Below are 230,981 nucleotides of genomic sequence, written 5' to 3'. Positions count from 1 at the left end.
AAGCAGGTCTTCAAGTCCTCTAATGGCCTATGTGTGGTGTGTCTGGAGCACCGAAAAACCAATTTCAAAATGTAATGCGTGACCACCTGGGAGTTCTGAACATTTAAACCTTAAATCATGGGAGGCCTGGGGGCAAAGCTGGTTTAAAAGTCAGAGTGAAAATATCCTGTTAGTGTTTGCTATTTCAAAGTGCTGCTATATGGTGAGAATTCGCATCTAGCAGAGTGGTGTTTAACAGCCTGCATTCCCTGGAGAGCTGAGGTGAGAGGGAAGGCAAAATCAGGTTAGGACAGAGTTCCAATGGCAGGGCTGTTCAGTGAAACTTGTTTTTTGCCTCTCATTACTATGTTGCTTTAACTGGATTATATACACCTTTTATGTGATAATTTGGGAATCGAGAACGTAGGAATTCCTAGCATTTTACTTGGTTTTATGTTTCAGATAAATCACATAAACCTCTTTCTTTCTCTCTGTCTATAAAGGGGGACAGTATGTGTTTATGTTATGGTAATGTTGTGGGCATTAGTTGCTCGAAAACTTTAAACACCAAGGAAGCCTTATTATTAACAGATGTCTCTCTAATCCCCATAGGTTGGCAGCACAAAGCTTCTAAGCATTCAGATGAGGAATTCTGGAATCCAGTCAAAGCAAGTTTCTGTAGCTGAGTGTGTGAAAGGGAAGTCTTGCAAGAGAAAAGGAGTTGGGGTAAGAGCAGAGTAGCTAAGCAAGGTTCATTGTAAAGTGCACGTGAAAAAGTAATAGCTGGTAGTGAAAATGGGAGAACAAGAGCAGAATGGAGGGACATAAATGGGGAAAAGGAAATAGCGTCTGTTGTGCTAATGCTGGAAACAATTTGGGCTTCATGTTTCTGTGGAACAGAACAGTTCATCAGAACTACAAATTATATGCAGTTGTTATTTTCTGATTCTGATATTCTGCTTTAAAAAAGTAGATCTCTTGATGAGCTTAGCTGTCTTTCTTGAGCTGGAATAGCTTGTGGGACCATTAACTGAAATGCAAATGAACCTTACATGTCTATTTTCAATTCATGCTTCTTGGAAGAAGTGATACAATTCTTGAAAATACCGTAATGATGTTTCTGTGACATGCAAGCTCTTCATTATATACATAGTATAGCTAATTTGAATCATACCGATAAGCTCAAGGCCTGAAAGTGTAATGTATGCAAGTTGCACTGCATGTGATATTTTTCACTGAATAGTCCTGTGATCTCATGTGAAAACAAAGGTTATTTTTTGAGAGAAGAGAAAAAAGCAAAGGAAGGGGGAGGGGCGAAGTGCTCTTTACTAGGAAGAGACCAAGCTAAATGCAGCAGTTAATGAATATATGTGCAACAGTTCTTCAAACTTCAGCATTTTGTTCTTTTGACTTAGAAGCCTAGCCCCTTTCTAAATATAAATTCGTTCAAAATAAGTTCAGCGAAAACTATATCTGATGATTAGTGGATAGAAGTAGCTGACATAGTGGATAGAAGTAGCTGACTCATTTTCAGTCTTCTTCCATGATGATCTTTTTTTACTCTCTGAATCTTGTATGTAAGTTTTCGATTGTAACTTTTCCTATAAAAAAAAAACAACAACAATTTTTAAAGGTTTCATTCTGAAAGTGTTGTACTGAAGTCTTCTGACCCATCAAAAGACTAAGAGTACTCAGAAAACTCCTTACAAAAATAGGAAGCGATTTTTCTTGATTTAAAATATGATTTTTCAGAATGTGAGTAACAAAAAAAGCTTATTTTGTAGCCGTAACCATTTTCAGTATCTATTAGAACTGGTAATTATGATCAGAAATAATTATAGTTGGTACTTCACATATACGTAGCATCTCAAAGAAGTAATACTCTCAGTGGAAAATAAAGATAAAAAGTGGGAGAAGAACTAGATGCTGTTCCTGCTGTGCTGCTGAGAGAACTGGTGGAGCCCTGAACCTTGGTGGGTTAACCAGGGACAGTATCTGCCATGTGGGGGAGATGAATTTCTCTGAGGCTTATCCTGACATCTCAGGCTGTGTCATACAATGGCATGGTGTTACTTTCTGATGAAATGGTATATTATTTGGAGCAGCAGTGGCTGTTTGTAACACAAAACAGTTGTTTAAGCAGGACTAAAATTTAATTGATAGATTTAGCATGCCTTAAATATTAGAAACACAGGGTAGTGGGATATTAAATCTACACTGCTGTGTATTAGTGTCTCACTTGTCTAATCACCAGATGTTACTAAGGCCCAGAAAATTAAGCCTTGTATTCACAAAGGAGAGAGAAGTATATAAAAGCACAACTTACCTTGGGGAAGGACTTTTAAGGACCTGGACAAAAAACTGCCTTTTGTTTCCTGGCAGCTGAATCCTAGCGCTTCCATGAATGAGGCCAGCCAAGATATATTTCTCTAATGTGCAGCCAAACTGTGAAGAATTGCTCCCTTCTGTGAGTTAAGCTAGTATTCCTTGATTGTTTTTGCAAAGTGTTGGAGCTGGTATTTGGAGATTACTGACCTACCCTACGTTAATGCAAAACACTTAAAGCAGTTGATGGAGGACTGTCACCTTACACCTGGTGCCATGGGTAGGAGGTTAAAATTCTTTGTTACCTGGAGAAACTTGTGCATGTAATACAGAGCTATAGAGGCTGGTCTTTCTGCTTACTTCCAATCCTGTCGTGTTGATGAAAGCATATGCTAGAGGCAGTTCCTTCAGCAGGGTGACTAAAAGTATTTGTGTGGTGGGACCATAGCCATTTAAGTTGAGTTGTTCGTACAGCCACAGTAATGAACCATATTTGTTAGTAGCTTTCCATTAATAAGGAATTCTGGCATTTCATTTTTAATTCAATGTGATGATGTTCATTTCAGTAAAAATGTGGTGTTTCAACCATATGTTTAAGTGTTAACATGTTTAATGCCAGCAGCCACAAAATATTTACATTTAAAGATGTGGAGCCAAGTTAAACTTGATTGCAACTATATTAAGGGGATTATGGCATTATCAGCAAAAAACAGCTGTGATAATCAATTGAACGATCTCTTGCTTTTTCATTTTCCAAACATGTTCAGACATATCTGCCCTCATTGGAATTTGTGCTCCAGTTACTATGGCAAGTCCTGTTGTGGAAGGATTGGGTTTCAAGAGGCATTTCATTCCATGAAACCCTTGAAAGGGAGGAATAGGAAGATAAGCATTTCCATGGTTTTATTCCATACTGTCTCTCTTCTGTCAGGAGACTAGAAAATGCTACATGTTTTCTTTTCACGGTGTGCTATTTAGCTACATTAAATTAAGCAGCAGTTCTAGAAGAGAGATTTTACAAGTAACACATGGCATTGGAGTGAATTTCCCCAAAGATTGTGGATGTACAGTGTATAATCGTAGTAAATGCCTCATGAGGTTTTCACCTTTCAGATCAGCCTTGCAAAGATTCATTTGTCTGATTGAATAAGAGAGCCAAGGACATTCTGATAGAAATGTCTGGTGGAGGGACAACCACACGTTTCAAGTCAGCAGATTTGAGGAAGTGGTAAACAAGCAAGGTGTAGCGTGGATGGTTAGTGAAGGACATCTCTTCAGCAGTGCTAGACAGGGGAAGTGATCTGTTTATAGACAGTGTCAGAACTGGGACTGCAGTGCAGGAATGAAATCTCCACTTTGTTTTATAACGTTAATGAACAGGTGATTCCCTTTTCTAGGAGAGTCACAAATAATGATAGGACATGGACATGAAATTGAGACTTTGCATAAGCATTCAGCCTTCAAAAAAATCCCCTTGAGACAACCTTAAACCCTGGATGTTCATCTGAAATCTTTGATGCTAGTTTGGAAAGAGGATAAGAAAAGGCTTTCTTTTTACAGTTCTCCTTTCCTTCTGAAAAAGAGAACCATCTGAGGATCAGAGAAATGAGAAGTTCAGCAACACTTTTATGGTTTGTTTGTTGGCAAACACTTGGCCATTTTTCTTTTCTTCCCCCCTCCTTTCTCTCTTTTAAAGTTGTTAATTCTAGTTAGACCCATTCCAGATGATCTTGGAGAGGGCTGACAGGGAGTTAGCAGCATGGTGTTATCCATCCACAAGTAATCTCTGCAGAGGTGGAGTTCTGCATCCCATATGCATTTTGTACTCAATACGGCTTACCCTCTGAGGAGTTCTGCTGCTTTGTTGAAACAAGAAGATAGCAGACTCATGCAATTGAGAATGAAAAGCCAAGGAGCAGAGGAAAAATTGATCTGCCGCGTGGGATTAGGCAGCAATAGAGAAAGAGTTTTCTCTTTGCTGACCTCATGTTTCAGATGCTGGGGATGGTGACAGTTCAGACAACGGAGGACTTATATTAGTTTCTGCAGGGTGCTGATTTGTTGGTGGGAGTATTGGAGCTGCAGTGCATCTGCAAGGCAAGAGGAGACCATACACTTTATGGAGTTGAAGTGGATAAAAACAAGGGAGAAAGAACTCGTTCAAAGCTGTAAAGACAGATTTTGAGGTATCTTTTTTTCTACTTTGTGCACTGTTACTCTAATTTTATACTTGTGGAGGGAAGCAAATGAAAGAGACTCCTCTTTTCGTTGTTTATTCTAAGTGCCCACCAGCTTTTCTGTATCACTCAGCAAAACTCTGTGACGTACACTTGGCCCACGGCAGCTTATTTCTCATTCTGGGAATATGTTCAGGCTGTGGTGATGCCTAGAAAGGAGTTATACAGTGGTTGCCCCAACTCTCCCAGTTTTTCTACGCACCAGCCAAATCTGAAAGGAAGATGAGCATGAGAACATTTGATTGATTCACTTTTTAGACCATCCAGCTCTTGAGTTATCTCATGTTATTTTCCTAGTTACAGTGTCCGTTCAAGAAAAGATCTGTACAATGCAGGCACTGACCCAAGAAGGAAAGCAGTACTTGGAAATGTCGGGAAGAACAGTTGGAGTACTTCCACATTTGCAGGAATTTCACATTTGGTTGTGCATTTACCATAGTTTTCTTTTTTTTTTTTTTTTCTTGGCCTTTATATAGTGACTTGGTCCAATTCCTTGCAATGAGGTAGAACAAAGTTTTTTTCCATTAAGGTGATTACATTTGAAAAGTTTTGGTTGAAACATGGTTCAATAATGCTGGCAAATGAAAATGAGCTCAAATCTTAAAATATGCATCTCCCTGTACCCTCAAACATAAAGATTAAGTCAAAATGAAAATGTTGTCCACAGCAAACAAGTTTCTTTTTTGTTTTTTTTTTTTTTACCTTGAAATAGTTGGGAAATTGTCTCTTGCACTGCAGATTCCAAATTTAAAGTGCAGCCATGCTTTGTGAAACTCAATTCCCAAAGACTTACTGCAGATGTTGATTTCTATATCTGATTTAGTGGTTATGGCAAGTGATGAACTTGCATCATAAGGACTTTCAAGTTTTATTGCAGACTGTCTTTTAGTGACCTTTGAGTGACTCTTGGTTAAACACCTACATAAGGAGCTTGATGTTCAGCAGTGAGAAGTGGCTGCAGCTGAGCTGCTTGAGCTCGGCCAAGACCCATGCAGGAGGGCAGCCACCACACCGCCCTGCACTTTTGTCGGCCCTCAGCAGGGGTAGCTAAGCAGCTGCCTCTCTGACAGTCCTTCCCTTTTCTTGCTCTTCCTTGACTTGTTCTCTTTGTTGTCTTCTGCAACCACAGAAGAAGTGGTTTTCCTTCTCACTGTATGCACTAGAATGGGGACGGGGAAGAGGAAGTGGTGGTGGTGTGTCAGCTCTGCCTTCCTGGAAGCATGCTGTTTCCTATGGATGTGTGCTAGAGATGGGAGTTAACTGTCACTGCTGGTTTTTTCCCCTGATTATAGAACTCTTGGTTGAATGTTCTGAGGTTTGCTTTCTTATCAGTTTGTGACAAATGTTTCAGTACCCTGAGTGGAAATGTGCCATTTGGATCTCTAGGAGTTTTATAGGAGGTGAGGGAAGAGAAAAAGGGGGTAAGATGAGAACAAGGGAGTAAGATAAGGAGAAATGGCAACTTCATCCAGATCAGCTTCCTATTTAACTCTGTGAGGTGGTTGGATGACTTGAGCACAGCTGCATGGTGATAATATTCACATCCTCACTGACTGTGACTTGGTGATTACTTCAGTAAGACTACTCATGGGAAGGAAAAGACAGGGACTGTTGAGACTCACTGTCATGTGGCACAGTAGGGTTTCTGGTGCTGTGTCTTGTGGTGGGTTGCTGGGAACAGCAAAATCCCTTCTTGTGTCACAAACCACCCTTGTTCTGTGAAAACCCAAGCCTAGGGAACAAAGCACAAAGAATCCTAATGCGGGCGAGTAAATGCTTGAATGTTACTAATTTCCATCATCAGTATTGACTTTTTCATACAAAGAGATGAGGTGATGGGTCTGGGGCAGCTAGCAGTCACAGAAAGAAGCATTCAGTTGCCTGGGCAGTAGCTACTGTCCCCGTTTCCTCCAGAGAAGCAACTGTAGGCGGCTCTGGTTTTAGTACACATCACTTTCTACTGGCTTTGCACATCATGACTGACGTGCTTACCATAGTTTGGGATATCCTGACCTCGATGAAAGGAAGCCAGTGAACTATGGCTCTCAAGGCTGCTTGACACTACAGTGCCTTATGTGAATGCTGTCTCTACAAGGAGTTGTTCCTGATAAGATATAGCAAGCTAGTGGTGGTGTTTCTTATCTCATTATCAGTGCAAGTGCTGAATCAGACCCATATTTACTTTCTCAAATCTTACCCCAAAAGAAATTGGAAAAAACAGGTAGAGGAGGGAAAGCAGACAGCGAGGTGGTTACTTCAGTTCTGTTGCTGTAATCCTTTGGCTTCAATGAACACGTCAGAAAAGGACGGGAGAGGTGCCCATGGTTGGATGCGGTGATGAAGCAACTCCTGGAGAAAGTATGTGAATGGAGTCATTTGGGACTTCAGCCTTGTTTCAGTTCATTCAGTTAATTAAGGAAGGAGGAAACTTGTGTATTAGAGGCCAAGATCCAGATAAAAAAAAAAAAAAACGAGTCCATCAAGAAGTCCATCCAACAAGGCAGAGGGTATCCTAAATGGATGGTGAGGCTGTGCTGGCAGTAAGGCAGTCTGTTGCTTTACCAATTCAAGGGTGGCCTTGTCTGCTTCTGGCAAAGGGCAGAAGAAGTAAGAGAGGCTCTGCACTGCTGGCAACGTAATACTTCTCTGATGCTCTGGAAGTATTCCAAGGCTTCAGTGCTGTGTGTTGAATATACTTAAAACAGCCTTGATTATTTGATGGGGCTGTTACAACATGCCTCCTCTGCTGTTCTCCCAAAATAACTGCTATGTTTTGGTAGAAGAGTAGTGGGATCATCTGTATTTGAGAGATCCTGGACAAGTTGGTTGAGGGCTTTGCAACTTTTTCATCTTGAACTCAAAAACAAATGTTACTTCTCCATTGGCGAATTTTGAAACGTTCAAACTAAGCAGCTGTTTTTTCAGCTGTTGCAGGTATTAAACAACAGCAAGAAAATCCTCCATTCTGACCTGTCACAGGAAATAATCTTTTTTTGAGTATGTTGAACAGCTGTGTTCATTGCTTTTCCTGCAACAGTGAAGCTCAGCTTCTCAATTTGTTTCCTGCACAGTGGCTCATCAAAACCTTAAGCTAATGGTATAAAAAAACTGAAGTATTAAAATTACAGATGTCTTAAGTGCTTTGTTGGGTTTCATGAATTATAGGAGCTACAAATGAGTTGATGTTTGGAAGTGACCTACTTTGAAAACATTTCTCCTTTTTAATAAATGCTAAATGCTTTTCACCTTTCTCCCCATTGCAATGCAAGTGACTGCCTAATAACACTACTTTAAATTTTATTGCTTTTTCTGTAATAATTAACAGCACTGAAAAATACTTAACTGAATTATGCAAATAAAATTCTAACTAATAGTGCTGACCTTCTCTGTCCTGACCTTCTCTCTGACCCACTACACTTTTGCCTATGTTGTCTGACCATCTCTGACCTATGACTTTCTCTTCTTTTGTCTTTTCTGGCCTCTTTTTTTTTTTTTTTTTTTTTTTTTCCTGATCTCATCTTCTCTCACATCCTCATCTGACCTCCTGTGATCATCTTTTCTGTGACCTTGCTGGGCATTCTCTGAAGAAGCGTGGGAAGACAAAGGAAGAGATGGTTGGAGCATGCCAGCATCAAAGAGGATCAGAAATGGCCAAAGAAGGCCAAAGATGATTGCAGTCTGTTCTCCAGGAAACAGGACAGGGGAAATGCAGTAATGACAAGGGGTAATGCAGAGACACATTTTGGGTCCTCTGCTTAACTGTGCAAAGCCCCAGTAACTGGTGGCCTACGTAGATGTTAGGACTTCTACACATATCATGGTTGTAATTGCAAGTTTTTTTTGTTTGGTTGGTTTGGTGTTTTTTGTCATAATCAATAACAGAGCTGTTTTTGTTATCAGTGGAACCAATCCTGTAAAATCTTGCTCTGAGAATATCCTGAAGGCTTGCTTTACTGGGAGACTAACATATCTATTTCTGGCTTGAATATGCTTATTGTTTAGATTAAAATCTGCTTTGTGTGGTCAGCATAGTTGAAAGCATGCAGATTGCCTTCTGACTCCTACATTATCAACACAAGAACAAATTCAATCGCAAATAAAAAGGCAGGAAATAACATGCATTGCTTGAAAAAGAACACTGAACTTTCATGTTCAGATTTTTAAGGTTAACAGTTACTTTCCCTTTTTTTTTCTGCTTTCACATAAGAACAGAACCTTAACTCTGATAGAGTCCAAGTTTTTGGTGTCTTTGAAACTACCCCAAAAGCTAAGAAGCAGGAAGCTGTGATCTGTAATTGCTATGATAAATAAAAATGGACTTATACTATGTCATTTTGAGAATCATTTGAGATCAGAACTGTGATTGAATTGTTGTTGCATTAAAGAAATAAAAGAATAGAAACATTTTGAGGTGGAATTGCCAGATCTAGTTAGACCAGAAAGCCTATGCACTGCAACTGTAATCAAGTTCTGTGTGTAGCAACAATAATTTCAAGGTGATGTGTATACTCTGACATGTACAGCAGCTAAAGCCATTTCAGCTGGCTGGCTGCATGGGATGGGCATCTGGAAGATGATGTCAGAAGTGGAGACATCAGTCAAAAGGAAGGGAGTTGGCAGGAGAGTAGTGCTTTGCACTGGCTTGTATACATGGAGAGTAGTGAGAAAGCCATAGCCAAAAGAAGATGCAGTTTAAAAAGAGATTACATTTTCTGTTGTGCTTGTCCCTCCCCTCAACCATCCTTTCAGCAGTGAACGTTTTTATAAAGAAAACTATGGCATAAGGGTGTGAGGCACCTTAAAGAGTTAGTAGGGAACCAGTTCTCTGAAGATAACTACTGTCAGTCTCAGGGGCTTGTTGATTATCCAGCAGCAATTTGATCTCATGCTCTGCTGGTTCAGTGCTTTGCCACACAATGTTGGCATTGTTATTTAGGGTGTTTCATGTAAACCTGTGTGAGCTGGTTTATCCTGTTTAGAGTATAAGCTAGTTCTCCCTCTCCCCACAGCTAAATTTTATACTTTCATCGCATTGAATGCTTTCATTATTTGACCCTGAACTCTTAAATGTGATCATGGACAAAACAGCTATGACCTGTCTTTGACGTGAGGTTGTCAGACTTTTCTTAATATAAGATAGGAGCTTTGTTTGGATAGCTGTTCTCCATTACATTTGGAAATGAAGTCTTTAAAAACGATGGCAGTAACTGAAGAAACTTTATAGCATCACCATTTCTTAGGCTATGATCCTGGGTTGCTGCTCAGCCATAAAATATGGAATGCTATCCCAGGGAGGATGGAAAGTAAAATACTCAAAATTGTGTGCTCTCACATATGTGAGCAAATCAACAAAGTGGGAGGAAATGGGCAACTAAAAATAGCAGGCATTCAGAGTTCAAGCCTAATTTTTGTTGAGAAATTTTAGTAAGTAACAGGAGTAACAGGACAGCAAGCATAGCATGGATATTGCTCATTTGGTTTCCAAAAGGAGGAAATACCTATTGGCAGGACAAGCATATTCTCAGAATATGCTTTTCAGGCTGAAGTGGCATGGCATATTCTATTCACCTGAATCATAGGCTGCTCTCCCTGCTGCCCTTGAGTTTTCTAAGCTGTCTTTTAGCACACTGGTGCATTTGACTTATGTTAGAGTTTCAGGCCTCCTGTTTCCATGGAATTTCAGCCCTTGTGAAGCAGAGCAAATGGATCTGGGTCCCAGCAAGTAGACAGGGAGCTATGTCTAATTCCCACATCCTGAATGAGTGCTCTAACCGCTGAGGAAGGGCAAGGAAACTGTTGCTTCCTCTGACCATGCTGTGTAGTAAAGATGCTGCCTTCATCAGAGCAAAGTGGAAGGCAGGGCAGCTCATCATGCACGAAGCTGTTTTACATGGATTTCTCTCTGAAGCATCAAGCCCTTTCCTTTGCACAGGGAACCTTCTTGCTTAATACACAGCTGTTGCTTCTGCTGCAAAATGTAGAGGCTAAAACTGGTAAGTGTTTCTGTGCAGTCCTGCTGTGCAGAAAACCTGGGTGCACGGATTAATAGTTTGTTCCTTAGGGTGTATTCACACCACAATTTTCAGGAGTAGTGTATTCCTTTGCAGGGAAAAAGTACATTTGATGTTACTTACTTCCCAAACCTTCCCTGCAGCGGTGTGTATATCAAATATGCATTAGCTTCCCTCCTACCCCCAATGTGTATATAGTTTTGACAGCTAAAATGGACAGAATTAAAGGAGCTAACATAACCCCGTGTCCCACCTGCACTGCAGGCTGCAATCAGCACACCTGTCAGTCATCAATTCCATCTGTGCAAGGGTTTCTTTCCCCCCTCCCTAAAAAGCAAAACTGCATTTGCTGCAAATTATGGCTTTCCACATTTGCACTGCTGTGGCTATGCTGCTTCCTGTTGTGGGTTCATTAATAGATTATTTTCTTGTTAGCTACAGGTAGAGCTTTGACCTAGAGCTGATTAGGGAAAAGAACTTCTGTATGTTATCTTTTCTCTCTCATAATTAGCCTAATTATGCTTCTATGCCCAAAACAGAAATCTCAGACAGCCTGCTGTGGAGTTACAGAAACAGCCTGGACTGTAGAAATGGGAGTTTGCTATTAATCAAGGGATGGTTGGGTTCTGCGGTATCAGAGAAAATTTAAATTACTGCATTACAAAGAAAGCAACCAAGCCAGTGGGAAGAGTTCCCTTCTTCCCCACCCAGTTATATCCAATTAACCAGTAGGAATGCGAAAGCAGGTTCTGTCATTTCCACTTTTTAAAGATAAATTGGCATGCCAACAAGACAGAATTTTTTAAGGGCACAGTATTTCAGTTTGTAGGTAGAAATCATCCAAATGACACCACTCAGGCTTTGATGCGGTGGTGCAGTACTACACTACTGCACTTGGTAGTGGTGTGTTACGCTGGCTGAGAGGGTACACACAGCTGAGCAGGGTGGGTGGGACTGGCACTAATTCCTATTAGGGTGGGCGCAGCTTTCCACAGGTGTAGGGCTTTCTCTTCCCAGAGTGCCCTGGCTGGGCTGCAGAGGCCAGCTGTCTCTGATGAGAGGTTATAAAACAAAGGCAAAGGAAAGGAAGGCTCTTTTGAAGGTAGACCTTAGCAGACTTCAGGGAAATAGGAGTAAATGAGGTGAGTTTGGTTTTGTGCTTTTGTTTTTTTATGAAGCTTCAGTAATTTGGAATATGTTGCTGAGTTTGTAATGATCTCAAATCAGCTGAGGTAAAGGTAGGGCTCCCTTTAAGAAGGGGATGGCTGAACTACCAACAAATCTGGAAAGCATTAAGAAGAAATCTCGGAAGTGCAGGAGTTTAAGTGTACGCTTGAGGAAACTAACGGCTGTCTTACTGTTGCCTTTTTCTCCCTCTCCCTCCACCCCCCATTGTGTTTGCTGCTTAGAGTATGTACTGGTTTATCTGGTAGCATGACTGATCAGGTAGAATTTAACAGGACTGTAGTTCGCTATGGCCATCTCAAAGGTGGCTGCTGTGGTACTATCAAATTGTAATTCTCTTCATAAAGTGACTACTGTACCTAAACAGTGCCCAGCAGAAACGAAAGGCAAAGCTTTGTGAGAGGAAGGTGGTTGTGATGTTAGGTAATGGTGATGATACAGAAACTGAGTTCTTCCTTGGGCTCACGGTTTGGATTCCCCATCTCTATGCCCTTCAAAGGAGTTTTCCAGCAAGATAGAATCAGTTTCTTGTTCAGTGGCAGTAGTCTTCATTCATCTCTTTGTATTAATCTTGCAGCCTTGAGAGTTGTAGTTTTGGTATCCATATCTGAAATGGAGTGAGAGGCTTGAGTGTTTCATGCTCCCTTCCAGAATGAGGTTTGAGGCTCGATTTACCACCTGTATAATTTTTCAAATAAATGCCTAATTGTTTGATCTGAAGGTGATGATTCCTGCTCTGAGAGTAGGGATATGAGTGCTAGTTTTTAGCCAGAGGCTGTGTGCAAAGCAGTGCTGCTGCTTCATAAACCCCTGAATGTCCAGGGCAAGCTTAGGAGCTCTGCCACAAATCCCAGGCTGTGTTGCATATCCACCCTTGTGTCTTTTGAGCTCCCTGCTTGCCCCTGGACTTTGGGTTAGTGCAGTGGTTGTATTAGTGCAATGGTTGTATTAATGCAGTGCCATGTCTTGCCTGATGGTCATGTTAGGTGCTGCCTGCCTAACACGAGAGGGGTGCCAACCCCCTCTAAGCTGTGTTGCTTGCTGTTACTTAGTGTCAGCCCTACCAGGAAAGAAACCATTGAAACTTGTATGCGTGAATGTTTGATATAATAGAGTATCTTGTAACACTCAGGGGACAGTGGGATTTTCATTTTGTTTGTTTGTTTTCATGGTAATACTTAAAAATAAATGTTTAAATGAAAGTAATCCAGTTAAAAATGGAAGAAGCACTCTGGGTTGTGCTGCTGCATCCTGTGGTGTAAATGTGCATGCTGTTTGAGTGCTCCGCCTGTGATAAAATAACCTGAGAGAGAGGAAGGCGTCTTTAATCTCACGTCCCTGGCTCCCAGCCTGAAGGTGTTCCATAAACAGAGCCATAGATTAGATGTGATATGGGGCGTATTATGTTTTTATGTGGCAGGAGAATGAAAGTAAGGCTGCAAATAGGGTTCTTGAGACTTGCCACGAGAAAGTAAAGGACCTGTGTGGTGTTAGTGGAAGCAACTGTCTTGATGTGTGGTGCCTGTTCCTGTGTTGTGCAGTTCTCAGGCTGCAAGTACATGCTCTCACAGCTCGCAGATTGTATGGATTTGTAATGTACCATTGATAGGACTGTTGTGTTAGTGTAATAATTAACACATTTTGGAAGCAGATACGCAGTTGAGCATGGGGGGCGGCTGGATGTCTAAACTACGTTAGTGGCTTGGGGCCCTAGCAAGCAGGTAAAACTTCTTGTTGAGAAGAACAAGACTGTTTTATCCTGGGTTACCAAAGAAATCTGAGGCTTTAAGCAAAGGAGAAACTGCCTGCATCTGGAAACATTTTAGATTTCAACTAAATTTTACTAATTTTAAGTGGCTGAGTTCCAGCTAGGAAGTGTGAATTGGTTTATTAATGAGCTATTACTGACATTCCTCTCTGTTTACTCACGTTGCTAAAGCTTTTTGTGCATCAAAGCAAGAAATCGTGGCTTTTTCTTCTTTCCTATAGAGCTTGCAAGTGTTTACTTTGCAGCGTGAAACTTCTGTAGCGGCAAATCACATTAGAATTGTAATAGTTCCAAGTATGGCTGCAAAGCTGTGCTGAGTGAAGCTCAGGAGTGGTACTTTTCTGTGGTTGCCTAGCTCTGCACCTCAGTGGGGACAATCCTGTTACGGACAAGGCTGGCACAGGACAGGTGGAGGAGCTAGATGATCATAGACTAGTTAAACAGCTTACTCTTTACTAACCAAATAGATAAACTTGCAGGCTGACTGTATCCAGAGTAAGTCAGGCCATTTGACAACGTGTTATGCAGCTGTACCTGTCTTACTGAGAAAGATAGTGAAAAGGAGTGAGAGTGACTTCTGTGTACTGGCATTTGCTCCTGGGCTTTCCTCATCTCCTGTTTGCTTGTTATCTTAAAGTGTTGCCCCTCTTTCTTTCCTTAGACTTCCCAGCTGTAATTTGTTTTTATTAGTGATCCAGTCATTGTGCCATCTTTCAGCCTGAGGGAATTAGTCATTTCCAGACCCTTTCTTATTTTGTAATTTCCAAGGTGCCTTAAAATCAAGTGGAAAACCCTGCAGTTTGGGTGTGGCTACCCTGTGAGAGCACTTGGTGCTGGTGTGGCTGATGTGTGTACTTGCTTTTGCAAGCAGCACGAGTGAAGGTTCTCAGTGTTTCTCTTTTTATGCTTCTCTTCACGAGATGGACAGAAGGGCCGTTTCCATTCCCAGCCATTTTATGACAAGAGCATTTCTGTTAACTTGTTTACGTGTTTCAGGCAGTTAGAGTGGTGAGCCTGTTAGAAGAGTGGAGGCCTCTGAGAAGGTATGATGGCTACTGGAAAGCTGCAGTCAGGTGCAGCTGGTGGTCAGGTTTAAAGTGCTGAGATTATGGAGGAAGGAGGAGGTCTTGTTATTGCTGCATGAGAGTGTGGGCATCCTAAACAGACATAACAGCCTGCAGGAAAGTGGGTACTGCAGGAAGCAGCTTGAGGATTATCGTCACTTGACCTTCTTGTAGTCCCGCTGAATGTGGTGCCAGCTCTGAATACTGCACTTGGGCCTTCCCCAGTCAGTTTCTCCCCACTTGCTGTACATTCATCTGACACCCGTGCTTATGCTCTGTTCCAAGGGCATGTTCTGTCAGTAGCTTTTTCTGTGTAGGATTTACGTTCAGGTCCCTGCTTGCAGAGTCTGTCAGGTGGAGGCCTCTGTTACCAGAGGGAAACCTGGCCCTTGGTAGATTACTGTGATCCCTTTGTCTTGACCTGACTTCCTTCTGTGTTGCAACTGTTGCCTGTAAAATCCTACCAGCAGCAAGGAAGTGTTGCAATCCCTCTCCTCTCTGGCCTTCCCCTTCTTCCCCCTTCTGCATTATGCCAGTATTATGCTGATTTTCACAACTTGTTTTTTTTCTTTTAAGGAGGAGATTGAATTACACAAAGCTTGCTCCTTTTTCCAGCCAATCCTTTCTCTGTCCCAAATGGTACATTCAGAGTTTACTAGGTCATGTCTTACTCACTTGCTAGTAGTTACTCAACAAGAAGCACCATTTTGTATGGCTTGTGTGCATCTTGGAGTAAAAAGTGCATTTGGCCAGGCTGGAGTTCAGCCAAAATTGCATGATTACTGTATTACTTCTGACAAACAGGTGAAAGTACTTCTGTCATCATTTCTTACACCTTCATGGCTGTTCTGTAGTCTGCAGAACAGCAATGTTGGTTATGGGTAGGGTTGATGCAAGCTAGAGACCATTGTAATCATAGTGCTCCAAAAGTTTGACTTGCTTTTGAGGGAGGACCTCTGGAGATCTGAGAGGCTGTGGCATCATGAAAGGGTGAGAGGTTCAGTGCAACACTGTTAAATAGCTCTTGTATTCTGAGCTGGGCCTCGTCAGCAAGGCTCTGCTTATAGGAAAAATCGTGCATTTCATAAACTGTGTCTGTGTACCTATAACATTTCTATTTCAGGTTTTGTGGTGTGCCCTAGACTATTTTGGAAGCTCTCAAAAACTGTGTAAAAATGCTCTGTTTGTAAATTGCTGGGGAGAGGGGGTGGAAAAGGAAATGTTTTAGTAAGTACTGAAATAGGTGTTTGTGTAGTCTGATCTACAGTTGGTGTGCACTCCAGCTTTTCAAAGTGGCTAGCTGAATGGTGGATGGTTAATGGGTGACATTAAAAGAAGCTGGAGTGCCTGTGTTCTAATCATCAGGTGGCTTTAAAAGGTTTCAAGCTGTGCACTTAGAAAAACTTGCAAGGCTCCAAAACATTGTAGCATGTGTGGCCAAATACTCTATCAGCTTCAAGATATTGCCTCATTATTTCATTTTTTCTTTTAGACACTAGTGATGAGGGGATCAGAATAGAAAGAGTGGGGATTTGCTTTTCACACTCAAGGAGGTGAACTAAAGGAAGAAAATTTAAGTATTTTTGCTTCAAACTACCTCAACCCTGGCAGATAAGAGAGTGCCTAGGAGCTTTGGACCAGTGTGGGGTTTTGTTTTTTTTTGTTTTAGCCATCAAATACCTGATATGATATGATTGGAATAGAGTAAGAAATCATTGTGTATGGATCTCTATTGGGGGAGGGAAAGAAGCAGTCAGCAGATCTACATCTCTGGAGGTTTTATTACAAAAATAAAACAAAATTGTAGACCTGACAGCATCTTTCTTGTCTTCTGATGATGCAAATAGGATTGTGTGGTCGTAATGAAATATTTTATTGATTGTGTTATGAAAAATCGATGGGAATAGTTGCTGGTTGTCAGTTCTCTGCTGCCTACTGTGTATGCAGCGACAGGTTTGACTGCTCGCTATTGCGGCTGAGAAGAGAATACCTTGGGGTGCCCAATTACAGCAGCAGAGAGAGGAAATTCAGAAGAGTAATTTTGGCTTCCTTCATTGCCTTTCTGTTGTCCTCTAAGCAGCCGTTCCACTCCTTTCAGACTTCACAGCAGCAAGAGCACTAATGGCAACTGTGCAATTTTGACTTCTCGTGTCCATGTGATTGAATCAATGCTTTTCCTTCTGCATTTAGTAAAACAATTTTCCACGCATGCTGAGCAGCTATTCTTGTCTATACCTTCTTTGATATGGGCTAGATGAACTGCAGAGTTTTATAGAAAGCTGTCTCTTTCCTTTTTTCTTTCTCTTCTCCCTCCATTTCTTTTTTCTTTTATTTTTTATAAATTCAATTGGCAAACGAAAGGTTCACTAACAGAGTTGTTTTTAAGGGAAAGAAGCAGAAAAGTGAAGTGTTCTAATAGGGCTTATTTCATAAGGGCTGGAAGTGTAAAGCAGGGAAGAAGGACATTCGCATAAGCAAGAAAAGGCAATTGAGCTCTCTCAGTTCAAGGATACACACCTCAGGCCCTGTTACTCTAGCATCTGAATCCCTAAATTATTAATGTGTTTGTTGCTGTAACCTTCCTGTCTGGTTTGGAGCAGACTGGTACAAGAAAACTGTGACCTAGAAACCCAGTAACAAAACAAGGTACTTCAAGCAGGTTCTAAGCAGAGTAAGATGTTCAAGTCTGTAACTGTTATTTGTGTGTTCCCTGTTCACTTCCCCCTGCAGGTGATACATCTCTGTGACTTCTACAGACAACTGAATTTTGCTTTCATTCTTGCCCCAGACTGCTTAGAATGGGAGTCCCACTGCCTGGTTCATAAAGAAGTGTGACCTGACCCCAAAACAGAGTGTTCCTGTGCCCAAGTTGTGATCAGAACGTGCTCATTGTTCAGGAGAACTGAGCTTCCGATGAGCATCACATCTCTGCTTTGGCCGTTTTTAAAGCTTAGATGGAGGAGGGGAGAGCCTGGTGGGGAAGGTGCCTGCCTATGAAGAGAAGGGCTGGGGTCAAGCACTGTCACTGAGCTCTGTCTTTCATGTGCTCTTTAATATTAAGATCACATCCATAAGCAGAAATGAGAACAGGCAGTGAAGCTTACTACAAAGTCATGCTTTCCCTTAGGCGTAGTTCTCTCCCTCTGGTCCAGCCAATATATTATTGTAATTTAAACTGAGTGGCAGGAGCAATCTCATTCCTCCAGCATGGGGCTGTCTTGGACTCTCTGCCCCACCTCTTGTACTGAAGGCTTACATCTGTTGGCTGTAGTTTAAAAACAGTGACTGTACTTCCCCAGAAGGAACCTGGTTGTCTTTTTGGAAGGCGTTTGCAGGTTTGCTGGGCAGAAGATCCTTCCAGTCTCTGTGGCAAGGGGTCATGTGTAACATATAATGTCTCTCTTCATCTATAACTGATTGACCAGAGTTAACAGAACAAGCCAGAGTGCTGTCTGGCAAGTTTCTAACAGCAGGACTCTCCTTGGTTCAGACAGTGTCTACTCACTGCTTAGTCCCTGCTACAGTGGCAAGCGGGCAGGCATCAAATAGCGCTTATCTTTGGTTTGTTTTTATCAGCACAGGGTATAACACAGAAGCACTTCTGAAAGAGTGCAATGGTTTTTCTGGTGTGAAAGTTCGTATATTATGCTCTGGAGATTTACCTACAGGAAAATCTAATAGTCATATGTAGCTGGTGAGTACTCACCAGTGTCAGCAGTGAACTTCTTCCAGGAAGAAAACAGCTTCTAATATTCTCAACTGCTCAAACATCAGCTACATAGGTACTTAGTTATGTGAGTAGTTTTGCAGCACCTTACTATATATAAATGTGCAACAGAAGAGCATTTTCCATGTGCTCTCGGTTGTCCTGAGGGAAAGGCACACCTCCTCGTAGTGTTCATAGTCCTGATGCAGGTGAGTTCCTGATGTGCTGCTGTTGGACTGGCTGGTATTTCTTCCTAGGGTTGTGAGCAGAAGAAAGGTTGGTGTTTTCAGTGGGGCTGGTGTGTGTTGTGACAGCCTCAGTTCCTGTCTTACCTGGAACAGTGCAAGTGGAGAACTTGTGCAGCTTGCCTGAAGGTACCATGGAAGCATAGGTCAGTGTGGAAATGGGCTGCTTTTTTTTTTTTTTTTTTTTTTTTTTTTGCATCCTATGCCAGAGATCTTTGTGTGCTTTGGCATGAAAGAGCAGTTATTTTCATCTGAAGAAAGAGCTGGGAGGGCAGATGCCTGCAAACTGCAGCCCTCTGACAAAAGGCAGGCTTCTGGTATGGGGAGTGCTAACAGCAGAGCAGTGTGCAGAGGGGAGATTTTCCAGGGTTACCAATTATAAGTCACTTAAATTCTTGAAGGACAGACAAGATTAAGGCTTTAAAATTCTTCCTTATATGGGCCCTTTCAGTATCCTGCTGCAGAGGTTCTCCTCTGCAACATAGTAGAGATGTAACATAGTCTGGGCGCTTTAAACTGGGGCTGAAGAGCTGTCATGCAAAACAAATGTACTGGGGGTGGCAGTGGATGGAACAGCTAATAGATGTTTTCCCTTTGCTGGACATCTGTCACCTGCCCCCACGCCAAGTCTTTCTCTGTTTATAGCAAAGCATTTGTTCCCATTAATTAGGCCCAAATTCCTGCCGTCTGACCGACTTTATCTGTGCAAATGTCAATGGAGCTCAAACTGAGCAGCTGGGGAGATGGGCTGCTCACAGGAAAACTGCTGCCTGCTTTTGGAGAGGGAGAGATGGGGAAGTGCCGCCTCCTTCTAAATGAGGCGTGTTAGCTATGTCGATAATTGAGATGCAGCCTGGGAGCCCCAGGATACCACTTTCCCCGTCCCTTTTCAGAGCAGACTGCACTTTAAACCATCCCCTCCAGTTAAATCTCTTTACCAAAGTGGTCTGTATGAAGGCTTACATACAGGAAGATAATGGTGCTGTCATTTCTATAAATAATCACAACAGGAGCAGAAAAATAAGAGGGTGATGATTACGCCTGAAAATCTGATGAGGTTCCTCTTGCTAATGTGGTGGAAGCTAAAAGAAAGCTGAAGCACAATCACGAGCTGTTACTGCCTGACAGTGGGCTCCGTTTTCAGCAGTGACTGATGAGTGCATGCAATGCTTCCACTACATAAGAAGGAAGTGTGCTTACCGTGTGATAGTTTTCCTCCTGCTACATACTATGAAGTGTTTAATATGCTAGATGCAGCAAATGGAGTGGGAGAACTAGGCTCACCTTGATGAGTTTGGCTGGATCTGGAAGGCAAAAATGGAGCCCTCTCATGGCCTCCTCCGACAGCAGTATTTGTTTGCTGAGGATTAAACCCCATCTGTAAAATGCAGTGGAACAGTAAGTTTTCTCACCCTGCTCCGTCACACAGTGGCTTGAAGTGTTTTAGAATGTGGAAAGAGGGGAATGATGTGGCTGCATGTTCCCCAAGGCATTGTAAGGCTTTTGCATCCTGGAAAGTGATGCTCTGATTTAGCTCAGGCGGAGAGGACCTAAATGTCAGTGTTGTAAGCACTCAAAGCACTGACGTAAGGGGTAAACGCTCTGGGGTGGAGGGGGGTAAAGGAGTGGTACTGTAGACCTCCTTCCTACATCTGAAAGGAGCAAAGCTGGAGTATGCAGCTTCACGCCCTAGGTTTCTCTGATCAGGAAGGAATAGTAGATATTTAACAGACTTCTCCCCACTTCTTTCTTACTTTCTTACCTCAGTGTAAGTTTGCATTCCCCTCTAAACAGATTTTTTTTTAATCAGCAGAGCTTTCTGAGCTGACTTCATATGTAGCAATTATTCCTTCTGCAGCTGAGAGATGAGGAGTCGATTGACTTCTCTGCAAGGATCATTGCTAGTACAGTATTTGCCCTAATTAAGTAACTTAGAGAATCATTTACAGGTTAAAGGAACCCACTTAATACATAAGCTGAGTGATGAAGGGAGAGTTGTCACTGGTTCATTGGAGGAGGGGGCTGAAGCCATCAGTCCTCTGAGACAAAGTAGTTGGCTGCTGTATACCTTAAAATTGTTAGTTATGTTTGCCTTAGCTAAGTATCAATTGAGTATAGCAGGAATTTGACAGATGCGTGTTCTTCTGGAAGGAAATGTTACTATGCAAGTTAGATAGCAGACAATTAAGTCACTGCTGAGATGTGATACCTACCAATTTTAAACTTGGTGCTGCTAGACTATCAGCAAGCTTCAGTAAGTCTGGTGTGTGAAGGCTGTCGCACAGCGTGGAAGTCACCAAGGTCCCTGCCTTGCAGGGGCTCAGCCTTGGCTGGGAGCACACTGATGGCTTACCAGGGAGGGCTGCTCTGTTAGCAGCACCTCAGAAGCAAGATCTGTCATGCATTGCACTGAGAGCAGCTTATGTTAAAAGGCAGCTGGTAGGAATGTTCATTAAGGGCAGGGCTTCTTCCTGGGAAGGCTAGCAGGGTGATGGACCTTTGTCAGAGCCAACTGTCTGGTGCATTAGGAGTGCATCTGCACATGGAATAGAGAAACTGAGCTGCTGCAGTGGGTTAGTCTGCATCATGATGTGCCCATCTGGGAATATAATGAGAGCCAGGGGTGAACATCGTGGCTTTTTGGAATATTACATCTCCGGTTCCCCAAGACATTTAGCCATATAAATGCACATAGCAGGGAGGCTTTCCTGAGATGTATGGCATTGATGGATGGGGTAAAGCAGGGTTGACAGCAGGTTTGGGATCATGGGAGAAAAAAAAGCTTGAAAAGCATTGAAGTGCTGATTGCCACAGCAACATTTTGCAGCCATGGAGAGAGCAATTTCTGCCTCTTTCTACAGAAGAGAATGTTTCAGGCTTCTGTCACAATATCCCTTGAAGGTAAAGTAAGGGACAAGAAAATATGCTTTTGTCTAGTGCCCACAAGTGCAGCAGGTTTTGTTGTTAATTGAAATACTCTTTCTAATTGCTTCTGCTATTTCTCTAGATTGTTTGACTTAGATTATGCGTGTTTTTATCATTCTGTAGTTTCTTAATTCTTTCCTCTAGAGCATCCTACTGTTTTTTGGAGTAATTTGAAATTGAAGAATGCACAAGGGGATAGGAAGAAGTCTGCCAACACACCCAGCAAAGCCCATGGCACTCCCTTGCTCTGCCTCTCCCCTTGGCCAGGTGTGCGTTTGTGGCTGTGACTGGAGCAGCAGGGAAATTCAAGCAGTGAATGAGCCATGTTCCTCTGTGGTGAGGAGGGGGAGGCCAGCAGGCAGGAGTCAAAGCATGACTAGAAGTAAGCATGGTGCCCAGGTTTCCTGTTTGAGGGTCTCTAATGATGCATTTCATTGAAGTTTTTCAGCACTGCAGGATAGAGGTGGCTAAACTAGCGTGGTCTATGCTGCTTTGCTGAGCAGTTTGAGCTCGCTGCTCTTGGCACTCAGGAAAGGGTTTGTCCTGATATATTGGTCAATGTATTCAATTTCTGAACTGCTGATGTATGCAGTTTGTTACCCCCAGTGCTGTTTTAATCTCTCCAGGCTGGCAGCTTCCCCAGCCCTGTGAGCGCTGTCGCTCCCTGTGGGGCTCCTGGGCTGTGGTTGGCAGCAGAGCTTTTATTTGAGCACACTCCTGTTGTTATCTGATGAAAGTGGCAGTGAAAAACAAGGTTCTGTAAGACAGACTTAGAGTGCATTAAATAAATATAAATTTTATTAAAAACACCCACATCTCAGCGTTATCAGGAATGATATAATAATAAACAGCTTTCAAATAACCTGCATTACATTACAATACTTACAGTATTTATAACCATCCTCGGATTCTTTTTATAGACATACCAAACATTTCATGAAAATGAATGAAACTAAAGTTTGTTTGTTTTTTTTTTTTTTAAAAAAAGGAGAACATAAGCATAGAAAATGCACACAGAAGTTCATTACCTTAGTGTCAAACTGCTAAAGTTTCCTACACAAGTCAACCACTAGCTTTAGAAGTGAACTTTATACCACTGTGCGTCAATCAAGATGAAAAATTCATTCAAGTAAAGTTGACACCACTCAGAAGCATCTTCAAGTATGGCTATAGTCAACCTGATAATCCTATACAAGCAATTTTATGTCTGCTCTGTCATTCGTTCCAACTGAGGCAGGGTTCTGTACACCAAAGTTGCAGGTTGGGTATTTACAATACAGAAGTGATTCGCCACCTAAGCTTCCCGCTCTTGCTGCCAGCAGTTTGGCAAATGACGGTGCACGGCCTATTAACCAAACGTCTACTATGGATCGGATGGAGAATACAAAATCACCCACAGGTGAAGATTTATGATTTAATTAATGATTTAATTAATCTGACACACAACCATCATTAAAAAAAACTTTTTTAAAAAGGTGAAACTTTTGTTTCAATGCAGTGAGTAAAGTCACAGACTGAGAATTAAAAAAAAAAAAAAAAAGAGCAAAATTGCCATAATAAATATCTGACCATTAAACCCAAAGGCCTCCTTTGATTTCCTTGCGTTATTAGCTTGTGATTCTCTTAGATAAAATTTCTTTCAACCGAACTTAATCTTACAGTATATTGCACAAGATATATCTGGGACGTGGAGGTTTGCGTGTTTAGGGAAGCCCTTGTACAGACTGTACCTTTTTATATTCTCTCTTTCATTACAGTATCCGAGAAGCCTTCTTTAGAGAGTGACTTGAAAAACTCTAGCAAACAGTCACTTGCCAAACCCCTGCCTTACGTTTTTCCCTTTAATCAGCTCAGTGCATTCTACTTTCTTTTGTTTATTCATTTGAAACAGGCAAAACATTCTAAATCTCTTAAATGCTTTCATCACGATAAAAAGAGCTAACAAATTTACAAAATTAGTTTTAGTTACATCAATACATGTACAAGAGAAATTAGAGAAGGGATTCAAAAGAAAAGCATTAAATCCCTGAAGGAAAAAAGGAAACGGAACAAAAAAAGAAAACAAAAAACCCAAGAATAATATATTTAACCTACAACAGCTTTACATACACACAGGTGACACGTTGGCATAGGAGAACATGAGCTGAAATATCCCTGAATTTTTAGAACCAAAAAAAAAAAGCTGAAGTTCAAGTTACGCTTGCGAAAATGTCAAGTATTGAGAGAGGTTTTTTTTTGTTTTTTTTTTTCTTTTTCTTTTTTTTCAAAGGCTATTGGGGGAAAAAGATGGTATACAATATATAAACTTTCACACTCAGTTCAATATCCTATTGCCAAACTAGTGTTGAGGTATATGACAAGTAGGAACATCACTCAAACCTTTTAATGTATTTTAGCTCACATTATGATATATTTGTAGCAGGCTGAGTAGCACCATGATGTGAATTCAGCTCAAAACCCAAATATATATAGATTTAATATTTTTACAGTACTAAAATACTAAAGCATTGCGTTAAAAAAAGTCTTGTTTACAATTTAATTTACTATACAACTCTCCTGCTTTTTTTTTTTTTAATAGAAATTAATGATTTAAAACCACCACAGCAAGCCAGCTGCCTATTTTTTTTCTATTTAATCAACGGAATCACACAGAACTAACCCTGTTTCATTCATCTTGTGTAGGCATCGGTCTGCTCAATCTTCCTGGAAAAGAGGATGCTTGCACCGGGAAATGACTTGCACCACAATGTACATAATTATCAACACAAAAGCAATCTGCCATTCAATAGTTGAAGAGCATACAGATCTTTAAAAACAGCAGAAGCCCAAGCTAACTAGTTGTAGTCTGTTGCATGCTGCTAATTATTACCTGTGGTTAATATAAAACTCTTTCCTTAAAACTGTACATATTTGAGCAATGAACTTGTCATAATAATTGTAGAAAATAGTTTACAGTATAGCCGTGTGAGATGAGCACCAGAAAAACGTGTGTTTTGTGTACTGAAGTATTCCCTTATATCCAGTAAGCCCCATTTTTACCATAACTGACTGTATTAAAAATGGATATGTAGCCCACTAGCAGATGCATGGCTAAAACAAAAGTATTAAAAGCTTTTTTTTCTTTTTTATTTTAAAAAAACTATCTTTGTGTTTTAAAATCAAAGTAAACTCTTGTTTATTTTTCTTTTTTTAATGTCTCAGTACCTTAGCATTGATCAAGTTGCCAAGCTTAGGTAGACAAAGTGCTTTTGAAACACTATTTTAAAAAAAAATATCTCTCTATTTTATTGTCCTTTTTCAGGACTTGACTGGATGAGCAACATCCAGAGGTCCTCGTAGTTCCCATACGTTAAAAAGTCAGCTTATTTTAACACCAGGTAAATTCAATACATACACGAATGAAAAGGTCCTCCCTGTTGTTGAAGAACATTTGAATACATCATTGACATTTTAATTGTTATAAAGGCATTAACTGTTTGACTGTTAAAATAAAGACACCATTCTCTTAGATAGCACCATGGTTTTTAGAATATCCAAACAAATTCAGTGTTTTGTTGTCTATTCATTACGTTTTATATGTTATCTACTTCATTAAATAAAATTAAGAGACTAATAATACAGTAAAAACTGCGTGTTAAAAAGCCGTAATTCCAGTATTTCAGTACATCGTAGATTCAGCACCAGATGTTATTTTAAGATTCCTGCAGTTGTAACACTGCAGTATTATTTTTTAATAGGAATTTTTTTGCTCCTGTTCCATGACTACACAAACTTGATGACATTAAAAGTGGTCACAGATGTGCAGAACTGTAAGAAGGAAAAAATCCATTTGTAGGTTATCTCTTTCAGCAACGGGGCCAGCGTTTTCAAATGTAAATTGTGAAACACTTTGTTTTGTTTTGTTTCTGTTTTTGCATAGGATGCTTTGGTCTTGTTTCCTACATGCTATCTGTGACCACTTAAAAAATCAGTGGAAAATAAGTGCGCTAGCAAGATTACCTCTTTTTGCTGGTGTGCCGAGGCCTTTTCCACCGACGAGTTTAACGAAAACACTGTTCTCTTCCCCACCCTTGCCTTCCCCAAAACCTAAGTGACAGCTACCCTACTGACGAGTTGTTTTTTTCAGGTGAGGTAACCAACAAAGGTGTGAAGTTAGATGTATCTGTTGTAAGGCCCTGTAACCCGTGTAAAGGCATATGGAGATGTAGTTACTGTGGAGTCCGTGGTGACTGACAGTGTCCTTTGTGCAAGAGACTTGATGAAGCGCAGGTACGTTGGTTCTGAGGGTTCGTGCGGCTCAGCAGGCTCTCGCTTTGCTTTTTTGCCATAAGATTTCTGAGGCACGTGGTCTGGACCATATTTTTCACATTCCTCCTCCTTCTCTCTTGCCTTCTCAGCCATCTTTGCCTCCCACAGAGCCAGCCCGTGTTTTGGCTCGTTCATGCTCTTGTGCTGGTAAAAGACAAGGGATATTCTGGTGGGATGGTTCCTGTTGGGGTTTTTCAGGGGGGTCGTTGCGTGGAGCTCACGTTTTGCACACTCTATGAGAATTGACCCGTGAGATGGAGCAACTGCCACTCCTCCAATTTCCGGATCCAGGAAGCTCTGTTCACTATCTGACCAGACTTCATCGGGATCCTCAGCTTTTTCAGGATTCAGCACATCTGTTTTATCTAAACCACCTTGGGGTGTAGTCCTATCGTGGTTCTGACCTGGAATCGTGTTAGACAAGCCATTTACTGCATGTGAAATCATTTCACTATCCTTACTTTGGAGATGCAACGAATTAGGAGGACCGCTAAACATAGTCGAAGCAGAATGGTAGTCACGTGCTAAATGTGGAGAGGGTTGCACATGATGGTGTTCAGTGTTTTTACTCATGGAGGCATAGTCCATGCTTGGATTACTCAGACTAGATTTTAACCTTGAGGCAACCTCCATAAAATGACCGTCAGCCTCGTGGGTGGAGTAAGAAGAAAAAGACCCTACGTGGTGTACATTTGGTCTAATGGTGCAATTACTGAAAGAGTCTACCTGCATATTTTGGTTTCCGTAATTCAAGTATTTGGGACCAAAACTCTGGTTATTCCCAAACCTATGCTGGTATAATGTTTGAATGGGCGGTAGGCTTAGTTTGGACATAGGGTCTTGGCTCTGACAATTATACAAGTCCATGTGCTGATGCTGAGAAGGGTAAGAGCCCAAGTAAGAGGGACAGTTGTCCATCTGTATGTTTCCATTGCATTGATAGGGTGGACACTGGTTATTTTGATTTAATGATCCAGAATAAGGGTTCATGGGACTGGAAGAATTCAAATAAGACCCCGCAGGCTGCGATGAGGTGGTGTAGAGGTTCATGGGACCAGACCCTCCATAGGGATCTGAAGTGTATGAAGAGCCTGGATAAGCATTGGCAGGATTAGGCAACCTTACATACAGATTTGCAGAACCTGAACCCGAGTAAGTGTTAATAGCATTTGACTGAGGGTTGTTAGGGAGAGTACGCTGTGGATGCTGCTGCTGTTGTTGTGTCGCTGGTCCTGAAAGACGTAAAAGATCTGTAGATGTGAAAAGAAAAGAACAAGCTTTTTTCTTTTTTTAAAATGCAAACTTTATACACTCTTTTCGATAAATATAACTGATATTTTTAAGGAAAGGGTATCATATGATACATCAAATACCATGCCCTGAGAATCTGAAAAATTACCAAGGCTACTCTTCTTTTCTGGAATGCATCCAGTGAGATCAGTTGCTAATTGAAATGGGGAAAAGAGGACTGTGCAATCTGTTCAGAGTCATAAGCACAAAGTCTAAAGAGTTGAGTCATCACTTAAGTAGTGCGTGAAATGCAGCATCAAAGTGCTCACAAATAGCCATGCACAAGGTGACCTTCTTTTCCCCAAGAATAAATAAATAAATTATTCTACATCTGCATTAACAGAGCTGTCTCAAAAATACGTCTCCAGCTTTATGTAAAAAACAACAATGGTGACATTCACTGACAGTGATAACAGTTCAGTAACAGTGAGATTAACTGAAGACACAAGGAAAAATACATCATTCATTCAAGTGCAATGGGATAATTTAATGGTTAAAACCCTGGCCTGGGTCATAGGGCAGCTGACTTCTATTCATAGGTATCTCAGTGACTTTCTGGATAGCCTTGCATTTATCTCTTTATTCCTCTTGGTGGAATTTACTGTGATAATAGTCATGAACACCTCTGCCCAGGATTCTAAAATCTAGTGATGAGAACTGCCAGCGATTGTTAAGTGTGTTTTGTCCACTACGAAAACACCCACTCTGCTTTTTAGTCTCAAAGCAAAGTATATAAATATTGGTAAAGAGGTTAGGTTAGTCTAGAATCCACTGCAATTATGAGGTTCTCTTTAACAGCAGCAACAGTGAGTAGCGTAAATTGTTCTTTGGCACTAACATCACACACTTCTCTTCATGGCTTCTAGCACCAGTAGTTGTTTAAAGGTGCTTTGCAATATACTGGATGGCAAGGAACGTTTGCTGAAGCATGTGACCTCTACAGGGATTAGCTATTCAACAGTAAAGGATTTTTGGTGTGTCTTTTTTTTTTTTTTTTTTCTTTCTTTCGTTCTTTCTTTCTCCAGAGTTTTGGCATTCTAGCATTTATAAATATACAACATGGATATTTACATTCAAGAATTTTATTCAAGAATCGCTTTTTATTTAAAGTGTTCACGTGCTGAGAACAAATACTTTTCTTGAGGTTCACTGTAAATGACTGTAATTTCTAGGAAGCTTACCACTTACCACATGAACAGGTTCACATGCTTACCTGCTAGCTGCTTTGCATGACCCGCTGCCTCAGAGTTGCCTTGTTTGTTGCGTGCTGCAGCAGACTTGTCTCTTTCAGCTTTGCTAGACCCATTCTCCAAGGAGGAAAGCTTTTCTGCAGCTGCTTTCTTTGCTTCTAGCTTCCTTTGCCGGCACGTCTTAACCGGCTCTGCTAACATCCTTACTTTCCGACGAAAGGAGGTAAGGACCTGGATGCTGCCATTCCTCTTCTTCTCCTCCTGGCCTTCAGTGCTTCCAAACTCATCCACATCAGAGACTTTGTATAAGGGGAGCACGTGGAGCTGCTCATCTTCAGGTGTTTGGCCAATTTCACGATTGTCTTCTCTAGTTAGTGTGCAAACCTGTCAGAAAGGAGTATTAGAGTAACTCTCCCAAACCAGTCTTACAGGTTGCCTGAAATGCTAGCCTGTGTGTTTTACCTTGCCCTGGCATTGTCAGCATCAGCATCTGGCAAATTACTTGTAAGCTTTCTTTTTGTGCAATTTACACATTATCACAAGAAGTCACCAATTTCATTTCTTCCATTGCTCTGTTGGTCAGCGTAAATAGAAACACAAAGTGTAAATCTCTATGTTTCTTTTACCTGTGCTGAAAGGAGCAGTTATAGATGCGTATCACCTAATCTGAAACAAACAGTGTGGTCCATAGCACCAGGAGCTAAAGCAGTGAAAACTGTGCTCAGATGAAGATTTTTTTTTTACTACAGTAGGTTAACTAGGTATCTTATTAGAGGTAGTGGGGCATATAACGTACTGCCATTGTGCTTCACGTTCCCTTAGGATGATTTGCAAAGCAGCAAGTCATGTTAATACTGCATAAAGATTTTGGGAAGTTAGCACCATGTATGTTGTAGCATGCTTATTGTGTTAGCTCCAGCTAAAATGGGTATTGGAGAATATCTCAGTGGAGAAAAAGATGCTGATACAGACATACTCTGCAGTAAAATAATGGAATCAGCCAATCTTCTGAAGAAAGCTCAGCTAAAAATACATATTCTGTTGGTGGTGGTTGATTTTTCAATTAAGTCAGACCCTGGAAACAGGGCAAATTTAGTTGGTATTAAAAGAAAGTGGATAATCTCTTTGGTAATAGGAGCTGTGCTGTGAATTACTTCAAATCACAACTGAAGATTATTCAGACCTGAAGTCTGTTTTTTCCTCATGTTTACTCTGGCTGTATGGTCACAGAGAGAGTATGGAGGGAACAGAAATCACCCAGTACGTATTGAAAAACAGCCAGTTTTTCTGTTATCATTAGTGGAACCTTTGCTGGAGTGCAGAATGGAAAAGTGTAAAATGAGCGTAAGACTTGCAGACTTTACCCTCATCCCAAGCAGGAATGAAATCCACAGCTTTGAAAAGTCTACTTAGAAGAAAGTTATGGAAAAAAAATCATTTGTTTCACAGTTTCATAGAATGGCAGGGGTTGGAAGGGATCTCTGGAGATCACTGCGTGCAACTTAGTGCTAAAGCAGCTTCCTTACAGCCGGTCGCCCAGGAAAGCGTCCAGGGAGATCTTGAATATTTCCAGAGGAGATTCCACAACCTCTCTGGGCAGCCTGTTCCACTGCTCTTTCACCCTCAAAGTAAAGAAGTTATTTTCTCATGTTCATGTGGAACTTCCTTTGTTCCAGTTTGTGCCTGTTGCCCCTTGTCCTACACCTGGGCACCACTGAAAAGAGCCTGGCCCCATCCACTTGACTCCTGCCCGTTAGATATTTGTAAGCATTTCTGAGTTCCAATCTGTCTTCTCCAGGCTGAATAGCCCCAGCCTTGCATGCGAGATGCTTCAGGCCCCCATTATCTTTGTGGTCCTCCACTGGGCTTTCTCCAGCAGTTCCCTGTTTTTCTTGAACTGGGGAGCCCAGAACTGGACACAGAATTGCAGATGTGGCCTCAGCAGAACAGAGCAGAGGGGAGGATCACCTCCCTCAACTTGCTGTCGACACTATTTTTTTTTTTTCATTTTAATGGAGTAGAAGATATAATCCAAAGTAGTTGGATTATAAAAAAAATTTAAAAAATCAAGATGACAAATATACAACATTTTGTCCCAGGAACACTGAAATAGGCATTTCAGCCCTGCTAGAGTCTTCTTTCCATTGTCTCCATGGTTTCTCTTTTACTGGTTCTACATTAAACCTTTCTTTAATACCTCATAAGTCTCATTCAGTTAAACGAAAAATGATGTAGGGGGTAATAAGATAGCTCAGTTAATGCTTGTAATGTTTCTTTTTTTAGCAATCTACTTTATGTAATTATAAATTTAAAGAGACTGAAGATAATGAATTAAATGTATGAAATTACTGCTGGGATAAGGAGGCTGTGTGCATTGCTGACTTACCAGTGTACTCCCATTCTGCATATTGTGCAAGTCTCTGTGAGCATGAGCGCAGAAGTCCAGGCAGGCGGTGACCCCTGAGAATGGGCGGCCTTCTTTTAAACCCAGGCGGCACTCAGGCGCTCTGTGTTCGTACTCGATCTGGGGAAAGATGACAGGTATCACCACAGCCTGCCCTGGCACCCCAATATGTGGACGTAGCAATGAACAACATGCCAGTCTGCTGACACCTCTGCAGTGGTGACGTACAGATCTCAGGCAAATAAGCAGTTGTGTGGTAATTTCATGTGGTGTCTACTTTGCTCCTTGCTGCTCGATCCCCTGCTCCAGACTGACTCTGCTGTGTTGCAAAATTGGCCAATAATACTTTTCCTTGCATATTACTTCTAATTCTCTGCCAGTGGTTTGTGTTTTTACATGACAAATACAGTGCACGGTTTTGGTGTATGGAACTGTAAGAGTGATACGTAGGTGTAGACTGGAAGTGTACCAAGCTATTACAAGAAAATTACTTGAGAAAACTGACTTTAGAATGACTTCAGGAAAAATAATAACTTGCTTTTCTATTTGTAATATTCTGTCTCACTGAAAGTAAATTTCATTAGTGTTAGTACAGTACTAAGCCCTGACCAAAAAGATAATGCAGTCAAGACAGTAATTTCTGTATGCTTACTCACTGTTACGAAGCTTTACAAAGATCTTATTATGCAACATTAAGTCTTAAGCAAAAGGAAAGGGCTTGGTAATCAAACATCAAGTCTTACAGATGACCATTTCGTATCTTATTTAGTGAATAAAAAATGAAGCTCAGTTTGTAAAATGCTTTGCTGAAATTTCTGAGCCTTTCGAGTACAAAAGAACTACACTTGATGGATCCTATTTTGACGAGAAATTAGAAATTTTGCCAAGCCTTGATCCAAGTTTGTTAAATAGATGTCCAGTTCGCTCACAGCAATTTTGTTTTTAGTATTTGGAATGTTCCCTTCATAAGCATATTGTTGCAAAGGCTCTATGAGACGTTCTGCTGGGTCCAGTTGGAAAAAATTTACCAATTCTAGATTTTAATCCAAGCCATAATCCAGACTGGGGTGAGAACAAATTTGGCAATTCTAATTAGCATTAAGGCCATTTAGTTTTCACCACCTTTCACTACAACTGGAGTGCAATACAACTTAGGCCTTTATCATCTCTCTTACAGTATCTTCATTTTGGCTTTCCCAAAAACTTAACGCTTATACGGAACTCCTGAGATGGGCCAGGCCATGCATGTTACTTCTTATCTAAGGTAAAAGTTGAAACTTGTAAAAGCATGTATTGTAAACTAGTGTCAAGCATAACCATGGTTTAAATGAAGAAAAATTTTCTAGAGAACTTTTATGGGAAAATAAAGCAGCCCAAGCAAAGAGGCATTTTATTTTTCACCAGCCCCTCATTTTTTCCTCTTCCTCCACCTTTCTTCTCTTGCAGAATGTCTCAGATGTTTGGAGAGATAACCACAGCTAGTGGGCACATGGCCACAATTTCCTCCATAATGAGTCTCCAAGCATTATCTGATCAGGTAAATGAAATAGCATCAGTCTGTACTAAACCTGCTTACCTTGTCTGATTGCTGTTAAAATATGCAGAAAATGAGTAATTGTAACTGCTAGTAAAAATGGACAGTTTTTTATAGCTTACTGCTTCCATTACAGCTGAAAATCTGTTCTGTGCTGATTGAGACAGCAAGTGTTTTGACTGGGCTTAACGTTTTCAGTGGAAAAGAAAGAAGGTGTCACAGTTTGCAATTATGCTGATAGCCTGGAGGCTGTACGTTTTGTGAATGTTTGTAATGGTAGTGAGCCTGAACAATGGAAATGAAGGCCACCCGTTACCCATTTCAAAGGCTCTGTTGTCAAATTTTGGTGCAAATATCTGGAAGATGTTTGGTTAAGGAATGGAGGTGGATGGCAACCACATCTGGGAACCTGGTACAGCTTTGACTGTGCTACCACCTATGTATGTGGCCCAACAGAACACTGCATAAAGTAGCCCCATGTGCGAGAATGCTGGTGCAGGCACTTGTGTGCATATGCAGGGCTGAGTGCATCCCATTAGGAAGCTTTGTTTTAAAAGCATATCTATAATAGCCACTTGAGAGAGCACACTTGAAGCTGGTTTCAGGACTCTATTGCAATATAATGCACTACCATCTGATGCTACAGCCAGCCTTGCACCATCTTTATGGCTGTTTTATGAGTTTGGCTGGTGAATCATTCTACATCGAGAAACTGTGTTGCAGAGCTCAAGATTTCTGTTCAGTAATCTTATTGCATTTACATAGGTGAAAAGATTAGCTGTAGTTAGTAGTTAAGATTCATTTGGTTTTACTTTTGAAAGCATTTCAAGAGGAACTGAGAATTTTTTTTGCTTCCGTTAGCCCAGTGTCAAAGGAATGCTGCTACAAAATGTACATACGTGGTTTGGCTCAAAGATGGAGCGCTGTAGGAAGTGTAGTAAAAGTCAGGTTGTGTGACTGCTTTGGTTCCCCTTTTCCCCATCGTACCTGGTTGTTATATGCATCAGGGGCAAGCTTCTTGTAGGTGGGTGCCATCAGGGTTGACAGATTCTGCAAGTGGGATTCTAGTTTTTCTTCCTGTTGGTAGATGAAATACAGCTCAATGACATTTCCATACTCTATGTACAGGACCTAAAACGTTAAGGTTTGTTACAGTGCAGTGATAGATGTGTAAAGGCCTAGGCCATTGTCACTGTGGTTTAGACAATATCATGAATCTCCTTTTTAATTATATTGTTTCACAGCCTTGAAAGCAGCATGCTAGTAGTGCAGTGTCATCTTTGCAAGAGGACATCACATACTATAATCTTACTTTGGTTTACATTAAAAAGAATCGCATTCTTCAACATGAAGATGTTTTAGGTCCAAACGTGATGATCCTCATTGTTTTCTCTACTGGAGTTTTGGGAAAATAATACTCTTTAGAAAACTTGAGATAAATAATGTCTGAATGCTCCATCAAGTTAATCTACCTAATTTAAGGGATTTGCACCCTGTGATAACAGTACTTCAACACATTTAAATTATCTTTTTATGCAACAATCTAAAATTATTGTGATGTTTCAGACTTCAAAAGTTTCCAATCCTTAAGCAATCCCAAGTTGTGGATGCGTCTAGCAGTCAGTGCTGTGGAGGAGGAATGATCATGTTCCTCTCTGTTAGGAAAGGTACACGCTTTCAAAATGAAGGGCCTTTTAAAAATGCTCTACTCCAGTAGCAAATTCCAGAGTTGCTCTCCATTCTATCCGGAGGAGGATCCTGAGTTCAACTACCTCATTCGTGAGGCTGTGATTTTTCATTTCAATCTCGTAAAGAATAGTGGCATAATGGAGTGGTGTACTCACTTTTAGGAGTTTGTATTTCTCATCAACGTGAGAAGAGCTGTGAAAAACCTATGGCTTTGTCAGAGAGACACATTCAGTGCTTTAAAATTTAGTATCTCCTCATAAAACTGGAATTTGGGACTCCAAAATGACACTGTAAAATCATCAACGATATCTTGTTGTGACCTTGTGGTTGCTGCCAAAACTTGGAGCATCTGTATAGTAGGAAGGTTACCATTTTTAAGTGTAGTTTCAAGTTTTTGTTGGTGAGGATACTATTTGTGTCATCTATATTGTCTGTAAACAGTGTCTATGCTGCAGGACTCAGCACTCGGTCTGGATGCATGCCTTGACTGCCTCTGACTTTGGGGCCAAGATTAGAGGGCAAAACTGTCTTTTCTGCCCAGTATTGGCTAGCATGGGAAGTAAATCCAGGAATACAAGTTGGAAGAGTGCCCTGGTGGGCTCTGGCCAGGTATCCAGCTTAGAAAATGTAGGGGGTTTAGGATTGCAGGCTATGATAAAGCTTTGTGCCACAGTGTGACTGAAGGAGAACTATTTTATCATTCTTGGGGAGATAGGGGACAGGAGGAAGGAAAAGGTAAATGTAATTATGATATTGTCAGCTCAGGCCATAGGATGCAAACATGCCTGACTGATCACGTACAAGAAAATGCTTGGGTTTACATAAGATGCCAGAATAGAGTGAAAGCTGCGGACCTATGCATCAGTTTATGAGCAGCAGTCCAAGAACTAGATTTGCACAGGCTAAGGTCAATATTGTTTTACTCTGACTCATTTTAAACAGTTGCCTGTTTGCTCTAACACAGAGCCCTGTCTGGAAACTATCAGAGGGGCAGGGCTGTATGTAGTCTTCCTACCCTCTTACTCCTATTGTAATTTCAGAGTTTCATCATATTAGCCTCCATGCGATCTGCTCTGGTTTCCAGTTGCAACTTTATATGCCTTCAGTTAGTAACCCTTCTGCTCTGCCACTAGGGAATGCCCACGGTTATTCAGGCCATGCCCTTTCTTCTAATTGTGAAAGCTTGCAAACATGGTTTCAAGTCTCAGGGCTTTTACCAGCTGTCAGAATCTCGACAGTCAATTCAGCTGGCTCAGTGATGGGAATCAATCAGTTTTGCTGGCAGTTGTTTAATTACCCTACATGTATGCAGTTCAAGCAGGGCTCTGGCCCTTGGCCTCTCGTAATGTATCTCTTATTTGCAGAGCAACAGAAAGCATTTCATTGCAAATGAGGCGTTTTCATTTTAGAAATGGACACCAACCTCTTTAGGATCATCCCCCATCAGCTTAAACTTTCTTGGAATCTTGCTTCTGGCAAACTTACAACCATTGTAGTACATGCTCCAGGAGCAACCAAAGGAAAATGAAGCACCACAAGTTTCAGGGTCCAGCCCTTGGCATGCACAAGTCCGTCTAAAGAAGAAGAGAATATGGCTGTTAGCAGGAGGCAGGTCAGTTCTGCCAGTGCCGTGGGGGATCACTGGCCTTGGATCTTCTTCCACCCATAAATAATGAAGAAATGAAAGAGACGCACACGCTACAACAGGGGAATTCATCACAATGAGTAATTTCACGGTTGCAAAGCAAAGACTATGAGTTTTATATACTTATGTGAGAAACCTGGATTTGTGCAAAAGAGGGGATGTTTGTGTGGTGCCCTAACAGATACTGGTATCAACGGTACCTCAAAGGAGTATATGCTGATGGCACTGCAAGGCTGCAGTGCTCTCTGACGAGGGTTTGGCAAAAGACTCCTGAAACATGGCTGTACCTATGCAGCCAAAGTAAGCAAAATACAGTGGTAACTAGGTTATTTTAATCTATGTGTTCTTCACTGTCAGAAAGACATAGAAAAAGTGCTATTACTTTGGGTTAAGGCTAGCTTCTGTAAGCGTTATCATATGATTTAATGCATCTAGTTTTCATTTCAAGGCAGAACTATCTGCTTTCTTGGGTGCAGCCGAGATCTTCCTTTAAATCATTTTTCTTCCTTTAAACACACTGAGAAGCTTCACAAGTCTGAGATTTTTTTTTCCCTAATTTTTCAAAACATTTACTTTGCTTTTCTCTGAAGGCTTGTGGGTTTTCAGACTGCCTGAAATAGCTTGGCAGGTACGTGCATTTACGGTAAAGGAGCAAGCAGGGGTGCCAGCTCTGAGGCTGGAGGTGGGTTTGCAGGTCAGCGCGCACAGCCTTTGTGTCACTTACTCTTCGTTCAGGGCGCAGCGCCGGTTGGTGAGCGTGCCGTACTTCCTCAGAGTGTCGGTGAGTTCGGAATAGAGCTTGTCAGCCAGGCTGGTTGGGATTCCCTCCCAAACCAGGATGAGGATCACAATCACCGCCGTCTCACACGTGTGGCCCGCCCGCTCACGCACCAGGCAGAGCAGCTTTTCCTCCTGACTGCTTCTGCGGACTACCTGCATACACAGCAACACACGCCCCAGAGCCCCGACACAAACAAAGTGTTTCTTAGTGTGAGGAGTGAGAGAATAGGGAACCACAGCATTTGTGTGCGTGCAAGGTTACTTCTACTTCTCTCTTCCTCTTTGTTTCTGGTAACATACCCTATTTCCCACCTGTAGTATAAGCCAGGGCCACCCTTTCTGTTTAATGAATCTGACTCTGAGAGGGCAGCATGCAAAGCCACGGTGGTGGAAAACAGCTTTTCTGATTTAGCAGAAACATCCCCCTGGATTGGCACAGTGGTACAAGTGACCCAGTTTGATTAGAGGGTAAAAGAAAGCCGGGAGTGAGATGCCTACGTGTGCAGAGCTGCACTTAGGGCAGGAGGAAGAGACCAAACAGCCTGACGTGGGAGCTGTCTCTCTTTTCCTTCCTTACTTGAACAGCTAAACTTGTAATCCGCACCCAGTTGTGTGGCCTCGCCTGCCCCTACTACGTGGAAACATTACATCAATGAGAGGAAAGCAGCAGACACTGCTCAAAGGAAAGTGTTCCTGCTTCTCAGTGCTTGTGCCACTGCGGGTATTTCTATAAAGGTGCAGGCTGGCATGCATAAAGACTATAATCACAGATCAGTTTTTCCTCATCCTGTCTTTCCCTAGCCTACCCAAACCACTCAGTAATTTGTGCCAAAGCAAGACAGTGTTTGCTAAGAGGGTGTGCTAATGCCTCTTGAACTGGGAGCACATTTTAAAAATAATCACAGCGGTGTACTTCCCAGATTTATTTGTAAGCTAAAATTAAATAGCAGTGAGAACATCTGATGTTGTGGATCCTAAATCCAAATGTAACTGCCTTCCTTCTCAGGTTTTCATACCCTTGAGCCACATTTTATTCCTGCTGTTCTCCAGGCAACTTGAGCAAAGGCAGTGTGAGAGACAGCGGTGGCAGCAGGCTGTGGGCCTCCTGCAGGAGCTGTTTTAGGTTTCCCAGTGTCAGCTAACAGAAGGCCATCACTGCTGTTTGCTTACATGAACCACTGTGCCAAACTGGATGAGTGTTAACATCTGTGGACATCACTTACCCATTTAGCAATTGGACATCCTTGAGAACTTTTGCCTTCTTTCCCAGTGTAGACAACCCTCTCAATCCTTATAGCTTTACCCTTCTGTCCAAATCTTAAACAGACAAAAATATGCATAGTAAGCAGATTAATCTCGTTCTATGTGAGCACATTTGCCAGTTTTATCTTAAAAAACAAATACTGTGAGTTATGGGGAAGGGTGTGCAGTGCAGTTTATCTTGCTGGTTTTATTGTGGTGGTGGATCGATATGTTGAAAGAGGCAAATGGCTTTCATACTTCACAGCTGAGTAAAAATCATCCATATCACATTAATATTCCCAAACAAAATTTTGAACTGTTTCCTTAAAGAAATTGTTACAGATAATGACATTGTGAAAAGTGGATTTGAAGTCTTTCCATTTTGGGAAGGAATTCTATGTTTTTCTTCAATTTCTGGGTTAAATTTAAAGTGATGACTCTGAAATTTATATAATCGTCATGGAACAGCTGGCATGCAGTAGTCACTCTATTAAATTTTCCGTGCTTGTTTCTGGCATAGATACAGTATGAATCAGTTAAGCTATGATTAATTTGCTTCATATCTATTTCTTTTACTTTATCATCTGGTCATAAATTGTTACTTATTTACTTCTGCCTGACTTCTGTACTGAATTAGGATCATGAGGGGCACCCAGATGGTGCCATTTGTGGGTGCCTTTTTGAAAACAAAGCAGGCAAGCTCAACTCTAGCATTCAGTCAAGGTACTGATGCTGTTAGGGCCTATCCCCAAAGGCAAGTCGTGCTTTGCTCAGACAAATGACACCTTTTATATCTTATGATGGGCCAAGTGGAAATATATAGCAAATGCTAAGCGAAGCAAGACTCATGTTAACAAAGAGCATCAGACCTGTTGAGTGTATCTGAGTTTATTCTCCCCCCAGGGCTGCTGCAGCTGGGGTGCCCCACCTGCAGAGCCAAGGGAGGAGCATGCCAGGCTGAGGTGAGCCTTCTGAAAGGAACCTGTCTATCAGAGACCTCGGGAGCTGCAATCCATGTTGTAGATTCAGCTGTGGTGCTGGTTTGGCTGCATTTTAGAGACTGGGCAAATTCCACCTCCAGCTCCCTTTCTTCAATCCTGCTGCTCCCATTGGTGATAATTTTTATTTTTTTTTTTTTTAACCACATATGTGGACTAAGACTAAATCATAATCTTCTCATTCTTTGCCTGTTACCTGTGGAGCAATCAAGCTAGCTGCTTCTCACTGTGCAGCCATTTAATGCTGCCTTGAGAACTTTTGAATTTTCATCCCTCTGTTTTTTATCCTAAAATCTTGGTGACACATTTAAGATCAAATACTTGTATTTAAACTTCTGTCCTGTAAAGGAAATGAAAAATACTTATTTTTGGATGTGATCTCATTGTGAAATTTTAGTGTCACAGGAAATTATACAAATAAAATCAAATTGTACTATGTATGTTCTGCAGGCAACTGTTAGATCATTTTTTCCTGCTTGGTCTTAGATGTTAGCATACACTCATTTCTTTAATTAGCCACAAAAAAATACATGTTTTAATCTTAGCATTTTCTAATGGTTTGCTAATCTGGACTGCAGGACAACTGTGTGGATGCCACTAGAGATCTGTCTTCTACATTGCACACTGCAAATGAAATAGGCCTTGTCTCAAATCTTTTCAGCTGTCACAGACATATCTGTGCCTCACGGCAGCTTTCAGGCCAAAATCAGAACAGAATTCACTGACCACAAAGTAAGGAGTGGGAGAAGAAAGCATGTGTCCACCATGGATTCTGTAAGAAATTTGTTTTAATTAAAATTTCAATTATAAGACTAAACTCAAATCCTGGTTTGTTTGGCAGTGCTAATACCTTAAAAGTCGATTCCTATTTGCAGGAAGCCAGTTTAAAAGTTGTGCTTAATGCCACCAAATGCACACGTGTTTGAGAGAATCTTCAGAGTGTTCTTTTCTTAGGGATGTAAAATCAGGAGGAGCTCTGGAGTTCTTCTGTCACTGCATCACACAGTTGATGCCATACAAACAGCTGTAAACCAGCCATGGCTCATTGCTGTTACATTCTACTGAGCCTGGCAGAGTATATATGCATGGTATCTATAATCTCTCAGGATTTCCTTCTGCCAACATGAAATGAAATCAGTGGGGAGGGAGGTAAGACGAGGTCAGTATTAAGGATGAAACATCACATTCCAAAGTCAAGAAATGAAAAATGTTTCATCTCTAATAATTGATGTGATGACATGAACGACTTTCCAATTTTATTTACTGCTTGTGAATATTAAAGAATTAATCAGTCAGAGCTTTGGAGATAACAAATTGTAAGAAGCTTCCCAGGAGGGTCAGTGCTCACTCCTCCTTTGCAGGAAGAGGCTGATTTATGTAGCTTACATGTGTTTCAACTGCTCACAAAGCTGAAAACAAGCGCTGGGCCGGGGACAGGAGTTACAGGGAAGGAGGTGCTAAGAGAAAGGACTTTAGGGCTAATCACTTAAAGATAATCCTTGGGATTTAATGTGCCCTAGTGGTCCATGCTCTGTGAGTACAAGCTAGCAGACCCTGCTGAGAGGCTGTTCTCCTTAGCTCAAGACACAGTGCCGCAAAGACATCTATTTGCTTTCGATGTTCAGAGTTTTAAGGTATTAACAGATCAAACTGCCATCTGTCTCAGACTTTATTGAGGTTTTTTGTTTGCTTGTTTGTTCACGAGGGAATTGAATTCCCAGATACCTCTAAAAATCTGGCCATTAGCATCTATGCTTCCCAAAACCTACAGGAAATGCAGAATTCATGGTGTCAAGATCACTTTTGTGTGTGACAGTTTTAAATTTAAATACTTCAGAAATGCTGGTGGATTTTGTACTTGTGCTATATATCTGTTAAGGGATGCAACACGATATGGGGATTATCCACAATCGAGATAAGGCTGTTTTTATGCTATACTCCAAGGGAGGGAATGTTTTGTCACAAAACTACTTATTGATTCTTGGGCTGAAATCCTATCAATAACTTTGTTTCACCTCTCTGAAAGTGACAGAGTTAGGTTTAGCCCATTAGGGTTGTGCCCTATACTTAACAGCCTGGGACAGAAATAGAGACAACTGTGCAGTTTGGTATCCTGCTCTCCATTTCGCTGCCACCTTAGCATTCTCGCAGGGGGAACACCAGGTCTGTGCCTGTTCCTGAAGCCATTGCCAACTGCCTGGCTTGGCAGGCTGGTGCATACTTGTTCCTGCTTGGGTTTGCTGGCGCCTGTCTCCAAGTGCGCAGCCCATGCCAGCCAGCAGACTATTAGCCCTGTCAAATATTGTGACTCTCTGGTGAATAGCACAGTGCGTCATGTTGGCAACACTGGAGTCGCTAAGCCTACAAGTAATTACTTGATTTGCAATTGTTTATTTCTTTATGTGCAAAAGCTGGAAAAATTCTGCCATCCACCAAAGGATAAACGTTAATCTGCCCCTGTGCCTTTGCACTAATTACCTTTCTTCCATGATTTCTCTAATAGCTGCCACATTAGGACCGGCTCCTAGGTGGGTATAGAAAGGACCTTCATCTTTTTCAATAATTTGCTCTGTTTAAAACAAAATAAAGGTTATTACTTCGAAGCCTCAGTCTTTAATGTAAAAAAGTAACATTGCAAGGTTTGCATTTAACCAGTTAGAAAACTGCTGTACGGGTCTTGGGTCCATTTGCAAACCCTTACATCTTAAAGTATGCACGTGCAATTCATACAAAACACACAAAGCCACACACTCTGCAAGTAGCTGTGATATAGACTGTGTGTTTTTGCTAGCACAAGCAGTTGTTTCACATCTCAGCATGTTTTGAATCTCATGCTGAGATTCAAAAGGCCATTTTCCTGTTATCACTGATCAACTGTTTCTCCTTCTCCCATTTCCTCCTCTCCCAATATCTGGAAAGGAGGATAAATTGGATAACAATGGTAAATATTGACACTAGTGAGCTGTACAGTACTTGTTTTTCAGCAGACGCGTTATGCAGCAACTTGCAGCTCCAGAAAGTGCCATTAAGGCCATACTGAATTTCTGCCACCTACAGAAATGAAGAAAGCATGTTTGCTGAAAGAAATCGTGTGCAAGACTTAGCCAGACTGCTTGCGTACTATGAATGGTGCCTCAGGTTTCTGTATATGGGTAGGGCCATGCCAGCACTGGCAGAATCAGCTGTTTTGACACTGGGAGGCAAGGTGCAGTAGCCAGAGGAAGTATCCAGGCATTGCCTGGGTTCAGGGGCAGCCAGTGGAGTGCGCAGACGTGGCTGAGGGGCGACTTTCTGTGCTGTTTTCTCCAAAGGCTGAGTGAGGTGATGCTGCTGACAGACTCTGGGAGCACAATGGAGGCATGCTGTAAGCCTGGACGTGTCAGTGGGGAAATGGTGTAGCTTGCACCTCCTTAACGAAGAAATACTGTTAGGAAAGAGCAATAAGCTCTACCAGTTGCTCTGTGGCACTAGGTTCCTCAAAGAGGACAGAATCTGGCTTTTGTGCTCCTTTATTTCCTAAGGAAGGGTAAGCTAAGAATTAAAACATGAGTGGAAAATAAGCTCTTTTTGCTTAGTTAGCAGTTAGCAGGCTGAAAAAAAAGACAAAACCCAGAAGAACGAAATAATTGCCAGAAAAAAAGTTTTGCCAACTACATTGGAGAAATGGCCTTCAAAACAAAACAGCTTCAGAGTTTTAAAAGAAAACCTACATGCTGTATGTTGTTTCTTACAAAGCACAAAGAAACAGCAACAACAGGGAACTCTGGAAAGGCATTACCTCCTTTTTTGCTTTTATGTATCATCTCAAGAATTTGAAAAGGCAGTTTTTAAATCTGGCAGTTTTGCAGGAGCCAAAACTCAGCCTCTTTTAGTTGATATGCAATTCTAAGCTGTTAGAACCAGTATGTGAAACTACAGCAAAGCTTTTACACTTTTTTCTTGGCTGCTGCTGAAACACTTGTATCTTTTGCTTTAGTCTGAGTAATTCCTCTAGCTGTAGGGCCTGGAAGTGCCTGTCACACCTGGCCATGTGCAGTGTAAGTGCATGGAAGCTCAGACTATGGGCTATGCCTCACACTCTGCTTCTCTTCTCTCAGCTCTATTCTTCCAGCTTGCAGGGACTAGGTATGCTGGGAAGAGATACTGAGGGTCTCCTTGCTGCTCTTTCATTGCTGCCTGTATAGCTTCTTTGAGCTGCTGTTCTCTTTAGCTTTGCAGTAGGCAAGTAAGTGAGGGGGATGGTCCACTCAGGCAACAAGCGAGGAAAAATCTGTCTTCCCTTCTTCGCTTAGGTTTTACTGAGGCAAACTTCAACAGTCTCGCTGTTAGAGCAAAAAATCATAAGGTTTGGACCCGAGACATGTTTTGTAAAAGCCATATCTAGCCTTGACAAATAATTTTGTAAGATTGTAATGTTATGACCCGCTTTTTATCAGCTTGTTGTCATTACGTCTGCTGCTCAAGGAGAATGGAAGTTGAGAGAATACATGACTGTCCACACACATTCTGACTGTAAAAGCAGTATAGAAAAATTGCTGTAAATCCTTACTCATTGCTGTTCTAAAAAAAAAAAAAAAAAAAAAAAGACACCAAAAAGCTCCCCTCCTAGAGAAACATCCAACTAACCCTGCGATCTGAACCCAAGACTATTTTTCTTGAGAACAACTATGTCTTTAGTACATCTCTCAGCACTTACCAACACAGCTGCAAGATGGGAAATCATACTGGGTTTTGGCAGGTGTGTCCAATAAGTTTTTTACAGGAGTATCCAATAACTTGGAAGGTGAGTCTAAAAAATTATTGAGAACAGTTCCAGCTGTTCTTTTGGTCGGGGTTTTCTCAGCAGACACATTTGCTTGCTGTTCTAAGATCGGGGTGTGAGTATCAAATTCTGCAGCACTGGTGTTTCTAGATAGGATGGTAATAGGGCCTGCTGTCTCAACCTTCACGTGTTTAGGCGATTTGACAGTAAAAGTCTTGTGATCAAACAGTGATTTGACCTGTATCTGTTTTAGCTGCTGTTCCATTGTCTCAATGATGCTCTTTTGTTGTGTGTTCTCACAGCCAAAGTGCTGATTCTCTTGTTTAATTGTTTTTTTCCACATTTTGTTTTCCAGCTGCCCAGTTGTTAGGCGCATGCAAATGTTAGACTTTGCGCCAGCCTCAATTTTTATAGGCTTGCGTGCTGCACTGGCGCCAGACTCGGTTTTGGGTTGCTGGTATGCTTGTTGCTCCTGTTTCTGTAAGAGGTGCCACCTTAGAGCGGCGTGCTTATGAAAATCCTTTGGGGTTTGGCTTTGCAAATGACAGCCTCTCTGATCTTGTGAGTGTGCAGGAGTTTGCTGGCTGTGCGGTAAGTACTGCTGGGGCATCGGTGCAGCCTGTTGGCTCGGGGGATCTTGACCGAGGCTACCGGCGTAGCTTTGTGGCAGCTGTATAACTGAAGCTTGTTGCATCTGTTGCTCTTGCTCTTGAAAACAGTGATTCACATCTTGGTTGGGGGGCAAGTTATTTGAGAAATACTGCATGTGTTGCAAGTCACGCACTTTGTTTGCTCCAAAGTGTTCAAGATTTGCGGCATTTTCCTTTTTCTCTGACATCAAGTGCACGTTGTTTGGGCAGGGATGCTGCAGACCAGCACTTGTTTTCTGGCTGTAGAGGGGAGTTTTGTTGTTCATGCTCTGTACCTGCTCTAGCCCTAGCTGAAGGCTATGCAGTGGAAATGCAGTTGGTTTCATGTACTTATTCCCAGTTTGAAAGCACTCATCTGCTTTAGGCTGACTGAAAGATGTCCTGTCTGGCTGCTGCTCTGCATTGTTCTGGGAGTGGGGAATAGTTTGGGATGGTTCTTTGCTTTTCATTTGCAGAGCCTGTTGCTGGTTTGGAGTTAGCTGTGGACTGCACGGCATCTGTGTCTGCTGTGTCTGCTTTTGGAGCATCTGTTGCAAAACGTGTGAATGCAAGAACTGTTCGCTTTCCCCTGGCTGGGGATTCAAGTGCTGCTGTTTCAGTGGGGCCCCTATAGGCTGTTCAATTTGTTGTTCAGGGTGTTGCTGGAAATGGAGCTGCTGTGGAGGGTGCTGCTGCACTCGGGGCTTAAGCAAGGAATCCATCTTTGTGAGCTGTGGCTGCGGTGAGTGCTTTTGGAACAGCAGCTGCGTGTCAGCTGTGGGATGCGGCTGCAGCTGGGAGCTCTCGCTTTTGTACTGCGGAGGAATTTGTTCTTGTTGCATTATTTTCTGGCTCTGGGGCTGTCCCGGCGGCCCCTTTAATGCATCAGGACTTCCAGCATACTGTTTCATATAAGCTGCTTTGGATGTATTTGCCCGGTACTGAAGAATTGATCTCAGTAATGCTTCGTTGGGCTTGTGGGGAAGCTCTCCGTGCCGGAACGGCGTGGAAACCAATTCTATCCAGGCAGGCTTTGAGTAACGCTGAGGCTGTTGCACAGACTCTTTCACTTGGTCCTTTTCTTTGTCAGGAGGAATCTCAGGTTCTCTCCGTCCTGGGAAACGCTGACACAGTTGAGGCAACTCACCATCGCTTCCGCATGCATGCAGGTTTTGGAGGGGAGGCTCTGATGGCGGCGGCGGCATTTCTTCTGGGTGCTGCTGAATGGAGGCGGCTGCAGCAGCTCGGAGATCACTCTGGCTGACTTCGTGCTGTGATGTTTGCACCTGCTGCGGAAGCCTTTGCTGGGGGTGAAGTTGCTGTTGGCTGAGGCCGGGACTTTCTGGCATTGGTCCCTGCTGTTGCCCTTCATTCTTGATCTCTTCAGGAAGAGTTTCATCGCATCTTTTGTCATAGGAATGGCGTCCTTCTCGCACCATGACGGACAGTGCACTGTTCATTTCTGGAGCAGGAGAAGTTGAGGAATCTTTGTGAAACATTGAGTTCTGTGTAAAGAAAGCACCATTTTTTTCTGCTTGCTCAGAAAACCTTTCCGGTGCAGCGTTCTGAGCTTGCAGGTTACTGCTGGAACTTAGAGAGAGGTCTTGATTGGGAACCTGCCCTATGCTTCCATGAACAGCACTGTTTCCTACAGGTAATCGGTGTGTATCATAGCCTGGAGTCTGCTGCTGTAGCTGTAGTTCTGGTTTCTGAAGTGAACAGCTACCTGGCAATACAGGTGGCTTACTGGAGTCGTCAGCACCATAGACCTCAGTAACCACTACAGCTGGCACTTGAGGCAGCTCAGAGTTTGAGGTCTGTGGGGAAGTGATCTGCCCTGAGGTATGGGATGAATGCGTTGTCTTGTGGGACAACTCATTAGTAGCCTGACTGGTAATGGCATTGATATGAGATGTGTTCTTCTGCATTGCTATGGAAACATGTTCTGGATAATATTGAGACAGTGTTTTCTCCAGGAGTTCACCATGCATGCTGTCCATGGAAGAGGCAGAAACTGTAGCACCATTAGGCATTGGCACTGCCTTGTTCTTGAGTAGTAAGACAATGTCCCTGTTGTGGCAATTAATGTTTTCCTGCTCCTGTTCATCCTGAATCAGGAGTTCACGAGGGTCTTCTGAACCACCACTGTTGTATCTTGCAGACGGCATCAACTCCGAAGCTTCATTTTCTTGTCCCATCTCAGATTTCTTCTCACTGTAGCAATTGGAGATGCTTGGTTTTTCATAGTTATCCTCTGGCTCAGCTTGTTCTCCATTTACCTCTTTGTCTTGTTTCACTTTCTTGCTCTGTTGAAGTCCAAACAGAGAGGGCTCACTAAAAGTGCGTTTTATCCCACCATTTTGCATATATTTGGAGCACGCTTTCTTCTCTTGTAGAAGGTCAGGGCTAATGCGGTGGTTTGGGCTTCCCTTTGTGTGGGGCTCTCCGTAGTTGCTCTTATTGAACAGCCGCTTGTGGTCGCCGTTGACTTCGACCTCAAGCCTCTCTGTTGCTGGACTTCCGTTCTGTAGCTTCACTGCAGAATGCTCTGCCTGGCAAATGTGAGAAGATTGTGATATTAAAAATGGACTCAATCTATTGCCGTCAACATGGTTGGTTCTGTCCTGTTCCATCTGGCCTGCTCCGGGGCCATCCACAAGGCTGCCCTCTGAACGTATCTGCAAGAGAGAAGAAATGGGGAAAGCCCAGGTCAGCTGCAGGTTCACTCAGGATAGCAAATTGCCAGCAACTCCTACAGCATTCCCGCACCTTCATCCCAACTGGTTTCCACACACAGCAGATCGCAGGCACACCCCGGGGAGGTTCACTACCCTATCAGATTTTGCAGCCTTGTGCCTCCCCTTTCCCCTTGCGGGTTTATTCTTCAAGATGAAAAGAGAGAAAATACAGCGTGGTTCCTTACCGCCATTGAGCACACAAACAAATATTTCACCAAACATCTCTCATAATGGTGACAAAAAGTATTATCTGCTTTTGAATTATTTGCATTGGCTCCTCTGTTGTTGCCCATTCTCCTCCATAAGGCAGAAAAGTCACGCGGAAACCCTGGTTCCCAGACTTGGTGCTAATCCTGTTATTTGATTATGTGTGCCAAACCCCTTTGATGCAACTTCAGGGATTATTGCCACCAAGCTTGCCAATTAGAGAGAAAACCTCCCTTTTTCAGTCTTCAGCTGTCTGACAAGGCCTTGTAAAACTGGCTTCCCAAAAGCATACACAAGTGGCAAAATCCACAAACGAGACAAAACCTCGCCACGTTGGTATCTGTAGGAGTTCTTACACTTCAACGTCTGGATAATGTTTACAGGAACAAATGAAGAGATTTCTGAAAAGTTTGAGGGAAATCGTATTTTTTTTCAGGTATCCTTTTAAATTTAGGCTATGGACATCAGGAATGGCTTAAACTCTGCATTTGGTTTTTGAACTGAGCCCCACAGCTGTGTAACTAGCATTTTTCCTTTGTTTGGACAAAAAGTTCCATTTTCTTCTTTAAACCAAGTGTTTTATTTATAAAATTGGAGTTTTCTTTGAATAACAGTACTGACAGTGTACAGTGAATAAATTCCATAGAATGACAATCTAATCCTGTTCATATGGATCTTCCCAAGATGCACAATCCCACTGATAAAGCCATTGTTTGACTCCGCACGTAATTTATTCTTTCTTGGCTTTATGATTCTCAAACAGTCACAAATGACAGAAGACAGACTGGCAGAGGGTTTTCCAGATGTGAGACTGCAGAGAAAATCTGAATTGCCCTGAAGGTTTTATACTTAGTTTGCATCGAGCGGAATGGAAGGCTTCCCCATTACCAGGTCATGTCTGGCTGGACTGCAGAGTTAGCACAAGCATGGCACGTGGCTGTTTTGCCACTACCCAAGATCAAAAACTTCTGTCATCACATTGCTCTGCTCATGTATTTATCCTACACTAATGTTAAAAAAAACCCAAAAAACTAAAGAAGGTCTGATTTATATGGTTTTCAGTGCAGTATTCCTTTGCTCAATCAATATGACTCTAAAATGCTTTTTAAAGTAGTGGTATTTCACAAGATTGGTTATTTCCAGCAGAAACATCCTTGCTTGTGGCTCCAGTTTTGGTATCAGGACAATTCAAACATATATTTTGACTGGCAAGCACCCACACAATAACCTGGATCCACTTCATCGTTATCCCAAACTAGGTCTTACACTTCCTTTTCACCTTCCAGTTTCTGTATTGAATTTATCTTCTGTGTGACAGAAGTAAAGAGGTCCTCTCGGCAAATAACAGTACTTAAAAAAAGTGTTTTTGAAGCAGAAGATGGAATATTTGACTGTCTTCTCTATTTTCTTGACAAGGTAAGGCATTTTTCTTCCCTTCTACATATATTCCAGTATATCTCCCCAGCTAGCTTTAAAGTACCCTGAGACATGAGCCCTTGCCTCTTTCCCGGGGAAAGCAGCACAGAAAAGGATCCCTTTGATGTGTCATTCCAGGCGAGGCAGCAGAATTACGCTCCCACACTATCTCAAAAATAAAACGTCAGCCTAATCTGAAAACCATTCTTTGCCTTCACACCTTTCATGCATAGGAACTGCAGCTGACCGGCAGCTCAGACACGAGTGTGTAAGCTGCTCTACTGCACAAGTATGAAATGAAATAACAGGAACCATGGTAATTAACACCATGCTGTCAAACTGTTTCTAAAATATTTGTTTCTCTTTTAGAAAAGAAACAAAATTTGTTTCTTTTTTTAGTCTAGCTTGTTGTGTTCTAGTGTATTGTATGGTTTACAGCTTAATTCTCCCTAAATGTTCCCGGACAATCTTTCTTCTCAGCTCCTTATGCACAGGTAAGCCCACCTTTTGCTTACAAGCAGGGGCTGCCTGACTGCTCTGACGCCCTCAAGGAGTGCATCTGTGCTTCAAAAAGGAGTCTGAGATGCGTGCTATCCCTAAAACCCACAACATTATTTTCCCTAGGTGGCAAGGATAATCATTTCCAGTGTTGGCAAAAGCCTCACAGTGTGAGCCAACCCATTCCCCTGAGTTCTGCTCATCTCCAGCATAGAAGGGATTGTCTTAGGCATTGCAAAAGACAACATAAGTACTTGGTTCTTCAAAATAGAAGTTAATTCATGGATTGAAAAATGCTAAATTTATGTTCCTTGAAGCGCAGTTAGGGTTGTTACGCTTTGTCCTCTGTCTGCATTATTCACAACCCTCTCAAACTGCATCTTAGTGCAATTCTTGCTCAAGCAGTTACAGATCACAGCAATTATTTGTAATCTAAAACTGGCACGTGGCAGCTGGGCCTTTCTTACTGGTTTTACCTAGGGCACTGTGAAGATGTCTTGGTGCTGCTGCTCAGCAGGCCTGGGGTCCTTACGAAGTCTCTGCATGCATACGAGCTCTTTGCACCTCACGATTGGTGTGGGTGACAGGTCTTGCCCCTCCAAGGAAACCTGCTTTTCCCTAAGCACAGCAGTTAGGCATTTCTCTCTTCCCATAACTGTACTTTATTCAGACCATTTAGCAGCAATACGTATTCTTCCTCAGCTATAATTCATTAGAAATTCAAGTCACATCAGCAGCATCTGTGAAACAATTACTGCATCTAGGACTGACTCTGCAGTCTAATCCATCATAATTATGACTGGCCTCTTTGAAGATGCCACGATGCGTGACTTAAATATAGCACATTACTGTGCAAATGGATCAGCATCTCATTCCACCGATATGCATTCAGGTTATAATTCAGTCCACTGCTGCTTGATTTTCTCAAATACAAGCCACATACATACATTTATTTCTCCCCACATATGGGGTGCAAATTGGAAACCAGACACTGAAAGAGAGTTGGAGATTTCTTTGGTTTATGGGCAACTTTGGTATATTCCTGCTACCTCTATCAATACATCAAAACAGAAAAGCTGTGTAAAGTGCTGTTATCCACGTGGCAACAGAAGTACTCATAGCTACATTGATTTTCTTTCCTGGAAAATCTTTACTTTAAACCAGATCGAGAGATTCGTACGTCGTTTTGAATAGTGCCCATACCTCGGGAGTCTGTGAGTGCAAAGCAGCTCAGTTGATCGAATGGACAAAGAGGTGCTGCAGGGCAGCACAGAATTCCACACAGCCGGGCAGGAATACACAAGGGAAGTGAATTTACCTTTGTGTCTTGCTAAAGTGCAGTTTAATACTTTCTCATTACACCCTCTTGCTCTTGTCATCTGGGTACAACAGTTGGCTTCACTTCTGGCTTAATTTGCTGTGTATTGCTATACCCTGCTGTACAATTACTTCCCTCCTGAGAAGCTCACGCTGTTGGCAAAGAGGTCTAAAGCTTGAATTGCTGAGTGAAAAAGCTTCTGAAGCATAGAGTTTTGGTTTTTTTCCCCTAATTTGAGAATGAATGAATGAAAACTTGAGAAAAGGCATAAGCAGAGTGCTTCCTACATACAACCACTCATACAAACAGCAATATCAAAAAGCTCAGTTGGCAGACAAATAGGATATGCCTCAGGTTTTAACTCTGAGGAGCCTGTAACCCCAAATTCAGCCTTGATGCCTACTGAGAAATGAATCATAGAATCGTAGAATCACAGAATCACAAGGGTGGAAAGAACCTACAAGATCATCTAATCCAACTGTCCTCTCATTACCACTGCTACCACAAGCTACTAACCCATATCTCATAGCTCCTCATCCAGATACCCCAGGGACAGCGACTCCATCACCTCCCTCTGTACCAGCCCAAGTACAATCCATTAGACTGCAGGCAAAACTCTGTAAAAACTTCAGCACTAAAAACTGAAAATTTCTGGACTTGTATACATGCAATATTGCTTCTAGTTATCTTGACAGCGGAATTTTTTCTTTCTAATTCTGGATGTGTAAGGGGTTGTGATGCTCAGCCCCGTGATTTATAGCTGTGTGGATATTATGACATGTCATTTTCCTCTGGCCTTGTTAATTAGCAGTTACTTCAGCTGTACTTTGGGTTAGTACTTGTAAGTGAGCAACAAAGGTCACTAGAGGAGGAACAATGTGCTATTAACTCAGATCCCTGGATGTGATGCAACACATCCAGATTTCTTATTAGGGAGACATTTTCATTATTACTGTTGCACATATGGAAACTGTTTGTGTAGTTTAATGAGTTTTGTATATGTTTTGCATTTATGGTGCACTGTGCTTATAGACTGAGAAGCAAAACAAGATTCCCCATGGAGACCAGTGTGGAAGGCAAGACCAGGAACGCCCACTTGCCCACACTCTGGGGCTTTGTCCTTCACAGAACACCTTCTTCCCAAGCCACCACTGCTGGTAGTTTGTAATAAATCCTATGCCATAAAAACCCAGATGCCATGTTGGCCTGTGAAGAAGGTGTTCCCTAAGAATTTGCTGTCCTCCCTACCGGCACCAGTGCTTTCCCATCGCAATGTGGCAGCAGAGGAATGCAGTGCAACCTCAACACAGACGTTGAGGAGGCCCCAGTAGGACAAAGGCAGCCTGTTGTCGGCTGCGCTCTGTGGCTGACACTGGGGTCCTTCTGCCCTGCGTTCAGCTGCCTCTTCATTTGGATGGTGTATTTATACAATGCATTAAAAATGCTTTGGAAAAATACTTGCCTAAGAATGCAGTGCGTTCATTGTCATTTCAAGCCTTTGAGTTGAGATTACATTTCTTTCTAAAATGAATATACATCTTGTTTTCTCACTGTAGATTTATGTAGCAGTTATGGGGTTAATCTAGAAACTACTGGATGAAGCTCTGTTACTGCATTCTGCAGGAGGTCATATTACATGAATGTAATTGTTTTCTCTGGTATTTAGATATATGAATAATCTGTGTCAAACAGGAAAGAAAATGTGGGATGGTAAAAATTTGTTACCTCATTTATAGTTAATTTATCCTTAATTTACAGGGGAAATGGTGACTGGTGAATATAGATATAAACAGACATAAGGGAATGAAGGGCATGGGATTTGTGAAATATGAGGATTAATAATTCATTAAATCTTATCCAAGCCAGAAGCCTCATAATTCATGCATTTTTAAACCAACTAGTGCTAACCCTCTTCAATTTATTGACACCAGCACTTGCATTTCAGTGGTGCAATGATCTAATGCAGAAGCACTTGAATCAGTTTGATTTTTGACCTTAAAACAGGGCAAGAGAGTAAAGCTAAACTGGTCTGCACAGTGATTTCCCCCTGCCCTATTATATGCCCATCACCAAGACTGGATACTGCATAATACCTGCACAGGCATGAAAAACTGCACTCCCTGACAATTGCATAAAATCAAGGAGAGTGACAATTAAATGCCTCTACAGCATGGGTAGGAAAAAAAAACAGTTATGTGAAGGGAATGAATTCAGGAATATGAGATGCGAGTAAACAGGAATTATAATGTCACCTCACATAGTGCTCCAGTTCCTATTTTTTCTCATTAATACTTCAGACAAGCTTTGCACCTGATCGTAACAGGCAGTGCTTCTAACAGAAACATGCAGTGCTCACTTGGTATGCCAACTCGCTATCTAGATGGGAACTGTTTCCCAAAAGCCTGATCTTCAGGAGCAGGCTGGGTGTAAGAGACAAAAGGACCTTCCTGCTGCAAGAACCAGGACACTGAGGTCAAGGCTGCTACCTCCTCTTGTTCTTGCTGGCTGGAACCATGTTTCTGTGGTTTAGATCTGGTGTATACGATTGGTGTGTGCTGGCAGACCATCACATCACACCACAAAGCTGGGGATGCTCAAGTGAGCATGCTCAAAGTGAGGTGTTTGCATTCAATATCAAGAAAAATGTTGGGGTAAGAAAGTAAAGCAAAGTCTCTTTTTTTCCCCCTTTGTCAGTTGTGCTAGTTTTAGATATGTCAAGCTATGGCTGGCAAGTTATCAAGTATATAGGCACTGAATTTGTTTCTTGAAACATGGTAGAATGCAAGAGATGATTTTCTCTTGGGTTCTTCGGCTACCCCATGTGTCAAGTGGTAATGCTGATACTTGTGGCTGAAGAATATCAACGATCCGAAAGCAATAGCTAAGTGCTGATGCTGCTCTGGCCGAGTTCTGCAGTGCAGCGTGCCTCTGCGAGCATGAGAGCTTGCCAAAATAAGCAAGCGTTGGTGACTCTTCAAGACACACTTGATGTTATAAACCTGCCATTTAGGGTAGGTTACTGAGAGGTCAGCGTCATCGCTATCTTCCAGTTTCTGTGATCTTTGTCCATCTGGCTTCAGACCTGGATGTAGCATGGATTTCTTTAGTTGATCACTTCCTGACAGCAGCTGAAGGTTGATTCTCTGTAATGATTTCATCACAGCCCTGCTAAATAGTGCATCCTCCTTGGAAACTAGAAGCAATGGGTGAGATGTTCTTGGCTTTCTTCACCCCTTTCTACAAAGAAGTAAGGATCCAAAAGAAAAAACACTGATAGACTTGAAGACCTTCTACAGATTTCAGTATTTCATTGTGGTGTGTCAGTAACAATGGAAAACGGGAACAGAAATGGTCCTGTTTGGCATCTGGGGAAAAGAAAAGCAATAGGAGAGAAAAAAGTGTTGTAGGCAGCAGCATCCTCAGAAAACCCGTTTACACAGCTCTGCTTTCCATCATCCTTTGAACTTCAATCAGGAAATCCAGTTGGGTCTCCTGGTTTTGCTGAAAACGGAACTTTGGATGAATCACACAATTAAAGAATCCTTGGATTTGGAAGGGACCCTTAAAGATCACTGGAAGTACAGTTATCTTAAAGTTTTCCTCGAAAGGTTGGAGGTGAAGGCCATGCTGAGAGGAGGCTGTGGCCAGGGAGAGTGTAGTGACCATACTGGGGCCAGTTCCTCCAAGCACTGCTCCAGCAGATGCCTTCAGGTGACGAAGCATAGCATTCATCCCTTTTGCTGGCCTCGCTTGTGGCAGCCTGTAACTCCAATCACATTCCTCTTTTACTCCAGTGTGCCAAAGGCCAGTGCTGGGAATCCCTGGGCAGAGAGCCACGACATGTTGGAGTGTCCATCTGTAAGATGCTGCATGCGGGTGCTCCTGGGCTCCTGCTTCACCTGAGGCTTTGCTTCCAGATGGAGATGATTGAGGAACCGAGCCAAAACAAGGGTACATGTTTTGGCAGGATCTTGTGCTGTTTTAATCACTGTGTGATTAGATTGGAAACTGAGTTTTCTTGCCCACATGTAATGTTTTCTTCCCACTTTGTCTGTGCCTTGTATGATACGCAAACCAATGACTCATAAGCATATGGGAGAAGTAGGTTTGTGAGGAGCCTCAGGAGATAAGTGCCCGGTTCCTCCATCCTAGACGACACCAGCCAGACCTGTTTTAGCCCAATCCAGCGTGTTCTCAGAGGTCTCAAACGATGCAGATTCCTTGATAACCCAGTTACACACAGAGTTTCGTTGACCTTATGTATTAGAGAGCTTCTCTCATTTAAAACAAACTCAAACTCTCTTTCTGTCTATCAGTGACTTGCAGTACAGTTTTTCTTCCTGTGCTATGGCTGTTTTCCCTGTGCCACTGAAGGCTTATCAGTGCTCCCCCTTCAATCAGAACAAACAGCCCAGTTTGTGCCATTTCATCTCCTGCCCAACTGCATCTCTGTGCACAGCAGTTGTTCCCCAACCAGACGCGCCAAGGTCATGCAGCAAAATGCGAGGGTCTGTTCCTTGGAGTGCTCATGCACATACTACATTTTGCTACACTTTCCCTAGCTGAAGACATCTGATATATAAGCAGCTATAATACAAGCCTGTAGACCATTTAAAACCCAGTGTGAATTAGCTTGGCTCTCCCTCAACAATTAATGTCTCAGTTTTATTCCCTCAGCGTGAGAGGGATGGTGTAAATTTCATTGAAATCAACAAAGCCAATTCATTATTTCAAGCACTACCTTACAGCAGAGGCTGTTTCCTTGAAGACTTTTAAAGACCTTCCTTGAAGCCTCTGACTTCAGTACATTACAGTCCAGAAACTACTGGCACAAACATCTCTCCTGTTTTACACTGCTGCTGAGGCACCACAGAAGATAAGAATCTTATGCATTTTTAGAGGTCTATTAGAAGATGCTGCCTGGAGCTACAGTTGCCATTCAGCTTCTCTCTGCATTTGTGTGTGGTCTTCAGGAGAAGTTTTCATGTGGGTTACTGCAATCTCCAGGCAACAATGGTGTGGATTATCATACTGAAATCTACATGGGGAAAACAGCTACAGTTGCATCTCCAGATGTACAAGAGATGAAAGGCAAGGTGTTTTTCATGACTGTAGCCAGCTGATGACCCGGGTGCAGTGGAAGATCTCATCCTGATAAAAGCTCAGCTCTGGGAGAGAAACATGGGAGTTGGCGCTGCTTTTCCATGGCTCTGAACATGCAAATGCCTGGCATGGATACAGCCACCATCCTGTTTGGTTGTGGGCTGGAGATGGAGAGGTGGGATGGAGCTTTGCTTTTGAATACTCAACAGGCTAGTTTGGAAAGAACTTGATCATCAACCAATCTTAGATAAAATGGCCTGGGGCCCAAACAAATTGTAAGGCAAGAGACACCCGCTGCATGCCATGCCAGTAGTAGTCAAGGAATTAGAGCCTAGCATCTCCAGGCTGGCCCGGAAAACAGATTTTCTGTAGTTGCCTTCCTGGCTACAGTAATTCCACCCCTGCACCACATCATTCTAATTTTTTCTTTCTACTATTTAGAAAGAGTTTTTAGCTTTTTCTTTACAAGGCTGCTACTAATCCGTCGTGGGGATCAAATTATGGGCTCTGGTTTGTTCTTGCATAAAACTAGGGCAGTTTGAGAGTTCCTTCTTGTACTGCTACTGTATCCTCATTTCCACAGAACTCGTATTTTATCTATAGCCATTAGAAGCTCCTTAACATTCAAAAGTCAATGGACAGTATGCAAGTAACTTCATTTTGTGGCAAGAAGCATTTAGAGAGCTCCTGGAGAAGAAGGCTTACTGCAGGGAGGCCTACTGCATTTGCCTTTCTGTCGAATGTCGCTCCTGTGCTTCAGGGATATTGAAAGCCAGGAGCAAGTTGAGATTTTACAAGCAGGATTCCTGTCTAAAAACAGAGTTCTACCATGAAGGCTTCCCCCTTCTACCAGCTTATAGGATTGTATAAAGATTTGAGATTTACAGAGAAAGGGCTGGAGTGCCAGAACGAGCTGCTGTTCCTACTTTCCTTTAATTTCCAATAATTCAAAGCACATTCTTTCTCCTGCTTAAATTTTCCTCTTTATGGCAAGATGCAACATGAAGAGACAGAAAATTCTCTGCCGCCAAGCTGAAAGAGAGGGAAAAAACCCAGCAGATTGTGTTTTAACTCTTGTTAAGACTTTCAGATACATGCAGCCGACACTTGGAAGAGCGGTATTTGAACAGTCCTATAGGGAACTTCAACACTCCTCTCCCTGTCGTTCCTTTTCAAATATTTTCAAAGCTTTGAAAACAGTTGGTCGTTCTTCATTCTGGCGACTTGCCATCAGCTACTGTCGGCTCCAATCAGTTCACGGGCTTCCAAGGTACCCAGTAGCCAAGCAAGCTTGAGAGAGTTTGAGACTAATGAAAGACCTTTGATATTTGGGGATACGGAGAGCTACAGAGGAACAGATAAGTTAAAGGAAGGGCTGTCAGTTCCCGCAAAGCCTGCCTCATATTCCCAGTCACGAGATAGGATTTCACTAATTGATTATTGTCCATCCATAACATAGCCATGCTTTTACTGCACAACGCAGCAGGGTGGGCAAAGAGCTCACTACGGTACAGTGCATGCTTGGCCTCTTTTAGAAAGCTGGGAATACAGATCTGAGATACTGGACTACTTTGAATGGAACTCATTAATTGTAGCTTGGAACTTTTTTCAGCTAAAGTAAATATCTTCACTACAGACAGTGAAAATTAATAGAAGCATTTTAAATCTTTGCTGTTCCTCAGAAGAGTGGCAAGCATGCTGAGGTCAGGTGCCTGTATTTGCTGTTTAGATATACACCTCCACAGGAGGACCCATTCCCACAAGTCCCTAATGTCCTGGAATGTTAGTTGCACCTACAGTTAGAATTAAAAATGAGATTGCAGGAAAACCTAGACGAGTGACTTGTACAACCAGAACACTGGCTGCTCCAGTTAAAATACTTGTTTGTCCTTTTGCGTCCCATCCTTCACACACCACAGTCTAACTGGGCAGCTTAAAATATGAGACTGTGCCTTAGCTCTTCTGGCCTCATTGAAAATACTCAATGTCTCAAAACAGCTGCTACTACTTAATGATCTTCTGGTAACTCAGGCTGATTTCTTTTGTTATACACTCTCAAGATTAAATTTTGCTTTGGCCTCCATTGCCTGAAGGAGGCTATTGTAAAACAGGATACTCAGAAATCAGCAAAAAGCTAAGACAGAAAACCAGACCACTTTAACTTGAGCAGTGCTACTGCCAGTGAGTTCAGGACACTGAGTTCCTGCTAGAAGCAGCCTAGTACTGAGGGCTGATGGCTGAGGGATTGCTTTACAACAAGATGAGCGGCTTTGCAGAAGAGCAACATCTCCACGATAGACTAAGAGGTGTTCTTTGATGTTACTGTTTTAAACCTGGTTTGACCAAACTGGCTATTAGATAAATAATTAGATGTTGATAAGCACTGTTGTTACTTCAGATAGTGGGAAGGGATTTGCATTCTGTTTTACAAGAGACCCATTGGATAGAGCTCACATCTGTCGAATGCTGAAAAGCTTGATCAGGATTACAAGGAAACGGCTAAAAAAGATTAAAATATCTGGTCAGCAGTAATAACTCTCAGTCTACTGTGTTTGTGTTGGAGGAAAGTTTGGTGGACTTAAGATAGCAGCAAGGAAGAAGGAGAGGTTTTGTGAGAGGTTTTCTGTGACAAGGTTAGCAGAAGGAAGTGGATGGGGATGGGAGAATGTGCTCCACGGGGCTGCAGGAAGCCGAAGCTGAAGTAAGGCAGCACAAAAATGAGAACCTGCAGCTTGAAGCAGAATATGAAAATAGTCCTGGGACTGAGAGGACTGAGGCTGGCTGTGTGACCCAGCCCAGGTATCCCGTCGGTGCATAGCTCCCATTCTGGATGGCCTCCCTGGGACAAGCAGCCACAGGAAATGATGTAAACTGGGAAACAGCAAGTACCTGGGACTAGGGGTGAAACTAACAGCTGATGCTGTTTTTATGTGTTATAAAAAGCTTTCCTTTGAAAACCAGCAAAGGGACGCTTACAGAAGAACACTGTCAGTAACAAGGAGTCAGAGGAGGACTGTAATGAAGTTCTGGATGAAACGATCACAGGATTTTATTTCTATGCTCTCTGTTTGTCTACTGCTTAGAATGTTAATAGCAATTCAAAGGCCCAAGGAAGGCAGGAGAATCCAGCTAATTCCTGCAGAGACAGCTGATGAGAAAAGCCTCCCTTCTTAATTGAAAGTTTAAGCTCCTGCTTTGCAACTACAGCACTCATTTTCAAGTAATTGAAATACTTCGATCCCAATCAATCTTCAGAGGAACTCTCCCACATGACCCTCCCAATCTTCCAGTGCAGACCAACTCCACATTTACTCCATCTAGCAGCTGCAGCCCTGTCTATGGCAGAGGAGTTGAAACTTGATGATCCTTGAGGTCCTTTCCAATCCAAGCCACACAATGATTTTGTGAGATGTGCTGTTTGACCCCGGGTACCAGCTGCAGGATTGCTGAAGGCACTGCTCTGGGGCTGGCTGTCCCTGGAGAGCCCAGGATCACTGGGATGCTGCGGTCGCATGTGACCACACTTAGCCTTTGTTTGCATTGCAGCTGGAACGGGGCAGGCACCAGCCCTAGCCAATCATTTTGCTCATACAGGTCACCACCAATGATGCTGAGAAAACCCAGCATTTGGAGAACAAAATCTGCTAAATGTTAGTGCCCCTCTGGGCATCTGGGGAGGCATGAAGGGAGTCTATACCTGCATGGTTCTCATTCTGCATATCTAAAACAGATGGATGGCCCAGCATGTGGAGCAGAGACTGTGCAACTGCCTGCCCAAACTGCAGCTCGGGCATGCATAAGGCAGTGCCCACAGATTGTGTGCAGCTCTGCATGGGAAAGCATACAGCATGTAGCACAGCATGTAGGATTTTCTCCTGACCAAAAATTCAGGGATGAGCTAGTCATAGAGATTGCAGAAGAAATAGCTACACTTCCCAGTGTCAAATGAACTTTGCTGACTTGAGATTTTAGTGGATTTTTGATAGTCTGACTGGGGGCAGCTGTAACAGCTCCTGTTAACCCTTTGTACTTCATTTGTGGCCTTGCCATTGTTTTAGATTTTGATTTAAGTAGCTTTCACATAACACACAGCTACTTAAATAAGTGCAAAGTGATTTGCAGCGCTATTTATGCTATCACTTACGTGTACACGGAAAAGCAGACCATAAAATGTAGCATCTGTTGCTGTGGCCAGGAAGGCTCCTATTGGCTAGACCAGAGGCAAGATTTTACCCAGCAGCATTACAGACTCTAGTAACTTAGAGGTGCTGCTTTCCATAACAGGAAAAGTAGGCTGTGGTGGTATTTTTCATATTGGTCATGCCTCAGTAACTCCCACTGTGCTCTTCTTTTGTAATACTGAGCCCTTCTTTGCATGATGATGTTTATTTGCATTCTTTGTGTTCTTTGCTTGAAGGGAAACTCTTCTGTGAGCTTCTTTCTTTCTTTCTTTCTTTCTTTCTTTCTTTCTTTCTTTCTTTCTTTCTTTCTGGTAAACATTTAATTTCAAGGTCAATTTTCTATATTTCACATCTTCTCAAAGGGGAAAAAATAAACTTGTAATTTCTGACTGAAGAAAAAATGATGTATAGTATTACATACCTGACCTGTCCAAAGAGCAAAGATCAATCCTCTCTTTCAACCCTAACTGGAAAGTGCATTTGACAAAGCCATGCTGTCACACAGATCTCCTGCTGGGAAGAGCTGCACAGTTCTCTCACTTGTTATGTTTTAGTCACGGCACGAAGCATAGTTAGAGTCATGACATATGGCATATTAGATGTTGTACATTTCTTCGTTTAAAACTAACATGCACCACATGGCTACATTGCAGTCCCACGTCCTGTACAATGGTACTCCTGAACATGTATTCCCAAATCCACCCATGGATCTGTGGCTGCCTCGCTGCATGTAAGGATTCAGCACCCGAGGATTTGGCACTGCAAAGTCTTCTATAAAAGGGCTACTCCTACAGGACACCCCAAAGCCATAAGTCTGCATTTTCATATCTCACACAACTGCAGACCACAGTTGGTCTGTCTTACGAGCAGAACTGCAGAATGCTTTATAGCTGGAAACCAAATCAGCAGTGGAAGGGCAGAAATCTCTCTTCTCAGTTCGGCAGTTCTCGCAGTTGAATTGATTTTATTATTTTCATTTCAACATTGAGAGCTGCTGAGGAAGGGAGAAAATGTAGGCAAATCTTGTGCTCATACTGTTTGTCCTGCAGCAAAACTTCTGTATGCATTTTCCGTTTGTTCTTATGAATGTTAAAAACATAATCCTGACTGTCTTTTGGGGGTGAGGGAGAGTGATTATTTTGTAGCTATAGCGTCTTAGAAATGTAGCAACAGAAACATCCATCATAATGAAAAGCAGTAACTTCAGTAGCAGGCTATGCAAGTGGAGCAGCACACTTGTTTTTACAAAGGTAAGCCCTGTATTGGTGCTCAGTTCAGACAGAAAGCAGGAATCTTTCTAGATCGGTACGGGAGTTGCAGAAACACAGAATCTTTTTCACAGCTGACCTTGAGGGGCTGCCCAGGGAGGTGGTGCAGTCACTTGCCTGGAGAAACGTTAGGGAAATGTTTAGACTTCTAAACATGCTTAGTGTAGAAATATGGGTGAACAGTTGGACTGGATGATCCTGGAAGTCTTTTCCAACCTTGGTGATTCTATGATTCTGTGCTTTTCACTCCTTGAGTGTATGGGTGTCTTCTCAAGAAGTAGAAATTCTTGTTCTTGCTGTGCACTGAGGAGATTAGGATAGTATCACAAGGGGAGGGAGCTGTGTTTTCCTAAAAGGTGAGTTATTTAAGGAGGGAGGGAAGGAACAGCCAGAAACCATTTGGGGGAGATGTTTTCCAGCGGAAGGAGAAAATGCACAGTATCACTGCTGAGACCAATTGCACTGAAAAAACTCTGAAAAGAGATAACTGTGAGGGAATCCAAAGTCCAGACAAGGAAAATACACTCACCAAGGGTGAAGTGGCAGAGATCAGCGTTCAGATTGAAACTTCTGTTCTAGGGAAAGAATGGGGTGTTTTTTTTCTAATAATCCAATGAAATGTTCATTTAACAGAGAAGAAAAATGCAAATGTAGGAAACTTTCCACGCCTGGGCTGAGAAATCCCTCAGAGGCACCAATGCCCTGAATAGATCCTGCTGCAGGCAGGTAATGACTTGCAGCTCCCCGCTGCAAACAAAGCGCTCCGCACCACTGCGTGACAGCTGCAGGCACACCATGCCTGAGACATGGCACGTTATTCTGAGTGCGGCCAACAGGAGTTTATCTGAGGATAAAAGAGGGAGGGATTCCCTCCGCAAGGTCAGCACAGGAGAGGGACGGGCTGAGCAGCCCTCGGTGCTCACCAGCCTTAATCCAGGCTGTGCTGGGCAGCTCCAGTGCAGGGCAGGTTGGGCTGGATGCCTCAGAGGCCATCTAGGAAGTCATTCAGCTGGTTTGCTGATATCGTTTGTTGTTGTTGTTTTGCTTTCTCTTTTATTTGTATGGAAAACAAGTGCTCAGGGAGTTCCTGAAGGGAGGTCACCCTGTTCCTCCCATAGGGTGCACTGCCAGCAGCACTGTGCTGCTGACCTCGGGGCTCCTGGCACTGCACCGAATGCCCCGATAGTCCATAAATTCAGATGGTCACCAGAGATAATGTTATGTGCTTGCAGAAGAATGGGCCTTTGTCCGAGTGAGCCGATCGCTGACTTTGCTGGGAGGGAGCTGTCTTCATTTCTGTGTATTTCTATTCAGTTGCTGCAGAAACATCCCCATCTGCTTTGAATATACACTTTAATTTCAAATCCTAGCAAGAAATGAAGCAAGCCAGCTTGCTATGCCTGGCAGAGGACACACATGGTGAGTTGCTGAACCCAAAGCTGTTCCAAATGCCAGGAATGTTGCAGACTTTAATGCCAAGTTACCTGGTTTTGTGCTCTGCTCAATCATACAATGGTCACCATCAGAACTGAGTTCTGTTGGTCTGTTCTTTAAGTGCTGCCAGTAGCTCAGCAATACGTGCTTTCTTTGTTGTCTTCTCTGCTAGGACAATGTGGTTTCAGGATGTGACACAGTGGAAAAAAAAAACAACAAACCCGTGTAATTTCTCTGGAGAAAGCAGGCAATGGGCATTTCCTGCTCTCATGCACAATTAATGGGATAGACAAGAGAGAAAGCACAAATTAAGTTGTTAATTAGCCTTATTCATACAGCAATAGCATGAATTCATGCAGTCTGACATGGTTTTTGCAACTAAGAGTAGAATTTTGCATGCGTAGATGCATATATATGCATATACAGAAATGCCCAAGCACTAGTTTGTGCTGTATGATCTGCACAGTCCGAGTTCTTGCTTGCCTCTCTCAGAGCAGGAAATTTTATCCCCAACTGTCAACAGGTGTCAGAAACAGAAGCAGCTGGACCCAGAACTGTACAAGATTCCTGTTTCTGATCTGATAAACTTGCAAATAAACCACATGCAACCCAGCAAAGGCTGATGTTGGTGCAGACCCTTGGCTTGCTTCTGTCTTGTCCTGTGGGCTGTAGCCAGGGAATAGCGAGCGATACATAGGCTATCTCACAGGCTGATAAGAAGCAGAGCTGCCTCTTAAACAGCTCGTAGCTGAAAGGAATCATAGAAATGTGAGTTATTTGCATCACATCCCAGAGAGAGTATAATTTAAGGGAATTTTTTTGTGATGGAAAGAAAATGGACAAGTGAAACTGTTGAAGCAAACCTAAGCTGCTAGCTGTGAGAAAGGACAGAAAAGGAGAAGAGGGTTTACTGTGAGCTGAAAAGAATTGAAAGATGCCCATTCAAACGCTTCATCTGCCTGCTAATTTTAATTAAGAGTCCTCCTTTGTAACTACAGCACAGAGCCTGAGTCTTTAAAAAAAAAAAAAGAGTTGTCACTAGGCAGATTTCTGTGAGCCTGCTGATTGAATCATCATTTTAATCTCCTCGCTGCCTCCCCCTGCCCCCCAGCAGAAGCTACCGGGTGCCTTACGCGACAATTAGCGTGCTGGGAACTGCTGCCGTGCTCCTCAGGGAGTTCCCGCGATGCACAGCTCCTGATTGCTGCCTGACTAAAAGGCTGAAACCTGCCAGTGTTAAACCGTCCTGTGCTCTTTGAAGCCTGGGTGCAGATCTGTTTTTCAGCAGGAAAAGTATTTCCCCTCAGCTCTTCATTTTATTTATTGTAGAGGAAAAACTATTTCTTTCTCCCAATTCCTCCCATTAGCCTCCTCCTTCAAAAATAACCCACTGGACTTCGGGGAACTTGACACATGCAATGGGCTTTGCAAAGAAAAAGCAGAGTGACAAAAAATGCTTTTGTGTGCATCTTTGTGGTGCCCTGGCACTTTCCTGGATCCTTCCTTGCCCTACTGGCTCTTGCCCATGAGCACAGCGCTACAAGCAGCTCTGTGCCCGGCAGAGTCCCAGCCAGGGTCCCAGGGTTACTGAACTGGTGGTCAATGTTTCCAGTCAGACAGCGCCCACTGGCCCAGTCCCCTCTCCCGGCAGAAGCAGGCAGCAAACAACAGTAAACAAATCCCCCCTCTGCCTTCTCCCCCTGTCACGGCTGAAAGCTGCAGCTCCAGCCAAGGTCTGCCCATGGGGCTGTGCTAATTGAGATGCTGTTTGGCAGCAGTCTGCGTCCTTGCACAAATGTTCACAAAATGACTAATTAAAAACAAGTCTCTTGCCCCGCTTCCTTCCTTCAACAAGTTAACTTAGGCAGGTTTTTCCTTTCATTATTTTATGGACAACAATAAAGAACACGCTAAGGAAAGAGTGCTTCAGGAGCAGTTCTGTCTGACAAAATACCAGCGAGGCTGTCCTGTTCTTCCCCCACACCCTGATGGCAGCCTGCTGTGCTAGGAAGATAGAAACCAGAGGAAGTTTGAAAGGGGAAAGGTGGGCTGGTCCCACCAGCTTGGAATTATAGCACAAAAGGAAGAAATATGCTCAAGGAAGAAGCCCTGCTTCTGTTGTCCTGAAGTCCTCTGGACACTCAGCGTGCGGATGAAGAGCGGCTGAGTGAGCTGAGGGCAGCACAGAGCTGGGTCTGAGCTGGGGAACCCCTTGGTCCAGCTGCCCAGCTGTGTGACTGTGGTCCGCAGCCTCCGCAAGCAGCAGCCTGGTGCCAGGCCGGCACAGTGCCTCATTACATCATGGGCGACTGCAGCGTAAGCGTGGAAACATGCAAGGAATGGGAGTAGCGTCAATTCAGGAAGACTAAGCAGGTTGTGTAATGGGGAAAACCAGCTAATGCAGGAGGAGAAAGCAACAACGAGGTGACGGCTCAACTGGCAGTGGAACGATTTCCACACTGATCTGAGCTCATCAGGCAACAGCTGGATTTTGTTCTTCCTGGCAGCTGCTTGGGAAACCTTAATACAACTCAATACAGGGCTCAAGAGATGAGCAGATGAAACAGTGTTTAACCACATAGCCATGCAGGTCATGGGGATTTGTGAAAGTGTTTCAGTAGTTAATATAATTAAAAATGTACAAGAATTACAGGAGTAGCTGCTGAACCTCTCAGTGCCCCTGCAGGGACGGTCATAGGGCCCGATCCACCAGGAGCCAGGCACGCAGGTTGGGCGGGCACAGACCAGATGCTAACAGGTCGCTCCCGCTAGGCACTGAGCGCTGCCACACCGCACCGCAGCACCCAGCTCTCCAACACATCTGGTATGTGGTCAGCCATCCCCTCTGCCACTTGTGGGACTGCTGCTGACCTCCACGAGATCCCAGCAATATGTGGACAGATGCCATGAGCAGCCTTACAGACTCAGATCAGGCAATAGCAAACGCACCTGGAGCTGTGCTGTTGGACCTCCCTCACTACACAGGGGGACTCATTTCAGAGTTACAAGGAAAAGCAAGGCTTGCATTTCCTGATGTGAAAACATCTCCGTATGCTGGCAGCCAGAACTCAGTGCACAAGGACAGAATAACTTGATTACTCACCCAGAAGCCTGTCTTGCTCTGAAATGGTTAACTACTTTTTGTTTGGAGTAAGGAGAGGGCAGGGAGTGAAAGGAGTGCTCTTCACTTGTTGGGGTCTGATTCATGTAAACTGTTCAGGACACCTTGACAGGCTTCGGGATACACGGAGCTATATATAGCAATGTGAGTCACTGTATTAGTGAGCGTGACGCTGTGTGCAAGCCAGAATATTCCCAAATGTCTTCAGACATGTGCTTTCCTTCCCCCCTCCAGCTTTGCATAGGTTATTCTAAATCATTTGAGCATTATCTGAAGTCATTTTTCATCCCTTTTATGGTAGTTATCTCTGTGCGAATACTATGTCCTCATGTACTGTGTGCTCAGAACCTCACAGTTTGTCTCCACAGAATAAATGCTTTTATTGTAAATCTCCCATTACATAGGTTATTCTGCAGTGAGAAGGTTATACAAAGACTTGTTACTGGAAGAGAGTTGAAGTGCACAAGGGTCAGCATATCAGTGCACCGGGAGGCTGATGGCTCCTCCAGAACCACTACCTGTCCCCATCCTTAATCTCTTGTAGGGCCTCGGTCCCCAACACTAATCTAAGAAATAAATAACTCTTGCGAGCCTGTGCATTCACAGAAATCACATTCCTGCCGCTTGTACTCTGAGTTTCACTACACAGTACTGTGAACTACATCTTTCTGAGTTTAAATGCAAATGCTGAGTGATTTGGGATGGAATGGTGACCACTCCCACTCTTGGCTCCACAACACTTTCTCCAAGCAGGTTCTTAGGGCAGCAAAGCTCACGGAGCCTGTGGATCTTTTGGGATTTGCTTTTCCTTGGTGAGTGCAAGTTTCAGCAGAAGCTTTTCCCACGTCTGGAACACACACAAGGGCTCTCTCCCATGAGGATTCTCTGGCATTTCATTACATGTGAAGTTACGCATCAGCCATTCTCTTGCTGGGAATGTTTACAGGGCTTTCCTCCTCCACCCGGCTTCCGCTCATCACAAACAGTAGGAGCACTGATGGCCACACTGCTGAAACCTGGCTGCCTCCGACTCTTTGTGGGGAATGTGTGGCTACATATGCATGGTATCATCACTTACTATTCATTTCTTTCATTTTGCTAGTCAAGCAGCTTAACATGTATTTTGCTAGTCCCAGATGGATGTATGGTGGTAGTAGTTAATGACAGCAGGCAGAATGGTCACTGATGACCATGATGTTCATGGGTGAAAGAAAAGTGCGCAAAAAAAAAAAGAAAGAAAAGGGTGCAAAAGGGCAGAAAGCTTAACTGCAAGTCAGAGGGAGAAGCAAGGGAGCACTGTCTGTAAGAGCTGTGAGTGAAGAGGAGAGGGAAGCATAATTCCTAAGCAAGCCTGGAGAACAGTTTTTTCCATCAACTCCTGGACTCTGTAGGGTGGATAGGGACTGCATGGTGCACTCCTCAGGAGGCAACGGGAGTGGGTTGGAGGGAGATTCTCTCTGTCTGAGGTTATTGAGACAGGCGAGAGGGTAAGAAGTTACAACCAGCTGTCATGTGGTGCTGGCAGGAAGGCTGTGCTTCAGATTGACAGCTTTCTGGCAGCTGATGGTTTAGGGAAGGTAAATCAGACATGCACCCAGAGCAATGCTGCAGAAATGGACAGCGCTGAGAGGTGCTGCAGCTGAGAAAAATGCTGGGTTGCCTTGATGCGGGTTGAGCTGTGCAGCTGCACAATGATGATTTTGTGCTGGGCAATAATTTTTCCCACAGAATAACTTCAAACATGTTAAAATGAAAGGCCGGAGAGCTTCTGTACCAAAAAGGCCCGGAAACTGGAAGTGTGCTGGGGGAAGTCCTTTCCTAATTTCTAATTTAAGAAGGGAACTGTTTTGGAAACAGTTGAAGGTAGCTGCAAATTTGGTGACAGGATCTGAAAAGAGAGGCTTGACGGATGTGAAGGAAAGATGAGCAGTCACAGGAACAGAACACGTGGGGCTGCAAAGAACTGAGTGAGGAAAATGCTGCTCGTGTCCAGATACAGATGCAGTGCTTGATTAGATTAGAGATATCAAATGTCTGGTCTTCTTTGGCCATGGGGAAAAAGGAGTAAGATGAAAGGAAGGATCTCTAAAGAGGGCAGGAACAGATGAGCAAGAATGTGCAGTGGGGAAGGTTAGATATGAAAAAAGAGGTTATGGACATAGTGGAAGAAAAAGCTTACAAAAGCAAGTTCTGAAATAAAGCAGTGACGCTTTACAGCTTATAGAAAGTGAACAGAGCAAGCAAGAGGTGAAACAAAGTTTATATAGCCAAGAAAGGAGACTGTGGAGAAGCAAGACTTTCTGCTTCCTTTCTTTTAATGCCATGTCACAAACAAAAGTATAAGATTTGGCTTTCTGTGGATTACCTATTCTAGACTATTGTGGTGTGACCTAACAGTAACAGTGACAGATGTGACAATGTAAAGGTCTTTGGTGACGACATGACCAAAAATACAGGTGACCTGGCAGAAGAGGTTAGGATGATGTCACTCACCTAGCTAATTTCTAATCACTAGCACAAATTCCCATTCAAAATGATCTAATGGCTTATCCGATACCTTCCCTGTGACCCGTGGAACCGAATCTGTGTCACAGAGTAAGGTCACTATGCTGTCAGCTGGGTGACGAGCCTCATCTGAGTGTTGACTCGGAATTGCAGACCGTGGGCCGCAGGCCAAGGGATGTTGAGCGTGCCACGGGGTGACGCGCGGTCCCGGCGGGAGGCTTCTAGCCCATCAGCACGCGGCCGTGCGGCCCTGTGCCAATTCATGGAAAGGCAGCCGGGCAGCGCCGAGGGGAGCGGCCGGCCCGTGTACGGATGGGCCCGGTGCCGCACAGGCAGCGGCTGGCACTGGTGCAAGAGGGAGGCAGCCTGTTGGCCGTCCGCGCCCAGCTTTCTAAGGAAGCAAGCGGCGTGCCGGAGATAGCCTGTTTGCTCTGGCCAGAATGTCTGGTGGTTTTGCAAGAGACAGAGCAGCCGAGGGCAGATGTCGCACTGCTGTGGATGGAGTAGCTCCACTGATTTCAGCAGAGCAGTGCCGATTTACATCTGTAGAGTTTGGGCTTGAGGCCTGAGCGATGGCAGTAGTGCAATAAGTTTTTTCCATGCTGCACAAGGCTACGGTTCCAGATAGTTCTGGCCCAACATAGACATGAACCTGCTACTGCTAAGATACGTTTGCGCTAGGTTTGCTTGGATTCCTGTGTTGCTTGGAGCAGGTAGCAACCTCATTGCCGCAGTTCCATTCTTCAAACAATGCTGTGACAACCGCACCACACGGGGCCTGCCAGGTTCAGGCAAGGACACAGCGAGTGCGCGTCAGCAGCAGAGCTGCAAATGAGGTAATGTGTTATCAGCAGGCAGGTCAGGGCTCTGTGTATCAGCTCCTGAAGCAGAGGGACTAAAAATAACTTTCTATTGCAAGTACCCATTTCCCGAAGAAGGAAATGCCCTCGTTTAACACCTCCCTCCCCAAACAAACCAGGAATGACTTACAGCAGTGCCTGTCTCCCTCGATACCCTGGGGGTCTGGCTGGATGGCTGCACCAAGTGCTCTGTGTTCCCCTCTGGAGGGTGGCCAGGAATCAAGAGCAGTATTAAGACCCAAGCAGCACCAGCCACATCCCCATCACCTGACGGCTACCACAGATAGTATTACAGCCACCATTCCCTCTCTCAGCAGTGTGTCTGCACAAGTTCGGGGCCAAGCTGCCTCTTGTGCCTCCTGAGCCACATGCACATCACCAGACCAGCACCTGGGTGCTGAACAACTGTCGTGGCAGCTTTCCATGTGGATAGGTGCCATGCACAGATAAGCATTTGGCTCCTGGTATTAATCCACACCTGTACACAGAAGCCAGAGAGGTCTATGCAAATAATAATTCTGCTGTGTGTATTAAAAAATAATAATAATAAAAAAAAGAAAAAAAAACACTTTTTGCTTATAGCATACCCTAAGAGGTTTACTTTAGGTAAAATGCAGTGGATTTCTAAATAGTTACATATGAGGGAGTCTACAGGATAGCAGGACAGCACAATGCTGTGAAGGACTGCCTGCTGTCCCTGGTGCTCTGGAGCTAGACTGACTTGATCAGAAGGGAGGACTGCATAGGGTCCAGTTTTTCAAGAGCAGTGGGCAAAAAAAAAAGTTAAGCTTGGGTTCTCACATTTATGCATCTTCACAAAAAAGTTTGTTCATCTGATTTCTTTTGGCACCACATTTCACTACCTTGCACATGACGCTTTTATTACTGACCAATTTCTTATTCCCTGTCTCCTCCTAATTATTACCTTGCAAGATGTTGAAGTCACAGAGTATGCTAATTCTATCTAATTAGAGTGGCAGATTTACAGCTGTGCTACTACAGGCCAATATAATCTTCTCCTGAAGACACCGAGAACCTTCAGGAGAGTGCAGAAGTTTGCAGTAAGCAAATACACACAACCTCAAATGAAACAAAAGAATTTTTAAAAATACATTAACTAACAGATGTACAAGAAACAAGCCTTCCTGAAACAAATAATCCATGGCCCATGTCCTAGGGACCCAAACTACAGGTATTTTATTAACACATGTAGGAAAGGAGCTGAAGTGGCCATTGGGACAGGCAGGCTGAAACTCCTCTGTATTTGCACATTTGCATTAGTTGACTCAGGACTGGGTTGGGTTTTTTTTCTGCCTAGCTACAAAAAGTGCACTGAGGATAAAAAGGACAATTAAGCACCACTGCTGAGCATGTCTCTTTTTCCCATGCTGTACACCCTGGCAACAAATCAATTTTGTCTTTCGCTGTGAGACTTTCTCCCTCGCTGCCTGCTTGGAATTACTCTCCCACAATCCTCCCAAGCAACTTTTTTTTCCCTCTGCAGTTCTTCCTGCCAGTTGCCACTTTAGTAAATAGCACAGAAAAAGCAATAACTTTATTTTTTCCATTCCCTCTAAAGGTTAAATATAGGTGAACGTTTTATTCTTTATAACAAGTAATTGACATGCATGAGCCAACTTTCTGTTCAGAACATAATTTGTATTCTCAAGAGATCTGTGCGTATTCTTGTTCATATTGCTTCTCCCCTGAAGGGATCTGGGAGGGGGAGGAGAGGGAGAGGCTTTTAAAGTTTGGCTCATAGAAGTTATAGAGAAAGATCTAGGCTTTCAGCTCCATCAGATAAACAGTAATGTAACTGCACGTACAGTACTGCGGCATGTATTGATAGGAAAAGAACAGAGTAAATAAGGAGAAGGGAAGGGGGAAGGTAAGTCAGCAAGCAGAGAAAAAGAGATTATCACTCAGCACCCAAGGCAGCTTGCTGATAGAACAGAAATCATCAGAAACACTGATCCAGAAATTTGGTGGGCTTGCTTTCCTCACTGAAGGTATAATTCTGATGTGATTGTAAAGAAAGCTTTCCAACTAAGTCATATCTGTATGCTTAGGCAGCTCTTGCTTAATCAAATTTAGTGATTTGACTCCAAGATCACTGAAAGCAGATCTACTTCATTCACTCCTGTGGGCTTACAATTAAGTCATAAAAAGCACTGCTTTTAGGGAGTGTGGTGGGGGTGGTTAAGGAGTGTGCTCTTTTATTTCGTTTTCTTTTTTTTTTTTTTTTTTGTATGATTCAAGAGACTTCTAATGTGGTTACATCTTGTGAGAAGGTTTTTTTGGAGTTTATGTACAAAAGGAGTGTCAGCATGTACACACTGCCTGCAATGTAGGACAGCAGCAGTGGGCTGCAGTCCCTTGCTTCAGTCAGGGGTGTGGTGGTGCAGTCACACAGCCCCTCCTGCTCCTCCAGCTGCCCGCTGCCACCTCGGGCCTTTCATTTCACCCCTGCAGGGTGGAGCTTTGTTTAAAAGCTCCAGCCCCATTGCATATGGGTTTTTCAAGATTAGACAAAGTGATGAACCACACTAGCAGTCAATGTGAAATTGCGTTAAGGAGTCAATATTCACACTTTCATTACAAGGGCAGGTCCTGCCTATCAGAAGTAGCATTCAAAGCTTGTAGCATTCAAATATGTGGTTTTCAGAAGAGTCAGTGGCTTATTTCTATGTGAGAAAATGTAATTTACAGACAGAGCTGACACAGGATTATATACCAGTAGCACATTATCATGGCAACTTCAAGGAACTTAGTTAGTGGATGGTCTTCATGCTCCTGAGGTTACAGCACTTTCACATAGCCCCTTACTTTGGCTGCCCACTACACCCGCGCAAAAGCATGCTTGACACACAGATGCCACTCATCTAGTAGAAAAACTGTCCTAAATACTAAGTACCAGCAGCTTACCCAGACACAGGCACCTCTCCGGTAGAGTGAAGCTGAAAGAGTACCACGAGGTTATTCTTTCCACTCAAACTTTATTTCAGACAGGTGTGCAAAGGGAACAGCAGAGAGATTTAAATAGAAGCTTAAGCAGACTGTAAATTTCCATCTACGCTAGGTCTAATTAAAGCAATGAACGCACTCGAGACTGAGAATTTTGTTTAGAGTAATCCCCTTATCAAAATTGTCATGTGCCAGGAAATGTTAGAAGCAGAGTTTCTCATTCCCCGTGTTCTTGAACTGCCGTGTCTGCCATTTAAATGCCACCACTTCTCAACAGCTTTCAGCTTAGCCCACAGAGGTTTCCCACAGCAGCTACTGGCTGGGTGACGAGCCCCTTACTCATACAGGGGATGAGCTCATCCCACAAACAGCTCTGCTGACTGTGATGGGATCACGTTTAGTAATGACTGCACCAACGTCAAATGTTTCCAGCTCCGTGGCATTCATGCAGAACATTATGAGATAATCAACACACTGGTGCTCCCAGGGGTTACAATCATTGGACTTCTTGCAGCTTTTGTGAGAGTGAGTGATAAGCCCATACACAGCAGACAAGTGGCAGTGTGTTACAACTGCAAGCCACGCTAAGTCTGATTATTTTTTTTTGTTACCTTTCTACACAGAGCTCTGTGCCTCTTCTGTCTCTTGTATTTACCACAAAAGCAGTATTTGAAGCTCAAAGGTGCAAGGTCCACAGTACATTGTCTCACTCAGTCAGGTCCTGAGTTTTGCACCTCCACCAGTACTTGCATTTACAACTAATTAACAAATTATGCAGGACAATGATTATTCATCTGCTGCTTGTGAACTGCAGGAATGTCTTCAGGCCTCAGCTGTGCAAGGGGCTTCCTTCTAGCAGACTCTGAAATGTGATGTGCTTTTGATTCCCCTTACTGTTATCTGTTCCTCCTCAAAAGGCTACACTGTGAGCTGCTTACACAGACACGGTTCAAACCGCATGTGATTGCCCTGAAGTCAATGGAACTGTATGTGAGATCAACTCATCACTGTGGAAAAAATGCTCCTGATCAGGTTTACAGTTAAGGGAGAGAAAAAGACAAGATGCTTTTCAGAGCAGGGACTGCAATCCTACCCAGGGCAGCAGCCACGGGGTCTGGCAGCAGGTGCTCCAGGATGGGGGAAGCCCTCCTGAGGCCACTGATGCTGTATCCACGTGAAGCCACCGGATCACCCGCTCCCCTCGTGGTCCTCCCAGTGGCCTAGGGAATGGTTTCCCTGCCAACATTTGGCTGCCTGCTATGAAACTTTCTTTTTTGAGAACTGCTATGTAATAACCTAAAATAGCATGCCACATCCATCCTGAATGCAGCTGGGCAGAGTTCCTTCATAATATCTGTCATGCCTAAAAATATTCTTGTTATGAAAATAGAGGCAGAGATACTATGTCTGTTATTGTGCTCTGTGCCTGTGTTTAGTGTAAGTGCATGTGGATTAGGTCTGAGGTTGAGCTGCTTCATCCATGGAGCATGAATGTTGTACTGAAGAATTACCTAAGGGCTTGATATCAGAGTACTTGTCTGTAGCCCTACTGCTGCACTATCGGTGATCCCAAACCAAAGCAGAGGATATGAAAAGCAGGGCAGGAAACACCCCTCCAATTTCTCAGCTTGTTCAGCCTCCCCTGCAAAGCAGTGCTATTCAGTGGAAGAGAGGAAAACACAACCAAGCCCTGTGAGGGGGAGTGAAGAGTAATGTTTGAACATTGCCAAGGAAGGACACTAAAAGAGGGCACAAAGTAGGCAAGGTGCACTTTGGCTATGTGTAGAAGGTGATGGTGGTGAGAACTGTGGTGACAAAGTAGAAAAGTGAGATGTATTTTAGATCATATGTGGTTTTCCTCCTCCTAAAGTTTTGAGTCAGGAAAAGCCCATAGAGGAATCAGATATGACCGTAGAAAAACAGGTACTGATGAAACAAGTTAAGTCTCAGGATAGAGGAAAACCCCATTACTGGAGTGCTTATCACAGCTTTTTTTTTCTTCTTTTTTCTTTCTTCCTTGCTTCCCCATCCTTCCACCCAGATTAGGTGAAGTTAGAGAAGATGCTTTAAACTGCAGAGGGAAGCAAAAACCACACAAGCACAAACATCTGCTGAGTTTAGGAGAACAGAAAGAAAAAAGAGAAAGGATGAAACAAAGAAAATAACCAAGCTGTCTCCAGTTCCCTCTGAACCTAGTCCAGGTCAGCACCATTGCTGGCTATACCACAAGACCAACAAGATGCCAGATTTTATTAAAGGATGGCTATTTCTCACAAGTGCTATCTTTACATCAGATTACAATGTTTCCATGGTATTTTTTCTTTTTTTTTTTCTTTTTTTTTTTTTTATGACTGCTTTGCCACTTTCCTTGCTTCATGGTTCTACAACCAGTATCTCTGTGTATGCACTCAACTTCTGAAAACTACTTCTTAACTCTCTGGAGGGAAAGCCACGATCACATGAGGCAACACTTTCCTGTCCACTTCTGCACTGAAGAAGCAGTATCCCTTCCTAAAGACTGCCATTTTCTCTCCCAAATATCCCAATCTAGTGAAAATTCATAGCTATATATGAAATCAACATTTTTAAAAAGATTTCTAAAGTCTGTATCACAGCCCATAAGATTCTTCAGCACATGGAGAGGAATTTAGGTACTTTCTGGTTTCAAACAGTTTTGGCAGAATAAAGAAAACCAGAAGCAGCAATGAAGAAACAAAATCCTGAAAGTACAGGATGTGTCTGTCCTCTATGTTTTAGGCTGCAACATTGTTGGTAGGCAAGGTTAGATATGCAAGGATGAAGTAAACAAAAAGCATGAGGATTGCAGAGTAAATATTTCGGTGTTTTGGCGAACTGTTTGTGGGTGTTTTGTGCTTCTAAATTCGTTTGTGTTAATGTCTGTGTCCAATTCACCTTCCAAAGGAGAGATAACTGCAATGATCTGTCTCCTGCCCACAGTCCTCCCCCATCAATATTTTTGCTTATCTCTCTTCTCATGTTTCTTGTTGTTTCAAACAGCTCTTTAGCAAGCCACAAAAATGTCAGCCATCCAGCTAGCTCTAAGAGGCACCCAGCTGAAGTAAATACTCCACGCAGGCATACTGTCTTCCTTTTCCATTTCTTGGTTAGTCCTCTTTGGGCCTGCTACATGGAAATTGAGAGCTTTTAAAATGTTCAGTGAGACCACGTGCTACAGAAACTATTGCTTTCCCAGCTCTGTGTTTCTATAGCAACCGTCTTATTAAAGCACTGCAGCCATCTGCTTTAAATATTAACTTCACAAGACCATCAGGACTAGCTTAAAACAATATCACATATTCATTAAACATTAAAACAAGAAACAAAAGAAGAGAATGACAGGAGAGAGCTTTTTCCTGTTCCTTCTATCTAATCTTTGAAAAAAAAAAAACAACGCTGGTTTGCTTGCTTTAGATAATTTAACAGTTTGTGCCACTGCTTTAGAAATAACTGTTTAAGTGACCGCACTAGCTGCTGGTGGCACAAACTACAACTTTCTGGGTGCTGCAAAAACCAACAACTGAAGAAAACAGCTTCTTGGGGTAGGTGGTCACTTTGAGCATGCTTACCCTAATAACAGAGTTTCGTTGCCCTGCTTTGGCAGCAGTACTCTCCCAGGTGCTGTGGCGAAGTCTTTAGAGGAAGGAGCACAGAGGGGAATAGCCAGCAGCAGCTGAGAGGCACCACACTGGAGCAAGCACTGTGTTATTGTTGTCTCTAAAGGACAGATGCTTGGAGGAAGGTATGAATGGTAAAGGGTTCTATCACCTGCAGCTCACAGCTCCCAAAGCGTGCCTAGGAGTGAGAGCCTGGATGCTGCCCTAATTCATCGAAATGCCTGCCACTTCAGAGGAACCTGCATCAGCAACAGCAGGGTCCTTGGATTGTGCACACCAGATCATACTTGCTTCCCTTCCACCAGTTTGAAAAATGTCAGTTTTTACTTCTCCAAATACTCTCTTCCTTCAAAATGTAACAGCACAGCTGAAGGGAAAGCTCTGCTGGCTCTCTTGCTGCTCGTGCATGGCACCCAGAGATCACCCTCATGTTATTTTTGCTGGGCTCCACTTGCTCCTCCCTAATTCCCTGTTCCCCTGTTGAGGCCCATACCCAGAGCAGGCTCTTGTAATCAAAGCAGTGATGCATGAGAACGTGCAGAATGTGCCAGTTTCGTCTGAAAGTTTCACTGGACCAAAAAGAGGAGAATCCAGATCTATCCATTGCAAAACCACAGACCTCTGGCACTTGAGCAAAAGAAAAAAAACTTTTCTAGTGCTCAGGTTCTCCAAAATACGCTTCTATCTCCATTCAGTATAGCATAATGAAACCATACCTAACACTATGATTAAGAACCATCAGCTTAATGTAAAATCATCTGTTTTTCCCATCTCTTTACTGGTGCCCTGTAGTGTAAGCATTCAGCTGCTCTCAGTACTGCCTAGATCATAGAATCACAGAATAGCCCAATCTGGAAGGGATCCATAAATATCATCGAGGCCAACTCCAATTCCCAACTAAGAATAAACAATATGAACAAGTAAAGCTATCACTGGAAGGATTTGGTCTTAATGAGAGGATTCAGGGGAGGAGGTTTGGTTGAAGTAATATATCCATCAAGACAATCTATCAGTCTGTGGCAAAGATACAATGCCCATGAAGGTGTTTGATGTCACAAGGACTGAAGGAGAAAGATAAAAGGGGTAGAAATGACCCTGAAGTAAGGCTATGGGTATGGCATAAACTGAACTGAAAAGGATGAGAAAAAGAGGTTGCTGGAAGACAAGAGTGCATCTGACCACCTAATGCCTGATAGAGCCTGGGACCCTCTTAGAGCAGTGTAACAAAACAACCCATTGGTTTGGCTTCCAGCTTATACAGTGTTACCCCTTTATCATGAGTCTTATCACTGGCCAGCTTCTTCATTTTAAGTCTGCAGGAGGGAGTTAGATAGTCTTCTGTGAGAGAGCTCTTGGCTATGCATGAAATAGCAGCAATGAAGGTAATGAAGACGTGGTCTTTACTCAAGAAATGTACAGCCTAGTGAGTCAAAAGCGCATAATGCACATTTTGCAATTCATCCTGTGTTCATTTCCTCCTACTTGATGACAGAGTTTATCTGCTGTCACAAGGTAATCTCTTTTCTGAAGTTCTGGGGTTTCATGTGTTGTTAATTCAGGGGCAGTATCTCAAGAGGCAGAACAGTGGTGAGTGCAGACACTGAGTCAGAAACTACCTGGCTAGCTGTTCTGGGAGTTACAGTGGATAACAAGCTGGACAGCTGATGTCAAAGACTTCTGAGAAAAAAGACAATTTTTGTCCGGACTGTGGTCCCATTTCTGCGCCTTTGTCAGGCATAAAGTTACTTGTCTTCTCAGCCTTGGCACAGCCTCAGCTGGAATGTTGTATCTGTCCAGAAAGAAGAAAGTTGATCAAAAAAAGGAGACTTGGAACAATAAAGGATCTCTGCTAGTAGAGATCTTCAAGATGAAATTGTCCAAGTATTTATCAAAAGCCACAGATTTACGATTCATCTGGCTTGGGGGAAAGGAGAAGGATTAAATGGCCTTTTCCTTGGCTATTTCATACACCTTTTGGGACGGTTTTTTTGTTGTTGTTGTTGTTTTTAAGCAGTTCTGGAAAACATTTTGTGCCTGTGGTTTGTGCTGAGCAGATACTCTGCAGGTTTGTCGATGTTCCTACCTTGCCTTCAAATGCTACAGGCAGTTGTTAACATAACTTAATGTATTGGCCAACAGATGTCCTGTGTATTCTCCTCTGCATGTGCAAAAATAATAAGCTGTTGGTCTGCTAAGGAACTCTGTGCTGCTGAGAAAACAACTAGTAAAGGAAACAGAGGGAAAATGTGGTCCCTTTCTGCCCTCCTGGGTCAAGGAGTCCTCCTTTTGCTCCATCTGGTGCTGCAAATTTTGATAGAGTAATTCAGATCCCATCCAAATTCCCAGCTCCCATCCCAGTAAGAGATATTAATGGAAAACCCCTGCAGTAAATACCACAGGTGTTCTTTCATCTCTTTTCCATATTCTCTTCATTTTTGGTAGACTGGCTTTGCTGGTGATAGGGAAGAGGAGCTTGGCAGAAAGTTATAATATGGGCAAGAATCTCTCATACACACCCACGGCAGAGGAAGCTGTGGCTGGTAGTAGCTGTTTGTTTCACTGAGGAATTCTCTTCCCATAACTATGGACTGACATAATTATCGATCAGTGAATGCTCTACATATAAGAAAAATTACAGTCCTGAGACTGTTCCCTGGCAGCTGGGCAAAACTCTTTACTAAGAATTGCACCTATGCATCTGAAGGCATAATTAAATTTTAGGTGTGCCTTTTGCTGAACTTGTTAAACAAGATTTCCATTACTTTTTTACCTAGAGGACAAACTCATGACAGAGTCTGTATTTATTTTGAGATACTCATCTAAACTGACACAGTGGTGGTTACTCACCCTGTAGCATACAATGGCAAATTTTACAGTATTCTTTTACCCCTGCCTCCAACTTGAAAGTACTGAATAAAATAATCTTCATAGTAAGCAGCATTTCTTTCATTATATTTTCTTCACTGAAAGAGGGTCTTATAATTTAAGAAAATATCATTAATGGTAATAACAAGAAGGCTCTGTGAGTCAAAGATGCACTAGATGCATCATTTGTGTATCCGTATAGCTCTCCCCCTGGTGAAGTCAAATGTTCTGATAAAGCCCACAGCCATCACAAATATTAATAAACTAGTCCTTGTAAACCTCAATGCTTTCTGATTCAGAACATCTTGAAAAATGCTTCAGGACTTCTGGAGAAAGACTCTAGAAGATGTACTATGATGTACCCAGAAAAAACCTATACATATTTAGAGGTTTTACTGAGGAGGTTGGGTCTCCTTTCTCTGAGACTGCCCATACTCAGATTCATTGTAAGGTGGATTTTCTTTCCTCAGGCAGAAAATATGCAACAAAGAACTCTTAAAATAGTAACATGCCAGTGACCTGTTTTCAGTACTTCCATGTATATTTCTAGATCCATTGTACATGCTATAATGAACATCATAATGATCATTCAGAAGTTCAGCAGAGAAAAGTCAATAACTGGCAGAAATGCATTTGCTCACATGCTGCATGCAACATTCAGCTAGCTAGGAGATGGGAAAAAGCAAGTGCTAAGCCAGGGCCAGGGCTGTAGAGCACTTCACCTGCAGTGGCGAGAGCTACTGGAGTGCATGAAAGGAGCTAGTGACCAGCCCAAAGCGGGCATGCTTTGGCCTCTTTGCTTTATGTTGTCTAAATAACAAAAAATATCTGCAGTGGCTTTGATGACTAATGCAGAGCTGCTATGTGTATGGATGGAAAAGGTGAAGACTCTGGGCTGGCTTTATACTTGCAGAAGCTGCATTCAGTGACGGCATTGAAGCATGTTGGAGAAGAGCACCAAGAAGCTCATAGTGTGTCTTTCCTAAGGGCTCTGCCATTACGATATTTACAAACACCAAGATGTATCATAGTAACAAGTATAAAATAGAACTGTGATCTTTCTACTATCTTGTCTACCTCAGAAAGGTCAACCATTCTGTCTGGGAAGAAAAAAAACAATCCTTCAGCATTTAGTAGGCTTTTGTAAAGCTGGGAGTAAGTTGTTTGATTCCAAAAGTAAAAATTGGAAGTTATTTATTAATAAACACGGGTTATTTTTGCTAGTTTAGTAGCTTTTTTCAAGAAAGCTGTGTTTACCTTTGGCAACCATTCACAGTTGTATAGCCTGTCTTTCTCCACATACATGTTTTTCTGAAAGAACTTCAAGAGCACTGGAGCCTGTCAACAACAAATTGTCTGACTACATACTTCCATTTTACGATAAATTGCTAACTTCTAGAAAAAAACTGTTATAAACTAATTGGGAGTATAATACAAACTTCTTTAAAGAACATCAAGGATAAGGAAAAGACAAATTGATTTTATTTTTTAATAAGCAATATATCCGGCAGTGTTTAAGAAAGTACATATGGAAAAGAAATGAGGACATCTGGCAGTGGAGTGTAATGCCTGGTTTGCTAGAGGGACATTTCAGCTATGCATTTCTCTTTCAAGGCCTGTGCCAAAAATCAAGTCAGCCTTGCAGTGGCATTTACATTTTGTAGAAAGTGTGTCACTTGAAACTACTAAGCCACCTTTTTCCTAAACAGACAATCGATTCCCAACTGCAAAGCATTCATTAGTGCCTGAGTGCAAGTGTTAATAAAGGAATAGAAGTGGAACTGTCAATCAGGAACACACGTTTGAGCAGTGCTCTTTTATTTTAGCCAAAGTAAGCCAGTTTTGCACTTCCTTACCACTGAAATTACTTTCTGAGTCAGTTCGGCAAAGAAACAAACTTACGGTGCCGAAGAACACAGTCGCTTCTATCCTCGAGTCTCTGAATCACTTGCTTGCTCCTGCTAGCTAATAGTAACTATTTTTAGTTTATGGCGGAAACTTCTCTCATGGTGGCAATGATATTTCAAAACAATTTGGAAGCAAAATCGTCTGTGTGTGTGGCGTGTGCGCAGAGGCTGTGCTCGGTACACACGCCTTGCTGCTCGCTGCTGGCGCCAGCAGGCCGGGTCAGCCTCACGCAGGCCATGCGGCATTTGCTGGCTCTTTCCTCACCGCCGTAAGACTTCTGGGGTCATGTTTGTAAACACTGAAACCACGTGCGTCAGCACGTGGCGAAGCATCAAAACCGGCCAGGGCGCCAGGCGGAGAGGCAAACCTTGGCGCCGGATCGATGTCGCTGAGCCGACTTGCGCCAACTCTCTTGCGCCAACTCGCTGACCGGCACGCTGCCCTCGTGGCCACGTGGGATGGGCTGGTGGGTTGGCAGGAGGGCATAGCGGGAACCTTCTCCCTGTGTGTGGCATAGGTGGGCCTGCGCTAGCGTTGGTGCTGTCAAGGCACGTTCCTTTGCTTGGCGGTGAGCAAATGGCACGGCTTTGAAACATTCTCACGGCAAACAAAACTCATTTCTGCCCGCAGTGAAACTGAGGGACCGGCGTGGTCCCTCAACACAATGCAAAACTATGGCTGTTAGGGAAGAGAATTGTATAGGGGCACGTTGCCAATGTTTCTGAAATGACTTCAAGGACAGATAACCGAGACGTCGTGTCTGTAATAGCTTTTTGCTGGCTTTGCACCAATGAAACTAAGACCGTGTTTCAGGCATTTGGGGAAGTAACTCCTAAATTATTCCTGTTTATCAGCAGAGGTTGCACAAAGCCAGATATGGCCAGCACAAACAAAAGTCATGAGTCTTTCATTTCCTCTTCGGGAGAAATTAGCAGATACAATTCCCAAGGGCTACGGAAAGTTTCATCTCTCCCTGGCCACACACTTCACGTGCTTGGAGTAGAACCAGACAGGAGGGGGAACAGCCTGTGGCAGATGTCCCTCCCTCCTCTACCGTTCTGTTTCAAGCGCAGCTGTAAGTCTTGTTTGCTTTGACCTTTGCTGGGAGAGCTGAGAATAGGACAAAGAGTTAAAGTGTTACCAGTCCCTGCTGAGTTTGCACTTCTCAGGCCGGCAAGGCAGCGGCGGCTGCGAGCGGGCAAGTGTGCAGCACTGCAAAGGGGGCCGGGAGGGAGCGAAACAAAAGGGGAAGAACAAATAGTGCACGCCCTGAAACACAACAGGGGAACCAGTGTGGAAAAATGTCTATCTTTGAAGAGAACAGGCTTTTCTGTTTGTTTCTCTCTGTGTGTTCTATCTGGTTATCTGAACTCAAGGTACAGTAGATACATGAGTCCTTGAACTCTGAACACACGAGGAGAGAAGCAAAAAGTAAGTCAATACATTTCAGCTGAGCCTGGAAATAAGCATGCTTTGTCTCTGTGTGACCCAGCTATGGGAGGCCATTTAATACCGCAACGCACAGCTGTCCAAACCTCTTCCTTGCTGAATGCCATTGGCCTGCAAAAACAAAGCAAAACCAAGCAGTCCTCTCCTAAGGATACCACAACTGTGGGTTCAAACACCGGCTGCTCTGAGCACCTTGCATTCTGTCAAGACTTGTCCCTTCAGTCTGGAGGGAAAGGGGTCCCAGGCTCGTTAAGTGGAAGAAGAAAAGGCACTCATTCATTTCCTTTCTGAAACTCTGCCCTACTGTGTTACCCAATTCCTGAGCAACGACTCTGGAAAGCAGAAAAGTACCTTCCTCACTGTTGCATGCGCGTCTAGCTAGCGCTCTCCAGCGCTACTACTCTATCGAGCAATAAAGTTTCTATTTTTGACTCACTGTGGACAACCTTGCTCTAAGACATCAGACTTAAATGTAAAATGAGCAAACCCAAAGGCACCAGTGGCCTCCATCAGAGCTGCATTTTGCTGTCACTGCTGCAGGCGAGAAATGGGTTGGCACACGGTGCGCCGCGGCAGTGAGGCAGTGAGGCCCAGCCGTGTGGCACCCTCCAGCCTGTCACAGTGTTTGTAAACACCGCCACCACGTGCGTGAGCCACGTGGGGCCCGGCTGACAAACCTCAAAACTGCCGGAGGATGAGAGAGAACTGGGGGAGTGAGCAGGCAACCCCCAGTGCTAACTCCCCATCTTTCTGTGGGGTGGCGTGCTACACAGCTGGATCTGTAAACATGGTGGGGAAAATTTGTGTTTCATGGTCAACTGCTTCTGTCAGCATCCAAGGGAATGCTGCCGAGCTAAATTACCCATCGGATTTTATTTCCAAAAGCACTTCATCATGGCTCATATCATGAGTCTCTGAAGGCACTGAAATTCTCCGGGGCAGGCTCCTGGCTTGGTGTGCTATGGACCAAAATGGGGACCTTGAGCTATGGCTGCTCACCGCAAAGAATTCCCAATGACCAAAGGACAGCATTACCATTTACCATCTTCAGTTCAAGGCTGCTGCATGGAAAGTTCCAAATGCTCCTAGGGTTGTGTCACCAGCACAGGTCTGTGCAGAGAGGCTTTCTGGCAGCAAATTACATGTGTTTTGGTTTTTTTTAATTCTTCTTTGAGCTCCTCTACCAAGTATGATGTCAGTGTGAGGTTTCATGAACCCTGACGAGCCATTAGTTGATAAAGCAGATCAAAACAGGACTCGTGTGGTAGGTTGGGGCTGGCATACAGGACAGTTTGCAGACTGTGGGAAATCCTGCCTGAATGAATAGGAGGATCAAGGGTATTAAAGGTTAATGGGAGTTACTGGAGTACCTACTTACTGAAATGGCTTTACACAACTCCATCCCACACACTGCAATTAACCGACGCAACATACTATTTTTAATTATAAATTAGCTCATTGTGAGATTCTGCTTGTTTGTTTAGAAGTGCATGGAAACATCTGCAGCACCAGTGAGGCTGCTAACACCCTTCTCTGCACCCTTTCTCACTTCAGTCAGGGGTTTCACAGGACAAAGCACTGCACAAAAGCAGTCCTCTTTCCTGAGGAGATGAATGAAGTTCTCAAGGTACAATTTGCTGGGTTATGCAGGACAAATGCTGCTGCTTTAAAGGTTCTGAGGCCTGGCCAGCAAAACAAACAAACAAACCAACAACAACATAAGAAAAACACCAAAACTAAAAAACTGAATGTGTTGTCAATTAACAGAAAATGTTACTGAAAAACAGATTCTGAAGAAAGTGAAAAGCCGCTTGTTTCTGATTCGAGTTTCTGTTTCTTAGAATTGATACTTCTGTTATCTTAGTAAGCAGAGAAAACTATCTGTAAAGCTCTGAATGAGCAGGAAGGAGGGTATCATGGGTAGAGCACTGGGGCATAGGAGATACCGGTTCACTTCCCAGCTACACCACAGCTTTCCTGTATGTCTTTTAGGTTTTCTTCTAAAGTTCTGAAATGAATGGCTCCAGCAGAGTTTGTACCACGTTTTGTGAGCTTTGGCTCTCAGTTGTTGCTTATTAATTTTACACACTTTCTCTTACTTCGTGCATGTTTTGCCTTCTCATTAATATTATCCCAGCAAAAAGATTGCTGCAGTTCTAGGTTAGGGACTTCTCTTCATACTCACGCACAGAGCAGGTAACAATAGCAGCTTAGCTCTATTTAAAATGCAAATATTTAGGTTTTTGGAAGGCAGCTGTCTGCTTCTGCTTTGCTTTATAAACAAATGACATTCTGACATCCTGACATTCTGGCCCTCGTGCACTGCCAGGCTTCCTTTTTCTGTCGCTGCCTCCTTCATCAAGTTAAGCCACTTTTGTTCCCTTTTGCTGCTTATGTTTGTACAGCCCTGAGCGCAGTGGGACTCTGTTTTGTGGCTGGGATATGAGGTGCCTCCTAATGCACAATAATTAATTTCACTCTATCCGCTCTCCCTGTATTTTGAAGCATCAGATTTGCCATCCCAAATGCGACTCATGCTGCAGCTTGCCCAACAAAGCACCTCCAAGCAGCCAGTAGCAGTTGCTTCAAGAAAAAACAGCTGTTCAGTAGGTAGTTACACATTCACCCTTCCAGAAGCAGAACTTCTTTTCACCCCATCAGTTAGGGTATGTATTTTCTAGGAAACGTGTTAACTTTCAAATGCTTTGGAAACGTTTATTTTTAAACACTAATAAACAAATAAATCCATCTCTATATAAACTTTCCCATCCAATTCCTTCCCCTTACCACCAAAAGGGTGCATAGTACCCCCAGACTTTTTTTGTAGTTGCTACAGTGAAGGGAGATACTCCTGCCACTGTATCTGCATAGGGCAACTGTTACAGCTCTGCAAAGCACAGGGGCTGCCATCAGTTCACAGGATCACAAGTCAGCTGACAACACCGGGGTGGGGGAAGAAAAAAGCCACCTGTACCTAACATATTGTCAACTGCACAACACAAACACAGTGGAAAATTGCATAAGAAGATGTAGTTTCCTCTACCTAACCGCTTCCACTTCTCAGGCACTACATGTAATAATGGAGAGAAAGGAAATGCATCAGCAGAGTTCTTATTCTTCCCACTTCTTTCTCGCACCTTCAAAAGGTTCTTCTGTGCAATAAGAACTACGCAGAAGCGGAAAAGCTCAGGTCTAGACTTTTTTAAAAGGCATAAATGCTCCATGGAAAGAACGGAGAGTGGCACAAAAACAGTGAAAAGCTGAAAGATCATTTTTCTCTTTTGTGCATTTTTCATGTTTATAAATACCAAGAGTGCATTGCCGTCTTTGCTCAGTGTTTTCAGTTGCTCCTGCAAACTGACTGTGTGAAATGTGGACTCACTAGCACTGATTTTTTTTCTCTCCAAAATGTCTGCCAGGAGATACAGAGGGGTTAAATCCAGCCTTTCCTCCAGCTTTCATATGTTCTCTTTCCAGGGTGAACTGCACTCTTTTTATTAAGCCATACATTCACTTTAAGCTTCATGGAAATCTTTCATATGTGTGAACTTTAGTGATTTTGGCAACTCCAACTTTCCTGCAGCAGCTCAATCTCCTTGTTTTACCAGGTCAGTAATGCTGCTTTTGCACAGGAGGAAATATGCAGTTATTCTTTTCTCCTTTCTGCTTACATAAGGACAGAAAGAGTTGTATGTCCTTTGACAAGCATAAAAACTAGATAACTGCAAAGTACGTGACTTCAGACACAAGTGAAGGAGCACCGAGAGAACAAACAAAAAAAAAAAATGAAACAAGTATCAGGAGCACAAGGGTGAGTGCTGTGTGAACACTTGTGTATAGTGCAAAGGAACGAATAGGGAGGGAGGTGATTAAAGGACACTGAAGTTGAGGGCAAAACTCCAGAGTCAACATCAGGAACAGGGGTAATGTTTGCCCTTTGATCCCTGTAGCAGCACTAAAAGTGGCAAGAGGAGGAACAAGTAATGCAAACTCAGAAATGCCTTTTCCATATATTCTCTTATCTGTTCTCTATTTTGGCTCGCTGCCTTCTGCTAGCACAGTGGCTGCAAGAGTAATGGCAAGTGTGGGTCAAAAAAGTCAGAGAAGAAAACAAAAGAAGGTGAAGAGCTTGGTGAAATAAAAGCACATCCTGGATGTGACACAAACCATTGTGCCCAGCAAAGAAGAGGACTGAACAGAAAGAAACCAGTGGAGCGCAGTAACAAAATACGCTGATCATAATCAATGCTTGTGTGAAATGAAGCAACTCGTGCAAACATACAACTAATGTCAAAAGTCACATGTGTCACAAGTGCACTGGCCTTCAAACTCTGTTGTATGATAGAGAATGCCATGACATGAAGACAAATTCAGAATAAGGAAGAGATGGCTTGTACCAACCTATCTGTACGGAAAAGAAACAGCTCTTGGGATATGTTTTGCAAAGGGAGTGATGTACTCTATATGCCCTCCCAAGCGCTCGCTGCAAACCTGCACAAGTCAGGGTGAAAAACGTGCACAGGATGAGACACAGTGCACATGGCTCAGGTGTGAATAGTCTCCAATCAGAACCTGTCAGACAGCTTTGGCTAGGGCCACAGGAGATGGTACCAGGAATATTGCCAGCTGGATGCTTCTGGACAGTGAGATGCATTTTTGTCTGTGCTTCCTGAAGCCATCTTGCAAGACAGCCCCGATAATTACCAACACTTTAAAACAAAAACATCCCAGCAGATTGGTGGCATGATTCTTTTGGTTGAGCAAGTGCCGAAATCTCCACTGAGCTTCTTATGTCTAATGGAGATCTCAAACTTGCCTTGCAGTGGTATTGGCTTTTGTAATAGCAACACCTCTTTGTGTCAACACATCTCATTAAGTAATAAAGACTTTCAGCTATTTGCTTTTACTTGTAAAATTAGTAGCGTTCACGATTTCTTATTCATTTTTTTCAAGAGGAAAAAAAAAAAAAAAAAGTGCTACTACTTGAGCAGGCAGGGAGTCATGCCTAATTAATGAAAAAATGGATTAACAACTTACAGTGGGACTCACGTACCGCTAAGACCTGTTTGTCCTGAGAGCTTTTGGGGATGGATTCCTCATAAGCTTCTGAAAAGGGAAGGGAGAGGAATCATTTGAAACGTTTGTAACAGTTCCCTTAACCATGTCTGGTACTCTGGGTCAGCCCATTCCAACGTGTTCAAGTGCAGGGGAAAACGGGGGCATTGGAGAAGGGAGCCAACAACCTAGAATGGAACACAGAGGCAGCACGCCCAGCCAAAAAAAAAGCCAGCTATGATGTTTTCTTAAGCTCCGCACGCTGGATTTCTTCCCCTTGCTCCCATGAGGAGCGGGGATGTTCCTAGAACTCCGGGCTGCCTCAGGGCAGCTGCCCAGGATGCTGGGACACTGTTTGTAAACACTCAGCCACGTGCGCGCAGCCGCGTGGAGCCATCGCCGACCTCAGCACCTACCCACTGGGTACGCTGCAGCGTCACTGCACTGGTGCCAAATCCTTCACCAACGTGACAGGACTTGGAGCAGCTTGTGCCAGGATACTTGGAAGACAGAGCTTGGGCTCTTCATGTGTTATTAGAGGGAGGATTAAGCAGAAGAATTGCTTACGTTTTAGTCCTCAAAATGTAAAATTCAAGATAGCATAGCTCATGAAAAGTAAAGAATGCAGAAGTTGTTGGAATACGTTAGAGGTCAGAAGTGATGCTATAAAACACATGAGGGTATTTCATGTTGCTTAAATTGCATCATCATAATTAACTAGAAAATGCCCAGGGTACTGCCCTGTGCCTGTGGAAGGGATTTCCAATAGGTACCTTGTGGTTAACGAGTTATTCTTGGTTATGTTAACTCACTGCTTTGCTCCCTCATATGGGAGGAACACAAACACTTTTCTTAATACAACATGCTTTCTATGAAATTAGTTTCCCTTTTCATTTCTTTTTCTACGACTAAGAAAAAGAAAACAAAAATCAGATTCTCATCCAGAACCATAGAGGCTTTTTCATAGTTCTGTCTTGATAGCAAAGCTTGGAAAGTTTCTCTGGCAAGTGGAATCATACAGATTTTGGAAGCGCTAGTCTTTACCTCACCATGGAATTCTTACTTGTTTCAGCATTTAGATACTTTTCTGAAGAAACAGACCTTTTATACACTAGTAGCGGGAGAAACTATCTTAAAAGCCATGCTTTACTTGGTTAGGAAAACTCAGCATTTCCATCCTGTCTTGTTCAGTTCAAGTATAAGATAAGTCAGTTCTTCTACAGACTGCAATAGACATGCTGCATGTATTTTATTTATTTATTTTTAGACAAGGTTGGCTTGTTGCTTGTTTCTGGAGGCACAAACGCAACAAGAATTAGGTCAAACTGAAGCCTCAATGCTACAAGCCTTTATTTATTTGTGAGAATAATCCTATTGGAGTTTCTCATCATATGTATGCTATAAGGCTATGACACTCCAACTTGGCACACCCCCACCCCCCAGAAACTCAGGCTTTGAAGGAGAGCCTGAATTCTCTTTGGGTTGCCGAGATGATTCAGCTTTTTAGAAGGTGTTTGACAGAGATGAACAAGCATCCATGAAAAGACAGCCAGCAATTCAAATCTTTAAGTCTTTTAATTGTTAACCTGTTTTTCAAAGCACAGCAACTCTTTCTGGTGCCACCAGATTTACAATCCTTTAGCATCAACAACTAGTAGTGCTTTCTGATGCTTACCAGGCAGGACATTTTTGTTCCTTTGTTTCATGAGCACTGCGAAAGATGTGGATGAAGTTAGCTGCTAGCTATTCCTATGCATCCAGCCTTGGTTTTCTCTACCTTCTGTCAGCCCCTGCTACGTAGCACGAGACATACTCCCAGTACTCTAATCCAAACAACTTTTCAGGTCAGTCATCAGCTGTCCTTGGGATTAGTCCAGCTGATGCTGGAGCTTCACCGTTTTATTCCTTAACCCCTCCATCTCCGCCTCCACACACTGAGCAATTCCTTGAGAAATGGGTGGTTGTTTTTTTCCTCTCCATTTTTAAGAGGCTCGTCTGCCCTCAGGGAAGGCAGAAGTGATTTCCTTTCAATGGGTGACTGAGATGATTACTCATGGTACTTTCCATTTCTAACACTTTATTGCCTAGGATATAGGGACAAGCTATGCAAATTGCACACGCAATCAGTGACGATCTGAAAGCATACCAGCTTGAACTGTGGCAACTTGTTACTAGTTACTTGTTCAGTGTTTAAAAGGATACATTTCCTTCAGAATATCATTACATGAGTAAGAAGGCACTCACTGCCTTACAGAGAACGAGATGGGAAAAATGCTGCGAGTGTGATTGATTCATATAATTCCCTTTTTGGCTCTCAGCCATGATGCAGTCGCATGCTTTATCTCTATTCAGACTACAGCTTTTTAAAAAAATAAAACATGAATCATAGTACATCCCACTCCATTTCAGAACCAGCACGCTGCCTTTCAAAGTGATGTCACAATGCTCACTGCTGCTGGCTGACTGCCTGAGCAGCAATCCGAGAGCTGGACTAAACAAATACTGTATATTATTTGGCAAAATCATTTGTGGTTGTGTTCCCCAGCACTGTTTCCAAGATAACCACCAACTCTACTTGAAACTTGGCAACTTTGTCCCACCACGCTCAGGCTCCAGTTGTGAAGCTGGCTCACAAAGGCTGCTACCACGCTTCCAGCTCCTGTGCGGTGCTCCACGAGTGAGGCAGGAGGCTCACCCTGAATAAGCCAGGTCTGACAGCTCCTTTGAAATTCCACCATGAAAAGCAGACAACGCAAAAACCACCATCTCTTGTTTCTACAGGAGCCCAATACGTACAAGTCAGAACGAAACGGAGCAGGTGATTTAAAGCTCAGCCATGCTCTGTAAGAAGCACTCTGCTGGGTCGGTAACATCACTGCAACCCAAACTCCACAATTTTTTCTACATACAAACAGCAGATTTGTTTCAAAGCATGTGGTTTTTCCTTCAGAGCCACTTGGCCATTGCTAACCTAGAGCTGTATGGGACACCGGATCCCAGAACATCTGAAACACGTGGGATAAAAGAATGGTCCCTCCTGGTGCCGGCAGCAGCTAGAGAGCCTCCTGACTCTGCGTGCAGAAACCCAAACATTGACAGCCTCCCACTTCTGTTACCCAACGCAGTGCTGGTGCCAGCACGAGACCTTGGAAGTCTGTCTGTCATAATACAGCTCCTCAGTGGGCACACTGTTTGTGTTCTTTAAACAGCGTTGACACACCAAAGTCTACGACCATGCACTCTGCATCAAAACAATCCCAGTCTCCCTGGCAAGCAGCCAGGAACCAGTGATGCCAAAGCCCCAGTTAAAAACCTTACCACCAGCAGTGATAGCTCAGCGAACTCAGGAGCCCCAGTGCCTCCTGTTCAACCTTTTCTTCTTTTGGGTACTTGTTAACCCATTCTCATCAGGCAAAGCTAGACCGGTTTCTGGGGTCCCTGGAAGCATTTGCAAAGCTTCTCAGCATCACTCCCCAGAACAATACAGAACTATTCCCTATGAAACGTGACTTCTGAGTTCTTCATTTTGGTGAGCAGCAGCTTAGTCCCTGTACTCAACACTCAACTTTTTACATCTTTGCCCTCCCTTTCTTCTCTTCCCAACACCAGATTTACATCCCTCCCACATGTACTGGTAGGGCTCACACTGTGCTTTCCACAGCACTAAGGAAAGGAGTCAGAATAATGCCCCACAGTGATTTATTTACATTGGTTCCAAAGGGCTTTTTCTACAGGAAGAATTGCAAGACACCTATATTCATTTTTAGTGCTAACAGCAACAGGAGCCCTTGCCTTGCTGGATTTAGCAGCATTTTGGGGACAAAACAGAAACAAGCACAATGCGAACAACACAACTTTTGAGCAGAGTGAGAAATGCACAAAACTGTCTTTAACACAGATGTAGCAAAATAGCATTGATGTTTTGTATGGAGTTTTATTTGAGTCTTTAGAAAAGCACCAAGGACTCAGCACCAGAAAACCAGAGCCTGGGAGGCGTTGGAAGGCAGCACAGCTCGGTGCCGCCTGTCTGAGAGGGAAAGAGCTGAAAGAGGCAGTGTTCTGCACCACAGTCTATCAAAACCTGTTGCACGACTGCTCTTAGTCATCACGCGCAAATGGTGAACTGTATATAAACAGCACAGGCTTACCTTGACGTGGAGTGGTGAGAGGAGGCAGGTTTTGAGGCAACGAGGAAAAGAAAAGCCCCTAGAAACCCAACACGCGCACACCAAGAACGCGAGACGTTTGGGAAAAGCGGGGGCAGCCCGAAGGACGGGAGCTAAGGCGGTCAGCACGTACCGCTTAGGCAAATCGCCCCGGCTCCCGGAGATAAGGATGATTTACAGCCCCAGAGCGCAGGGCTCTCCCGACTGGACGCCCGCGGCCACCCCGAGCGCGTCCCGTCCCGCGCGTACCTCACAGCCGCGGGGAAAGCGGCCGCCGCTGAGGATACGCGCAGCCCCGTCGCAGCCTGCCGTCAGCACGCGAGCGGCACGGCCTCGTCAGACGGCAAACGACCCCCGCTGACCCGCTTTTACCGGGGCAGCCTCTCCGACGCTCCGAAAGTCCTCAGTGCCGCGTTACGAGCGCCACGGGGAGCGCGGCACGGCGCCGCTCTCACCGCCGCCCGCGTGCGTGGAAACAAGCGCGTGTAAGCGGCGCGGTGCGGCACGCTGCTTCTCGCATCGCCCTCCCGAAAGGGAAACCGCCCCGCAGTGGGGCGAGCGGCTGTGCCCCAATCCCGGGCGCCGCTGCGAAGGCGGCCGCGGGGCACCGCGCTGTCACCCGCCGGTGGAAGGGCTGAAGGAGGGGGGCACGGCCCCGCGCGTGGAGGTTGCACGGAGGAAGAAAAAAAAAAGGGGAAAAAAAAAAAAAAAAAAAAAAAAAAAAAACAGAAAAGGGAAAGAAAAAAGGGAAGGCCCGTCGGCCAGCCTCACGCGCTCACGCACACACACGCACACTCACACGCTCCTCTCGCCCCCGGCCCCGGTTTCGTTTCCCCTGCCCTCCGCCGCCCCCCCGGCCCCGCTCCCCCCTCCTCTTCTCGTCCCCGCGGGGCTGCGCCCGCCTTTGTGTCCGCCGGGGCCGAGGAGCGGCACAAAGCCGGCCCCGACGCCCCCCCGCCGGCAGCCCGCAGCCCCCGAGCCGCGCCGAACCCCCGGGGGCAGCGTCGCCCCGCGCCCCCCGCTCACACAAAAGGCGGGGACGGCGCGGCGAGCCGAAGCCGGGGGCCGGCGGGGCGGAGTGGGGGGCCCCGCCGCTTCTGTCAGCCGTCAGCCATGTTGGGGGGCCGCGGCGCCCACCCACCCGCAGGCGCGCGGCGCGACCCCCGCCGCCCCCCCCGCCCTTCTCCGGGGAGCCGCGGGGCAACCGGCGAGAGCCGCCGGCGGCGGGGGTGCCGCTCTGACCTCCGCCGCGTCCCTCAGCCTTGCCGACATCCAGCACGCACAGCCGGGCGCCGCGCTCCCCGCTCCTACAGGGCCGCCATCTTGCTTCCTTCTGCTCCTTGACGAAAGCGGCCGGGCCCCCGCATCAATATGCACGCGGCGCCCTGACGTCGGCGCCCGCCCCGCGCTCCGCACCGCCCCGCGCCGCACCCCCGCGCCCCGACCCCGCGCAGCCCGAGCGCCCCCGGCCCCCGCCCGCCAAGCGCCGCCGCCGTGGAGCCGCTCTGCACTGTTTTTCGAAACGCCTTTTGCTGCTTTTTTTTTCTTTCTTTTTCTTTTTTTTCTTTTTCTTTCTTCCCCTTACCCCCTTTTTTTCTTCTTTTTCCCTCTTCCCCATAAATCAGCAGTAAATCCCCTTCCCTCCCGCCCCCCGTTTCCTCCAGAGAAAAGCCCTGTGCCCTCAACTCACGTGCGGGCACCCCGCAGGGCTGCTGCTGAGCCCCGCGCTCCCGACTGACATCCACGCCCGTCTCTGTGAGGGAGCCCCACCGGAGGGCAACAGCCCCACCATTCCCCCTACAAGTAAGAGGTGCCACCTAAAATGCCTCCGCGGTGTCCCCATGTCCACCTGCAGCAGCAGCCCTCCCCACGCTGGTGTCGTGGGGGTGACTGGGGCCTTTGGGGCGCTTTGGGGGCTTTCTGGGGGCTGGCTGACCCCCTTCCTCCCTCCCCCTCCACCCGGGGAAGTGGAGCGCCAGCAGTGCAGTGAGGCGTGAGGGTGTCACGTCCCGTTGGTCCTTTACAGTTCACAGAGGGCACGGTGCTTTTTAGGAAGCCCGAGTTCTCGCAAAGAGCCGTGCTTTCCGCGTTGCGGGCTTGCTGCTGGGGTTGGTTCTGCTTCAATTACCGTGAGCAGGCAGGTGCCCCCCGGCCGCACTGTGCTCGCACTCCACGCCCCTGCTCATGGCACCGGGAGAGGAGCTGGCCAGCTCTTCTGCCCCCTATTGCGGTGCGTGGGGCCCCCAGACAGAGCCCGCTGCGTGCAGCTGCCTTCAGCAACCCAAACCCCTGCCAAAAGCCTTGGACCATCTCCTTTGGGAGCAAAGCAGAGAGTGAGGAAGGTCTCTCCCAGATTTGCCACAGGCTTCTGCGCACCTTCGCAGCACTTTTCCCAGCACTGTCAACTCTCTAAGCCCGTGCGTGCAGGGAGGGTCACTCACTGCCCTGCTGCAAGGTGCAGCTCAGCAGGATGTGGTCTTGCCCTCTTCTCATCCCTGCAGCGTTTGCTCTGCTGGGCAATGCCTCACTGCTCTGTCCCGGCTCTGTTGCTTGAGGGAACCCACGCATCTGCGCCCTGCACGTGGGAGGGTGGGAGACACGTGCGTTTTTGCAGTGCTTCCTGTTGTAGGGTGGTGTGCTGCTCTGTGTTTTGCCTTCTCTCTCTTACTTTCGCAGCTTCCCTGCCCTGTTCTGGGGGCAGCCTGGTTCTCCTGAGGAGCAGTCTCAGTCACCCTTCTTCCAGAAGGAGCCAGAGACTGCTCACAGCAAAGGGCTCTCAACAGTATGCACAGATCCCGGTTGCCGCTCAGGGCTGAAGCCGGCTCTCCCTACTCCTGCTGTCAGACAGCCTGCAGTGGTTTTCAGGGCCACTCCATCTCATGCCCCTGAATGCCACCTGTGGCCAACAGTGCTTCTATCTCATGTCAGTGATCCGCTTTAGGAAATGTTCCCTTCCTGTCCCATGTTGCTGTGCTTTCCCATTAGTAAATAAGACCACTAATACCCTTATCAGCAGAGGGATTTAGAAAAGATAAACAGATTTGGTTTTATTTCTTTCAGAAACCGTGCCAGAGGTATGGAAAATAAACAGGAAGCACTGAGATTCCTGGCAGAGCTGCAGAGCAGGATGTGAGTGAGTGAGTGGCATTGCAGGGTTGAAGGGGGCAGTGCAGGTGGGGAGGGCATGGGGAAAGTGAACAAAGCCAGCAGGGCACAGCGGGCAGATGGGGCTGCCAGAGCAGTCCCAAGCGGAGAATGGATGGAAACTAAAAGCTGGAGTACCATGCGTAGGGTGCAGAGAGAGAGAGATGTGCCTCTTACTGGGCCATATGCACACAGCTACGGGCAGTATTCCCATCATTTCTGTTACAGGATGCTGAGAAATGGGCTGAACCTGAGCAATTAAATACGTTTTGAATCATGACAGGCTGTAAACTGAGGAGCGGCTTTGGTTTACAGAGGTGGCAGTCCAGCAAAAGCAAGCTTCAGAAGTATTTAAAATGTCTTCAATATAATAAAAATGCATGTGTATGGAGAAAGATTAAAAAAGTAAGATTGCAACAGGTGATGCATAGGGAGGCGGCGGCGGCCCTTCATGACTGCTGGGAGGCTGTGCCTCTGTGGGGAGCATGTCCAGGTGACAGCAACAGGTTGGGAAGGCTTGGAGCAGACTGCCATCATTTCCTGGCCGTTTTTCTGGGCTCAGAAATACTTGCCTACCCCTGAGAGACGCAGAGAAGTTTCACCTATTTATAATTTCAAGGCAGGGAAGGTTTAGAGTGGGGGGTCAGGAGAGCAGCCGGTTTCTGAAAAGGGCAAGACTCTAATTAATAAACGCGGGCGGCACGGGAACAGCGAGGTGCGTTTGTCTTTCACATCTACTCACCCATATTAATCTGCTGTAATTGCATTAACGGGAATGAAGCGGCATTGGAGCCAGTTTCGGCTGGGGCCAGGCCTCTCTGCAGCTTGGAGCATCTGTGGGGGATGAGCTGGCGCTGAGGGCTGAGCTCAAGGAAGGACAGCGACCACCCCCATAGGCCAAACACCTCTGAGTATGCAAGGCTGCCAGCAGCAGATGGGAAAACCTGAGCGCACACCTGGTGCCACTGATGCCTCTTTGCTGTTGACGGAGACCTGAGGTCTTGGAGGCTGATGGCTCACTGCAGCAGAACAGGTGTTGGGCTGGAGATGCCCTCTCCATACCAGCCAGCCCCAAAACGTCACCGTGACTCCTGAAATCATAGTATGGTCCACAGTGTCCTGATGTGGGCCCTACAAGGGGCAAATGGATAAAAGCTCAAAGCTGAGGTGGGGCCAGTATTATGCTCAGGTTTTCACTGCTGATAATCATAGAATCAGAGGATATCTTGAGTTGGAAGGGACCCATGTGGATCACTGAGTCTAAATCCTGGCTCCACACAAACTACCCAAAATCCAAACTCTGCGTCTGAGATTTTTGTCTGCATGCTTCTCATATTCCATCAGCAGACTCTCTTCTTCTCAGCACCCGCTGCTGGCTGGCTTGTCCATCAAATCCCAAGGGTGGAGAAAGGCTTTCCATTGAAACATCTGGGCTCTTCAGTTTGGAGAGGGACTTCCCCTCAGAGGGATGCAGCAGAATCCCCTCTTGCCTTTTGATGCTTTCTGCTGCCATTAGACAGCATGGAAGCCTATCACCTCCACTGCATATTCCACAATAATGCTGCTGGGTAGGAAACTGCCTATAAAATGCCCATTTTGTTGAGTGTGTGATCCAGAGACTGGATTTTTATTGTTGTTCATTTCCTCAACGTATTTATTTAACATTAAGACACTGGGAATATGTATTTATGAAAAAAGCAGCCATCACATAATCGGTAAGATCACCAATGGCTTCTCTATAGTCCTCTACAGTTCTGTAGAGAAAGTGACGTTCTCTGCGCATGAAGGGCAAATCAGCCCAAACAACTGCAAAGTCATTACCAAAGGCTGGGGTTGCCAGTAGTCCCAAGACGAAGACTTGTGGCGCTATCCTTGCAATTGCCTGCCCCAGTTGTATCCTGTTACATTTGCAATCTGCTTTATGCTGTAGGCACATAAGCTGACAGCCATTTAAACTCTCATTCCACAGTGTATGAGAGTGCTTGAGTTAGGGGTTTTGTTTTTTCTGGCTTTTCTTTTTCTGTTTGGGAGAGAACATTAGGATTCCCAGGGGGCAGCTTGGGGATGGGTTTGTTGTTCCTTCTTTCCTTCATCTCAATCTGCATCTCAGCCTTTCTGGGGGTTTTCCTGGCTTACAAGAGCTGCTGGTGAGCTTTGGTCTGGCTTGAGCACAAACCAAACCTGCCCAGGGAAGGAGAGGTACAGAGGAAGTGTTGCTGTACTGTGAATGCAGAGTTGGTACTCTTCAGTTCCTCCACTCTTTGCTTTGTGCTCATGGTCCCCTTGACATGAAATGGTGAGATGAGGCAGAGCCCTCTTGGGCATGACAAAGTTCCCCTTTGCCAAGCTTTGACCAAGGAGAAATCACCTGTCAGCTTTAGCAAGGGTGTAGTTCATAAGGTAGAGGGGGAAATCGGAGTGGAAAAGGAAAAGCTGCAGAAATTACATGCTTTTGCTCCAGGAAAGCAGCAAAGAGCAACAACATCTGAAAAAGAGGTGGTGAAACTGAAGTGTCCCAGTGCTGAGTGCAGAGAGCTGGGGGATGTGCCCCAGTTTCAAACCCTAAAGCTGGAAGGCAGCAGCACTGCCAGCACCATCAGAAACAGAAGAAATATGTATGTACCTATATAACAGTATATCTGTATGGATGCACAGGATTTTAGCTGGAGCACGGGCATTGCCTGTTCCTGTCTTCATGCAGCCATCCCTTTTCTGAGTCAGGGCAGGTGGAGATGATTCATCCCCACCATCAGCACGATGTTCATCTGCACACTCTCAGGCTAGACAGCTTTTTGCTTTTTTCTATTTTCTTTTCTTTCAGTCCCCAGATGATTCATCTGCCCATGCTGATACTTCAAAAGCTTCAGCCCCAGGGCACTGCCTGCTGCCGCTGGACCTGGCCACCTCTCCCCTCCTCCTCTACTATCTCAGCTGCTTGTGCTCATTGCTTTACAAGCCCCAAACTGAAGCACCACAAAATGCTGGAAGTGGTCAGTGCCTGGAGAGGGGGAGTGGGCATCAGGCTTCAAGGAGCCCCCACACTGTTCAGTGGACAACTTTGCATTTTTATCGAATACTTCAGGCAATAGTTTCCTGTAGTTATCCTCACAGGTGGGTGTGCAATCTGCCTCCCCTGCTTCTTTCTCAGCTTACAGATGCCCCTTCTCCCCTCAGAAAATAGGAGCGCTGTAAAAAGCTTGCCTTCCTAATTGAATGTGTGTGTAGACTCTGAAGGTGCAATCTAATATAATTAATGCTAATTAATTATTACATGGTCAAACAAGCAGGAAATGCACATGCAAGCTCCAAAAAATTAATTATATGAAAATAGGATAATCGCCTGTGTGTTCAGATACACATTTATCTGAGCAAGTGTGCACTCAGCATTTTAAAAAGGAATACCAGTTGTGCCTGTGAAGTTGCAAGAGCCATCAGGATCCAGATTTTCTTCTCATATTGCTTTTTCCCTGGTGGCTTCCTTTCCAAGTAGTGCAAGTGTAAGAATGAGATGGAAGAAGCTGAGAGTGGCATTGCATTGCTAAAACCCACCCTGCTGCTCTGTTCTGAAGAGCAGTGCTTTTGGAGGGCCGATGCTGAGCAGAGCTGTAAAGCATATTTAATCCCTTCTCCTTTGTTACTCAGATTTAGGGGTTATTTCCCCCTCCCCCCCTCACCCCACCCCCCCGGCACTTTGCTCAGCTCTTAGGGCCGACCCATCTGTGCCTCTGGGTATGGAAAAAACGATGGGAGACCTCCACAGCTGGAGTTCAGCTAGCACCACTACTCCAGAGCCTGGCTTATGGTTTTCATCAGAGCAGGACGTGCTATGGGATGCCACAGATTTTGTGCAGCTGCATCCAATGTTTTGACGCTGCTGCATCAAAAGAGAGTTTCAGCTGCAGCAGGAGGGTATTGCAGGCAGCCTGGTGAGCAGCACCTGGCCAGGGTGGGACAGGGACCTGGGACACCCATTTTCTTACCAAGCACACCCATTTTCTGGCCCGGGACACATACTGTGAGAGCAGAACCGCGGAAGGAAGGTGAGCAGAGCTTGGACCTTGGAAAAAGAAGGAAGAAAGGAGCAGCCATCCTTTGAAAGGGGCAATAAATGGTTTGTTCCCTGGGACCCTACTCTTCCACAGAGGGTTGGAAAACAAACTCTGCATTGCACCTCAAGGCATAAACAAGTCATCAGAAATACTGAAATACTTAACAGTTAAACTGCTCTCTGAAAGCAACAGCACAGCTGATTTGGGATCCATTGAATATTTTATCCAGGCACAGGCTTCAGGTCTACCTCTGTGAAGTGGGCAGATGGAATTGTGAGGAGCGTATGGCTCGTGTTCAATTAGAAGTATTCAGTTAAGCCAACAGCAGTTCCAAAGGGCCACAGCAGGCCCTTTCCAGTAATTGATTTTTTTAGGAGCCCCACAGATAGAGCTTTTTTTCCCATACGTGTAATGGATATATCTCCTGGTGATTAGCAATTAACCCTAATTCCTCCTGCATTTTGTCCTGTCTGATGTGACAGCTTCATGGCTCAGGATGCATAGCTCTGATCTCTATGCCACGTGCTTTACCCGCCTGGCCATTCCCAGCCCATCTCCTTGGCATCATGAGGTCCTTCCAGCTCGTCTGCGCTCACTCCTCTAAGCTGCCCAACCATCTGCAAGACGCTCATTGCAGGTTGCCTCCTTGACTCCAACAATTAGTAGAGCGTGAGCAACCACCATCATGGGCATTGTTCCTCCCCAGAGGAGGCTGTAAACCTGAGAGTGTGATGGAGATAAATCCTCATGGGCAATGGCCAAGGGCAAATGATTACAAGCTAGCAGGGGCACCCACTTCCTTCAGCTTCCTATAAACTGGGTAATTATCCTCTGGCTTTGATGCTGTATCATCAGTGCGCTGTTGGCTTGTCAAGTTGGCAGGACCCTGCAAGGTCTTAGCAACAGGAAGTTTCTTCCTGTGAATGCTTTAAACTTTAATTATTAGTTACTGAATAAGTAGGAAGAGAGCTGGGACATGGCAGAAATATGAGCATTTTCCCAAGAGACTTTCCAAACTGCTCGAGATACTCACAAGTCCAACTGTAAAGTCATTAAAAGAAAAGAATATCTCCTCTGAAGAGCCCTTGGCTATTCTTGCTCTCTTGCTCTCCCTCAATTTACCTAGCCAGATCTCTTCAATCTGCCTTTATTTAGTAAAGTTAAGGAAACCGTTTTCTATTATAAGCGGAACCTTTCCTGAACGATCTTGGTGGAAGAGATAGAAAAATACAAATCACGGCACCAAATTTATTCTTAACAAAGGGAGCTGTTGCTGCCAGTCCTGAGACAAATAGATAAGTCCAGTAATTATAGATAAGTGCCTTTGTTTGATCTGTATAACAATTTCTGCATTTGCAGGTAATTTCCCTTAGGCGTTCACAAGCAGGTGGGAAGAAGTTTGACTACAGGCTGTATTTTAATTTATTTTCAATTGACTTCTCGATGAGCAAACAAATAAGTTTCATTTTTAGGACTAAACCTTTTCCAGTGACTTTTTTTTGGACTGAAGTTACAATTTCTTTTTAGTATTATACTTTCCAAGTTTTGCTCTTTTCCCTAAGTAAATCAGCAAATAAAATGAAATACGTTCTTGCTTCATTCTTGATTTTCCTCAGTAAAAAATAAATTCAAAATGCCACGGCATCTTGCAAGCCCTTACTGCAAGTTTGGGGCCAAAAGCCCGGCTCAAGATTTGTCCTAATTCTACCATTTGCTGCACAAACTTCCCCAGAGAAGTGAGAATGGTGTGTGAATAACTCAAAACTTTATTTTTCCAGCCTTCAGATTGCTATGAAAACCCACTGGAACACTTTCCATTGGTAGAAACAGAGATATAAATGCCTTGCTAAACCCCATACACGCCACACACTTAGCGAGCTGACTCACAATGAAGGCTGCTAGCAGGAACGTTCTCCTGGCCAGAAGTATTGGAAGTGGATGCAGACTGGAGCCTGTCCTATAACTAAGCAATGAAGCCAATGGTTTGATATCTCACGTTCAGTTCCTTGAAACAAAGACAGAATGGTGGGCAGATTGATAAACTAGCAGCTCAACCCACACGATTGTTGAGGAAATTCTCTTTGTAGCTGAAATCCTGGGAACTAGAGCAAAGAACTAAGCTCCAGGCGGGAGCCTCTGTTGGCTGAGAGCAGCAGGGCTGTGGAGGATAGTCTCCACTGCATGACAAGAGGTTGAGTATCGTGTAGTCAGGTGGCACTGCTTCCAGCCCCTGGCATCAGTCTTAGCATCCAATGTGCCAGCGTGCCCCTGACAAGCTGCAGAGCAATCTGGCCCGGCTCAGTCAAGGAGACCTGCTGTTGGTGCATGTGGCACAAAACTCATCCTGGGGGTTGCCCCAAGGCCCCTGCTGCCCAAGGAGAAGGAGATTTCATCTCATGTCCCCATGAGTCCATGCCCTTCAGAAGTGAGCCATTTCCTGTCTTAGTCTGGACACCAAGAAACTCAATTAGGATAATGCTCTTCAGCATTGCCAAGTTTGAGATTTCGTTTCACTACCAGAAGCCTGGAATTACCATCAGAAAATGGACAGGCAGCCCCTGTGAAGAAGCACCAGCACACAGTCACCAAAGGGTGGCCACCTTTTGTGAGGAGGTGGCTCCCACTGATCTTTAACCAATTATTCTGGCTACTTCTGGGCATATCTAACCTGGTTTGACCAATTCGCGTTAGACTTTCTCTTGTTTTCTCCTTTCTTGGATGGTTTCTGGGACCGGACAAATGGAGGATGACATCTCCTACTTAAGACCAAAGAATAGCGAGTGGGATAATGTTTGATGGCATAATTGTGCCTGGCAGTGAAGGAGCAGTTGTGTTTAATTGTGAGCCATGTTAGTGTCAGCTAGGTGTAGAGGGAATGAGTGTCTAATAAGTATTTGACACAGTTCATTATCAGTCATGGTAGATTAAATAACAAGACATACATTAACTCATTTAATAATTAGCTACCATCATATCAGCTTGATAAAAGAGTACTATTAAGTAAGTCTGACATTGTATTAATACAGTCTTTAATTTTTAACACGGAAGATTAAGATAAAGCAACTGCCAAGGATTGTATTGTAACACCTTTTCTATCTATCTTGGGGTAAACATCTTTTGGACAGAGTTAAATCTTCCTGGGGTTACTTAATGTTATCTCCCACATCTGGCATTTTTCTGAAACCTTGTGTATTTGCATTAATTACTGGCTTGCCTCTCACTCTTTGGGAAGAGCTGACTAGCACAGACACCAACCCCAGCAAGAAAGGGGGAAAGTGGGGGGCTGCAGCAAACCACACAGGGCTCAGATCTCCTGCACAGGGGAGCACCGTGAGGAGGACAGCCAGCAGGGCCACCTCACATTTGTCACAGGCTTCCTCTGCAGGGTTCAAGCTCTCACTTCACCTTTTTGTGTCACTTATCAGTGTAAAAATAAGAATATCAGTGTTTCTTTTCCCATGCTGTTTTGCTTGGTGGGCTGGAGGCCACACCACACATTAGGGCAACCACGTTTCCAGTGCTGGCTGGGGAGGCATGAGAGCGTGGGAGCTGCTCTCCGTGCTGCCTGTGAGCCTTTCTGCCGGCCACGCGGAAAGTCCTGCATTGTGCTGACGCAACACCAAAAGCAGTGTGTGGTTTGCAAGTGGCTTGAGCTGGTGACATCTATCGAGTGTCCTCTTCATAGTGAAATGTTGGTAGGAAGTGGGATGAGGAACAATCACTTTGGTTATCATGGTCTTTTTTCTTTGATTTTGCTTTCCTTGTTGTTGATGGACTTTCTTGTAGTGGTCCCTTTCTGTGTCAGCTGGGTAGCACACGTTCTCCAACATGACTTCATAACTGGTACCCTCACTTCTGCTGCTAAAAATGTACACAAGAAAACAGCCAGGGGAATCACAGGCAGAAGTCGGTGAAGCTAGGCTTAAGTTCTTCCCAGGAAAAAGAAAAAAAAAAAAGTTAGGAGAAGAGTAATTGTAAATAGACATTAATTAACTTGAATATTAAATACTGCTATTTATTTTTGTGCTGACCATGATGTAGAGGGTTTGCAGAGATCTTTATAGAATAAGCTTAAATAGAATCATAGACTCATAGAACTGTTTGAGTCGGAAGGGACGTGTGGTCTAACTCCACTGCGATGACACCTAAAGCTCCATCAGGGGCTTAGAGCCCCTCCAGCCTGACCTTGGCAGTTTCCAGAGATGTGGTATCTATTGCCTCTCTGGGCAACCTGTGCCAATGCCTTGCCAGCCTTGTACAATACTTCTTTCTTATGTGCTGGCTAAATCCACCTTATTCTAGTTTGAAACCATTTCCCCTTGTCCCATTAATACTCTTCTACTGGTGCACTCCTTGCTAAATGCTGCAGTAATGCCAACGGCTAATGTCAGAAAATAATGGTGGGCTTAGAAAAATAGAAGACAGCTTGAAATCATTGAAATTAGGGCATAATATTTACATCTCTTTTGTCCTTACTACTTTCCATTTTTTTTTGAGACTGCTGTTCATGGTTGCAAAGGCTTTTCCTGTTATATAGCATTTTTTGTCACATTGGAACACAGGTTTCCATGATATTACTCAGTGAAGTGCCCAAGGCTTCGGGAAAAGCAAATACGACAAGATACTTGATAAAATCATGGAAGATGGCAAGCTGTTTAAAGCACCTTTTCCATAGAAGCAAGTTGCCTAGACCACCGGGGGAGGGAACAGGCAGATTTATTCTGAAAATCACATTAATGGTGTTCATGCAGGAAAATGAGGTCTTGATGGGAGGTGCTAATTGTTATTAATTAAACAACTTACACGATTACATATGATTAGTACTGACCCACAATATTAAAACAGTAAATTCCTCCTAGAGTGGGCAAGACAATATGGGAAATTGAGTAAGTTAATAAATCAAAACTAATGGATGTCTGGAACAATTATAGTCATTAGTGGACCTACAGTCACTTTAAATATGTAAAGGGAAGTCCATAAAAGCTAATAATGTTACTATGGAAAGGGATTTCTTGGGACGCGGTCGAGATACAAGCAGCACCATGACCTGTGTTAGGTGTTGAACAAGGGGCACCAACGAGGGCCTGCCTGCAGACAGGAGACATTGCTCCCAGCGGCTTTCTTTAGGCTGCTTGGACACCACATCTGTGCAGTGTGCACTGTGCACCTCTCCACTGAAGCCAAAGAAAGTTAATAACCTCAAACACTTCTTGAGAGGATGTCTTTGATTTGATGTCCTCCCAGGGATTTGCAAAGAATAAATAGACCTTAATTTAATAAGCCCAAAAGCTGGGGTGCTGCAGGGGCCATGAGCTGCTCTCTGCTGTTGCCTTTGCTTTCATACTGGACTGTGTGTTCAGCCACTTTTGCTTGTTTGCAAATGCAGTGATGGGCAGATAGGGCACATTCAGGGCCATTTTTGAGTACAGAGAAGAAAATGAACCTGAACCCAAGATGAGGTGAAGGAATTGATACACTCTGTATTTGATCTCCCTTATTCATGTCACACTGCATCATCAGTGTATGTGAAAATGCAGTGAAGTGTTAACACACAATAACCAGGAAACTGAAGATCTCCAGCCATTTTGTGTCCAGAAGGAAAGTTGTATTCTATTTCTGAGGCAGATTTAATCAACAGGAACCAGTGCTGGAGGGCAGTAACAGATAAGCAAAGAAATTACTCCCAGAGTCGATGTAATTAAAAACATCTGGGTGATGTCAGCCTGCCTACAAGGCTATTTTCATGAAGAGTTTGTGAGCACTCCTAAAATCCTCTTACTAATTGGCAACATCAAGCTTCTGCACTATGTGCCATGCTTTTTTTTCTGAGTGTGTGTATGCACGGCTGCGTGGTATTTATGGGTTTAGGTATCCCCACAAACACTGTTTCCCTTTTTTTAACATTGGAAAATCAATGCCACTTAGGAATTTACAAGGACAAATTGATGGCCAGACTCTATAGCAGATGGAAACGTTTAGCAAATTTCTGCATCCACTGGACAGACTTACCACAGATGTATCTTACCAGGGACTTCAGCCAAAGCCTTTTTTTGGACACAGGGAAATGGTCTTTTCCATGAGACATTTCCTTTAGCTGACCTGATGGAAGCAGATGATCTGTACCTCCAGCAGTAGGTGGGCTTTCTCGTGGGCAGCAGAACAGGTGGGCATGGGTCACTGCGTGGGATGTGATGTCCAGCAGGTGCCAATGGGAACTGGCACTGCTCTACTCTAATCCAGGGTGTGGAAGATAGGGGTTGGCCACAGCAGGAACATTTGCAGGATGTTTTCCCTTTCTGAAGGTCAGTAGGACTTTCTGATGAGGAAGTACTAATATCCTTAATGGACAAAAGGGGTTCTTAGTGCTGCTTTTAACTACTAAGTTTAATTGATGGCCAACTGTATTATCATTCATAGGTTCGGGGGCTTGTGTTGCTGCCCCCAGTAACTAAACTTCACAGCACATTGGCTTGTTTTACAGTCTGGGTGAGAGTCATTCTCATTAAAGTTTATGAGGAACTGTCAAATCAAAGAGAACGGGGGTCTTTTCAAGATGCCTTTGTTTTATTTTATGGGATTCTGTGTGAGGGAACAGACACTTCAATGAAAACTCACTGCTCCTACAAAGATTGGTATGGAAAGGGACATTATGGGTATTATGTGTGACAGTGAGCCACTGCAAGCTGTGTTCTACAGCAAGATATTACCAGCATGTCCATTAGCAGACTGGTGCAGGTAATTTGAGCTGCACTGAAATTAACCGGGGGTATGGTTGAAGCATTTTGTCAGCCTGATCTGATCTCTTTTCAGTCAGGTATAACATAATTATAGTTGTGGTATCTATGCATGCTACAAAACTTACTAAAACTGCAGATGTTTTAATGCTAGAAATTGAGTTTTCTCTGTACAAATATCTCTCTGGAGCAGTGAGGGCTCATCCTGTCTTTGCTGTACGGAAGAATATCACTGTTTTTTTCCTTTTAGGATGAGGCCACCCTAAAAAATCCCAAACTTGTTGCAACCACTTTTATGGCCCCGCAGCAGACAACATCCCCCTTGCACCCAGATCTTTCGAGAGCAGCCCCTGGTGCGTGCTGTGATCATTGCTCCTTCCCAGAGGTGCTGTGCTGTGGCTGCCCTGACCCTGGCCATGTCCTGCAGCTCTTCAGAAAGCCGAAACTGTGGCAGGAAAAAGAAAAAAAAATAGCAGCCTCTTTGTAGATGCTTTAAACAAAAGGGAAGAGAAGAGCCACACTCTGACCTCGCTGCTGCAATGCACTCACCATATTGTTTCCATCAGCCCTAGCAAGGGTGTGTTTTGTGAAGTGCACAAACAGCAATCCCCATTGCAGGGCCTGCGTTGGAGATGCTTTCTTCTTTACTTCCCATGCCTTTTAAAAGCACCTACAGCTCCGTCAGGAGCTCAGAGCCCCTCCAGCCTGACCTGTGCTGTCTCCAGGGATAGGGCATCCGCTACCTGTCTGGGCAACCTGTGCCAGTGCCTCACCAGCCTTCTAAAACACTTCTTCCTTATGCCCAAACTAAATCTCACCTCTTTTAGTGTGAAACCATTTCCCCTTGTCCTGTCACAACAGACCCTGCTAAAAAGTCTGTCCCTTTCTTTCTTACAGCCCCCCTTTAGATACTGAAAGGCCGCCTCTCAGGTCTCCCCAGAGCCTTCTCTTCTCCAGGCTGCACAGCCCCAGTTCTCTCAGCCTGTCCTTGTAGGGAGGTGTTCCATCTCTTGGATCATTTTTGTGGCCCTCATCTGGATGCACTCCAACAGATGACTCTCCTTCACAGAACTCTGTATCTGGACACAGTGCTCCAGGTGAGGTCTCACAGGGCGGAGCGGAGGGGCAAGATCACCTCCCTGACCTGCTGGCCACAGTTCTGTTTTTGCAACCTGGGTCACTGTTGGCTTTCTGAGCAAGTGCACACTGATGGCTAACATCCAGCTTACCATCAACCAGTACCCTCAAGTCCTTTTTGGCAGGGCTGTGCTTCATCCTTACATCCCCCAGCTTGTACTCATAGCAAGGGTTGCCACAATCCAGGTCCAAACCTTGCACTTGGCTTTGCTGAGCCTCACAAGTTTCATTTGAACCCACTGCTTGAACCTGTATAGGTGTTTCTGGATGGCACCTTGTCCCTCAGGCGTGTGAATTGCACAAACACAGATTGGTGTCATCTGAAAGCTTACTGAGGGTGCATTGAATCCCGTGCCCTGCTAAAAACCCACTTCTCTTCTACATTCATCAGCTTTTAGAGCATTAAATGTAAGGTTTGTATTCTTCTCTCCCTCTTAAACATCCATCCTCCAGGTGCAGTGAACAGGTTTGGTGCATTGCAATCCTAATGAAGTCCTCTCAGTGCACCCTGAGGACAGCCTGGCTGAGCAAGGGCTGCCTGTGCCCCAGAGACCTTGTCAGTCTTAACCAGTTGTTAACCTTGTTCAGTCTTAACCAGTGCTGACTTGAGGAGTTACTGCAAGGATCCTTGGAAGTGGATCAGCAATTCAGATTTTGCAGAGCAGCAGGCAAAGATGTATTTCCTTGCCTGAAGGATGAGAAGTAATAAGGTCAGTAGGAAGCCCTCCCAGAACTCCCCTCTGCACAAGAGCTGCTTCTGCAGGGCTGTCCTATCCAGAACCTTAGGACACAGAAGCACTTACCTGCCATTACTGTTTTACACACTACTTGGGTTTTGGTGCATGTAAGGCACCAAAATGGTCTGCTCTATCACTGCTCTCTCCAGAAGCAGAGATGAAGGCTCCTGTGGAGCTGTAAGCTATTAAAAAGATGCACATAGTGCTTCAGCAACATCTGCAGGAGATATTTAATAACTTAGCAGTAGATTTGGGTTCCTAAAATTATACTCCTATAGATAAGTGCTATATATATAAATTATTTGGGTGTGGAGTATACTGTTGTTCCATTTTGTTTTCATACACTCTTAAGCCTCTGCATTACACCATCACAGCTTGCAGGAAGGAGGGCTGCTCACATTACATCTAACACAGATGTGCATTAGGCTGAATCCAGGTCTGCATTTTAGCCTGGAGATGTTCCAGATGCTACTGCTGTTATGCATGTGCAAAGGAAGAAGGGTTTATTTAGCTGGCTACATACTTTCAGATCCTGCAGGATGTAGACATTACTGTTACAATAATGGTTATGGTAATTTCCAAGGTAGGTGATAAATCTACTGCTTAATCCATCTCTTCCTTAATTAGGCAGTAAGAGTAACATCACTATCTGCAGTAGAAGGAGACACAAGTGAGATCGGCATTTAAAATCTACAATTCAAATTATCCTTTCCTTCGTGAGGATGAGGGGGCTGTTTAAAAATAATAAACTGTGGTGATTTATGCGGTATCCTCTTGTCTTATCAAAAAGCACAGATTCCAATTGCAGCAGCTTTAATGGACCCAATGGACAAAAGTCTTAAGTTTAATCCTAGCAGGCATTTTAAAACCATGAGAAGATACAGAGTATAGATTTAGAAAGGCAAAATGAAGTGCTTAATCTTTATCAGTTAATAAAAGGCCACTCCAATAACATAGCAAACTGCATAACTTTGAGGAAAGAGTGTAAGTCATCGCTGCAGCCTAACTAAATGGTGATGGTGAGAGCAGGGTCAACTGTGAGCAGAAAGATGTGAACAGGGATTTTAAGGCTGCCTGAGTGTTGGATATCCCTCAGGAGAGGAAGTAGGCTGGGTAGCCTCGTGGCCAATGATTTACATCTTGGGCTAACAGCTGGCTTCCTATCTCCAGAGTTGCAAGAGGGAACATGAGCTGTGGTCTCCCACTATGAGGATGAGCAAGCCAGGAAGAAGTTCTGGGTTGAGTTCTGGGAAGTTCTTGCTCCTTTAAATGTATTTGTTTGTGAGCTCAAGGTGAGCTTAAGCGTGGGCACTGAGAATGCCCAGGGCTATGGGACCAGTGGGGGAGGCCAAAGGTGTATGCATCCCTGCAGTACTAAAGCACTGGTCAAGGCAGTGTCAGAAGGCTGCCCTTCTTGTTCAGGTTTGCTGTGATGAACTGATGGGCACACTGTATATTTTTTGTTGTACGTCCTTCATTTTAATTTGCTGAAAGCAGTTATTTTGCACAGATCTTACAATTAACTTTCTCTGCTTCAAGAAGCCTTACAGGTGCTGGCTTGGAGTCCTCCAGCCCAGTGAGCTGGGGACTTTGTAGAGAGCTCTGATGTCTTTTCTGTGGCTTCTGGTTTGATATTATTAGTACTGTGCACTTGGCATCAAACCCATAAGAGCTCACTTCTCAAGGGAACTTAGAATAGTGAATAAATAACAGTTTTTGCAGGAGAAAAAGTTGATCAGTTTAAAATTTCACCCAGACTCTCTGCTGGGTTTGTTCAACTTTTAAGAGGATGTGTTTGAAGCTGGGCTGTAGTTGCAGTTCATCCTTATTTTTCAGTGCTGGTAATTCCTTTCAATTAAAGTGTTTTCTATGCCAAAATCAGTAGATAGTTGGATTCAGAGTATATCTGATGCAACAGGTAGCTTTAAGGAGAAAAAAGGTTGCATTTAGGGTATTTTTAGCTTTTTGCAACATAACAAGTGGCTTAGTCTTTGGCCCTAAATGTGAGTGACAAGGGCTTGTCACTCAAGGTCTTATCTGATGCAGAAGATTTTCTCCATCTGGAGCCTCTCTGTTCTGCCAAGTGTCATCCCACTTCAGTGAAGCCTAAGGAGCTGGATTGTTAATTAATAGTATCCTAAGGACATCGTTTTAAGCCTCATGCTGCCAGTGCCATAAAATAAAGCACTGATTTACTGAGCTATTTCTTCTTTTTCTTGCCTTAAAAGACTTTGTTTGTTTAAACAACAACACCTAAAAATAGTGAAACTGCTGTGTAGAGGGAGGGAAAACCCCTGTCTTTCTTCCCTCCCCCTCTGCCAGGAACACGGTGCATATAAAACTGATAAGATTGTTTAAGAAAAATCCCACAAACTAAGCTGAAAACAGCACGCAGCAGCTTGCTGAAACATCTTAGGCAGTCTTGTGCTGGCTGGAATGGACGTGTTCAGCCAGGCTTGGTCACTGCAGAGGCACAGCTGTGGGAGATGTGCTGGGCAGTAACAGTCCCAGAAACCCCCAGACACTGGTCTATTTGTTTTTTAATGGAGATGCTTTCAATTGACATCAGCTTAACGCGGATCAAATTTGGGATGGCTATTTCAATCAATCCACACAATGCTTTCCTGATGGGGCATAAGTTGGCGCCCTCTTACTTAAAGCTGCTTGCATTTGGTTTTGTATACCAATGCAATCACCTAGCATTAGCATCCAGATGAGGGTACTAAGACGAAAATCAATGTGATATACCAGAGGTGACTGTCAAGCACAAAGTCTCCATCCTTTTCACCACTCAGATTTTGCAGTTCGCAGAAGCTCGCTCATTAGGCCCACTGTGGTTAGGACCTCTGAGATTCTTTCAAGCTGTTGGCAGTCAGGGCATGTGGTGGCAACGTGAGCTGCACCATGTGCTCAAGCAGTGCTCAGCAGAATGAAGTCTAACAGAGACTCCTGCAACCTCCACATCACCATTCAGGTGCTTGACAACAGTGGCAGTGTTATTTTATTGTAGATTTGAGTGCATCTTCCTTTTGAATAGTTTTTCTTCCCTGTTTGCTGGAGAGATCCAGATGTGCTTTTCTAGTTTATCAAGGCAGCTGAGGAGATCTTCTCACCGCTGCTGTCCCTCCTGTTGTGTGCTGTGGACGCTCAGCACCACCACAGCCCCACTGGGCACAGACCCTCAGCCACCACGGTGCTGCCTGACTTTTTGCAACTGGAGCCAGGGGGACAACAGGCTCCTGGAGCCATTCCACAGCAAGCTAATCTCTCCTGACAGCAGAGCTGTCAAGGTATCTTTGCTCACTGGGCCTGGGGATAATTGGGTTTAGAGCTGGGGCCCAGCCATGAGCCCCGGGGGAAAGAGATGAGTAATTGGGATTTCCCCCCTGTGGGGATGAAAGCTTCACTGCTCCTCGTGCAGTGGTTGGGGTGGTGAGTCAGAACCTACAGGCCTCTCCTCACGGCAAAATCCCTGTCAGTGTCACCTTCTCTTTGCTGACTTCTCTTTTTTCCCTTCCTAATAGTTAATCTCAAAGGAATATTTTAGGGAAAAAGGCATACTGATATAAAACTATTTTTTGTTTGTTTTGCTTTCTTTTTGTATTGTAGTCCTTTACTATTTCTAAAAATCCTTGGGAAATAATAACAAACGTTATAGAAGTCCTAGTGAAAAGAAAGATGAAACAATTATAGCAAGAAGTAATTTAAAATGCAAATTTGACAGAAAAACTGGAGAAGAAAAAAAAAAGAAAAAGCCCTAATTACACCACTCTCTCATCATCTCTTCAAAAGCTCTGTGTGCTACCTCCTCCCTTTGGGATGGCCTCAGCTGCGCCTGTGCTGCCACACTCTGACCTTTGCAGCGAAGTACGTTTGACCCAAAATAAAACAGAGGAGGGAGGGGAAGGAGAAGGCAGCTGCCTGCTCATTTAGACTGCCAGCTAGATGTCGGATATTGGCACAGGCTGCCCAGGGAGGTGGTGGAGTCAACATCTGTGGAGGTGTTCAAGGACTGTGTAGGTGTGGCACTGAGGGACGTGGCTTAGTGGGACGGTGGGGATAGGCTGATGGTTGGACTAGCTGATCCTATTGGTCTTTCCAACCTTGATGATTCTATGATTCTGTGTGTGGCTGCTGGTGGGCTGTGGTATGTATTGTCTAGGATATCACTGAGGCTTTCTGAGAGGTGACAGAGTGATTTCAACAGCAATGATCTTCATGGGAAGGTTTGACCCTAAAACAGTGATTTTGCTGTTGAGGCCGCCTGCAGAGTGGCATGGATGACCCAGTGTGTCCCTGCCTGTCCTGGGACTGGAAAGGCCTCCTGTGCCCCCACCTCCACAATGGCTCAAAAATATAGACAATGAATGGGAAGCACACACTGTATCCTGGTAACAAAACATGACTCTTAAAGGCCAGTGTGTGCTGTTGGTGTTGAGCTTAGATGTATGCTTGAAAGATTAACCTGTGCTAGAACTGTATAGTAAAGTAGGATTTTTTGGACATTACCACCTGTTGGCAACACTTTTGATTTAAATTTTGCCCATCTCATTGGCCTGGATGGTATTTAGAATTATAAAATCACAGAGGTTGGAAAAGACTTCTAAGATCATCTAGTCCAACCATCCACCTACTACCAATGTCTCCCACTAAACCATGTCCCTAAGTACCCCATGTCCACATTGATTTGACACCTCCAGAGACTGTGAGTCCAGCACCTCCCTGGGCAGTCTATTCCAATGCCTCACCACTCTTTTGGAAAATTTTTTCCTAATTTCCAACCTGAACCTCCCCTGGTACAACTTGAGGCCATTCCTTCTCTTCCTATCTCGTCTTAACATCCTACTTCGTCAAACAAAGGATCATATTTTCTCTGGAGATACTAACACTGTACTACTTGCATTGCAATCTAATGACGGCAATTTTATACGTGGTTACCATGTCCTCGGAGCACTGTTACAGAAAGTGCTTATAGAGCCAAAGTGCAGGGTATCCTCTGTGTCAGCCAGCCACGTCTCTGGAGGCAGTGATGCCACTCAGATTTTTGAGCTGTGGGTCAGGGTGTTACAAGTAGTCCAGCTTGGCAGTGGAAGAGCTCAGCAAAGGTTATTTATTTCAATAGAGCAGAGTCATAATGAAGAGCATCTTGTGCCCAAAAAGGAGTAGAGCTCACCTGTCTCCCCCCATGCAGATACATGAAAAGGTGGGTGAGTTTCTACTTGACTACAGAGAAAGAATATGACAACAGGCTGAAAGAGCTGGGACTCTACAGTCTGGAGAAGAGAAGGCTACAGGGATACCATTCAGTATCTAAAGGGGAGCTGTAAGAAGGAAGAGGACAGACTCTTCAGCAGGGTCTGCTGTGATAGGATGAGGGGAAAATGTTTCACACTAAAAGAAGGAAGATTTACATTGGACATAAGGAAGAAGTGTTTTAGAAGGCTTTTAAGGCACTGGCACAGGTTGCCCAGAAAAGCAGTGGATGCTCCACCCCTGGAGACAGGCCAGGTCAGGCAGGAGGGGCTCTGAGCTCCTGATGAAGCTGTAGGTGTCCCTGTTCAGTGCAGGGGGTTGGACCAGATGGCCTTTAGGGGTCCCTTCCAATTCAAAAGATACTATGATCTATGAAAAAAAAAATCCATGAGGAAACACAGGCCAAGCTCACTTTGTTCAAAGGAGCTTTTACAGATATTTGGGGGATGGGACATTGCTGAAGTAACTGTAGTCTAAGTGGAGGCATACAATAAAATAGGGATGTTTTCTAAATAATTTATTTTAGAACAGAACTGAGTGGTGAGTGGGAATGCTTCCCTGCAGGCCAGCAGAAGGACACAGTTGGTATCACACATTTCAGCAGCTGGCATGTTAATGAGGCCATTTTTATTGAAATGAGCTAAATACTATTAACATTTGTGGACTCCCAACTGATTTCTGAAGCATTTATTGAACTTCAAAAGTGCTTCAAGAATCAATTAAAAATAATTTTTCATATTTGATAGAAGGAAGACCAAAGAACGTTCTGCAGTCACGTTTACACTTATCCGAACAGATCTTACCTTTGTGTAGCTGACTTTAAACAGTTCCTTTTTTAAAATTATTATTCTCTTCCTGTGCTTTAAATGATGCTTAAAATGTCATCTAAGAATGTGTTTAAGGAGCTTGTGTCCAGTGTTACTTTGGGTCTTGGTCTCCTGTGCTTGAAAAATGAATGTATGGCTTCTACTTTAGAGTGATGACACTTGGCCTTTTTTTTGCCAGCTAAATAAAACCGGCTAAATAAAATGTTAATAAATGTAATGTTAAAAATTAATTACGATATTATTAAAATGTTTTGTTCTGTAGAGGAAGATAGCAGTACACAGTCAAAGGTAGAGCTATGGCTGAATGGCAGAGGGCTGCTGGCCAGCACCCTCCTCTGCACACTAGCCCAGCTCTGGGGAGCAGCACTCCTGTGTGTGTATTCAGAGCTGTATCACCCCTTCTGGTTTTTATCTTGTCTTCAGCTTGGCAGCTATCAGCCACAACGATGAGGATTTTTTCATTGGCTTCTTTTGAAGGAGAAAAACCAAAAAAACTTGGAAGAAAAGTCCCATGCAGGATACACATCACATGTAAAAATAAACCAGGAGGGAAAAAAAAAAGAAAAATTGTTTGTTGTACAAATGTACACGGAAATGGTTGTTTTTTCTTTCTCCTCTTTCCTCAATTGACTTGAATCCTCTCTCAGACATTAAAAATAGCCTAGTCCAATGGAAAGAAAAGGAAAGCAGCAGAAACAGTTGGTCATGGCTTGTAGCTTTGAATATTGCATAGCTGACTTAAATGCTAGGTCTCTTTGGATGCAGGACAGGTCCGTGGCAGCTCTGCCCTCAAAGCATCATGTGCCAGGTCCTTGGCCTAAGCCAATCATTTGATGGGGTCACCTTTGCTAAGATCAATAGTGCTGTTCATCTGGGGTGGGATTGTTCCCAGTAGTCAGCTGCAGGAGAGCCTGCTGGGTCCTGAAGTCAGCAAGAGAACAGGGAAATGACTGACAAGTGTTGAGGCAGAAAAGGATGGGATGACGGTATTAGTGAGCCAGGATTTGTTTAATACTTCTGACATACAGCTTCCCTTCCAAAGTTCCATTCTCTGCCTTAGCCCTTTTTTTTTTTTTCTTCTGTTCCTCAACAAGTCTCTACACATGAAATGGAGAAAAAGTGTTTTAAGGAAATGAGTCACACACGAGTCTTCATCTGAGCTGTGCTCTCTGATGTCGCAGTGTGGTCAAAGTGAGGAAGCAAAAGGTTGGATGCTTTTAAAGCTTAGATGACTAATTGTTGGCACAAACAAGGCATAAGGACTGATGGGGAATGGACCTGGTGCTGCCTGTATAGCAGTGGGCACAATTGGATGTGCCAAGCCAGGTAACATGGCTTTTGATTTTATTCGATTTGCATCTAAGCACCTTGAAATCCTGTGATGGTACCATAGCATTCTCCTGGAAAAACAAAACAAAACAAAACAAAACAAAACACACACACACACACACACACAAAAACAACAACAAAAAAACACAAAACAACTCTGCCTTAAATAGAAATTTCTTTGTAGAATTATAAAGAATATATGACTGAGTAACCATGAACTAAAAGGGCTGAGTTTATTATTCCTGTGAGTTTGATAGAGCTGATGGTCCACATCTGTGTGGATGAAGTCAGCGTGAGCAGTGAGGGGAATGGCTTTATGCTACATGATAGCAAATGTTTGCAGATATTCTGCTTTGTCTCCAGAAGCCTGTTATTGTTGTGCATGTTTTCAGTACCATGTATCCCATCAAATGCAGAAATAGGACAAAGGTTCGTTAAACGACTGCCTATCAACCATTTATCATAAATGTCCAATTTGTGAGGCACTGGGAAAATCTGCTATTGCTTAAATTTTAAGAGCTCACTTCTAGACCAGCAGTGTCTATGAAAACACACAGTTTGAACTTTATTTTTTGCAATGGGGAAGTGTGAAGGGTTGGTTTGGATGAATTTTTGCTTTGTAAGCCACTGTTCTGGATCCTTAGCAAAGTTATTTTGTGTTGTTATTTCTTCAGGAATAGTATTGCTATTTTTTACTTTCCTGTGAATGGCAAAACCATAAAGAAAGCTGGCATCAAGGATTGTGTTTTATAAAAGAAAGGAAATAGGAAAGATGAAATGGCTACATATGGCAACATGGACTGTTTCCAACTGAATGGGGAAAAAAGAGTCAGATTTTTGCAGAGTATACAGAGAACTGAACTGTATTTTTATGCAAATGCTATAGAAAATGCAGCTCAGCAAAGGCTGTTTTCCTCCTGTTGGCTGCAAAGCACTTTGAGTGCCTAAAGACCTACATTTTCCACAAGAACTTCATGGGAAAGAGTATAAAGAGGTAATAGTGCGTCTAAAAACATTATGCCTACCACTTTTTTTTATATCCAATTTTCATCTCAGGAATCAAATACGAGGAGGGAGCACCGTTGTGCCTTTGATAAGTCTAACTATTAGTGATGTTTTCCTTGCTGTTCTGACAGTGAGCACACCCAAGGGCCATTTGCAGACAAGACAGCAAGCTCTGAGTGTCCAATTCATATGCCATTAGATAGGAAGAATTGTTACCTGGTTTTGGAGAATGTGTGAATGGACAGGTTGAGTTTGGAGGGACACTTATAAACAGGAGGGGATCCTAAAGAGATTGCAGACATCTGCGTTGACCAGAAGGAAGCAGACTTCACTTCATCAGGTTAGCTGGAGCATTTAGTAGTGTCAGAAGCATTCCACTTACTAAAAGGGAAAACAGAGATGATTGAAAATGTAGTAAGGCCACAGGACAGCATAGATTGCTTCTGCTATGCAGCTATGGTAAAAAAGTTTGCTCCAACCGTATCAGCTTTGATCAGCTGGGTGTCTGACTGCTGTAAAAGAAAAAAAAATAAAATCACAGAATCATAGGGGTTGGAAGAGACCTCTGGAGATCATCGCATCCAACCCTGATAAAGCAGTTTCCCTAGGGTAGGTTGCATAGGAAAGCATTCAGGTGGATTTTAAGTATCTCCAGAGAAGAAGGGTCCACAACCTCTTTGGGCAACCTGTTCTAGTGTTCTGCATCCTCAATTTTTTTCCTCATGTTCATATGAAACATCCTATGTTCCAATTTGTGCCTGTTGCCCTTTGGTGAGTCACTGGGCACAACCAGAAAGAGCCTGGCACCATCTGGTTGACTCCTGCCCTTTTAGATATTTATAAGCATTTATTAGATCCCCCATCAGGGGGACAGCCCCAGGTCACAGCCTTTCCTTGTAAGCAAAATGCCCCAGGCTCTCAAGCATCTTTGTGGCCCTCTGCTGGACTCACTCCAGCAGTTCTCATTCTCTCTTGAACTGGGGAGCCCAGAACTGGACACAGTACCCCAGATCTGGCCTCAGCAGGACAGAGTAGAGGGAGAGGATCAGCTTCCTCAACATCCTGGCCACGTTCTTTTTAATGTACCCCAGGATACCACAGGCCTTCATGGCTACAAAGGCACACTGCTGACCCACGGCCAACCTGTTGTCCACCAGGACACCCAGGTCCTTCTCTCCAGAGCTTCTTTCAAGCAAGTCAGCCCCTAAGCTGTACTGATGCATGTGGTAATACCTCCCCAGTTGTAGGACTCTGCTCTTGCCCTTGTTGAATCTCATCAGATTCCTCTGCCCAATTCTCCAGGCTGGCTGGGTCCCACAGAATGGCAGCACAGCCTTCTGCTGTGTCAGCTACTCCTCCCAGCTTTGTATCATCAGACTTGCTGAGGTGTATTCTATCCCTTCATACTGGTCATTGATAAAGATGTTGAACAAGACAGGTATAGAGGAGTGAAATTAGATATTTTGACAATCAATTAATGTGAGTCCTTTGATATATTTTTATCTCTAGTATTAACTTTAGTATACTTACTGTAATTTCAAACACCATTTAAGGATGAGTGGAAAACGAACACACTGTCGTCTTACAGAGCATGTTCAAAAGTGGCCAGCGTTCTTCTCAAATAACATAGCTCTGCCTCTCCTCACCACACAAAGCCCTTTTATCTATTCCATGTGGATAAGTGGTACAACAACCTGTGGGGTGAAAATATCATGCTCATCACAGATTAAAAGCTATTGCAAGAAACATCGACACTGAGAATATGTATTTCTCTGCTGGCAGCAGACGTTGAGTATTCTTAGAGAAGCATTTTAACAAAATACTTTTGATAGTAATACCTCAAAAATACTTCCCTGTATTCACGGAGGGGAGCATTTTAATGCACATTTTCTTACCTACAGTCTCTTTCCTAATACTGCTACAGAAATTTCTCTGGAAACAAGATGTGACCCTATTTTGGTTATGGGTACACGCTACGCACTTTGGGGATGCCCACATTACATCACCAGCGGCCAGCTTAAGCCAGAATGCTTCCAGAAAATTGATGTTTTCCTTGGTTCTTGGCCGTGGGGAATACTAGGGACAATAAAGAAGCTTGCAAATAAACATGCAGCTGTAATTACCTGAGTAGCACCAAGAGACCATTATATTCAGAAGGAGGCAAGAAGCTGTGCTTCTGCCCCCCAGCTCGTGTCCATTGCAGCAGGTGGTAAGATGGGTTGGGGATATGCTGCCATGTGTTGAATTTACAGGGGTGAGATAACTCATTGCTACACATTGCTGATGGCAAGAGTCACGCTGGAGGAACTGAAGACTTATTTAGGGCAGAATGTGTTGAAAGCAGCACCAGCCCCTATGCTTTGTTGCACCAAGACTGTCCTCAGCTTTCTAGGCATACCTGGCACAGCGCATTTCCCAGGCTGAAATGATGCAGGCTCAAAGCCTCACAGCGAAACAACTTCTGCCCAGGGCAGACATAACAAATGTAACAGGGGCCATATGGCTGACCTGTGGAAAAGGCATGGTGAACAGATTCCACTGATGGTTGCTTATGAAACTGAGGGTAAAGAGAATGTGATGAAGGGGTGTGCTGATGGATTGCTGAGATGAAAGCTTAGAGGAGATGTCATACGTGGCCCCAGAAGTTAATAAAAATGGCTTAATCTTCACAGATATTATGTCAGGCAGTGATAACCAAAAGGAGAGGATGGGAAAACATGCCAGTCCCATCAGGAATGAAGAACAGGAAAGGACATTGGGCTCTCTCCCACTGTGAATTCTGAGAGCTCCCACAGGATTGCACCTGTGATTTATCTTCATATGGGAGATGTCATTTGGGCAATCTACCAGGGAGAAGTGTGCAGTATTGACAAGCTGTGCCAATGCTGCAAAGCATAAGGTGTTGCTGATTTCCAGCTCGCTGGATAAGGAGGCTGAGATTTTGTGCTTCGTTTCCATCGCAATTATAGCACTATGAACTGATAGTCTTTTAGGGGTTGCTTTTTCACAGGAGTTATGGTTTTCCAGTTTCTGTGTATATATCAGCCACATACCTGTTTGGAAACAACCTACAGAGATGACAAATCTGCAATGATAGCTACTTGAACATTTCTCAGGTATGGGCTGTCCCTGTCAGTTCTGGATCTGCCTGCACCTCCACCAATGCCAAATCTTGGGTGGATGGGGGCAAGAGCTTTCCTGGCAGCCCAGACTCTGGGATTCCAGCCATTCTCACTTTCCATTAAAAGATCAAGTTTCCAGCTGCAAAGAAAAGGTTGAAAATGTAAACCCTAACTATGTCAAAGCAGCAGAAGCAACTATAAAGCAAATGATTTTTCTTTTTCCATTTAGTCTTGTTTTGAACTACTCCTCCTTTCTCTAGGAGGCTGATTCATTCTTTTGAATAGATTGTGTTGGCAATACTGCGTTTTTGCTCCCGCAGGAATAACTTCAGAGCTTTTCTTTCAAAACTACTTTGCCCAGTTTAGACATCTCTTAGAAAAACTAAATGAGAAGGAATTTGTAAGAAAAATTAATGATCTGCTAACATAAATTTTTCACAACCTCGCACACGGATGGAGTGGGTTTGTAGAGTTACAGAACCATAGTGACTAATAATAGTAATGAAGGGTCTGATTGTATCATGTGGTTAAAGATAGTCATAATACTCTAATTGTCTTTGCCGTTTTCCCACTCCTTGTTGTGACATCAGCCCATCCCCAGACCATTACATCCTGCTCATGGTTCTTTCTTTGTTGATAAATAATGAGTCACTATACGCATTGCTCTATGACTTGTGCAGCTGCATTGCCAAATTTTTCCTCTCTGCAGAATGAATCTTCTTTCCCAAGGGCTTAGTGTGCCTTGCAAATGGTGACGTTTATCTGTTGACATACAAGCCCATTAGCAGAGGATGAACTTGGCAAGGGGTGACTAGGCATGAGGTTCAACAAAGCCATGTGCAAGGTCGGACACTTGGGTTGTGGCAACCTCTGCTATCAGTACAGGCTGACGGATTCAGCGATGGAGAAAGATCTGCCACAAGGACCTGGGGGCATTGGTGGATGGCAGCTGGATATGAGCCAGCAGTGTGCCTTCACAGCCCAGAAGGCCAACCATACCCTGGGCTGCATCAGCAGAAGCATGGCAACATCCAGAGGAGTGCCACAAACATGATCTGAGGGATAGAACACCTCCCTACGAGGACAGAGAGCGCTGGGGCTGTGCAACCTGGAGAAGAGAAGTCTCTGGGATGACTTGAGAGTGGCCTTTCAGTATCTAAAGGAGGGGCTGCAAGAAAGAAAGGGAGAGACTTTTTAGTAGGGTCTGCTGTGACAAGACAAGGGGAAATGGTTTCACACTAAAAGAGGGGAGATTTAGATTGGATACGAGGGAGAAGTGTTTTACACTAAGGGTGATGAAGCACTGTCACAGGTTGCCCAGAGAGGCAGTGGATGCCCTATCCCTGGATACAGCCAAGGTCAGGCTGGAGGGGCTCTGAGCACCTGATAGACCTGCAGATGCTCCTGTTCACTGCAGGGAATGGGACCAGGTGGCCTTTAGGGGTCCCTTCCAACTTAAATGACTTTGAATCTCTGAAACAAGGCTCTGGCTCTGGCTTTGGCTGGCTGCTGTGCCCTGGGAGCAGGCTCACCTAAGGGAAATGGCATGCCTTCATTCGTGGCGAAGCATCACAACTGTGTATGAACAGTGGAAGCCACTGCGTGCCTGTGTGGGGTCTACATGGACTGCCATTGTAGGGCACGTTGGATCCAGACCTGAGCCCTGCTGTAACTCAGATTGCAACTTGAGATGTTTACATTATAAGCAGGTGCACAAGGAAGTTCTGTGTTTCATCCACAAACAGTAATTCTGCAGTCAGAACCTACTTTCCAGCCTGCTGACAGGCTAAAGAACTCGTCGTGAGCTCTGAAACAGCTGCCAAAAAGTAGTAAAAGGTGTGAGGTTGAGATGTGGTGTTTTCCGTAAGGACAGCAAAGCGCACCCTTTGCTTTGACACCATTTCAGAGCAGAGGCCGCATGAAGCCTGGCACTCTGACCCAACGGTATAACAGAGCCCTAGAGAAGCGGGATCCTTTCCCGCCGATCATTCCCGCTGCGCTCGGCGCTGCGGCGCCCTGCGCGCCTCGGGACTCCCGGGCGGGGCGGTGGGGGCCGGGAGCGCCGCGGGCGGGAGGGCGCCGGGCGGCGGCAGGGGGCGCTGCGGCCCCGCCGTTGCGGCGGCGCGGGGGCGGCGGGAGCGCTGATCCTAATTGGAGGCGACGCGCGGCTCCTCCATCATCCTCCCGCAGCCCCCGCCGGCTCGCAGCGCCTGGGCGGGCGCTGACGGCGGCTCCGCGGGGGAGCGGCAGCCGCCGGGGCAGGTGTTGCCGCCGGGTGGCCGCCCCCCGCGGCGAGGCGGGCCGCGCTGCGCAGTGCCGTGCTGGCTCCCCGCCCGCTCCACCCCCCCTCCTTCCCCCCCGGGCGGCCATGTTGTCCCCCGGCGCGGTAAAGGCGTGACGAAGCAGAAAGGTGCGGGGAAAAGGCTCCCGCGGGTTAATAATTAAGCTTGAATGTCCTCCCCTAAGCCCTTTTTTTTTTCTTTCTTTCTTTTTTTTTATTTCAATCCTAGGTGTTGTGTACAAACACTGGCACCGTTCTCTTAAATATGAAAGGTGAGGGACGTGGCAGCCCCGGGGACAAAAGGCGGCCCTGCAGGGAGGCCTGTGCCCTCCTGAGGTGCAGGGGAGCGCCTCACCATGGACACTGCTGGTACTCGGATGGGAACAGTGGTGTCCTGGTGGTGACACACACCAAGCAGGGCCCAGGTCCCTGACGGGGGCCTGTAAGCCGGCTATGGGGCAGGAGCCCAAAGCAGTCCCACTCTTCTAGGGGGAAGCTCCAAGCAATGGGGTGAGGCCTTCAGCTGGCATTGGTTGGAGTGCATGATCTTACTGGTCTTTCCAACCTTAACGATTCTACGACTTGATGATCCTTAATGGATCCTTTCCAACTCGGGATGTTCTGTATTCTGTGACTTTTCAGGTTGCGTGTGTGCCCTTCCTTTGACGCAGATGAGGAGTGCTGCATGCAGCAGGGCCGTGTGTCAGTAGGAGAAGCTGCCAAGCCCTCCCCACCCATCACACCCTGCCAGGGCCTGTCTGTAAGGTAGAGTTTCCTGCTCTGTGCGCGTTCGGAGGGAAGGAGACATCACGGTGTTGCTCCTGGGCTGTGTGGGACACCTGGGCCAATGTAGCATGTTTGTCAGCCGGAGTAAGCAGAATATCTGAGAAGCAGATGTTCTCTGTCTTGCAAGTGCTACTCTGGCTGAGCGTGGCTGAGAAGGCAACAAGGTCTCCTGAAACTCGTGTGAGGTGTGAATGTGCAGGTTGTAATGATGTCTTAGAGGCAGAGTTCATGCAATCTGATCCCTACATGCAGAATTTAAAAACTGTTACATACCCTCTCAGATGTGCTACAAACATGGATTAGCTTTACAGAGATCTGCCATTACGTGTCTCTTTGTGTCTGCCGTGAGCTATTAAATCAAGCTTAGTAGATGTATTCCTCTGCAGCTTTGTACTCTTGGGGCAGATTTATATCCCCATCCTGTAATCACGGGTGCTGTACATCGCACCCCTGAATGACGTCTAGTGTAGGAGTGCAACACGTAAAGGACTCTTTCAGTCCTTTACAACTGATATTAGAGCTTTTTTTTGATGGGACTGGGCAGCTCTACTGCCCACAGCATGGCTGTGTATTTGCAGGATGACAAAGAATAGGTTTCTCCTGCCCTTTTACTTATACATGCTCCCTGATCCCAGAAGATGGCTGTGTACTGGACTGGAACAATAGTTCTCTGACCTTTACATGAGCCCAGAGCAAGTATGAGGAGAAGCACTCCCTTTTGCCAGTGTCGGCTTAGACTCCAGGTAAACCTGGGCTCTAGAATGGGGCCGTTCTCAAATACTTCTGCTTTTTTTCATCCTGTGGCCACCTGGAGAAGACCATTTATCTTATGCATTAGAGAGATTTGCTTTACAGGATTCTGCGTTTTCATTATTTAAGTAGCTTTTTTTCCTGTTTCTTCACATCGACTTTTTTCCACATGTAACTTCCGTGTGCTTTCTTCTCTGGTGTTTTACAGTCACCTAGAATGGAAGGCAAGGATGTATCAATTTATCTTTTGTTGCTGTTACACTGTCAAAGAATATCCACCATTCCCCAGCAAGAATTATATTTTCCTTTTTTGTGTGTTTACTTTTGGATCTTCACTTGCACTCCCAGCCCCTGCACATTTTGATTCCTTTTTAGATATTCTCTTTTCAAAATCCATCAAGTTTCTGCTTCCCCCTGCAAGCCTCTGCCTTTACTTTCTGGAGTTCTTTTTGAATATATATATATTATTCTACGACTGTTTGAAGTCCTGGTTCTGCTTTGTCAATGTGTCTTCCAACTTCTTCATGTTGGCTGTCAAGTTCCTCTTCACAGCTTTACTTTTAGCCATTCTCCCATGCAAACATTACCCAGACAAAGCTGCTGGTAAACTCTGAGTGGGCTTTCTATCTCTTCTAGTTGTGCTTCTGGGGTGTTCAGCAGGCTTGTGATCCGTGGAAGCAAACTCTTTTGTGGACAATAGTTTGTAGAATATAGCATAAATATTGGCCAGTGCCTTATTCTGCATGTAGAAAAGGTGCGGAAGAAACAAGTTTAAACAGACTTTTGCCTGTCTACTATTGCTTTGGCTTATGAATTTATGATTTGGGTTTTCATGAAGACTTAGAAATTCTTACGTTTATCATCCTGAGCAAATTTGGCTCCAATTCTGGTATATATACATAAGTATCTATTTTCTCTGGAAAATAGTAATGTTCGTATTTCCCAGCGGCAGTTCTGTAGACCTTTGTATTTTTCTTTTTTTGTCATTTTGAGCAAATTTCAACCTGATTTTTGCTATATACATTTATGTAGTAGAGAGTATCTGTTCGTATTCACCAAAGCCAGTACTGCAGCAGAAGCTCCTGAATCCAATTTATCTGCTTCTGTGCAAGCAAAGGAGCCAACTACCAACCCAGCCGGTCCTGATAGAGCTATATGAAACCAGTAACCACTTGGGTTTCCAGGTGCACCCACTGCCAGCCAAGCTAAGGAACACATTACATAGACTTGTGGGAATGTGCTGATGGCATCTCATGGACTCTACTGCCCTTGGTGTAAATCTGTCTGCCTTTCATCTCCCGCAGGCACGGCTGTGGGAGCAAAATAAAAATCAGCTGAGTAAGGAACTGTGGCTGCGGTTTTGTTTATAGGAGAACAAAACACAGCAAGTACAGTACAGAGAGTAAGTGAGGGTAGTAGTCTGTCCTTCAGAAGATAGTATTTGGTCCTCTTTCCCTTTTGTGGGGGAAAAAAATTGGCACATTGTCACATTTTTTGATGCATAACGACTAAGCAGATGAGTTTTCTGGCTTGAAAACTTGTCTCTTTCCTTATAGGCAAAATTCTGGTTACTGGAGCTCTGTACTTCGGACTGTACAATTCTTTCTAGAGCTGGATGAAGGCAACGTGGCACTGAGCAGTAGATTTGCTGAAGGAAACAAATTTTTCAGGGAGACCGGATCTGTTTTGCGTGACATTAAATTTAGCGCAGTCTAAAACAAATAAAAATCACATGGAGCAAAAGGAAGGTTTTAAACGATGATTTAAATTTGTGTGGCCTTTTTTTTCCCTTTCATGTCAAAAATGTAGAGGAGAGGATTTAATACATTAAAATCAAACATCTTTCTCCTTTCTTCCTCCTTGTTTTTTTTTCCTTAGCCATATTCCCCACCCCCTCAGCTTTTATTCCAAGTAGATTCAACTGAATTTTTTTCTACCCATGATTGTTTTTTGTTTGGCCGTTGAACCAGATAATCCAATATTTGCACAGCTCTCCCTGGAGCTGCACAAAGAGGTAACGCTGTCATTATGATAGGTAGACCTCAGGAGATAGCTTGGAAGCACAGGGTCTCCTAGCAGAAGCTCCCTGGCCTTTAAATGTTCACTCTCAGATCTTCAGGATTTCCCTGCAAATCTCTGGGTTGTGCTGTATTAGAGGGGTTGAAGTGGTGAGGGTCTGCACGTTCCCAAAGGAAGTAGAGGAAAAATGCTATTCAGCAACAGGGTGTGGAGTTCCTAGACTGTTCATGAATATTTTTCCTCTAGGGAAAGATAAGGCTTCTAGTGTTAAATGGCAGGATGTATTCTTATATATATACTTACATATGTATATATATATATATATGAGATTTATTTTGTGTGTTTTTTTTTTTAATTATTATTTGAGAACAGGGTTATTTATATACATGTATACTTCTCTGTTGCTATTGGTTCTCACATAGTTCAATGTACCTCGTTCCATTAGTACAGATATAATTGTTCCTGGTTAAACTCCTTTTCTGCTGTTTGCACCAAACCATCCTGGTATCATGAAAAGTGCCTGACCCAGGAAACAGCCTATTTGGGCAGATGGCTTTTTCATGTATGTGGAAATTCAAAGTTTTGTTTCTCTGCCTCGGACAGTTAGTTGTATGCACTGCATAAGCAAATGCCCACTGTGAGAAGCAGCTGCAGGTTTTGTGCTTGTGAAATTTGTTTGCACAAATACTCTAAGCCACCAAATTCTCCACCCAAACCTGCCACAGTTGCTCAGATCTTCCGACAATTACACTCTAATTAGACCCAGCATTCAAAGTCGCCTCCAGCACTTGAAACAAAAGTAATTTAGCCGTAATAAAAGTGGTAGATTGACAGCTCTGGAGGCTGAACCCAGTTCGTCTGCAAAACACATCCAAGGTGGGAAAGAGCTACAAGAATCGCCACAGTGACTGTCTGAAGGGCTTAACCCCTGCCTTGAAATGACAACCTCCAAGGGCTGAACATATGGGTAATCTTCTGCAGGTCCCCTACTGTCACTACTGAGAGTGCTGCTAATTACTAACAATCATTAGTGTATTATCTGCACTATGAGTACTTTTCCACGATGGAAAAACACGTGATTCATTGTACGATAACAATCAAATGCCCATCATGTAGTGACAGTGTTTAGTAAGTTAAGAATTATTCTGAATTTGAACCACAGCTGGCGAGGTGAAAGGCTTTATCCTATTACCAGTCCCCTGAATCGTTCAGTCTGGAGTGTGAGGCACAGGGCTGTGATTACCAATTCATTTCATAAAGGCCAACCATTTAAAATTCTCTCAAACTAGCAGCTGCTTGAGGAATGAAAAAGCTCTTAGGTCTGGACAAATATCTTTTTCTTCATCTAGGTTAATTTGAAAAGAAAAACAACAGTTCTTTCCCTTGACAAATGAGACTTTCAATCAGCGTTGAGCTATCCTTGCAGAAGGATAACCTGTGTTCGCTTACTTGACATATGGGATTCTTCCACTTCCAGAGGTGGGAGCCATGGTTAGGCTGAAGAGCACTTGACAAAATAAGCTGCTTCATGTGACCGGTCCATAAGAGGGATCATTTAGGTTTAATGGGGAGAAAAGAACAGGCAATCACCCGCCTTCGGTTTTGGGTTTTTTTTGGTGTGGTGTTGCTGGATTCTTTTATTACTATTGCTTATAACCACAGATGGAGACATCCCTCTCTTCCCTTTCCTTCTGTTCATTGGTTTCACAGGAAGGATCACCGATGACTTCTGAAATCAGGCAGGTCTTAGCTTTCCTCCAGATGCTGAGTTAGAATGCTCCTTACTGCAGGAGGCAAACCTTAATTCACTTGGCGGTAGGATTACAGCAGGTACATTCATCCTCAAAAGCACTCCTTTTTCCATACCTAATTATCTCTTGATCTGCCAAGTCACGAGGAAAATCAAAATCGTCTTGTGTTTTAGATTATGTTTTCTTAGGATTGATGGGAGAATTCTGGGTGACATTCTGAAAAGCATTCAATTTATAGGATCAAAAGACTGTGGCTTTTAGGAGCATCTGTTCCTCAGATGTATTAGGGGCATAAGAAAACAGTACCTTTGGTTTAGCATAGGTGGAAGATTGCTGCCTTTATTGCCATTGGTGTAGGGTAAGATCATCACTTGTGTTTTCAGATGAGGCTTTGAAAACGATTATCTGGTACATTCTGACTGGAAACTGAGTTGCCCATAGGGCATGCTTCAAAAGAGTAAGAGCGTGCACTAATAATTCCACTATATTTTTTCCTTTGTCCCTCTGCAATACATTTTCCCAGCAACCACAATCCACTCCAGAGGAGGAACAAGGTGGTTTGGTTTTGCGTGTGTGTGTAAGGCATTTGATTTATGCTTAGGGCAGCTGGTGTTGTTTTCTTCTTTTCTGCAACATTCCTGTGTGATCTTTACATTACTATTCCCTAATTGAAAATTGGTTATAAGCAAGATGCTTTTCTGCCTGCTTCGTCAGTCTATTCTGCTTAGCCTACAAGCAGTTTCAGACAGAGGCTGTCTCTCATTCCAGAGGCATGTACACTGCCAGTGTGCGTGCTTTATTGGCCTCAGAACACTGTGCTGTAACACTCGCTGGCCACTTCTGATGTGGACTGGTTGTACCTACAGTCACGCACCGCATGTCCTTTTCTCATCCCTTTCTGTTCCCTCAGCCCTACTTGAGCAGAATTTGCTCACTGTGACTCTGTCTGTGAATACCCATGGCAGCGTGTAGTTTTTCTCCTTCCCTCTGACTGCGTGAATCTGTACCAGCATTTTGGTTTAATCTATCACATCCTGGATCTCGCCAAAATCCAAATCCCGTATGTAAGGTAGCAGTACAGGTAGAAGCGTTCCCATGGGTATGTGGTTTGTAGAATAGCTTGGGATCATTTAAATTGGTAAGAGCTGCGTAAGTTTAAAGAACCGTTATGTCTCACGCTCGCATAAACTTACATTCTACAGCTTTGCACTCTGCCGTGCAGATTAAATCACAGCAGATCTGTCTGAAGCACCCATTGAGGCTAAACAGCGGCATGTCTTCCGCTCCGTTGTTTAATATCAGATGTTTTATTAAGGGAATTAAAATAAAACTTGACCTAAACAAGGCAGCCTCCTGCTATTTTTAGAACATTATGCTGTATTCCATGTTCTTATTTCGCAGACTGGTGTGTAATTAATGATGTGTGTCCTTCCTTCCCTTGCTAATTGATGCACGACCTTTTGGGAGGTGGGCATCGTTATCAAACGTAATCACGCAGAAATGTGAGAAGTGGGAAAAGGAAGAAACAACAAAAAAAATCGCCTTTCATTGATGTTTTCTCACAGTTGAAGCGTAGGGCATGTTGCCTACAGTTCAGGACTTGCATGTCTCTCCCACTGCTGCAGGCTTCATGGGCTTTGAACAGCCTTTGGCTCCCAGCGCCTCCACGATCCTCTTTAGAGAAGTCGTCCTTGGTGTGTCTGCTCCTCCTGCCACCCCTTGCCCTGGCACATGGCAAGAGGGCAGAGGAGCCTCTCCCTCCATTTTCTGCTCAGTGATCTCCATCTCACTGCTGTTCACTTTCAGGTTGGAAAGCAGGTGTGCCAGAGACCGTAGGCTCCTTTAATCCCTATTAAGAACAGCAGATCACAGTGGCCCCTCTGGCCTTGTTCCCTATGACTATGAAACTAGCTTTAGCTGCACAGCGATTTAATCTTTCTAGTGGAAATGTAGTGCTGGTCAAAGGTCTGTGTTGCATCTTTTAGGATGGTTTCTTAGCTCTGTGAAGTTAATAGTGAGGTAGCGTCTGCTCCAACTCACAGATTTTGGCAGAAGGTGTGTGCAGCACACTCACCTTCCTGCAGCTCTGCTCTCTTGTGGGGAGAGGTCCTGAAAAGGAGAACCAAAGACGTGCAGCAGGCCTCTGCTGCAGGCCCCTCTTCTCAGTGCCACCCAGCCAGTGACCGCAGGGAGCGAGCGAGCAGCTCTGGCCCGTGTTATGAGCTGTGAGGGGATGAGAAGCAGCTCCTCGTCATTTTATCTCTAAAACTGACCTGGTGCAGCCCGTCAGCTGCTGCAAGTCCTTGCTGAGAGTGCAGACAGGGCGAGCTGGGGTGCCTGCTCTGCACAATGAGCAGGGGGCAGAGAGAAAGGCTGATGGGGGTATCTGCTCCTCTGGCTGTTCCCCCCAGCGCTGTTCCTCCATCTGCAGTTAATTTAGAGCCTACCTAAAGTGCGTCCACAACTACGTTTAAGCAAAAGTGGTTACCATAGTAACACTGGAGCTTTTCTAAATGCAGTCTATGATGTAAACAACTGAAACGACTGTCACCCCAAACAGTTGTTTATTTCATCTGTGTAGTTTATTGAGTATTTAAATCTGTTGTAGCACACACAGATTTACCGCTTCTAAGTATGACTTAGAGCAGTAACACATTTTTTTTTCTTTTTGCTTCCATTTCAGCTGATCTGTTTCCATGTCAACAGCACACATTGATAAAGAATTGACATTCTGACTGCATGTGGCAGTGCAGGGTACGAGGTGGTAATTAAAGTAAATCAATGTTTCTAATGATGGCGATGTTAAAACTGTGCCAAAATCCTGGGATTCCCATGCACGGTAGCCAGAGATTGCTTCTTGAAGCTGCAGAGAGCGAGGCAAGAATTCTCAAGGGAACAGACTTTCTTTGCGAGGTTTTCAAGCCTTCCTGCTTATAGATGCAGAAATACTGGGAAAGCAAACTCATTCGCTCTCTGCCTGTCTCTCAGAAAAATGCACCTAGCACTGTCTACGTGTGCACATGTGTATTTGCTTTGGCTCATCCAATTCTAATCTAGGTGCAGCTTAGAAATGCATAAAGCATGCATTAAAAACAAAGAACTCGATTCTTGGACTACAAACCTGTTTTGAGTCAAGTTTCTGGCAAAAACTGTGGAGCAGGAGGGCTTAATTAGCCCCCTCTCTACTCTTGATTTTCTTGTGGTGAATGTATGTATTGAACTTACTGAGGGACCAGAAACATGGAGGCCCAGAAGGGCATCTTTTAAACTTGGAGGCCTGCTCAACAAAGACCTGCACTCCAAATTGTGTACTTGGGGGATGAAAGTGGACTGCTTTTCTCTGTCTGTGTGAGCAGCATGTAGATTCACAATTGCCACAGTTGAGGTGTCATTGCTGTGTTTGTTTTGCTTTCTGTTAGAGCCTAGAGCAGCTCAGATCTGCATTAAGCACCCCGTTTATACACCCTAGGAGAGATGGATGTAGTCCCCAAGAATTCCCAGACTAACCAGGCAGCAGATGGGGAGAGAGACAAAATGCTATCTCCGTTTTGTAGGGACAGAGAGGGATTGAAAGGAATTTGTTTAAAGCTGCAGATAGGAGGATGCAGGCTCCCTACCTGCAGTTCGGGTGCCAGAAAATCCCTCATCTTCTATTTTCTCAGGGTCATACTGAGTCTTGTGGCAGGCATGGAAATTGACTCTCCATGCTCCTTAATTGAAATGTGCTCATTTCCAAGGGTGAGCAAAGTTTGGGAATACATTTACATGGAGACATTTAGCTCTGTGGGGACGCTCTGTCCAGTTTGAAGTGGGATTGAGCTAGTAATTTCTGTTATTTTTAGGTCTATGCTAACTTCCTGGTCTCAAGCATCTAAATGACATGCCTAGTGGTCATTGTTGCTGTGGATTCTGTTAGTAGCCACTGGAAAGAAATAGTTGTGTCCAAGCAACAGCACAGGTCACCTTCATCAGGCATTTAGTACTACTGCTTTGTGAATGTATAAATTCACTTGTTCTGTCTTCCATATTATGGGTTTATAGCATCTCTGTGTTTTTGACAGACCCATGAACTTTCTTTGTCTAGGGAGGTTTCCATGTTTAAATTAAATTCTTAGGTATTGTTTTAGAGAAAAAAAAATTTAAACGCCGATAGCAGTAACATGATTCCTGATACCACTGAGGTGTACTAAAACGTGGTGAGTTTTATGCTGTTGTGCAAGCACAGAGGAGCAAACACCTAACACCAATTGCAGTTGTTTGTGTATTGGAGAATGGCAATGAATAGAATAAATCCCCCACATGTGCTAATGATCATGCTAATTTTATTTCCAGATTGATGCTTTGGAGGATCTCTGAGCATTTCTGAAGAACTAAAGAATTATTCCTCACAGCAGCCCGTAAGGTAGTAAGTATTATTACTATATTTTGTAAATGTGAAAGAATTGTGAGATATTGATAAGCAGAGAAATTGCCAAATCAGTCAAGTCAGTGGCAAATAACTTTTTCCCTGTAGAAAAATATCACTCTTTCTGATACAAGGCGGGTACAATGTTGATGTTTCTACAAACAAGCCATTGCTGAATGACTTTAATTTGATTGCCTCAGAGTGAGACTCTTTTAGGGTGTATTCTGTGATTGTCACTGAGGTGGTATAACACAAAGAATAGATTGCGGCTGAGAGGGGATTTGTAATCTGTTTGTTGGGCTTGAATATTGGCTGTAGCTGGCAGTAGAACAGCAGCCAGTTTGATGGGTCCGCACAATAATGAGGGCTAAGAAGATCTAGTGCTCTCAGTTGAACTGCTGTTGGCCTTCCTTATCATATTACCTCACCTCCTAGCTGCAGGGACTGACAATCTTTCAAGGAGGTGTGCACAGTACTGTTTTTCCCCTTTGCATTAGGGGGAGGAAAGCAGCAGAGGCTGCGAGTGTTTCTTCTGAGAGGCTTGTCTGACTGTGCGGGGGAGTTCTGTGAAGGGTAACATCCAGCACCCGAGGGATTTGGCTTTGGAAGGAGCCAGGGCAGGCAGGTGTCCTTCCTAGTGCTGCAGCCTCTCCTACCTTGCTCTGCCCTAGGTGGGGTGTCTCACTGGAAATGCTTTACCGTAATCTTGTGGCTTTCAGCTGCCAAGCGGTGTTTCGGCACCTACAGCTATTGTTCCATATGGCACTGCTGCTTCTACCCCCATTTATTAGCTTGGATTAATTAGCAGGCATTTATAATAATCTGATAGACCAATACAATAGGCTACTGCCATGCTTTATCTTAAATAATGGCCACAGTAACTGCAGTGATACTGTTTTACTTAAATGAAGGTAGTTACACATGCTATTGAGAATGAACTGAATGTGATACATGACATAAACTGGTAATTAACACGTGGTCCCTGATGTCCACAAGCTCTGGAAATCCATTCACAATCATAAACAGCAGATTTCTGAAGAATGGAAGGACGATCACAAACATTTATATACAAACTAATGCAAAGTGGAGGAAATGCATATCCAGCCACAGATAGCTGTTAAAGAAAAGCAGTACCAAAAATTGTGTACTAAAGGCCTAGACCTTAAAAAGAGTAAACAAGACCCATTGCTAAGACACAATTGAGAAATCTTTGCGTAGAACAGAGGGAATATGTGATAGATATGTAATGATGTTTGGCTATAATTGCATACAGCATGACTACAGTGAAAGCATAAACCTAATTCTTTTCCAAATCTGAAACCAAATCTTGTTTTTCCAACCTAGAATTTCTTAGCTTTGCTGAGGTTTTGGAACCAGCAGTTTTGGAACCAGTAATTGAAAGAAAACTGTCGCTCTAATAGTTGAACTTGCCTTTTTTTTGCCAGTGCAGTCCAGTGACAGAAAGGGGAGGATAAAAGAAACCAGTTACTTTACAACGCTTCACGTACAAAAAGGTGTGATGGGAAATGTAGGGTTTTTATAAATAAATCTGGTATATTAAGCTGTAGTCTTATGCCATTCTAAAATAAAAGAAAGTAAGAGTTTGTCAGTGACAAGAGCAAAACAAAATGAAAGCTATCTTGTGGGATTTTAATAGAATTGTAAAGCACACTCTTTTGCCTTTGGGAAAATGCAAGGTGTTACTCACAGTTCTGCTTGGTTTCTGCTTGGTTTCATTCAGTCTGAGTTGCCTTTTCTTGTCAATGGGGTGCAATTCTCATGGAATGAGAATAAGGCTAATGGAGGCAAACACCAGCAACAGTGAACTGTAGCCAGTAAGAAAAAGGGGAGGCTGAAAAGAGACAAGCAGGAATACAGTGTTGCGAATGCTGGTGTCTCTGTTGTTACTTTGTGACACAGGTTGCAACCTGAAACATACACAACTGAAATACTGCTTCAAGCTTTCCTAAATTTCAAAGAGGCTCGGTTTTACTGAGCGTTGGGCAGAAGACGTGGGAAGGGCAGTGGCTAGGGCACACTGAAACCTAGTGGGGCCTTCTGCTGGGACAGACATTACTGAGCAGTCCCTTTGCTACTTTTTGAAGGGATAGGCTGTCTGCTGGTGAAGTAAGTGTGCAGACATAGATTTCCTAGTGCTGTGAAGAAACCGGGGACTGGAAAGAATGCTGCAGTGATTCAGAGTTAGTAGGTTTCTGACCAAAAACAGGTCGAAAGTGCACACAGTGAAGCATGCAATACCGCTTTCTTCCTGTGCTGCCCTGAATGCGCCAGGTACAGTCCACATCTTTGTCTGCCTCACAGCGGAGGAGCACCTTAGTAAGTAACTGATTGCTCCATTAATTCTCCCATTCCAGTGATGTGAAGAGCTGCCACAGGGAGCAAAGCTCTGGGTCTCTGCTGGCAGGGGAAGCAATGACTGGCAAGTGCATGTCACAGAGAAAGGGAGTTTCCAGGGTGTCAAAAATGTCTCACTTTGGCTTTTGTTTGGGTGTTGAAATGCTGAGCCAGCATCCTGATGCACTTTGTTATTCTGGAAGAAAGCTACTCCATTTATGCCTCAGGTTCCTGTAAGAATTGCTGGGCCAGAGGCTGGCCTGTAATTGCAGCTGTCAGCTCACTGTTAAATGGAGAGATGTAAAATACCTCCCTGCACATCATTTATTAACATTTAAAATCCATCAGGGGACATATAAAACGTTTCTCTTTTTGTAACATTTATAAACTATCGAGGAACACAGACACATTCCCTTATATTAATTACTCTAATTTAGGCAATGTCCATAGAGGGCCCGTGAGCACACCAGCTATGATTCCCCCCACAATCCTTTTATTTCTAGTCATTGCGGTTCCCCTGAGCCCCTTCCAGCTGCACATTCTCCCAGCATGAAGCAGAGTAATGCTGGAGAGTGAATGTATTTCCAGACCTTGTATACATGAGGGAGTTGCACTGAGATGACTGATAAACCTGCTTAGTTAAACCAATGCAAAATGTGTTGTGGGCAGTCTTATTTCATGTGGCCGCTTCTTTTAGATGTAGATTAGCTTTGAAATCAAGTAAACTCCCATTTAACATCTTCAAATAAAGATGTATGAAGGCATTCGCATCAGTTTAACTTGAATTGTTTCAGTCAGATGCAAATGAAACCGGTGAAACTTTCTTGTACTGAGATGACCTCAGTAAATACAAATTTCTGTCTGTCTTTTACAGGCCTGAGGGGTTGCAGCTATTCTGCAACTTTCTTTTGGCAAGACATCATTTTAATCACCTAAGCCAGGAGCCGGGGGGTGGGGTTATAAACTCTGCCTGATCAGTGTAATTCAAAGGAGGGACATTTAGTAGTCAAGAAGGAATATGAAAGAAGGCAGTTTCACTTGTCCCCCTCCTCTCCTTTTAACCTCTTCAGGCCTGATGCTGTAAATGTGTTGGGCCTGCTACACATCCTCAGTGCCTTACTGTTGCTGGAAGAATTTGCCACAGGGCTGGGACATGTAGCCCAAGCAATGCATCTGACTAGGTCACCCTGCTGCATCTTTAGACAGTGAATTCTCCAGAGCTTTCAATCTTCTCTGCCAGACTTTGGGATTGGTACCCACATGCCAGAGCAAGAAAATGAGCTGTCCTATTCCTCCTGGGTTATTTCAGCCAGCTGTTAAAATAGTTGATGAAAAGAAACTTGGCTGCTTGCAGTAGGCATGTTTTCCTGTGCTAGCATGACATTTGGAGAATAAAATGAATGTCATCATGAGTTTCCCCCATGACGTAATTTGAAGAGTATTCCCCAGCCGTATGTGCTGAGCTGTGAGAGTTGTTGCTGAAAGCACATAATATTGTGTATGCTTAATTTTAAATGACTACACAGTGGATAAGTCTGTATGTGTTACAGAATTACCAGGGTTTCAAATGAATAGACCTATGGTTTTCTTCATCAGAGATGAGGCCAGATAAATGTTGCTTGTCCCTTTCCTGCTCTACACTAGCCTTGTCACCTGGGGGTGTTTTAGCAAGTGTCCCATGTCAGCAATGGAAAGGCAGTGTGAAATGTGTGGGGAGGCTCCAGAAGGGTTGTTGTGCCAAGGGTGGCTGATGAGGTCCGGTGCCCTGAGGAGGGTCCTTTGGCAGAAGCATTCTTACCGTGAGCTGTGCCACTAAATCATATATCATAGCAGGGCTGAAATTTGTTTTTAGCAATTCAAGAACAAGATCCTACATCTGTTCCTAATTACAGGTAGGGATCTCAGAGGAGGTCTGAGTTACAGTGTATGTGGATATCAAAATGCATAGCTCTCATTACTTGAATAGGTAAATAATTTTATTCATCATCTGCGCAGGGACGTAGGAAGTGTAGCCCAGGAGATGTTAACAATTAACTGCAATCTCGTTTGCATTACCAGCTATCAATATCTTCAGCTTTTCTGCACAGTAGTTTAATATTGACTGTGTAAACCTTCTGAGAAGTGGGTTGGGGGCTAACTTTTCTTTTGAGAATCAGGCATTTAAAATATGCATTTATATTTTTGCCAGATTGTATTTATCTTCTACAGAAAAAAAATTATAATGTATGTTTTCATGGTTCTTTGCTTTCTTTTAGGGCCCAAACATCTTTTGTAATATCTGGGCTATCCTCAGCTTGTGACTGGCTTCCATTCAGGTTGAGATGCTAACCACCATGCTGGACTGTTTCCTGTTTCTGAAACAGTTTTCCCTGGATCCCAGAATTTTAGTTTGGGCAATATTGGTGTTGTTGCTCATCCTTTTGAGGGCAGCTATTTCTTTCCCATGCAATATACAGACACTACAATCCATTAAGTGCAAGGATTTGCTCTTGATTTTCAAAAGATGTGCCTTCATTGTAGAGTGCACCGGGAGACTCCACAACCCGTATTAGTACAATTTATTGCTATAGATTGAAACAGACAGAAGAGAGAAAAATAATGAGAAGTGGAGCTATTTGTGGGCAAATACGCTCTAATTCAAATTTGTAACTTGAGTTGGCTTAAGTGAAGCGCATTGGTGCCTTTTCCTGAAGTTGTCTTCATGCTTGGAGAGTATGGGCAAAAATGTGAGTTACTGCTACACAGCAGCTGCTAATAGGACTCCCCTCTATGGCTTAACTGTGACACTGCAGCACAACTGTCCTCCCTCTAGTGCTCCTAACTCAAAGGCAGTTAACTGAAGGGCATGCAACTGCTAGGAGACTCCTTTCTGCAGTTGAAGATTCCACCTGTATCCCAACCAGTGCAAAATACTGCTGTCACATTGGTTCTGCCCTCTGCTAACTGTGGTGTTAGAAGTGTTTTGTTGGTTTGTACGTACAGGGTTTGGAAACCCCCAGAGAACCACTGCATATGCAGTGATGTAAAGTACTCCCCTGCTGTTCCTTCAGTTGTTAAGTGTGTTGAGGTGAGCAGCACCTACCTGCAAATGGGAAGATCACAATATCTGGATGTTGCAAAGCAGCGTGTGAAACTGGAATTCAGTCTCAAATATGTTGTTGGAGTTATTGGTAAAGTTAGGATGCAGCTACAGCAATATGGATGGTAAATAGATGGCAGCAAGGATTTATTAAAAGTAAATCATACTAATGAACAGAATTTCTTTCTGTGATAGGATAAAAAGCTTAGTGGATAAGGTAAATCCCCTCAGTTTTGGGAACGTTCTTCTCACAGTTCCGTACCACATTCTTATAAGAAAGTTAGGAGCCTGGATAAGATATAATTTTTATAAAATAAGATGGATTGTAAGTCATTTTGAGTGGCAGTAAATATATATGTCAAGGAATATCTGAAGTGCTTGTCACATTGGTGCTTATATACATATTAATAACTCAGATTTGAGAGAGGAGAGAGCTGTCTTTCAGGAATCAATTCTGGCTCCAATACTAAGCTAATGTGCTCTATTTTCGTTAATTGCTTTGATGGTAGGATTACGACTTCATTGATTGTATGTGTGAATGATGTTAGTCATGTTGGGACTGCAAATACCACGCAGAGAGCAGTCATTAAATTATAACCTTTCCTAGACACATCCCTGGCATACTGCGTCAGGCCTCAAAGAGGGAATGTGCACACAGCTCAGTTGCTCTGGAATTCCTCTGTAAGCCAAAACTCCCACTGTCCTTCTAACTACAGTCAAGACATGTGCTCTCTAACTCCTATTGCATTAAAAAAAAAATCTTGAAAAATGTACATTAAAGGAGCATTAAGGTTGTAAAGCGGACCGCTGAGTAATTAGGAAATAATAGAATTCAAGTGGCCTGTATAATTTTATTTCAGCTTCCTAATGCATATGTATTATGAGGCGGTCTTCAATTCCAGGAACCCGTACTATTTTTAGCTCAGGATTCTCCTTTGGTAGCCCTCCATGCAGCAAGGAATTTCATGCAGACTGAGTTTTGCTTCGTGCAATTTCATGAAAAATTCCTCCAAGCTTCATTCCATGCTGGTTTGCAGCCCACTGTTTCTCATGGTCCTTTTACAGAATTCAGGTATGCATACAGAAATGGGGAACGCTTCAGTGAAATGTTTCAGAAACACGGGAGAAGGAAATATGCAATTTTGAAGTGCAACAGTGATATCAGAAGCTTGCAATATCTAACATTTTTCATAAACAGAACTTAAAAATAACCATCAAAACCAAGCAAACCTTACAGATTCAAGTTTCATTGCAGATATTTTGCAATGCCTTTAATTGAAGTCATAATGCAATCTATGTGTACGCTGAATCTTTGTGTCTGAAGATTTGCACTGTTGCCTTAGATGCATGACAATTAGGCATTTTCTGTTGGATGCTCTGGATAATATCATTAGATGCACAATAATTAGGTGTTTTAATCTCATTAATATTCATTTTCATACATTTAAATGCCTCTCTTATAGCATTTGTTAATTAATGTACATTACAATGGTATATTCCTCTTCCCCATTCACCCATTCTGATTTAATTTAATGAGTTGACATATCAGATGACTTCTCTTACAGGATTCTGCTGTCGTATCTCTGGTGGGAACAAAGCTGTGGTTATCGTGTTGTTTGTGGGTGGTATTAGTGCTGCTATTTTTCTCACAAGGAATCTGGGGCATGGACAGCCTGTCCTCAGTGATGCTGTTGCTAAATAGATGGCTCCTCGCCGTGCATTTCCTTTTATTCATCTTATTATTTCCCACATCCCAGAAAGTTTGGCTCCCAATGTGTTTTGTGAATTGAAAGTGAATCCCATTTGTACCTCTAAAAGCTTGTGTTTCTTCCACCACAGAAAGTAAAACGCAGCCTGCAAAACTGCAGGACGTGGCAACAATTAAAAATAGCTTTCCTCACTCTTCTAAGTAGAACTAATTTAAAAGGTAAACTAAAGCATTCAAGGGAGTTGAAGGAAATCCCTGTCTCCTGACAATGTCTGCAAGGAGGTGAAGTAGTAAGTGAAAAGCTGCTGTATAATTACACCTACTGGGGATATTCATTATGATTCTTGGGTTACTCCAGAGCCTGACTATTAGTATTAAGTTAGACAGCTTGCCTGCGCGTTGTGCAAATATTTTAACAGACTGCACAGCACCTCCCACGATAACGTCTGTGCTTTCAGTTCCTGTCTTCTGCCAAATACAAATAATAACAATAACGGTAAACATACAGTGAATAAACTTCGTTTTGTCTGCCGACTTAGCAGATAGAGTTATTGTGGTGATTTGCTACTGTTTTTTGAGTCTCAGTTCATCGAAAGTTAAGGGAAAAACTCCCTAAATTCTTCATACTGATAAATTGAAAAGCAGTCTTAGCAGTTAACAGATTATTCAAATCCAGATGGAGAAAACACACCTGGAGGGGAATTTTCAGAAGGGCTCAGTGTCAACTTAACTCTGCTCCTACTGAAGTCAATGGGAGTTAAGCCAGTACGGAGCGATTTTCAAAATCTTAACCCTTGGATCTGCATACATGCCTGAATTCGGTGAGGTTTCTTCTTTAGGAGATTCCAAGTTATTAGGGAAGAGATTTCCAGTAGCACCTGGGGGATTTAGAAGCACAGTTCAATTAGTCTTTCACTGCAATTTGTGCTTCTAAATACCTGAGACAGGTTTGGAAATCTCACTCTAAAGCCCCGTCTCAGCTGCTGGTTAAATCCTCAGCACACGCGTCTATTCCGATAAAAACGGAATTCCGGACCGAGGCACATGCAGGATTTTGTGTGTGGTTAGAGAGTACGCTGGGAGAACAGGCTGTCACATTATCGTTAACTGTAAATGAAGGGCACTGTCAGCTGGGAAACGTTTGAACAACATTTCAAATGCTGCTGCTGTGGTTCAGTGCTGGGTTCAGCTAACACTGATGAATCACGTTGTGTGACCTCTGCTAAGCCGAGGGGCACGTAACTCGCAGCAGGTGCCGAGAGGGTAAGTTAGTGTCTGTCTGGGTCATGATGGAAGGATCTGGTGCTCCACTTTTTGGGCTGCCATGTCATTCAGGAGTGATGTATACGGCTTTATGTTAGACAACATGATTTGCCTAGATTTAGTGGCTCCTTTTCATGTGTTTTTTATGCAGCACAGCTGCAGCCACCCAAAAAAGCCCTACCCCATAGTACAGGTAAGACGATAAGATTTAGGTGTCTTGACAGCCCTCGCTTTTTCTGCTGGCAAGAAAAGACAGTTCCTGCTTTTCTGTATTTCATGGGAGTGAAAGTAGCATTCCTTTTAAATGTCTGGAAGAGAAGGGGGAGAGGGATCCGTCAGTGTGTTAGAAACAGGGAGATTTTCAGCTGTAGTTCTTAGGAGGAAGGGTTCAGAGCCCAGCCCTGCTTCACTTGGAGGCAGTGAGTCCCAGCTAACCCCCAACCTGTTTGGGAGCTCCAGCTGTGATGTGCCTCTGCTTCCAAGTTTCATGTACTCAGCTTGCTCATAGGACACAGTATATGTTTCACACAGAAGTGGGCATATGCCCTGATTTAAAGGTCAAATATTCCTTCAGATGAATCCCAGCATAACCATTGATGGATACTAGAGGGAAACTAGTAATGCTGGTGAACAGCGTTACTGTGAGAATGATGTTTTGTACCATACATCTCAGGACTCTTTATGAAGAATTCCTTGCTTTACCTTTGAAACTCCAACTGTAGTGTAACTGAACAAGAATTTGGGGTTGAGATGTGGAAGAACGGGAGTAAGAAATCTGGTAAGTGTTCTCCTTTAACAAAGATGGCTAAAATTGATATTTAATTTAGATTATTTTAGTTGTCATTACCATGCAAAAAAAGAAGAGGAAACTTGAGATTGTCCCAGTCATGACAGAATTAAGCTTAACAGACAGCCAGTCTTGGTCTCAGCTTGGCTTAGCAAGAGAGTGAAGAAGAGTAAGTCTGTTTCTGTACCAGCCCCTTTCCTCAGCAAGCCTTGTATTTCTGTCCTGGGGGGGGAAGGGGGAGAAGCAGGAACAGTATGGCTGCACACCTAGAGAAATATCAGATGCTCACCTCCTGTGAGCAGGGGACAATCAGGCAGGGGGAAATGGGAGGAGCTTCATCCTGGTGAGTGTATGGGGATAGCAAGCCCTGCAAAGCAGGGGAAACAGCTCCGCACTGCAAAAGGGAGGAATCTGGGGGTGAACCACAACTCATGTCAGCCCCTTCAAGGGACTGTACTGTTGTCCAATGCAGAGTGAAGGATTAGGGTGTGACTCAGGATCTCCTTTGTACAGTACTGACACTAAACCAAGCCTATTGTGGCCATTTAAAGGGAGAGCATTTGGACTTTCGCTGGAAATAACCATTAAAGAATGGCTCCAGAGGGCTCAAATTATACTCAGAGCTGAGCTTACCTCTCTGATCTCCTTATGACATCACCTTTGTTTAAACAGAGAGCCATGGGAGGTGTTGACCCATGACATGGAAGAGCTGCAACCATGATGGTGTGAGGCAGGGGGCAGAAGCAGCACAGGTGCCTGAATTAGGCACAGTGTTGTTCTGTACCCCATGATGCCACGTGGAGGGCCATAAAGGCGCAAGCTGTGAACTGGGGCCTGGCTACTGCTGGGGGGTTGGTGGGCGTCACTCAACAGCAGTGAGTCCTTGTGTTGCTGGTGGGGCATTGGTCGGTGAATTGCAGTTACGTGTATTGCTATCATTGCATCTATGTTTCCGTTTTCTTCTTCTGTCTTAGTAAATAGTTTTTAACTCATAAGTTCTGTCTGGTTTCCAGTTCTCTCCTTCATCCCACTTGTGAGGGAGTGAGCGAGCAGCTGCGCGGTGCTGAGCTGATGCCAGGTTAAACCACAGAACTGCTGTGGGCATCAAAGGAATGGAAGAGAGTTCAAAACAGCCATCTCTTGGTCTGTGTGAAGTCAGGCAGTGTGGAGCTTACCGCAAATCAAAGCACAGCTGCATTACGAGAGCGCTAATGGCATGGGAGCTGTTGTGGTTGTGTGGTGCTAAGTCTGGAGGCAGCCGAGGTGGAGGCACAGGAAATGAAGGAGTGAGCTGTTGTCTCCTTAAAAGGTAGCAGGTAGGGAAGGAGAGGAGTGATGTTACCAAAAAGGATACAGAGGAGTAAGAAGAATACAAATGTATCTCCATGACTGGAGAAAGCACAGGACAGCTGTGGATCATTCTCTGATGAGGGATGAAAGGCCCTTGACTCACAGAGATTCATGTCTGGTAGTCAATCTCTGAACGTATCCAATCTAGTTTACTTTGGTTTCTGTGAACAATTGTGGCTCCTGATGAACAAATGTTAGAAATACCCGTTCCGTTCTGTATGGCTTGGCTTGCCTTTAGGCTTAGCTTAGTGTGATGTGTAATGAGGGCTTTGCTTTGGTAGGATTTGATGATTTGGAAAGTAGCACTTCCTTCCCTCCATCAGTCTGTTAGAGGAAGTAAGTTACTGCTATTGTTCCTCATTTGCTTGGAGAGCTGTGCTGATGGGGGGAACATTATTATAAAGACTCTGGTTTCCTATCCTTCCCTTCCTTCCATGCTTGTCTCTTGAGCTAGCACATCCCACTTATGCAGAGGAAAAAAAAAAAAAAAAAAGACTGGAAAGAGAGCCCGTGGACAAGTGGCTCTAGAAGGGAGAGATGAGTTTTTTAATGGCTTCTCTTTGCTCCTGCCAACCAACCTAGTCTACTTCTGCCTTTAACTGGCTGAAGGAGAAGAGCTTATGGGGTGAGCAGAACCTGAGACTATTCAGCTTCACAAGGAAACAGTGGATATGCAGCAAATAAATGTCTGAGAGACATTAATCCTGATGTCAGTGCGAAGCTACTTTTATGTCAACACTAGTAGGATAGGCAGGCAAGATATAAGATGAGAGAGAGAAGAATTTCAGGACATCCCTTGGGCCACCCATGAACTTGTGCAAATCCAGGGCTAAGGGTCCTTTGTCCTTCCTCCAGCTGAGCTGCTCACAGTGCTGTGGCTGAAGGCTGGAAAACAGCACATATGCTAAGGTGAAAATAGCAGAACACACTGTATTTTGTGCTGTTCTCTCTCCTGACGTAATCAAGTACTGTAAGTTTTACATACCAGTGCACAGATTACTGGCATTTACTAGGAAGCACAAGGAGCAGGCTGGCAACTGCTTGGAGGCACGCAGAATACATAGGCAATTGCTCTGGAGCATGGGGAATGCACAAGCAATTCAATTCCCAACTGGTTTCTAGGCAGGAGTTACCAATTAAAATTAAAAGAATAAAAGACTGCAAGCTTGGGACTGATGATGTGCTTTGGAGAGAGGAGTTGCCAACAGCTTGTGCTACAAAGATGCCTCTCTTTCAGTGGATTTCAAATGGCAAAAGAAACTCAGGTAACAGATCATTCTTTTCTTCTGGCTTCCCTGATTTTCATGTACTCAGTCATGCAGCCAAAATTCCTACAAAGACAGACAGGGCTGCTCCCTGTGAATTCCAAGCAGCAAGCCAACCTTTGGAGGGCTGATGTAGTGAATATGCCAGCAGTCAGCTGTACCTAGGAAGCAAGATTTTAAAACCAAGCCTCAGACACCTGAGTGCTGAGTGATGGGGCTCAGATAATCTATGAATGAGAGTATGATATTTACTTGTGCATACATAAAAGGATTTAGGATTTAAAAAATAATAATAATCTTACCCATCTAAATGTGCCTTTTCCATTAATTGTTAATGAATCTCTGAAGTAAAACTTCCCTTCTGATGGAGAAAACTGAGGCCTAACTAGGTGAGGCTATTAGGCATATGTGGGATCTGCATAGCCTCTGCATTTATGCTATCTTCATTACAGGGAGCCCTGAGAATCATGAAGGAAACAGGCAAGTTTTAACTGCAGTTACCAAACTGCAGCTGCCTTGGGGCAGATGAAATCACAAATCACAATCTGTCATTGGTTTTGAAGTCAAAGCATGCTTTCCTTGCTCTTCTCGGAGGTCAGGTGAATGTTAATGAACTCAGCATTCCACCAGCCACAGAAAAATGGGTGCACTAACGCAGTACTACAAATGGCTGGAAGTAGTGCATGCATTATTTTAGGATGCATTTTGTCTATGCAGTCTTTAATAGGGAAGCAGAAGGAAAATGAACACCCTTCAGCCACTTCACCTCCAACTGCTAACTCAGGAATCTCCACACCACAGAACAGAGTCAGTGCGGTACCTCGTGTCAACACAATTCTGTTCCATTAGGATTTGCCTTGTGAAGAACAGGTTGTGTAGCTCTCAGGTTTTTCTGTCAGAGAGCTTAGCGTAGGAACTGACCTGCTAGCAGGTGCAGGGTAGGATCGTTTATTGTTGCTTAGCTTAATAAACTGCATCTTAAATTATGATATCGATTACAGCACAGAATGAAAAGGCTGAGCCGGCATTATTGTATTTGACACAAGAAGCATTTTAAAATGTTTACACTGATTGCATGGTGCATCAGTATTGTTTTTGGAAAGCAATAGACTGAAAATATGGTGTTACATAAAGTGCTAGGTGCTTCTGAATTCATTTACTTAAATTTTCATCTAAAAATCAAAGATTTCACATGGCAGGTGGAGCTCATTCGTGGTTCTTCTCCCCATTAACAAATACAAGCCAGTGTTTACTGTATCAATTCACCAAATTAATGACACTGAAACACAGCAAAAATACGTTTGCAACCCTGGTAAGTTCTGTAGGATGCTCCTGACAGGATAAACATGTCTGCTCTGCCCTCCTTTCCTTCCCTCCCCCTCAAACAAGCAATAAAAACATTTTGCATAAACAAATTCCAAATTACAAGTAATCATAGGAAAGCTGACAAATGTATGCTATGCTAGTCTGTGAAAATACTAATCAAAGCAGCCTGTCAATTGTTAAAGTTAATGATTTAGATATGCAAAATTCTGACTAAATTTTTGTGGATAATTACATAATTATGGCTGGGTTAACACAATCAGAAATAGCTATTGCGTGCTCCATCTTGAAATCACCGTGGCAGTTCCCCACTATTTTTGAAAGACCTCTTTCCCATCGTTCCACCTGCACACAAAAAGCAGTAGGGAGGGGGAAAAAAAACTGGGAGCCACCAGTGAGAGGAAAGCAAGTGAGAAGGGGTGCCTGCTGCCTGCTCCAGCCCCTCTTCACCTCCTCTGGAAAACAGAGCACCTGCTGGGCTGGTGGTGGTGTGGGAATGCCAGTCAGATAGAGGGGGATTGGAAACAAGAGAGTTGGCTGCTGTAACAACTGCAGTAGCAGCACCTCTACCAGTGGATTAAAACCTGTGAAAATGAGCATTTTCTGTGGGAAGCCTCTCTGACTGAAACGGAGTTTCTGCTTCATTTTAAAGTGCTTGCTCTGGTACAGGAACCTGGGACTGGCAAGGCTTACCTACGCCATTCCATTTTTGTTAAATTATGAAGTCATTCTGACAGCCCTTTCGCTCACAATCAGTCTTCTTGCAGGTGTTTGGTTCAGAAGGTGCTGTGAGGCCTCCAGATGCCCTGAAAGCCCCCTCTGGTTCAACCTGGGGCTGGAGGAAGGCAGTCTTTAGCGGAGAGGAGATCCAGGGAGGGGGTAAGCATGCCCAGTTCTCTGGGCACTGGTCTTTTTTAAACTCCTTTGAAAGTTGTTCTGAATTGTTCTGTCCTCAGAAATCGTGAATTTCCCTTGCAGCACAGCTTTCTCCCTCTCACGTTGGCCTCATGGTCTCTTTTTATACTAGGTCTGACTGGTAGAGTGTAGAGATTCCAGTTGGGAATTTCAGGAGGGTGACAAAAGCATAAATAAAATGAATGTTGGGCTCTTTCCTGAATGTCACGTTGTCTGGGATGGGGTAATGATAGTGATTTAAAAAGTAATATATCTCTCATGTAATTTTTTATCATAATTTTCCTATACAGTTTCCATTAAATAGATAAATGACCTAAATGAGGAAGAGAAATAAAGTGAAAGCATAAAATCAGTCCCTGTCAAGAGGGACTAGGTAGAAGGAGTTGAGATAGTGCATCATCTTTGCTGGTGCAGATTGCGATGAGCGCAGCTTGTAGGTTTCTGTTCATCACTGATGAAAATGCAGAGTGGTGACTGTGTTGAAAAAGGGTGTTTTGTAGTCCAGAATTTGCTCTGTCAAGCAGTTATTGTGCTCTTTGTATTGGTTGTAGTTTCCATGGGAACGATTAGGAGGCATTACTTTCAGACAACCTTTGTAGATTTGGCCCTGGACAATTCCTCTTCACTCATTGTGGCCCAGGGAAGCCGCATGGTTGGACACCCGTGGTCTTGTGGGAGAGGGGAATAAATGCACCTTTATGTAGATGCAGATGTGTCATCCTCCTCCCCAGTATGTTGTCAAAGTCAGCTTGAGGTAATTGATGATACAGGGCCGATGGTTGCTTTTGTTATATCCTCAAGAGAAACTGCTACAAATTCATTTGGTGGATTGCTCAGCCTGCAATAAGGGCATGAAATTAAATAGCGGTGCTGTTGGACGTCTGAATGAAACCTGAAATGCTCTTTTGGAAACATTGCAGGCACCTGGAGCAATGGCAGGGCTCTGAGGCACTATTCGTTGGTCTTACCCTGCTTACTTCTGCTGCGCTGATGAAGCAAAAATAAACTTCCTGTACTTAGACAGATTTTAAACATTTTTTCTACAAGACAGAAACCAGATGGAATATTTTCACAGCTGACACCAAAATTCACAGTTTTCGTGACTTCAGTGATATTATGATTTATACAGGGATTGTGTGTGTCGGCAGCCTCGAGCAGACAGCTTCTTGCCATCCAAGCTTTTAAACATTATTTGGATTGATAGGTCAAAAGATTCGATGAGCTGAGCGCAATGTGAAGTATCACTGGATTTAAATGGTAACTGTGGGCTGTTCTGGTTCTGTATCTTGACTGTAAGGCGTAACAATAAAATATGTTAAAAGGGCCTCACTCCAGAAGGGATAGCAAACCCTTAGATGCCTTGAAATTAATCATTTGTAGAAGTAAACAAAGAATTGTCATGTCGGGTCACGAGCACAAAGCAGGCTATTGACTTGAAGCCTTCATTGGCTCTCATAAAGCAAGAGGTGAGTGGCAGCAGGCATAGTGCTAGGGCTGCCAGTCTCACAGGCAGTGTTTTCAGATGGCCCTGAAGACAAAGAGGAGTTGAAGGGGCTTTTCTCTCCACTGGGGAGCGAGCAGTCAAGTAGAAGCTGCAGGCAGCCCAGGTAGAGGGCAGGGTGGGAAGCAGGCCCACAGAGTTGGGCACAGGCAAGGGGTTCTCTCTGCTTCCTGTTTCTTTGCCCTCCATTTGTGCCTGGATCAGCTGCTATTCACTGCACATGAGCTTCCTCACATCTTTGTGGGAATTCCTGGTTTCCTGGGAAACTTGTGCTGACCTGTGCCTGAGAGAACTTCAGAAACACGTTGATTTTTTTTTATATTTAATGGCGTTTTCTCTGTGCCTAAGAGTGGCAGCTCATTAACTTTGGTGGCTGCCTTTCTGTTTTCAGAGGCGTCTCCAGATTGTGTTTTCTCCTTGGAGTTTCAGGTGATGTTTCTGGCTATGTGAGACTTACAGACCAGCACCGCACCTTGGTGCTCATCATGCCAGCAGTGTTGGAGTTAATCCTTGTGTGCTCTGTGTATTTATAGGATCCATTCTGTGAAGTCCACACCTGATAGTGCACCAGAGCTAGTTTGCACAGGGCTCCAGAGCTCTGAAAAATGCCTCGTCTCTAATCAGGTGTTTGCTTAGGAGGAGATGTGTTGTTGCTAGGGGATGTACGTTCTCTCAGGCTCGGAGATAGATGGAGGTATATATAATTTCAAGTGCTTATAATATGTACACCTAATCTTTATAGAAGGATTTATTGTGTAAATCAATGACAAAATAAATGGCAGCGGCTCCTACGCAGCTAGGGCAAGGAAAGGCTGCATCTAATGTGCTTTTCCTGCTCAGCCACTTACTTAGTAAGGCTACTGGCACACCAAAGTGTCCTACAGTCTTTTGCCATGCATGCTTCAGACTCAAATCCAGTGCAATGGTCAAAGAAATGGAGCATAAAACCACCCCGATCCTTCATGGTGACATGGTAGCTGATGATGTTTGGACCTGAGACTATTTTTTTCCCCCATAGAAATATGGTAGAAATACGGTAGAGACAGAGTGAGAAGATGGTTAATAACCTGTAGCAAACCCTGCTAAGTTGTGGGCTAAATAAATGTTGATTCCAATGATATCTGCTGAAAATCAGCATACGACAAAACATTTGGTGATAACATACGGAAGGAGGTGTGGGAGACAGTTAGAGGAAGCCTTTCACTTTTCTGTACATGTTTATAATCTGGTGTTCTCAACATAATAGAGACTACATATTGAAACTGTCTGTATGGAGCCTGGCTTCCAAAAAATAAAAAGCGCTCCTGTGAGTAGAAACACTGCCTTTTTTACGTGCTGTTTCCTCCTTTGGACTTCCCACCCCAAGCCAGCTTCAGTGAACACAGACATTGCATTATAGGGGCCATGCAAGTGAACAGTTGTTTGGAAGGCTGTTCCACAAATGTGTAATGTAAGTAATGTTCTCCTATGCACTGTCGCTTAAATCCAGGAAACCATATTTTAAATATGACGCCAATCTCTATCTAGGGGAGTTTAAACAAAAGCAGCCACTCTTGCAAGATACTTCCTTTGGCTAAGCTGGAAATCCTAGGCATGTAGGAGCTAATCTGGCAAATTGCTTAAGTGTATGCTTAAACCCGTGTGTATTTGCTTTGAAGTCAACAGGATTACTTGTATGTTTATACGCTTCGATGGTTTGAGGCCTTGAAACATAGGAGGACATTTGGCATCTAGACAAGCAGGGCTAGAAGGAGCATGAAGAAATTATCTCCTTTCTCTGGGATTGGTTATACTTATGGCATTCCTGGCAGACTTTTTTTTCCTCGGCTGTTGTTAAAAACATCTGGTGATAGAGACTCCACAGCTTTCCCAGGCTCCATTCCTGTGCTTCGCTATTGTTACTATTACAAACGTTTTTCCCTCAAGTCTGACTTGCATCTGTCTTGCTGCAAGTTAAACCCATTGATGTTTGGGCTTTCTAGCTTACAGGAACACTGGGCATGACAATCTTCTACACACTTAAGAGTTTTAACGTTGCCTTCTCAAGAACTCGTCTAAAGATCCCAACATTTCCTAATCTTTTTTGTAGTCCTCTTCCAGGACTTTGTAGTCCTTTTCTTTCAGGGCTCTCCAATGAGTCTGTCTCTTCCCTGCACTCCTCCCCTTTTTTTCCCCCATTGAATTTCAGCCATTTCTTGGCACCGCTGTGATTTGTCAACGTCTTTGCAAACTGGGAGCCTCCTTACTTGCAGCTGCCCTGAGCACCCCATTTGTGTTGTCCATGAGCGCAGTAAGTATGCTGTTTCAGGACTAGATGATTCATGAAAATACCAAACAGAATCATATCCACAGCAATTTTGTATCTTCCCCCAGGTGGCTTGCTTTGGCTGTGGGCAAACGGTAACTTTCTCTGCATGTTCAGCCACTTTGTATCTGTCTTGTAACTTTTTCATTCTGGCTGTGTTTCCTTGCTGTGCATACGAGAGAGCCCCAAAAGCTTGACTAAATCAGGAAATGTGACATCTCTTGCTTTGCTTCTGTCTACAAGGCCCGCTGCCCTATGGCAGAAGGAAATTAAATTGATTTGACAGGATTTATTCTCTACAAATCCATACTAGCAGCTATTCATTTCAGTGTTATCTTCTAGGCGCTTACAAATAGTTTGATTACTTGTTCTGGTGTTTTTCTGAGGATTGAAAACAAATTGACTGGCTGCTAAGTCTTCAGCTCTGCTTTCCCCCACTTGCCAAGCAACGTCTTATTTGCTCCCCTCCAGCCCTTGGGCACCTCATCTCCACCACCAGCACTCACAGAAGTGACTGTCCAGTGATTTAAAGATCTCATGAGTGGCTACTTAAGAATCCGGGGTTGAAATTCATTGTGCCCAGTCAATTTGAAGACCTTTAATTTATCTAAGGGCATTTTAATCTGCTCTTTTTAGGCCATTATCTTCCTGCTGCTACATATTCTGTTCCTTGTCTGTGCTGGCGTCTGTGTCCTTCGGAAGTTTCTCAGAGGCACTCCCAACTCTCCTTAATTATTTATTTTTGCCTTCTGTGAGGTCTGAGTTCAGGCCAACTGCCTGGGTTTAATCCTGTTGTCAGCCATGGTTGTGTTGCTTCTGAATTGAGGTGTAACTGGAGGCTAGGGAAACAGCCTTAATTTCTGCTTCTTACTCAGGCAGCACTCTTGCTAATGTATGAGTGCCCTGCTTAAAAGTAAGAGCTGCAATAATGGGACGTGGTGTGTTGTGATTTGGGATGTCTGCTGACCGAGGCTGAGTCAGAGTTGATATATTGATTTCTATTTTTATTTTTTGTCAACTAACTAGAACAAATGACTCAATGGTCAATGGGAGAGGATTAAGAATACTCTCCTCTTTGTTAGGGGTGAGAATTAATTTTAACAAATGGTCTGCCTAGAGAATGAATTTATCACATTGCCATTTACCCCCTCAAGTTGTTTCTGGGTGCACTTTCTCTTTTGCAGTCATACTGTTGTTCATGTACTGGGGTGATAGCTTTGTCCCTTCCTGTTTTCCTGGAAAAGTCAAGTGGAGATCCTCATTACAAACTTCACTACACTGTCATTCTAGTGTCCTCAGAGTATCAGTTTCTCCATAGCCAAATGAGGAACATTCCATTGAAATTACTACTGAACTAGTAGCAATTGACTGTATGTAAATCATAATTTTCTGTAAGTTTAATAGATTTGAGGGCTTTTAGTTTCTCTCCTACAGAAGAGCATTCTCACTGCTGTTATATTTTGCCATAACCTTTTTCTTTCTGAAAGGGAAAACTGCAAAGGTGCAGTAGCCAAAGTTGTCTAATTGTTTTGAGACACGCAGTGAGATACTGGGCTAAAAGAAATGGCAGTATTCTACATAATTTCACAGGATCTGCTGGGGAAGTAGCCCAATTTTATGGGAGCTCTTATGGTAAAATTCTGATTTTATGTGGATTCAGGTGAAAAGATAAATTTCTTGGATTTCTAAAATTGGGTGGATTTCTTGAGTTCTATGAAATCTGTGACAGCCATGGACAAATGCACAGTTCTTGCCATGGAGTAAACTTTTATTGTGGTCTGCAGAACTTTCTTTTCTGTGTACATCTGTGTCTCTGACACATGCATTATGGACCTCCTCCTCATCTTGTATTCTCTTCCTGTGAATATCTTATGCTTCTTGATGGATGCATAGCACTCTGATCCTCAGATGATAGAAATCCATGGCTGCCTACAAAGGAGGTTCAGCGTGCAAATGAGTGCAACGGTGAAAGGGTGTGAAAAACAAGAAATACCAAACCAAACACAAGTCTGCAGGTTTTGTGCTTTTATGCTAATACCAGCTTATTTATGCATTATAGGAGGGAAAATAATTGGGAATAAGGAATAGTAATGATTCAATGTGAGGCCTAAGGAGTGTAGCATCAACAGCAACCTTCTTGCAATTTGTAAAATCCTGGCTTTTGCAGAAGGACCAGAAGACCACCTGAGGAGCATATAAAGCTTCAGAACAGAGTGATGATATTGCAGCATCTCAATTTATCCTGTAAGCAATGCCCTCCATGGCTAGGATGTAAGTGTGACTGTAGCATGCTTGCCTTGTTCCCTATCTCAACAGAGGAAGCAGAGCTGAAATAGATCTTGTTTTTCAAGGAGAGAAATTAAGACACAGAGGAGAAAATCCTCAGACAAGGCTTGAAAATCAATGGTGAGATGAGATGAAAACTTGTAGGAAGGCTGTGTCAGAAGGGCATGGGAAACGACAAAGAAAAAGCGATGTTAGATAAGAAGAGGAATCAGAAAGGGAAGAATTGTGAAAGAAATTAAGCCAAATCTATGCAGGGTTTTAAATGAAGAAGCCTGAACAGTAGCTTGAGATGATCAGGGAACCATCTGATTAGCTTTGATTTAATGATATTCTTGAACATCTTTGTATGCCTGAGCAGCCAGAACTGAGAACGTTCCCAATGGCAGAGCTGAGGTGTCTTGGAGGGAATCACCTGCCCCTAGCTGGGAGGATGTGAGGAAACGTCACGTGGAGCAGAGGCAGAGGAGGATGCAGGTCATTTCCTTGTACTGGCAAAGGAGAGGAGATGAATATCAGGGTCCTGATGATGTCCTGTGCTGCTGTTGCTTCAATAAGAAATATGAAGCAGAGAGCTGGAACTGAGGCTGGTTGTTGGTGCAGTCAGAGCTGTCTATATTGAGCCAAGCCATGAGGAGTTTCTGCAGGGCAAGTGGGACAAATGGAAAGGGATGTCTGGTATATGAGGGAGCTGTTTGTATTAGCTGCAGCAGGCACAGGTATTTGTGCTCCGCGTGATGCTGTGCTTTATTGCCTGCTACTCATTCTCTTTACTGAACCAAATAGGTTCCCAGGATCTCTATTCCCTTTTGCTCAGTTTCTGTAAATGCTGAATGGGATTTTGCCGTGTATAATGTTTTTCGGAGAAAACATCACCTTTTGCTGCATTAGCTATATTATTCTAAAGGAGTTTAGGTCCTACTGGGACTGAGAACTGCTTTTCCTCTTTCCCCATCAAACAACTTACAATCCAGCTCTCCTTTGCATAATCCTATTTCAAATATGAACAATATGAATCCTCCAGTTTATGCTAGCGAGGAAATTTGGGTGGTTATTTCATCATTGCCTGGAGAAGCAGGACAGGGAAGCTGCCAAGCTGTCTCTGTACAGCTTTGCTCTGCTGAAATCTAGTGTAGAAAGTGTAGTCATCTTGATAACATATTCAGCTCTTTTTCACCTTTTGCTAGCTCATGCTATCAGTGAGTTGTGGCTGCGCATTTTTCTCTCACAGTAGATAACAGTCTGCCTACCTCCTCCCTAAAGGTACAGGTCAGACAAAGGTCCTGTTGTCTCTTTCTCTGGCTGCAGTTTCCTGATGTATCTGTCTCTACACTGGTGACCCTCAGATCATGGTATCGATTCTTGCATCACCTCTAGGATTGCTAATAAAGAATGGCTAGTCAAAATGTTCCTGTAGCAGCATGTAGTAACCAGCTGGAGGCTTACCTGTTAGCTGTGGTGAAGTTTTCAGTGAAGAAGAGGGGTGCCCAGCTTGAGGACAGCGAAGCCTGGAAGCAGGTGGTTGTCCCACCAGGTGAGCCCACAGGTCAGAAGGAGGCAGGAGGCTGGGAGGCTGCTTTCCCCTGGCCTCTGCTCCAGTGCCCCCTTCCTTGCCATGGAGCTGCCCTATGCTCCATGGAGCTGTGTGCCCGTAGAGCCGCAGCCAGTCCTGCTCCTCCTGTGCCACAGGGCAGGGTGGGGGGCTATGTCTGTGGGCACTGCGCGTGTTGTGCAGTCCTTGTGGTGCAGGAATCAAAGCTAGCTGTGATGTTGAGTGGGGCGAGGAGAGGATGTGCTGCTACTTCCTCAAGAGTGCAGACCAGTTCCATTCTAATGTAAAGGCTTTGAAACTTTCCAATTATTCCTTTTCCTTATGTGCAAAGTATGCTTGCCTTGTGTGTTTTGTCAAGTTAGGAAAGAAGAAAATGTCGACTTTGTAGTACATTTTCTCCAACTGTCCCATTTTCCACTGCAGCAATTTGTGCCAATATCTAACTGCTCCAAAGACAAAATCTGCATGGCTAATACCTGCAAACGTATTCATGCTGATGAGTCCCGTGTGCTGAAAGCATCTTGCTTGCACCACATTCTGCAACCATGGCCATATATCTGCGGATTAGCATATTTGATTAAACATATATACAGAACCGGAGATCATAGTAGAAGGGCATGTACTATATGAGCCTTTAATCTCATGTGCCCTGTGGGTAAGGTAGATGGATTAGTATTGTCACGTGTAATCATCTAATCTTACCTCTCAGCCCCATTGACAGAGCTTCAGGGTTGGAATCCCCAGAGATCCATGGAGATCTGAGAAGCTCTGGAACACCTGATTTTGCATAAGCAAAGATACAGATTGCCTGCCTTGGTTGTTGTCTCCAGCAAGGAAGATTGAAGTGGCAGCCCAGATGCTTCCCTGTGGGTGACTCCATTTGAAACAGTTAAAGGTAGTGGGACTTGGAATGCCTGATGCCCTGCTGCCTGCATGTATCTGACATCATAGTTTCTCTCACCATAGAAGCTGGCTAAATTAATTTGATTTTAAAGGAGTGAAGCACTGAAACTGTGCCTGACATTTTCAGGATTCCAGGACACCGTGTTCCCAGATCAATATGCTGATTTAGTAACATAACTTATGCTCAGGAAGGCCATGAGACATTTCTAGACCCATCCGTCTTAGTCTAGCTTTTCTGTTAGAGCTGTGCAAATCCTTTCCAGGAGAGCAACTGTGATTTTAGAAGCTTCCCATTAGAATGAAATAGTGTGAAATTACAAACAGTTCCCACTAATAGCAGATTTGAAGATGCCTCTTCTCATCTGAGTCTCAGATAGGTCCTTATGCAAGACCAGCACTATTTTGCTAACAATCAGACAGGCACATGCATAGGTAAATGCACAGATATAACACTACGAGCCTACTGCCCAGAACATGAGTGCTTGCACATGGAGATAAAGAGGGTCCACCTTTAAGCAGACATTTCTTCAGATAAAAAAATGCGCTTGGAAAGGCAAAAGGGCACTGAAAGCACCAAGAGTTTATGTATTCAAAAGCCAAGGAGATATTTAAGTTCTTTTCAGTCTTAAATAGAATCTGAATCATGCTACAAAGATAGGTTGGGTTTACATGTATGAAAACCAGCCAGATATCACTTAATCATGCTGCTCATTTAAAAGTTATCAAAACTGTTTTGTTATGGGCCATTTGTGTTAGTGATGCTCGCAGAAACAGCACACTGAAGTCAACGGCTGTTGTGTCACTCACAAAGTGATTTTAGAATGCAGATTATACGAGCAGACTTTCTGTTCTATCATTTACTGGTAAAAGAAGAAAGAAAAAAAACAAATGCTACCCTCATTTTCTGGGCTAAACCTCTCAAGTTTTAGCTTTCTTAAACAAGACAATGCCTAGAAGTTATAGCTCCTTATGCTTACTTGATACTGGCAGCTGTGCCTCCTAGCAGTGCTAGGAAAATCTGAAGATATCTCTTTCAAGGTATATAGAAATTCCAGTTTAAATAATGAGACTGCTAGCTTAACTTCCTCTTCCAAACGGAGCAGAAATTAACATAGTAATTAAATTGATTGTAGCGATGGAGCATCACAACTTCTAGACCCACGCTGTTTGTTTCTATGTTATCTTAGCTTTGATTCAGGATATCTCAGTAGCACAGTGCTTAGCTTGTAAGGATATTTGCCTGACTACAACTTTAAGAAGAGGCTTAAGAGTACACTGAAAGAAATCTGCTCCTTGCTAAAGGCCACTCTTTTTAAAGTGCCTTTCCTACTCCATGTAGCCAAAGTACTGTTGAAGATGTTTGCAGTGGAAATGCTGAGCCACAGCCTGAACCAGTGATTGAGCACCTGGAGGGAAGGCGGGGCCCACCCAGGAGAGCTCAGGTGCATGTAATGAACTTGAGTGACAAGAAGGGTTGGAGCCAGGTTCCACCCCTTCCCAGACTTCATTTAAGGCTTGGCCGTGGAGATGAGGGTATCTCTCTGGAGCTCCCTGTGTACCTGAGATCTTCTAAAGGTAAGAATATTCTTTCCTTTATTTCTGTGCCTGCTGCTGTCGTGTTTGAGCAAATCTTCATTGCTGCAGCTTGGGTTCTTGCTGCTCTGCTGTTGTTGTGCTTTCTGTCGTGTTACCGGAGTTTGGAAGAAGGTTTAGTTTGTGGTTTTGTGTCTCAGTCTTACAGTCTTACTTTAACTGTGTGCTTTTGAAGTTACAGCCTTGGTTTTGGTCTTGTACTTACGAAGTGGTATGGAAATGTTATGTACGTGGAAATGCTGTAATCTGTTGCTTTCTAAAAGCCACCCGTTATCAAATAGTACTTCTTGATGATGCTGTGTGCCCCAGCTGTGTCCTGAAACATAGGGACACAAATAAGTTAACAAGAGATGCACAGCCAATTGGGAAACCTTGCTAAATGGAGGGCTCACATGTGCTTTTTTGTGTGCTTAACTTATGGCTTTATTTTAACAAAATGCTTGCTATAACAGTGAGACTATGAATGCACATTTGGTCTGTCCTTGTTGTTCACAGCTAGGTTATTGCTGTGGCTGTGTTCTGGACTGCAGTTAGCCTGTGGTTAGCTAATCTCCCTGAAAGGGAGCAAACAGGCTTGTTCCACCCACTCCTTCAGGTATGGTGGAGGACATCATTTTTCACCATACTTATACCATTAAAATACCCCTGTTCTCTTCTGTTGTCTCTTAAAAGTCTCCCATAGGAAACTGCTCCTGCAGACTTCCATTTTCTGGAAGGTTCCAGATAATGGCTTCTCTCTCGTTAGTCCTGGAATTACCACCTGAGCAGGCTTCTAGTGCCTGTACTGCTCCCCTTTGTTAATGTATTTCTGGCCCCCTATCTGGCTGTGCTACCTTCCTGCTTTCCACTGGATATCCAGCAGTAAATGTTAGCATAAGGACTTGGGAGCCTTTCTGCTCTGGCCTGTCCTTCTCCTGCCAGTTCTAGGAGCTGCTCTTCCATGCTTTTGGGTAACTTGTCCATTGTTGCTCAGCTACAGAAAGCAGTTAATCTCAATTTCTCTTTTTTTTTGGTTTGCAAGAGGTAGGAGAACTTCAGTGTGTCTTTTTGCTTTCGTTCTGTGACTAATGAGGTGTTTGGTAGGCACCTGTGTGCAAGAGGCAGGTGGCATGGTCTCTTGCATGGGCATTGCCTCAGTAGCCGTTACTACTGTTAATGAATAAATGGAGTTCGTGGTAACTTTGTCAGCTGTGCTTCCCCTTATTCTCAGTGTATTATTGCTCTAGGCTTATAAGTGTACCCTGCAGCTTTGGAAACAGTGGATCATCTTCAACCCTGGCAGTATGTCCAGTAACTATATATAATATAATTATTACACCTTAGTTTGCAGATATCTTATGTTTTGCTTCATCTGTGTTTTATAGTGCTTTTCTGCACTGTTCACTTCAGGTGATTTATTTCGCAAGACAATTTTGCCAATACTATGATTCTTGGAGTGTTGTGTTCTATAACACAAATAGAAGCTAGCATATTCATGCCTTCTGAAGTCGGTAAAAGTCTGTCTGTTGACTTTTGTGGGGCTCTGGATTAGATCTTTAATGAACATCTCCTGATATCATTATAGGAGCAAATATTGGAACAGCATCATGAAAACTTCAGATTTAGTCGATACGGAGGATTTATTACATTTTTTTATAGAACATAAAGTAGTTTGGAAATTGCTTCTTGAATGACTTCACCTGCTGCTCTGTTCATGTTTGTCCCCCAGTGACCCAAGCCACCCAGATGAATATTTTTGTCAGATAGGAGCTGAGAGCAAGAATAGGAGAAAGGAAGGGACCACACAGTGTAAAATCTAGCTACAGGCTTTGAGGCAAGCAGAAAACAAATCGCAGACTCAAGAATCAAAGTCTGAGTGCATCCAAAGAGGTGTGGAATTCCTGTTAGCCTCAAATGTTCTTCCCCTTAGTCTGGAGATTGAGTTGCAGAGAACCTGAGAGTTTGGAAATGTAAACATGCAGCTCATAATGCAGAAGCCACAGAATTAATGAATTTCACACTGCCCCCACCTTAGACTAATTAGTGCAAATTAAATGCTGCTCTTGTCAGGCAGAGCAGTTTGTGCAGTTTGTCATGTATTGTGTTAAGAATTATTTTAGATCGATTTTCACAATGCAAAAATAGTGTGAAAATATCTTTATTTCAATTAGTGGTAGTTTTACAGCCATTAAAAGATTTCTTTAATAGGCTTAGACTCCCATGGCCTGCATAGCTGCATGAGGTCTGGTTTGCATTTAAAGGTGGGAGAAAATACAGTGGGAAGAGAGACATTTAGCTGACTGGATTTGCTTAATTAACCCCCACCCCATGTGAAAATGCCAAAGCAGGCCGATGAATTATCTGTCCCTTCATCACAGGCCAATCGCTTAATTGCAAATTATCCCTAATAATTACGCAGTCAAATAACTGCTGGATTTATATTTAATGAATTAGGGAGCCCTTAACAAGGATTTAAATGGACCCACCAGGATTACTCAAAATTGACAACTATCAAAGGACTGGAAGCTGCTGCTTGCGCTTATGTGGAGGAGAACCAGGCTCTGTTTCCTGTTGGGTGATATTTCTCCATTTCCACTGTCTTAGTGGGACAAACTGAAAATGGGAGATGACTGAAAATGAAAAAGGGAATCAGAACCAGGGAGGTTGGAGGCAGGGCAGAATATAAGACCAAGTAAGGAAACCCCAGCCTGTACTAAGTGAGATGAAGCCCTGCCAGACAGCACAGGAAGGGCGCACTTGCCCTTGGTGGCATTTCTGGAGGGACAACAGTCTGCCCACTGCAGAGGTGTGTGTGCGTGGATGCAATTACTGCCAATGCGAGCATGGGGCAAGGGTTTTGGCACTTGTTTTTCAGTTTTGACAGCAAAGGGAAACAGAAAGGAGTCTTCTCACCTCCCTTTCTTATTTATTTCCCTTCCTCTGCTCTCTCCTCATAAATAGCTTTTTCTCTTCAAATTCCTGTAAATTACTCAGTGTGTGGGATGTGTTCCATGCAATGGCCACTTGTTTTGTTTCCAGGCTGACATGTACCTTGCTGAAATACAAAACCAATTGAGAATAGGAATTTAAACGTAAAGCTATGTTTACTTGTAGTCGGGAGGGGAAGATTCAGTAACTGAATAAGCAATAGAAAACTTGGAAAGTGAAGCAGAGAATAAGCTGAATGCAAAAGAGCGTGCAGAGGAGAGTTAGATGATGCGTGCTTTCCTTAACGTGGTCCAATCAGATTAAGGTGACTGAACTGTTTTTGAAATGGAAACTAGTATCTGTCTATTCCTTATCTTTCTTGTATTGATGTCCTGAGGTCCAGTTGGGAAATCGGGATCCCTCTGTGCCTACAACAGTAAAAGCACTACCTATGTCTCTCCCCACCACCTTTGCACAGCCTCTTAGCAAAAGTGCTCTCTGAGCTCTGATTTCCTTTTTCATTCCTATGTTGCTTGCTCTGTCAGGTCATGTGTAAGCAATTTTTTCTGCTGCTTTTTTTCTAGGAGGGTAAGTAATTAACTTGGAAGAGAGTGGGAAGCTCTGGTTTCAGGTGGCTTTGAAAGGCCTTTTACTGAGATTCATGGAGTATGCCTCTTCCTCCTCAGAGATTTCTCACTATGGATTCATGTGTAAGAAAGTGATATTCTGGACTTCAAAGTCTCAACTCATATTGTGAAGCATCCTATCTTATACTCTTAAAGAGATTTTAACGTTTGTGAAGCAAGGCATGAGGAAACATTGGACTACTTCTTTAGGTTTGTTTGTTCTTGTTTTCTAAATGCTTGAGCCCTATCTGCATGTACTCTGCCGTGATGACTGTCAAATTTTGCTAGGACAATCACTGCCTGGGAATTTCAGATTGCACTTAACAGCTCAGTGGCTAGGGGACATGACATTGGAGCTGCAGAAACATGGCTGCGTCTCCTGGCTGTCAGTGACCCCAAGATTGGTGTAAATCGAGCTTGTCATCTAAAATCTGAAGTTCTTCGAAATGCAGGTAATTCCCAAAAGAAAAATTCAGGGATGTTCATCATTCCCGTGGATCACTTTGACTACCTTGTTAAGGCTCTCTGTTTCTCTGGTAGGTTTGCTCCTAGCAGTGTTATGAGTGAAGTAGTGTACTAAAGTGGATGTGAATCTCTACCTGCAGCCCTTATTCAGGGAAAGGAAATGTTGCTGCCTTTAAGTTGTGATCTTTTGAACCCATTGCAAGGCACAGCATGGTCTTCTGTATTACAGCACAATGATTTGTTGTCCTTTCCCATTCCAGAGTGTCCCATAACCTTTTGCTTCGGAAGTTGAACTCGGTGATCCTTAAGGGTCTGTTCCAACTTAAGATATTCTGTGATTCTGTAAGACCTTGCGTTGCCAAAGGAAAGTGCTGGATTTAATGTCTAGAGCAGATGCCAGTAACAAGGGTCCGGAGAAAGACTCACCTGCCTATCCTTTTAAATGAGCAGATCATTTATTTTTGTAATTGGTGTAACTTACCCTTTGATGTTGTCTTGATCAGTTTCTCATTTTCTCCTTGCCAGTTTTTCCCTCACCTTTAAATATACGTTCTAATCCGTGCTGCTGTTCACACATCTTCAATTGTGGTTCAGTTCTGTAATTTATTCACAATAAAAATACATTTTTCCAGTATGTGCACCCTTGAGTTAATGCTGGGAGTGGTAGCTTAAGGTTGCAAGAATCTTAGTCAATATAATAAGAAAACAGGACTGCTTTTTGGCCCTGTCAGCTCTTTTTAACCAGAATGAGCACGTCTTCCAACTTCCACGTGTCCCTCGTCATTTGCTCAACATGAGGGTTTCTCTAAGGGTAATAGCAGGCACAGACGCCATACTTTTTAGGGTATCCTTTTCCATTCTCTGTCTAATAGGGATTTTGTGGCATCAGAAATACTGATGTAAATCAACCTTTTCCTCGGAATAGATTGGAGCACATATCTCAATGAATCTTTTCCTGTGTTCTTCATCTGGTCGCAATAAATGATCAGTAGTCCTGAAGAATGTTGTAATTAAAATATCCTGGATTATTGTTGTTATGGGTACTGTTAAGTGCACTGAAAAGTGCCATGGTTTAACTGAGACAGAACACATACTAATGTATAGTCTTCTGATGTTACTTTAACCTGGGGCAGTGGGGGTGGGGAGAAGGGAGTATGTGAAACACAGGTATGCACTTTTATCCAGATAGCACGTTGCAACTGGAATACAGAGCATTTTTTCAATTTTTTTCTACTCTTTAGTACTCTTTTTTTAGAAAGTATTTCCAAATAGCATGAAACCCACTGTGTCAATTGGAAATTCAGGCTTTGTATTTCACTGTGTTCATCGCAGATTCCTCTGTGGGCATTCTTTGGAGGTCACCTCCTCAGCATGGCTCCAGGCACCCCACAAGGACCTGATGGGTGGGTGAGCAAATGGATGGGGGTCTGGCCAGCTGGGTAGCTTACCTGGTAGCATTAGGTGAATGAGCAGCAAAGCTAGAGCCAATGCCTTTGTGTGCAGGGTGCCTTTCTGCTTTATCACCTTCAGATCTGAGATTCGCCATGCCTCCCACACTGTGCCTCTTCGTTTCTGGCAATGACATTCTGGAGGGGAATTTGTTAAACACCCTTTGAAAGTCCGAATAATATATGTCATTTGGTTTTTCTCTCCTTGCTCTTGCTGACAGCCACAAAGGATTCTAACAGATTAGAGAGGATATCTTTCTGTCTTTTTTCTTCTTAGAGAAGGATGGGTTTGTTTTACCATGTTCCCTTCATAGCTTCAACTACTATTGCCTGTGCTAAAGTAAGACTTCTCTGCAAGCACTGTTAGGTGTGTGTGTATGTATGTGTAGATATATATTTGTATACGTGTATCTGATACTACTTTATAGCATCTTTGTTTCTTAAGATGTATTAAAAAGCTTTGGTTAAAAAAAAAATTGCTTGATATCTGTTCAGCCACTTAGTTTTCCAGGCGTTTCTTATATCCTTTAATCAAACCAACCTGTTTTATTAATTTGACACAGTTTTCTATTTTGATACCTTTATCCCTTGTTTTACTCCTCTTCACTGGAAAGTAATGGTTCAACAGCTTTCACTGCTGTGAATATGTGTTCAAAGAATCTTTCACACAATACTGTGGTTCACCCAAAATGCAAAGCATAGCTTTGCTTTTACAGTATATTGCAATGTCAGTGCTGCTGGCATTATCCCCCGTAAAGGGCAGTGTTCTGCCCAGTAATTCTGTAAAATGCATAGAAGCAGACTGCAGAAAAGAGAGGAAGTAAATCTTGGACATCCTAGGAAGCCCTGGGAAGACCTATAAACAAAAGTAATAAAAGTCTGGAATGAGCTAAACGAAAGGTAAATGTTGAAAAACAATTGAAGTGGTGAAAGCACAGAATAGACTTTTAAGTGCTCTGAAGGCCTCTCGTATTTGAATACCCCATTAAGTCTGCATGGGAGTTGAGCACCTAAATACCTTAAAATCTGGGCCCACATGACTTGGATTTTAAGCTATCTGGGAAAAAAAGTGATTTGATCTTCCAGGATACAGAAATAGGAGATAAGCAGTTACTTTTCACGCTGTATATTTAAGACTTATCTCATCAATCTTAAACGTAAGAAATAATAGTGAAAACGTAAGCTCTGTACAGCTACGTACTGGCCTGTTCTCAGAAACAGAGTGAAAAAGAATGCTAGAGGTCTTGCCTTGTGAATTAAATACCTTGTAAATGGTGGCTGCCTGCTGTGAGGTGTTTGGTTCAGAGCAGAAGCAGAGCTCTGTGAGAGCATCTCTGCACTTGGCTGGGTGTGTGTGCGTGTCCTTGCCTAATGGGGACGTGTGCTAGGTTCAGCCTGGAAAAGTTGGCGGGCTGGGGCACAAGACCTGAACTGTATGCATATACTGTCACCCAACTGAGTTTTTTTCAAACTTCTTTTCTTTTAAAACAGCAAAACAAACAAACAAAACTCTTCAGTTCCAGGCATGACAAATTGAGAGTTTTAGAAAAAAATGCTTTTCAGTTATAATACTGAATTCAATTAGGAACTGGAAGGAAGAAGAAAAAGCATCCCAAAGGTACAATTAGGCATTAATGCTAAAAAATTTCAGCATATACACAAAATTATAAGTAGCTAGGAATAAATTTAAAAATGACTCTGCCCTTTCTGCCATGCCACCAATGTTGCTACCGTGGCACTACAGTAATTTATTGTTGCAGAACATTCCCTCCTAGAACTGTCTAAATATTTCAAGGAGTTTCAATTACATATTGCAGAGGGGTGTCTTGAAAAGTATGCAGGTTTGCTAGCTTTGCTACCTTAGAGAAATACACACACAAAAAAGCAAACAAAGCCAGTAAGAAAAAGCAGTAAGAAATGTAGAGTGTTTAATTAAAATATCAGGTTTTGGCACGTTTGTGTTCTTGTTAACCGTGACTTTAGGATAAAAACCCAGCATAAAATCCATTAATTGTAGAGACAGGACATTTTTTTTTTTTTTTTTTTTCCCCTCCCTTTGAGCTTTGTTCCAAAGGCTTGTGTTGTCACCAGGAGGAAAAAAACAACAACAAAACAAAGTCTATACTGGCTCTTCAGCTTTATGTGGAAGTTAGAGGTAGTGTCCTTGGCTGCTGTAACAATGGAGTTGCTACTTTCAGCAAAAAACAACTCCTCTTTGTGCTCCAGGTAAATTTTATAGGGGTTTCAAGGAGTGTAACTAGGAATAAGAGGATGGCTTGGATGTGTCAGTAAGTTGTTGAGGGCCTTCTCCAGCTCAGTGGTTGGCTGTGCCCCTGTGTAACTTGAAGTACTGCACAGCAGTGCAAGCACACCTTGAAGCTTCAGTCTGAGTGGCAGTAAATGGTTTCAGTCTTCTAACAGGCTTCAGTTGAGAGCCAAAATTTCCGTATTTTCTGTACAAATGTAGCTTTTTGGTCACTGATCTTCATGCTTTTCTGTTGGCCACTTTACTAAGCTACATAAGATAAGCGATGTGTCTCGGTCCTTAGAAATAAATGTTTGTTTCCTTTCTAAGTCAGGACTTCTCTCACTACTGGAAGAGTGAGGAGATGAGAGAGGGATGTGCATGCTACCACAAGAGTAGGTAGTGGAGGCCTGTTGGCAGAGTAATGCAGATATTTTGAGTTCCAGGGGAAGTGTGTTCGCTCCTTGTCGAATTGTCTTATCAGGAGCGTAGCAGGGAGGGAGGATCTTGGGCACGATTCTGGGCCTTGAGGATGCAGCTTGACCATGTGGGTTCATCCATGCTGGTCCCAAAGTAATTTCTCTCTCTGAGTATACTTGGGAATCTGCACTGCAGGATGGTAATGCCATGCCCATCTCTTATGTAGGTATGATCAGTATAAAAATATGTTGTTTTCCTGAGTAACACTAGTGTTCTTCTGAAATCAACCAGCAAAGAAAAAATAGCTGAGAGCAGCCTGTGGCTGTTTATTCATTTTTACATTCTCTTGCAGCTTGGACTTGGTGGTGGGACCTCATAATGCCAGCACCCTAATGCCAAGCATCTCTTGGCAGGCACTCACCTTGTCATCCCAGAGCAAGCTGTTTTGTATGCGAGTTCTAAAGAAGACTAAGTGGGTTCAGGTTATGGTATTAATAGTACAGAGGTAACTAGGTGACGCGCCAGAAGAACTTGAAATTGCTAGGTGAGTTATAAGCACTGGGGATTCTGGCTTGTTCTTCCTTAAATACACTCTTTCTATATTCCCTTGACTGCAACTAAATTGCAGAATATTTACCTGCCTGATTGTTGTTTGTAAATCTTTCCTCCCCACGTTCTAAATCTTCCTTGGATTCTGAGAGGAAAAAAATAGCATACGAGAAAGTGGCTGTAAAGCATTTCTTTTCTGTTCTGCCTCTCGGCGTAGAGCTTTTTGTGGCACTCAGGGGTGCAGTAGGGCTTGAATAGTCCAGACAGTGTGCCAAACCATATTCCTGTAGGACATCACTAGAGATCGCTGCTCGTAAATGCTGCCTGCAGAACTGTAACCAGATAGAGAGATGTGATTCAGGGAGGACAAGCAGGTGTGATTAAGGGCTTCCAGGGGAAGCAGGGAGGGAAAACAATGAAAAGGCAGGAAAGATGGGAAGCGTCAACATTCAAAAGCCAGAATGAAAATAAAGGGGTTGAAATAGGAAGTAAAGGAAAAAAGATAATTGCAAATCTGAGATGATGTATCAGAGTGAAAAGCTGGTCTGGTCATAACAAGCTATGTGGAAGGTCCGAGAGCGGGCTGGCAATCAGCAGGCAGAGGCAGCAAGAATAAGGGAGAGATGGAAGAAAGAGGTTGGCTGTGAGAGCAAGAAGATGTGCTGCTGTGCTTTGTGAGGGATTGAGAGTTGTGCTGGGAAGGTCTGTTTGGTTGTAGGCAAAATGCTCAGAAACCTACCTGGAAAGAAGGAAAGGGTCTTGTGCAGGGAGACAGAATGATGAGCTGCTCACTGTGAATGTTTTTTTTTTTTTTTTTTAAAAAAAAAAAAAAAAAGTAAAAAGGGCAGAGAATTCATTAAGAACTGCTGGATGCTGAGCTCGGTGAATTTCAGTCTGCTTCTTTGAGCATCTGAATGTGGATTTTAAGGGTGCAACTTACAAGAAAGAAAAATGTAGGAAGCCTGGCCTTATTCTTCCTTCTTTGCTGGTGTAGATCTCTAGAAATCAAGAAGATACCTGAATGGTGGGAGGCTTAGCTTACTGCTTTAACAGTAGATTGTCAGCTAATCATTTCATTCTTTAAAACATAAGAAATATCTGAGACAGTGGAAGGAAAAGTTGATGGAGCTTGTGCAAGCCTTGCTAGCTCAGTCAACCTGAACGATTGTAGTTATGGGTTAGCTTCACCTTGTTTCCTAGTGGATGGTTTGAAAACCTTTTCCCTTTTTTATGAAATGCTTGTATACTTCTAATACGTGATATCTCGTTACTCAATTTTCCTCAGCTTTCTATAAGCTAAAATTGAACATGAGTTCTGTACCATCTATGGTGATAAGTAGCAATTTTGATTCAGGATGTTATTTATGTGTCTGAGCCGAGGCTAAGGAATCCCTGCAGTATTAAGAGACTTTTGAAATTTTCAGCCAGTTCCCTGATTCTGACTACTGATGTCATGAAAAGTCAGAACTGGGATAAGTGAGTAGGGCTGACTGGGGGAGTCTGAGGGTTGTGTTTCTTCCCTTCCTCAGTTCATCACAACTTCCATTACGTTACAGATAAGCTCAATAAAAACAATGAGTGAAAAAAGCAATGGCTGAATTTTCAGACTTGAGTGATGTGAAGAGTTACTTTAAAGATGTTAGGAAACATAAAGGCTTGAAACGTGAGACTGTGAACATCCAGGAGCATGTTATATTTTTCTCTTTTCAACTTCTGGTATTCACTTTCATGACTAGCCCATTTCAGTGACATTAGTGGGACGAGATCCCTATGGGTATAATTCCTGTTACTTCAGTAACATCAGTTCAAGTCAACGTCTCTACACAGATTAGAACTTGGTGAATTTTGTGAGGTTTGTGTTAAACATGAGACAAGATGTGGCTGCTGTCATCAAACAGACGTGCAGGGGAAACTGGTGCTGCATACCATCAAAGCAGTATTTGCTGCAAAGTGCAAATAAGACAGTCCTACAAACAGCTGAGGTTCTGAGAGGTATCTGTGTGGGAAGGAGTGCAGAAGGTTATGAGTAGGATCATTGTGAAACAGTAGCTAAGGCTCTCAGGTGCACTAGGAAAGCACTAAATGTCCCCAGAAAAGCAGTTCAGCAAACACCTTTTTATGGAGCTGAATGGAGTGTCCAAAAAGGAATCTAAGCAATGAGTAAATGACTTTATCAACACTGCTTGATAGGCAAGCTGATGTTGTTTGATAATCCAAGGAAGGAAGTATGAAACTGTTAGCAGCTGTTGCAGAAATGTGAGGAGTATTGTACTGATAAAGCACAAAATGTTGGAGCTACAATACAAGTTTCATATGGGAGACCAAAAGAAGAAGGGGAAATCAGAAACGTGTAGCAGGCTTAAGACTTAAGAGCTGTATTAGATAATTTGGAATCCTTGCCTTAGAAATAGATGGTAATGGGCATCTTTTAGCAATAGGACAAGAGGGAACAGCTTCCAGTTGTGCCAGGGAAGGTTCAGGTCGGACATCAGGAAGAACTTCAAAACAGTGGTGAGGTGGTGGAGGGAGCTGCCTGGAGAGGTGGCACAGTTGTCATCCCTGTGAAGGTGTTCAAGACGTTGCACTGAGTGGCTTTGTCTAGAATGGTCACAGGCATGAGCTGGTGGCTGGACTGGATGATCTTATTGGTCTTTCCAACCTTAATGATTCTATGATCAGAGTCCCTAGCTGTGAACAGATGGTAGATCATCCTCATCATGTTAGATCATCCCGAGTTAACCCCGAAAAGCAGTAAGGATGTGTGAGGCTATGGAACAGTGCCTGACCAGCCTGTGCAGGTAGGAAAGCCACAGCAATGCTTCCATGGATCAGGGCTGCCAGCCAGCCCAGGAGTACAGAAGGCAGAGAAAGCTGATGGCTCCAAGAAGGCTGCCAAATGTAGTCTGGGCTCTTTGTGCACCGCCTCAGTGTGCTGTGTGCATGTGGTGGTGCTCAGCAGGCTGCGAAAAATCATTCGGTAGCCTTAGCTCAGTTCTACCACAGAAATGCCAAGCTTCTTAAGCTGCTTAGCAGGCTTGGTGAAGAGGATAATGATTAACTGTTTATTAAAGTCAGCCCCTCTAGGTCAGGATGAGGGATATTGGTAGCAAGAAGGCTCGTGCCATTCTTGCTTTCCCAGTGCCTTTTATGTAGATAGTGGGACTTCAGCCTTCAGGGTTACAGCCACTAGTATTAAACTTACTTAAAAGTATGAAGTGGCTTCATTCTGCTCCAAATACCACTGTGGGCCATTGTGAGTTTCCCTCTGTAGTCTAAATCTCCTTAAAGTTAGATATGCACTGGTTCTGAGAAATAACTCTATGGGGGAATGCAGTGTACATGTCAACTTAATTAAATGAATTTGTTTAAAATATGATCGATGGTGTGTGAAATTATATAATTATTCTATAAATACACTTTGTTAATTAATTAATTTTTTAATTAAAGAGTAATTGGAAATTCTTTGCATTACTACCTTTTCTGAGTGATGTGAATGTGTCTTTACCTCTTAGTAACTGATTAGACCAAAGAGGGATTTAAAAAAAATAAAAAATAAAAAAAAAAAGCATTCAACTGGAAGCTAGGAGAGTCTCAAAAGAAGCACAGGTGACAAGCTAGGTCCCACTTTGCTATAGGAAGAAAATTGACAGCCTTTTAAATTCTTCCTTCTCAATCAGCCTTCAGTTTTTCTAATATTTTTTCACATATCTTTTGGGAGGAGTAATTGTGTCCCTTGGAGGCTTGCCTTGGAACGTCTCCCTGGAAAAACGAACTGGGAACAGAGCAATGTGGACTAGTTGCTGGTTGGGAGCTGGTGGTAGCAGTCTGTCTGAGCTAGGCAGAGGTCCCTCTTTCTCCCTCATCGTTTTCCTCCAGAATCTATCAGTTTACTTATTTTGTGGCTGTCCGTATTAACGAATTCTAACTCCCTATTACTCATTGCCAAATAGCACTGCAGCCCTCAGACTACTTTTTATAACTGCTGGTGTGGAATAAATGAAATGGAGACTAGGAAAAGAGAGAAATGACTGTGGCCCTTATCTTCCTCCTGGAAATTCGTATTTAATTCACACTGAAGCCACTGGTATGTAGAAAACAATTTGAACCCCGCCTATGGAAAACTTACCAGGAATTCCCAAATTAAGGCTGTGATTTTTAGATGTGGGCATTCAATGTGAGTGCATCCAGTGAAAGCAATAGTCAGGATGCTGCTTACATGTCTAATGTGAGCTCACACTGTTGTGTGCAGCTTTAGGCACAGACTAATAGAATCACTTGAGTTGGAAGGGACCCTTAAAAACCACCTGGTCTGATGAACAGGGGCATCTACAGCCCCATCAGGTGCTCTGAACCCCTCCAGCCTGACCTTGACTGTCTTCAGGAAAATCAGATGATTTTGGGCATCCAATGCCTCTCTGGGCAACCTGTTTCACGGCCCTCAGTGTAGAACTTCTTTCTTCCTTGTGTCCAAGCTGAATCTCTCCTCTTTTAACGTGAAACCATTTTCCCTTGTCCTGTCACAGCAGACCCTGCTAAAGGGTCTGTTCCCTTCCTTCTTACAGCCTCCCTTTGGACTGATGTGGTCCAGGAAATCCTGGGTAGTAGATGGTTATTTGTGTTTCAGTCTTCTGTTTATGTGGCACACTGTGACTTCGTGCAGCTATTGGCACCTTCTAACTGCTCGCTTCCACTGAATGGGTTTAAAGCTTATGTGAGTTGTTTTACTGATAGAAAATGTCAGTTCTGTGGGACTCCTGACATACCCCGCAGTGTCATATCCACTGCAGACTTAAAACCTTATAGGGTTTTAAGTGAAATCACAGTTCAGTGCAGTGGTGGTGCTTTAGCAAATGACATGAGAGGAAAAAAGATTATAAGAGGCCAGTGCAGAATGACCAAGGAACACAGTAACTAGCACAGGAATGGTCTAATATGTGATCTGAAGTATTACCGAATTCCTGATAGCAAAACTGAGCTCACTTTGTTGTATCCTCATAGAAAGCTCCTCTTATTTGCCTTTAAATTCAACAGTGAATCCCCCTGCCACGCCTGAGCTGTTCATGCGTGAGCTGTCAGGTGCTGTCAGGTGCATGAGAACTTACATCATACGCCATGCAGCTGCATAAAATTTTTAAACCTGCCCTTGACAACGAAACAATTCGGCAACCTGGCCGTGAGCTGCAAGGATCAGAAAGTAGGACAAAAATTACAACTGCTTATACAGCTTTGCACAATGCCATGGCAATGCTTTTTTGCAAGAAGAAATATTTTCTGAGGGGAAACATGATTTAGAATGAGATATTATGTCTGTTTCTTCTCTGTGGGGTCTGCAGTGCTGCAAAATCCCAAACTTTTACTTTGATGAATTCTGTTTTTCTAAGGTACAGGAATCACTGGGTTAAGAGTGTGATATGGGGGTGGCAACCCTACTTGAATAGGCAAGAGAGAAATTTAATGTAGCTACTGGAGGTTTTTTTCTGTTTTGCAGACTGTTGGACTGGATGATCTTACAGGTTTTTTTTTTCCAACATTGGTGATTCTATGGTTGTTTAATGAGACGAGACCAATTAATGCCAACCATGGCATTGTTTATGATATTGACATCTGTCCATGTCAATGTCAAAATGTCCAGAAAACAGCCTGAAAACATCAAACTTATTTTGCAGATGTTGCTGAATAATCGTTAGGTGGTTACAGCTTTCAGTTGCCCAGTGGAGGAAGGTTCCAGCATGTTAAATGGATTAGAAGTTTCTCAATTTCAAAAATATTGTGGCAAGAATTTTCACGAGGCAGTAGGCTGAGAGACTGTGGTCCATCTTTCTCATTAAGCATGAGAGCACAGGGAGGGGCCTATTCAATAAGGCTGGAGAAAATGTGAAATGTGTGGGATTTCTGTTCTGACTAGATTTATGGGCCCCAACATGTCTTGGGATTTGCCCCTCTGGTAGCTCTGAAGCTGTACCTGTTTATCTCCAGACTGATTTTTGCACATAGAGAAAACTGATTATTCTGGCAGAGACTCTGTACTACATTTAGGAACTATATAAATGTTGAGATGATTTTGGTCAATGTTCTTTTCACATCTTTTTATATCATCTGCAAACATTGCAAGAAATTTCTAACCTTTGGACCTCCATCTAGAAGACAGCAGAAGAAATGCCTTGATTCTTCCAGAGCATACGCAGCCAGTGCTTGGTGAAACCCACAGCCACCTAGCAACTCTGGTTTTCAAGCTTCCCATGTAACTGAGTAAAAATGAAGTTATGTGTCACTGGGCTTCACGTGCCATGTGTTTTAGAGATCTGAGTATGTCCTCAGCTAAGTATAGCTGGCTTTGTTTACTATATAGCTGTACACTTTTGTTTAACTCTAAAATTATCTCCCTAAGAAAGAACGTCTCTCACTGTTTCCAATTGCTTCCTGAAGTTTGGAAGGGACAGATCTATGAAAGACTTACTGAATGTCCAAACTGAGAGATGAATTGGAATGTGTGAGGGCTGAGGCAGTGTGTGCTTCCTGATTCCTCAGCCTCTACCTGATGGTGCTAAAAGGGTTGGGATTCCTTTTCATTTAAATTCCTGGGCAGCCACCCACAGACTCCCAGCCCTTTGCCTCAGTGCAGAATTTATACCTTACCACATCATCACTGAACCTAATTCTCTTTTCTAACTAAATCTGAAGGAGTCTAACATGGGATGATTTCCATGATGAGGGGTTGTGAAGTTACATGGCAGGAAACACAGTGATCAGAAAGTTACAAGAAGATAAAACTTTAGTAAAAGGAGGCTATGCTTACTCTGAGATACTTCAGATTCGTATGTGAATTTAGCCTTTACTATCTGAGAGAGGAACAAGACCTGTGATTATTTCACATTACTGTGACAGATTTAAAATACAGACACTCTTAAATTCCTGTGTGTCTGATTTTAGAGGAAACTATATGTATGCTTGTTGTATTTTTGAGTTGTGTGCTCAGAAAACAATGCACTTGTGTAGATATGAGCAGAAATCATGGCAGCCTGTTAAAACAAATTAGGAAGCGTGCTTTCAAATCTTAATATAATTTCTGGAGGAAGGAGCCTCTTGACTTGAATGGTAAAGGTCTGAAAATGGTCAGAGAGAATCATAGAGCTAAGTGGGGATCCCAATTACAGATTAGCAATAATGCAAATGTTGCTGCAGAGGGACCACTCAGCTTCTGCAGCTCGGGAGCTGTGGCAGTGAGCAGAGCGCAGGCATAAAAACCTCTCTTTCATTATTGTTTTTAATTATCTGCACAACGACAGAGCTGGAATACCTGCTGCACACTGAGGCCCTTTGTGCAAGCTCATCAGCCGAGGCTATGCAGGCCAAGGCCTCTATTTCTTGCTTTCTGGCGGATATTCAGCTGAATTTTGCTTTCATGCTAATGCCTTTCTTTCCTATTTTCTCCTTATCTTTGCTGGCTATTTTCCCTGCTCCACTGAACGTAAGTAACAGATGCAGCCTTATGTGACAATGCCAGGGCTTGGTTATCCAGCTGCAGTCCCTGAGTCCTCCTGTGCAACCCTAATGCTCTTGCCTTGGTAGGAGGTAGGTTGGGTGCAGAAAGCATCACCAAAAACAGAGAGGAGAAGCAAAAGCTGACAATGGGAGGTTTGCTTTCTTTGCAGAGGTTCATTGAAACTCATCCCCTTTGAGAAAATCGCTGCTGTTATGTTGCAAGATTTGCATCCAACCAGAGGCTGTGTTGTTTGAGACCATTGTGAAACTTACGTGCTGCTGTGTACTTGCAGAGAAACGCAAGGAGATCTGGCCCAGGTTTTAGGCCCCTAGGCAGTGTTATTGATTGTAGGAGGGCAGGAGGGAGGCAGAACGAAGCAACTGAGCCACATTCCAGCATGAGCACCTAGCTGCTCGTGGCTGAGCCTCTGCCTCCAACTCAGCATTGTTGGGAGGAGCCTGAGGAATGATTGATAGTGAAGGGTATGGCATCTTATGGCAGGTGTTGCTGAGGCTTGCATCAGAGCTTGTGATAATGAAGGTGCTCCTCATTCACCTGAGCTGTTTGCCTGACAGCCCTGTGCCAGAGATTCATGTGGTAGTGCATTTCTCCCTGTTGTAGACATGTGAAAGATGGCATTTAAGAACAAGAATGTAAAGGACCCTTTTTGTCAGTGGAGCAGCACACAGAGAAAAGCAAAAATGTGGTGTGGATAGGTGGAAAGCGGCAACGTTCGCTGAAGCCCTTGTGGACAACCAGAATGGAGTGTAAGGGTGCATCAGTGAGGACACCAATGCTGCAGGGCATGTGCCCATTGTGAAATGAGGTGGAAGTGACGGGTCAAGTAATCACAGCAATAAGCTCCTCTCACAATGAGGGGCAACTGGAGAGTAGCACCGACCTTCGGAAGATTGCAGAGAAGAGGCAATGTGGATAAATGCAAATCATCTGGCCCACACTGTGCGTGCCCCGTGGGAACAAAGGGACAAATGTGATGAATCACTAATGGATATTTCTCAGAAATCCACAAGAACTGTGGAAGCTCCAGAGAACAAGAGGAAGAAGCAAAGGTGAAATTCCACTCTGAGCCTGGCTGGGCTGAGCAATTAAAGCCCAGTCAATCCAGCAACGCTCCTCCGGGAAATAACGTAGCAAGCAAGTGGAGAGGAAAAATCTTTGAGAAAAGAGGAAACGATGAGTGGTGGGGGCAGGGGTGGCTGTGTGCAGCTCTCCTGCAGCTGATGGGAGGGCTGCAGAGCGGCTGCCTGGAGGTTCCTGTCGAGCCCTGGGTGGTGATTTGTGGCTCTGGGCTGCTTGGGGGCAATGCGTGGGGAGCTTGGTGTGGGTACTGCTGGAGGCTCTGTGTTGGTGTGATGCAAGGGAGAATCCTGCAGAGCTGGGCAAACTTTGCTTTCAGAATTAATAAGATGTTTAAACATTGGCGATAATAACTATTATAATGCTGTATACTGTATAGAAACATACTGGCAACTCTGTCTTGTTTAAGCATCTCCGTGAATGCAGGAAAAAGGGAACAAATTTCAAGGGGCAAAATAAGTGGTAAGGCTTGGGAAAGTGTTTTGATTCCTACTGCAGCTAACCCATTTTTCAAACATTTTCATGAGGTTATTTCATATAAAAACATCTGCACGGCAAGAGTGTGCAGGTTTCAATTAGAGCCTTCCTCTAAGCAACCAGAGGGTCTGCCCTGAACCCCAGAAGCCTTCTCAGCTTTAACACTGCCCAAATCCATCATCTCTCTGCAGAGCATTTAAGCTCTGACAGAGCTTTGCCAAAATCCTTTTACTGAAAACAGTTTAGTGAATTCTGGCTACCTTGGAATTGAAGATCCTGGTGTAATTAGTTCTAGAGCATGGTTAGAGACACACACAGCTGAATGTAGGTGTCCATCGTGGTCAAGTTTGGTCATAGCTGGGTCAGTTTTTCCATTAGGATTGCTCTGACATGGCTTATTGTGCTGCTGCGTGCCTGCTGCTCCCTGCACAGGGAACTACTGGGAACAAAGACCTGGGAGGGGGCAGGGTGCCTGGCGCCTGGGCAGTGGCAACAAGAACCCCTGTTAGTGTGGGGACTTCTTTGGCTCTGAGTGTGACCACTGTCCTATGTACTTGCCTTCAGGATTTGTTATGTTTGCTAGTCAGGCTGTAAGAAAATTTCAGTGTGCTAATCTTTCACTTTTTGCTTTTGCAGACTATTGCCTTTTTGATTTTATTGTTTTCTGGGGTGCAAGAGAAGGTAGTGGAAAGTGAATGGAAGCTAGGTTGTGGGTTTTGTGGTCTTTTTTTTTTTTTTATCCATTAATGTGGCTCTAAGTGGCTGCAGTTTAAAAGCAACAAAATTTGAGCAATATGGCAAACGTAACAAAGGAAGAAATATCAGGAAAGCTGGATAGCAGGAAAATAAGAGTAGGAAAAGTAATAAAATTGAGAATCAGATTGGGAAAAGAATACAGAATCCTTTGCATGAGGACAGAGCATAGGGAAGAGAGGGAAGGCACAGAGAGCTCAGATTTCTAGCAGGTGTTGAGCCTGATGCACACATCCTTTGCACAACAGCGAGTGGCTAAGCAGGGAGAATACAAAGAAGCATGACTGACATAAGCACAGTCACCATGCCAATGAGCACAAGTGCCTGTATATATTAATAGGCCAGAGGGAAGACGTGAATGCAACGGCGATGTTAGCTGCCAGAGGTGAGCTGTATTGTCAGCAGTATTTGGATGCGGGGTGGAAATCGGACATCCATTTTCAATGCTTGCCGTCTCTGCAAGGAAGGGCTGTTAGGGCACTTTGAGAACATCCTTCCAGGGACAGTCTGAGTGCTCTGAGAGAGCAGCGTTATGGAAATCCCAGCGGTTCTGTGCCTGTGAGGTGGCTGGGGACAGATGCTGGAGCATCTCAATGGAATGGACCCTATGGCTTGGGGTTAGGGGGTGTTGTAGCAGAACCCTAGCAATGAGCTGCCTTCTATGGCTGCTGTACAAACCTATGGCTGCTGGAGGGGCTGTGCCCTGCCAGCTGTGCTCAGGGTTCCCTGGGTTTTTGTTCTCTGCTTTGTGCCTTGCCTTATTCCTAAAACATAGAGACAAAGGGCCTGAGCTGCCTCTCTGCAGTTCCTCATCAGAAGGGCTGGATACCTTCCCCAGTTCTTCCTGCAGTGTGGCTGTTCTCTTTTCATGTGGTACCCTGGCCCTGCCACCTCACTGTATATTAATCACCATGCAGTCACCATGCAAATGTCCTGTGATGCTTCAGCTCTGGGAGCAGCTATTCTCACTGCTGATTGACAACTGGGCCTCCACCACTGCACTGGTTTGCTACTGTAAGGGTGAATGCATATGTAGATAAGCAGCTGAGCTTTCTTAAACATTTCAGAAGCTATTGTGTATCTCTGTGCATGTAGCTACACGTGGACTTCTCCTGCGCTGCACTTGGGAAACTGTTTTGTGTGCTGAATGGGCAGTTTCTGCTTTAGCCACAGCTCTTCATTCACTGCTATGACTTTTCATCCCTCCAGTGCAACAGCTCTCCTCTGCAGGATTTGCTCTCGTTTAGTAAGTGGAGCCCCATTTTTCTGCTTTGTGCCTGTGCTGTTTCTTTGCTTTGCAGCCTACTGGCAAAAGCCATTTGCCTAGCGAGACTGTGGTTTGTGTATCTCACCCAGTTTCATCCTTTTATTCAGTCTTTCAACCTGGCTGCTGGCGGCTGACAAGCATCTGCCTCCTATTTTTTTTTCCCCTCAGTCTGTCTTCCTGCCCTTTTTTCCCTACTAAAAGTCTCTGTGCTTTGTTTTTACTCACATTACATAGCACCTGGGAGCTGGAACAAATCTGACAAGCAAAAATGTGGGAACTAGATAGTTTTGGATATGTTTGGGACATAAACAACTTCCTGCCCTTTTAATATTCGTATATAATTTGGGGATCTTGCGGTTACAAATGCCTGAAGAGCTCCTTGGCTAAACTTCGAGTTGCTCATTTTTTTTTTTTTTATTATTATTGTTCATTTTCCATAAGGTTTCTGCAGGTCCTTGTGATTCCTGTCTTTGTTCACTTTTCCTCATGGAGATGCATAAGGAAAACTTGCGGGAAGTTGGTTTGTAAAGTGCAATGCAATAAAAAAAAAGTGTGATATGTGCTAACATCTTAGTAAGTAGCAGGGAGGGAGTTTAGTAGGCTGGAGGAGTTTTCTAAAGCCCTGCTCAACATTTCACATTTTATGATTCTTAATGACAAATGGCAATTGTGAATATTCATGAATTTTTCCCTGGGTTAATGTCATAACCTTTGCAGTAGAAAGGTGCTTTTTACTGGTAATAGCTACCTTTCAATTTATGTATGCGATAGCCCCAGAATTAACATTCAGAGTGTGAGAAAGTAATTTTGCTTGTTTGTTTGCTGAGATGGGGAGGGGAAAATACATCTCAAACATCTGTCCTGTTGTACCTTTATTGAGACAGTGCAGTTCTTTACTTTCAAGCCCTCTGTTTTCCTCACCATATTTTAGACTGCTGGGAAAGGTGCCTCAGTTCAGCTTTTCTGAAGAGGCAACTCAGTGTGTAGTACGAAGAATTCGTTTTTCTTCTTGAGCACGAAGAACTTGCATGTGTTTGTTTCGACCATTTATTCTGAACGCTGATTTAGTATTTTATCAGTAATTACCTTATATCCTTTCCCTTGGTCAGTATTCACTCTTCTGCTGCTTTTTCCCTGTCTGTGATTGTATTTGGTGCCTAGCAGTCATTACGTCTTACTGTGCCGCACTGAACGGGATGTGCCCTTTATCTGTCCATAAGCCTAATTTATTCAAATCATTTTAAATTTCCTTGCTCTGTGCACCATCTTACACTTATGTGCTATCAGCAAAAAATTCTGCTTAAATAATTATATCCCCTGCAGGCCATTTATATAAGTTGAACAAAAGCGGCATTGTGCTGGAATTTGGAGCACCGCCTTGTTACTGTCCCACTGGTCACCCTGAGCCCTTCCATTTTTTGGGCACACCACTTCTTGTCCCAAAGATGACTTCGAAGCTGTTTGCAACCAGTCTTTCCTATGCTTTCTGATTTTTACAGATCAGTCTCTTTGTGGGGCGTGACACCACGTGAATTCTTTCCATGTGGATAAATTATGCTCATTGCTTCACTTCTGCCTCTCCATTTAGGACATTGCTGTAAGAATTTTAAGCACATTTGACAGACACTATGTGAATCCTGGCTGCCTCGCCTTCCCCAGACTGTGTATTTCTATGTTGCATAATCCTGTCCCACATTAACGTCTCCAATATCCGTTCTGTGGCTGCAGTTAGGATTATTGGTGAGTAGATTCCTAAATCCTCCCATGATTTAAGAAAGCAGGGGGGGAAGCAACAAAAAAAAAAAAGCTGGAGTAACTACCTCCTAGGCATCTCAGATATGCCTTCCTCAGGAAGCTATCAAGCAGTATTACTACAGGTTTTCCAATTTCCCTTGCTATTTCCTTCCAAATTGTGAGATGCAGTTAATCTACATCTTGGGCCCTGTCAACTTTTAATAGTTCTAATTAACTATCTACCTGTCCAGATTGGATCATAAAGCCTTTTAATGTTTCTTTTTTTTTTTTTTTTCCCCCACAAGAAAATGTATCCTTGTTTCTGGGATGTGACCTTCAGCTTCTTCTGTAAATACTCAGGCACCGAATATTAATTCAGGCTCATTGCTGCATCAGTCTTGTCTGTCACTGACTTCTCACTCATACCCTCTTGCAGCCCCACGAATTCCTTCCCTGGTAGTATGCTTTTAATATATCAAATGAAAGATCTCCATTGAATTTCTTCACATCTTTTTTTTTTTTTTTTTTTAAAAAAAAAAAAAAAGCATTTGCTACTCCAGAGTTTCCTGCCAGTGTTTATAATTGCCCAATTTTGAATGCAATGTCATCAGCAGACCTGCTAAGTAATATAATAATAATACAATAGAGGAAACTGAAACCACGGTGTGGGCCCAAATGACGGACTTGTCTGGAACTGGATATGCTGAAGTGGAAGCAGCTCCAATTTTACAGTGTGTGGAGTGAGAGCAGAACCCACCCCTGTCTGTGAAATAGCTCAGAAATGACCTGGGGCTTTTCAGCTTGGCATAGCCGCGAGGCTGCTTAATGCTTGGAGCTCGGGTGTTTTGTAGGGCAATCACTGGGAAATCTGAAACTTGCCAGAACACCAAGCTTGGTTGAGCTTGGATTTCCTCAGGAAAATAGAAATTCTGCTCTTTGTTCTGAAATAAATTCCTTTTTCTTCCTAGAAGATTGCTATTGCTGTATGACTGTGCAAAGGCTTTCAGTGGCACCTTGGTGCTTTTCCTTGCTCAGTGCTGTTTTGCTGGGTGCAAATCAGTGTAAATGGGGTAGAGAGGCACTGCAGGAGCTGTTTTAGCTTAGCAGTCACTACTCCTACTTTTTTTTTTTTTTTTATACCTTAATGTCCTAAATCATATTCTCTGTGTTGCTTAATACCACATCTGGCATTCTTCCCTTCCTTGTCGGTTTATGTACACATTAAATTAGAAAGCAGTCCTGTACCAGATCAAGCTTTGCTTCCTCCGCTTAATGTAATCCACTCTGAGGTCTAGATAATTAAACTCTCCCACCCCTGCTGCTGTGGTCTTCTACATGTTTTGCTTCATATATGTGATTCTTCATAGCTACTTCCTCGGTATGCTGTGCCTAATGTGTTCTTTTTGAGCAGCTCCAGTGTGGGTATGAGCTGTGTTATCCTGCTACAGCTGCCTTTATTCTAGGCTTCAGTTCTTAAGTTTGGCCTGTCTCTCTTTTGGAAATGGAACTCTGTTGCTGTGTCCTGTCTGCTTCCCTTAAACAGCCTCTTAGTATGGAGAGACTTCATGTAACGTAGGGAAGAATCTGGGTCTGACTGAGTGCACATCAAAACAGGATGCAGATCTTCATGGAGCTTTGTCCTCCTGTCATCATCTTCACTCCCCACCTCCAACTCTGGTCCCCAGTGCCTGAATTGAGGCTGTTGGATTTCAGTAGTAGCCTCCCTTAGAAGACAGCCCTGTTCTTTGTATGTTTGGTTTAGTACTTGATGGTCAGGATAAATCCAGAACCACTACTCCCTCCTTTGGCAGTGGCTGCAAAACCACAGTAGCCAGAGAGGCTCGAGTAGACCTCCTCTGCAGCCATTACCCTCAGTGCAGCTCTCTGTGGGACTCCCAGTACCACGCACCTGGGCAGTGTCAGTGGTAAGAGAGCAGGCTCTCTTACTAGTGATAGGACAAGAGGGAATGGCCTCAAGCTGTGCCAGGGGAGTTCAGGTTGGGTATTAGGTAATGTTTCGTCTCCAGAGGAGTAATCAGGCACTGGAACGGGGTGCCCAGGGAAGTGGTAGAGTCACTGTGGAAGCGTTCAAGAAAAGGATAGGTGTGATATTAGGGTCATGGCTTAGTGGACAACATTGGTATTAGATGGATGGTTGGACTAGGTGATCTTTAGAGGTCTTTTCCAACCTTAATGATTCTATGATTTTAAACTAGTATCCATAAGCATGTTTTAAAATTGTGGAGTCAACTTTGGGAATTAACCTGTGTAAAGTCATCTTTTCACCAGTCCTATTGGAAGAGTCCTTAGCTCTAGCCAATGCTATCTCACTTGAAATTCAGAATTGTTTCAATTTTACTTCAAAATAGAAATAAGATGTTGTACTCGTGTATGTTGTTGTTTTCCCAGCTAAGCTTTTTCGGTCAGCAAAAGCTTAAATAATGTAAAATGTGATGTCACTTGAGGAAAAAGAAAACATTCCTGATCCTCTTTGTCACGTTCTGTAGTGGAAATAACATTTAACAGTTTTAGAGATTTAAATATGTCGTTACAGCTGAGGACGTGACTTGCTTTCACCTTGCTCGAAAAAGAAAGTTTTTTTATATAATTTTGCTTTCAGTGAGTAAGTCTTACCTAGTGTGGGTGTTTTTTGTTCTTTTTTTAGTGCCCACAGGGTAGTAAGTATTTACGTTAAAGTGCAAGCGTTACATGGCTGTACTTTCACATAGCGCTTGCTGTTTCTTTTAAACATGGGAAGTCAGTTTTATCAAGGTGGCTGTGTAAGCAATTTGCCTCAAGATGCTATTTAGAGGTCGTATTAACAGGCTAAATTTTCTGAGATTTGAGCATACTGTTTCTTGGTTGGGATTCCCAAGGAAGGAAATGTTGGGATGTTATTTGTGAAGGAATTACATCATTGGAGTCTTCTGTGTGGTAGACAAGCTAGCCATGGTTTCCTGAGCACTCACCCCTGCCTCATGGCCATAGGGACTCAGGACGTTCCGATTGCCTTCTACTACTCAGCTCAACACTGAGGTTTGAAAAAACAGGGTATTCCAGAGAAAGCACCTTCTCGTGGTGTCCCTGAGTCCTTCTTCCCAACTGGCAGAAAATCAAATTGTGGGCTGTGTCCTTCCACCCCTGCCTAGGCTCCAGAAAACACCAGCACCTGTGTTCCCTGAGCAGGTAAGTGACTCTAGCCATTACACTTGCCAGCCCCCTGGGAGACTGACAAATGAAGCTGTGCTCCTGAGTCCTGAACGTATAATTTGCCACACGCAATTTGTGTCGCATCATGCCCAGCTGGAGCTCTACTTTCTGGAATACCCAAAATATATCTACAAATAGATCATGTCACGTCAAAAATGAAATAGAAGTTGATAGTAATTGTGGACTGTATAATTAGAAAGCAGGAATCAGAACATTTCATTAATGGCAACACCTGGAATACCTGCACAAAATCAAAAGTTGTCTTGGAATCCAGGGAAGCCTATATACACCTGTTTCTGCCTGTTTAAAAGATGCTTAAATATGGCAAATTACACTTTGATCACGGTTCTGCTGGGGTAAATCACACAGAAATCAAGCGTAGGACAATAATCTGACTCTTCTTAAGGAGGTCGCACCCATGAAACTAAAAATGTACAAAGCTGCACACAGTAGGTTTTTCTAAATTTGGACACTTTTCTATAAAGTCATGGTGTTTCCAGGCCTAATGACAGTTGCTTGATGTTGTGCAGTCTAAAAGTCTTCAGAAATATAGTGGAGGAGGAGGAGGGAAAAGCAGCTTTAGGGCCATGTAAAAACAAAGCCTTTCTTTTCTCCTTTTAAATCTCTCTGCTGTGCCCTGATTGAACATAGGATGAAAAGCCACTGTCTTGAGATTTGAAGAAAACAAAGGATTTCTGTTTTTACTATTACATTGAAAAGCTCTTTACTGTATGAAAGGTTGTCTCTTCGAAACTTCCTCAGATTTGTGACCCAGCGTTTTGGGGAGTGCAACTGCCCAACTTCTACCACAAATCTAGGATGTAGTATCTCAGAGTAGTCCACGTGGGCGAGAGCATTAGCTTTCTGATCTTTATATCAATTTTACACTGTATTTTGGGTGAAGTATCTTAAGAATGAGATTTTTGGTTTTCAGATGTGATGGAAGGGGTGGTATGTCTTGACCCAAACTATCTGCTGTTACATGGTAAGAATATACATGGTAAGATAGCGAATGGGCTGAAGCGTTGTACTGAGGACTGCAGTCATGATGTCAGTATGAGCAATGGGCTCTTTCTTTCAATGAACTCTTTCAAGATTGAGCCCTAACATCTTACGTTACTTTTGAACTCATGTATCTCTCCATTATGTTAATTGTCAGCAACAACACTAGCATCCATTAGAGCTTATCATGACAACTGTTTGGAAAAAAAAAAATTGAGAAAAACAACTTCAAGAAAACATTACTCTGTCAAAATACAACATTTTACAAAAATACAAAATGTTTTGTGGAAATGTGTTGGTTTCAATGAAAATTTCTCAGGGAGTAAGCTGGAATTTTTAGAGAAGCGTGATTAAAAGAAAATAAACTACATGAGAAACAGTATAATGACCTAGAGTGCTGGAAACCCCATATACTGTCCATCTCAAGTACAGAGGTAATTTACTGTGCTCATCTCCCTATCCCACTTTCCATGGTGGATATGTTTGAACTGGGCTTTCCCTCCTGCCTCCAGAAGGTTATCTTCTTGCTTGTTCTTCTCAAGTACTTGGTCTATCAGCTTAAAACAGAATGAAACAGTCAGTAGTCCAGCAGATGCTAGATCCAGGCTGTTCTCTGCAGTTTGGCAGTGATTCAGGCTCTTCTTTAAGGAATAGTTGCTGTTGAGATGGTTGTAGTAAGAACCAAAAGCTAACTTCATTATGAGGGCAGGGTTACGGTTTGAGTTGCACAGTATGCTGATGAAGATAAGGCTACAATTAACAATGTGTCATTGTGCACTCAATGCGTTTTTGGATCAGAAACCTCCTTTGTGCCCTCATTCCTTTGTGCCTCAAAGTGGAGGGAAGGGGGTCTGTGGACTGCTTCTTTCTTGCCTCACTTCCTAGTGAAAGCAGAGGAGGAGATGTGCAGTTCCTTCTCGAGCCTGCTCCATGGATAGCATGTGTGGTGTGGGAACTGTGCTCTCTGCTTTTTCTCTTTCCTCATTCCTCTGACCCCTTCGTGGCCAGTTGCAGTCTGTCCTCTAGGAAGTATTTCCAAGAGAGTTGGCTATCACTGATGTCTTCATGATAGTATTGGTCAGGTTGGAAAAGACCTTGAAGATCATCAAGTCCAACCACAACCTAACCATACCACCCTAATTCTAACAACCCTCTGCTAAGTCACGTCCCTGAGCACCACAGCCAAGCAGTTTTTAAATGCATTCCGAGATAGTGACTCAACCACCTCCCTGGAGAGCCTATTCCAGTGCTTCACAACCCTTTCTGTAAAGCATTTTTCCCTGATATCCAACCTAAGGTTACCTTGCCACAACTTGAGGCCATTTCCCCTCGTCCTGTCATCAGTGAGAAGAGACCAACCCTGCTCTTGCTGTAAGAATCTTTCAGATATTGGAAGAGAGCAATAAGGTCTCCCCTCAGCCTCCTTTTCCCCAGACTGAACAGCCCCAGTTCCTTCAGTCTCTCCTCATGGGCCATATTCTCCGAGCCCTTCACAAGCCTTGCTGCCCTTTTTTAGATCTTCTCCAGCACCTCCATGTCCTTTCTGTTCTGAGGTGCCCAAAACTGAACACAGTACTTCAGGTGGGGCCTCACCAGGGCCAAGTATAGGGGCAGGATGACTTCCCTAGTCCTGCTCACTCTTAAACATAGAATCAAAGACTCACTTTTTGTTTTCAATCACTTCAACTGAAACATCTAAGAGTCAACAAAAGGGGCTGATTCGTCATTGAGGAAAGCTAAGATAATGCCACAAGTAGATACTGGTTTACTAATTTTATGTAGAATTTGACTGTAATGAGGCAAGGTAACCTCCTGATTGGGTCACTGACTTCAGTTAGCTTGAGTTGTTCTCAAAACAATATAAAATCTTATTTAAAAATGTCACTGCTTTATCTGCAGAAGGGAGCAGCATTGGAATGTACCATTGTTGTGATGACTGGGCAGCCTCATCCCAGTCCGTGATACAAGTGTACAACATTCAGGTGCAGTTCACAATTAAGGTACTTATAGGCGGTCTTTATTCTGTATCTGCATGTCTAAACCTAGCAGCATGTAGATCTTATAGCCATCTATTCTTGGAGAACTTGATTATCAAAGAAAGGCATGTACCCAGATGCCCCCGGCTGAATGACAGCCTGGGCCCAAAATGTGTTTGCCCAACCCTTGCGTAAAGACTGTTTGCATGGGCAAGTTGTTTGAATGACTTTGGAATGAAGATGAAATATTGCCATCCTGCATGATGGGTGTTTAAAGATCTGGGTGAACTAGTGTGCTGAATTTCCTGTTGTTACTCCATATAGCAGATATGGCTCATTTTGAGGGGATAATATAGGAGAGATTTCTTTTTTTTTTTTAATTTACAAATGATTTCTCCATAGGAGCAATGTGAATTTGAACACGATACAGGTTTTTTATTCAAAATTAGATAAAGATCCATGTGATTAATGTGCTCAAGCTAAAAATTTCTAACTATTATATTATTGAAATATTTTAAACTAAATTGATTATAATGTTTTCTATGAAGGACAAGTTGTAAAGGCAGTAGTTTCCTACCATATGGAATAAAGAGCATTTCACATACACAAAAAACTAGTGTACCAAATTTCAGGCTATAAATAAGGCAATTGTAAAATGTAGATGCTTCAAAACACTAGCAAAACAGCCAACAAAGCAGGGATCAGAAATTTATACCCTCGTTACCAGTAATTACAGTCACATTCTTTACTGAACTGTATTCCCAGCCAACACATAAAAGTGTCCTTATGCATTACCTGCTTAGAACTAAGTCACCCCTAACACATACGTGCCAGAAAGCGAATCTTTAGCTCTGTGGCCATGTTAGCACATGGAGCTCTGCATGCACTGCTGTAAATGTATCTGTCTACCTTTTAAGCAAAGTAGCTGAAAGCCCCTCAGGGTGTTCTTACGAAATGTAAATTCACTGACTTGGAGACCTCAGCATAAAATTGCTGCTTTTAGTGGATGGCAGTTTAACACTCTCCTTTCCTCAAGAAAGTGAGGAAAAAGAAATGCAATCCCGTGATTGGTTTCACATACATTTGGCATTTGTCTCTTCCTTTTTTCTTTGACAAAATAGAAGTGGTTTAGGCATCTAAAAAAGTTGCCTTTTTTCTTTTTTTTTTTCTTTTTTTTTTTTTTCTTAGTGCAGCAATAAATTCTTAATGCCCTTGTGACAGATCAATCTCAACCTGTCAATATTTCATATTAGATACTTCCGCTGGCTAAGTTAAGGCAGAATCGTGAGGAAAGATAAGCTGCCTTCTGGCTCAGGTTGACACCTCCTGCCAAGACTGTTAATGTGTATAAGAAAAAAAAAAAAAAGGCTCAGACTTGGGAGCTTAAATTCATTAGTGGTCTTTCTGCAAGTATTTTGGCAATGCTGCATGGATCACGCGCATTTTCTTCACATGGTACACATGCTTGATTCAAGTTTCTTAAAAAAGCCAAATAACTGTAAATTCAAATACATGGCAAGCACCCACTTTTTTTTTAAAAAAAAAACTTCTGTGAAACTGTTGGGGATGCTTCATGTTGGAAAACCAGACCATTTCCAATGAAGAGCTGTATGTCAACCGTTAGCTGTTGAAATTTTGAGGCAATTGGGCTGTATTGTGAAGCCAGACCAAAGTAATTGTGCTTGGAAAGAGAGTTGTTGCCTGGAAGTCTGGACTGCAGGGAATTGAGCACCTGCTATAAGAGTCAGTCATTCAGTTCTTAAATTATTTTGTAGTAAGGTTGCATTCCCGATGGGGGCAAGAAGCCCAGAGCATGTTGCAGAACACAGAAGATGCTGCCTACCATAGAACAGTTGGGTGATCGCAAGTCCTCAGTACCCATACCCAAATTCTGGATGCTTTCAATTTGGAAAGCGGGGTGTCTGAAGCAAGTGATGGGGCTCAAGAAGTTTTGCTCGTGATCTTTCTGGCCACTTCAGAGCTGAGAAGTCAGGTGTTAAGAATATTTTGTTTCAAGATTTCTGCATGCCTTCTCAGGTGAATAGATCCACTGTTCAAAAAGTGTTTTTCAACTTTTTTCAGTTCGAACATGCCTAACGCATTCCATACTTTGGGGAGGCAGGACCCCCTGGGTAGCAGATATAAGTTTACTTAGAAAAGGCTTTCTTTTCTTAGTCAGCTTCATTGCACTATTGGAAGCAGTTCATGGAAAAAGCACCAGTCTTAATGCATTTCAGTAAATTGATTCTCTTTGGGATTATTGAAGGGTAATGCTAAAACAACCTTGAGTTTTAAAGCACAGTGACAGTCTGTGTAAAAATATTCTCTACGTTTCTTGTGTCTGTTGCTAGTGAAATAAAAATAAAAATCAGCTCTCTTCCATTTTTAATTTAAAATCTTGCCTTACCTTGTCCAGTGTCTGGCTACATAACTATCTTTGTCTGGTCTTTCATAATTTTCTTTTTAAGACCAAGAACACTATTTCATGGACTTGCCAATTAGCGCTGGTTTCTCCCTGGTTGCTGTACAAATGCAGTGTGAGAAAGAGGCCCTTCTCTGGAGGTCTTCCCTGATGATAAGACACAATCAAACTGATTTTGTAGGTTGTCAGTGGATTTCAGCTGTTGGGGCTGATTAGAAGGTCTAGCAAAAAAATCCATTGGTCCACAACTGATAAAGGTTTATTTAGAGCAATGTCGGAGGTGCATTCAGAAGCTGGGCAGACCTTCCCACCAATTGCTAAGGGAACAGGTCACGCTTACCTCATTCTCAGAGTGGTCAGAACTGCTTCACAAAGCTCAGAGAATGTATCATAAGGCTGGAGAAGGGGATCAGTCCTGCTTACACCCAGTATGAGAGGAAAGCCACCTGAACCCTCCAGTTACAGCATCCATCCTTCCTGTCGTGCAGTGAAATCTTGATTTCTTTGGGCTTACAGATGTCTCTCCTGAATTAATCACAGCTGATTTCTCAATCCAAACAAACTCTTAAGGAAACTTGATTCTCTCTCGTGTGAATGCATGCAGGAAAGAAGGTGCTATTTTTTTGCGTAGTCATCTTTCAGATTAGAAATAGATGATATAAGTGCAAGACACATCATTAACTAGAGGAATCTGCTAATACCCATTATCATTAAATGGGTGGAAGACTATTTCTTGAATTGCAATCACAAAACTGCGTGCAGTGTTTGCTAACTGCTGTTTGCTTCCAAATACTGCATGTTACTTGCTCATTAATTACTGCTACAGTTTGCAGGAATTATTCCATAATTGATTGGTCTTTAAAGCACTCTGCTGGGCCTTTCTCACATTTGGGAAGTGCTGCTCATGATTGTATTTTTCATACAAGTTTTTCATAGAAGCTTTACCAAAGTTCTTCGAACATGTCATCTTGGCAGATAAAAACATGACTTAGGAATGGCTACTAGGAATGAGATAGTGTGAAAAGTTTTAGAAGCAATGAAATATCACTATTAAATGTAAAATTAATGTGGTATTCCTACATTGTGAAATCCTTCTGCCCAAACTGTAAAACAAGTGATGCTGTAAAAAGTTTGAATGCACAGTACTCAGTAATTTATGTAGTAATCCAGGAATTGGTTCAACTCTTAGAAAGGTGAAAAAGTTGTTGAGTACCCATCAGCCTTCTCTGTGCCCGTTCTTAGCAGCCTGCCTGTTTGCACACTAGGGAGGGTATGCCCTCTTGGACTTTCCTTTTCCTGTTGATGTACCTATAGCCTTTCTTATCCTTCTTTGTGCCCCTTGCTGAGTACCATTCCAATTGGGCCCTGGCCTTCCTGACTCCATTCCTACACGGCCTAGCAGCATCTCTACACTCCTCCCAGGTTACCTGTCCCTGCTTCCACTGCCTGTGCATCTTCTTGCCCTCCAGTTTGACCAGAAGGTCCTGGTCAGTAGTAGTAAATAGCACAATCATGCTTCATAGCGCTGAATGTTCAAGAGCTAATCTCATAGCAACACCTCATGTAGCACTCAACATGTAAGACTCTTGGAGAAGCTTGACATTTATTTAGATGCTTAAATAGGATCAGAAGTGTTGTGAAAATCTCACCCTAGCAGCATGGGGGTGCAGGCCTTTGGGAGATTATCCACCCAGTGGTTGGATTGTCAAGCAAGAGAGCAGACGAGAGCCTTGGAAAGAGGCACTGTTAATCCACACCCACTACCCAACCAAAATAAATAAAATTAAAGCTCTTAGTGTGTTATACTGATGCAAAGCTTAAGATGATGCAAGATATATTCTGTCCTGAGTCAGACACCTGCTCCACTGGAGTTGTTAAGTGCTGGTGGTCAGGGCGCTGCCAAGAATGTGGAAGGAGCATTGAGGACAGAAAAGGAGGCAGAACAGAAGTTGCCTACAGGTGAGAGGGTGATGCTTTCAAAAGCTGCTTTTGTTTGGACTCCTGTTCTTGCAGATGTCAAAGTGTGTGCAGCCACGCACTGCTTGAGCAGATAGCTGCTGCCTGCTGCGTGCTGGTGATGACAGCCATGACATCCCGCCTCTTACCCTCTGTGGCAAGTGCCATCACACCCACTCAAACCAACTAAGTGGCATCTTGCTTTTTTTATACCTTTTCCCCTAGAATTTCTTTGTGAAGCTTTTGAACAGTTCCTCTTTTGCTCTGGTTTGACCAAGTGGCAAGTTGAGACTTTCACTTTTCTATTAAACTCTTTTGATTTAATTATTCCTGGTCCCCTACAGCAGCATGTTTTTCTATGTTTCGAAGCCTATCTGATACAAAATCTCCTAGTTTCCATAGCCCATAGTGGTGTGAGCTGCAAAGCACCGCTGTGAAAATAAGGTCCTGAGTCATTCCTGCTGTGTAGCAGACACAGTTGTGGCTTTTCATTAGTGAGAAGGATTCTGAGCTATATATTCATTTAAACATGAATTGCTTTTGGGGAGTTGGAGGTGATCGGTATTGGTGGCTCCGTTTAGTAGCAGCAGCAAATGATCGGTGCAATTTGATGTGGCTTGGGTGCTGTTATAAGTGCTGAAGGTGGGTGGATACGTGCAAAATAAAAGAAAATCATACCCACAGCTAGTATGCTCTCTGCTTTCTGTACTGGGAGAGGACTAGCTTGGTACTAGAACTGAAGGGCTGATGAGTAAAGGTGGCTTCCCAGAGGGAAAAGGGATGCACTTTGCACAGTTAAACATGAGAGAAGGTTGTGTGGGTGCATGTCTGGCCCCTGTAAATACATCAGCATACTTTGATCTCCAGGGTTGCCAGGCCAGCTTCCTCTTGAGTTTAAATGATGAGTTCATAGTGGATGTGGTGGTTTGATGAGCATTACATTGAGGTGAAATTACTGAGACAAGCAACTCATGGACCCTCTATACTAAAGAGCATTAATACTTAAGCTCTGGTGGCAGTATATCTTACCTTTTCTGAAAGTGTTGCTAATGGTATAGAGTGGTGGAGATGACTGAGAAGAGTATGAACCTGAACTTGGAGTCAATGACTAAAAAGTGAAGGAAGTTAATACTGAATTAAATATAGAAGTGATTGAACTGTGGCTTTAGCCTGAAAGTTGGAGATCTGCATTTTTGCCAGGATAACGGATTTTTACAATTGGAAACCAAGGGCTAACAGCACAGAAAGGTACTGGTAAATGCAGAGTTGACTGGCCTATATTAATATGGTACTGCAAATACAGCTAAGCCATCAAGATACTGGAGAGGCTTTCTAGCTATAATACAAACTCCCAAATTGTTTTGGCACTGAGCTCAGAATCGCCCAGACAGATGCATGGGATGAATCAGAACATGATAAGAACGCAAATAGCTGCCCTTGCTGGAACACAGAAGTGCTTTCCTTAGTGCTAAATGGCAGAAACACGATTTGGGAAGACATCAGTAAAAAAGCCAAATGTTGTCAGGTGAGAAAATGAGGTCAAGGTAAAAGAAATGTATTTTCTTCTGATGTTTAAGGAGGCAGAACCAAAGCTGAGTTTCAAACTGGCAGAAAAAATTGAGGGAGATAAAATGATGCAGGAATCTGAGTGAGACTGCAGCTAAATCAAAGAGGTGAGAATTAATGATCTACCCTGAGGTATAATGCACATGGTATAGTTTAGGTGGCCCAGCAGAAGCAGCAAATCAAGCTTAGTGAGAGGTTTGGAATCAGGAAATCTGAAAAAGGAATGGAAAAAAAAAAAGATGACCAATTTATTGCAGAGTGGGAAAAGTTTATAATAGATGGGAAGCGAGCTATAATGCAAAGTGAATTCATGGTATTAGCTAGATGTATTGTTTTCTTCTTGTGCAACCTGACTGAACACTAATGCAGTTTCTAATATATGGAAAAAGCAGCAGGGCTTTGCAAGAAGAGCTTTAATATCTTAGCAAAATCTGGTTGTCACCAAGAGCTTCTGGTAAAGCACTGCAGTTGTAACTTCCCATGCCAAAACGAAACCAAGGAGACTGAGTTGGACCAGCTGATATGGCACACTTTCCTGTCAACACATAGGCATCTAAATCAGAAGCTTGATTTGTCTGATTGTCTGGAGCAGCTAGTCTAAATGGTGCCCCAAAACATGCAATTAATGTAACTTGATCCTCTTTGTCTTTGGCATTCTGTATGTGTATGGCACTTAAGGGCAAAAATGAGTTTAAGTTGAGTGGGGAAGTAATCCATTCCCTTTGCTGATGTCTGCTAATGCTGTTAGAGCGTACACAGATTATACCGTATTCTGTTTGATCTACCTGACTTCATCTCAAGTGTTTTAAAGGTTGGTCATAGTCTGTGAAGGAAAACATCAAACGAGAAGCTCTAACTGAGATGGGAGTACCAAGGAAGGGAAAACGCAGGTTACAATCGTTGATGCTTTTTACAAGTTTTCTCCTACCTCCCAATCAAACAGTCTCCAACTGGAAGTAATAGAACTGTCTTTTCAAGGTAGAAACAGCATACGATCATTAACATATATCTTCTATTTCCTGTGCTGTATCAAGCCATGCATCCACTTCTTCCTGGGTCATAACCAGCAGCAACCAGGAGACAGATAGCTTCCGACTGAAATGGAGGCACTCGGGTTGTCTGACTTCCATCCCCATTACTGAGCCAGCAGACATCCCTGCTCCCTAAGTCTATTGCAGAGCCTACAAGATAAATCTTTTGGGGTAACACACATGGAGGAATTAAGTGGTGTTACAGACGTGTGTGTACGCGCATCTCCTTATATTCTGAGGCTCTTCCTTAAAATTTAAAAAGCCCTTCTAAAGAATGCACCTCGTATACAAAAATGATCTCCTGATATCCCATGTTGGGTGCTCTTTGATATTATCTCTTGTGGCAATTCCTTTTCCAAGACAGGGACTGCAGGAAGTGCTAGAATTGTGGTTGCCTTTGGCTTCAATACATTTAAGCTTTTCAAGTGATGTTCTTTCTCTAAGACAATGCGCTTATGGCATTAGGCACTTCTCTTCGGAGATCTGAATATATTATCCTTAACAGAGAGAGAAGGTGAGAGTTTTAGCTCTTTTGCTCCCTTACACCACATAAAAGGGAAAGAATAAATTAAAGCCAGACTCGGTGTCCTGTGTCCAGTTGAGAGAGGTTCCTGGAAGTGCGGCAGAGAAGAGTTGCAAGCGTGTCATTTACCCATGGCAAGTATTGGCAGGGACAGGACTTCAGATGGTGAGGAAAGGAGTTAAGGCACAAGAGAAGGGTAACTCTGGGATATTTATTAAGACTATAAACTTTTCTTAATTACGCTGACTTCTCCAGCACCTCAAACCAAGGTAACCTAAAGCCGTAGGGCAACTCACCCTGGAGTAATTCTGCTTGATTCTTGGCGGTATATTGGCATGATGGCTAATTGGTTGGAATCACCTAAAATAAAAAGGAGCTTAAGTTATTTAAAGGAAAGTGAGACTTTGTAACAGTAATGTGAAATTTAAAGTTTAGTACAATTTTTTAATTAAAAAAATGGAAAAATAGCAAGGAGAAGCAAATGTTGGAAATGCAATCCTGAAAATTCTTGACTTGTATGGTATGTTAATGGGTTGTTAAAAGCTAAGAACTACAAAGAAAATGAATAGTAAGTGGAGAAAATTATGTCAAACCAGCAGAAATTGTTGAAGTAGGTTTTTTTTTTTCCTCCTGGATGTTTTTCTGGGACCTGGCTGCTTTCTCTGATCAGCATCTATTTCTGCCTATTCTCTTTTCTTTCCCTTTCTCCCTTTTAAATGTTGTGACTGGAAAGCACAGTGTATCCAGTGGAGAACACATTACGATTGTATATGAATGTGTTGTGAAACGTAGTGGAGAGCTGGTGTGCACATGCTAGAGCAATTGCAATCATGTATGTCTGTGTTACTACTGATGAATTTATTCATCTTGGTGGTAAGATGCACTGCGAGAGAAATGTTAACAGACATTTGATGGAAGAAGAAAGTAAGACTTTTGTACTAGAGTTTCCTGAGAACAGGTAGTATTGTGGATCTTATCACTGGAGCAGTTGCTTCTGCCTGCTTCTGCAGATTGATTGGTGATAAAGAAGAGATGATTTTATAGTTACAGAGTTCATAAGTAAGTCAGACTTAATGATAAATAAAACTACTTTGGTTTCAGAACTACTCCAGTGTGCATGGTTGCTGTACTACTGTTGCCCAGTCTTCTCTGGTCTTTTTCATCACTGCTGTGGGTCTTCTCTCAATCAGTCTAGAACCTGCTGTCTCCCTGCATGTGCTCTCTCACAGCTCTGACACAGCAGCTCCTCTTTGAGGGTGATTTGGGCTCTCTGGGTTGGAGGGCATCTTACCTAACTTCACCTTTTAACCTATACATCTGAGTCAGGGGAGATAAATAAAAATCAAAATATGCCCTTCTGATCTATCTGTGACCTGGACTCTAATAAGGATTATGTTATTGACAACTAAAGTTTGTTCTTCCCTGGGATCACTGCACAAACCAGCGGCCATTGTATGTATGCAGTCACATATATTCATTTTGAAGTCTACCTTAGGAAGCAAAAATTGTTTGGAAACTGCCAGTGTTCTGTCAGAAAAGAACAAGCAAGTCTTTTGAGTTGGACCAAATGCAGAGAAAGGGCAGGTGAGCTGATGGTATGGAAAGGATTGGTGTGGGGTGCAGTTGCTAAGGAGAAACATTAGCCAAAGGGAGCAGCACAGCTGGAGGCTTAGCATGGGCATCTGTACACATGGGGCGCGTATATTATCTGTAGACTGATATGTCTTACTGGAAAGAGCAGGATATAGGCAGATATTTGAAATAGAGACTTGATAACAGTAGGAAAGAAAGATGAGTAACCCTGAAATTGCCAAATACAAAAGGATGTTTATTACAGCTGCAGCAGGAAGTGAGACACATGAATGTAAATAGAATTACACACTGCTAGGAATTGCACGTGGCTGGGAAGTGTGCAGCCCCTATACTTCTTTCAATATATGAAAATATGCATTCCTGAAAGATCTGCTTCTTTGTGTATGCTACAGGTCTGCTGTGACCCCACTGTTTCATGGTCATGGCCTGAAAGGGAAATTCAGTGGTTCCTGTTTCATTGAACGTTGTCTTTTGTCTACAGTCTGCTGCATGTTTGGCAGTGGTGGGTTTTAGCAGGTGGGATTCTGCACATGGGAGCAGGAGCAACAGGGGAAGCAACAAGAAGCTAACTTTGACTTGAACAAAGAGAAAGGCTAAAAAGCTCCGTCATTAAAGTCAAAATATTTAGAAGCATTCCCGAAGGACAGGTGTAATTTCTGATTGCAAGCAAGACTAATGTACCACTTAACCTACAAGTTTACATGAGGTGTAAATGGTACACAGTAGGAACTCTCTCCAGAGAGGAACAAAGCTCCAGAACTTTCAGTGTGAATGGAAGGGTACGTAAAGATGTTCATATTTTTGAGGTAAACATATTACTGATGTTCTTGGTACTTTGCTTTTAAAGATTCAAAATCAATACCTATTTTAGGTGACTATTTATTCACTCATTCTAGTGCTTTTACAATAATACAGACATTAAAAGAATCATAAGATAACACCTGCAATTTGTCTAGAAGTACTAAAAGAAAATAACGTATTGTTATACAAAATGATCGGTGTCTGAGGTCTTTGACAGCTGTAAAAACAGCACCCTTTCACAGGCAGCACTATTAAATAATTTTTAATTTGCACTAATAGTGGGGTTCAGGTTCTCTAACGATCCTGTGAAAACATCCACAGGAACGCTGAGAGAAGATTTATTTTGTGGCAATACCAATTCTAGGTGACAGACAGTGTTCTCGAGGTTTTTTTGTTGACAAAGACAACAATAATACTTCCTCATAAATAGCTGTATAATGACTACAATCTGCAAAATCCAAAGTCATTAAAAAAATCTACATTCAGAGAACACAATCCTCACTCTTTCTGAAAGACAGTTTCCTTATTACGACTTTTTTCATTTTGATTGAGCCAGATGCCAACAAATTTTTTGGAGGCTCTATTCTTTATAAATGGAGAGCAAATTATTAGCAGGAGCCAGCAGCAAAATAACAACAGAGTGCAGTTTGCTGAACAAACTTGAGAAATAATTACCAGATCCCTTATGAATCTTTTCTTTGTCTGTGTTTTTGCTGCTGAAGAACAGGATTGTCGGTTACATGCAGATGCCAGGGCTCAGCTACTTACCTGTAACAGGACTTGGTTCAGTGCAGCTGAAATGGGGACTGTGGATTCAGACCACCTTCACATACTAGCCAGCAATCAATCTCTGGCACTGCAGAAAGCTGGCCACAGCCCCTGGATTAATGTCAAACAGTGTCATTTTGTCTCATTCTGCCCTCAGAACATCATATGCTGCTTTCCTATGTCTTGTTAGACCCACATCTTGTTGTCAAGGCCACGAAATAAACTTTGGTGTCTAATTGGCGTTCTTCAATGCCACAACCCCATTACAGTTGGCATAAACACAAGCAAGAAGCATTGCTTTCCCCTTCCCCCCTCCTGTTCCCTCCTAGGGTAACTGTGGCCATAAAATAAAGATAGTTAAGGAGGACTTTTGTATTAATGATTGCGTGTACGTTACAGTAATCAGGCAATGGCTGTATCAGCTTTCATTAGAAGTCTCAAGAAGCCCAGCTTTGCTATGCGTGATAAACTAACTTATAAATACTTTGGTGGTGTTGTGTAAAGCCTTAATGTCCACTTTGTCTATACAGGCAATTGTTGGTCAGTTCATTACTGTGTGTAACTGCAAATTCACATGTTAAATGGGCTTGGGTACTAAGGAAGCTCTGCATGCCATACGAGCTCTGCACTAAAGTATTTGTGTTAGTTTTTTGTGTCATTTTTTGTACTGCAGTACAATCCCAGATATAAAAGAGAGAAGCCTGTTAATCTCAGTTATCAACTAAAAAGTTGTGGGCCTTTAAGTACTGAGTGCAATAAGTGAATGCACAAGGTGCACATCTGCCGTCCTGCTTCCAGTAACGCTTTGCAACTTTGAGTCAAGTAGATTCAGCGGGGATAACAGGCAAGAATTTAAAGATCAGAGGTACATTGCTTCTTGTTTAGCTTCTTGATAGCATCTCCTGGCCTGCCTGCAGCATGTTTTAACAAGATCTCTGTACTCGGGGCCATGTTTGCTGTGTTGTAAGGCTGTGGTGTACGGCAGGTGCACACTTGCTGGGGGGTAGAGTTACACTCAGGGAGGGCTCAGTACGGGCTGGAGGTGATCCTCAGTGCGAGCATGCAGGCAGGGAAGCAGCTGGTGAAGGAGGGGCAGCCGAGGGGGTGCAGGCAGTGCAGCACCAGCTGCCTTAATAGCAGCTCTGTTGCTGGCTTAAAATATTGGTGTGACTGCACCTTTGGACAGGACTGTGCACGTGTGAGAAAGAATAGATCTTGTTGAGACAAAACAATTTGCTTGTGTCCCTGGTGGTGCTTTCTGTGTTTTGTCCTGCCCCTGTTTTCCTATCACATCCTCGTGATACAGTTTATCTATCTGTTTTGCCAGCTTTTGTTGGCTCCTCAGCGTATGCCCTCTTGTCCACCTGCCCGGGCCCAGTAGCTCACATTTTGTCGCCGTTCTTTGAGTGTGATGCATTCTTTCACCGGCTGTTCACATCAGGGGTCTCATTTCCTTTTTCCAACAACCCCTTTCTTGACTCTGCAGGGTCACAGCAGTGAGTAGGACAACACTGAGAGATACTCAGAGAGCTGAGGTGACAATTAGATGATGATGAAAGTTAGCATTATTTGAACCCCAGCAGCTACCTCTTCTGCAAGATGGTGCCTGCTGCTGAACGTTCAGCATTGGAAAGGAGACGATAATTTGTCATTAGATGATGGATATTGTGCTGTCAGCATCTGGCATCTTTCAGACTCCCTAGTGTGTACAGAAGCCAGCTGACCTCCACAGCGCTGCTCGGCTGTGGGATACCTCTGAAATCTATGAAAGAAACGGGTTCTGGGGACACTGGAGATGGTCTAGAGCGCTGCTGTGGGCTTATCTGTCAGTCCTACACCACGCAGCATGTGGAATCCCTTTTTTATGCCTTCTGGCAGAAAAGCTGAAGGCTGATTAACATTGACCTCAGGGGACAGTAAGGGATATGGCCAACCGCTGTGTGCTGATGCATGCTGCCAGTCAGAAGGGTGGCCTGTAGGATACGAATGCTCCTGGCACTGACACCAGCTTCAAGTGATTGATTGTCATTCCTCCCAATCAAGCCTTAGCCATAAATAATAGTGTTGTGTGAAATCAAGTAGTTGAAAAACAAGCTTATTCCATATGAGTCTGCATCTCTAACAGTGAAAATGTGACAACAGATGAAAGGAGCGAGGCATTGACAGAGCTGTAAATATACACCTTTTCTTGCAGCGTGGAACTGAGATGGTAACAGAATCTGTGGTTATTTCAAGGAGAAAGTGGCCAGACCTATGCAACATCACTATCAAAGAAAGTATTTCTTGAGATTTTTATGGTCTTAAAGTTCCCTTCTGTCACAGACCATTCAATGACTCTATGGCTATTTTTCCTTTTGTTGTTTTAGGAAGCATTCAAAAAGTTGAGCATGTTTGCTGCTATCTATCTCCCCCCTTTTTCTAATGCTAATACAACACTTACAGGATTAACAACAGGTTGGGATAGGTTTACAATGGCCACTTTACAGATAGGCATGAGAGCAAGGCATGGAATAAACAAGAGCAGAAAAAATGAATTTGGGATCTTTTTTTTTTACAGTTTTCTTCTTGAACAACCAGAGCAGAGCAGCTTCTGTGTTCACCATGGGCTGTGCATTCCTGCTAAAAATGAAATAGCAATGACTTCTGGATAAAAAGCAGAGCCTGGGATTTCCAACTTTCCATTCCTCCCATCAAAGCAGGGATTACAGTGAGAAGGACAATCTGGAATTCGTTTGTTGCCTCGCCAACAAACACCTGTACATTTTCCATTCTTCCCATCCTCTTGACACTCTCAGGCTTGCGGTGGGCTGCAGGATAAAGCAGGCTTGTATCTGAAAACAAAACAACTTTCCTGAACAGAAGGTTTTGGAGAGAACCCATCTGGAGTGAATTCCATGCTTCTTCCCAGGCACTAGAAAAGTGTGCAAGTTTTCTGAGCTGGAGCAGAAGGATTATCTATAGCACTGCAATCCAACTCAATTGGAAATCCAACTGACAGTTGGAAAATATATGAAACGTCCTTCCTTATACATGAGAAAAGATGGGTAGAGGTTTTTCTCCTTTCTTCTTTTTGGTTATTAACAATGTAACTCTTTCAGAGTAATAGATTAACTCAGAAAGGACTGCTAGTGTGTGACCAAGGCTGCAATGAGAGGAAATGTGCAGTTCAGGCTGTGTGTTTGAATGGTGTGCCGAGTGCTTGGGTATTGCACAGGGCATGGGAACTAAGGGAGGGGGAAGAGGGGTAGGGAATCACAGAACCGTTTGAGTTGGAAGGGACCTTATAGGCCATCTGGTCCGACTCTCCTGCAGTGAACAGGGACATATACGACTCCATCAGGTGCTCAGAGCCCCTTCATTCTGTGATGTTCCTGAAATACCATTTCCCCTCGGTTGTATTTTTCCCCAAAAGTTCTTCCGAAAAGACCCGTCCTGCAGGATTGTGCCGTCTCCTTGGGAGGTGGTGCTTTAATGCGTTAACACCTGTTTGGGGTATTTTCAAATGCACACTGTGTGTTTAGAGGCACATGATCAGTCGGATGCACCGCAGCGGGCTCCGAATAATGCATACAAGTGTTGGCACTCCTCAGCTAACTGAGGGCTGTCCGACAGACCCTGCTCTGCTGCTGCTCTGCTGGACCAGAGGCAGATGTAAGATTCAAAGCGGTGGGGGTGTGAATGGCGCTCGTCTGGCCGGGTGCCCATGGGGTGACCCCACATGCGGCCGGCACCCACGCTGCCAACCAACTTCGGCTTTCCAACGGCAACGTGGTCGCGGGCACACCATGGGTTTCCAGAGGCCGCATCACATCTGCAAGCCAGCTCTTTCCCTTCCACCTGCCCACAACGCGCAGCACCTAAACCTCCCGAAAAATCAACAGCAGCAGCTACGAACGATGCTGACGATCGCTGAGCCGCTGGCACCAAGTTGCGCGCCTAGCTGCGCCTCCCGTCAGCGCGGCTCTCGCAGCCCCCCGCTGTGCGCCGTGCCGTGCCGTGCCGTGCCGCGGGCAGGGTGGCGGCCCGTGCGCGCCTCTCGCGGCGGCTGGGCAGCGGCCGCCCGCCTCCCGCATCCCCGCCCGCTCCCCCCGGCCCCGCCGCCTCCCTCCTTCCTTCCCACCCTCTCTCCCTCCCTCCCGCCCCGCCCGCCCGGCGCGCACGGCCGCGGCGCGGGGACGCGGCCCCGGGCTCCCGCCCGCCCTCGCACGCACACACACACACGCACACTCACACGCGCGCTCCCTCGGTGCCTGCTCCTTCCTCGCCCCCCGCCGCCTCCCCCGCCTCCTCCTCCTCCTCCTCCTCCTCCTTTCTCTGCAACGAGACGGAGAGAGGGAGCGAGGGGAACGGCGCTCGCAGGTATTTGTTTAGCGGCTCGGCGCTGCCGGATGGGCACCCCCGCCCCCCGCGCCCCTTCCCGCCGCCCCTCGCAGTTTGTTTACAAGTCGCAAAGTTGTAATTGAGGAGCCGCCAGGACACAGCTGGATGCTCGCTGCCGCCGCTGCTCCGTCTCCTTCTTTGTGTTAGGGACTGATGTGCAACTAATTAGCGGCGGGCAGGCTGCGCATCCAAGCCCCCCCAATAAAGAGCCCGGTAAGTGACTGTTTTGCTTTTTTTCCCTCTCCTCCTTCCTTCTCTGTGTTTTTTTTGTTGTTGTTGTTTGTTTGTTTTGTTCTTTAAGGGGGATGGGTTTTCTTTTTTTTATCTTTCTCATTTTGTGCTTTGTCGGCGGCTTTTTGTATCTTTTATTTTTTATTTTTTGCCGTCGTTCTTGTCCTCAGGGCTCGCCAAAGTACCTGAACGCCAGAGCCGGGTGAGAAAAGGCGCCGGGGCATTAATTTATTAATTAATCTGCCCCCGCCCCTCCTCCCGAATGTCAAATATGACCTCTGCACCCCGGCTCCTGCACGCCAGACGTGCGGGAGCGAACATGCACGGCCACGGCCGCCTCCCGCCGGCGGTCCCCGGTGAGGGCTGCGGGCTCAGCCCCCGGCACGCGGCCTCTCGGTGCGTGATCGATGCGTGCCCGCCGCCGCCGGAGGCCCCGAGGCCGTGCGGCTCCGCTCGCCTTCCTCTCGGGGCAGCCTTTGTATTGCCGGCTGCATCCCAGGCTCGTCCCTTCCCCGCCAAGGGGAGGACGCAGAGCGGCTCCCGGTCTCCTCCCGCCGCACTCCAGCCCGGGGCGAGGCTTCTCGCTCAGGTTCGCGCTCCCTACGCTCGGATCTGTTGACATAAAGCCCGCTTTTCGGTGCCTCGGGAGAAGATGAAGTTGGTGCGCTCGGTAGGTTGGGCTCCGAACGGTTCATTAATCTAATTACGATCGTAATTACCGTAATTGATAACCATTTGGAACTGAACGTGGCGGCGTCTGGCAGCTAGATGCGGCCCCGCGGCGTGCCCGGAGCGGAGGCTCTGCCCGATGGCCGCCCGTCGGAAAAGGTGCTGAAGTATCTGAGCCGCTCAGGTACGGCAGCTGGAAAACAAAGAGCCACTGTTCGGAAACTGAGGGCTTTTGAAGTTCTACTGCTGTTTCGCCTCAGTTGGCGAAGGCTGCCGTAACGTGCCTTTCTCCCGCCTCTAAACCAAGCCCCCCGGCAGCGGCCTGCGGGCGGCCGCCCTGACCCCGCGGCTCCCTGCAGACGGCCTCGGGGATCCCTCCCTCCCTGCGGGGTGAGCTCCTGCTCCCGCAGCGCCCGGGGCCTCGGCGCGGTTACGGCTCGCCTGCCCCGGCGCTGCTGTCTCGGCTGTCGCCCCGCTGCCAGCTGTGCCGCGGCGCTAATGACCGCCGGGCGCAGAAGGACACGGCGGCAGCTGGCGGCTCCCCGCCTCCTTCTCTTCGGGGCTTTTTTTTCATCCCCTTCCCGCCTCCCCCCTCTTCCCCCCCCCCTTTTTTTTTTCTTTTTTTTTTTTTTTTCTTTTTTCCTTTTTTTTTGTTTTTCTTTTTTTTTCTGTTTTCCCCTTACGCTTTCTCCGCCGGTGGGCAGCCCCGGCCCCGCGCCTGCCTGCAGACTTCGCCGGGAATTCCCCGCGCCCTCCCCTGGCTCCCGCCCCCCCCTGGGAATCCACTTTGTGTCTTTCAGCTCCCGTGAGGATGCGGCAGGCCAAGCCGGCCGGCCGCTCGGCGTCGCCGGGGACGCGCCCCGCGTGGGACTGAGCTCCCCCCGACCCCCACCCGCTCGCCGCCACCATGAACACCAACGTGTGCGTGGAGAGCGGCCCCAACCCCGAGGCGCCGGGGCTGCCCAAGGACAGCCACCTGCCCGAGGGGGCCCTCAACAGCCTTGTGGATTACAACTCGGAGATGGAGAGGTACCGCTCCTTCGCCACCTTCTACAAGACCAACGGCGGCGCCTTCCCGCAGGCGGCCAAGATCGCGCGCATCACCACCCCCATCTTCCCCAGCGCCGCCGCCGCCGCCGCCGCCCGCATCGGCATGTCCCCCTGGAACTGCGACACCGCCACCGCCGCCGCCGCCACCGCCATGCTCTGGGGCAGCGGCGGCGGCGGCGGCGGCGCGGCGGGCGGCGCGAGGAAGCCCTCCTCCTCCTCCTCCTCCGCCGCCGTCGCCGCCGCCTCCGCGGCCGCCGCCGCCTCCTCGCTGCACGCCGGCAGGGGCGGCATGCACCACCGGAGCGACTCGCAGCGCCTGGGCAAGCCCGGCTGCGCGCCGGCCGAGCAGCCCGCGCTGCCCATGGCCAACGGCAACTTCCTCTCCGGCTTGGCCCCCGAGCACTGCCGGCCACTGGCGGGCGAGTGCATGAACAAGCTCAAGTGCGGCGCCGCCGAAGCCGACATCATGAACCTCCCCGAGCGCGTCGGCACCTTCTCGGCCATCCCGGCGCTGGGCGGCCTCTCGCTGCCACCCGGGGTCATCGTCATGACGGCCCTGCACTCCCCCGCCGCGGCTTCGGCCGCCGTCACAGACAGCGCCTTCCAGATCGCCAACCTGGCGGACTGCCCGCAGAGCCACGCCTCGGCCGCCCCCGCCTCCGCCCTGGGCGCCGCCGCCGGCACGGGGGGCGGCGGAGGAGGCGGCGGCGGCGGCGGCGGCGGGGGGGCCGGCGGTGGTGGCGGAGGTGGTGGCGGCGGAGGAGGAGGCGCCGGGGCCGGGGCCGGGGCGGGCAACCCCGCCAAGAAGAAGCGGAAACGCTGCGGGGTGTGCGTGCCCTGCAAGCGGCTCATCAACTGTGGAGTCTGCAGCAGTTGCAGGAACCGCAAAACGGGACACCAGATCTGCAAATTTAGGAAATGTGAAGAGCTTAAGAAAAAACCTGGCACTTCGCTAGAGGTCAGAGGAGATGATTTCTTTTTCCCCAGCCTCCCGCCGTCCCTCCTCAACCCCCTGCCCCCGCCCCTGCAGTGCTTCTTGTCTAGCTTCAAGATGCAGCACCCGTTTTCCGAGGCCTCCTTCAGGCTCTGAGGGTGCTCCCGCCGCCGGCGCGGCCCCGCGCCCGCCGCCCCCGCCCCTCCGCGCCTGGCCCCGGCCCCGCCGCCCTGCGGCCGCTCCCCTGCGGGTTGCGGGGTCGGAGGCTGCGCCCTGCCCGCCGCCCCGTGCCGTGCAGAGCTGAGCCGAGGTGCTGCTCGCCCGGTGCGCCCGCTGCGTGACCCAGTAGACTGGTGGCCGGCTGGTTTCGCTGCTTTTTGTTAGTTTTTTTTTTTTTCTTTATTCTTTTTTCCTTTTTCTTTACCTGGAGATCGTGGTTGTTTCAGGGCGGTTTTAGGGCTGGGATGGTGGGGAGAGGGAGAGTTGGAGCTGAGCAGTGCCCCAGCAGAAGTCTGGGGAAGCGTTGGCTCACCCATCTGGGGCTGGCCAGTGGCAAAGCCGGTGCTGTGACACGTGCCCGTGTAGTTCGTTTTGCAGAGTAGCCCTCTCATGGCCTGGGGAACACGGTGGGAAAATAGCAGAGGTACGCTGGGCTGCTTGCCCTCTGACCTGCATCCACGTTTGTCTTTACACTGTGCTTCCAAACCTGACGGATGTGCTTAGCGCTCCTGGCTGTGCAGACAGGGTCTTGTGTTGGCAGAGGTTTTGGTGAACGTGCCAAGCCCAACAGACAATGGAAGGCAGAACACCCGCTGCACAGAGCGTGGCTGGGGCTCGTAGGTAGACAGGGGAACGAGGAGAGGGAAGCCCAGTAATCACACGTAATCCCTTGTCATTATTAAAATTATAGCGTTGCTGGCGAGGCGCGTACATTGGATGTGTCTGGAGGTGTCGAGAATGATGGATTCAGTGCAGAGGAACAGTGCACATGGGGTGACATCGGGATCCGTAGTCACAGAAATCAGCAATTAATTGAGACCTTGTTTTGGTGCTCCAGCTCGGTGCAGGCAGGAGTGAGCCAGCCAGAGGGCCTGGGGGAAACAGCAAGAGCCCGCTGGTCTGTCCTGCATTACATCAGTGTGGGTAGTGGCATTGGTGTTGGCACTGCCGAGGGATGCTTGGTTCTGAAGGTACATGTGGTTGATGGCATTAACTCCTCTATAGCCATCCTCACCACTGTTCTGGTGAGAGGAAACCACTGGTGAGAGGGACCTACTCTTGCTGGAGTTTGCTCCTTAGCTCTGCATGGTCTCAAGCTGTCATTGCGCATGCGTAGTGGCCCAGCATTGCTAACCCCATACCTGGCACAGACTCCACACGTGAGAAACCAGATAGGCTTAGCAGCTCATGTCTTTCTTGGTAGCAGCTTGGCTGATTTTGTACAAAGTTTGCTAGGAAAACACAGGACTCTCTGGTTGGGCTCACTAGCCCAGGTGCTGTTGGGCTGAATGTGATAAATTAGAGCTTCTGAGGGCTCATCGACCTGTCTGAAAAGTGAGATATCTTGGGAAATGTGCTTGCACGCTTGCCGATCTTCCACTGGGTTCACATGCTTCCCTGGCTGCATCTCCAGAATTTCCTCGTTCCTGATGGAGGGATTTGGCAGCCCTAAAAGCTGCTAAGGAGTGCCACCTGTTAGAATTGCTTAACCAGTGTGACTGAAACACCATGGATTTACTAGCCACTCGCATGCTCTCGTAACCAGCTGCCTTCACTTCTCTTCACTCCCTCTCCCCCTTGGTGCTCCTTCAGCCACACAAACGCAGATCTCTGGTCCCATCTGTAGAGGTGTCAGCTGAGCATCGCCTCGTGCCACAAGTATGTCACAGAGCGTGGCTCCTTTCCTTGAAGAAACAGCAGTAGGATCAGTAGGCAAGGAAGGTCCCAAGAGGAGCAGCCTTCCCTTGAGGTTGTTTCTCATTTCCCTTTCATTCTTTTCTTCTCTTTAACCACGTAACGGAGCGTGGCGGCATGGCCAGGGTGGGCGGGTGGGTGTCCTGGTGCATCCTTAAGGTGCGAGAGTTGTATTCAGCGTGGCTGCGAGTTGTAGAGATGGCTCAAGGCAGGGGTGGGACTGTGCTTAAAAACAAAATAAACAGAAAGCGAGAATAATAACAATAAACAGCGAACTGATTGATCCCAATGCAAGCATTTCTCTCGTTTTTCCTTTAAATTCGTTCTTCTGTGCAATGCAACTCTCAAGGTTAGTACACCGAATGGAAGAGATTCACACTAATGCGTTCCAGCCCCCAACCCTTACATTTTTAATGGCGTGCTTCCCTCCCAGCATTTTTTTTAAACACTTGACCTACTTTTTCCTATTTTTCTTGTATGGTTTTCACCCGCAAAGTGTCCCAACGCTCTAGTATTTTACATAGAATATTATTATTACTAGGAGATTTTATGTACAGTAATAATAAATCTGTAAAACTCAGATTGACGTCACATTGCACACTGACTACTTGTGTATGTACATTCTGTCTTCATGCAGATTTACAGTTGGTTTAAAGAGGCATAATCTTTATTCACCCACTGAGACTATTTGTTTGCCTCGGATGGGCGGACGTGTCTCGCTACTGCTATGAGTTAGGGAGATAGGGAGCCAGCTAAGGCTGTGCATCTCCCCTCTTGGAAGGAAGCCCTCCTGACCCCGCTGTCCAGTCGGTTAGTGATAGCAGAAGGGGACGGAGGGCTGGCTTGCAGCTAGCATGCACTATTCAACCCTGATGTGAGATGGCTTCTGTCAAACAGGTGGTGCCGCTTGCTTTACTTGTAGCAGCCTCACCAATTAGGAGCACGCACTATTAAAGTTTGCATATCAACCTGCAGTATCGACCTCCAGATACCAACTGGGAATGCCAGCTTCTGTACACCAACACAAAATACAGCCTCCAAACCTGAGGCACCTCACCGAGCCACATCCAAAGGTAGCTCGAGATCCTTCACCTAGGTTAGGGTCACAGCAAGTGGTTTCAGCAGAAGCAGCACCCAACCTGATCACCTTAACTGCTTTGCTGTGGGAATGCCATGCAGCATAAGGCCTTCAGGTTTTCCCGAAAACTGGGTTTTCCTTTCAGCCTGTTGAGGTGCCTGGGGATGGTGTGATGCAAGGCCCCTTGCATGTTGTCGTGGCTCACTGAGGCCCACTCTCTGCTGCTCAGAGCACTTACCTGTTGGCAAAAAACCTGTTGGCTTTTTGCTCTAGAACCATGTCTCACAAGGTATGTCATATTGCTGTTGGCAGAGATGTGGCATTGAGGAAGCCACTGAGGGCCCTACAGGGTTGAGCTTGTACTTCGTCAAACTACTGAGCTATAAAAAGCCTAGCACAAGGAATATCTTGAGATGAAGCTGGATGTAACCCATTGTACTGCTTTGTATTTTCTTCTTCTCCCTTCTTCACGTGATGCTCACACGGCAAAGGAGCTGCCCCAGTCACGTGACAGCAGTGTTCAATCCGTGCGATGTGGGAGCTGCAGTTTGATGCAAGGGGGGGATGAAAGGCATGCTTTTTGTTCCAAATGAAGCCTCTCCCACCTAAGGAATTTTCTTGGTGAAATTTGGTAATTGAACTGAATAGAAATTGGAAGTAATTCAGCAAAAATGGTAGGCCAGTCAAAGTCTGAACAGCCTCATTCATACAAGCTCTGTTTTTTGTGTGTGTTGGAAATCGTTTGCTTTAAACTGTTGAACTGTGATTACTTGCCAGGGAAATTGTACATGTGGCGAGGGAGGTTAGCTGGCTGTGACAGTCCTGTGCCTGATGGCACTGAACAGCTCTCTGAACATTTTTGTCCATACCAAAGCAAACTGTGCTGTTTGGTTTCAGGATGCCGTGTCGGACTTAGGACTTGGCCTAGTACTGCAACTGATTCATTTGTCTTCTTCTTTCTTTCTTTTTTTTTTTTTTTTTTTTTCTTTCTTTCTTTCTTTTTAACTCTACATAGATATGAAATGGATGTGAAATCGGATGTGCATTGTTTAGGACAAGTTGCATGTGTCATGAGAAATATGATCAATGAAGATAACAGTTTTTTTCTAAAGCTGCAATAAGCATAACAAGTTTTTTTGTTTGCTTGTTTTTTGTTTTTTTAATTTTTCCCTCCAAATGGTCTGAATCCCTTTGGAATGTGTACATGGAAGCCAGTATGGGTTGGAACTGTATGACAGCTACAGCGCTTTTGGGAAATGTTACAGCTGTGATTGTGTAAAATGCTCTGTACACACCGCACTGCTTGTAGGAGGAGACTTGTTTAAGTCAGTAGATAGGTGAGCACTGTGTGACATAGTGTTCATTCAAGGTGGGGAATGGTAAACAACAATTCAGAGCAAGACTCCATCTCTGTCTGCCTGTACGTGTATGCTGACATCGCTTTGTGGGGTCACTTTCCATGCAACTCTGTTTGCTGGGTTGACACCAAGCGCGGGGAAGGCTTGGCTTGCCTAGGGGATGGATCAGGATGTCAGAAAGCAGTCCCTGTTGAATAGCAACATCTTGGTACTGCGTTTTTGGTTTTAAAAGAAATGTGCTCTAGGCAGTTCAATAAAAGACAGTCATTAATTTCTGTACTCCGTGTCATGCATTTGATGCGCGGTGATGGTTGAGAACAGGTGCCTTCCAAAGAGCCAAAAAGAAGTGTGTCAGTGAAAGGAAAGATGGTAGGATTCCAACTCTGATCGTACTTGTGATTTAAGGGTTTGGCTTGATGAATAAGACATTTCTAAGCAGGCAAACCTAGAATGTACGCCCTAAAGTCTCACCAAATACCGCATAATCCTTTTGATCACTGGCTTTGGTGGGAAGCAGCTGCTGATTGCGCAGCGAAAGGCTTATGATGAGCTTTTCGAATATACCCGAGTGAGTTAGGAGGAATGAAAAAGTAACTCGTGTCCCTGTAAGGAAGTCCCTGGGACTTGACCTCTGTGACTAACAATTCCCAATACTGCTTGTTTAAAAACTGCCAGCAAACCTCACTTTCTGAGGAGAACCACCATGCCAAGGAAGTGTTTCTCTGCTGCTTAGCATCTGCATTTTTTTAATAACTCACCTGCTCTGCAGGATCATCTAGAAGCATGCTAGTTTAGACGCTTCTTTGCTGTTTGGGAGCCTGCTCTGTCTGTCTGTCTTTTCTCTTCTTTTGGATACCCATATTGCGTTCAACTGTCATGTCTTGTTCAGTCACACACAGACACCTCCTGAATCACTCTGTGGCATCATCTCAAGCCATCTCCTGTTCGAGCATCCTGTGCTTGCTGTTCTTTGTTGAGCTATGTTGTACCATACTTTGGATGCAAAGCCATTTAATAATGTTGAAGCCTTAGCTCTGCAGAGGCTAAAAAGATCCCAGCAGGCTTGTTAACTTCTACTCTCAGACATTATGGGAAATATTTTGTCCTCACTGGAACTCCTAGGTGTCTTCTTAATTAAGATCATAAAAATCCTCGGCCAGGTTTGCGTTAAGCCTTTTGATTTTTTTTTGCAGCTTTCCAGTGTTTCCCCGTATTTAACCAGCCACTACAGTGCCAAGTGAAGTACAGGAACTTAAAGGCAGCGTGGTGGTCTTGCTGGATGCTGCATTCTTAGTGGGCCACACTCATCAAACATCTTTGCCCTTGCCACCATGGAGTTTGAGTCTTTTCCTCTTCTCTGCTAGAGTTTGTCCCCATCTCAGTCTCAAAAGAGACATTTTCAAGCTCAGCTCCTCTGCAGTCTCAGGACAGTGTTCCCTTTGGTTCCAGGCTGCTCTGGCTGCAGTCTGTGAGCTTCTGTGTGGGATTGTTTTTAGCTGGTGTCAGGCTTCCTTTGGCTAGGAGCTAATAATGGATTATTCAGCAACTTAGCAAGTAGAGCAGCAGTGTTAGAATTTGAGGTGGAGGCAGGAATCTAATAAACACTGGCAAATTATGGGAAGTCCCAGGGAGTTCAGGATGCAGACGAGTGAACTCACGCGAAGAGGAGAGGGCAGCTGCAGGGTGCTCGAGCAGGAAAGGACCCAGGACCGACTCTGGCATGGTGCTAATGAGCAAAGCCTCAAAGGAGCATGCTGCTCCTCAGCTGGAGCGAGTCAGGCACTGTAGGTGGATGGATGAGGTTCTGAAGGCACTCTGCTGCCAGAAAGGGCAGTACGGCCGTGCTGAAAATGACACTGAGACCTCCCATGGTAGAGAGAAAGCAGCACGCAGCTGCTGCTGGGAGCAGGCGGCTTGCGTTAGAGATGCAGGCACAGCAGCTCACCTATAGCTCTCTTCTCACGGCTTCTGCCTATGGTGGCCAAGGCTTCACACATCAGAAGAGGACCCTGGAATGGGTGAGCTGGGCTTCCTATGTCTCGTGACTGATAGGGAAAGCTTGTTTCTCTCATTCTTTTTCTAAACTGAGTGTAATTTATGGAGAGGATCTGGGTGCTGGAGCGAGCATGTGGTATGGAAGGATTCTCGTGATTCGAACAAGTCGTTCCAGAGCCAAAGACACGATGAAGGCGTCCGTACAAACGAGCAAATGTGAAAGAACGAGGTGATACAGCAAATGAAGGGCTGAGAATGATGGATTGTTGTACAAGTACTGTGTGGGCTTAGAGTCTTCTCGGGCAGCATATACCACATGTCCCAGGGAAGTTGGATCACACCAGGAGCATGTGAGCATGTGAACTCAAAGAATTTGCTCCATCATCACAGGAGTAATACCCAGTGGCAGCTGTTGTTAGGTACCATCCATCTTTCTGCACGTGGGGCATCCTTCGCTGTGCACCGGTCTCAGCAGGTGCAGGCATAGCAGGGAGACAGGGAGTCCATTCCTCTGCCTAGAAGTATAAGGAGGGCAAAGTGTGATCATTGGGGTGCTCTCAGAGGTCAGGCATGGAAAAGGAGAGGTAATCAGCAGATGGTTGTCCCATGCACTAACTCTATAATGAGTGGTACCTACCTCAACCAAAGGCTGCTGGTTTTAGAGTGAGTGGGAGAGGAGAAAATGTGCTTGGCAGGGTCATGGGTCTGTATAGGTGGCCGACATGAAGTGAGTGGGAGAGAACTTGATGGCAGTAATGACATAAAAGCTGTTCGCTCTAAATCACCAGTACCACTCAGCCTCAGAGGCAGGGATTGCCAGTGGCTGCTTGCTTGGAAGCTGATGTAAAATAAATTGGAGGTCAGGAACCAGTGGAGGTGATAACATCGTGAAAATAATCACTGAGATGAATCTTAATTGTCACGCTTGAAAATTTCAGAAGACGTACCAGGGAGCTCAAAGCCACATGCAGTCCTGTGAGGCTTTCCACTCCAGTCAGGCATGGCAGTGACCTGCTGCATAGGGGTTTGCCTTTTTTCCTCCAGCTGGGCAGCCTACAGAGCTCAGTAGCTGTGAAAGCTGAGCCAGCACCCAGCACCCACAGCAGGTCTCTGGAAATGCCCCAGCCCAGGTAGGTTCCTGAACAAAGCATCTTTTTCTTCTGGTAGAAAAAGAAAAAGAAAAAAAAAAAAAAAGGATTTGCAGAGAAAGAAGAAGCAAGCGAGCAGAGGCCAAGCATTTAATGGATGTATTTTTCACTGGCTCTTTTATCAACAGCATGTGTGAAATCCCAGAGGACAGAAGCAGTTAGCTAACCAATGAGGCATCGTAGCCGGTGCGAGGCTCTGTGCAGGAGGAAAAGATGCCGAAGGCAGAGCAGCTCTAGGGGAAGGAGATTGAAGTGCAGGCCTGGCACTGGGAAATGTACCTCCTTCTGCTTGTGGACCAGTCCATGCGAGCTCACCATGTCCCGCAGCAGCTGCTTTGCTGGTAATAGAGATGTCAGTGTGTGAGCACGGAGGCTGGTACCGCTGGGTAATGAACCGATGGGGATTTCTCATTAACAGAGTGAATGTTAACACGAAGAATTCCAGTTTGTGAGCCTGCATGGGAGGAGGATCAGTGAGAGGAGCTGATGGATTTGATTAGGAGGCACTGTGCAAGGGGTTGGCAGAGGGCAGGTCCCTGGCAGAAGGCCTGCTTCCTGCTGGTCGTGTCTGACAGAGGACAATCAGCAGAAGGCACCTGCTGGGACCTAGGTGAAAGCAGGAGCTGAGCAGCAGTCTGGATGTTTCACTTGTAGTGTCTTTTGCATAGTAGCGCCTCATGCTCTATGTTGAGGGACGGTAATAAACCAGCATCCAAGAATTTCTTTACAAAACACTCCTCAACTTTTATGACTGCATGTTGGGCTTATTGATGCGTGTTCCCACTGTCAGGACGAGGGAGCGTGGCAGCTCCCCTGACCCTCTCAGCCCTGGTTCAGGCGTAGCACTGTGACATTGCTGGCATGGCTGGTGCTGCCATTGGTGCTCAGCGGAGATGGAGCTGAGCTAGGCTGAGTTCCTTATGGCTTCTGGTCTGTTTGCCATCTGTTTTCTACAGTTATGTTACACTTTTTTTTCTTTTTAGATCAAAAATTGAAATTGTTTACTCATTCCCCAGACTTAACCTCATATATAAAGCAAAAAAAAAAAAAAAGAATATATAAAATAAATTCTAGTGTGTGCTGCATGTAAAGGAGAGACACATTTGCTCATTCTTTCTCCTGGGGAGAAACCCATTGCCCCAGGCTTACCCTACTGACTGGGCCAGGAGCTGCTGCACGTGCTGAGCCCAGCAGCAAGACGCGATGCTTCTGGGGCTACTTTGAGGAAGCTGCCGGGGAGGAGCTGGCTTCCTGAGGCATTGCCCCAGATGAGCTGCTCATCTCACATTGCCACTTGCTGCATCTTGTGGCAGAGCTTTGCTTTTCGCTTCGTGCACTCGGCGGGGAAAGCCAAATGAGTTTCCTAACCCGGTGTGTGCTAAATCTGGTTTGTGTCAAATACGGTGCGGGAGATACGCAGTGCGAGTGGAAAAATAGCTGCTGGCAAGCAAATTCATGTCTTCCCTGAGCAAATAAAGCTAGCTTTTAAAATAAATGTTAAATCTCCTCCTCAGCTTGAAGAGAACCAGGCCCACAGCTCAGCCGCATGAGAGGGATTTTAGCCTGGGCTGCAGCCAATGTTGAGACCCCATGCCTGTCCCTGTGCCCGCTGGGGCCACAGACTGGGATGGCTCCTACCGCTCGGGCTCAACATTGGCAGCGGCTCTCTGTTTGCAGGGGGGACGAGGCGGGGGATCCACACACCAGCTCTGTGCCCCGGAGCCTCCTCGCCTCAAGGCAAACATTCAAGGAGACTTTGTGCGGGCTGGATGTGAGTGCTGGGAGGTTTTCCCCAAAGTCATCGCTGTAGGTAATGTATATTTATGAGTGGAACAAAGCGGGCAGCAGTTGCTTCCAAAGACTGCTCTCTTTTCCTGGTGGCTCTGCCTTTGGGCGCGTGGCGTGGGGAAAGGCCGTTTCACCTTGGGGCTGAGCTCACTGCTGGGGCTCTGCTCTTCTCAGGCAGTCTTGCAGACATTGTGCTCTGCAGTCCATACTCATAAGTGTGTAAGAGATATGTGCAGTCACTTGCAGCAATGGTCAGTGTTTGCTCTTGGGCTACTGATTGATCCAAATGGTGTTTCATGCGGCACCATGACTTCTCAATTGAACTTGTTGGTCATCATGTAGCTTTGAATTTCTCACTTTAGTTTGGTGTATATATATCTATCTGTATGTATACATATATGCCTGCAAATGTATAAATGTGTAACTATCTGTAAAAAACACGTTTGGCCCAGATTTCATGCTGTGCATCCAGTAGCCTAACTGCCAACCTGCCGCTCCTGTGGAAGAGATTTCAGCAGAGATGGTTCTCCAGCCTGAGACTCATGTAGGATTTGTAACACTGACTTTCCTATGGTCTTTCTCCTCTATGTGGCCAGCACCAGTCCTGCTGCTTTGGGAAATATGAGAAAATATACCAGTTTTGGTTGCGTTGCAATTGGGATTTTGGATTCAGTCAGGGCAAAGTTCCTTCCCTGCTTCCAGTTTCTGTGCTTGCATATAGGTTTGTTGGGTTGCCAGTATCTTGAACATACCCCAACAGCAGTATATCTCCCAAAAGGCCTCTGTAGAGCTAAATTGTTTTAGCCAGGACTCCTGAAGAGAAATGCCACATCTGACAAATAACTTGCTGTAGCCAATGTGTGGGTTTGCTTCTGTGAGAAGAGGTTTTTTGCTCTCAGATCAAACATCAAAGGGTTCTTACATAATGCAACATCTTTTAGCATTAGTAAGGTATTAGGGCATCATCATGTAGCACTCCAATACATTTTAGTATTCTATTCTATTTCTGAATGCAGCTCACCTTTACCCAAGGGATTCCCTGGCCCTACAGAAAATAGTACTGAAAGTAATCTAGAGCAAACCCAAGGATTTGGGTGCACTCCAAACAACAGCATCCATAGCAGGAGTGGCTGGCTCTCCTGATTCTAATCTGCCTAGAATCTTTCCAACAGCTGTGAGACTCATGAACACTTCCAGCAGGTTTTGTAGGTATAAAGGGTATAAAGTAGCCAAGAGCTGGGGCTGGAGCTGGCCTGGGAAAGCAGGTGGGCCTGTGGGTAGCCCCTTAGGATCCATTGGGTAGTCAGTCCACCCAATGTGGAGGGTGTTGATCTTTAATGAACACCTTTGATGTAAGAATGAAGAAGTCAGCTGTCAAAATAGTCTCTGGTGATGAATACGTGTGTGATTTTCCTACTGCTGCTTAATTTCAGGGATTTTCCCAGGTCTGTCAGTCCTAGTTGCCTTTCTCACCTTGTGAAACACAGAATCTTCACTACATCTGAGCAGCACCTTCCACTTCTGCAGCAAACTTACGTCCTGGTGAAAGGTGCTGAGAGGAAAACGCAATAGCGAGTGTTAAGCAGGAAGGTCGTTTGGCAGCAGGCTTGCGCAGGGATAAATCCTCCATCCTGCCGTGCCTTACAGCATTACGGGTTTGTGAGCATTCTCCTGGGAGCCAAGCTGCCGTTTGTCAGCATTTACACCAGCGTGAACGGCAACGGCTGCCTTCAGGAATGCTGATCAGCCCCCGGCCTGCTCCTCACCCGATGCACGGGGGAATCTGTCCTCGCTGTCACTCAGGATAATGATACCCCGCCGGCAGAGCACGAGGCCACAGCGTGCCCTAATCTCCTCCAGAGCTGCCTTTCCCAGCTGGGACTCCCGAGTTTAGTCGTGCAGGCGGTAGATGGAGGCTGCAATTGAGCTGAGCCACCGAGTGAGCTGCAGGGTCTTTTTTGTCTTGAAATAACCTTAGCTTTCACAGGGCTCAGCCCTAAGGGCCTTGTCTCATAAATTGGGTTTGTGTTAACTTGGGCCATCTACTTCCCTTTTAAAAGCTTTCTTGTTTATTGTGGATGAAAAATTTATTCCCAAATTGGGGTGTTAGCATACTGGATATTTGATTGTAAATGTGTATCTGTAATTAGAACTTAGCTTGCGGATGCAAAATTCTGTATCTTGTGATTTTTTGAAAGCACACATCTTAAACTACAGCCTTGCCCTTCAGAAATACTATTCTGTGCATTTAAAGGTCTGAATGACCTTTTAATCAGACATTGCACCTTTCCTTCTAGCCGATATGACAACGTCTGACAGTAACTCAACCTGATGTTGTGAGGAAATAAATAAAGGCCATTGCAGCCACTATGCCTTTAAATCTGTCTAGCTAGCTGCGGTTTTTCGTGTTCAGGTAGATGGACCCATGGAGGAGCATTGCGTTTAGTTTTCAGGCGAAGACAATATATCCAGTTCAATACATTTGCATGTCTGGCTGCTCTTTTGAGATCAATTTAGGCGTGTGATTGCTTCCTTCCACTCTGAACTCAAGCCTTTCCTGCAGCCGACCTCCTTATGAATTATGAATCCACATCCCTGGCTGGAGCTCAGCAGCCATCTTACAGCCTGTGCTGACCTGGGGCTGTCCTCAATGTTCCCGGACAGCTGCTCATGCTTCAGGTTTTGGTGAGGGGCTGGCAGGGCTGGCTGTCAGCGACTCCTGTTTTAAGGCTATTGCTCCATGGAAATTCTTACTGTTGGAGGCAGGTGTATCTAACAACCAGGCCATTGCCTGAGGGAGCTGGTGTTCAGATGATCTCTGGGACACCAGCCCTTATGGAGAGGGACTGGATGCTGGGTAGCGTGGGTTGCGCTGCTGCTCTGTGAGCACACGGGGTAGATATAGTGGTAGCACAGACCCTGTTTAGACAAGCTGGTATTTGTATACATGGTCAGCTACATCAGCAAGTCTTTGTGTCCCAGGGTTGTGTTTTTAGTGTAATCTCATGTGCTGTGATGCTGCTTTCCCTCAGTGGTTCTGTATGTCAGTATGTAAAGTATATTACACTATGTGTTGAGGTGTGAAAGGAACTGGCCTGTGCTCAGATGCATGTGGGACACCCAAATGCAGGTGGATATCGTTCTGGGGAGACAGCAAGTGGAGCGGTAGGGGTGAAGAGCAGCAGCCCTGAAGGCAAACTGTTTGATGTGAGGCCAGGGGCCTAGCACGTGTGTGGAAGCAAGCAGGTGGGCAGCCTGGGCAGCCCCCTGGGTCAGTTGGTGTTTCCCTTCCTCAAACTAAGTTGAGGATGTGCTTCAACTGAAATGTGGAATGAAGGGAGGTAGAGCAATGCCTGTTATGCCCCTGTCCGAAGAAGTGCTCCTGCCAAAACACATGCCTGACTGGCAAGCAACCCATCCGCCTGCAGCCAACAAACCGTACGCTGTGCCGAGTTGCAGCTGGGCAAGGTTGTGTGGTCATTCCAAAGGCACTGTCTGTTTTCCGGGAGATGTTTTTGATACTGATGTTCACACGCCCGTGACTACCTTGCTTAGGTAAAGAGGCTGCATGCTAGGGGTGTTACTTACTGCCTAAGATGTGTCACATGTGACCCTGTAATGGCATGTGCTTGGAGGAGGGATGTTTCTATGAATTGTCAAGCTGCGTGAGGCATCGTGCTGTTCCTAGATAACTGAAAGTATGCCGGAATTGTACAGGGAAAGAACAAAGAGAAGAAATCGAGTTTTGTAATGCCACAAAAGAAAGCTTAACTTGTTTTCTTGCTTTTTTTTTAGAGAACACCTGTTCCCAGCGCTGAAGCATTCCGATGGTTCTTTTAAGCAGTAGTGTATCTTATTTTCAAGGCAGTCCGAAGTGAATGGCAAGCTAAAGTCTTGTTTTAAGAAACTGCTTAGTCTACCACTGAAGAATATACTCAGATACTATTTTCATTTCTGTATAGGGGTTTCCTCAAAAGCAAAAGACAAAAATCTGGGAGCCTGGGGAATTGGCCAGCTTATTCACATTCAGTACACTGATTCTTTCTTTGATGTAACTTAGCTATACTAGTGAAGTTGTTGTCTATTTTTAAAGTGGCTGTTAAAAAAAAAAAAAAAAACACACACAAAAAAAAAACAAAAAAAAAAAACAAAAAAAGTTTGGGTAAACCCCTGCTATAAAGTCATGTATCTTTGAAAAGTAACATATCTATACTTCATTTTCAAATATATGTGTTTCAGTACTGTAAACTGTACAGATAGCCGCTTGTATTTTGTGTGTTTAGACACAAGGAGACAATCATGTCTGAGCATCTATGGAGATTAATGGTTTGTACACAACGGTGTGGTTCTGCGAGTTAAATCCGGAGCAATAAATCCTAGCTTTAAATATTATTTTGCTAGTTGTTTAGCAGCAGCAGCAACAGCAGCACTGTTTTACCATGCATCCTTCCATAGAGACTTGATGCCAAGTTTTGGAAGATAAAAAGATTGTGACGCATGTAGCAATTACCTTCCATCATGGTGTTGTGAGAGGGGAAGACATAAAATGTACGATTAATCTTTCACGCACTATATTAGAGTAGTGGTTAATGCACTTGCCTTGCTTCCGAAGGAGCTTTACATAGGGGTATCCATCCAAAAATGCTGTATGGTGTTTGACCTACTTTTCACTGAGTTCTAAGGCGAAGTGCCCAGCCTATGTGGATGTGCATAAAGCTTGTTCTAGGATGGAAAATGAGGTGAGCATGAGCCCTTAGTATAAATAAGGACTCGGCTTCATTGCCCTCCGTGTACGGGTTCTTACATAAAGTTTTTGGTCAGTGGAGTAAATGTTTTGTAAAGCTGAATGCAGTATTTTTGGTCCAAGAGGAGCTCTTCACGGTTAAGTTTTGACCACTGGACCGGTTTGGGTCTCGCTTGCAGTTGTATTTATTTGAGAACCTGAATATTTTTGAAGTATAAAACTGAATTTAAAAATACTTCAATAACAAAGACCTCCCTACGTGGTCCTTGTTCCACTCTTCTCAGCTTTGCTGAACCACTGCTCCCTTAGGCCCTGAGCAGAGTGCTGTGCTGCTCTCCTTCCTGCTCTGTCTGTGTGGAGGAAATAGCTGGGAAAAATAAGGAGGATACTGAAACTTAGCGATACTTAATACTGGTTGATCATCACTTCTTATTGCTCGGCCATACCATTCATGAGTGAAAAGGCCATCCTGTCAAAGTAAATGAATGCTGTTGTGCCACATACTTGATAGATTTATCGTTTTATACAAAGTAAGACTGCCAGTAGTTTCACAGAACAGGTGCTGGGCATGGAAAAAACTGATCAGTGGTGCACAGCCCACCCAAATCTTCTCTCATTTCAGCTGTTTCTTCATGAATGTGCTCAGTGCTCCAGCCTGTGGTCCCCAGTCACCCTTATGAGGTGGATCGTGTGGGATGGTGGGGAATGTGGCAGTGTGGGTCCTGTGTGGCTGAGGGGATGCTGGCTTTGGCAGAGGAGGGGGCTCTTGGGAGCCAAGGTCCTCCAGGAGGAGCCTCCTGAGATTACCTGCGTGTGTCGGCTGGGCTGGGCATGGGTGGGTCATTGTATCTGGAGGAGCATGGATGGATGAAGGGTGGACCACAGGCCTATGTCTTTGCGTGCATGACTTTGGAAATGGAGTGTTACACTCAAAGTGCTTCTGTCACAGTGCCCCTCTTTTTGTTTATAAGGGGTCATCAGTTGGATAAGCATACAATGAGCTTTACGTCTGTTCTTATGTCAACTGTGTACGGATTTCTCTTTGTGTTTGAGACTTTTTGGTTAGGGCCTCTGTTGTTGACCAATTGACTAACACAAGCTCTGTAAGGTCTTCTCTACTAAAATGCTGATTGATTTATCAACTGAAGCCTTATTTGCACATCTGGCTGGTAAGCTTGCCTTGCTTTTTGGAAAATTGTGATTGTTCTTAAAGAAGTAGAGACAAGATTAAATTCAGGCTGCATTAGGTGTACAAAGAATATTCATAGCGATGTACTTACTGTCTAATACCCTAATGTTGCATGTCTTGATGTGCTTTCTTTTTTTTGTTTTGTCGTTTTCTTTTAAAGAACTGATGGATCTGTATATTGTAATTGTGGTGTTTTACATGTCAATTCAAAATTGTTAAAAAACAAACAAGCAAACCTGTTAATTACTGAAAAAGAACAAGAGTTGATTTTTCTTTGGTTTCCCCATGTGGCTTTCATTTTGGATATTGTTCCTTTACACCATTGCGGTTTTAGACTTGGGGAAAACAGTATTTCTGAGATGTGGTACGCATAGAGATTTTGGTTTGGGATGTTTGAAGAAGGAAATCCCTTTGCTGGCCTTCCTCCTCCCCTGTTGTATACATATTTGTAAAATGGTTTATTTTTTTCTTCAAGTTCTAATGACCTAATTTGTGCTTTTCTCAAAGTCCAAAAATATTTTCCAGTATGAAAATCTGTATTCCTCTATGTCTTTCATTCACACGGTGCAAAAAAAAAAGTTAGAAATTGTAAAAGAAAAGCAGAACACAATTTCACAGTCTTCTAGGTATGAGCACTAAGCCTAATGGAAGCATTGTTGGCATACCCCAGATAAATGTAGGAAAAATGGTAAGGCTGAACGGGAGGCATACGTACCCATTCTGTAAATTAATAACAGACCCCCCCTAAAAGGGAAATGCTCTCTTTTGTGCAGAACCCCTGGTATGTAAGTCATGCAATTAATGTTAAAGCATATCAAGTCTTTAAATGGGCTATATCTGTAATCAAATAATGAAGAAAGAAAGTAGTTAAATGAACATACCATTCAGGGTCGAATACACTCAGCAAAAAGCAGTAGTGGGTCTTTGATCATGGTTAGATGCATAGTGATATCAAACAGTGGATTCTCATGTAACAGCTAAATGTTTCAGATTTTGTTTTTATTAAATTTGGCAGTTTCACGCTGAGCTCTACTGTACTCTTAGTGAATAAAAGACAGCTCCTATGTTAGAAAGTACTCCATTTTCACAATTGCAGGGAACTAGGAGGTTTTTTTTCAGAAACACGAGCCACAGAAATGTACTCCTTTCACAGTGTTCTCCTATTTCTGAACTGTGCAGTTATCTATTAAATTTTCTAATAGATATTTGTGTAAGGTGTATGTATGCTTGTGCAATTATGGAAAAAAAACAGTTTTGGAAAACGGTGTATTTATGAAAAAAAATCACTTATGGGGCATGTACAAAACTGTATAAAAACATTCAATTTGCCCAGTAAAGTTGTTTTTGTGATATTTCTGTGTTGTTGAATAAAGGACTTTAGTATTCAAGATATCTCTCTTTTTCCATAAACAGGTTTTGTTTGTGGGATCCTAAGCAGTGAAAATCTCTTTTAAAAAAGAATCCTCAAAATGATGAAGAGGGTCCAAAAGCTGACCTCAATCGCACGTTTGGGAATGAATGCTTATGAAGTGGCGGTGCAATAGCTACACAACTAATTCCTTCTCAATTGGCAGTCATAGGAAACCCCATAAGTTGTGTACCTGCAGGTGACGTTGTGCTCTGAATTGTTTAAGAGAACAGAAAAATAGTACCACCTTTGTAAGACTAGGAGTGTGATGTTGAGTTGTAGAGACTGTGAAAGGTGGAGTTAGAAGGAAGACAGATTGCAGAAAGGTCTTCAGCCCTTTGGTGCAGACCTCTGTTGTATAATGGAGTGGGAGTGATGTGACGAGTTAGCGGTTTGTTTCATAGGGAGGAGCGTACGATGGTCAAATCTCATCTGTGACTCTTGCAGCACACTGTAGACCTGAGGGTGGATTGTCACATCAGTACTGGAGCATTTGGGATTGCAAACATGGCTTGTGTGAGAGTGACAGCAATATCCTTCTCTTTGTTTTTCAGCCTTTCAGTTTGAAGTTCTGCTCTTTTTCCTGCTATACCTAGGAAATAGTTTCTCATTTCCGTTTTCTTCCTTCGTGCTACAGACAGGTGCTAACATCATGCCAGTAGGTGGGAGAGTGTGTGGCTGAGTGGGTAGCATGTCCCCTGACTGTCATGAAGTTTGGAATGTCATTGCTCTGCCATTACACCTCATATAAACATAATGTCAGCTCAGTGTGCCAGTGCAGGACTGTGAGAGGGGTGGAAAGAAGAGGTATGTCCCCTGGGCTGCAAGGTTTCCTTCGATGCCAGCTGATTTTCTGGGAAACCTAGGTGTATCCTTTTGGTTTTTAGAGAAAGCAATAAAACCAAAAGGAACGGAGTTGGATTTTCCCTTGATCCCATCTTCTCTCATCAAAATCCGTAAGGATATATGCTCACATGAGACCTAGACCGCTCATTAGACAGCACCAGGGATGAGCCTTGAGTTGTTTGAAGAGGAGGAAGAAAGGGGCTGCCAAGTTGCTTAGGCACAATCAGTGATGTCTCTGGATTAGATACAGAATTCACAGGGAGGAAATGTGCTAATTTCATGAGATGGTCGATTTGGAAGCAGGAAAAGGTCTCTGAGTTCCTATTCCTTTAATGCTTTCTCTTTCAACTTTTTTCCCCCAGGGTATTGTTTTATACTAGTCTGAATGAAAAATATCCCTTAGCTCCAGAGAAAAACTCACCCCAGATATGAACCCTGCAGTTTAAAACTACCTCTAGCTTTTTATAGCTTTTGTTTTTTAATTAAAAAAAAAAAATCTTTAAAAAAAACAACAAACTCAAATAAAAAGTAGGTAATTCTTCAAAGCCAAAACTTGACAAACTCATTAGTGAAGCTATTAAGAGGAAGGAAAATATCCTTTTGCGAGAAGCTTGATTCTTCTAGGCTGTGATGGACTCAATTTGTTTTTGCCACTAGCCATTTCAGCTCTCTCTGATATTTCTCCAAGGAACAAGTCTGAAATTATGAATGGCCTAGTGGTACGAGGCAGCGTGCTTCCTGGGACATCCAGTCCTCCCTGGATTCCCATGGGCTTTGCTAGGTAACTTGTGAAGTTGGAGGAACTTCACAAGGATTAACTCGGTCACCAGCATGTGTTGGGCATGGGTAGATGAACCAAAAACCTAAGAAACGCGTCATCTCAGTAGGAAATACAATGAAGTTTGAGACCATTGGACCTATCTGAGGAAGGAAAGATGAAGTTCAGTGTGAGCTTAGCTTTCATAATCTCTTCCTACCATTGCCTTGATTCTCTTTTCCATTTGGCTTTTAGGATAGATGTGTTTGGCTGGGTAGCAGGGACCTGCAAAACGGCTGTTTTGCCTTAGATAGTGAGAGTGAAGGAAATGTGTGTAGTAATCTTGTAACAAAAAAAGTCTGTGCCGCCTAAAGAAGCTGTCATGTTCAGGAAATAAGGGGTTCTATTGTTCTAAGTATTTGAACTATATGAAAGGGTTGTGGCATTACTCAATAAGCTGAAATAGTTTGTAATTCTACTACCCGTTCCTGGAAAAGGGGTTTTCAGACATGAACCCCAATGGGTTACTGGACTTAGAAGGTAGTTCTTACTCTAAGCTGACTGCTCCATGAGAAGATCTCGTAACTGGGGGTTCAGCAGTCTGTGTAAGCCATCTTTGCCTTCCTGAGTGCAGGATCTTTTCTATAAAGCAGTCAGAATCCTTGTGGGCAAATTGTCAGATGTTGCCATGTCAAACAGAGCCCTGACTAATTATTCGGAGTGGTTTTCCCCAGCTCTGTTTATAATACGTATAAGAATCCTCCAGCTGAGAAGAAAACACCTTTATTTCCTTAGTCCTCTACGTCTGCCCTTGTTACAGAGTTAATAGCACTAGCCATCTGCACATCTTCAGGCAAAATAAATAAATTGGAAGAAATAGAGGACTGGTTTGCTAGCCTTTTTTTTGTGAGAGGAGAGAGAAAAGAGGTAGCCCAGGTCAGAAGCTCCTGTTGCTGGCCCACCTCTCCTAATGTGGGTGCTCTCCTATATAGCCTGTTATTACCTTTGGCAATCAGATGCAACCCTGAAGAAGACCAGCATTAGGGTAAACAGGGTCTGGGAGATAGGCAAACCTCCTGATCCTTCTGATTGCAGTGAAGGTGCTGGGGGGCTTGTAGGCAGAAAGAAGGCTTGCACATCAGGATGGGGCCTAGAACAACTCGGCCTGCGTGTGTTGTAGAGATTCTGCTTTTGACTGGGTGTCTGAACCACCAGCCTCTGTGATAAGTGTGCGTTGTCTCTCACGTGCCTGCGTGTTGATGCTCATGCCTAGGCTGGGTAGCTCATTTGGCCAGCTGATATGTTGGCTGAGGATTTGTGGTTTAATGCAGAACTGAACAACTGGCTTTCAAGCTGACTTTGGACAATTAGTAGGGTAAATAACCTGGTCTAACGAGATCTGCCACCCAGATTAGGAGATATGAACCTAATTATTGCTTTCTGATACTCTCCTCTGACTTGTTTTGCCTTTTTGATCTGATTGTTTGCATTCCTAGACCTGATTTGCCTTTTTGATGCAATGCCCTGTGACCTGCTGATTAATTTTTGTGAGCAACATAACCTCCAACCTATGGCTGACTCGCAATATTTTTATGCTGTGCTCCATAAACATTCATTCATTTCTTATGATTACTGTGTGGAAACAGACTTTTACGAGCTAATAAACTTGGATTTGAACTGGACGAAGGGTTTTCTTGTGTTGATTCTTTCCTGTTGGTGAGAAAAAAAAAGAACGGAGAAAGGGAGGTACGGCCTTTGACTTGACGTAACTGCAGTTCTCCCCACAGATGCTCTCCACAGCAGGCATGGCAATACCAGCAGCAGCGCCTTGAGTTCATTTTGCGGTAAGAAATGCTCCCTGCTTGAACTCAACCAAACTTTCAGGGCTGAGGGCTGGCGGAGAGGGGGAAGGGAAGTAGGGCTGCTCTAATTGCTCGCTGCAGCGTCTCCTCTCCATAGCCCTGCTTTCTACATCGTGCTGACACGTGCAGAGCAGCCTCCAGCTGAGACCAATTAAGCATTTCGTTCACCGCCACTACTCCACGCCTGCCCGAGCTGGGCGATGCTCGCTGCTGCTTGCATGTCGTTGGGCAACCCCCTCAGCATGAGTGGGTCTGGGAAGCGTCCTCGCATGTTCTTGGGGCCTGATGTGCCCCAGGCGGCGACACGTGGCGAACATCTGGTCCTCAGCCTCAGCCGGCTGGAAAATGCTGCTGGCATTTCATTGAAATGAATTCTCACGTTGCAGCTGTTCGCTGTGTCCCTGGGGGATGCATGAGCTGGCAGCGGCTGGTAACCTGCTGAATGGTCCCTTCGAAGGGCTCTCTGGGGTGGGACATCACTTCTGCAGGCTGGAAGCAGATGGCTGAATGCCTGCATGTGGCTACGCACAGTCCACCGATGTGAAGAATGCCTCTGCCTGTATCAATCTGACATGCAGTACAAGTGTGCACAAAAACTGTATTGTTAGGATGGCTCTGACCACTACCACAGGCCAGTGAGGTGTGCATGATCTTGATGTTGCTGAAGGAAATGGGCAGCAGCTGAGAGGTCAGGCTGAACTGTGCAGCTGAATGAGACAGGTCCTAGCCGGGCACCTTTTCAGGCACAAGCATCCCTACTTCTGCTGGAAAGGGTGACTTCGCAGGGGAAGCAATCCCTCCTGGTGTTTAGCCACCCAGCATGCTTCCATTGCAGCCTCAAGCAAATTTCTAACAAGTCAGTTTAATGGAGCTTCCCTTAGCAGCATTGCTGTAGGATGCCCACCATCACTGACCACCTTAGAAAAAATCATTATTACTGGAAAAGAGGTTTTCTGTTCAGGTGTTGGTATTACTTATGTTGCACGTGAGTATTGCAGGATGGATATGTGGTTGGTGCTCACTACTTTCTCCAGGAGTTCATCCAAGTCACTGCATTTCAGGTGCTGGAAGCAACTGGGGTAGGAGTAATGTGCAGGCTGGGGAGTCGCCCAGCAGCCAATGGAGGGTGACACCCGTGATAGAAAGGGGCATTCATTTGCCTTTGGGATGGAAGGGATGTGACACCTCTTGTCAAGTCCCATCTTTACAAAGATTTGAGATGTGAGGCAGCAAGGCAGAAGTCATGGCAAAAGGTCAGACAGCTGCAGCACTTTGCATGCGCAGGCCTTTGCCCCAGTGCTGCGATGGCACAAGCACTGGGCATAAGAACAAGTGTGGCGAGTAGTTGCAATACTTGTGCCGTTTTGTTTTCCTTAGCTCCTGTGGTTTGCTCCCAATTTGCCCCTCATTGAGATTTTGCACCACAAGACTTACTGAGAAGACCACACTACATGTCACAAGTCCTCCACAGCTTGCTTGTGCCATGAGCTCCACATGGGTTTCCACCATGTGTTGGATTTGGAGACTTCTCTGAGAGCTGTAGGAGATCAGCATCTCTGAGGTATCGGTACAGTGATGAATTTTAGAAATGGATGGAAAATATGGGCTCAGGTGTGTTTGAGTGGTTGTCTGCAGAGTTTGAAGCAAGTCCAGCTAACTAAGGCTGGCCACGAGCTGTGCTCCATAGAGGACTGGAATGCATTGCTCTGATATGGGCATAATCAAGGCAGGGCAGAGAAAGCAAGCTTCTTCCTTGTGAAACAGGCCACTCAGATGCCTCAGAGCTGCAGGCAGGAGAACAGATGGACCAGGAAGAGACGAATGAAGGACTCCTTGCCTGGGAGATGACTTTTCTGTCCATAGCCTCTCTCTGGGGGTTGAGGCCACATCTAGATCTCTTTCCCAGCCCTTCCTCTGCTCTGCCTGCAGTCCGGCCCTGCTCTTTTCTAGAGCTCTTGGAAACACAGAGCCCGATGCCTGCTGAGACCCTCTCAAACTCCTCTTTTCCCATCAGTAAACGCAGGCAACCAGCACTTCGCGCCATTACACCTCCTTAGAGATGCAGAAAACACATGGGCTGTTTGTTTTCACATCTACCTACCTAATTGATGGGTTGAGAAAGGGGAGGCGGGAAGGGAACTTCAGCCCTATTAAACAGCGGGGAATTGCTTGCAGTAGATGAGGAGTGTTTGTATTGCAAACACCACCAGCCAAGCTCTCGGCATCCAGGACACAGCGCGACGGTGCCAGAGCCCTTGGTAAACACCTGTATTTTCAGGGTGTGGAGGATGGTCAGTGCAAGCAGGGTGCCCAGGACGGGTTCAGGCTGGAGGTGGCTGCCTTGCTTCTCAGCTGGGCTGTGCTCTAGAGAGAGGAGGAAAGAAAAATGCTGGGCTATGAGGCAGGTCTGCGACCTACAGCATGATGAGAGCGTTGCAGGGTGGCAGGGCTCAGGGTGGCCAAGAGGTGATGGCTCCCACTTGTCATTGCCAGCACAAGGCTGGGTTCAGCCTGACGGCGCATTGAGCCGATTACCTCTCCCCTTTTAAAAATGATAATCAAAAAGAGGCGAGAGCCAGAGGTCCTTCAGCGAGTTATCATTTTCCCACACTGCGCATCTGTGCTGAGCTGAGACGGCTTCCTCTGTGTGCCGAGCTGGAAACAAAGGGGGAGTGGGAGCACCACCCAGCAGGGATGGGCAGGGGGCCCAATGCTGCTCTGCAATAAGAGATCAATAGCCCCCCACCAAAGAATGTCAAGCGATCGCCCAGGCAGCACCAGTCCAAAATGGAGAGCAGTGCTGTGGTGGACTGCTGCCTCTCTGGGAAGACGGGTGCACATTGCAGTGACAGTGCTGCTGTGGGGCAGCGAGGCTGTGGGTCCCCCCGCCTCCAATCTGAGCAGTATTCTGTCGATAATAAAAAAAAAACAAAAACAAGCATACCATTTCCCAGAATCTCAGCCATTAGCATACTCACCCTAATACTTTAATCCCCATCATTGTTTATAATCAAGCTGCATGCAGGGTTACGCATGGCACTGCCTGATTTATGAATATATATATTTTTCTGTTTTAATTGAAACGGCAACATTTAGGTTCCACCTTAACAGTGCACCTTAAAAGATTATCTCGGTTATTTCACAGGCACCGAGCCGGCACTAATAGTCCAAGGCAGATATTGAAAAGCAGCACAGGGCCAGGCAGATCTATTAGAAATTCCCATCCACGCGCCTCATACATATTGATTTCTGACACCAAGCAGCAGTGAAAGCCCCCGTGGGAATAATATATTTAGCAGGGTTCGCTGCGAGGAGGTCACAGAGTGCATACAGATTAGCTACAGAGGACCGAGGCACTAGTGTTGGAGCCAAATGCTAGATTTTATATCATTTTAATCTGAACTTTTATAATCCTTTTAGTTCTTCTTTCTCTGGCTGGCAGAGGGAAGGCTTCTCCACATGGATCACGCATTTCCCCCCCACCTTTATTCCTCCCATAAATGTGCAAATGCTGTTGTAATGGGGAGGAAGGCACCCTTAGCATAAGCAGAAAGAGGCACCAACAGATTTGGGTTTTATACATGGTGCGTGTACATGTATATATCCATACAGATAGATATAGATATGCATGTGAACGGGTATCATAATGGTCATTCCAGCTGGAGAGATCTTTATTTGAAGATTTCCTTTCACGGGTTGTGTGTGTGTAAATCCCAGGCTCCAGCTTTAATGTGCAGGCATAAAGGGCTGCCAAAGACCCTCTTTTATTTTATTTTTATCCAGGAACTTAATTGAGCAGAAGTTGCAGTTGTGCTGTTGAGCCTCGGAAAGCAATGACAGCAACAAAAAATACCTAAACAGCTTTAATTACCTTTCTGCGTATGCTGATGGAGAGGAAATGATGCCTACTCGTTATGCGGCGAGGTGTTGTGATGGATCAGATGGAGGTGTCAGGAGGGAGCCAAGCAGGCGCTTGGGAGGCTGGAGCCATGCCAGCAGCACAGAGGGGAAGCTTGGGGTTGACACACTTTGACACCGGAGTGAAATGCGCTCTGACAACAAAGGAAACCGGGAGGTTTCAGCTAAACAGACACAAAAGCTTACTGGCGTCTTCAGGGCGATAGAAACACAGTGACTTCCATTTGTCGCTTTTTTTTCTTCGTTAGGAAGAGGGCCTTGCGAACGTTCTCAATTAAAACTGCCATGGGAACCCCCGCCTGTTGTGGGGTCAGCTTCTGCACTCTGTAGGATACATACAGCGTCCTCCCTGGCTAGGAAAAGAGAACTCATTTTAGACTTGTTCTCTACTTTGCAAAATCAAGTGAAACATCTTTCTGTTCTCTCTCAAGCTATCGATGTGCTTGATGTGTTATGAGAGGCTGCAGCAATTTTCTTTTTCCTTCCTTCTGCAGCTGTCTGGATGCTCGTTTCTCTGCTTTATGTGGGTGGAGACCAGTATACTGCCTTGCAAAGCCCCTGGGCATCACATCTACTTCTCATGAACACTGAGATGCAACCCTGTGGACCATGAGTGCTTCCACTTCCCAGGGTGCTAAGCTGTAATTAGGCCTCTACTGGCTGTCAAGGTAATCCAACTACCAATGGTGAGGCCCATAGAGGACCAAGAGGGTCATCCTCTGAACCCTAAGGTTCTGAGCCCAGGGCTGCTTTTCTTAGGCTCTTAAATAAGTGCTGCCTTGTTCTTGCTCTGTGAGAGAATTTATGGTTTCACTGACTGCATTCAGCCACGTGTCACTGGTTTGGGACAGTCCCCGTTAGCCCCATGCCCTCTCCCAGAGGGCACATAAGCTTGTGGCACACGATGATGTACCTGAGCTGAATGGTGTCAGAGCAGCTTTAGAAGTTGTGCCTGGCTGAGCCAAGTGCTGGTATTTTGCAGAAGAGGTCGACAGGAGCTGTGCCTGGCCCAGGCCTTCTCCGTCTGGAAAATGCCATACCTGTGTTAGGCTTGCTCTGCTGCTGGGGGGGCTCAGCCAACTGGCTGCCTGGAGATGCTCCCATTGGCAAGATTTGTCCTTTGAGCCAGAACCCAGCCCTTGGACATGGCAGAGGTGTTGGCAAAGGCCTCGTGTGTCTAATTCAACGTTTAAAAGGTTTTAATTGTATTTGTCAATATAAATGATTGGGTTTTATCCTCTGTTTTTTTTTTGACTGCTGGATACTTTGAATCAAATTACAGCTGAAAAATCACAGTCATTGACTTTAAAAAGTAGCGGGAAGGGTGCATGATGCAGAAGTGTTAAGGAGTGGGGGCCTTCATGGCAACCACAGCTTGGCCTGTCTCGGTAAAGACAACAGAAAGCCGTGCATAGGTGTATACATCACCTCAGGTCCCTGGTCACACTGTTTTGTTTGCCAAGTCCCACATCCCAGCATCAGTCTGTCTGTTTGCTGCTCAGACAGGGTTTCTGCTGACAATCTGGGACCTGCTCCACTCAGATTTCGTCTTTTTTGTTTGTTTTTGGAGATCTCCATCAAGATGGCAAACAGTCACAGCATACTGAGGGGAGGCCAGTGCTGGCCCCTGGTCAGTCTCTGCTGCTGGGTCTGGGGCAGCGCTGAGGCCTACAAGCAGAGGGACAGCTGAGGGCACGCAGGCAGCCAGGCAGCATGGTGGGGAACGGGTCTTGTCCCAGCGAGGCAGGAGCTGATAAGTTCTTCTTCTTATCTTTTCTGGCGTGGTGGCAGCCTGATGGCTGCCTCCCTGACCGTGCCTTGGGTGAGTGGTTTTTGCTGAGATGGACAGAGCTCCCCTGACGCTTGTATGAAGGTGACACTTATTTCCTATCCGGCACAGCCGTTAATCTCAGATACAAACGGCCTGAGTGTTTCTGGCATCTAGATAGGATCTCCTAAGAACCACCTTCTTAACAGATGCTTTTAAAATTGGTGGGGACAGTCAATGTTATCTAACAGAAGCAGCCTAGTCGTAGCTCCCCACAAGCATATTCCAGTCTTTCAGGAGCATAGCTTGTGTGGGAGTTCCCTGGGATATATATATATATTTTTTTTTCCCCCATTTTTATAGTGTAGACCTCAGCACTGCTTGAGTCATCCCCCCAATTAAACTTATTATTATTATTATTTTTTATTGCTATTTCCAGAAATGCTCTCCCCTTTGGGTTTCTCTCTCTTTAAGAGGGAGTCCCTGACTGACATTGTTAAAATCCACCTAACTGTCCGTGGTGTCAGACATGACAAGCTGTGTTTCTGTGGTGGTGGGGCAGATGGAGCTCCCCACACACCCTGCTCCTCCGCCTGTGGCTTTGGAAGGGCTGAACAAGGGCCAGATTCACATCTGGCTTACTATTCAGTCTCGACACGCACGCCAGCTCCCTGCTGTTTATACAGCTGGGTTTTAACTCACGAAGCTTGTACTGGGCTTTGGTCTCATCATGTGGTAAAAAGCTGAGACTTGTTGGTATTTCTTTTGGCACGCTACTCTACAGGCTGGGGTGTCTGAAACGGAGCAGTGCCAGTACTAAAGGAATACCCTGTCCAGTCAAGGATCCCACCCATTATGGTTTTAAAACACCATGTTTTTTCATATCTACATATATGTATTTGCTATATATTTCTATTTTTACATACATCAATGCATTTCTTCATGTACGTACACATATAAATTAATTTTATTAAGCAATTCTACTCGAGGAAAAGGAAACATCTTGTTCTAATGCAGATATGCACGTCATCCTGTCTGTATCAACAACTGTGATCTGTAGGCATTTTCAGCTCAGACTTGGGAAAGTAATGAGAAATGGCGAAAGTTAACAGCTGAAGAGTTAAACCTGCTTCTGTTGGAAAGGGAGTGCAATACAACGTGACCTATCCAAGGTAGCTGTGGGTGTGCTGAAAAGAGGTGTTTGAGACAGCAAGTAAAGAAAAGAAACAGACGTTATCATCAGGAAATACTTTGTTTAAAATATGAAGCTAGTATAACATTATGTGGTTTCTGAACTGAGCTATTTGGTAGGTGCTTCCTGTGGGAAGCGGGGCTGGGGGAAAAGGAAGATCAGGTAAGTTAGCATTTCTTTTGAATAAATGATCTTGAGATCCAAGTACAAGTCACTTTACCAAGAGGGGACAGATGGAAAATGTAATAGAACAAGTAAACATAAAGCATCAGATATAGTCAGTTGCATACAGTAGTCAATGAGTAGAAAAGAAATGGCATGCAGCTTTGGGGTCAAAATGAGAATGCCCAAGACATGAAATGAGAAGCAACATGTAAGGAGCATAAAGAAAAATATATATTCCACAGCTATCTTATAAAGAAATTGTAGTGACCCACAGTTAAATGAAGTGGGGAAGTTAGCAATAGGTGATGCTATGAAGGCAAAAGCACCCTGCATCATTTTCATTTTGCTTCAGCCTTACCCATGTTGCTGTCAGTGAACAATTTTTGGGTGATGGTATTCACTTCAGCAAACAGGAGGTCAAATTTAGGAGGAGGAAGGTGGCAGGATACTTTCCATTAGGCTGCATGTGAGAGCTCACAGAAGGAGTCATTTAGCTGTTGGCAAGGTGATGTTGTTGAGAACTTGTGGCAAGGAGAGGAGGCTCCTGTACTGTGGGAGAGGATGAGCAAAGTGCCTGTCTTTGGGAAAAGGCAAACCGGGGAGCCATGGGGCTATAGAACAGTCAGTCTACTTAGCGCATGGAAAAATGCTGGAAGAAATAATCAAACAAATTATTTATGAGCCTCCAGAATATAGTGCAGAGATAAGTAACAGCCAACAGGGATTTGTCAGGAACAAATCATGTCAAACTCACCTTATTTCCTCCTATGACAGGGCAATAAGCCTTGTGGAGAGGCAATGAATATCATATATCTTCGCTTAGGGAGGCTTCTGGTGCCATCTCACATAGCACTCTTTTACGGATGATAGGGAATGGTGGCTTTTAGTAAGCTGTGGATCACCCCACCAGCCATCACCAGTGGTGCCCTGTGGTTGGATGTACTGAGTCCAAAGGGCCACTCCAGTCAGTGTCTGGGAGAATCGCTCAGGGATGGACCAGGGGTCAAGACGGGGAGCTCAAGGGAGGGCAGGGATTCAATGTGCTCATGGCCAGATTGGGTGAGGAAAGTGAGAGAAGTGATATGGTTGGATAAGGCAAAATGTGAAGTGCTGCCCTGAGGTAGAAATGAATGGCATGTACCTTGGGCCAGGAACCTTTAGCTAAACAGGGGAACAAAAGGAAAAAAATACCCTCTGGGTCTTGGGAGCATCTCAAGCTGCATTCGATGCATGGCTGTAAAAACTGCAAACACCTCATTGGGAGAAGGGAGACTGCAGGTGAGGCAGGCTTTCTGCTCTGCTCAGCATGGCCAGAGCTCAGCTGGTGTTTCCTGCTCCATTTTGAGCACTGCAGATTAATCAGTGGGAGCCCGGCAGAGAGCACTGAAGGATGATGCAAGGTTAGGGGAACATGTCCTGCAAGGGAGGATGGAGAGGTGGGGACTTATCTGGGCTAGAGGAGGGATGGTTGGGGCTCAACCTGCAAATGGCCAAATGGTGACCGCAGGGGGCTGATCCCCGCAGGGAGCAGAAAAGAGGCTCCTTACAGCCAGTTTTGTGCTGTGGTAGTTTTGTTTTCCCCAGGTTTTCTCTCAGCCCGGCCTTGGTGCTGCAAGAGGATGCTCTCTGCAAAGCAGAGCAGGCATTTGGGATGTCTGCTGCTGGCATGCTGAAATGAGACCCGTGCTAATCAGCGCAACGGGGAGATAATTAATTATTCCCCGTGCCTCCTCAATGGAAATGTTAGGAAGGAGGGCTGAACCATCCCTGCTGCCCTGCCTGTAATCCTTTGCCACGGCTGGCTTTATTGGCTCTGGGGGGAAAAGAGGCACATTTGCCTTCCCGCTGATAGTGCGTTAAGCACGCTCACTTCACAGGCGCGTGTGGATGAAAGTGTAATTGCATGGAAGGTGAATTGATTGCAATTAACCTTGGGACTTGGCCTCAGGCTGGGGTGTCCCACCTTCCTCCCCGGGAAAGTGCCGCTGGGGGCATCCCACACAGCTGATGAATGTGTACATTGTGGCACGCAGCACATACGTTGCTCGAGAACGCGCATAAATCATGTAGGAAAACGCATATTATGGCAAAATGATCAAATTAGAAATGAAGCGCATAAATCATGAGATTACACTGTTGAATTGTATCTGGAGACATAAATTATACAGTGAGATCCCAGGTTCACCGAGAGGTTCATGGCGTAATGAAATGGGGCTCATGTCGCTGGAGGAAAACGCTGCTGTGCTGTGAAATTTACCCAGTCCGACCCCACGTGTATTTTTGCAACATCTTCTGTCAAAAAGGATCACAACAATAGGGACAATAAACCCCAAGGAAGCCTCCCCTGCCGAATCAAACAACGATTACACATTAAAAAGCATGTTAGGAAGATAAGTTTGTAAGGAAGGTAAAAAGTCTCCAGCATGGCTGAGAGTTGGATGGACCAGCTGCTCTGAAAGCTGGTGACATGCGAGCGAGCTGAAAGAGCCGTGCTGCTAAAAGTGAGAAGAGGGAGGACGTGTGCGAGTGGCTGCCCAATTTCCTATTGCCCGGAGTGTGGGGTGCTGGGGCTGCTGCCTGAAAGTGGGCTCAGCATGAGATTGCCTGGTGGCTGCAGCCAAGCAATTGACAGTGAGCAGGGAAGAGGAACTCCAATCGATGGGCCGGGCGGCTGAGAGCCAACAGAGTTCATGGGAAGGAAGGGGAAAGGGATGCTGAGTGCAGCTGTTCTGTGCCTGACCGTCTTCTGTTTTTTTTCTTCCGTTGTGTTTCCTATAGCTGTCATCTGTCTTCCATAGCATAACCCTTTTGTGAGCATCTCAGGAGATGCTCGGGCCCTGTGAGAGAAGGCTCCCTGCTAATTTATTCTCAGTGAGCTTGGGCTTGGGTTTGCATTGTGTGCAAACAAACACACCTTCAAGATCTTTTGGACTATGGGTCCCTGGGAGGAGAGGCACCATGCACAGCCTCCTACCCCAGACAAGTTGGTTCCAAATAAAGAAGCGGCATGGACGTTATCATTTTACCAGATGATGTATGCATTTCATTAGTTGGAGCATGCATTTCGCCACAATAAACATGCTCAGCAGATGATCTGCACATTGCTTTCTGGAATGCATGTGCTGCAGTGGAGTAGGTATGTGTGCACTGGCTGGGTAACGCCTGCTCTCCCCCAGCCAGTCCCGCTGCTGCCGATGGCATCGTTATTTGCTTCTAATGACATCGGTTATGGCAGCAGCATGCGTAATAGTTGTGGCCACAGGATTAATGATTGGTATCCGAGCCTTTATTTTAAAATCACTTGTCATCAATACATCCGTTTTTATACGTAGAGCTTTATGTAATTTGTTGCACGTATTTCCCCGTTCTGACCTATTTTGCTGCACCCTGCATCTATCACCGCAGACGCTGTTCTCATCTTTGGAAAAAAACGCTGCCTTTTCCACTTTGCTGTTCATTAATATGTGTGGAAGCTGCATTTACATGTATTTTTGCATTGTTTTATAATTTTTTCCCTCTACCTGGAAAGAAGTTCTGATTCTGAAGAGGATTGTGAAATCTGAGCGAAGCTGAATTAATTAGGCACTCTGCTGATGCTGCGCAGTGAGCATTACAGTTCACCCCGTATACATTCTCTGATTAGTCCCGCTCTCTCTCCCTCTCTCTCAACAAAAATAAATAAAAAAATTAAACATCTTCTAGCATGCCGTTCGGGAGCAGCAGTTTTAAAGGAAACCATTTGTGATGGATCTAGTTCAGTACTGAAGCATAGCTTCAAACTGGGTCAGCCTGGAACACTGGAGACCATTGGGAGACCTGAAGTGTCCGTTCTCCAACAGGGAATAAATGCTTGGGGTTGGGTCCTTGGCAAGCAAAAGATGGAGCAGATCTCACCATAAAACCATCTAGGTTGGAAAAGACTTAGAAAAAGATCACCCAGCCCAACCCTGAGGCCGATCAACACTAAGCCATGCTATGAGCAGCTCTGGGCATGTGTTGATGCAGGCTGAAGCACAGGAGGGTAAGGAGCAGACCCACTAAAGCTGATTTTTTCCATGCCTACAAGTGTGGTGTGGGGCTGCCCAGTATCTGCAGGGTCCTGCTGGTTGCAGGGCTCAGCACAGAGTGTGCTGGGCTGCAGGTGCCATC

The 230,981-nt window shown here is 44.4% G+C and overlaps 2 protein-coding genes and 2 long non-coding RNA genes across 7 annotated transcripts; 3 read left to right on the top strand and 1 right to left on the bottom strand.

Moving 5' to 3' along the window:
• Positions 1-23,997: 23,997 nt before the first annotated feature.
• TET2 (tet methylcytosine dioxygenase 2) lies at positions 23,998-91,958 on the bottom strand. 3 transcript variants are annotated; one of them, XM_052681456.1, is made up of 10 exons: positions 91,850-91,958; positions 43,222-46,594; positions 41,004-41,094; positions 37,509-37,602; positions 36,230-36,438; positions 35,284-35,434; positions 33,159-33,248; positions 30,620-30,757; positions 28,257-28,617; positions 23,998-27,003 (listed from the first exon to the last, which is right to left on the bottom strand). In XM_052681456.1, exons 1-10 carry the CDS (start codon positions 91,877-91,879, stop codon positions 25,598-25,600), a joined length of 5,943 nt encoding a protein of 1,980 aa, XP_052537416.1. In that variant the 5' UTR covers positions 91,880-91,958; the 3' UTR covers positions 23,998-25,597. The 3 variants fall into 3 exon arrangements, with proteins under 3 accessions (XP_052537416.1, XP_052537417.1, XP_052537418.1); XM_052681457.1 differs by lacking the exon at positions 91,850-91,958 and adding an exon at positions 90,590-91,424; XM_052681458.1 differs by lacking the exons at positions 41,004-41,094; positions 43,222-46,594; positions 91,850-91,958 and having other exon boundaries at positions 36,230-36,434.
• Positions 31,766-219,045, top strand: LOC128079864 (uncharacterized). Of its 2 annotated transcripts, XR_008206349.1 has the most exons (5): positions 31,766-31,901; positions 32,084-32,174; positions 129,864-129,936; positions 143,834-143,945; positions 212,779-219,045. It is a non-coding gene; the product is annotated as an uncharacterized LOC128079864 (long non-coding RNA). The 2 variants fall into 2 exon arrangements; XR_008206350.1 differs by lacking the exons at positions 31,766-31,901; positions 32,084-32,174 and adding an exon at positions 120,868-120,990.
• Positions 154,023-195,599, top strand: LOC128079863 (uncharacterized). The gene is made up of 2 exons (XR_008206348.1): positions 154,023-154,100; positions 194,996-195,599. It is a non-coding gene; the product is annotated as an uncharacterized LOC128079863 (long non-coding RNA).
• On the top strand, positions 198,590-199,895 carry CXXC4 (CXXC finger protein 4). Its single transcript, XM_052681459.1, has one exon. It carries the CDS (start codon positions 198,626-198,628, stop codon positions 199,856-199,858), a length of 1,233 nt encoding a protein of 410 aa, XP_052537419.1. The 5' UTR covers positions 198,590-198,625; the 3' UTR covers positions 199,859-199,895.
• Positions 219,046-230,981: the final 11,936 nt, after the last annotated feature.

The sequence above is a fragment of the Tympanuchus pallidicinctus genome, unplaced genomic scaffold (genome assembly GCF_026119805.1).
Source record: "Tympanuchus pallidicinctus isolate F22 unplaced genomic scaffold, pur_lepc_1.0 scaffold2, whole genome shotgun sequence".
Classification (NCBI taxonomy): domain Eukaryota; kingdom Metazoa; phylum Chordata; class Aves; order Galliformes; family Phasianidae; genus Tympanuchus; species Tympanuchus pallidicinctus.
Note: the sequence above shows the minus strand (reverse complement) of the source record. Positions and strands in the feature narration are given on the sequence as shown.

What these genes read in the sequence shown, in the direction of transcription:
- TET2 (XM_052681456.1), bottom strand. Translation starts at nt 91,879, where the DNA reads ATGTCGGCAAGGCTGAGGGACGCGGCGGAG. An exon ending in GATGTCCAATTGCTAAATGG is followed by an intron (nt 36,439 to 37,508) that starts GTAAGTGATGTC and finishes CTGTGTATGCAG; the next exon opens with GTAGTCCGCAGAAGCAGTCA. An exon ending in CTGATGCATATAACAACCAG is followed by an intron (nt 30,758 to 33,158) that starts GTACGATGGGGA and finishes ATCTTTCCCCAG; the next exon opens with ATCGAGTACGAACACAGAGC.
- CXXC4 (XM_052681459.1), top strand. Translation starts at nt 198,626, where the DNA reads ATGAACACCAACGTGTGCGTGGAGAGCGGCCCCAACCCCGAGGCGCCG.